The sequence below is a fragment of the Canis lupus genome, chromosome 30 (genome assembly GCF_011100685.1).
Source record: "Canis lupus familiaris isolate Mischka breed German Shepherd chromosome 30, alternate assembly UU_Cfam_GSD_1.0, whole genome shotgun sequence".
Taxonomy (NCBI): domain Eukaryota; kingdom Metazoa; phylum Chordata; class Mammalia; order Carnivora; family Canidae; genus Canis; species Canis lupus.
In genome coordinates this window covers 15,336,711-15,566,730 of record NC_049251.1, presented here as the reverse complement: position 1 = coordinate 15,566,730, position 230,020 = coordinate 15,336,711, and the positions used below count along the sequence as shown (strand labels likewise).

The 230,020-nt window shown below is 39.5% G+C and overlaps 3 protein-coding genes, 1 long non-coding RNA gene and 1 other non-coding gene across 6 annotated transcripts; 4 read left to right on the top strand and 1 right to left on the bottom strand.

Annotated features, from left to right (window-relative positions):
* Positions 1 to 5,670: 5,670 nt before the first annotated feature.
* Positions 5,671 to 67,442, top strand: SECISBP2L (SECIS binding protein 2 like). The gene is made up of 18 exons (XM_038580376.1): positions 5,671 to 5,935; positions 13,978 to 14,156; positions 16,382 to 16,706; positions 18,724 to 18,859; positions 24,190 to 24,419; positions 24,701 to 24,725; positions 25,087 to 25,202; positions 30,775 to 30,912; positions 32,562 to 32,642; positions 33,143 to 33,310; positions 33,446 to 33,587; positions 37,057 to 37,226; positions 38,214 to 38,346; positions 40,101 to 40,263; positions 50,183 to 50,403; positions 51,526 to 51,680; positions 55,192 to 55,411; positions 63,272 to 67,442. Exons 1-18 carry the CDS (start codon positions 5,912 to 5,914, stop codon positions 63,952 to 63,954), a joined length of 3,309 nt encoding a protein of 1,102 aa, XP_038436304.1. The 5' UTR covers positions 5,671 to 5,911; the 3' UTR covers positions 63,955 to 67,442.
* Positions 67,443 to 91,009: 23,567 nt separating this feature from the next.
* LOC119866831 lies at positions 91,010 to 92,671 on the top strand. The gene is made up of 2 exons (XR_005381353.1): positions 91,010 to 91,343; positions 92,095 to 92,671. It is a non-coding gene; the product is annotated as an uncharacterized LOC119866831 (long non-coding RNA).
* Positions 92,672 to 93,616: 945 nt separating this feature from the next.
* On the top strand, positions 93,617 to 225,488 carry SHC4 (SHC adaptor protein 4). 2 transcript variants are annotated; one of them, XM_038580373.1, is made up of 12 exons: positions 93,625 to 94,342; positions 133,639 to 133,709; positions 162,838 to 162,901; positions 166,075 to 166,194; positions 176,970 to 177,023; positions 182,025 to 182,076; positions 191,742 to 191,865; positions 193,344 to 193,515; positions 196,093 to 196,153; positions 203,566 to 203,745; positions 215,727 to 215,980; positions 223,055 to 225,488. In XM_038580373.1, the coding sequence occupies exons 1-12, from the start codon at positions 93,752 to 93,754 to the stop codon at positions 223,208 to 223,210; spliced, it is 1,899 nt and encodes a 632-aa protein (XP_038436301.1). In that variant the 5' UTR covers positions 93,625 to 93,751; the 3' UTR covers positions 223,211 to 225,488. The 2 variants fall into 2 exon arrangements, with proteins under 2 accessions (XP_038436302.1, XP_038436301.1); XM_038580374.1 differs by lacking the exons at positions 215,727 to 215,980; positions 223,055 to 225,488 and adding an exon at positions 204,206 to 204,560 and having other exon boundaries at positions 93,617 to 94,342.
* Positions 164,524 to 164,628, top strand: LOC119866963. Its single transcript, XR_005381915.1, has one exon. It is a non-coding gene; the product is annotated as a U6 spliceosomal RNA (small nuclear RNA).
* On the bottom strand, positions 171,246 to 173,139 carry EID1 (EP300 interacting inhibitor of differentiation 1). Its single transcript, XM_038580375.1, has one exon. The coding sequence runs from the start codon at positions 172,930 to 172,932 to the stop codon at positions 172,357 to 172,359; it is 576 nt and encodes a 191-aa protein (XP_038436303.1). The 5' UTR covers positions 172,933 to 173,139; the 3' UTR covers positions 171,246 to 172,356.
* Positions 225,489 to 230,020: the final 4,532 nt, after the last annotated feature.

The following is a 230,020-nucleotide window of genomic DNA, read 5'->3' as shown; positions in this document are numbered from 1 at the left end:
AGGAAGTACCTATATCAGCAGAGCTACCCAAAAAATACCTTGCTCCTCATCTGAATTTTTTATTTAAAATTGCAGTGTGCAATACTGTGACTGCAGGAACTCATAGGGACCATAATGCTGAAAAGTCATGGTTGTATGAGTTCAAACTTCTAAAGTTTGACTCTAACATTTTTAATTATTAAATTTTAATAATTCAATTCTTTTTTAAAAAATATTTTATTTATTTATTTTTGAGAGAGAGCGAGTACATGAGAGAGAGAATGAGTAGGGGGAGGGGCAGAAGGAGAGGGAGAAGCAAGCTCCCCACTGAGCTGAGAGCCTGAGGCAGGCTGGATCCCAGAACCCCAGGATCATGACCTAAGCCAAAGGCAGATGCTCAACTGACTGAGCCACCCAGGCACCCCCGTAATAATCCATTTCTTAAATAAACATTCAAATTTGTCTTTATATTCTAGAAAGAATTAATTTTAACATTTGACTTTTTAGCATTTAGCCAAAATGTGAATTGGATGTACCTCTTCAAAATCTTCCAAACTGTTTTTGAAAATCACCTTAACCTATAAGTTCCTGCATGATCTGGCTTGGCTCTAGTCTCCTGTTCAGCCCATTGTTTATACCACTCTTCCCCTCCCACCATTCACTATTCACACTTGTCTCCTCCATCCTGTTACTCTGATCACAAGATTTTCTCCTCCAAGGCCCTTCCTTTTCCTTACATATTCTTCAAATCTCAGGTTGGATATCTCCATTTCAGAGGTCAACCTATGAAAATTGGTCTGCATTGGTCACATTGGCATGTTTTATTTGCTTCACAGCATTCATCTCTACATGAAATTATCTTTTGTATATGCTTATTGTCTATCACCCAAGCTAAACTGTAAATACCACCAGAAGAGTGACTTTGTTCATTGCTGTATTCTCCCTTCCTAGACCAGTGCCTTGCATAGGATAGGCATCCCCCAAAATTTATTAAATAAATGAACTTGTAACATGACATTCAATAAGGATGCTGTCTGTTTTGATGGGTGTCCAAAGGGCAATGGGTTAGGTGCTAACTATCCCTACATCCTAAAGCCAGGTGTTAGTCTACCATGCAAAATATGCTAAGAAATTGTGGCTCAGCATTATTTGTCACTCATGCCCAGCTCAGAGAGCATGAGGGTGGGGGTGGAGGATGGATGACTCAGGAAGAGTGTTGCTTTGGAGACACTTGATACTTACCCACTCTGCCCGCAGGGGAAAAAGAGATGTTTCCTTTAACCTCAAGCTACATGTGAGAAGCTTTTAGGGAGACACTCAGAGAACTTGATACATTTCACCTGGGGTTTGGGGGAAATATGGGGACCTACGATCTGATACTTTCCTAAGAAAACCAGAGGCCGACTTGAGAGAAACAGAGAAAGAATGCTCGAAATAAGCCACATTTTCACCAACTGTGGAAACATGAATTTTCCCAGGGGAAAGTATACTGATGTAAGCAATTTACTTTGTTGCACACCAAAAATAAGATGAATTAATGGACTTATGGAAGGATGGATAGGTAAAGAGATGAGTGATAAAAGAGTTTAGCAAAAATGTTCCCAGGGATGGTGGGAGAGAATTATGCTCGAAGCCAGTTTAAAAGGGCTAAGAAGGCTGCTTTGCTGAGCACCCAAGGGATCAAGCAGAAAGCTGAACCCCAAAAAGTCCCAAGAGCTAAGGCTAGGGTTATAAATGGTTGCCTGGAAGTAGCTTTGTGCTTGGCACAATAGAAACCTGGAGGAATTGGAAGGCTTGATTGGCAAGTAGTTAAGGTGGAGGAAGTGATGCAAAAAGCAGAAAACAAAATAAAAGTGGCCCATGCCACATAACCTACTGCAGTCCTTAAGCAGGACTGGGCTTAGGAAAAGGCAAAGCTTTAATTTGGAATGAAGTTTGTATGACCTTCATGAGATACCATCCAGGGCAGAATGAAGATCAGCCCTCAGAGAATTTGAAGACACTGGAACAAAAATAAAAGAATTCTGTGCTTGTACTCTACCGAATCCTGCTTATTCAATATAATGCACATGCCTAATAAAACCCAACCGTGAATGAAAAAATCCTGATTTAATAGCATAGCACATTTATTCAACAAGCATCTATTGAGCACCTGCTCTTTGGCAGGCATTCATACAGGTAGTAAGGATGCAGCGTTGAATAAGACAAACATCTGATATAAATAGAGGTGCTTTAAAAGCCACTGGGGGGATCCCTGGGTGGCACGGGATCCCTGGGTGGCGCAGCGGTTTGGCGCCTGCCTTTGGCCCAGGGCGCGATCCTGGAGACCCGGGATCGAATCCCACATCGGGCTCCCGGTGCATGGAGCCTGCTTCTCCCTCGGCCTGTGTCTCTGCCTCTCTTTCTCTCTGTGACTATCATAAATAAATAAAAATTGAAAAAAAATATTAAAAAAAAAAAAAGCCACTGGGGTTCATAGTAACTTGATAGAGATTTGGGTTATGTAGGAACATGAATTTCTTAAAAGTAGAGCTCAATATTTATAGTTTTTTCTTTTGATGTAGAATTTATATTTGCATGTGCAATATGACATGTGCAAATATCAAATACATGTTTGCTGAGTTTTCACAAGTGCATGACCATCAACTCTGCCTCCCTCCATGGTCAGCAATAATCTTGCCCCCTACTTTCCTGCGAAGACAGAAGCCATAGACAGAATTCCTTCAACTTATAATTGTATCTGCAGTCATATCTACCCTTTATTCCTTTCCTTCTGTTATCATGGACAAACATGTACCTACCTACTCCTTTATCTAAGGCCAGATTTCTTCTCTTGGTTTTACTTTCTCAGAGGCCTTGCTCTATTGGATTATCTCTCTCATCCTCAACTCTAATTTCAAGGAATTAGCTTGTTTAAGTACTAATGCTCCGTTCTTTTACCCTGGATGCTCACATTAGCCATTTCCTTTTCTTGGAACAACTTTTTTTTTTTTTTTTTAACATTTCTCCTTCATTTATCATGACTCCTACTCACCCTTCAAGTCTTTGCTTAGATGCCATTTTACATAAGACTTCCCTGACCTTCCATCCCACAGTTTGGTAGAACCTATTGAACTTCCTTTTTCATGATACTCAACTCACCTGTAATTACTTGTTCTATGTATATTGTGCTCATAAGACAAACACAGGATCTGCTCTCACAGTATCTTGTTAACTGCTATACCTCCAGTACTTAGCATAGCATTTGTCACATTAAATATTTGCTGCTTAATGAAATAATTGAAATTCAATCATGTCATCCATACAAAGTAGTATTTTTATTTTTATTTTATTTTATTTTTAATTTTTATTTTATTTTATTTATTTATGATAGTCACACACACACAGAGAGAGAGAGAGAGGCGCAGAGACACAGGCAGAGGGAGAAGCAGGCTCCATGCACCGGGAGCCCGACGTGGGATTCGATCCCGGGTCTCCAGGATCACGCCCCGGGCCAAAGGCAGGCGCTAAACCGCTGCGCCACCCAGGGATCCCTTATTTTTAAAATTTATTTATTAGAGAGAGAGAGAGAGAGGCAGAGACACAGGCAGAGGGAGAAGCAGGCTCCATGCAGGGAGCCCGACGTGGGACTCGATTTCGGGTCTCCAGGATCACGCCCCCGCCTGAAGGTGGCGCTAAACCGCTGAGCCACCCGGGGTTCCCCCAAAGTAGTATTTTTAAATGTCTTTTTATTCTTCATATATTTTAATTCTTTATTTTAATTGCTATGCAATCTTTTCTGGGATTGTGGTTAAATAAGAATGGCATTGTGACATTTTTGTTCATTAATTTCTTATATTTCTGTTAAAATTAAAATAACTATCTTCTACAAAGAAGATTCAAAACGAGACTGATTTCATAGTCATAAAAATCCTATAATATGGAAAGATCCTTAGAGAGCCTCTATTTGAATTTTCTCAGATTACTCCTTAGAAGCAGGAAGGAAACCAAGTACTGTGGTATTTTTATGACTACATTAGTACTGCGTTATTGCTATCTTTTTACGCAGATCCGGGTGTCTTATGGCTAGAGATCACCGGTGGGGAAACATTCTGAAAATTCAGAATTCTTTTTAATCTTTCAATTGTGAAGGAGGGTGATCATCTGTTAGTTTACATAACTACTTCATATAAATAGCTCAGCTTTACTGTGCAAAACTAAATTTACTCTGCATTCATTGATAGACACTAGGGCAGACATTACATGACTTCTTCATGTATGTAACATTCAGACATACATGTACAATTTAAACACACATATCCACGCACACACGTATGCGCACCAACATAAAATTTGAGAGTAAAAATATTTCATTTAGTTAAAACTAAATAAATGAAAGATGTGTGCACAAATATAAATATTTCTCCTTATAAGCAGTTTCTACTGCCAGCCTTGATGCAAGTGTTGTTGACCCAGTATAGCTCCTTTCACCAGGTCAAAATACAGTTTATCAGTGTACCTACAGCGAGAGGCTTCACAGACCGGCCTTTTGGAATCCTATTCAAACAAAACCAGAAAAGCAGCCTAGACTAACTGAAAAGGCAATTCAGACCTTTAGTGAGGTCTTCTGAAGCATGACAAAGCAAACGTCTTAAAATTCTCTTTCCCAGCTGTAAATCTCCATTCCAGTCCCTCAAACAGGAGCCACCTCCACTCTCTTGCGTGAATGTGACTTAGCTTATGCAGCTTTTTATTTTCCCTCCTCATCCTGGAGCTGAGCAAGAACTCTTCCGGAAGTGGTGCGCCTGGAGGGTACGACCAAGGAGAGGCCCAGAGGGAATCAGCCGTGCTCCCCACGTGCCCAGTTTCTCTCCTCAAGTAGCTAATGAACTGGAGATAAAAGGGACAAGCAGGGATCCCTGGGTGGCGCAGTGGTTTGGCGCCTGCCTTTGGCCTGGGGCGCGATCCTGGAGACCCGGGATCGAATCCCACGTCGGGCTCCCGGTGTGTGGAGCCTGCTTCTCCCTCTGCCTGTGTCTCTGCTTCTCTCTCTCTCTCTCTGTGTGACTATCATAAATAAATAAAAATTAAAAAAAAATTTTTTTTAAGGAACAAGCAATTAACAGGGGGAGGAAAGCGGCGTCGGTTGGTGTGATACAGGCGCAGGCCGAGCAAAGTGAGGGATGCTCAGGTAGCGAGACCCGCCCGGAGGCGACGGTGGGGGTGAGCCTGGGCCTGTGGGGCCTCCGGACTCAGTTTCTCTGTAGTGGCCCTTCGGGGGTGCTTCCCTTTACACGCATGACTTCCTTTAGCTGGATAACAGAAGGACGGGGAGCCATCTAGGTACAGGGCGCGGCTAAAGGCTCCTCCAGCAGTCCTCAGAGTGGTCTGCGAAACCCAAGCAGTCCCTGAGGTCCCTGAAGACTGGAACCCGGGTGCTCTGGGTCCCAAGCGGCTCGACACTCCTCCCGCCCCGTGAACAGTCCAGGTCGGGCAGTCAAGTCCGGCTCAAAGCACGCGCTTGCGGGCATCCCGCCGCGGCCTCGGCCTGCAGGCCAGCCGGCCCAGGCTCCCGCTCCCGCGCCCGCTCCCGCTCCCGGCCGCGCAGGGCCTCTGGCGTCACCCCGCCTACGTCACGCCTCGGCCCCTCCCCTCCCCCTCCCCCTCCCTGCCCTTCCGCGAGCCGCCATTTTCAACTACCGCTGCGGCGTCTTTGGGCCCTCCTCGGCTTCCGTCCCAGATGATCCCTCCCCGAGGCTGCCGCCGCCTCCTCCTTCCCCCGGAGCTGGAGCCACCCCCTCGGCCAGTGGCGTAGCCGGACTCCGTGTCGGGGCCAGCCAGATAGGGGCGGAGGTCCTGAGCCCGGGCTCGACTGGAGCGGGGGGCCATGGAGAAAGCGGCCCGGGGCGTTTTCCGCAGCGACTAACGCGGGCCCGTTGCGGCTGCAGGCGCCATGGACCGAGCCCCCGCCGAGCAGGTACGCGGGCTCGGGCTGGGCCGGCCGCTGAGGGTCGCCGCTCGGTCCGGGGGGGGCCGTGGGCTCGGAGCGGGGCCTGGGCGGCCGGAGCCCGCGGCTTCCTGCGGGAGCAGACTGCCCCCGCCCGGGAGCCCGGTGCGCCCCGCTCCCGCATTGTTCCCGAGGCCGCTCCGGGGACCGGGGGCCCCTGCAGCCGCGGTGCTCCCCTCCCCCGGGCTGGGGGCTCGTTTCTGCCCTCGCTCCGCGGTTTGGTGGAAGGGGCCAGAGGACCCCCGAGCTGTCAGTGCTCCCCCGAGGGGGGGCGGGTTTGTAACTTGGAGCGGGTGACACCCCCCCCCCTTAGTTCTGGAATGTGTTTTCGAGGTGGCCAGGCTTTCGAAGGCTTCTCACCCAGAAAGACTGTCAGAGAACGTGTGAGAACCACAGATGCAGATGCCCAGGGTCGTGGGCTTCTCACAACGTTCCATTGAGCAAAAAAAAAAAAAAAAAAAAAGCATTGGTGTTTTGTTTTGTTTTGTTTTGCTTTTTGTTTTGTTTTGTTTCTTTTTTTGCGGTGGTTTTAGGGAAGTGTTTTAAGACAGAAGATACTATGGTTTTCCCCTGCCTCTCTGACCAGTCACTTTGCAAATAATGTCTTTGAAAAATTGGGCTTCTATTTTAAGAGTGTTGGATCCGAAGTATGAATTCATTTCTGAGACCGTTTTCATATTCCTAGAGTAGTTCCATTAGTAACCTATTTTGTTTTTGATTGCATTAAATTCTTGATTATCCATGCGAGTAGTTGCTGGGAGGCAGGGGTGATGAAAATGTAAATGATAATCCAAAATAATAGTCTCCTCCCCCCAAGTGTTAGTATTTTCCTTCCTTGAGACCTTTACCAAACTACTTAAAATTTGATGAAATCGAAGTTTATTCACTGTGCGTTCTCTTCAGTGGAACCCAATGTAGAGCGAGGCAAAGAGATGGAAAAAGAGACCAGTGATTTGCCTAGTTATTTTACAAATAGGTAATTAGTATCGGAATAAATGAGACGAGATTTCCAAATTCCTGCATATATGTGTACACATAGCTGGTCAGAGGCGGTTTTGATTTTGAAATCTGGCTCTTTTAGCAGGCAGATTCCTAGTTGCGTATATTTGTTTTTACAAAACCTTTAATTTAAAAAAAAAAAAATGAGACTATGGCTTTGAAAACAGTGAGTTTTATAAGATAATACATAGATTTCCAAAGCAAAATTGATCAGAGCCTCTTGGCTGTCCAGTGACCCAGAGTATTCTATATATATATTCAGTGAAAAAAAAATTTTTTAAGGCATCTGTCAGAAATGCGTTTAATTTCTAAGCCTGACAATTGAATAGAAAATTTTCTTGAACAGTTTTCTCGTATGTACGTCACTAATGAAAAGGTTAAAGTCTTTGGTCCTTCATCATGATGCCAGAACTGTAACCAGTAATGCTACCATATGTATACTTATGGTTCCTTTCATCTTAGAGGAAATATAATTAACTATTTAGCATAGCTGTTTGTGTGTGGTTATCTTAACAGCAAGTGCTATGAGCAAATTATTTAAACCAGAGAACCTATTCCTCTTTCATCTTATATCTTTCCAAAGTCCACAACCTATTAAAATGTTGTAGAAATTTAAGTATTAGAAAGAAATCATGAATGTAGATTTTCCATTGAAGAATTGCTTCTTCTTTTTTTTTTTTTTTTTTTAAACTCTAGTATCTCCTGCCTCTTCCCCAGCCTAATCTTAAGAAAGAGAGTAATTCTAACCACCCTCTCTTCCCACCCGCCACATACTTACAGGACACCAAGATACAGAAAAGTGATGCTACTTTGCCTTGTTCAGGCTGGAGGCAGTTAATTCAGGGGTCCATGGATGACCTGGAAGGAGTGTGCTTCATTTTATATTAGCATTTTTCTGGGGCAAGACTCCATTATTTTCATCATATTCTCAAGGGAATCTGTCACTGAAAAGAGGCTAAGAACCATTAATCTAGTGGTAGATTAGGGGCTAGAACTGAGCTTTTTCCACTTTGAGTTCTTGATTGTTTCCACTATACCATAGAGTAATATACTTTTATATATATATTTTTATATTTATTTCTTTTTACTTTTTTATTTTTAGTAATGAAGTGAATTTAGGTAGGCAGAAGTCACTAAAAATATATGTGATACGTGAATTTCCATTTTCTCTCACAAAATGTTTGTGTTTTCATTTTAAACCAGTACTGATTTATATTCAGAATTTTTGGGAAGGCCTGCAGCATTATAACATACTCATAATATTGTAGTGGTTAGCAATTTATAGAAATCTGATTTTTAAAAAATAGTACTTAATACAAACTGTGCATTTCATGTTAACCTAATTGAAATCCTTGGAGTATTGCACAAGTGTAACTTAAAAAAAAATCCAAGCATGTTTTGCATGAAGACATTCAAATTGCTCTTTAAAAAAAAAAAAAAAAAACTTTGTATAAAAGGGTAAATTGTATGTATGTTGATCAGAATTATAAAAAGTAAGTTACTGGGAATACATGCTAGATAATAGTCTTAATTGCAATAACGACTGTTTGAAAAAATGTTATAACCAAAAGAGGATCTCAAGAGTATTCTCGTATAGCAAGCAAGCAAGCAAGCAAGACTGTATTAAATCAAAACAAGTAATTTAATTTTAATTGCCAGGGTTAGATGTTCTAAGAACAGTTATTACTTGGTGTAATGCTTTTTTTGTTTTGTTTTGTTTTGTTTTTGCTCTTAAGGGGGGGGGGTTGTAAAGGGACATGAAGAATAAATCATGGAGTTTATTTGTTCATTAAGGCTTAATGTTTCTATTTAAGGAAATTTAAGACAGTGTTTTGAGATTTTTAAAAAAATAAACAATGGCTTTAAAAATGACAGAATACTTGAAGTTCACAATATGTTTTGTATTATCAAATGATTCAAACATTGGCTTAATTTTTAGTAAGTTAACATTACATAGGCTCTTTTAAAAGCATTTACAAGACTATTGGTCACCAATGTCTTTAAGTCTTAGAAAAGCAAACACGTAACGTATGACTTCATGCAAAGTGCTGTTTACTAATAAAGATACAAATCATCTGGCTTATAATTTTTTCCTTTAAATAATTGATAAACTTCAAATCGTATCAGCGTTGCAAACTAAGTATATTCTAAATAAGTTACTATAAAACATTTATGATTCAGTAATACTTGTAGTTGATCTTTATGACTAAGTAAATGATTTATCTTAACAGGTTTTAAAAACAGTACTTTTGTAATCAAAAGAAAGTAAAATAACTTCGGGAAATTTAACTTTTTTTTTTTCCAGATTTATTTATTTGAGAGAGAGTACGGGGCAGGGGGGAAGGGAGCAGAGGGAGAGAGAGGGGAACCAGACTCCCTGCTGAGTGGGGAGCCCAGTGTGGGGCTGGATCCCAGGACCCCAAGACGATGACCTGAACCAACACCAGGATGTTCAGCTGACAGCCATCCAGGCACCTTGCCAACCTTTGGAAATTTAAAAAGACATTTTTCCCTAAGCCCTCAATCAAGAGGAAATAAAAAGGTAGAATTATGAGATATTGAAAAAGTAATGCATATGAAAGCCTACAGGATGTGGCTGAAGCTATACTCTGAGGCAAATGCATAGTCATAAATACTTTCATTATTAAACATTTTAAAGGTAAGTAAAATTAAGTGTCCAGGGCTAGAAGTTAGCAGGAAAACCCTACTGAAAAGCAAGAGAGGAAAATAAATATAAACCCAGAAATTAATAAATTCGATAAATCCAAAAGCCAGTATTAAATTTAGAAAGCTGGGGGATCCCTGGGTGGCTCAGCGGTTCAGTGCCTGCCTTTGGCCCAGGGCGTGATCCTGGAGTCCCGGGATCGAGTCCCGTGTCAGCTCCTGGCATGGAGCCTGCTTCTCCTTCTGCCTGTGTCTCTGCCTCCCATTCTCTCTCTCTCTCTCTCTCTCTCTCTCTGTCTATCATGAATAAATTTAAAAAAATAAATTTAGAAAGCTGATTTGTAGAAAAGTACCATCAGGCACCATCAGGATTAGGTGTGGTCTGTTTTAACAAAAGAGGAAAAGATTTGAATAGTAAATCAAGTTGGCAGTCTCAGTTAAGTATTTTGATTTTTTTCTCAATGTTTTCTGAAGTCTTGCAAAACTTACCTATATAACTACTGCAATCGATTTGGCACAAATGTTTCCTTTCACTGTAAGCCATTGCAATCAGAAACAATACAGCTAGCACGTATCTCTAGCCATTTCTTCCTTTGGAAGAAATTTATTTTTCTTTGACCATGAGATGTAAAATATCTTAATGTTTGATATATTGTAATTTTACCTTAGCATAGAGAGAATGTACAGGGTTTCCATGGTCATATTTTTTTCTGTAGGTGTGTGGTAGGTACATAACGAAATTTTACTGTGGGAGACTGCCTTATTATGTTCTTCTTCAGTTTTGATTTTAAGTGGGTGTTTTTTTCTGTTGCTTAATCTGGGAAAATTATTTGTGCTCTTCTGGAGGTTCTATTCCAGAAGAGTTTAGTGTGCATTTCCTGCTGTTGGATGCTTCATAGTAATGCTTGCTCATTTTCCCTAAACCAGTCTAGTACAGCACTCGTTCCAGAACATGTACTCATAGCATATATGTTGAATTTTTATAGGCTCTCAGTGATCTGAGTGCATTTGTTTAATACACTCTGTTAAAGAAGGTTTTTATACCTTCATGTTCTGATAAATTCTTGGGTTTTCTAGCTCATTCACATCAAAGAAGTTTTATTATTGACATTTGTTTTAGTATATGCTAAATTTAAAAGGAATGTAAAACTGCTTTATGTTTTTATTTTTATTTATTTTTTTTCCTACCATAGGCTTCTGGGATTATTAGGATTTTTCATTAATTTGGAAAATCCTGAAATAATTTCTGAAAGATAGAGATACTTTACTAAGTAGATAGTTTTTTAAGCAAATAGTATAGGGAGAGTTAGACTTTGTGTAGTTTAGACTTATTTTATATTTATATTTACTTTAAGGAGATAACTCTGCTATAAAATTTCTGATTTCTGAAAAATAGATCTTGTCAAAAGTAGACTAAAAAATTCAAGCTGAGGAATATCATATGAAGTAACTAGTCTAATTTTTTCATAATGCTTTGTTGTCCACTGTATAGGACATTTTTCTTTGATTCTATACTAATACAATTGAAATATTGCTGGAATTTGTTACTTAACATATTGTCTACATGGGCTTTATTATGTGGAGTTTTAAGAATAGTTTGAGATCTTTATTTTTTAGGCCTGAGAAGAGCAGATGCTTCATTTTAATGTGTGATACTGAAAGCCCTAAAGTCACAACAAACAACTTTTAAGACCATAGAGAGTTGTAACTGTAGGAGAAAGTTTGCCAGCCTGTTCCTACTAGTGACATCTTCTGTTTTTGCAGCTGTTCACTACAGCAGCTTCTCTTTTTTGCTAAACACAAAGGATCACTTCAGTGTTTGTGAGTTTTATTGTTGAACTCTGATATCTAGAATTGCACTTAGAATAGAAATCTTATAAACTTTAATATTTAAGAGCATATACTGTGTATATGTACAGATATCAGTTATAAGTTATGGGTGACACTTTTTTGATAGTAGGTTACCTAAGTTCATGAAACTTACAAAGTAAAATGAAACTAAGTATAAAAACTTGTTGCAACTTTTGACCTGAACAAGAATTTGAATTTGTTGTTACCAAAGTAATTTATGGGTTGGTATTATTTGGGGAAAGGTGTCAGGAAACATATTATCTTTAGATTATCTTATTTCTTAAAATTATTTTAGTATAATTTCTTTTTCATATGGAAATTTGATATAACCATACTCCGTGCTTTAAAAATGTCCTAATACCTTCTAATAAAGATCTATAAAACTTCTCAGAGAGTTCTCATATGTTTAAAAGGACTTCTCAGATTTTTCAAAGAAATCCTAAAAATTACATTTTTAGTGTAGTGAAAATGTGATTTAAATTTTCCCTCTTTTTATACCTATGCATGAACTATATAAGGCAAGTTTCCACTATCTGTGCATTCTTGTTGAAAATCAGCTTTCCCCCCACCAATTTCCTCCTGGCAGAACGTTTATTAGATTGATATTTTATATTTTACACAAGTAATTTTTGAGTTCTGATGTCAGTTTTGTTAGTTTTGAGTGAAAATTACTGACTTAAGACTATAAGCATTTGAAGGAGTTTTTGCTTTCAGGAAATTCAAGAAACCAGCTTCAGCTCATAGATACAGTATTCATAAGGCAAGTACTCTCTTTAATTCAGATTTGGTTAATAGTGTAAAAATAGATTTCAAAGTTTAATCAGGTAGGAAGGATAGTGAATTAATATTGCTATAAATAGTTCAGATTTCTTCTTCTGCCTCACCTTTTTACAAGCATTCTGAATATTTCCAGTGGACTCTTTTTAGAGAATGGTTTATCTGAATAAAGACTCTCTGTTGACTATATGTCCTTAGATTTTGTCTTCAGATTTTCTTGCATTTGTTACTGATTACTTTTGTGAGAAGCAAGCCTGAAATTTATTCTGGGAACTCTGCCTTGCTCAGAGCTTCCAATAAATGCCATCCTACTGGAGAGAAAAGTTCTAGTTAGGACTGTTGCTTTGATTTGAGCAGTTGAAACACTGGATTGCATTTCACTTATTGGTTTCTTAAAGAAGTGTTTAATATCTTTTTAGATTGTGATATTTATGTGGCTTTTAACATTCTACCTTTGTAGAATGTGCCTATAGGTTTTTTCTTTTTTGTAATTAAATTGTAAATATTTGTTGTTAAATACAGAAGGAAAACTCCATAAAAACAGTATATAGATAAATGAATTATAAGATGAATACCTTGTACTTGTCACCCAAGTTAGGATATAGAACTTTGCTAGGCATTCAGAAGCTTCCCAGGTACCTCCTCATGATCTCAACTCCTTTTCACATCAGTAATTTCATATGAGTAATTCCTATCCTGACTTTCATCCTGGGTCTTACTTGCTTTTCTTTATAGTTCTGTCACCCACCTGTGCATCCTAAAATACTTTAGTTTTTAAAATAAATATTTTAAGTTTCTGTAGATTTTTAATTTTTTAATTTTTTATTTTTTTATTATTATTTTTAAAGATTTTAGTATTTATTCATGCGAATACACAGAGAGGAGACAGAGAGAGAGAGGCAGAGGCACAGGCCCAGGGAGAAGCAGGCTCCATGCAGGGAGCCCGACATGGGACTGGATCCTGGGTCTCCAGGGTCCCGCCCTGGGATGAAGGCAGGCGTTAAACCGCTAAGCCACCCGGGCTGCCCTTCTGTAGATTTTTTAATCTACAGAAATATATACAAAATAAACTAAAATGGGAGTGCCTATTCTGGATTATGTTAGTTTACTCAAGTTGTCTACTGGGAAATAAAGTACTCATTTTTTTCTCCTACTTTAACTGTGAACCAAAAGTTTTTTGCCCTTATGTTTTCTTTCTTTTTTTAATCTTAGACATTTTCCTTTCTTTTATTTAAACCGTACTAATCTAATTTCCTGAAATGGACAAAAATATTTTTCAGTCTAGTCAAAAAAATATAAAGTGATTATCCTTCAGAACTCTAATGATTTTTTCCTCCTAACAGAATTAGTTAAAAGCACATTGTTTTGTCTGAAGAGCTAGATTTCTTTACTACCAGATTTATTTTTGGATTCAAGTCTAACTTCCTTGTACTCTTGATTGTTTTAACAGCTTTGGTTACATAAGAAATGACTTCATTAAAATGCAATTACTTGATATGCTATTCCCTGTTTTATTTGATGGCTTTGCCTAAATAATCATATTTAGTTATTTTAATATGACATTGCTGTTCCCTTTGGATGTTTTGTAAATACTGAGATCTAATTACTATTTGTAAACACTGACTCTTCCATTGTTAGATTGTGAATTTGTATTAAGGTTTTTGCTCTTTTTTTTTTTTTTTGCTCATTTATTAATAGTGTGTTTTACTTTCTCTTTGAAGAATGTCAAGCTATCAGCTGAGGTAGAACCATTTATTCCACAGAAGAAGAATCCTGATACATTTATGATCCCGATGGCACTCCCAAATGATAATGGAAATGTTTCTGGTGTAGAACCAACTCCAATCCCCAGCTACCTGATTACTTGTTACCCATTTGTGCAGGAAAACCAGTCCAATAGGTAATCTGTTTATTATCTTTTTTTGTGGGGCGGGGGTCGGGTAGGGAAATACAGAAATTGGCATGGCATACTTCTTCATTTTTTCCTTTTGTAACTTTTTCTTTTTTTAAGTTTATTATTTTTTTTTAGTAATCTCTATAGTCAGCCTGGGGCTTCAACTTGTAAGTTTGAGATCAAGAGTCCCGTGCTCCACTGACTGAACCAGCCAGGTGCCCCTCCATTTGTAACTTTTAAACATTAACCATTTCTCTTTTTTAAGAAAAGTAAATAAACCCAAATGAAGGAGAAATTTGAAAATTGTTATTTTCTCATTCTTTCTAAGAGGAAATAGAGTTTTTTGGATGTATTTCCTATAATAAGTCATTAAAATTACTTTGAAATAAGTTGATACAAGGGGAGGAATGAATATTCAGAAAGTGGTGAACAGAAACCCTTTTTTAAGAATAAGTATCTAATCAATTTTCAGAACAGTCTGGCATAAGAAAATACCAAGAGATAGTCTTTAACATTGAGGCTTTTATGGTTAACGTATATTTCTAGATTCTGATTCTAGTTTAAATTTAGCTTCTGTGCTATAGTCACAGGGTGATTTAGCCAAATGCTTGCAATTCAGATAATGTGTGACCTAGTGGTTAGGGTGTTACTTGTGATAGTTATGATAGCCTTTTTAACCCTGCTTAGACTGAGTGATTAGTACTTTGTTGATGTAGCTCATTTTATTGCTGTATAAAAAGTATTTTCAGCCTCTTTCAATTAATATCACACATAAAAATTATATTTCTCTAGCACTCTGGGATAAATGGATGAGGCCCAACAGCCCCGAAGGTAAAGACAATCAGTATTCCTACATACCTATAAGCCATCACGTGGCACACTAGTGTGCCAAGGTATATTCTTTCAGATATAGTCTTTTATTTATTTATTTATTTATTTATGATAGTCACAGAGAGAGAGAGAGAGAGGCAGAGACACAGGCAGAGGGAGAAGCAGGCTCCATACACCGGGAGCCCGACGTGGGATTCGATCCCGGGTCTCCAGGATCACGCCCTGGGCCAAAGGCAGGCGCTAAACCGCTGCGCCACCCAGGGATCCCCTGGATATAGTCTTGATGTAAGAGATATGAGGCCACTAAGCTGCTGTATGAAATATTAAGTATTCAAGTTAATGATCTCTAAAACTCTAGTTTTGGAGATTGGACAAAGAGTAAGGGATCCTTCTCAATTGCAGTTAATGTTATATGAAAAAATTTTGACCTATGTTTGAAGTGACTTATAAACCAAATTTAATAATACTATTTTTTGGATTTGACAAAATAGCCAAACGTAAAGTACAATTAATTTTTCTTACTGTACTAAATAATCTTTGAGAATTCGTGAGTAAACCAGCCAGCAGATTAGATATATTTCTTAAATTATGACAATGAACATTTTTCCATTGTGCTTTGTTGTGGGGTAGTGAGGAAAAGCTCAATGCTCCCCTCCCCATGACCCCTCATTCTTCAGCAGCAACTTTCATAAGGACTACTGAGATAGGAAGAACCTTGCTGATGCTTTACGGAATTGCACTAGAAAAGGTTCTAATGCTAGGGATAGGATGGCAGTGGACCGGCTTGCCTCTCTTCTTCTTTCCCTTGGACCTGGAATCTGTTTCCACTGCCAAGGAGGGGAGCCAGGAAGAGCTTCACTTGGCCAAATGGTTCGAGGAGTATGAGAGAGAAGTAGGAAGCCGTGCGACTGAGCTGAAGAATGAGAGGTGGAGGAATCAAATCACCCATTTAATGATCACCTTACGCAGTGATCACCTTACCCTGCTTTTTGCAGAAGGCTGTCACAGTTGTTAGCATTGGATGGGAACTTTGGACTGCCTTTGTTTACAGATCCAGCAGCTAGGTATTTAACTTCTAGGCAGAAATACCTTGAGGAGGTTGAAGAGAGAGTTACAAATAAGAATGGTATGTACTTTTAAAAATCTTGGAATGCAGTAAAACTATTAGGTTAAATTTCTTTATACTGTCATTTAAGTTGTTATTACATTTAAGTTGTTATTACAGTTGTTAATAATCTCTAATTACAGCAAAGAACTTTATAAGGTGATAATTTTATCTCCTTTTTATTGTGAAGCCACTGTTCTATCCTTTTTTAAGTTAAAATGAAGTAAGAGCTTTTGCTTCAGCATTACCTTTAGACTCGTCACTAGATTGTTCTTTTTTTATTTGATTTTAACAGACAGTTTCCGTTGTATAACAATGATATACGATGGCAACAGCCCAGTCCAAACCCTGCTGGGCCATACCTCGCCTACCCCATTATATCTGCTCAGCCACCTGTTTCTACAGAGTATACATATTATCAGCTGATGCCAGCACCATGTGCCCAAGTTATGGGATTCTATCATCCTTTTCCTACACCTTACTCCAACACCTTTCAGGCTGCAAATACTGTAAATACTATAACCACAGAATGCACTGAGCGTCCAAATCAGCTTGGACAGGTCTTCCCATTGTCCAGTCATCGAAGCAGAAACAGTAACAGAGGACCAGTTGTACCAAAAGTAAGTGACTTTGATATTTTTATTGTTAATAATAGTGTAGATAATTCACTATTTGTATTGATTAGCTTTTGATGCTGAATTTACTATAAAACATTTCATTCACTATTATAATCAAGGGTAGAACATTTATAAAATAGTTTTCCCTGTTTTTATTATGCCTTATTATTTTTTTTAAAGATTTTATTTATTTATTCATGAGAATACACAGGGGAGAGAGAGAGAGAGAGGCAGAGACACAGGCAGAGGGAGAAGCAGGCTCCATGCAGGGAGCCTGACGTGGGACTCGATCCCAGGTCTCCCGGATCATGCCCTGGGCTGAAGGCGGTGCTAAACCGCTGAGCTGCCCGGGCTGCCCTGTTTTGCCTTATTCTTAATTGATGATATGATTTACAGTCACCTTCAGATTCCTTCAGAGAGTTTTATGTCCTCATAATGTGTAAATATTTCCAAATTATTTTAATTTAGTGATAAGAATTGCATAGTGTTTATAAGTGGTAGTTTGGATTCTACGCTAGTGGTGTGGAATGACTAATGCACTTCATTATATTTCAGTCTTCAGAAACCAGTAAGAGATACTATGGAGAACATTTGTGATTCATTAAATCCCTTCAACTTCATTGTTGCTATTCTGTGAATTTTTAGTAGCAATAGCACTTTGTTAGTCAAGTGTTGCTTTACTATATTATCTGAACACAGGGTCTCCTCAGGCTGAAGAAAATGAAAGATAAGTGTGTGAAACCACTCTTAAGATTAGTCTTTTGACTATGTAAAAAAGAGGGAGACATGAAGAGCTTGAAAACAAGAGATTTGAGATTTATTCTATATAACTGTTTCTTAACTAAAAGGATACTTTTATATTGAGGCCTTAATAGCAAGGCATATAAGAAGAGAAGACAAACCATGTTTCTTCTCAGCACTTTTGAGCTAATAGATGGTAGAGTGAATTCTTTCTTTCTTTTCTTTTTTATTTTTATTTTTTTAAAGATTTTATTTATTCATGAGAGAGAGAGGCAGAGACACAGGCAGAGGGAGAAGCAGGCTCCATGCAGGGAGCCTGACGTGGGACTCAATCCGGGTCTCCAGAATCACGCCCTGGGCTAAAGGCGGTGCTGAAGCGCTAAGCCACCGGGGCTGCCCCATAGAGTGATTTCTTAAATGCATTTTATAGCTCTGTCATCAAGGAGTTGATGCCTTCCTAGATTCCTTTAGTCCAGCTTCTTCAGTGAAAAGTTTTTGCTGTCTTCTGGCATACTTTTCACAAATTAAAATACATACATGCAGCAGAGGTTGCTTTAAAAGGCTTTTATATTTTATAGTCTTTGTTCGTGAAAACATTGGGTCAGGGGAAATTGTTTTGGGATCTCTGGAGAATGTAAAGAATAAGTATTGGAAATTAGGTAGTAGTATATAACTTTCAGATGTTGAAGAAACATGACTTCTCAGAGTGCATTTCCAGCACTTCAATGTAGGCAGTTAAATTCAAAGTTCCATTGTATAAATCGCTGTTTTTAAGTGATGAATACTGGTGTTTTAAAAAATTAAGGAAAGGATCAGCTTTCTTATATTTTCTTTTCAAGCTCTAAAGCAGAATTGTTTTTGTACTTTTGCCATCATGAAAGTAAAACTTATCCGTTGGATAAGCTTTCACCCTTTTCTAAATAAATATTTATAATCTCTTATATAATATGATTATACATCTGTCATTTACTAATTATTGATTGAGAATAAATGAAGTAGAAGTAATTACAATGAATTAATATTTTATTAATCATAGTAGCATTAATAGTTATTTGAAAAATTGTATTAAAATGTGTGTATAATAATTTCATGTCCTACGATTAACTGCAGATAATTTCATGAATTGCTAACACAGTAACCCTCTCTCCCCATGGATTGGGAGCCACTAATTTAGAGCATAAATTTAGATGTGTTTTATAGTGGATGTATATATGTATTTTAAATGTTTAATACATTGAGTAGGTTTTTAAGTTATTATTTTTTTGTCGGCTTAAATCAGCAACAGCTTTTACAACAGCACATAAAAAGCAAAAGGCCACTGGTGAAAAATGTAGCTACTCAGAAAGAGACAAATGCAGCAGGTCCTGATAATCGATCAAAAATTGTGCTTCTGGTAGATGCTTCACAGCAAACTGGTAAGCAGGGGTTCTTATATATATATCACTGATTTTTATCTGTTGTCATGTATTGACTTTATAATTGTGGACTGTACCACTTTTCAGGATTCTAGACTTTCATCCTTCCATTTATCTTGCCACTTTGTGAAACTCTCTAGGAAGATAAAAGCAGTCCATGAACATACAGTGTTCTTTCAACTAGTTTGCTGGCTAATGTGCAGTTTTGAGGAGGATTTGAGGTGTCCTTATCCCCATATAGTAGTGGAGCAGTTCAGAAATCAGAGTTGGAATTTTGCAGGCATTGTAGGAATTTGAGGACCCATTTTTGCAAATATCAAAATTGTATTTTTTTTTTAAAGATTTTATTTATTTATTCATGAGAGACACAGAGAGAGAGAGGCAGAGACACAGGCAGAAGGAGAAGCAGGCTCCATGCAGGGAGCCTGATGTGGAACTCGATCCTGGGACTCCAGGATCACACCCTGGGTCAAAGGCAGATGCTAAACCACTGCGCCACCCAGGGATCCCCAAAATTGTATGTTTTTATAACTACTTTAAAACCCTTTATAGGGACGTCTGGGTGGCTCAGTGGTTGAGCGTCTGCCTTCAGCTCAGGGCATGATCCTTAGAGTCCTGGATTTGGGTCCTGTGTCGGGTTCTCTGTGAGGAGCCGCCTTCTCCCTCTGCCTGTGTCTCTGCTTCTCTGTGTCTCCCATGAATAAATAAATAAAATCTTAAAAAAAAAAAACACCTTTATAAAATACTCTAATATAGTATTTTTATAGAAAGAACTTGGCAAGTTTTCTGTGCCACATCATAGATTGGAACCATACCTATGAGCGGCACTATCCTCTCAAACAAGTAAAAATTTTGGACTAGTTGTATATCATTTTGTCCAGAGTTTTTTAGAGGACTGTATAAACTTTAAATAAGGAAGCTTTATCATGGTAATAGTTAAAAATTAGTATTTTCCAGTTTATATCATTAAATCCCAATATCGAGTTAGATATCTCCTTACCCATTCTCATTGACAGTAGTAAAAAAATTTTGTTAATGATCAAGGCCAAGAATTAGATCTGTTCAAAGACACATTTACTTTTTATCCCTATAGTCTCCACTCTGGCTTAAAATAAATTTGATGATGCATACTTTCTTTCATTTGAGCTGTACCTTTTCTTTTGTGACATCAGCTCAGTTATTTTTTTTACAATTGCTTAGATCCATTAGGAGTAAGGAAGGATCTGGGAATCAGTTAAAAAGCAATCTTTCTATAATTTGTATCCATAAAGCAGTGTGATCAGTGGACTAGCAAATGCTTGAGATGCTATAGAAAAGAGTAACAATATAATATATTTACAAAGTTTTCTAGGTTTTTTTGATTGTTGCTGGTCATAGTGACTGACTTCTATGTGCTCTAAACCCTGGGACTGCTTTTAAAAATCTTTACTTCTTTAGTTTGCTCATTAAGTGACTACAAAGACAATCTTCTGATAAGAATTAGGCAATGAATAGATGAATATTAGCAAAACTAAAGGGCAGCCTACTAAATGGGATAAGATATTCGCAAATGATATATCCAGTGGAGGTTAATATCCAAAATATTTACACAATACCAAAGAAAACAGATAATCCAATTTGAATTGGCTAGAGGACCTGAATAGACATTTTTCCAAAGAAGACCCACAAATGGCCAGCAAACACATGAAATGATGCTCAACATCACAAATTATCATTGAAATGCGGAGCAAAACCACAATAAGATATCACGTTATACCTGTTAAAGTGGCTAGAATCAAAACGAAAAGAAATATTAAGTGTTGGAGAGGATGTGGAGAAAAAAATGTAGTGGGAATGTAAATTGGTGCTGCCACTATGGAAAACAGTATGGACATTCCTTAAAAAACTAGAAATACCAGATGATCCAGTTAATTCCACTACGGAATTTTTTTTTTTTTTTTTTTTTTTGGACAGCTGAGCTCTTTTACGATCAGACTTTGTTGGAGCCAGTGAACAATGTTTTCTCATGGAGATCCCGGAGAAATAAGGCAATCGTTTTTTCTTTGTGGGCAGACTTAGTTGGCCTGAGTTGGGTATTTTACCCAAAGAAAATGAAAACATCAATTCAAAAAAATATATTCCCTCCTATGTTTACTGTAGCATTATTTACAGTAGCTCAGATAAGGAAGCAATCTAAGTGTCTTTAGGTAAATAAATGGAGAATGGATAAAGAAGATGTGATCTGTATATATAATAAAATATTACTCAGCCATAAAAAAGGATGAATGAAATCTTGCCATTTGTGACAACATGGATAGACTCAGAGGGTATAATGCTAAGTGAAATAAGTCCGATGGAGAAAGACAAATACTGTATGGTTTCACATATATGTGGAATCTAAAAAGAAAAAAAAAACCCTGCAGAAATAAACCCATAAACACAAAGAACAAAAACTTATGGTTGCAAGAGGGTTGGGGTTAGCTGATGGTAACTACGCTTATAATGAGCAAAGCATAATGTATATAGACTCTTGTAGCATCTCTGTGTGGTACACTTGAAACTAATGTAACATTGTGTATTAACTGTGCTTAAAAGAAGTAAAAAAAATGAAAAGTGAAGGTAAAATTTGATTAGAAGATAGTACCTTTTATCAGTGTTCTTTTTTAAAAATATTTATTTATTTATCATGGGAGACACACAGAGAGAGACAGACACATAGGCAGAGGGAGAAGCAGGCTTCCTGTGGGGAGCCCAATGTGGGACCTGATCCCAAGACCTCGGGAACAGGGCCTGAGTCAAAGGCAGATGCTCAACCACTGATCCACCCAGTCATTCCCTTTTTATCAGTATTCTTAACCTTTAATTTGTTTTCAAGTACTGAGGATTGTGTATTCTATCAGTATTTTTAACTTGTTTTTAATTTCTGAGGATTAATTCGTATTAGTCACAGGTAGGATGTATTAATGTATTTAATGAGTTTATTTTTTTATTTTTTATTTTTTTTATTTAATGAGTTTAATAAGATGACTAGATACAGGATATTATACAAAAGTTAAGTACATTTCAGTGTGTTACTAACAAACAGGATTTGAGAAGAGATGCCACTTATAATAGCAACAAAAATATAATAAAGTTTTTGAGAATAAACTTTATAAAAGATGTACAAGACATTTATGCAGAAAAGCTTAACTTTATGGTAGGACATTAAAAAACAAAAACAAAAACAAAAAAACCTAAATAGCCTGTCCATATAGGATGATTTGATACTATAAATGTCATTTTCCCCTAAGTCCGATTGTAGGTTCAGTGCAGTTCTAATAAAAATTCCAATAGGAATTTTTGGGGAATTTGACAAACTAGTTCTAATAGGATCATTTGAGAAGAAAAGGACTTTTCTTCTAAATATCAAGACCTATTAAACAATCTTACTTCCTATACCCTTATACAAAAAATGCAGTCTACAAAAAGAACAGGGTATCCAGAAACAGACTCACGTGTATGTGGAAACACATATGTGGAAAGTAACAGAGATAGCATTACAGATACCTAATTTACACCCCATGCAAATCTTTTTTAGGTGGATTAGGGACAAACAGGAAAACCACAGTAGAAGAAAATATAGGCAGGTATGTTTATGACAGTAGGGAGTGAAGTATTTCTGTAGTAAATTCTATCAAAAGTGAGTGAAAGAATAAGCCACAAACTTGGAAAAGATTTTTAGTTGTTTTAGTTGTTTCAAATTCTGAGGAGTATTAGTATGAAGGTATTAAAAAATTCATATAAATGAATAAGAAAATGATCCCACCTTGTTCTTGGGGCCATGGGACACAGTCCCAGAGGGCTGAAACAATTTGGCAGGACTCAAGATTCCTAGGAATCTTTCCTTTGACCCAGTTGTCCTCCTGTGAATGTATCCAAAATGGATATATTTCCCTAGAAAGAAAAAGGACTGTGGATGAAAGATCCAAATTGCAGTAGCACACTGAAAGCTTCCCAATGTTTAGTAACAGGTGACAAGTCAAGAGAAGTGTAGAATATCCACTCAGTGGAATAATATGGAGCCTTCTTACGTTATGATTATGAACATATACATAATATTAAATAGCCCAACTCAAAATTGTATTGACGCTGTGTAAAAATTATGCATGAAAATATAGAAAAAAGAAAATTGTTATTTGTTAGAGTAGGAGGAGATTGCAAGAATTTTTCTTAATGTCTTTTGATTATAATTTGTGAAATACAAAAATAAGACAGCTCAATAGAAAAATGGGCAGAAGTCAAATAATCCAAAAATAAAATTAATTCACAGAAGGGAAGACGCTAGTGGCTAAAAGCATCAGGAAAGATGCCAAACCAAAACAAATAAACAAACAAACAAACAAAATGCCAAACCTCATTATTTAATGAGCCAAATTAAAAAGCCCACAATGAGCCATTTTTTATATCTAACAATTGGCAAAAATTATAGCCTACTATCAAGTATTTGGTGAATATGTGGATCACTGTGGATATTTATATCTTGCTGTTGGGTTGTAAACTGTTTTTAAACAGTCTGACTGAAATTGATTTGGCATTACCAAGTAAAGTTGAATATTTGTACTCTATAGGTCCCAGCAGTATTTACCTTAAAGCATCTTCCACATGCACATATACACATTCAAATATCTGTATATGAGTGGTTACAGCAGTATTATTTAATAATGCAAAACCCCAAAATAGTCCCAGTGTTCCATCAGTGGTATAAAGGATAAATAATACTGTGTGGTATGTTCATCATACAGAGGCATTCTAGATTCCAGTGATGTTAATGAATTATAGCCACATGCTCCAGAATCTCAAAACTAATGTTGAGGAGATGGGGCAGACTGGGAAGCAAGTCACAAAAGAAAATGGACAGTATAATTTCATTTTTATAAAGCAAAAACTGCTAAATTACATGATTTGTATTTTAGGAATACAAAAATCCATGAAAACCTATTTTACAAAGTGAGGAAATGATAAACACAGAATTCTATATAGAGGTAACTTTTGGGGGAGGAAGAGGATGCATTGGTAGAGGGGGCATGCAGTAGACTTCGAAAGGATTGGTGATGTTATTTTCCTTAAAATAGGTCATGGTGGTTTTAATATTTATACAAATATTTTATTTTCTTATCATAGTAAATACATGTCATAAACCAACTTGTCAGGAGTATCTTATCTTTTGATGGTCTTTTAAAAAAATTTTTTTACTTGTTTTCTCCACTTACAAAGGTAAATATCTGCATTTTCTTATGACCTTAATGATAATTTAACAAGAATTTATTAGTTTGGTCCTCACAAAGAGATGTCATACTTTCCTTGCTTTATAGATTTCCCATCAGATATTGCTAACAAATCTCTCTCGGAGAGCTCTGCTACAATGCTCTGGAAGTCCAAGGGCAGGAGAAGAAGAGCCTCCCACCCTACTGCTGAATCCTCTAGTGAGCAGGGCGCTAGTGAAGCCGACATTGACAGTGATAGTGGCTACTGCAGTCCCAAACACAGCAACAACCAGCCTGCAGCAGGGGCTTTGAGAAATCCCGATTCTAGCACCATGAATGTATGTAATGCTGCTTTGATTTCTTTATCAGTCATCTATGTCAGTATTATCTTTGTATCTTCTCTAAAAGCTTAAGTATATTTTCATTAACAATTCCTGTAGTAACAGAATGGGTCAAAATGTATTTTGTATATTAATATGAAAAATATATATGGAGAAATATTTTTTCTAAGATTGTAATAAGCATGCTTCACACTAGACTAAGTTATGAAACATTTTGCAAGGCATATGGTGTTGACTCTTAAGCGGAAAATAATTGTCTTTTTTGTTTTTATTTTTAGCATGTGGAATCATCTATATGTACAGGTACTTATTTTCTGCATAGTGTTTTTGCTATACTTTCTTCTTTGTCCATGTCAGAGTTTGTTTTTAAGCATGAAGCTTGCTGATGCTACAAAAAAAATTAGAAATCTTCTGAAGAGATTCACATTACTTTGGAAGTATAGTTGAGCTGATAAAACTTGAGAAAATTTCTCAGTTGAAAAATTGAAGTATTCTGCAAGATGGCACTTATATTACTAAGAACTGAAATACTACTTAAAGTTTGTAGAGAAATTTCCAGTATTACATTTATAGTGGCTGATTTTCAATACACAAAACTAAGGCATAATTTAGGCTTTGACATCTTTCATAAATAAATCATATTTTTAAATCTCATTGGTTATAGGTAGTGTAAATTGGTCCAATGTAACCTGCCAGGCAACTCAGAAAAAACCTTGGATGGAAAAAAATCAGACATTTTCTAGAGGTGGAAGGCAGACTGAACAAAGAAATAATTCACAGGTAATTTGAATTAAGTTGGAGAAACTTGAATTATTATAAATGGTATAGTGGTCTTGAAGGGCAGTGTCCTTAATTTTTGGAGATGCACATCAAATTATATAATCATAAAATATGATATCTGCAACTATAAAATGGCTTAGCCAATAAAATTATTATTTAAATAATGAAACAAAATGCCAAATGTTGACTGTAAGTGATGTGTGTATAGGTGTGTATTGTGCCATTTTCTACTTTATTGTATTTAAAAAATATACTTGGATATTTTATACTTTTAAAAAAGAATATCCTCCAATCCTGCTTTATCTGCCATAACTTTTTCTCATCCACATAAGAAATTTAAAGGCATTTTAATGTCATAAATATTGATTCTTTGAACTTTAGGACTGTGGCCTAGTTCATGTGTCTTTACTTGACCATAAACTCTACAAGCTACACACTGTGCTTGTTACAGGGACATAGCAATTGCTGCCTCATGCTGTAATATAGCCAGACCGGGCAGCTTCCTGGTGTTGGGGAACAAAATCTAGCTGCATTACAGCAGAGCAAGTTATATACTGCCACAGATTTCCAGTAACTTGTCTTCTTGTTTTGGTCATTTGTGAAATCGGAGTTATTTGTCGGTCAGCATTTTTCCTTTTCAGTGTTTGGGTGGATTTCTTGGGTTCCTTAAGTCTGTTTAAGGTATTAAAAGTATTACATGAATAGATCTGTGGATGAACTGAAATAAGAGTAAGTTACTAGTGCATTAAATAGACCAAATACAAGTATTTGCTCATTTGCTTCCCTGAAATGAAGTACTTCAGGTGCACCCTAACATTAATTAAACTGCCAGGAAAACAAGCAAAATAATGCCCTTTTCCCTATGGTTACTGCAAAAATGAGTCATTGTTTGTGACAGGCATGTGAGACAGTCTAGCTTTAATTTGATTAGAAACAAAAGAGCTAAAACAAGAATTGTTTATATAGATGAGGTAAACAAAATCTACAGAATGTTTCATTAACTGCTGAAATTTTATGTTGGAATCATAACTTGTTAGACTGTTACTTTTGGTGTCCATAGCCCACTGGAGAGGAAGTAATATGGATATGGAGCCTTGCAACTGGTGAGAAATAGTAAAAGAACAACAAAAAATTATGTAAATATATGTAGTATATTAGGTCTTGTTTGTTTCTCTCTTCATTCCAAAAGAACTGGAGCCAGATGTTGAACAATGTGTTTTCTACTTCTGATGTGTTGTTATACTTATTCTTAAGTATGTATTTGTGTAATTTGTGATGTGCAGAATCTTTTTTTTTTTTTCTGTTAAGTCAAAATACTTTCCCCTTTGGCAATTTCTGATTGTTTTTAGGAATTAAAAAATATTTTAGAAATGAAATAAATATTCACTTGTATTTTCAGCTATCTTTTTATAGCATAATGTTGCAAGAGCTTTTTATATGAGATTTTGATGCATGGTATGATAATGATGTAGGTTTTCAGAATAGTTAACTAGTTGGCCTAAAATTGTAATCCATTCTTTTCTCTCATTTGCTAATTTCTTACATCTTAGGTGCTGTAGCTGTGCTGTTTTGTTCCATTTATCAGAATTTGATACCTGTACCATGCTGTTTTAACTATGATCTTTATTTTTACTGGTGTTTTTACATTTAAATAGGCGGTTTTTTTCTATACTTTGTCATAATCTTAATTTTAAACAATGGAGAGAACCTAAAAATTTGCATTTTAAAAAATGGTTTTACTTTGTGAATTGGTTGAAAAATAGAAGAGATGAAAAAGATGATACAGTGAAAAAAAATCTCATTTTCACCCTGTCTCCCTTTGTCTTCCCTATATCTGTCCCACTTTTATTAGTTTCTTGTGTATTTTCCTAGAGTTTCTTTATGTCATTCTAAGTAAATACAATTATCTATCTTATGTTTTATCCATTCCTTCTGTGTTCTGCTTTCATCACTTAGCAATGTATCTTGGAAACATTTCCATAGTATTACATGGAGGGCTTCCACACTTTTTAAAAATATCTCCTAATGTTTGGAGTATAGATATACTTATTGATTTCTATAGCTGTCCTCTTAATGGACACTTGAGCTGTTTGTAAGTAGTTGCTGTTAAAAGACATGCTGCAGTCTGCAGTATTGTTTAGAAATACATGTGTATACCAATAAAGTAAATTCCTAAATGAGGGACTGCTGAGTGAAAGGGTGAAGTCACTTCTTTTATTTGATACATCAGCAAAAACTGTCCCACTAAAGTCTCAACAATAACATAAAGTGCCTTTTTTCAGTATAGCTTCAGAGATCATGTATCTTCAGGATTTCAGATTTCTGCCAACTAGGTGAAAATGGTGTATTAATGTTGTTGAGCTGTTTATGAGCTTTGTGTATTTTTTTTGTTAACTTGTCTGGCCATATCTTTTGTATCTGATCTATTTTTTCTTTTTCTTTTTCTTTTTTTTGGTATATTTTAAAAGTTTGATCAAGGTCTTACCAGATTTAAAAAAATTTTAAGAGCCTTTAGTTCATAATACAAGTTACAAATATTTTGGTTGCCTTTCATTTTTTTGACTTTGCTCATTATTATTGCCATACACAAGTTTATGTTTAAATAGCATTAAGAAGTTTATTTTTAGGGCAGCCCCGGTGGCTCAGCAGTTTAGTGCCGCCTTCAGCCCAGGGCGTGATTCTGGTGACCCGGGAGTCCCACGTCGGGCTCCCTGCATGGAACCTGCTTCTCCCTCTGCCTGTGCCTCTGCCTCTCTCTCTGTGTGTCTCTCATGAATAAATAAATAAAATCTTAAAAAAAAAAAGTTTATTTTTATAAGTTGAGTATTGGTTTCTTTTTTTTTTTTTTAATTTTTATTTATTTATGATAGTCACACAGAGATAGAGAGAGAGAGGCAGAGACATAGGCAGAGGGAGAAGCAGGCTCCATGCACCGGGAGCCCGATGTGGGATTCGATCCCGGGTCTCCAGGATCGCGCCCTGGGCCAAAGGCAGGCGCCAAACCGCTGCGCCACCCAGGGATCCCGGTTTCTTTTTTTTTTAATGGCTTCTGGGTTTTAAGTCATAGGAAAGCTCTGTCCTTACTCTAGTGTTATAAAGGAATTTGCCTGTTTTCCACTACTGTGTTCATGTTCTTGTTTTTTTACATTTAATCTCTATTCCATTGGAAGTTTGTCTTGAGCATGGTGTAAGATATGGGTCCCACTTCGTATTTTCCAAGTGGCTACCCGAATCTCCAGCACCATTTATTGAAAAGACCTTCTCTTCACTGATTTTGATATTAACCACTTTCATCATCTGTTACATTCCTAGTTATATTGATTTTTATTTCTGAAATTTCTGTTTTCTATATTAGTCATTAAATTAATCTATCAATTTAGGGAGGATGTTTTACCTTTGTGAGGATGTTTTACCTTTGTGATGTGGTATCTTCCTATAAAGATGCCACAAAACAAGCAGAAAACAGTGTCTTCCTATTTTTGAGTCATCTTTTTTAGGAGGTAATTGAAATACATTCCATTTTGATCCTCATGAACTTTGTCGGTACCATTAGTTTCAGGTTTTAATTTAATCCTGGAGCTTTATGTCTCCAAGTATGGAAATCAAGTTCTATTTTTAAAAAATTGCTTTAGTGTTTGTAGCAACATTAATGCATATATACTAAATGGCTTACAATAGGGCTTATTTTGAAATATAATTTTAATGCCTTTGGAGAGCACTTTGCATTTACTTTTTTGTCATAGTGAGTGTCCAAAGACATGAAGAATTGTGCTTAGGGATTATTCTCTTGCTTTTTAGTCATCTCTGTCTTTGGCTTGAGTATTAGTACTCACTTCGGTGTTAATAATTTATGTGAATTAAGTTGTTTCTTTATTACATAGACATTATAAATTGCATTTACCAGTCTTGTATGAGCTTCTTTTCATGAGCCAGTTTTGAAAATTGCTTAATAGTAAAGTTGAGGTCATTTTATAGAGAACATTCATATAGCTACCATTAGATGCTAGCTAACATTTTATTGAGATGTGTTTCGTTGTGTATTCCTCTGTCCATATCTCTATCCATGTTTATGAGCCTATTTTAAAATGAAGTAAATATTTAAAATTAAGAAACTGTTGGGTATTTAGAAAATTATCTAGTTTCTTACACATTTGTTAGTTACAAGAAGTAGCCCAGTTGTCATGGTGCATATTCTAAGGAAGAATTAAATTTGGTGTATGACCATGTTCTGGCTTGTTCTGCTATACAGCCTACCTCCCAAAAGAGTATAAAAATTCTGTTTCTTAAAAAAAAAATTCTATTATCAGCAAGTCTTTGTGTGCATAATTTTGATTTCAGCAGCCAAAGCCTATATATTAGCACTTTCTGTACTAGATCTGCTTCACGTTCTGTTTATTGTTAGAATTTGGGGGGATGCTTTGGTGGCTCAGTGGTTGAGCATCTGTCTTCAGCTCAAGTCATGATCCCCCCGGGTCCTGGGATCGAGTTCTGCATTGGGCTCCCTGCGGGGAGCCTACTTCTCCCTCTGCCCATGTCCCTGCCTCTCTCTGTCTCTCTCATGAATAAATAAATAAATTCTTAAAAAAAAAAGAATTTGGGGGTAACTAGTAATTAGGATCATACTTTTCTCATCTTTTAGGGGTCCTGGTTAAGAGAGGCATTTCATGTTAGCTGCATTGGGTACTTAGGAGGATCTTGAAATGTCTTAAGATTCATAAGAATCTTGGCCTTACGACAATTGAACATTTCACAGATTTGTTAATGGGTTAATAATTTATGGATTGAATGAAAATTTTACTCTCCTAAATCTATTCTCTTGGAAATAAGAGTTTTAATTTTTAACCTTTCCTAGGAATTGTTTTTTTTTTTAATAAAATCACAGATGTTAGAAGACTTTATAATAGTTTGATAAAATGTAGTGTGCAGTTTCTCCCAGTGATAACATTTTGCAATACTGCAGTCCAGTGTCACAACCTGTATATTGACATTGATGCAGTAAAGATAAGAACAGATCCGTCACTGCAAGGATCTGTATTTCCCTTTTATAGTCACTCTCCTTTCCTTTCCCTGCCAGCCTCTCGTTAACTCCTAGAATCTTCTGATCTGTTCTCCCCTTTCTGTAGTTTGTCATTTCAGGAATGTTTTATAAATGAACTCATAGAGTCCTTTTAATATTGACTTTTTCACTTGCATGGCTCTCTGGAGATTTACCAGATTGTTGAATATATCAATAGTTTGTTCCATTGGGTGGCTGACTATTATTCTGTTGTAGGGAGGTACCACAGTAAGTTTATCCTTCCAGTCAGGGACGTCTGGATTGTTTTCAGTTTTTGGCTATTACAAGTAAAGCTGATTAAATGTTCATTTATTTGGTGGGGAGGGACCTTGTATTTTTCACATTTTTATATTTTCCTTAAAATGATCTTATTTGTCAAAAGCTCTTTAACCTTTTATAATAAATTATGCACATGAAAATCCATTGAGTTGTATACTTTTGTGTACTCTTCTGTAAGTATGTTGTACTTCAGTAAAATTTTCACTTACATATTTTTTTCTTTTGGGGCTTACTTAGGTTGGATTCAGATGCCGAGGACATAGTACTTCCTCAGAAAGAAGACAGAATTTGCCGAAGAGACAAGATAATAATAAGCAGTTAAACGCCAGTCAGTCTCATAGAGGCGACTCAAATTCTGAGTCTTTATATTTTGAGGTATTTTTTTTTTGGCTCTATTTGTAAACTGCTATAGCAAATTTTCCCATTAAGAAATTAATTATCAAAAAAAAAAAAGAAATTAATTATCTTGGGACCCCTGGGTGGCTCAGTGGTTGAGCGTCTGCCTTCGGCTCAAGGCGTGATCCTGGGATCCGGGATTGAGTCCCACATAAGGGTTCCTGCATGGAGCCTGCTTCTCCCTCTGCCTATGTCTCTGCCTCTCTCTCTCTCTCTCTCTCTCCATCTCTCATGGATAAATAAATAAATCTTTAAAAAAAAAATCTTGCATTCTAATTAGTGCTTTTTATGTCTTAACTTGTGATTCTATTAGATTATAAATTACTTAGAAGTATTGATTCATTTTTGTCCTGGATATGTATACTTAGTCAAACATTAACTGTATTAAGGTTTATTTTTAGAACTTCTGTCATGAGTATTCATTTTGAGGTAACATGTCGAGGTAGAACTTGATCTTATGTGGGTTTCTCTTAGTATGAAACTTTATCCCTAATTTTCATTATTACTGTTTAGTCTCTCTGTCCAGTTTCTTAGATTTGAATGGTTCAGTTTAGTTAATTAGTGCTGCTATCCAGGAGAATCTTGGAGAAGAAAAAAACTATTTTAGTTTCTCTAATAGGGAGAAAGTTTGTATTCTGATTGCAATATTTTTATTGTTTACTTATCTAACTGGCTGTTATTGGAGGCCTGTTATATGTGTAAATAAGATGCTTTGATACATTGAGTAAACACAGTAGCCTTAGGGAGATTGCGGTATAGTGGAGAAATGTAGATGCATGCACACCTAATACTTGCTTGGGTGTGGTTGGAGTTGAAAGTCCCTTTGGGTTTGGGGTAGGGTAGAGATGATCTTTGGAATAGATTTTAAAGAATGAGTAGAATTTGGTTGTGTCTAGATAGTGAACTTCATGCCAGGTAACACATTTTTGTTGGATCATAGTTTCTATAAAATGGGCCAATAGATGGAAATTAAACTGGAAAATGTGCTTGAGGCCAGAGACTAGAAATGAATAATATGTTAGATAAGCTCAGTAAGTGACCTTAAGGACATTTCTATTAAATTATTGTACAATAATATATGTGGGAGATATGTCTTTTGTACTTAACCTATAATTAGTTCTGTCCTTATACTTAAAGATATTAGATAGACTCTTCACTGTAAAGGAGGATATTGGTTAAGATATTACTTTGGATAGGATTTAAAAAAAATTTTTTTTAACTTTTAACCTTATTGACAGATATGTATAGTATTGCAGGACAGGAAGTATTTATGAAATTCATATTAAGCCATCTGTTGAAAATATTTTCCAAATTATCTGAAACATGGTAAAAAACCCTTTTGTATTCCTTTTTAACTACCTACCCATTTTAAAAGTAGAACTAATTAATAAAAATGAAATAGATACAGAAAACCAAACAATGGACATGTTCAGATATGCCCTCATTGTTGAATAACGAATTTTAACTATGTTGTATCATGTGAGAAATGAAATTTCCTTTTTCAGACTGACTTTAAATAGTTTAATATTAGAATTTCAAAAATTACTTTCCCATTTTTCATTGTAAAATGTTTTTCGTAGGATTTCTTGCTTTGGGCTGTTCTTACTTAAAATGTCATACTATTTCAGGATGAAGATGGATTTCAAGAACTAAATGAGAATGGAAATACTAAAGATGAGACTATCCAACAGAAACTTTCTTCAAAAGTAGTAAGTGACTCTTTTGAAAAGATGAAATATTTGAATATCTTTTGAACTGTGGCTGTGTTGAAGTATTACATGTTAGTATAAAGATGTGGGGCAGCATTATAGAGAAGAAACAATTTGGTACTTAATATTTATTTTCAGCATAGCCAGAACAAAGACACTTTCCTATAAAATCCATAGTTCTATTAGAGACAAGAAAACACCATTAATTAAATGAAATCATAAAGCATATGGTCTATTTTCCCTTTTGTTACAAAATTTGGGAGTTATTTTGTTTACAGGCCAGGATCCAGACAAGTGTCACTAATTACATTAAGCTGTTTGTCTCTTTATTATTTCCCAGTCTGGAAGGATCCCACCCTCTCACTCTGTTCTTTATGACATTGAATCCTCAAAGATTCCAGTCCAGATATACTGTAGAACATCCCACATTATGGATTGCCTTTCCTTATGGTCAGACTTTTGTGGAATCACTAACAAATGTTTTTGTCTGATTATCCTAGTTGGATGATTTACCTGAAAACTCACCAATCAATATAGTTCAGACTCCAATTCCCATTACAACCTCAGTTCCTAAACGTGCAAAAAGTCAGAAGAAGAAAGCATTAGCAGCTGCCCTTGCCACAGCTCAAGAATATTCAGAAATAAGTATGGAGCAAAAAAAACTACAGGTATTTATTCATTCTTATGAACAAATGTAATTGGTAGATTTGGGGGCATGGACAGAAGGAGCAACAGATAGAACCATCATAAATTGCCACACTTTAAAACCGTCACAAAAAGTAAATGTTTCATTTATCTTTCAGGAAGCTTTATCAAAGGCAGCTGGAAAAAAGAATAAAACCCCTGTGCAGCTAGATTTGGGGGACATGTTAGCAGCTCTGGAAAAGCAGCAACAAGCAATGAAGGCACGGCAGATTACTAATACCAGACCTCTGGCATATACAGGTGATCTCACTCTCTGAGCAATTCACTGTTTGATTTTGGTAATAGGTTTTGAATATTGTTAATCTTAATTGTATATATCTAAAAGACCCAGAGTCTACTCATCAGTTCCTCTCCTGTTCCCCTTGTAGCCCACATCATTGTACTACACTGTGGTTGCCTACTATTTACTACCTATTGGCAGTCTGTCTTGGAGTGATCTTTTAAAAATATAAACAAGATTATATCACTCTGCTGCTCAGAACCCTGCAGTAGCTCTTGATCTCACTTGGAGTAAAGCCAGAGTCCTAAGGCCATGTCTTAGCTGATCCTATGACCTTTTTGCCCTCATTATCATTCTGTCTGACTCACACAGCTCTAGCCAGTCAGCCCTGTCACTGTTCCACAGACACACCCACCATGTCCCTAGCTTAGTATCTTTGTGCTTGCTATTTCTTTTCCCTTGAACTCTCTTTCCTCATATACTGGTGTGGTTTGTTCGTTCACATTCTTCAGATCTCCATTCAAATATCATTTGGTGTACATTGTGAACCAGCTAATATTTTTCTTCTTTAAAGATTGAAATAGGAATCACAACTAATTTGGCTTTATAACTTTTAAATTGGATAAGAGGAAACATAGGAGTTTTGATCAAGGAGGGGGAGAGAGAGAGAGAGAGAATAAATGATTTGGCTTTCTACTGAAATGGTAATGTATATTTTAGCAAACCTCGTCATATTTAGAGTTCAGCTCTTGCATGCTCCCTCATTTCTTTTCATAGCCTTTGTTGTAGAGGAGAGGAATAAGATAAAGAAAAAGGAAAGGCACCAACAAAAAGCCTGATGTTAAGAGGCAGAATTCAATATTTTTATATTTCTTCTGTTTCTGTGTAAAGGGTCTATTGTTTTTAGACAGAAAGATAATTAACAGTGTATAGCTTTCATTCTCTCTGCAAAATGTTTAAACCTATAGCGAGTTACTTGTCCAGTGTACACCTTAGCTTTGAGTAACTTAGTAAAAATAATATTGATAGTAAGCTTTTGAGTTAAATGTTGTTGAGTTGGGGAGTGGGACAGTTATATTTCACTAAAGAGTAAAGGACTATAGCAGTAGAACTGAGAGCGGTGTTCTGGAGGCAGTATGGCCAGGGGCTTTGGAGTTTGACTGCCTGGGTTTGAATCCTGTGCTTCTGTGTATTTCCTTGGCAAATTATTTAACTTTGCTGTACCTCAATTTCCTGACATTAAGATGGAGGTAATGATACCTGCTACAGGGTTGTTTTGAAGAGTAAATGAGATGATGCATGTAAAGTAGTCAGAAGAGCATCTGGGTTATAGTCACTCAATAAATGTTAACTAGTTACTATGGAGAAGAGATTATTAACCTCTTCACATGGCTCATTGTTATAACTTTGGTTCATTTAGTAAATGTTAATATATACAATTATAGATATCTACATGGAAATCATGGTGTCAGGGATTGTGGAATTATAGATTGAAATATACCTGTGTTCAAAAGATTTATAAACTAGTTGAAAAAAAATACACAAATAACTAACAGAGCAGTGCCTAAGGAAAGATACCAAAGTTTTATGAACTTACGAAGAGAAGAGTGATTTATGTCAACAGGGAGGTGTGAAGAAGACATTACAAATGGTTTCATGTATGAAACCATTTGGAATGGGCTTTGAAGGGAGAGTAGGGTTATTATCAGATGGAAATGAGATTAAACTCTAACCTGTCACCAGTGTTTATTACATTGGAAAGCATTGATTACAAAGAAATTGACTTTCTTGGGAAGTCCAAGAAAAGACGAGACTGTAGTAGATATGTAAAAGGATTGTGAGGAATTGATAGGGTGTTTTTGTTTTTGTTTTTAACTGATGGAACATAGAAACAGGTCAAAGATTGGCTCCGTGACTCCAGACTCTCCTAGTTAGGATTGTGGTGATTATGATGATATCAAACAAGTATCATGGAAGAATTTAATTTGGAAGAACAGACTCCAGCCCTGTTGTATTTGAAATGCTAGTTAGGGAGATCCTGATGGTTTATACTTAACACGTAGTTATGTATGTGCAATTTAGGTTAGAAGTTAGTTTCAAATAGAGATGGATGTGTAGTTGTGGAAATACATAAGATTGTCAAGGGAAAAAAAGTTAGGAAAAGTATATTCGGGAATCAAGTGTTGTGGAATGCTCAGATTTAAAGAACAGCAAGAACCAAAAAAATAGGTTTGAAAGAGTAAGGAAAATAGGAGAGTATAACGTCATGCAAGGCAAGGACAGAATTTTGAGGAAGGGGATGTGGTCTTTGTTATCAAATGCTGAAAATACAGAATAGAGAATAGATTTAGCAATTACAAGCTTGTATGTGATCTTAACAATCGTTGTGAGGGTGTGGGTAGGGCAGAGGTCAGATTGTAATGATTTGGGAAGTGATGTTGAGAAAGCAGACTGTTTCAGGACCTCTCCGGAAGATGGTGTGGTAGGAGGATCCTATGCTTACCTCATTGCTTGGATACAACTAGATAGCATCCACATCAGTATAAATAACTGATAAAGCAGAGTATTGAGAAGTTTAATAAGGAAGGAAAGGAGAGTGATAGTACCTTAACTTGAGGGGAAGCCAGTCAAGGGAAAGTTTTTGTTGGTTTGTCTTTTTTTTTTTTTTTCTTCCCCTTCTATATACAGGAGATTTTAGCTTCTTTTTGGGAGTTGGGAGGACCTTGACAGATGTAAGGGGAAAGGAACAGAGCAAGATCCTTGAGTAATTAATCTTGAGATGGGATTAGGAGTAGAGAGTGGTGATAAGTCTTGAACAGGAATTAAGATGCCTACTGGCTCCTCTCAGATGGCTTATACATTTATATTGGATAGCAGCTTCTCAGGGAAGTAGCAGGAGAAGTTTTTTGCTCCTAGAGTGAGAGGATTGAGATTTGAGTCTTTGGACCCGTTAAAGGATTGGGGTAGCCACTAGAGGGTGAGGGTATCAATCAGGTATAAAAGAACTACTGAGGTATAGAAGAGTGCAACCAAAGGGGAAAATCATTCTTCACTGGCAGGCTGAAATGAGGAGAGGAGTGACTATGTGTTTTATATAAGGGTGATTCTTATGTAAGATTTAGTAGGAATAAGGAGAAGTGCAAAGTTTTGAAATTTCAGAGGTAGAGTGGTTCTGCTTGGAAACTAGTTGCAGGGAATTAATTACATGCTTGAGGGTTGCTGGGGTGGAGTGGAACTAATAATCTATTTGTTCCTGCTTTGGATTGCTAAATTAGTTAATCGCATTCTTTGTCGTCTTTATCTTACGGAGGCTAAATGGATGCATAAAAGCTGTACCTGAGAGAGACTGCATGGCCCTGTACCACTCCTACTGTTATGATGTTTGTTTTTCCCAGAAGAAGAGGATGTTCTTGTAGATTTATCATTAGAAATTTTCATAGTATGTGGTGTTGGCCATAATAGAAAACTAATGTTCTTGTTTGTTTTTAGTGGTTACTGCAGCTTCTTTTCACACTAAAGACTCTACTAACAGAAAACCTTTAACCAAAAGTCAGCCCTGTTTGGCATCCTTTAATTCATTGGACATTACTTCCTCTAAAGCAAAGAAAGGAAAAGAGAAGGAAATTGCAAAACTAAAACGGCCCACAGCACTTAAAAAGGTAAACCAAAATCTGGGGATGTTTATTTTATAAGATAAATAAGGACTTAAATCTGTTTTGCAAAAGTAGTTGTGTTTTACCCAATAGATTGTTGTGAGATAGTCATGGGTGTACATCCTTACAATGACTAGGTAGTTGGAGGTTGGGGATATCATCAGCATCACAGTTATCTCTCTGTGTTGAACAAGACCCTGGAGGATGAATTCTCTCTGTAAGGTTAAAAAAATAGTTAAACATTTGGCATCTAAAACATTGGACCGTAGGAATCAGAAGCCTGGATTCTGGTACTAAATTATATAGTTATAGGTGAACCTTTCTTACCCTTATCTTCTTTTTCTGTAAGTCTAGATAATATCTGCTCTATTTAACTCAGTGTTGGTAGGAGCAGGATAAGATAATCCATGTCCAAATAATTGAAAACTACAAAATGTAAATCTATTTTAACTGTATGACCTGGCTTCCACATTTTTTTTTTTACCCATTTTTGTGGAAACTCTAGTTTGTCAGTTAGGATTTTTTCTTTTCTTTTCTTTTCTTTTTTTTTAGGATTTTTTTCTTTCAAAGATTTTATTTATTTATGAGAGAGAGAGAGAGGCAGGCCCCATGCAGGGAGCCCAATGTGGGACTCCATCCCGGGACCGCGGGTTCACATTCTGAGCGAAGGCAAATGCTCAACTACTGACCCACCCAGGTGTCCCATTGTCAGTCAGGATTTAAAGAGGGAAGCAGGTGTAGTTTGATAGCTGTAGCATTATATAGCATAACTGCCCTTCCTTATTTTGGATAGAGTACTTCTTTCAACTACAGTGTCTAAAATCACATTTACCTTTTGCCAGTAAGTTTCTTTGTAGCCAACTAAGCATGTAACCAACCAAGCTCCTCATGGCCATTTGTAAGTGAACTATATCGGTGTAATAGCAAACATTTTCATCATTCAATACATACTTAAAGAGTGATCAGTAATTAAAGACTGGTAATGACTTTTAGGTTATTTTGAAAGAAAGAGAGGAAAAGAAGGGCCGTTTAACTGTGGACCACAACCTTTTGGGATCTGAGGAACCAATAGAAATGCACTTAGATTTTATTGATGATTTGCCACAGGAGACTGTTTCCCAGGAAGGTAAGATCACCCCTTTCTCCCTTATCATGGAATGGTCTAGAGTATTTTTTTTTTTAAATTTTTATTTATTTATGATAGGCACACAGTGAGAGAGAGAGAGAGAGGCAGAGACATAGGCAGAGGGAGAAGCAGGCTCCATGCACCGGGAGCCTGACGTGGGATTCGATCCCGGATCTCCAGGATCACGCCCTGGGCCAAAGGCAGGCGCTAAACCGCTGCGCCACCCAGGGATCCCGGTCTAGAGTATTTTAATTGCTAAGCCATCACTAGTTATACTAATTGCAGGATAGATTCCACATTTTGTCTAACTTCCTTTATTTTTGAGAGTGGTTTCTTTTGAAAATGCTTCTGTAGGGAGACATTTAAAAGAGGGGAGGGGGAGGTGTAACATAATAGGTCTGTGGCATTTTTGAGGCTTAAGTCCTGGATTTGTGCAAATACTAATAATTATGATCTCACCAGTGTGTCCCCTGTTCTTTTAATTTTGTCTTCTTTTGTATTTTGGACACTATTGGCTTTTTTCTTCATAAGACTGTTTTTATTGGATTGTTTTTGTTGATTTCCTTTCTTGCTTTCCTGAATACATATACCACAGTAAGTAGAGAATTACAAAGCCTCTGGTTGTGCTGAACTCAGCTGGTCAGTAAGTTTTAGTCCCATATGGTAGCCAGCACACATGATTGTAGGTGAGAAAAGCAAAACTGCACATTGCTTCTGATATTTTTTACTACTGTGGAAGAGAGATTTTAAGAGATACCAGACTAGATCCCTTTTCCTGCTAGTACATATGTATTCTTTCTGCAACATATTTAATTCTGATTTATACATATTAAGTGGCAGTGTTCCATTGTGCTTAGAAAAGAGTTTGCTTCTGAAGATTGTTCAGCTAGGACATATTGGTTATGATTCCCTTTTACTCTCAATTAAATATCCTTTTGTTTGTATTTAGGTTTATCCATTCATTCAAAAATGGATGAATTCAGCATTCATTCAGGTGTTTATTAGACACCTCTCATGTGTACTTTAGTAACTGGCTTTGGGCTAGGAAGGTCAGGAAATGTAATAAAGATAAATAGTGGATTGGTCCTGCTGCAAAAAGCTTTGGTAAGGAGATAAGATACATGTAACTTTGCTAATTAGTGGACTGGAATACAAATAAGAACTTGTTTCCTGAATTTAGCTATTTAGGAAAGAAGCAGCAAATGAAGGAAGCAGTCAGTTCAAGAGATGGTACCTAAATAATGAAGCTGCCTGAGCACAGAAGCAAAGATCAAATGAGAGAGAAACTGAGATGGTGTATGAAGAAATTGGAGTGGTGTGGAAAGAATGAGTGAAGTAGAACTTATCATTACCAGCAAGAATGGGAATTTTTAGTCAGTTAAGAAATAAGTGAAAAAATAGAGACGAAGGAGATGGGTAATATGATCTGGAAAGAGGTTCAGAAGTTATTACCTTTGTTCTTCAATTTAAATCCTCTAAGAATACATATCTTAGATCATTTGGCTTTCTCTCATCTCTTGTGTAGAGACTTATAGGCTGTGCTTGATTTTTATGTTTTAAGAGATAATAGGAAGACTTCATTTTTGTAGTGTATAAGAAGTGTTTGTGTTATAAACAGTGCCCAACTTGTTAGCTTCTGGAGAATTTGGAAGTTATACAAAAGACAGCTGTCATTCTAAGGAGTATTGATCAATATATAGCTTTTCAGCATTTGAAGTTTCTAAATTTTTTCCCCTCACCCCACATCTCCACAGATACTGGACTGAGCATGCCCAGTGATACTTCGCTTTCTCCAGCAAGTCAGAACTCTCCATACTGTATGACACCTGTGTCACAAGGCTCTCCGGCTAGTTCTGGGATAGGCAGTCCAATGGCATCTTCGACAATAACCAAAATCCACAGCAAAAGATTTAGAGAGTAAGTTTTAGTCTCATTATTGAGATTGAATAGTTTAATTACCTTGATTGTAGCTCTGAGTACAGTATTATCGTTACTTGGTTGAGCATACAAAACTTCAAAGATATTTAAGTTCTTTCAAATTTTTTAACAGTTGGTTTTATTTTGCTTAAAGCATTTGACTTATGTCAGTTATCAGTGTTGATGTGAAAATGATTTGACAGTAAATAAATTCTTTTTATATCAGATAGTGTTTATAAATAAACCTAGAAATTTGGCCTCTTACATCTCACATACTCAGTGCCTTAATTCGAGGTTTTTCCTCCTCAAATGCTTTTGCTCTTTTGTTTATATTATTGGCCTTTCAGGAAAAAAATGCTATTATTAAAAACAAGTTTCTAAGACTCTGTTACATGAAGTAAACCCACTATATAAAAACTGTTTTTAAGCAAATATTTCTAAGTTTTAAAATGCTTATCAAAAAAATAAATAAATAAATAAAATGCTTATCAGTGAATAGTTTTGTACTCTAACAGTTAATGCTATGAAGGATTTTAGGATTTTTAACATTTGTGCAGATGTTACATTTAAAAATGACATATGAAAGAATCCCAGGGTGAAAGTAAAATCGGTATGAATCCAAACCATATTGGTTTGTTCTGTTCCCTTTTTTTGTTGTTGTTCCTTTTTTTTTTAATTGAAGTGTAGTGGTACACATTATTATATTAGTTTTAGGGGTACTATATAGTGATTTGACATTCATACACATTATGAAATGATTACCACGATACGTTTTAGTTACTATATGTCACCATACAGTTATCATAATATTTTTTACTTACTTATTTTATAACTGGAAGTTTGTACTTCTTAATCCCCTTCACCTGTTTTGCCTATTATCTCTACTCCCTTCCCATCTGGCAACCACCATTTTGTTTTCTGTGTTTATGAGTCTGTTTCTGTTTTGCTCATTTGTTTTGTTTTTTAGATTCCACAATATCATAGGATATTTATTTTTCTCTGATTTATTTCACTTAGCATAATACCCTCTGGGTCCATCCATGTTGTTGCATTTGACAAGATTTGATTCTTTTTTTATAGCTGAGTAATATGCCAGACATAGTATATAATATTCCATACAAAGCCATACCCCCATCTTCTTTATTCATTCATTTATTTATGGACATTTAGGTTGCTTCCCTATCTTGGTTTATTATAAAAAATGCTGCAGTGAACATAGTGGACCTGTATCTTTTTGGATCTATGTTTTTGTTTTCTTTAGGTAAATACCAGGAAATGGAGTTGCTAGATTATATGGTAGTTCTGTTTTCAATTTTTTTGAGGTACCTACATACTGTTTTTTTGTAGTGGCTACACCAGTTTACATTCCTGCCAGTAGTACATGAAGGTTCCCTTTTCTCCATGTCCTCACCAGTACTTGCTTTCTGTCATCTTGATTCTAGCAATCCTGACAGGTGTGAGGTGATATCTTTGATAGTGGTTTTGATTTATATTTCCCTGAAGATAAGTGATATTGTACATCTTTTCATGTGTCTGTCGGCCATCTGTAGGTCGTCTTTGGAATGTCTGTTCAGGTCCTCTGCCCATTTTCTAATCAGATTATTTGGGGCTCTTTTGGTGTTGAATTATAATAGGAGTCCTTATATGTACTCTGGGTATTAACCTCTTTTTTTTGGATATTAACCTCTTAGCTAACATATCATCTGCAGGTATCTTCTCCCACTCAGTAGGTTGTCTTTTTCATTTATTGATGGTTTGCTTTGTTGTGTAAAAGCCTTTTAGTTTGATGAAGTTTCATCAAAAAAATTTTTTTTATTTTTACTTTTGTTGCCCTTGCCTGAGGATACAGATCCAAAAAATATATATATTGCTAAGACTAATGTCCAAGAATTTACTGATGAAGTTTTCCTATAGGAGTTTCCTGGTTTCAGGTCTTATATTTAGGTGTTTAATCCATTTTTTAAAAAGATTTATTTATTTATTCATGAGAGACAGAGAGAGAGAGGGAGGCAGAAACATAGGCAGAGGGAGAAGCAGGATCCTCACAGGGAGCCCCATGTGGGACTTGATCCCGGATTCCAGGATCACGACCTGAGCCAAAGGCAGGTGCCCAACCGCTGAGCCACCCAGGCGTCCTGGTCTTTAATCCATTTTGAGATTATTTTTGTATATGGTATAAGAAAGCGATTCCAGTTTTATTCTTTTGTAAATAGCTGTCCAATTTTCACAGCACTGTTTATTGAAGAGATGGTCTTTTCCCTATTGTATATCCTTGTATTTTTTTGTCATAGATTGACTGTGTAAGTGTGGATTTATTTCTGAGCTTTTTAGTCTGTTCTATTAATCTTTCTGTTTCTGTGCTGGTAGCACCCTTTTTTGATTACTATAGCTTTGCAATATAGTTTTAAATCCGGGCATGTGCCTCCAGGTTTGTTCTCTCTCAAGATTGCTTTGGCTATTTGGTCTTTTGTGATTACCTACAATTTTTAGGATTCCTTGTTCTAGTTTTGAGAAAAATGCTTTTTTGATAGGGATTGCTTTAAATCTGTAAATTGCTTTGCATAGTGTGGACATTGAACAATATTAATTCTTCCATGAGCACACTATATCTTTCAATTTATGTTATCTTTAGTTTCTTTCATCAGTGTCTTAATAGTTTTCAGTGTACAGTTTTTATACCTCCATGGTTAAATTTATTCCTAGGTATTTTATTCTTTTTGATGCAGTTGTAAATGGGATTGTTTTCATAATTTCTCTTTCTGCTAGTTTGTTATTTATTGTATAGAGGTGCAAGAGATTTTTGTATATTACTTTTGTATCTTGTAGCTTTACTGAACTTATTTATTAGTTCTAGTTGTTTTCTGGTGTGGTCTTTAGTGTTTTCTATGGACAGTATCATTTCATCTGCAAATAGTGATAATATCACTTCTTTACCAACTTGGATGCCTTTTATTTCTTTTTCTTCTCTGATTGCTGTGGCTAAGACTTCCAGTACCATGTTGAATAAAACTGACAAGACAGAACACCTTTGTCTTATTCCTCATCTTAGAGGAAAAGCTTTCAGCTTTTCACTGTTGAGTATGGTATAACTGTGAGTTTGTTGTATATGGGCTTTATCATGCTGAAGTATATATTCCCTGTGTATTCACTGTTGAGAAGTTTTATAAATGGATGTTGAATTTTGTTAAATGTTTTTCTGCATCTGTTGAAAAGGTCATATGATTTTTATCCTTCATTTTGTTAATGTTGTATGATGATTGATTTGTAGATGTTGAATTATCTCTGCATCCCTGGAATAAATGCCATTTGATCATGCTGTGATTCTTTTATTTTTTTAAATATTTTATTTATTTATTCATGAGAGAGACAGAGAAAGAGGCAGAGACATAGGCAGAGGGAGAAACATGTGGGACTCAATCCTGGGATCCTGGGATCACGATCTGAGCCAGAGGCTCAACCACTGAGCTACCCAGGTGCCCCTGTGATTCTTTTAATGTATTATTGAATTTGATTTGCTAATATTTTGTTGAAGATTTTTGCATCAATGTTCATGAGGAATATTGGCCTGTAACTTTCTTTTTTTGTGATGTTTTTGTCTAGTTTTAGTATCAGAGTCTCATAGAATGAATTTGGAAGTGTTCTTTGCTCTTTTTTTTTTTTATTTTTTGGAATAGTTTGAGAAGAATAGGTATTAAATGTTTGATGGATTCATCTGTGAAGCTGTCTGGTCCTGGACTTTTGTTCTGATTTTTTTATTTTTTTAAATTCTATTTCATTACTAATAAATAGTGTTCAGATTTTCTATTTCTTAATGATTAGTTTGGGAAGATTGTGTACTTCTAGAATTTAACCATTTCTTCTCAGTTGCCCAATTTGATGTATAATTTTTCATGGTAGTCTTTTTTGGTTCTTTATATCTCTGTTGTCAGTTGTAACAACATCTATTTCTGGGTTTGTTTATTTGGGCCCCCCTTTCTTTTCTTGATGAGTCTGGCTAAAAGTTTATCATTATTGTCCTTTTTTTAAAATTGAATATAGTTGACATACAATATTACATTAGTTTCAGGTGTATAACATAATGATTTGACAAGTCTGCATGTTATGCTCACCATAAGTGTACCTACCATCTGTCATTATACAAGGCTATTACAGTACCATTGACCATATTTCCTATGTTGTACCTTTTATCCCCATGACTTATTCCATTGCTGAAAGCAGGTATCTCCCCTCTTCTTCACCCACTGTGCCTTTCTTCCCACCCTTCTCAGTATTTATGGTTCTCTTCCTTTGTTTTTTTAATTGTTCACTTGTTTTTTTTTTTAGATTTCACATATAAGTGAAATTATATGGTAGTTTTTCTCTGACCTACTTCACTTAGCATTATACAATCTAGGTCCATATAAATATTACTTATTTTTTCAGAGTACTGGTTCTTGATTTCATTGGTCTTTTCTATTATTTCCTTTTCAGTCTCTATTTTATTTAGTTCCTCTCTGATCTTTATTATTTACTTCCTTCTGCTCACTTTGGGCCTTGTTTGTTCTTTTTTTAGTTCTTTTATGTGTAAGATTAGAATTGTTTTTTGGAGATTTTTCTGGTTTCTTAGAGTAGGTCTGTATCACTATAAACTTCCTTCTTAGAGCTGTTTTTGTTCTGTCCCACAGATTTTGGGAGTTGTGTTTCCATTTTCATTTGTCTCAAGATATTTTTTAATTTCCTCTTTGATTTCTTTGATCCATTGGTTGTTTATTTGCATGTCATTTGGCCTTCTCGTGTTTGTGGTTTTTTTCCAGCTTTTTCCCCTCTTCTACTTGATTTCTAGTTTCACCCCATTATAGTTGAAAAGATGCTTGATATGATTTCAGTCTCCTTAAAGTATTGAGACTTGTTTTGTGGCCTAACATATGATCCACCCTGGAGAAGGTTCCATGTGCACTTGAAAAGAATGTGTTTTCTGCTGTTTTGGATGGAGTGTTCTTTATATATGTATTATGTCTATCTGGTCTAATTTAAGGCCACTGCTTCCTTACTGATGATTTTCTCTAAATGATCTATTGATATAGATGAGATGTTAAAGTTCTCTACTATTATTGTGTTACTATTAATTTCTACCTTTATGTCTATAAATATTTGCTTTATATATTTAGGTGCTCCTATGTTGGTACATAGATATTTACAATTGTTATACCCTCTTATTAGATCGATCCCTTTATCATTATTTAATGTCCTTCTTTGTCTCTTGTATAGTCTTTGTTTTAAAGTCCATTTTGTCTAATGTAACTATTGCTATCCTAGCTTTCTTTTCATTTCTGTGTGCATGCTATCATCTTCCATTTCTTCACTTCTAGTCTGTATGTGTGTTAGATCTGAATTGAGTCTTTTTCTTTTTGAAAGAGAGAGTGAGAGAGAGCGTGAGCGTGAACAGCGGGGGTGTGGTTGGGAGAAGCAGAGGGAGAGGGAGAGGCTAGATCCATGCCTAACAGAGCCTGACACAGGTTCTCAATCTCACAACTCTGAGATCATGACCTGAGCCAAAATCAAGAGTCAGATGCTTAACTAACTGAACCACTCAGGTGCTCCTGAATTAAGTCTTTTATAAGCATCATATAGATGGGCCTTGCTTTTTTATCCTTTCAACTACCCTGTGTCTTTGATTGTAGTATTTTTTTCATTTACATTTAAAGTAATTATTGGTAGGTATGTACTTACTGCCATTTTTTGTTTTTTGTTTTGGTAGTTCTCTCTCTCTCTTTTTTTTTTTCTTGATATTTTCCCTTGTGATTTGATGACTTTCTTTAGTGTTATGTTTGGATTCTTTTTTATTTCCTGTATATTACAGGTTTTTGTTTTGTTTATCATGAAGTTCAAATATAATATCCTATGTATGTAAATTTATTTAAGTTGATGATTTCTTAAGTTCAAACACATTCTAAAAGCATTACATTTTTCCCCATTCTGCAGTGTTTTATGTTTTGACATCATACTTTATATCTTTATCTTTGTATACTTTAACAAAATATTGTAGATATCATTGATTTTACAATTTTTGTTTTTAACTGTCATACTGACTTTATAAGTGATTGATCTACTACCTTTGCAATATGTTTGTTTTTACCAGTGAGATTTTCTTTCTTTTATAATTTTCTTCTGGTTATGGCTTTTTCTCTTTCATTTAAAGAAGTCCCTTTAACATTTCTTACAAGGCCAGTGTAGTGTTGATTACCTCTTTTAACATTTATCTTTAAGCTGTTCTTCTCTTCTTCAATTCTGAGTAATGATCTTGCCAAGTAAATTTCTTGGTTGTAGGTTTTTTCCTTTCAGCACTTTGGATATATGGTGCCATTCTGTTCTGCTTGCAGTTTCTATTGAAAAATCAGCTGATGATTTTATGTATGTTTTCTTGTACATAATTCGTTGCTTTTCTCTTGCTGCTTCTAAACTTATCTCCTTTAATTTTTGACATCTTAGTTATTACATGTCTTAGTGTAGATCTCTTTGGGTTAATCTTGTTTTTGGCTCTCTGTGCTTCCTGGACTTGGATATCTGTTTTCTTTCCTAGGTTAGGGAAGTTTTCTATGATTTCCTCAAATAAGCTTTCTATTCCTTTCTCTCTCTTTTACCTTAAAGGATTCCTATAATATAAATGTTAGTTTACTTAATGTTATCTCAGAGATCTCTAAAACTATTCTCATTTTTTTAAATTGTTTTGTCTTCTTGCTGTTCAACTTGGGTGATTCTCAATACCCTGTCTTTCAGATCACTGATCATTCTTCTGCATCATCTAATGTACTTTTGATTCCTCTAGTGTATTTTATCTTCTACTCTGATAAGTTCTTTTTAGATATTTTGTATCTGTTTGTTGAAGTTCTCACTGTGTTCATCCACTCTGCATGAGTTTAGTGAACATCTTCATGACCATTATTTTGAACTCTTTATTAGGTAGTTTACTTATCTCTAGTTCATTTCGTTCTTTTCTAAGGTTTTGTCTTGTTCTTTGTTTGAAACCTATTTCTCTATCTTCTCATTTTACCTGACTCTGTTTTTATGTATTAGGTAGATTAGCTATGTGTCAGAGTCTTGATGGAGTGACCTAATATAATATAGAAGGTATCCTGTGGGCCCTTGAAGCACAGTGTCCCCTGGTTCCCAGAACCAGGCACTTCAGGAGTATCCCTCTATGTGGACTGCATGTGTCCTTTTGTTATGGCTGGGCTGTGACTGCTGGGTTCACAGTGGTAGGTGGGTATGGCCTCAGTTGCAGCTGGCTGAAAGGCCCTGCTGTAATGGTTGAGGATGTTTTGGTGGTTGAGGGTATAACTGCTTTGGGAGGTGCCAGTCTGAGGCTGCCTACTGCACAGCAGGGCAGTAGCTTCTTTGCAGAGATGCCAATCCCAGGCAGGGTCACTTGTTGAGTGTGGTGGGATGGGAGTTGTTTTAGAGGGGGGTCTTGAACCTGCCTGGGCTGCCCAACAACTCTGGCGGACTGGGAGCTGTATTGGAGGGTAGGAGGCATGGGATCTGGCTGAGGCTACCTGCCAGGTGCAGTGGTGTGGGAGCCACTTTGAGGGGGGTGCCTACTGGGGCCAGAATTCTTAGGTAGGATGGGTCTGTGGGGTAATGCTGAGGGAGAGCAAGCGGTGTTAGCAAGGTAGAAGAAGAGTGTCAGAAATGGCTCCCACCAATGCTTCTATTTCTAGGAAAAAGTTCCCATAGATCCTTGCCCCTCCTGCACATGCCCTAAAATTAGTCAGCAAATCTTCATATGTGACCCAGGTACTTTTCTTTTTTTTTTTTTTTTTCTTTTTTTTTTTCCAGGTACTTTTCTAAATGCTGCCCCTCTGCTAGGTCTCACGGCCAGTGAGTTTGTGCCTGTGCCTTCTGAGACTCTACTATTCTCCATTTCCTTTAGAACTCTAGGTCTCCTAGAGTCAAGTCCCATTGATTTACAAAACCAGAGATTTGAGGCCTCATCTTCCTGATGCAGATCCCCAGGGTGTGCATGCTTGATATAGGACTTGAATCTTTGCTCCTTAGGAAGAATGGCCTCTGCATTTGTGATATCCCTCCTGTTTGGGAGTTACTTGAGCAGGGAATGTGGGTTCTGTCTGGACCCCTTTTCTGCCTCTCCTACTTGTCTGGTGTGGCTTTTTCTATCTTGAGTTGTAGAAGAGATGTTTTTGCTATTTGTCAGGTCATTCTCAGTGAGTTGTTCTGTATGATGTAATTTTGGTGTGTCTGTGGGATGAGAAGAGCTTGGGATCTTCCTCTTCTGCCATCTTGATCCTTCTATCCTGTTCCTCTTCTTTGTACTATTGTTTTTGAGCTAATACTTTTTGTCTGGATTTGGGAAGTTAATTAAATGTCAAATAACAGATGTGGAACAAAGGAAACACTTGGGGAGTAAAATGTTACATGTGTATGAAGTAATTTGGAAGAAAGAATAAAGAAAACTGCATTTTTGATGCTCTATTTTTTAAGTGCATTCTTTAATTTTGCACCTTTGATAGTTAATTTTTCCTCAGTCTGAATCTTCTCTTCTCAAGTAGTGTTATACTTATTATTTAAACACTAGTTATCTTTTTTTTTAAGTTTTTTTTGTTTTGTTTTGTTTTTAATTAATGAGAAACACAGAGACAGGCAGAGGGAGAAGCAGGCTCCCTGTGGGGACCCTGATGCAGGACTGGATCCCAGGACCCCAGGATCACAACCTGAGCCAGAGGCAGACACTCAACCACTGAGCCACCGAGGCATCTCATTAAACACTACTTATCTTTCACATAAAGAAAAAAATTTCCAAAACATTTTTTTTTCCTACTAAAAGAGGGTCGGACTAGATTTTTCTATTACATAATTCAGAAGTGGAAATTTACTTGCCTGATTAGTCTTAGATTAGAAATTACACCAATTCTCCCTATTAAGTACCTGCTTATAATAGAGGTTAAGGATGAGAACTTGAAAAATAAAATAAATAGGGAGTAAATAAACTTGGATGACTTCCTTATCCCTGAAATTAAGTGCTATAGTTGCCTCACTCACTGCCTCTCTATTTCTCGCATTATAACCATACATGATCTCATAAAGAGGCTCATTCAGTTCCTTTGTTTGCTATAAGGGCATGTGACTTTTACCTCAAAGCTTCTTTGATTTTGGCTTCAATTTAATTACTGAGTTCATCCTCCAAAGCCATAGACTTTCAGTTAGAGGAGCTGTTGAGGCCATCTTACCTAACTCCTTATTTTTATGGTCAAGGAAGCCAATTCCCAGAGATTGTGAGTGTGGAGGATGACTTGGTTGATATTGAGGGCATTCAGTTAGCTTCTAGGAAATTAAATTTCTGAGTAGAAGCATCATTGATATTTACTGGAGTGAAATAACTTTATATCTTCTTACCGGAAACATTATGTCATCTCTTTTTATCAAATAACAGGCTAACATCTGATTTATATCCTTAATAATTTAATAATTGGAAGTTTGGATAGTACTTATCTGAGGGTAATCCAACCTTCCCATAAAAGCCAATCTGTCATAATTCAGAAAAACTCTTCTCTTTTTCTTTTCTTTTTTTTTTTTTAAGATTTTATTTATTTATTCATGAGAGATACAGAGAGAGAGAGAGAGAGAGAGAGAGAGAGGCAGAGACACAGGCAGAGGGAGAAGCAGGCTCCATGCAGGGAGCCTGATGTGGGACTCCATCCCAGGACTCCAGGATCACGCCCTGGGCCAGACAGACGCTCAACCACTGAGCCACCCAGGCGTCCCCTCTTCTATTTTTCTAATTTGCTGAAGGATATAAGAGATTTTAAAGAGTTGATTTTTCAATGAAAACTCTTATATTGGATTTTTTTTTTTCCTAACATAACTTTATAATTACAGAAATGTAAATTAGGATGAACTTACCTGTCTTTGGTTTCTTATACAGGTATTGTAATCAGGTTCTTTGTAAGGAGATTGATGAATGTGTGACTCTTCTTCTTCAAGAGCTTGTCAGTTTTCAGGAACGCATCTACCAAAAAGATCCTGTAAGAGCAAAAGCGAGGAGACGTCTGGTTATGGGCCTAAGGGAGGTTACTAAACATATGAAGTTAAATAAGATCAAGTGTGTTATAATTTCTCCAAACTGTGAAAAAATCCAGTCGAAAGGTATGCACATTTTACTTCTGAAGTGTTTTAATATTTATTTAGTATAATTATAGGATATATGATGAATTTTAAAGTGAAGGCCATATGTCTGTCTTTGCAGAGTTTAGGTATAAAGCATAATGTCATTGAACATGAGGAAAGAAAATGAAATCTTTTCGTTACCCTAAATTAAGTAATAAAATTGAGACTGGACTATAAAGAAATCCTAATCTATGAACACTAGTGAAGGATTTAAATTGGGCCAACCACGTGTCCTCTCTGTTGTAATCAGAGTGAGGACTTGTGAGAGTACATTCCTTTATTTCTGCAAATATATTTCTCCTTAAAAAAATTTTATATTACCTTCCTTTGATGGCCCTTTTCTCTTGAATTAGAGAAAAGTTCTCTGCTCCTCCTTATGGTGATTTGTTTCAGAAATGAGCAGTTCCATGCAGAGGCTCTTGTGTAAACCTGCACACAGTATTTTTTACTGTGTCATGCACCCTGATTTGTCTCTTTTTATGAGCCACACTGAGTAAATGGAGTAGACAGATGGAGAGGTAGCAGTAGTAGGCATATTCCCCATAGGGGAGAAATACCAATAAAAAGAGTAATATTTATCTGTCTTATTGCCACTTGAGCTGAGAGTAGATAAAGACCGCCACTATTAAACATTTTAATTTCTTTTTGAATAAATGTATTGAAATTTGGTTCCCACTGTTCCCTGTGAAGAGACAAAAACTGGCATTGAAGAATTTTTTTAAGATTTATTTATTCATGAGAGACACAGAAGCAGAGACATAGGCAGAGAGGGAGAAGCAGGCTCCCTGCAGGGAGCCCACTGTGAGACTCAGTCCTAGGACTCTGGATCACAACCTGAGCCAAAGGCAGATGCTCAACCACTGAGCAACTCAGGTGCCCCTGGCATTGGAGAATTTTAAAATTTATTGGGAAGAAAGGAAATATGTGCATACATCTATATGTCATTAAATTCCAATAGGAAAATAGATACAATAGTGGTAGTATCACAAGCATTCATAGAATCCTTTGCTGCTGTGATTTATGCTTTAGCTGTTGGGTGCTAAAATACCTCCATTTAGGAAATAAGTAAATTAAGACCTCATCATGTGTTGACTTTCTCAGGTGGCCTGGATGAGGCTCTTTATAATGTTATAGCCATGGCACGGGAACAAGAAATTCCTTTTGTATTTGCCCTTGGAAGAAAAGCTCTAGGACGCTGTGTGAACAAGCTGGTTCCTGTTAGCGTAGTGGGAATCTTCAACTACTTTGGTGCTGAGGTAAGACTTAAGAGGATACACTCCCTCATTCTCTCTTTTCCCCTCCCCCCCCCATACATTTTCTATTGACACATGCCAGCATTATGTTTAAGCATTTGAAGAAGTGAGAGGACTCTCCCAAGAATGAGTGGAAAATTCTTGAGTATTACATTTCCTTTTTTTATTGTTAAAAGCATTTACACAAGTTAATCCTACAGCATTTTGGCTGTAAAGATTTTAGCTCCTGTTTTTCCCATAGCGCTTTTTTCTTCTGGGTTCAGTTTTGTAATATATGATAATGTATTTAACTGCTGGGTAAAGATATTCGATATCATATGATCTAAAATAATTTTCTTCAATGTATATATTAGCTGTATTTTGTGCTACTTGGAGTCAAGAGAGAAGAGGATGCTTTATTTAGAGAGGATTTTTTTATGAAAGTGAAATTCCTAAGCAATTGTCAGAATACTTCTGCACTCATGATACCTTTATCTTCCTCTTCTAGTCTGCTAATACAAAGCTTCTCTCATAGGAGCTGATAATAAGTAATAATAATAATAATTAATAATTAGAATAAGTTATTTATCTCCAGTAATGCTTATTAACTGATAACATTTTAAGACTCTTACGAAGTTGATTCTGAAGTATTTTATAACACCATTCATGGACCATTTTCCCTCTTCCCAGCCATACTGTTCTTATATATTTAAGTGTGTGTTCTTTCATATCTAGTCACCATGTTTACATACACCATTTCCCTGTACATTCAGTTTCTCTCCCACTACCCATGAAATTATCTACCCACCTACTCTACGAGTATGTACTCAGTATTTCTGCTCCCACGATAGCCTATGCTTTTCTCGGTTATAGGTGTCATACTGCCTTGCTGTAGTTTTTGTGTTTCTTTTCCTTTAACTATGAATTCCTTAAGGGCAGGGCTCTTGTGTTTGTGACCCTGACACCTTTCACATTAATTGACTTTCAGCAGGTAATAAATGTTTAATAAATTTTGTGGTATATGTATACTTGCTTGCTATGTTAAACTGCATGTGAGAATTTGGGTGATAAGTACCTCTGTGGGAAAAAGGGTCATATATAAAGACACCTAATAAAAATGTACTCTTTTTTCGCTCACTGTTTATGGAATAGGATGAGATTGAGGTCAGGAAAAGTGGACATGTTTTTTTTTTTTTTTTAATTTTTATTTATTTATGATAGTCACACAGAGAGAGAGAGAGAGAGGCAGAGACATAGTCAGAGGGAGAAGCAGGTTCCATGCACCGGGAGCCCGACGTGGGATTCGATCCCGGGTCTCCAGGATTGCACCCTGGGCCAAAGGCAGGCGCCAAACCGCTGCGCCCCCCAGGGTTCCCGACATGTTTGTTTTTAATTGTATTGACTTCTCACTGAATTTTATATACTAGGGTATTTGTATGGTTTTTTAAAAATGCTTGCCAGTTTTGTTTGTACGTTGTTTTCCTATTCTACTATTTTGAGATAGGTAAGTTATTTTTTAAACCAAAATATACTCTTAAAATGGGGGTAAAGGAAATAGTGGTATATTATCAAGTGTACCCATTTGCAGTAATGTGGTAGTACACCTAAGTTATTTTTACCATCTGCTAAAACTAACTTTGAATTAAACTAAACTTCCCTTACCCTGACATTCAAGGTTTATATTCCCTGATAGCTTTTCTCTTAAATTTTCTTTTTTTCTCTTCTTTCTTATTTTATTCCCAATTATTTCTGTGTTTTATTTATATTCTAAAATGAATGTTAGTATCACACATCCATATGCCTATTTTTTTTGTTGTTGTTGTTGGCTTCAGTTAAATGCATAGATTGTTAAACATTGCAAACAAATATTTAGGAAGTCTGTTACGTGTAACACATAAACTGTTTTTACCAGAATCTGTTATTTTCTTCTTTTTAAAAATAAGTAAATCCTGAGTATATTTTGATATGACCAGTAGTTAGCACTCTTCAAAATCAATGCAGTTGGCAACAGCATTCATTGTACCTACTACTTGAAACAATTTAAACTGAAGCTGGGTAAGGCATGCTACTTACATTTTTCCTTTTTAAGTTTAATTTTCAGAGACATATTATTCCATAGCAAAAAATGATATTTTTTGCCATTCTTTCATCCAGTTATAGTTTATACTTAAATGACAGTGACTTGGTAGGAGGAGGAAAATTGTACTGTACTTTCCTCCCATTGTCTGAAAGCATAATTTAATATATAATATTAACATTTTCTTAGAAATGTTCAGGTCATGTTTACCATCTGATAATCTTTATTGTGTGAGTATGTTGTATTGTGATACTAAATCAAGACATTAAACAGGAGTAGAAGGTTGTTTATGATGTAAAAATTACAAAAAAATTATTCAATTGGATTTTCTAGTGGTTGTGGAAACTTCAGTTTTCTTTGGAGTTTTTTAGATGTCAGAATTGTTGAAGTTCAACTTCAGTGCTATATGAATTTTGCCATTTTATTAATATGTATATGGTCCATTATCCACAATTTTGCTAGAATTATTAATTCCATTCATGTTCATTCTTGTTTCACTGATGGAGGAACTTCTGATTATTTAGCTCCACATTCTACTTTAGGCTCTTTATTATATTTTTATAATTTGCATTTGTCCAAATATCTTTGTCTTGTCTTTCTTGTAAGTGTCAAATTTTCCATCATCAAGGTCTCAGCTAGCCACACCATCACTGACTTCTTTTGATCTTCTTCAAGCTCTTCCAATAAGCACACATTCAGGGAACTTTTTTTTTTTTTTTTTTTTTTTTTACAACAGGAAACTTTTAATTCTTGTGGGGACTGCCATCTTCTTCTAGATCCTTTGACATCACATTGCATACATTCATTCCCTTATATTCTAATCCATATAAGATTGTTCACTGCTCCCCAGACAAGCCTTGTACTTCCTTAAGTCTGTACCTTATTTATTGTTTTGCATGCTTGGCTAAGAATGCAGTATCTCCACCCCTCAAAATTGTATAGGCCTATTTTTCAAGGCCTATTATCAGAGGTGATAACTACTTTGGAAATTCTTCAGTGATGCTCAGCAGTTAGATTTGAGGTTTCTTCCAAAAGCCAAAACGTTTTATACATCTCAAGGTATTTAAGATAAGGTACCTTGAATCATTGGTGTCTCCTATCTTTCAGCCACATGGAAGTTCTCTCAAGAGCAGAATGGTATTCCAGTGGTCTTTGTATTTGCTGTAGTGCCAGATACTAACAGATGCAGTTGTTAAATTGATAAGCTTTGCAAGAACTTTTAGTATGTCACAGTTAGTGACTAGTATTGAATCAAGAAATTTCCTCAGACTTGTGAGAATTACATAAACAATATCTGTAAGTTGCAGAATATGTTATAAAGTTCTGCAGTGTGCATACCATTTGGATTTTCTGCTGATTGAAAGTGTGTGTGATCCTCAAACAGTAGAAGAGATTTATTGTTAATTATAGGAATAAAAAGTATAACAAAATAATGAACTAATCAAAATCTCTTTTTAGAGCCTGTTTAATAAGTTAGTGGAGCTCACTGAGGAAGCCAGAAAAGCATATAAGGATATGGTTGCAGCAATGGAGCAAGAGCAGGCTGAGGAAGCCTTGAAGAATGTGAAAAAGGTGCCACACCACATGGGACATTCTCGGAACCCCTCTGCAGCAAGTGCCATTTCTTTCTGCAGTGTCATTTCTGAACCCATCTCTGAAGTAAATGAAAAGGAATATGGTAAGTTGTTATATATCATTTCATATGATTTAAATATTGAAATCATTTAAGTGATTAAAATCATTTTGAAAATGATTTTTCATGCTACTTTTTGCTTTTATCTCATTGATTCACATTTTGGTTGGGGTTTTGGTTTGAAAAATTGCATTAAACATGTTCTTGAGGGGATCCCTGCATGGCTCAGCGTTTTAGCTCCTGCCTTTGGCCCAGGGCATGATCCTGGAGCCCCAGGATCGAGTCCCACGTTGGGCTCCCAGCATGGAGGCTGCCTCTCCCTCTGCCTGTGTCTCTGCCTCTCTTTCTCTCTGTATCTATCATAAATAAATAAAATCTTTAAAAAAAAAAAAAGAAAGAAAGAAAGAAAGAAAGAAAAAAGAACATGTTCTTGAAAAATTAGGAGACTATTTGGGGCTGAGACTTGCTCTGAGACTCTGTGTAATTTAGTCACATTTCCAAAGTCCCCAACGGAATTTAAAAAGCAAGATGTACCATGTGACCTATAACTAAGTAAATTCTAGTAAGTTTCATTTTAATACTTTATACTGAATTGTTGAAGTTTTAATTTACTGAGTAAACAAAAGACCTGAAAATTATTGAATGTAAGCTTATAAAATCTAGGCATATGACCTTTAAGTTAAATTTGATGGTAATCAAGAAGAAACAGACTAAAAACCCAGAATTTGTATGTGTTAAAGAACAAAACTTCACCTGAGTAAATTTGTAGATCTAATTGGGTTTCTTAGATGATTTATGCTTTGGGCAGCATCCCATCTAGCAAGTAGAGGAGAGCTCTGAAGAATTGCACAAAATGGAAGGTTTGTATTGAGAAGAGGGTATGGTAAGGAAATTATTAGCAAAAGAAAAGAAAGGACTGTTCCTGGCCAGGTCACCTTCCTTTAGGGGGACAGATAACGGGGTCTTATTAGTGGATTGTCTTATCCTCCTGTTGGGGGTAGAAAGGACCCTTGTAACAGGTTACCTCATTGGTGCTGACCAGAAAACTCTTCAGATTTATATATCTGGGGGAGATTGAAACTGCAGTTAGATTAGATTCTAAACTCTGGTTTGAACGTGACTTGGCCTCAGTGATGCCTTTCTGAGCCTGTGGTTTTCTTTTTAACATGTGTAATGTTTAAAATAACATTACTTACTGCACTCCACATCTTAGGAGTTTCCTTGCCTTGTTTGTTTCTTTCTTTCTTTCTTTTTTTTTTTTTTAAGATTTACTCATTTATTTATGATAGACATAGAGAGAGAGGCAGAGACAGAGGAGGAGGGAGAAGTAGGCTCCATGCCAGGAGCCTGACGCGGGACTTGATCCCGGGACTCCAGGATCACACCCTGGGCCAAAGGCAGGCACTAAACCGCTGAGCCACCCAGGGATCCCCCCCCCCCTTTTTTTAAAGATTTACTCATTTATTTATGATAGACATAGAGAGAGAGAGAGAGGCAGAGACATCTTGCCTTGTTTCTACAACACTTTGAACTCCTTAAATTCTTCACTTTTCATGATCTAATTTCTGGTTCATTTCCCCAGTTTTTTCTTTTTAAAAATAGGATAGCTACCTCCTTCAACTTGGCTCCTGGTTCTTCCTTCTTTTCTTTTCTTTTTAAAATCTATCTGGGAGTTTATCAAATAGTGTTGCCACCTAAAATTTACATGTAAAAAAAAATGAGTCATCATGTCTTTCCTTTTTTTCTCCCACTGCCTTTCCTGGTCTCCCTGTCTCTGATTGTAGTTAACCTTTGGAATGCTTCTGACAAAGCTCTAGGTCAGAGACAATGAACAAGTTATTATGGGACTTTAGGAAACTGCAGATCAAGGATAACTGTTACTGGCTTAGAGGCAGACATGTTTTTTTGGCTGCAGTGGCACTAGTTGAAAATAAGATAAAGTGCCAACTTTGTAAATGAGATCAGTTCTCTCTATATATTGATATGCAGATCTCAAAAGCAAACTTCAAGGTAATTCATAAAGCTTGGGTTTGAGCAAATGCCCATGATCTTCATTTGGGCACATGAAAAGAAAAGTTATGAAAAGAACCTTTCAAAGACTTAGGAGATATTTTCAAAAAGCACCAAATTTAAAGTGTTCCAAGTGTTCAAAGATTGAAGCCTTGGCTTGTTCACACTCTGCGTGGGGGACTGAGAAATAGTTGATTAATTTTTAGGCCTCAGATTTCTCTTTAGTGAAATGAGGAGAGGTTCATTTAGGTCATCTATAAGGTTCCACTCAAAGCTAAAATTCTATGAGCTGTTAAACAATAAAATTCAACCAAGTGTATTTGAAGATCTAGTTAGTTTTATTAAAGGATTCATGAATTGGGCAGCCACTGTCTAGCAAGTAGAGAGGCACTGTAAAGAATTGCAGAAGGGGTGGCAGGGCAAGAAAGTGATTAGGAAAAGAAAAAGATTGTTTCAAAAGGAGACTGTTTTGCTAGGGGAAGAAGCAAGGGGTCTTATGCAGATTACCTCATCTTTCTTTGGAGAATGGAAAGGACCCAGGTGACAGACTCATTGGTGCTGATGGAAAGAAACATTTCCTGAATGACTAGTTAAGGCCACATTTCTAGGGGAGGTTGAAACTGCAATTGGATTGGGAATTATTAAGCTCCAGTTTGGGAACTCAGTCTAAAAGTAACACCATTTTGGGCCTAGGCCTATGGTTGTTTTGTTTCGTTTTGTTTTTAAATCTGGCAGAGCTAATGGTTAAATCCTAAGGAGGGATTTAGATGGAATCTTAAAGATTCTGAACCTGATGAACTGATTTATGAGGACACCAACAAACTGAGTGGAAGGAATCACAAATAACATTGAGAAGAAAGCATGAAGTTACTCTATCTGTATTGGAAGCATTCAGCAACAAAAATAAAACCACTATTGTGGCCTAAGAAATCAAGATATTTAATTATTTTATGATATCCTCAAAGTCCATAGCTCTTTCTTTCTGTTCTTCCATTTGCAGTCTGTGGCTTTTTATTCTTGTGCTTATCATCTCATGTTCCTAAGTAGCTGCTGCTGTGGTTCTGGGCATTAGTAGTCGAAAGTAGGAGGTTCCTTTTATCACCACAGGAGACAATTTTCAGAAGACTTCTCCTTTTGTTTGATTTGGCCAGAACTGATCTTGTGACTACTTTTAGCTGCAAGGGAGATGGGCTAGGGAATATTTGGCAAAGGAGGAATGGGATATCCATGGTAGTCTTAAGAACATTTTAATTCCTTAAGAACATTTAATTCCCGGACTGGGCTCAAGATCATTCCAAGTTTGGAGGTTCTGTTATCCAGGAAAAAAATGGGAACTGACTGTTGGGTAGACAACAAGCAGCATCTTCTATGTCATCCTGATGCAGGATTTCTAAAATGCTTTTTTTCCCATAGCTTAAAGAAAAAGCTGGGAAAAGAATGCTAATCATTGGCGGAATAGAAAACCTCCTATGATAGTCCAGTCTTACTGTCTTTTGTATATCCCTTCTTTTCTTTACGTATGTTTTCCTTCCACCTATGCTGAGTCTCAGTTCTATCATACTGATTGTTTTGACTTAAATCCCAACTAGGTTCTAAGTTCTTTGAGATAGGAACTTAGTACACAATGGGCACTTTATGTATAATAATATCTCACTGAATTTTTTGTGCGAGGCACTTTTCTAGGCATTTCATGTTTATTAATACATTCAATTGTTGAGCAACACGATGAGATAAGAAATACTGTACTGCAGGGGCACCTGGGTGGCTCAGTTGATGAAGTGTCTGACTCTTGATTTCAGCTCAGGTCATGATCTTAGGGTCCTTAGATCAAGCCACGGGTGCTCAGACTTGAGATTCTGTCTCTCCCTCTCCCTCTGCCCTTTCCACCCCTGCTCTCTATTTCTCTCTCTCTACTCTAAAATAAATAAATCTTTAAAAAAATTTTTTTAAAATAGAAATGCTGTACTGTAGTTTATAGATGAGGAGGCTAAGATGAAGAGAGGTAAATAACTTGTCAGTACCACACGGCTGCTAAGTCTGACACTAGAATCTTCATTCTTAGCCAGTGTGATTGTATTCTCTCTCTGTTGAATGAGTTCTTAATAGGACAATGTAGTAGGCTTTCAGTAATCACTTATGAGGGAAAGACAACCTCACTGTGTAGGCCATCCATCCTAAATTTCCTGCCACTAGTTTCTTCTGTAGTTTCTTGAACTCATGTGCTTGTTCTATCTATGATAGATTTGTAGTTTCTTGAACTCATTAGCTTCTTCTGTCTATAAGTAAAGATGGACAGCTTCCCTGTGTGTACTGACTAAAAGGAGAAATGCATACATCGCATCCTCTGACAAATCTTCTAGTGATTTGAAGTTTAAAAGACAATTTCTCAAAGACCCAGTAAACAAAACAGGAAAGCATAGGAAGGATTAATAAGCGAAGAAAAGTTCTATTAAATAATTAACAATTCAGAAGCAGGGTAGTTTTGGATCAGTATCATTTCTAGATTTGTTGAGATCTTTGGTTCTGCCTTTAACTTGCTTTCTGGTCCCTTTCATCAAAAGTGGATTTCTAGAGATTCTGTTCTGGATTTAGACTGTCCTCCTCCCCCTCCCAATCAGATTTCTCCTGTCCCCTAGAAAAAAGATGGCACTTTCATACTCTTCTGTTTCTCCATGTTTTATGCATGTGTTTGTGTGCTCATCACCTGTTGATCAAGCTTCATCTTTTACTTTAAGGTGGGAGCCTAGACCCTCCCTCCCCAGTGGATACGTGGCTTGGGTGGCTTTTTGATTATTGTGACAGGTCTCTTGATGGCTAATAGCAGAGTCCTTTGCCTCTGCCTTTAAAATCATATCTCCCTTTCCTTTCTCAAGGACCCATGTAGATGAAGGCCTGGGGTTGATTCCGGAGAGAAGATCAGCCTGGCCTAGTATCCTGACCTCCTTCCTTTTTCCTGTTCTTTGACTCATTGACAAGGGAGAGGTGGAACTTTTTCTAAGACCCCAAGTGAATTTTGAAAGAAGGAAAAAAGCTATTGGAAGGAAATATAAATGTGCATCTAGAATAAAAAAAATTATGCCCTTTTAAAGTTTTGGTAAGGGCATAATTAAATGTTATGTGGCATTTTTCTTTTAATAGGCTTTTCTGCCTTCAGCACTTAATATAGGCCAACCATAGGGACATAGATCAGCAAGCCGTGAGGATAAGGAGGGTGGAAGCGGCAGCATAGCAAAACAAATGCTTTTGAACTTTATGTGCAAAAAGTGCTGTGGGAATTCAGGTTAGTGGAAAGTCAGGAAAGACTTCAGAAAGGAATTGACATTTAAGGATGATTTTCAAGAATGAATGGGAGTCTGAGGGTAGAGGAGCAAAACATCTTATATGGAAAGAACAGTGCCTGCAAAGCAAGGAATTATAAATAGAAAAGTTATGATTTCTGGGAGCCATGAGAAGAATGCTGAGTGACCCCAAGCATAGAATGCATGGCCAGGGGTTGTAATGAATGAGTTGGGAAAGATAGGAGAGCATCAGGTCATGGAGGGCTTTGGCTATGCGAAGCTAAGGTGTTTGGATCTTTTCCTCAGATATTTTTGAGCTAGAAGTGGCATGGTATAATTACAATTTCAGTGCAGTAAAGAAAGGGAGAAAGATAGTGTCAAGGATTACTATAAGTTTTCTTCTGCTTTGAGACTACAAAGATGATGGTGTTATTAACTAAGAATGAGAATATAGGAAGAGGAATAGATTTTTTTTTCATGAGATAGGAGACTGGAAAGGACTTATTTCAAACTTGAAGTAACTGTAGAAAAGAAAGGTTTTTTCCAAACCATGTGCCCTGACTTCAAGTGCCCAGAATATGATTTTTATCAGTGTATAGTTGATAGGTGACATTCAAGTTGATTATATTAATTTGAGTAGACTTGTTTTATCACTACAGCTTAATCATCATACTTAAAAAACTTCCAATAGCAGCTATAATGCAAAGAGATGGGGGAGGGGTGTTTGTTTTTTTTAAAGGCAAATATAAATGAATGGGATTACATCAAACCAGAAATCTTCTGCACAGCAGAGGGAATCAACAAAATGACAGGCAACCTACTGAATGGGAGAAAATACTTGCAAATCATCTATCTGATAAGGGGTTAATACCCAGAATAGATAAAGAACTCATACAGCTGAATAGCAAAAAACCCAACAGTCCAATTAAAAAGTGAGCAGAGGATCTGAATAGACATTTTTCCAAAGAAGACACATAGATGGCTAATGTAAAAAGATGTTCAACATCATTAATCATCAGGGAAATGCAAATTGAAATAAGATATACACCATCTGACACCTGTTAAAATGGCTATTAGCAAAAAAAAAATAACATGTTAGCAAGGATATAGAGAAAATGAAATCCTTGTACACTGTGGCAATGTAAATTTGCGCAGTCACTACTGAAAACAGTATGGAGGATCCTCAAAAAATTAAAAATAGAAATACCATACAATCCAGCAATCTATCTTCTGATTGTGTGCCCAAAGAGATATCTATACTTCGGTGTTCATTTCCTCATCATTCATTCACAGTAGCCAAGATATGGAAACAACCCAAGTGTCCACTAGATGAATGGATAAAGAAGCCAGTGTGTGTGTGTGTGTGTGTGTGTGTGTGTGTGTGTGTGTGTGTTGCCAGAGTCTTGGGGAATGGGTGAAATAAGTAAAGGATGTCAAAAGGTAGACTTCCTGTTATAAAATGAATAAGTCGTGACAACTATAATTAATAATACTATATTGCATATTTGAAAATTACTATGGAGTAGATCTTAAAATCCTCATCAGAAGAAAAAAAATTTTTGGTTAACTGTATGCTAACAGATGTTAACTTGATTTATCAAGGCAATCATTTTGCGATATATACAAATACAAATCATTATGTTGTGCTCCTAAAACTAAACCTCCATTAAAAAAAAAAAGAAAAGAAAACAGGAAAAAAAGGGAGGAGGGGAGAGCAGTCCTTCATCTCCTCATTCTTACTATGTTTTTTTTGTTTGTTTTAAACTGACTTCCTGTCATTAAAAAGGATTTAGATTATCAGCACTGTATTATATAATAACACTTCTTTTTTTGGCTACCAAATTCAGTTGGTGAGCCTAGCTACATATATTATAAAACAGATTTTCACAAATGTTAGAAATGCATGGATAGCTTCTTTTCTTGTAAGTGGAAAGAAGTCCCATTATAGGCTAAGACAGTTCTCAGATAACTTGCTGTGGAAGCATGACACAAACATGTCAAATTAGAACTATTTTTGCTGGGGACACCTGGGTGGCTCAGCAGTTGAGTGTCTGCCTTCGGCTCAGGGCATGATCCCGGGATCCCGGATTCAGTCCCAAATCGGGCTCCCTGCGAGGAGCCTGCTTCTCCCTCTGCCTGTGTCTCTGCCCTTCTCTCTCTGTGGGTCTCTCATGAATAAATAAATAAATCTTAAAAAAACAAACAAACAATAGAACTATTTCTGCTGGACATCTTGACTCTGCTATCTGTGACTGTGGATCCTTGCTCAATACACCTCTAAGCCAAAAAAAAAAACAAAAACAAAAAAAAACCAGTTCATTGATTTTCAAGAATATATGGAGTTTATGTATAAGCATTAATGAGCTCCTGTTGTTATAAGATCTTGTGCATTCTGAGGTGTTAATATACTTATTTTTGCCTCCTTGTTTCTTAAATGCACATTTTTGGAAATTGTTTTCCTTTTGTAACATTTAAACCAGTATAGAATAAACTAAGATTTTAGTTTTTCCAACCAGTTGGTGAGCCAACAAATTTCTGTAGTTTGTTCTTCCTCCTTTTACGAGTTGTATGATTCTGAAACTGTCTGTTTTTTAAAAAATCTGTTTGATATTTGCAGAAACAAATTGGAGAAACATGGTGGAAACCTCAGATGGGCTGGAAACATCAGAAAACGAGAGAGAGGTTTCCTGTAAGCATAGCACTTCTGAAAAACCCAGTAAACTTCCATTTGATGCAGCCCCTGTTGGTAAGCAGCCATCATTACTGGCTACAGGCAGTACTACCTCAGCTACAAACCCTGGGAAATCAACAGTGAGCGATAAAGAGGAGGTGAAGCCAGATGACCTGGAATGGGCCTCCCAGCAGAGTACAGAGACTGGTTCTTTGGATGGCAGTTGCCGAGATCTTCTGAATTCCTCCATCACCAGCACCACCAGCACTCTTGTACCTGGCATGCTTGAAGAAGAAGATGATGAAGATGAGGAAGAGGAGGAAGATTATACTCATGAACCCATATCTGTAGAAGTACAGCTCAATAGTAGAATTGAGTCTTGGGTCTCTGAGACCCAGAGAACAATGGAGACTCTTCAGCTTGGAAAAACCCTTAATGGTTCTGAGGAAGACCATGCAGAGCAAAGTGGAGAAGAGGAGGCAGAGGCACCTGAAGTGCTAGAACAAGGGATAGATGGTGAGGCCTGGACTACTGACCACCAAGCAAGTCAGGAGCAGCAGAAGCCTAGCAGTTGCAGCTCAGTAAACAATGAGCCCTCTGATCTTAATTATACGCCCCTAGGTCTATAACTCAGGAAATGTCAACTGTCTGTCTCCAACTGTGTAAGGGTTGCAGCCGTTATCTGTTATGCTTCATCTCAACATTTTGCACTGTCCAGTATTTAATATATGTATTTAATTTCTGACAAATATTTTTGTAGCTTTTACTTGTTTTACTATAATCTGTAGCTTAGCTTTTAATTAGCATCTAAGTATCTTTCTAAGAGCTGTGTAGAAATTCAGAAATATTCGAGCTTATTTTGTCATGGAAAATAATAATTAAAAAATAGAAGAAGGCTAGGTTTTTTAAAAGAAAATAAATTTAAAATGCCTGTTGAGAGTCATTTTGAAAGTTAAAGATCAAGACTCTAAGGATAGGAGCAGTTACCAATGTTTGCTTCAAGACTAAGCCTCCTTTAATCAAAAGCTGTTTGGGTTTCTTTAAAAAAAGAACTGGAGGTAGATTTGGAGAACTGAAAAAGAAAAAAGAAAAAAAAAAAAACAAAAGACTTGAGGGTAGCGAAGTCCACAATTGTTTTGTGTTAAAAATTGATGTGACTTTTCTTTGGTCCACAGATGCTTATTTCAGAAGCCATTGATCATTGTAATCAATTAAAATTGGGATGAGCTAAAACAGAGCCTCCAAATCTTAGGCTAGCAAAGAAGCCACCATGATACATTAGAGCTGGCCTTACTTGTGGGACATGATAGATGTTGTCTTTAATAGTGAAAAGTCACCCATGATAGGACCCGACAGGTTCTGTCTCATACTTACTTCTTACTTACCTCAGGAATGCTCTTGTACATATTCGTATCTGCATAAAGTTAGGCAGATTGTGGCAGGTGAATAACTGTAACCAGTTACATAACTGTAGCACTTACCACTTAATGTGTAAACTCTTCAGAAACAAAGTCTTATCCTAGTGTGTTCTTTTGCATGCTTCTGATTTGGGATGCTCTGGATTTGATTAGGTATCCAAACTAGTCCTGAGTGAAAAACCATTACACCTTCTTAAAAATAATACATATTTTGTCCCTAGCCTTGAGCACCTGCCATGTAACACCAACCACAGTTACTGATAGGAGGTCAGGGAGAGGAACTTTTACATATAATGTGTATCCTGATAATCAGAAGGCTGGAAAAGGAAGTTTTGAAGAAGAGAGAAAGTTGTTCAAATTGTGCTGAAATTATTAGATGATTTAGAGTACACAGATCTAGGCAGGTATTACCTCTTGATCACTATCACTTATCTCTGCCCTTCTCTAGCAATGTGTATACCTGCTTGGGAGAATTGAAACTTACTGAGCTAAAAGTTTTCTTTGCTGGTCAATCACCTGGTAGTGACCTCTACAAGTTTATGTCATGTTGGGAGAATTACAGTTTACCTCTTTTTCTCTCATCCCTCCAACTTCTTCCCCTACCCAGAGCCTGCAGTTTCCCACACAGGCGCGCCAACTTTACACTCACAGGCTCCCACAAGCAGGCACAGAACTGAGGAGGGAGGGTTACTTCCCCTGCTCTGGTTTCATGAGGCAGGGCTCTGCCTCACAGAGGCAGGAGAGAAGAATTGGGCAGGTTTTGTACTGAACTCATTGGGACTACTGTGCTAGTTTTGATGTTTTATAATGCTGGCTTTTAATACTGGAGAGGTGATTTTTGGATGATGATTTACCTATTTGTGCGTTGTGAAAGTTTAGGAGCATTGCCGTATAGAAAATGTCAGTCTGTCAACTCTTAGCGTGCTAAAAGGGGACAGTATTGTCCTGTTGAAACTGTTCTCCAGTACAGACTTCTTAGGCACAAAGTGTTTGCTGTAGTACTTAAAGGAATGCAGCATGTAAGGAATGAAGCCTCTGAAATAGTAATCATGGATGTATATGTGGCAGACCTTACTGTGTCTACACATTCGGGAGTGTTAGTCGGTTTAAGGAAATGATAGAGATTTTGAACTACTGACAATCTTAAAAGTGAACTTAAAAACTTTTCATACTTTTTATGGTGTAAATTTCCTTTGCTTGGTGTCAGTGATTCAGATAACTCTTGATCTTGAGGTATAGGCTTTTCAAAGGTTTCTTATATTTTATATCTCTTCTGAGTGAGAATTGTCATTTTACATTTTTGACATTTGTATCAAAAGAGGAGTTGAGGAAATCTTCAGAACACCAGTAACTTTTAAATTCACTATAGACTTCAGAAGTGTTTGATTATGTGTTAGATAAATGCTCTTGCATGTGCAGACTCTTCTGCCAGCAAACCCAAGGGACCACAGCCTTTTTTATATGAGACAGGTCACTCTAGAGGACTGTCCAGAATTTATCAAAGGAAATGCTACTGTGTCGAAAAGTATCTTAAGTAAGTATTAATAATGTCTTTATAATTTGTTTCCTTTAGATAAATTCTGGAATTTGTATATTCTATACAGCAGGAGGTGTAAAAATTGGGAAGTGGTTTCTCGTTGTTTGGTTTTTGTTTGGATCTGGGAGTGGGTGGCTCTTCGGAGATCTAATGGTAAGAGTAGAAGTTCATTATCACAAGAAATAACCATAGTGATTTTTTTCTTAGTGTGTAGAGGTTGTTTTATGGCAATAATTAATATTAGATTTCTATTTCAGTACATAAGTATAATGAATTATAATATGAATTGCACTCCCAGAACTAGATATCTGCTTCAGTAGGTTTGTTTGCTGTGAAGATTACTTCTCAAAAGACAAATGTTCATACTAGCTTAATTTTTGGTTTAAATATGTTTGTAAATGATGTAATATATTTCTTTTGACTAAACATGGGAAAAATAATGTGTGTTATACATTGAAAAGTTTTTAAAGGCTTTGATTGGAGGTCATTTTTGCAGAGAGGGTATTTTATATGCTTCCAGTATTTGGAAAAGAATTAGTCAAAAGGAATTCACATAGTTTAAATATTGAAAAATTAATATCCAAATAATGTACTTGTCTGATTTCTTAATAAGCTGGGGGAGGTGGGCGGGGTGGGGATTGTAATGTGCAAATGAGTAGTGAACTCTACATTCATTTTTCAACTCTTTAACATAAAACTCTTAAACCTTAACACATTGTTACTTTAATATATGTATAAAGAAGTATTACTGTTTGTAAAGCTGCTGTTTGCTTTAAAAAAAAACAAAACCTGTCATTTAAGTATTTTCTGTACGTTGTGCCAACAGGTTACAACAGTAACTTATTCCACTTAAAAATGTAATCAATTTTTGCTTTGAAAATTTTTCTGTGACATAATTTATTTAAAGACATCTTCCTCCTCCCTTGCCCCTTCCAGCCTTTATACACATCACAGAGTAAGCCAAACTGTTTACCTAATCTGAAATCTGAATCCTAATTAATTATAAAAATTTAAACTTTGTTGGCACAGCACACCTTAAAAGTATTTGTGTTATTTTGTAATTTAATTTCTAAATATACCACATGAATTTATAATTTAATGTCTTAATTGTAATGCTCTAATAAAAAAACTAGCAAAATTAGTGAATTATAACATGAAAAGATTTTCATCTTGTTCTTTTGTTTTATGAAGGATAATTGTTTTTTCACATTTTAGGGATAATAGCTTTTTTGCACCATGTAAAAACTAGTGGAGATCCTTCTGTAACGAATAAAATGATTATTGAAATATAGTCTATCATTTCAGAATAGGTACTTAAGGGATTTGTGACTTGCCCAACGTCTGAGATAGTGGGGAAAAAGACAAATCTAGCTCATCGCATTGCTTAGTGCCCTGATGGTTTTGACAGAGGAGGTTGTAAAATCTGCAGGAGGAGGTTAACTAGTGAAAATTTCCATTTGGGATGGTTGGTGTAATCTGTGGCACAGGCCAAGACATCTACAGAGACCATCCTAGCATTAGGAGAAAGCCCCTACAGATTTTTTCTCTTTTATATGCTAGTTACTCTGTGCTAGGCACTATTCTAAGCCATTTCCCCATATTAACTCATTTAATCCTCACTATAGCTCTATGAGGAAATGCTATTTTTCACTTTTTAAGTGATGAAACGGTCATTGAGATGTTCAGTAACTTGCCTGGGACCCCACAGCTGGTAAATGGCAGAATTGGGATTCAGACTTAGTCCCATATCAAAGCTATGCTTACTCACTATGCTTTGTTGTGTCTTAGTACAAAACGCTCAGAGTTGCAAACCAAACAGTGTTTCCCTCACCCTCTTCAGTATCTTCTGGAATGTGAAGTGTGCCAGGACTGAACTGATTTTCTCAGGGACTGGATTTTATTGAGTCTCACCTAGAATGGTCCCTTGTCACTATGTCATGATGCACTGTAGGGAGTCTGAAGAGTAGACTCATCTGTTAGAAAATAGGATCACTAATTCTAATTATGAAATGGATTTTTGCTGATCACAGAAAGGAGGAAAGCCTCATCAGTTGTATCAGAATATTCCCTTTTTTGGACCACAATTTCTATCATTACTTGTAGTTTTTTTTCTATGTTCAGTTTTTCTTTAACTGACCAGAAGAGGGTGTGCATGGCACCTGGAAAGTCAAAGGCTACCCAGTGAAATTAATAATTGTTTAAAATGGGGAGAGAGGGGAAGTATCCTAAACAGTGGGCCTTGCCATAAAAGGTGCTTAGCTCTAAAGCTAAGCTCAGAACTCCAGAGAACTCCTTGCATTTCATTTTAGAAAAAGAAGAGGACACAGTCAAGACATTTAGCTCATGTGTTAAGTTGTTAGGTCTTTTGACATTTCTAAATTATCTTGGCAATTTAATATTTTAGCTTGCCTTAAGTTCTTCTGATGTTACATGTGTGAATTAAGGCAGGTGGCTAATTGCAGAATAGGTATCAATAGCAGCTTTGTGGATTGTGGGGCCATGGCATACTCTGCTAGAGCTTCCGCAGTGCAAGGTTTGGAAAAATCAGAAATGTTTTCATCTGGACCCAGGCCTGATCCCTGTATTTCTCCTTCTCCCACTCCTCCCCTTACACTGAGTAACTAGTTGGCAACCCTATGGCAAATAAAGAGACATTCACTCTTACAGAAATGGATTAGATAGGGCACTTGGGTGGCTCAGTAGTTGAGGGTCTGCCTTTGGCTCAGGTTGTGATCCCAGAGTCCTGGGATCGAGTCCCGCATCGGGCTCCCCGCAGGGAGCCTGCTTCTCCGTCTGCCTGTGTCTCTGCCACTCTGTGTGTCTCTGATAAATAAAATCTTAAAAAGAAAATAGAAAACTTAAAAAAAAAAAAAAGAAAAGAAATGGGCTGAATAACTGGCTACAACTCAACTGCTTGCATTCAAGGTTTCAGTCCAGAAGCAGGGTTGGAGCAAGTAAGATACTGAGTTGCATGAAATTTGGAGCTCCTACCTGAGCATCATGTTCTTTGTCCAGTTACTGAGGGACCAAAGACAGGATGGAATCGTGAGTTGGAATTGTGAGTTGGTGAGCTGTGAGTGGGAGCCTACAGTGGCATAGGTTTGAGGAACGAGTGTTTTGTGTCTTTGGAGGTGTCAAGGCTTGGTCATTGGCCTTGAATTACCCAGAGGGGACAGGTTAATAACCACGGCCTTCCTATGGTGGGACTCTGATTTAAAGCAATCAGGGTTGGTTGCACTCTTATTTAATTGGCTAACAGCTTTGAGTAAAAGTGGTACCTACTTAGGCATGCACAGATTCCCTAGGTTTTCTTTGCTTCTCCGTCTTCTCTGTTTGCCTGAGTTGGAGCACTTGCGTTGCTTAACAAACCCTCAGCTTGAGATATACTGATAATATATCGATATTTAAGCAGTTTATTTTGTTACCTCTGGTTAAAGAGGAGAGAAAAGTTTGAAAATGATTGTTTTCTCAACTGTAGGAGAAATGTTAGAGGTCATCATCCCTGTCATTGTTCATCCATGCTTTCTCCTTCCTAAAACCAGTGTTGTAAGGCCTATGGTGAGTTTCTGACAAATGTACCTTCATAGCAAAGCCTCCGGGGAATCAGGGACTATCCTGTCTGAAATTATAACCTCTTGGTTACTTTCTTCTCAAACCCGCTCTTTTTTTTCCCATTTACATTTACTACATTTTAACTTCCTGTAGATTTTATTCATCTTGTCTCTCTCCCCTACTAAACTATGTGGGCAGGGTCTTTGGATGATTTTCCTGCTTTATCTTCAGGGCCTAGTGAATGGCTGGCACAAAATAGGCACTCAGTAAATCATTGTTGAATAAATGAATGAATGCTGAAGTAAGGAAATCAGCATTGGTAATGCAGTCATGCTCTGCAGCATTTACACTCATACATACAGACTCCTAACTACACCTCTGTTTTTTTTGTTTTTTTGTTTTTTTCACATTTGTTCAGAGTTGAGATTGGAGGACAAACTAACCTGAGTCCTAAATAGAAAATCCTCACCCCAGACTAGGGGACTCCTCAAATTACTCTGTATTTAATGTTCCAAAATTGCTTATAGCTGAAAACATGGTAAGTTTAGTAACTACAATTTCCATAAAGAGGGAGATGACACGTATATGAGACATTTCTATGAGATTAACCAGGAAGGGGGCAAGAATACACTAGCAACTTTCAGTGTATCTATCATGTTTTATTCTTAAGCTGTGTGATCAGTACATGAGAGCGTGACATATTATTCTTTATACTCATATGCTTGAGTTATAACCAAAAGGGGGGTGGTTGGTGGTTCAGTTGGTTGAGTGTCCAACTCTTGATTTCAGCTCAAATCATGATATCAGGGTGGTCCTGAGACTGAGCCCCATGTCAAGCTCTGCACTGGCCATGGAGCCTGCTTAAGATGGTCTGCTTCTCCCTCTGCTCCTCCCCACCTCTTTCTCTCTCTCTCTCTCTCTCTCTCTCTCTCTCTCTCTTTTTCAAAGAAATAAATAAGTAAAAAAAAAAAATAAAAAATAACCAAAAGGAACAGGCCAACTAAAACAACCATTCTCTGTTCTATAACTGACTTCCAAATTTGGCACCAAATCTCACTTCAATATCTTGACAAAGAAAATTAGTGGTAGAAATGGAACTAGAAGTCAGGCTTAAACCCCTATCCTGACTGATGTAGCAAAGAGTTAAGGTTTATCAAATAGCCAGTAGCTACAAATTTTATCATCTTCCATGAACTAGAAACAATCTCCATCCTTCACCTGGCCTAACCCTCCCCCCAGTAATAAGAAATATGTCTCACACCTGTGCCTCTCCCATCTGCTCTAGTTGGAGCAAGGTGCTTTAATCTTCATAGGAAGATTCAAGATTGTGTTGGCAACCCACTTATCTGGTTCCCTTAGCAACCAGAGCACAGTGTTTAAAGTGACAGCATCCCTTGCTCAGAATAGAAATTGAGTAAGCCTGATCATGATGCCCTGGTCTGCACAGGGCTGCTTTACCTCCTCAAAGGCTCTTTTTCTCCTGGCTATTCATGGTAGCCAAACTTTAAAAGGATAACTACCTAGAATATAACCAGTAAAACCTCTGGATCTGTATACATAGCTGACTTCACCCTTGCCAGTTACAGTGACCCTTATCTCCAATCCCTGGAAATATTGAGCAACCTGTCCCTTTTAATTCAAGAATTTAAGAAAAAGTTTTCATGTCCCTGCAACTTTTGCAGCAATTTAGATATCCTACCACTAATTTTCATGAAATCTGAGCAGGAATCAAGACGATAAAGTTGCTTGGCATTAAGGAAAAGCACAAAGGAAAAAACAATGTTTTTAAAGGAAATCACTATTAAGGAACTATGCTAGGCATCTATTGTTTTGTCTGTTTAGTATGTCCCTTCTTTAGGGAATGGCCCCACAGCCACCCCATTCCACCCTCACCAGGAATATAATGTCTAATTGCAACAGAAGCAAGAAGTTAACTGATCCTGAGACCATTGACTGGTCTGGGAATCTTGACCAGTTAATCTATGCTAGGCCGGTGGGTCTCTTCCTTGGGATTTTTGGATTTGGGACTGAGAATGTGGCTCAGTGGTTTGTGTGCTTGGATGTTAAGATTGGATTCTCCAATGCCATTGGTGGCCATGAAAAAGCAGTGTTGAACAGGTTCTTTGCTGTCAGATGTTTTAGAACCTCTAATATCCTAATGCATTTTGACTCGCCAAAAGGGGAAAGATTTATTCTATTTCAGGCAGCATTTGCCCAATATTTTGTACCATGGAACATAGAATTCTCCAAATTTACTTGGCCCAAATGTACCTTCTCTGTGCAAAAACTATGAACATCCTGGGGAACTCGTTTTTCATGTAACATGCATTAAAATCTGTTGCTTACACTGTGAAGTTTCCATGAGGTTGGGACACACAAGGGATGTCTGGACTGCTCTAATTTAGAGGTTTTCTATCAGGGGTGATTTTCTCCCCCGGGGGACATTTGGCAATCCCTGGAAACATGTTTATCATGATGGGAGAGAGTGTTCCTGGCATCTAGTAGGTCAAGACCAGAGATGCTGCTAAGCACCTTACAATGCACAGGACAATACCCCCTCCCACCTCACAGCAAATAATTATCTGGCCAAAAATGTCTATAATGCAGAGGTTGAGAAACTGCCCTAACCTGATGTCAGGATGCTGGATTAGTCCCGTATGGGTTCAAGGCTCCAAGTCAGTGGGCATGTACTCACACAGCGCATTCAAACGCTCTTGACCTCTGTTTCTGGCACCTATTTGATATTCTCTAATGTTCCTTAGTAGACTTAGCCAGACTCATCCAGATCTTCTGGATAAAACAGGCCTTTCCCAACCCCCTCACTTCCTGGGGAAGAGGATAAGGAGAATTCACCCACGGCTTCTGATCACATGCCAGTGCTTCCTCCCACGAATCCCATTTACTTTCTCCCATCACATGAGGAGGCATGTGAGGAGCAAAAGGGCAGGGAGACACCTCTGCGAGGGCTGCTGAGCAAATGCTCCAAGAAAAGCATGAGTCAAGTGCTAGCAGAAGGCCTGAAGCATGAGCAGGTCTGGCCCTGACCGCACAGTTGACTCAAGCAAGATGGCTTATATGACACTGCGAAGTGGCCTCCAGCTGCCTTCCTCAGTGAGCTGAGGCTGACGCACTGAAGCCTCTGTATGTTCCTCCAGCCACCTCTTAGGGAACAGCTGCCTAGAACCATGGTCCTTAGGAGCATCACTGGACGGGGCTTAGAAATGCCTGAGTAGCCTCCGTGTTCCTGGGAAGGAGAATGGAGCACAGAGTCCCTACCTACAAAGGATTCACTCTCTTCTTAAAGACATCATCACTTCCTGGTTTGCCCGAGGAGTGAGGGGTTCCCCAGATGTGGGACTTAATTTTAAAAACCAAGACAGTCCCAGGTTATCTGGGTAGAGTTGGTCACCCCACTGTTCAAACACACAGGGAGACTTATTAAGTAATGAAATGAGAACTCTTGTTATATTTTAACTGAATTAATTGATCACTGCTGATTATGTGCCCATGATTGTGTTGGGTACCATGGTGGAGTGGAGAGAAATACATGCAAGTCCAACTCACACATGCTGTGTGCTGAGAATGTATAAACTGTCTGCTTGGGACTCAGAACATTTTCCTAACGTAACCGTGTTAAGTGCTGATAATACTTCCAAATTAAACCCCAGAAGCCCTTAAAGATAACTCATATGAGAGCTGAAGTGATAGAAACTTCCCCACAACTATAGGAAACCATGTTGTGGCAAAGGTAGTATTTCAGCTACATGGGTTGGATGCTGCTGTGTGATCTCCCCCTTGTTTCTAGGAGAAAGTCCATACAACTCAGCATGACAGCTACACAGTCACAATATACTGGCTCCTCCTCCTCCTAACACGTGCAAATGAACATATATAGCACTTGCATGAGATCACACATGCACACACGCATGTGCAAGGTCTGTTTCTCACCCATGTTCCTACTCCAGGGGGGACGTGTGAGATTCAAGGTTTCCTTGATGTCAGTCAAGTGGCCCTTTCCCCTTTTGGGGTGCTCATATCTCAGGATAGATAGACCCCTTCCTATCTGTGACCTCCAAGTGCTGATGACAGGGATGAGGAAACACAGCAGATTCCTCAGTCTGTCAGAGATGCAGGGCTGGCCGCATGTGAGTCAGGACAACGTGAGCTGAACCCAGGGCAGAGTTTCTAGGACATGTGATCTTTGATATGGAGAGAATCAAAGGGATGATTTGGTTCTATCCCCTCTTTTACAGTTGAGAAAACAGAGCCAGGGAAGTGAAGAGACGTGCCCAAAGGTCACTTAAACTTTTGGATTGGAAATACTCCAATTCCCAGGCTCTGGTTCTCTTCTGTCCTGTGCCTCAGAACCTAGGAAAATCTCCTGGAGTTCTAGTTCTTCCCAGCCCCAATTCTACTTTTGAAAAAAAGATTCTGTAAGGAAAGCTTTGCTATCTGGACCGAAAAAAAAAATGGACTTGCTGAATTGGGGTCATGGAACTCCCGAGGCCGAGATTGCCAAACTCTGCTACCCCCTGACACCACAGACACTGCGGCTTCCCTGCACCTGGAATCTTCCTCTAACCAAGCAGAAAACAACAGGGTGGCACCACCGACCACCACCATCTTCTACCATCATCACCATATTTCTTTCCACCAGCCGGAGAAGGGCTGCCTTGTTCCTGGCCATCTTCTCATCTCTGTAAATGTTCTTAAGGCCCAAGAGCCATGAGACCACTCCCTGCGGGTGTGTTAGGGTGATGGAAGGGGAAATACAAATGCTTCGCTTAAAGATTTCATTCTAGTTCTTCATGCTGCTCTGGCCACAGATGTCTGCTACACATTTCAACCTCCTTCCTAACCTGGAAATGCCAATTACCTCTGACCAGGCCATGCTGCATCTTACAAGGTCCTCCGGCTTCCAGAGTGGCTGGATGTGCTCTGGATATACAACTATGATATACTGACGTGTTGCATGTGCCGGGTTGTACACGCCTTGTGAAATGCTTTTGTGTTGATGATCTCATTTAACCCTCTAGAGGAGATGGGGCAGCTATCCCTATACCCATTTTATGGATGAAGAAACTGAAAATAAATTTGATTATTGCCAGATTTTATCTAGTGGCAAAGATGAGATTATCCTGGATCCAGTATCTTTTCCACCAAAAATATAGCAGTCTTTAAAAAAAAAAAAAAAAAAAAAGTCTGATTGTTTTTAAATAGACAATACCTACACATTGTTCAAAATTCAAAAGATACAAAAAGGCACACAGTGAAACCTAAGTCTCCTCCCTGCTTATCAGCTCCCCCACGTCTCAAAGCAACTTTCTGGAGATGTACGCAGCCTTTTAAAGCTAATCTATGCTCATACTGGCCCTTTATTATGTATGTAAATAATATATATGTGTTGTATGTATGTGTGTGTGTAAAATAAATGAGAGATAGCTTTTATTTACTTAAGTATATATATTTTCCACATCTGCATGTGGAGTTGTGTTCCAAGGACCCAATAATGCCGTGCTTGTGTTTAGGAGGACGGCAATATATCTTGCAAGTAAGCACAGGCTCCCCCAAGTCAGGCAGATCTAGGGCCCTGATCACATATGTGTCATGTAACCTTTCTGAGCTCCAGTTTTGTCATCTGATGAATGAACATGATCGCTCCTAACACATAAGTGAGGTAGTGTCTGTACCATGTTTGGTACATTTAGTGCATAATACACATGTTCCATAAATGGTGGCTATTTCCCATGCACCTACTATGTGCCAGATGCTGTGCTGGGTAACAGAGGAAGCAGGGGAGTAAAACAAGATGTTGGCCCTTAAAGGCTTATGATTTAAACCAGGAGAAAGAGTCCTAAGCAAATAAATGGCAATACCTTGGAATGGGTAGGAAGCAATTTATATGGAGGCTAAGAGCATAGACTCTGGATTCAGACGTTCCGGGCTTCACATCCCACCTTGAAGGAGTTACTTAACTTTCCCTGAGCTTCCTCATGTATAAAACAGGAATAATAATGAAGAGTATGAGGGTTGAGTGAAATAATGTGCAGTACTTAAAACTGCCTGGCACATGATGGGCATTCAGTGAAGAGTGATTTTGATGATTATAACATTGAATTCTGCATAGGAACAAATGCCACAGCAGGAATATGGGGCACGCACCAAAGCAGCCCGGGGAAGGGTGAGCATTCCAATGACACGAGAACCACGACTGCTCCCCTTTGGGATACCGCGTGCCCAGCCCAGTCGTTGGCATCTCACCCGCGTCCTGTCCCGTAGTGCTCACCGCCTCCCTGGGAGGATGCTTTCACTCCCTTCTCCCAGAGAGAAACCAAGCCTTAGAGGACTTCTCCCAAGGTCATTCTCCTCTTACCATCTGGCTCCCTGCTGTGCCCGAGCCACTGGGGTAGACCTGGGCAAGAGCAGCAAGATGGTAGCCCCAGCACCCCCACCTCATCCCCAGAGCACCCATTACCGTGGGGAGACAGACCACACAGCCTAGTGTGTACCCCGGATTCACTCACAGTCGTGATAGTGGAAAGAAGGGGACATGCCCACCAGGGGCCAAACTTGGTTGGAAGGATTTGGGGCTTCATCTTGGCCTGCTGTTGCCTCCCCAATACCTAAGGTTTTGGGGGGAGGGGTTGGGAGTTAGAGGGAAGGGAGGGAGAGACCAGGAGCAGAGGAGGAAGTAACTGGGCACGTTGTTGCAGGCAGGGGAGGACAGTTACTTTCCAGCCTGGCAGTCACAGGGCGGTCCCCTGTTGGGGCCCCTCAGCGCCGCCACTGCAGCGCTCTGGCCCGGTACTGTCACCCCCAGGCAGCCGAGCTGAGTTGACGACATGCCCAAGTGCAGCTTCTGCCGCTGTCACCATCGCTGTCATTGATATTATCCTTCCTGTCGTTCATGTGGCGCCTTCTAGCTTACCCAGCACTTTTACATCTACCATTTCATTTTACTTTATAGTAGATTATGTGCGATTGGGAGCATGTGGGTGTAGGGAGGTTGAGAATTGTTCTTCCCTACTGCTACTCCTCACTCGACCTCAATTTTCTGCCGTTTGCAGTGAACTGGGTAGTTATTATTAGCCTTGTTTTTGCTTTTTAGTTTTTTAAAAAATTTATTTATTTATTTATTTATTTATTTATTCATTCATGAGAAACAGAGACACCAGGCAGAGGGAGAAGCAGGCTCCATGCAGGGAGCCCGAAGCGGGACTCGATCCCAGGACCCCAGGATCATGACCTGAGCTGAAGGCAGATGCTTAACCACTGAGCCACCCAGGTGCCCCATTATTAGCCTTGTTTTTCAGATAAGGAGACTGAGGCTGTGAGCATCTGAGTAACTTGCCTAAGGTCCTGGAGCTCATTATGTGGCCGAGCCAGGCGTTGGGTTTGTAAGGTTCTCAAACCAACTACCGTGGCTGTGATGCTGCATGTTCATCCCTTGTCAGAACCTTCAGAGGTTCCGCCGTGCACCAAAGGGGCTCTTAGCTCTGTATTTTTTACCAGGTAGAACTAGCCTTTGTCCTGGAGCCTACTAGGCCTGAGGGGGTCGTTCTCATTGGCAAATCTAGATTTTCTCCTTAACTATGTTCTAGGGACACCCCGCCGACCCCACCTTTGACTCCTGATATGAACTGAATTGTGTTCCCCCTTAAATTCATATGTTGAAGCCCTCACCCCCAATGTGACTGTATGGGGGCCTGGGAGGTAGTAAAGCTTTAATGAAGAGATAAGAGTGGGGCCTGATTCTAATAGGATTGGCATCTTTTTAAGAAGAGGAGGAGACACAGGCACATTTTCTCTTTCCACACTTGCACAAAAGACTGTGTGAGGACAGCTGAGAAGGCAGCCATCTGTAGGCCAGGAGGATAGGTCTCCCCAGAAACCAACACTACCAGCACCTTGATCATGAACTTCTAGCCTCCACACCTGTGAGACAATAAAAGTCTGTTGCTCAGGCCACCCAGTCTGTGGTATTTTGTTATGGCCGCCCGAGTAGAGGGCAACAGCTCTCATGACCTCCACCTCCACCCTCCACCTCCACCTTCAGGCTTCAAGTCTGGGCATTTACCCAAGCAGTTCTCTCCAGCATTCTCTCCATTGCTGCGTAAACTCTCTCTCTCTCCTTTCTCAGCTTCTCAGCTTGAATTCTTCATGTTCATGTTAGCTTGACTAACTTAGCTACCCTCCATTATTCTGTTTCTCATTGCCTTTCTCTGGCCCGTGAGATAACTGTCATAATAAAAGAAGAGGTCTCTTTATTTCTCTGATTCCCTTACAGTTGCCCATGAGTTAGTCATTGTTGGTGGAGCCAAGTATACTGGTGTGGAAACCTGGTTTGGACTCTTGGCTCTATCATCTTCTAGCATGGGCCTAGATCAAGCCACAGGATTGTTGGAGAGTAAATGAGCAATGCGGTGGTGGGTGGTGGTGGTGGCAAAGGTGTTGTTTAAGCAAGCTGCTTGGAGGAGTGCCCTCACTGAGTTGGGCGTTGACATCAGGCTATCATTGAAGAGCATTATGAAAAGCAACCCTACCATCAAACTCACTCTACTCTTAAAGAGCATTGTTGGTGCTCACAAAAGTATGGTGTTTAGTTTTGCAAACGTTCAAAGACTTTTTTAGGATTTTTTTTTTTTTTTTTTTTTTTTTTTAGAGAGAGAGAGAGTGAGAGAGACTGTGTGCACCTTGGGTAAAGAAGAGAGGCAGAGTGAGAGGGAGAGAGAATCCCAAGCAGGCTCCACAGTTAGCATGGAACCTGACATGGGGCTCCATCCCAGAACTCTAAGATCATGACCTGAACTGAAATCAAGAGTCAGATACTTTAACTGACTGAGCCACCCAGGCGCTCCTTGATATGGATCTTTAAAATTATAAATGTGTGTTCCAAGCCCAGAGCACACGCTCCACACTCTCAGCACTAAGGGGCTATTCTTGCAAATTTTCAAAAGAAATTTCTAAAGAAAGAGCTTGTGATCCTAAGAAACAGGTTTGTTCTCATCAGTGGACACCATGAATTATGAAAATGATCGTTTTCCTTTTTGTCTTGGTTGCTCAGGAGCTCAGAATTAAACTGACCTTCTACTTCTAGCAAGTTCACTTGCTCTTCTATCAAATCCTTTGTATACTATCACCACTGCTGTCACCTTAATTTCCTTATTATTTTCACTTGGTTCTTCAATGTATTTATTTCATAAATTAATGGATGAATACATTCTTGTTGTAAAGATGAAAAGAAATCAGAATTATACAGGGCAAAATTTGAAAGTATTCATTTATTATTTACGGTGTAGTACTCTTTATTTGTGCAAGTAGCCTCAAATCCATTTAAAACAATATTAGGAAGAATCAAGTTTTAAAAAACAAATGAATAAAAAGATTTCATTTGAAATCTTACCACCATGCTACGTGCATTCACATATGCTTTCTCCTTTCATTCTTAACAGCAACAATATAAAGCAGATTATCATACACTCATTTTACAGATAAGGCAATTGAATAAGGTTAATTGTCCAAAGTCTTAGATAGTAGTGGCAAAGTTGGAAATGAAACTAGGGTCTGAGATTCAAAGTTTGGGTGTTAACTCCTTCATTTGTTTGTCTTTTTTAACCATCTCACCCCTCTATAGCAAAAAGTAGGATTACGAAATTTATGTACAACTGGAGTGTGGAGGTGGAGGGAGAGCCGAGCTGTGAATTGCTGGTCGTTACAGCTACTCTTCACTCTGCTTCAGGCCAGTGTAATTATTCAGGTAATTCAGCCAAGAGCAGTTTTTTCTACCTAACTGCCAACAGAGACCTGGCCCAACTCGGCTGATTGTGTGCCAACTCTGGGAGAAGACTCAGCAAAGCTCCAAGAAAGGTAGCCTTTACCCTTCCGTCACTGACCTTCCCTGGTGATCAATGGGCTGCGGCTCTCGGGCCAGGATGCAACGTGGCCTTTCTCTTTTGAGAGATGCAGCAGCAGCAGCTCCTATTATTATTTTTTTTTTATGGTTTTATTTATTCATTTGACAGAGAGAGAGCAGGGGGAGGGGCAGAGGGAGAGGGAGAAGCAGGCTCCCCTCCCAGCAGGGAGCTGGATGTGGGGCTCCATCCCAGGACCCCAGGACCATGACTGGAGCTGAAGGCAGACGCCCAACTGACAGAGCCACCCAGATGCCCGGAGGCGGCAGCAGCAGCAGCAGCAGCATCTGTACCGATGATTGCTCGTTAGGGTCTGGTGGAGAGAAATCTGCTCACCTCCAGTCTCCGTCCCGTTCTCTCCCCAGCTCCCAGACAAAGACAGATTCATATTGCATGTGACGTGTTTGCCTGGGTCCCCTTCAGGGCCACCAGTTCCAGGAATCTGTACTGGCTTTCCTCCCACTCTCCCTATCCTGTCGGCCCCAGCCAGAGGACACAGCTATTGACATAAACGCTGCCCGCTGTCCCAGCGAGGAGGCGAGCACGTTTCTATTTTCATCTGAATTCCCAGCATCTTGGGGAATGAACTTGGCCGTTCCTACCGACCAGACCCCCGAGGAAGGAGGAGAGCCTGCAGGCTCCTTCTGTAACCTTCCTTTGACTTGGACCCAGAAGACAAAGGTGAACTTGAGTGCTGCGGGGACACAGCTTCCCTTTATGCGGCCACCGAGCCCCGGGGCTGCCTCCTCGGCGCACTGAGGCCCTTTTGTCCCGCGGGGCGCCCCCGGCCTGACTGCCCACTCTGTTGAGGCGCGTTGCAGCTCGCTCTGCCCCTCCCCCGGGGCTCGCAGCCCTGGACGGGGCCTTCGGAGTCCGGCCGCCGCACACAGGCCCTTTTCTTCTCCCCGCGCCTGCAGCTTTGAAGCTGCGCCCTGGCAGACTGGCCCGCGCGGGGCGGGCGGGGCGGGCGGTTCCCGGGCCTGGCGGGCACCCCGGGCCGCAGAGGGGGCGCGCACAGACCCTGCAGTTCTCACGTCGGGCCTCGAAAACTGGCATCCTCTGCCACCCAGCGCTGCTACTTACAGGAGCTCATGATGTATCCTGGGACCCTAAAAAGTGTTCATTCTAATCTTCTTACAAAAATTTTCAGGCATGGGATCCCTGGGTGGCGCAGCGGTGTGGCGCCTGCCTTGGGCCCAGGGCGCGATCCTGGAGACCCGGGATCGAATCCCACGTCGGGCTCCCGGTGCATGGAGCCTGCTTCTCCCTCTGCCTGTGTCTCTGCGCCCCTCTCTGTGTGTGTGTGTGACTATCATAAATAAAATAAAATAAAATAAAATTTTTTCAGGCATGCAGAAAAGTTGAAGGAATGGTACAGTGGATGCTCATATGTGCATTATCTGGAGTCTGATTAGCATTTTGCATGGAAGGATTTAGCTACAAGAACGATCATTGCCCCCCAAGCGTAGTGTGTGTCTGTAGAAACCTAAATGCCCCCACCCACTGTGTGTTAAATTATGGCACATTTGCACAATGGTACTATGTAGCAATTAAAATAACACCGTACATCTAGTGGCATGGAAAAATGTTGGGGTTTTTTTTGTTTGTTTGTTTGTTTGTTTAATGTAGAAAACTGCACGATATCATGTTATGTTTTGTTAGGAAAAGAGTCAGTGTAGGGGAAAAAAGACACTGAGGTTATATATTAACATGGTAACAGGATTGTGTCGAAATTCAGATATGAGTGAATTTGATTTTCATCCCTGGCTTATTTTTATTCCTTTCAATGAAGATCTATGGCAAGTGAAAAAAGGAATTTAAAACATGCATGGTCAGCTCAGAGAGGCCAGTAGGACTCTGAGATTATTCCAGTACCCTTGATCCTGGCAAAAGTTCTGGGGCTGTCCTAGCTCCTGTGCAAATATTGCTGCATAGCCCATCCTGGCCAGTTAGAGCTCACCAGCGCCCCTGCCCCAGTTTCCTAAGTATGAGCACCACGCCCTCCTTTCCTTCTCTGTCCCTGCTCTCCTGCAGCAAAGTGGATTCTTCTCTCTCATCACGGACTTTTAGGTCAGGGAGGTTCCCTTGCTATCCACTCCCTCTGTACCCCCCCCCCCCGCCCCCCCGAAGTAAAAGTCTGTGCGATGAAATTCCTCTTCTTAAATAGAAGGCCAGGGCTTACCCCAGAGGCTCCATGCTGCCCATGGGCCCCAAGTTCTTTCTCTATGAGGTGCCTGGCCCCAGTAGACTCCCATGGGAGACACTGTGTCAGTGTGGTTCTTCAAGAACCCCTAGGACCAGCTGGGTAATATACTTTCATCACCATACAAACAGTGACACAGTATACTACAGTGATAAGAGCTCGCTGGACACATATTTTAAATTTCCAAAGTAAATCCACACTCTCTCACAGTGGTTCCCAGAGCAGTATCAAAAAAATCATTTGGAGATGGCCATGGGGTGGTCAACTTTTATTTTGCCATGTAAAACCACTTACAAACTAAAAACCAAAAGAAAAAGATGTTTTACCACACACACAAAATAAGGACAATCTCAAAATTTAAAAAACAACAATATTTACATTTAACTCTCAAATCGTAGTGTTATGGTTCACTTCTCCCACTACATACTTATAAAATCATTACTTTTTGTATATAACCTGGAAAATGCTGTTTTACAGACAGACAAGCCCTAGTGGGAACCACTTCTTCATCGGTTTTGATACTTATAATCTTGCAAGTGAGGAAAGTAAGCTTCAGAGAACATCAGCTAAGTGGTGGAATTAGGATTCAAATTTGAGTCTGTCTGTTCCAGAACCAGCAGTCTTTTCAGGTTGCATCTGCATAACCAGGTTGCCCTGTGGGTTTTCCAGGAAACGGTAGACAGAAATAGACCCGATTTGCTTTTCAAAGCCGTGGCTAGACTTGGGTCACCAGAATAAACCCCAATAGATAAGATTTTATCTTTGATCCAAAAATCGCAGAGCTCATCAGATGGTATTAGCCATTCAGAGCAGTACCACCCTATTCTCATTATTTGCTTTACCAGCAAATTTATATTCACAGTTGATATCAAGCAGAGGAGCACACATTAGAATTCTAATCTACCCATCTAACTCTACTGATCGATGCCAGAAATTCCTCTAGTTTGATTGCCTCCATTGATGTGTTTGAAAAAAAATCATTAAACACTTGGGAATAAGGTAAGAAGGTGGACAGTTTATCCTTTCAGTGTTACACCGAAGCAATCTTTAACAGGCTCAATGGGGAATTATTTTATTATCTGGAGGAATGTAGCTGTGTATGACTTTGGTTTTTACTATTAATTAAGGGTTCAGACTCTGAAGTGACATGTTAGCTTGTAGACCTTGCCTAGAATAGAGGCAAATAATTTTTGTCCAGTAGAAAAGATAACCAAAAGGTTACGGTTCTGTTGCCCTGTAGTACATTAACCAGTTTTGTTTCTTACTTGGCAAACTTACATCATAACACCTTTCCTGGTGGACTATACAAACTTGTGTTCATCTAATCCACATTTGAAACCAAACTTACCTCACTGCTGGTTTGGTCCCTCTTTCATGAGCTGAATAAAATCTACTGAAAGGCAGGTCACTACCAACACCACTTTAAAATGGTATCAATCATTTGCCTCAGTGTGAATGAAGAATCTGAGAACAGATTTTGAGAAGTTGAAAGATGCAGGACTTCGGATCTGAGGAAGATGAGGGAGACGGTGCATTGGGGGAGGCGAAATTAGCCAAGCTTCTCAGGACAGTTATATAAGAATACTTACATTTTTTCACATAGTTCCCTTGTCTTTGAGCAGTGGCCAGGGGCATGGCTTGATAGAAATAGGATTTCCGAGGAATAGTGACTGGGGAAGAGATTAAAAAGCTAGATGGGGCTAGCCAGGGGGAAGGATTAGAATTTCATTCTGTAAATCACGGGATCATTAAAGATTTTAATTCAGGAACTGGTACGATCATATTTTTTGAATCAGAAAGGAAGATAATTCTAACAAGAGTGTATAGAGTGTGTGAAGGGAGAGGCCTAGTGAGAGGTGACCAGGGTTTGACATCTTTGAGAACATATGTGAGTGGAAACTTGAGTATAAAGTCAAAAGGCGATTCAAAGGTAGGATGGACAGATTTGATGAGTGATCAGATACGGAGTGTGAAGAGAGGGAAGAGTCTGAGGATGGAAGGATGGTGATGGAGATCAAGGTGGATCCCATTATTTTTTGACCTGTTGAATTTGAAAGTCATCTGAAATTTGAATCTGGAACTTAATGAGCTTGAACCAGAGAGAAAATTTGAGTTTTAGTATTGGCTCTGAATAGAAGTCATGGACATATGTGTGATTATTGAAGAAAAACTTATCATTGGAGAACCTCTAGTACTTCACTGGCTAGGGAATGGTATGGTTCACTAGAAGGCATCCTCTTCAATTGCAGCATGTTACTGCTGGGAACAGAGCCATGAACAGTCCACGGCTCCATACCTGGGCACAGAATATGGACGCCCCATTCCCATTTTACTTTGTAGAAACGAAGGCTCAGAACAACAAAACAGATTTCTTAAGTGTATGTTTCAGGAATGGAACATTAGACTGGAAACACCTCCTAGAGTTAATCCTGCAGTTCTGACAAGTATAAATGAAGATATCATTTATCTGGGGAACTAGAATTCGATGGGGCAAAACTTTTTTTCTCATTTCTTTACTCATTTATTAAGGTGGTGGTTGCTTTTTTTTAATCCCACGGGGCAAAATGCATCTTTCCCCCAACTCATCATACAAGGTGTCTGTATTAGTACTATTGGTTGTACTGCTGCTGTAAAAAAAATTTACCTCAAACTTAGCTGCTTGAACACAAATTTGTTATTCTAACCTTCCAAAGGTATTTCCATCCTCTGGCCACCGAAGCTTATATCTGCCCCACATGCAAAATACATTCACCTCCATCCAGATTCCCCAAAGTCTTAGCCTAGTATAGCATCAGCTTAAAGTCCAAAATCTCATCAGCTCACAAGTTCCAAGTTTTACCATCTAAATCGTCTAAATCAGGTATTGGCAAAGCTCTGGGAATAATCCATTCTTTGCCTTTGTGGGCCTGTGACACTCAAACAAATGATCTGTTCTCAAAATATAATGATAGGACAGACTTAGTTTAACAGCTATAGGTGTTCCAGTTCAAAAAGGGAGAAACCTGAAAGCAAATAAGAGTTACTGGTCTTAAGTCATTTCTAAATCCAGCTGAGAAAATTCCTTTAGGTGTCAAGATGTGGGAATAATCCTTTGTGGCTGTGGCTCTGTCCCCTGGGTTCCTGGCTGTCTTCTGAATCATCCTTCCTTTTCGTGGGGGGTAGCATGTATTTGTGGCTGAGCAGTTTTATCAGCCCGTTTCTTGTGTATAGAATTTTGATGGTTTGACAACCTTCTTTCATTTTGGATTTTGTCTATTTCAGCTCAAGCTGGCAGTGTTTCTGCTGGTGTGACATTCTCAAGAAATCTATGGGTCTCCCATGTGTGTCATGAGGATTTACTCCATTAGACAAGGGGCTTATTCATAGACCTTTCCGAGATAATCTCATCTCTATTTTTGACTGTTGTTGATCTGGCTCCGAGAACACACCTTAAGCTCTCTAGTTTGATTGGGGATATTTATGAGGCACACTCTTAATCTAAGAGCCTTTTATGTGACTTTATACTCTGACCAGCATCTTCGGAGGCGTCATACCTTTTGCTTTTGCTGTAGAATGCACATTTCTGACAGTGAGTTTTGTTAATTTTAGCATCTTTTGCCATCCAGATAGTCTGAGGATTTTTAAAATTAACAAATCCTGGGGGTTTTGTTGAACATTTCTTACTTCAATTTGTTATTTTCTTTTCTCATTTTACTAAAAGCAGCAAGAAGAAACTAGACCTCACTTTTAACACTGGGCTTGGAAATCTCTGCTAAGTGTTCAATTTTATTTTTGTATATATGTTTTGTTTTTTTTTTTTTTTTTTTTTACAAATCCTGCTTTTCACATGACTGCAGGACACAATTCCACTAAGTTTTCTGCCACTATTTAAGAGGGATTCTCTTTCCTCTAGTTTCCAGTTTCCAAGAACATGCTTTTCAGTTTATTCTGCGACCTTTTTTGCAGGACCTTTCATGTCTGATATTTCTACTAAGAGTGCATTCAGAGAAATTTAGGCTTTTTTGATCATGCCTCTCAAAATTCCCCCAGCCACTCCTTGTTGCCCATTCTGTACTAGTAGCACCCTACCCCTGGTGTCAAAATCCATATTAGTTTTTTTTTTTTTTATTTCAGCCATAACAAATTACTGCCAACTTAGCTTACATGATAGACAATAGAAATTTATCCAATTGCTCTGTATGTTAGAGGAGAAGTCTCACATGGGTCTCACCAGGCTAAAATAAAAGTGTTGGCAGGACTGCATTCTTCTCTGGAGGCTTTAGGGAAGCCTCTCTCTCTCTCTCTTTCTCTCTCTCTCTTCCTTTCCCTTCCAGCCTCTCTCCCTCCATTTCTTCTTTCCTTCCTCCCTGAGCTCTTAACCTATAATCCATGGAAGAAGTCATTGGAACCTTCAATCTGTTGTCAGAGGCATAGATAACAACCTGGGCTTGTTATTGGCATCTGGAGTGGCAGGCAATCTTAACCTGTGGGATCTAACACTATCTCCGGATAGTGCCAGAATTGAGTTGAACTGTAAGACACCCAGCTAGTGTCACCGAAAATTGCTTGGTGGTGTGGGGAAACTCCCTGCTCTGTACACGAACACTGGAATTTGATGATCAGAACTACCTTTTATGTTTGCAGAGTTTCTTTTGCCATGTCCCTAGTATTAGGTCATGGATATCTTTGAGAGCCTTTAGTCTGCCTGCCATCATGTTAGCAAGCAGATTTGAACCCAAGTTGGTCTTATTACACTTGGACTTTTTCTACTAGACTCCATGGTATCCTCTCATAACTGCCCAGAAGCCCTGCTCATCTTGTACCTCTGTATTTGCCACTTTTGTTGTAGCAGATGGTAATTCTTTGGGTTGCAAGTAATAGGTAACATTTAACTAAGAGCTGCTTGAGCTGTTTAAACCAGTAAATGGGGGATCCCTGGGTGGCTCAGCAGTTTAGCGCCTGCCTTTGGCCCAGGGCGCGGTCCTGGAGTCCCAAGATCGAGTGCCACATCGGGCTCCCTGCATGGAGCCTGCTTCTCTCTCTGCCTGTGTCTCTGCCTCTCTCTCTCTCTCTCTCTCTCTCAGTCTATCATGAATAAATAAAATCTTAAAAAAATAAATCAGTAAATGTTTATTTTTCTCACATAACAACACATCTGGAGATGGTAATTGGTCTTGTTTCAGTGATTCAATGATGTCAAGGCCATTGGCCCAATTTGATTGGCCTTTCCCTTATAGTTGCAATATGGCTGCCACAGCTTCAGCTATCACGTCCACATTCAAGACAGGAAGACATGGGGCGCCTGGGTGGCTCAGTCAGTTGAGCGTCCACCTCTTGATTTCAGCTGAGGGCATGATCTGAGGGTCCTGGGATCAAGCCCCACATCAAACTCCCTGCTCAGCACAGAGTCTGCTTAAGATCCTCTCCCTCTGTCCCTCTCCCTCAGTTTATGCTCTCTCTCTCAAACAAAACAAAACAAAACAAAACAAAACAAAACAAAAGACAAGAAGACATGGGAAAAGGAAGAGTAGGCTCCAGTTTTGTCTGCCCCTTTTTGTTTGGTTGGTTGCTGTTGTCATTGCTGTTGTCTGCTCCTTTTATGAGGAAGGCAGATATTTTCCCTGAAGACCCATGAGACTCCAGTTGTATCCCATAGACCAGCGCTGTGTCATATGCCCCCACCTCCTGCAGGTGCAAGGAAGCCTGAGAAAGTGAGTATTTAGCTTTTTTTTTTTTTTTTTTTTTTTTAGCTGGTAGAGGCAGGCAAACGAAGAGGATTAGAAATGAAGTTTGGATTAGCTAGCTCATAGTGCCAGAATTTTCATCTGTCCAGGACCCTGTCTTTGCTTTTTTCTCTTGCCAGTCCACAATTAGAGTTAGAATCATGTTCCTGAGTCAGACACCTCCTGATGGCTGTGCTATGACCACCTGTCCGACAACCCACTCACTCCTTCTTGTAAGATATCCCTGACCCTAGTGAACCACTTAGACTGCCATGTGCAGTGGCCTGGATCCACTGCTTGTCATTGCCCACTGCTGGCTCTAGAAGCACCTGACTACTTTTCATAGGCCTAAGGACTCCATTTCTCCCACTGGCTATGCAGAGGAAAGCTTCCATTCTGACAGCACCTATTTTTTTATGGGTCATTCCTATGTGGTTTGTGTGTGTGTGTGCGTGTGTGTGTGTGCACATGTATGCCTGCATGTACAGGTGCAGAAAAAAAAAAAAGGAGAGAACAGGCCACATTGACCAAGGACATTTTATCCTATGCTAGCTCTAAATTCTATCAAGGTAGAGAGTCTTTTGAGAATATAACTCTGGTGGAAATACCGTTGTCTCCAGTCTCTCCTTCAGTAACAGACTATGATTTTATGTAGCAGACATGTACCAGGCAAAAGACTTCTTCATTCTCAGATGAAGATTTTAGTGTCTCTTATAGCTAGGAGCAACCATGTGACTAAGTTCTGGCTAATGGGATATAAGTGGAAACATTGTATTGGGCTTTCAGGACATTTCTTTAAAGTGAGTGAGCATGTTCTTCTTTGTCCTCTCACCCATTTGGCTATCCGGAGTGCAGATGAAATGGCTAGAGCACTGTCAGCCATTTTGGACCAGGAGGAGGAGAGATACAGTTAGTTGACCTTAGAACAACATGGGTTTGAGCTGCATGGGTCCATTTATAATACACAGATTTTTTCAATAAATATAGTACATTACTATAAATCTATTTTCTCTTCCTTATGATTTTCTTTTTTTTTTAATTTTTATTTATTTATGATAGTCACACAGAGAGAGAGAGAGAGAGGAGTCTCCATGCACCGGGAGCCCGACATGGGACTCGATCCCGGGTCTCCAGGACCACGCCCTGGGCCAAAGGCAGGCGCCAAACCGCTGCGCCACCCAGGGATCCCATCCTTATGATTTTCTTAATAACATTTTCTAGTTCTCTAGCTTATTTTATTGTAAAAATACAGTATATAATACATATAACATACAAAATATATATTGATTGACTTTATGTTATTGTAAGGTTTCCAGGCAACAGTGGGCTACTAGTAGTTAGGTTTGGGGGAGTCAAAGGTTACACATACACACTTGTAACAAAAGTTACATCCGTGCAGATGTGCGGCACCCCTATCCCCTATTTTGTTCAAGGATCAACTCTACTTTAAGAGTGGCCAAGAGCTGACACTATCCCTGAACTTCCAACCTCCAGGGAAATACATTTTTTGTTTAAGTCACTGTTCTTTTGGATTTTTGTGTTTTTGCATCTAAGCCTGACCCTGAATAACTCACCTACGTATCATCTGCATGATGTCTAACACTTGCAATAGTCCTTCCAGGTACATTATCTCATTTTTAACAGATAGGAAAACACTCATTTTTCTGTGTTATTTCTAGCAGATCCTGGGGTCAAAGAGAGCCAGTAAGGGCCAGTAGCAACCATCAGAGAGCTGTTTACCTGTCAAGACTGAAGACCGTAGGAAAACTGAAAGCATTTGGTTGAGGGAGTGAAAGGAAGATGTTGCTTTTGGAGTTAATAGCCACTCTAGGAGGAATGGACCTACCTTTATTTTTGTGCAGCTGGGCCCTAACTCTCTGAGACACAGCCCTTTCTCTCACCATTTCACTTCCCCATTTTTCAAGCGGCATTTTGGTCCTTGCAAGAACTTTATATCAATATTGTCTTGTGGACTTTTATCCCCCTGAAATAGAAATTAAGCAATGTTTTCATGACTCACTGATGAGCTGTTCAACTCATTCTCGGTACAAGCTCTTCAGGAGCAGGTCTTTGTGATAGAAATGGTATTGGTGGCTGGAGTAAGAGTCCTTGTGGTATAAAGTACCTGGTGACCTGCTCTACTTGGTTCCAGAGTAGCAATTGGCCTGTAGTCCACCAGAGCTGTTTCTGTCTTGTTCTGTTTCTGCCTTCCTGCACTATCTCTGGCACACCCTCCCTCTGTCCCAAATCTCACATGGGGCTATCTTCCAAAGCTGGCCAGGCATTTTTCTCAGGTGTCCTTCTTCCCCAGTCCTCTAAGAAATCCTAGCAGGACCTGGCTGATCCCATCATGGCCCAGCCTGACTCAGCTCTTCCTTGAACCTGCCTGTTCCATCCTAGAAGCCCAGCCAGGGCAGGCTGTCCCTTAAGAAGCTGGCATGTGGATTCACAGCAGGCATCCTTGGAGGGGGCGGGTGGGATGTCTCTGAACAAAGGATGCAAATGTAGTGGTCCAAAGCCCTGTTTTCCAAGGGCAGTGATGAGAGGGGTTAATGGTACTCTGATGATTTAATGACAGTAATGGCTTTTCTTATCTATTATTCATATTTTTACTCCTAGCAATCCTGTGAGGTATTTAGGGTGAATTTTATAGATATGATCTCCAAGGAGGAGAAGGGAACAAAAACTAAACATTTAATGAAAGCCAAGTTTGAGTTTGTTTTTTGTACACACTGGCTGGTATCACAGCAGGTAAGGGCATGTGATTGAAGTGAGTCAGCACTTGGTTCTACACTAGACCTGCTGTGTAGACTCACTGGCTGTGAGGCTTAGACAGGCCAGTAAATAAACCAGAGTGGCTGAGTTAACTCAGAGCCTTGACTGCCTCTTTTGCAACATGGAGATGATGGGCCTGGGATCTAGATGTGAGCTCTCTGGTGCCCTGGGAGGCAGTACGGTATAGTGGCTATCAGTACAGGCTTTCCAGAGCTGCTGGAACAATCCTGGCATCATTGTTCAATAGCCAGGCAACCTGGGCCAAGTCATCAAACTTAATCTGATCCTCATTTCCACATCTGTAAGGTGGTGATGAAAACACCTCCTAGCCTCCAGGAGTTGTTATAATGATGGAATGAGGATGCAGGTAAACTGTCTTTTGTTCCACAAATAGAAGTTCTTACTTTAATTATTTTTAGCATTACTGATTGAAGAGGATATTCTAATGTTCTGGAAAGAAGGAGACCATCCACCTAGCCCGCCCACATACCTAGAATAGAGATGCACTCAATTAATGAGCTTCTCTTGGGCTGTTGGGACAGCTTTTCAGCCACCACCTTTGGGCTGAGAGCTGTCTGGCTGTGTTAGCCTCTCAGGCTGTTCCTCACTCCCAAGACGCAGATCTGGTTCCTTTCACCTTCCTGATAGGCCCTGGCAGAGCTGCCCAGGACAGCCAAGGTCTCCAGGGCTCCCAGGGACAGAGAAGCAGCCCACGGGGGCCATGGCTGCCTTCGTACCTTACGTAGTCTCGCCTGATCCACCCTGCCCGTCGGCCCTCCGAGGACTCAGTCCTCCTGAGGAATGTGGACTGCCTGAGCCCCTGGAGTCTGGCCAGCACAGTGCCTACCCCCGTGAGCCGGTTGCCCCGGGCACCCCCTCCGCCAGTCAAGGAGACCTCAGCAAGGACTCCCATTAACCAGGTGGGCTCCTGTTGCTCCTTCTTTCCCCAGACCCACACAATTGTTAGGAAATTGTTTCTTTGAATGGTGCTGGCTTCCTCAGCTTTTCCTACTCTGTGCTCAGTTTTCAATTGCGGGCCGCGGTGTAGACTCTGTATTACAGGGGATAGGATACCTGCCAGCTTCAGAGTCAAGCTGGTTCAAAGCAGCCTTTCTTTACCCTGAGTGGCACGTACTTACTTAGTGAGGCAGGCACCGTATGGCATGTGGTGCCAAGTGCTTTACAGGGACTAGTATTATCTCCTGGACCCTCAAAACGTGTCTGTTAGATAGCTGCTCTTAACAGATGAGGGCATCCAGGCACAGGGGCGCAAAGTGACTTTCTCGAGGCCGCATAGCATGGGCATCTGTGACAACAAGGAGCCCTGGGAGGGGAGAAGAGGCCAGGGGATGAAAGAAAAAGAGGAAGGCTACTTCACACCTTGCCCTCCAGGATGGTGGTGGTGGTCGGGGGGCGGGGGGGGTGTCCAACTGCCTTAGCCACTTTCTCAGTTTTGCAGAAGAAGGTATAGAGGTGGAAAGAAGAGATCAGCCAGGATTGAAGGGAGGGTTTATGAAGATGCAAAAAGGCCTTTCCGCAGAAAAACACATTCCAAGGGTTTTGGCAGACAGGATGTCAAAAGGTGCCTTTTTGCTCTGGGGGGAGCAGGAAGCAGCCAGGATGCCTTTTGGTTGGTCGTAAGCAACCATTTAATTCCGACCCTGTGTTTAGATCCCAAGGGAGCCCAAGCCACCAAAGTCATGAATACACATGAGCCCAATGCAGCCTCGTGGACAATAAGACAATGAAGGTGACATCTCGGATTCCCGCAGTCGGTGGCCACATTGTTTTAATTTGCAAATTAATGAACAATTTCAGATGTCAGAGCTTTGGCCTACGGAGAAATGTAACCTTCAGCTGAGATTTTCTTATCTCTTCTGATATGGATGTCTACATCTTCCCTGGGTTTCAGCAGTTTCCTCTTCTCTGCTCCTAAAAGAACCTGCATTTCCCTTTCCTGACTCCCTTCCTGGCTTCCTGTGTGCTAAGCCTTTGCAGTTGTCATCATGTCTTCAGAAGGCATTTGATAGGTACAGGAAGTTGCACCAGACGGGAGATGGAACCAGCAATCAATAAAAAAAGAACTATGTTTCTAAGAAAAAATGCATCACGGCTTCCCACCGGAGTTGTGTACCATATGTCCTAATATCCGTGGAACAATGGATCTAAATTTTAGCTCTTCTGCTTGGCTGTCCTGGCCATCTAAACAAAACAAAACAAATCAAAAAAAAAAAAAAAAAGAAAGAAAGGAGACCTTTTAACCTGCTGCTACCCAGCTTCCTGACCATTCCGAGTAAAGACTGCCTTCCCTTTTAACCCTTTCATCAGATATCACAAAATAAAATCTCTCCTTCCAGCTTTATTTCTTCTGGCTACTAGTTTAGTATATTTATGGTGCATGAGTCATCAAGCTGCCGCCTGATTGGAGAAAAACCCAGCACCCCTGAGACCATCAGTCAATTACAGCTATTCTCAGCTTCATTCACAGATTTATTAGCTTGCACACACAGAGAGAAATTCATTCAGCAAAGTTCATTCATAAAAATTTCAACACTCTGCATCATCCTGCACATCTCAGCCTTCTGCTGCCGGCGGGCTCCTGAAAGAAGCTCTGAGACGAGCCCGGGAGGGCTCAGGGAGGGAGGGGAGCTCCCCCTGGGCTGGGTGGGCTGGCTGGGAGGGATCTGAGGCGCCCCGAGGGCTCGCAGGTCCCTGCGATGATGCGGAGCGCCGCCCGTCACTAGTCCCTCTGGCGTGTGGCCCGCACGGGATGCAGGACAAGATCTTCCGAGAGAGGAAGCCCATCGGCACCAACGGGCTCAGGCCGAAAGGCCTTTGGCTCATATATACATTTTTTTTTTTTCCTCCTTCCTTTTTTAAATGAACAGTCACTGGAACAAATAAAGGGTTAATAGGCCAGTCATTGCCCCGCCCCGTGGGAGCCGGAGGGAGCAGGTTTGAAAGTTCCTTGTGCAGGAGGGAGGGCTGGGGGTGGGGGGCGCTAAGCACCTCTGCGCCGCGGCGGGCCGGGCCGGGCCGGGCCGGGGGGTGGGCGGCGGGTTCCGAGCCCGAGACTTGGCCCTGAGCGCTCCGGCCGCCGCCCGTGCTGCCGCGGCCGGGAGGGCTGCAGTCGGCGGGGGAGGGGGAGGGGGAGGGGAGCCCCCCCACCCCCCCGGAGCCCCCGAGGCGGGCGGGGCAGAGCGCAGAGTCGGGAGCCGCGGCGGCCGCGGGGTGCGCGGGGGCTGAGGCTTTTGCCTTGGGATCCGCCGATCCCGCAGGCGACCCGGCGATTCGTGCACCGCTGTCCTGCTGCAGCACGGCCAGGGCTATGCGAAGACGCGGTCGGGACAGCCTGGCGGGACTTGTGCTGTGCGTAGGACTCGTCGGGCACCCCGGGATGCTGCACAGGGCCAAGTACAGCCGCTTTCGCAACGAGTCCGTCACGTCCCTGGACGAAAGCGGCCCCGGAGGAGGCGCGGGGGGCGACAAGGGCTCGCCTCAGCCTCCCTACCCCGCCCTGGCACCTCACCTGCCGCCTGAAGATGCCACCTTGGCGGCCCAGGAGAGCCCCACCCCACTGTGCACCTTGATCCCTCGCATGGCCAGCGTGAAGCTGGCCAACCCGGCCACCCTGCTGAGTCTGAAAAACTTTTGCTTGGGTACCAAAGAGGTGCCCCGGCTGAAGCTCCAGGAGAGCCAGGACCCGGCTCCCAGCAGCCCGGCCCCCCCCGAAGCCGGTCTCACTAGGGCTGGGCCCGCACCTCTGCCGCAGCAGCCAGGCCCGGTGGGGCACAGGGCAACCGTCTTAACTCCCGAGGCCTGTCCCCTTCCTGGCGCTGGGCAGCCAACCCCAGGGAGCAGGCAGGACAGGCATTTTCTGCAGCACCTGTTGGGGATGGGCATGAACTACTATGTGAGGGTAAGTCTGCCCCTCTCTGTACCCCTTCTAAGAACTCCTGGGGAAGGGGGCGTTTTCCGGGCGTTCTGCAAGGGGCTGGCTGCACACCACCTGGCTGGGTTCTAGGTTTGGACAAGACATTGTGTAACTGGACTGAGACGAGGGGAGCCGGGCTTACAGGTTTCCCTGGGAATATCTGGCTTGTACTGAAGTCCGACAACTTTTGATTCAAGGACATGGACTGGTGCTAACTTGTAGGTAGCTTCCAGGGGTAGGGACAACTTCTGATAGAGTCAGCGAGAGATGGTGCCATCGTCTTGTTCCCCCTGGACCTGGCATTCTGGCCAGGAACAGTGAAGAATTTCAAATCTGTTTAGTGATTGAGACCTGCTAGGCTCTATCAGCCATTGTATTTCGGTAGAGATTTTTTTTCACTAGAGGAATGCCTGATGTGTAAGGCACTTGAATTATATTTAAAAATGTAATTCAGCATGTAACGAGTATGTCTCAGAACGTGGCCCAGTCTCCGTGCTTGTGTTAAGAGCTAGTCTTAGGTCTTTGGTGCCCAGACCTTTATTGCCTACACTGCGGCAAATGGGCCTTGTCTGTGAGCTATGTGCAAAATCAGGGCCCTTCCTGGCCTCACGTCGGCCCTTGCTCGTTCCAGATCTGGGTAAGAGAAGAGAAAAAGATTTGGCTCCTGCTCTTCTGGAGCTCACATTTCAGTCGAGGAAAGCAACAAATGCGTGTGAAATAATAAGAGAACAATACTTAGCAATAGAAATCTGGTGTGAGAATGCCGAAGGAATTCAGAGAAAGGAAAAGATTGGTGTGGTCTGGGATTCATTCACATGGGGAACCTTTGGGAGAAGGTGTGTCTTGGAAGAGGTATCAGACAGATCTGGATCGGCAGAGAGGAGGAGATTCCTGGCAGGACAAGAATATGAGCCGTCTGAAAGGCAGGTATCACTGTGGTGGCTGCAGGCGAGGGTCTGGCTGAGCTTAACTGAGGAAGGGGAGGCTGGGGGGTAGTCGGTGATAGAATGACCAGCACACACTTGATGCTCAAACAAATGTGAGTTGAATAGAGACAAATATAGATCATGCGTGGCTTGGGGAAGAGGAGCCGTTGACTGAAGCTCTTAAATGTCAAAGGAGGAGTTAGTAAACACTTGTGATTGGTAAACAGGAGCCCTTGCTCGGTTTGTAGACAAACTGTGACTTGCTGAAAGTGATTTCAAAAGGATCCACCTGGATTTATTTGAGATGGATGGAAGCAGGGAAAAATGAGAGATTGGGAGGCCAGTCAGAAAGCTACTTCAAGAGTTTAGGCACGAATGGATGGTGGGTTAAGGTGGAGGTGTGAGAAAGGAGGTGAAGACAAGAGCCTCCGTGAGACACCTCAGCAGTCTTGGGTGGTCGACCAGACCATTTCAGCTCATGATACAAATAGCAGGACAGTGAACATTTATTGAACAGTGAGTAGACTGACAACTTTGTTATTGTTGTTTATGGAGGTTGTGGGTGATTATTGGTAAAAGGTTCTGAGGGGTGAGAAATCACTTCAAATCTAAGCCTCAGAATGGGATTAGTGATGTCATTGATAGAAGCAGAGTGAGCTGGGAAGGGGATCGTGCTAAGTTTGCTTTTGTCACATTACGTTTAAAGTAATTATATCTACATGGTATTGATTTGTAGGTAAGCAGTCATGTAAGACCAGAACTCAGGTGAGAAGTCTGACATGAAGGTGTAAATCTGAGAGATAACCAACTGTCACAAATCACAAATGGACAATTAAGATCTCTCAAGGACAGCCAGATAATGAATGCTGAGAAAGTTACAGGGAGAGCAGGCGTGGGACAGCTTTGGCAAATGAATAAGTCAGACCTCTAAGGAAGATAAATTTATGGGACACTCAGTTCTTGCCCTCCCCCATGGTGACATGGCTCATAATGGAAATAGCTTCACGTATCTGCTGAAATGGGCACGTTCTCATTCGTCAACCCAAGTGTCTACCAGGCTGTAGTGGAAAACCGAGCGACTCCAAACCCATGTTCTCTGCACCTGCCTTTCCATCACCTAGACATCCTCTACTCCCTGCCTTGTCTTTCCTCCGGTTCTGCATCTCCTTCCACCTCCCCACACCCACGCACTTGTACAATTTGGAATGTGAAAAGAGTTGCTGTGTGTCCTCCACTTCCCCAAGGGTGTTTTCCAGTTTAGATTTTTAATGAGGACATTGTCTTTTCATGGTGATGATAACTGACCTCAGGGAAGGCGCTGACCCCCACGAGCCAGGTGAGCCACACTATACCGCCAATAGACGATGACATGAGACACCTGTTAATGCCTCTCAGAGGAAGTCAAAATACATGGAAGAGCCTACTTTATTAATTTTTATAGAAGGCCAACTTGGAAAGATGGAAGGGACTCAGAGATTATCAAGTTCAGTGCCTCTGTGGGCAAAGTAAAGCCCAGTAAATCACTTTTTAAAATCACTTTAAAAAAGTGATTTGTTAAGGCCACAGGTGAGGCAAAAGGAGAGTTAGAACTCAAGTTCCCCTGTGTGCCACTCCTGGCTCCTTTCACCACAGCTTTCCAGCCTGGTTGAGAGTCTGTTCCTCGAAATTGTTTTAAATAGAAACCAATTTGAAGATATGAAATGCCAACCTATTAATTTACAGTTAAAAATGATCCTACCAAGTGCACCCCAGTTGTGATCCTTGTATCCCCATCTGTAGGAAGGTGCATATAGGAAGATTTAAATCAAAGGTTGCTTAGGGGCCCGGCGGGGGGGGGTGCTCAGTCAGTTAGGCATCTACTGTCTGCCTTTGGCTCAGGTCACCATCCCAGGCTCCTGGGATCGAGCTCCACATTGAGCAACCTGTTCAGCAGAGAGCTTGCTTTTCCCTCTGCCCCTCCCCCACTGCTCATTCTTTCTCACTCTCTCTCAAATAAATAAATAAAATCTTTAAAAAAAAAAAAAGTTGCTTAGGGGTGCCTGTGGGGCTCAGTCAGTTGAGCATCTGATTCTTGGTTTGGCCTCAGGTCATGATCTCAGGGTCATGGAATCAAGCCCCCAGTCTGGCTCAGGGCTCAGTGCGGTGTCAGCTTGAGATTCCCTTCCTCTCCCTCTGCCCCTCCCCCTGCTCACTCCCTCTCAAATAAATAAATCAACAAATAAAATCTTTTAAAAAAATTAAAAAAATAAAAGTTACTTAGTGATGATGATGAAATCAGAGCAGCAAGAGAGAGATTCTCGCTGGCTAGTAGACATGGAGGTGACTTTTTTTTTTTTATTTTATTTGTTCATGAGAGACACAGAGAGACAGAGGGAGAGACATAGGCAGAGGGAGAAGCAGGCTTCCTGCAGGGAGCCCGATGTGGGGCTCCATCCCAGGACCCCGGGATCATGACCTGAGCCAAAGGCAAACGCTCAACCACTGAGCCACCCAGATGCCCCTAGAGGCAACTTTTGTAGGCATAAGGTAGCCACGTATTGTACTTCCTTATCCACACCATGTGACTGCTCCTCTCCCTGCCCAAACTTGTTTATTCATTCACTCGTTTATTCAACAAATATGTATTGTGAACCAATTATGTGACCGGAACTGTACCAGGCCCTGGGGATACATCCGTGAATAAAGGAGACCAAGTCTGAGCCCCTGTGGAACTCATATTCTCGTGAGTAGAGATGGGCCCCGATTGAATAAACAAGTAAATACAATGTGTCACACGTGCTGAGTGCTAGGGAGAGCAAGAAAACAGAGGAAGTACGCAAGGCAGTTGCTTGGGCAGACATGGAAGATACTGCCTCCTTTTTGGGAGAAAATAACAGTTATAGTTAGTCTTTGTTTTCTTGCATCTTTTATCTTTACAGTAGGAGCTATATTTACCTTCTACTCTAAGTTAGATTTGACTTTGGGTTGAGTATTATTTTTTAATTAAGGATTTATTTACTTATTTGAGAGAAAGAGAAAGAGAGCAAGCTTTCGAGTGTGAATGGGGGGAGGGGCAGAGGGAGAGAATCTTCTGAGTGTGGAGCCCAGTGCAGGGCTTCATCTCCCGACCCATGAGATCATTACCTGAGCTGAGACCAAAGGTCAGATGCTCAAGTGACTGAGCCACCCAGGTGCCCCTAAATATCTTTTTTTAAATTAACTCTTTATTCATAAATTAATAAATAGTTAATTTATTAATTTTTATTAACTCTTTATTTATAAATTAATAAATAATTTATTAATTCTTTTGGTCTTATAGAATTGGTTATACAGCTAAAAATGTTTTATGAATTCTGAGCACCTATTTTTGAGTAACTTTCATTTAAGCTCAGACCTTGAACCCTCTGAAGATCTTTCAAGGAAGGTAGGCCAGCAAGCATTCTTTGAGAGATACCAGACCAGAAGTGGGACAACCAGACCCCAGTCTAAGCAAAGCAGTGAGGTGAGGTCTGTTACGTGGTGCCAAATAGTGACTTTTGTTCTCACCATAAGATTTTTTTTTTAAATTTATTTATGGTAGTCACACACACACACACAGAGAGAGAGAGAGAGAGAGGCAGAGACATAGGCAGAGGGAGAAGCAGGCTCCATGCACCGGGAGCCCGACGTGGGATTCGATCCCGGGTCTCCAGGATCACGCCCTGGGCCAAAGGCAGGCGCCAAACCACTGCGCCACCCAGGGATTCCTCAACATAAGATTAAGCCTCATTTCTTTACGAGGTATTCCCAAGTCACTTTATCCATCACCGAACATTCACTCGGAGGTCTCCCAGTTGCCCAACACCATCTATGGTGAATGTGGAAAATGTACAATGTGACCAGTGCTCTCATCCCTAGAATGAGAGGATCCTGTATGGCCTTAAAGGTGCTCCCCAGCTCCTCATTTAGTGACTCCAGCTCTTTTCTTCATATGGGAAGTGTTTAAAATCTTAGTTCCCTTTCCCATTCCCAACCCCCAAACTGCTTAAAATCTAGCTGAAAGCTAAATAAAGCAGAGGGAAAGAAACCAACTATGCCAGGGTCGCCACAGGCCAGTATAGCAGTTCTGACAGCAGCTCTGCAGGGGAGGCTGCATTTTCCGAATGATGACACTGAGCCCTCCAAAGTATGTTCTCTACCCTTTCCAACCTAAGGGAGTAGCAGACAGAGTTCAAATCTAGATTTGTCTCACCCCAGTGCTAATCTTCTTCCCACCCTCTCACGCCACCTCGGATCAAGACAGGCAATCCTGGAAGTTTGTGAACAGAAGTGTCATGGATGAAGGACCACACTGGGCAGGACTGCTTTATTCCAGGACTGACATACAGGCCTTGACTAGTTGCATTTGTTTGCAGGATTTCAATCTCTTCCCTTCAGTCCAACCCACCCCAGGGATTTCCCCATTTGGTGTTAGTTTGCTGAGGCTACTGTGACAAATAATCACAAACGAGGTGACTTACACTGCAGAAATCTATCCTCTCACAATTCTGGAGGCTAGAGGTCTGAAGCCAAGGTATTGGCAGGGTTGTACTCTCTTTAAAGGCTCTAGGAGAGGATCTTTCCTTGCCTCTTCCAGCTTTGGGTAAATGCCAACAATCTGTGGCATTTCTTGGCTTGGAGAAGCATCACTCCAATCTCTGCCTCCGTCTTCAAGTGGCTTCTTGCCTATGTGACCATGTCCAAATTTCCCTCTTCTTATAATGGTACGGGTCATTGGACTTGAGCCCACACTAATCCAGTATGACCTCATCTTAACTTGATTATATCGGCTTCCAAATAAGGTCTCACTCTTAGATTCTGGGTGTTAAGGCTTCAACTTCATTTTGAGATGGTTGTAGTTCAAACCGTAACAGTCCTCAGGAACGCTTACTGCTATGTGTTTGCCCAAATAAGCGTTCTTGGGTATTGGGCTCATCAGCTTTGTGTGCAAATATGAATTTATGCTGAGGAATTTTATTTACTTCCTTTGTAAACCTCACAGCCTACTCTTACCATCCATCCTTCCTCGTCCAATGTTATGGCTTATTATGGAGCCAGTAGACTAGTGTTGTTTATTATCTGTTGTGTAGACTAGATGTTATCCATGGTACCACAATGTTCTATCTGCCCCAAGTATCTTTCACACAGGACAGCACAGGCTGAGGAGTTATGAGATTTGCATTAAAGTAATGGTTCTGATGCTAACCAGCTGGGTGACCTTAGGTGCATCACTTCACTTCTCTGGGCCTCATTTTCTCATATTTAAAAGAAGATATTTGAGCAAAATGCTGCCTAAGATCCTGAGACTCCAGGTCTCCTTTCCCATTGACCTATTAGGATCTCTTTTGCTTAGAAAATGGATTCAGGACAGTTTCCTAAAGGAAATCATTTTTAACATCTTTGTATTAATAGAGAGGAGAAGAAATGTCCTAAACACCTTCTTGCTGATACTGAGCTGGCTTCAGCAGTAAAGCAGAAGGGGGTGTGTCATACTGTGCCCTGGGCACAGGTGCTCAGTTCTAGAGAGTCAGTGTAAGAGGAGTCATGTCATGGAAAAGCATCCAAGTGTCGGATTCCAGAGAGGGGTGGAGGGCAGCCCGATCCAGGGGGCAGGCCAGAGTGAATGACGGTGGTCGGGGTCATGGCTCACGTGGTCTAGCCAGCCAGGCCGGGCTGGGGCTTGGTGTCTAACCTGAGGACTATAGGAATAGCAAGAGTTAACCCTTCTCTATTCCCTCTGGACAAAAGTGCTAAAAGAAAAAGGCCTTACCACACACAGAGACAGTCTCATAACCTTGACCTTGAAAGAGGGAGATTTAGAAGTCTGGAAAACCCCTGAAGAGATAGTCGCAGGATTTCTGTAAAATAAAGGCAGACCTGGGTGGTGTGGGTCAGGCCCTCACAGGTAACAGAGATAGCTTTCTGCCTCTGCTCATTTCCCTCTTTTGTAAGTTATCGGTGGTTAAAAACGGAGGTAAAATATGGGTGGGAGGAAGTACTTCCATCTAAAACTGACAATTTGTCATTGAGGGTGTTATATTTTCCTTCCTGTTTCTTTTTTGGAGTGAATGTAAAAGTAGATTCTGCTAGAATTTAGAAAAATCCTGCTAGATTTGACCTATTATTCCCTTCTTCAAGCATTTTTTAATTTAATTTTTATTTTTTTAAAAAGATTATTTATTTATTTTAGAGAGAGAGAGAGAGAGAGTAAGTGCACATGCAGGGGGATGGGCAGAGGGAGAAGGAGGGAGAGAATCCCAAGCAAGCTCCATGTCCAGTATGGAGACGGACCTGGGGCTCGATCCCACGACCCTGAGATCATGACCTGAGCCAAAATCAAGAGCTGACTTTAACTGAGCCACCCAGGTGCCCCCCGCCCCCGCCCCCATGATTCCCTTTAAATTTGCACATGTCCTCTGATCTTTCCAATCCTTGCCCACCCCTGACCACTAGAGCACTAACTGGAAGTGAGAGTCTTAGAGATCCCCAAGTTCAAAAGCTTCATTTTGCATTTGAGGAAACAGAGGCTCAGAGATAGGAAGTAATTTACCTCACACCACACAGCTTCTAGTGGTGGAGTCCGGACAAGAACTCCCAGTTCTGTGAACAGCACTCTTTTTTTTTTACCGGAGTCTTGCCTCAACTGTCCTCATTCCCTGGACTAAACACGTTATGCTACTTCTCTATTGATTAAAATGCTGTGTGTGCGCTTTTTTTTTTTTTAAGAAGACCAGAATGAAAACATGTTTTTCTAATAGAAAAATTGTCTTTCAAAAGCAACGAATAAGGAAAAAGTGAGGCAGAGTGGCAAGGAGCCCGAAATGCCTTGGCTTTATCAATTTTTCACTTTTTTGTTTAAGGAGGTCCCTGTGCATGGCAACATGCCAGTGTTGAGCCAGGACTTGTACGATGTGCATAAACTGGCTTCCATTAATTCATCTTCCACAGCTTTTGGGGTCACTTCCCTATTATGATTTCTCCCTTCACTTCCATTTGCATATTACTCTAAAGCTAGTACCATGTTATCACATGGATTGCTTGAACCAGTCTTGTTTCCCAGTATGAGAGCTTCATCACCAGAAGAGTGATTTACATGCTGCGCACCGCTCATGAGGCAGGGCCGTTCCACCCCCTCCTTAACAGCAGGAATATGAGGTACCTGGGGTTTCTTCCTCTCTCCTAACAAGCTCCAGATCTCTGTGAGGGGGTGAGGGGGACAGCAGAAGCAGAGTGAGAGGGGTCAGGTCACATTTGTGTTAAAGCATCAAGATCATGGTTACCAAAAGATGTAGGACTTGGTGCTGCCCCCACATAGCCATTACATGAAAAGATTGTATCTGAAACAGGAGAATTTAACAAGCAGGTATTTAGAAAAGTCAAAAGGCTTCGGATAACTAGATTTTTGGTTGAGATCATGGATTGAAAACGTATGAAACTTGCCGATATCATAGCAATGATGATAAGTAAGTATAAATTTGTGACCATAAACTCAGGTGTACAAGAAATGTCATTACAAATATATTTTAAAATCACTTAACTCACTTTTTAAAGTGATTAATCACTTTTTTAAATAAAAATTTAAATTTTTATTTAAGAACGACATGAAATCTGACACCGAGCCTTTTCTTGCATGGCTGGCAATGATTTCAATTTTGGTCATTTTTCATCCTCCAACCTGTAATCACGATCACATGTGAATCAGGAGGCTTGTTTTGTGCCCCTACATGAGCAAAGGCCTCTGACCTTCAGTTCATTGAAGTCAGGAAGTGCTCCTGTGTCTAGACCTCCATTTGCACGCTAGAATCCTTTCTTATTCTGAGAGCCCCTTGCTGAGAATCCAGCCTCCCTAGCTGACCCTCCAGCCATTCCCCTTGGTAAGACTTGCCACTTGCCACTGCCAGAATGCAGTTTGGGGTTCTGTAATCCTCAGAGATCCATCAGTATCAACTACCCATCCTCTTCCCATCACTGCCCCTGAAGGACAGGAAGGACACATGGTTCAAGCAAGTTAACGGGAAATCCAGAAGCAACCAGCAACCAAAGGGGGTGTTGTTGGCGGAAGGGCATGGCAGAGGGCCACAAAGGAAAGCACAGCCCACCCATAGAAGCTGGACAAAGACGGAACGCAGTTTAAAGAGTTGCCCCTGTTTGTCAGGGTCAGACACTGGCAGCCAAGGGTTCTGATGGAAAATGAGACCGAAGGTTCTTGGGAGGAGTTGGAAATTATATTGTCTGTGGGAGGTTGGGATTGAGAGGCACAGGGGGTTGGAGAGAGTAAGAGAGAGGAGAAAGAATGCATAGTGTAGGCAGTGTCCTACCCAGAAAAGAATCTGGAACACAGAGGTCATAAGCCAACACATTTAATGACATGTTTTGTTTGCTCAAATTAGAGGAAAGGTTGTTTTTTGTTGTTGTTGTTTTGTTTTTGTTTTTGTTTTTGTTTTTGTTTTTGTTTTGTTTAGTTGCCAATGCTTAAAAATTCTGTATAAAACTCTGGATTTCTGGCTTCTCAGAAGAGCCAACAGCCATGGTCTGGTCATCCCACATCCCACATGTCAGGAGATGGCTAGAGATGGCTGATGAGCTACAATCCCACCCAGTTTCACTCACTTATGTCACCTTCTGCCCCCAAAGGTGAAAGGTGGCTGCTTTGCATACCCACCTGTGGCATCGGAATGGGAAGACACTGGTAATCCCTTTGTCTTTCATTTTTATTTATTTATTTATTTATTTAATTTATTTATTTATTGGAGTTCAGTTTGCCAACAACATATAGCATAACACCCAGTGCTCATCCCGCCAAGTGCCCCCCCTCAGTGCCCTTCACCCAGTCACCCCAACCCCCCACCCACCTCCCTTTCCACTACCCCTTGTTCGTTTCCCAGAGTTAGGTGTCTCTCATGTTTTGTGTCTTTCATTCTCTAATTTGGAATATCTGGGAGAGAAGCTGAGAATGTCTTCCCCTTGGGCCACATACGAGGACTTCTTTATGTAATGGGACAGGGTCCTGGGGACTGGGCGAGCCCATGAGAGACACGTTGCCTTTCCAACTCAGAGCCTTTGCCCATCCTAACCAAGTTGCAGAGTTTAGAGAGATTGTGGAGCTCTAGGACTGGCACAGGCCGTCCCTATTTTGTGAAGACATTGTGGGTCAGAAGTTAGTTTGTATCCCAATACTTTGAGACAATGAATTTTTTCCAGAGAGATAATGTTAAAAGAAGTTGATAAGCTTTCTCCTATGGTGAAGGAGAGGATCAAATGAAAAATATATATAAAAAGCTTAGTTACAGAGCCTGTCCACATGGTAGGTCCCAGATGGAGGGAGGAAAGCAAACTTTCAAAGGGCCACAAGTGCCTTGGGGTAAAAATCAATTGAAAGCCCCACAGCTGAGGGTGGGGCTTGATCCCAGGCCCTTGAGATCATGAGATCATGACCTGAGCTGCAGGCTGACGCTTACCTGACTGAGCCACCCAGGCGCCCCTACTTCACTGAATCTTTATTGTAGTGTTTCCCAAAATACTTCCTGAGGGCCACTGGTATCAGTTAAAAATGCTTGTTAAAAATGCAGACTCCCAGGGCACCTGGGTGGCTCAGTGGTTGAGCGTCTGCCTTCAGCTCAGAGCGTGGTCCCAGGATCCTGGGAGTCCTACATCGGGCTACATCACAGGGAACCTGCTTCTCTCTCTGCCTAAGTCTCTGCCTCTTTCTGTGTGTCTATCATGAATAAATAAATAAAACCTTTAAAAAAAAAAAAAAGCAAACTCGCAGCCCCCTCCTCAACATACTGCATCAGAATCTCTGAACCTTTGTTTCTAATACACTCACTATGTGATTCTAAAGCCTACAAAGTTCAAAAACCTCTGCTGAGTCCATTTGGTGTGGTGGTTTTCAACAATGGTTGATTTTGTCAGTCGAGGGACATTTGACAATGCCCGGGGAGATTTTTATTGTCGTAACTGGTGAAGAGGTGGGTGCTGCTGGGTTTAGTGACTAGATTCCAGGGACAAGCCACACCTCCTCAGGGCACAGGATAGTCCCCACCACAAAAGAATTCTCAGGCCCAACTGGCCCTTGGTACTGAGGCTGAGCAACCTGAGGCAGTGGGATGAAGTGCATAACCCTGGGATGTGCATTAGGAGGTGATCATGAATGGGAGAATAAACAGTTGATTAGTCATTCGGCTTTTGAAAAATGTAACCTAAGCTACTTCTCATTATCTCAAGTTTTCTTCTTTCTTCTCCTTTAATTCCACAAATTCTCTCAAAACTATAGTTCACTTCCTCACCTACCCCTGCCCCAACCCCCACCTCGCAATACTCCCTGGGCTTCCACATCAGGATCTCAAGGGGTGGGAATGAGAGGGGTGGATATCAGCTGTGGGTCAGGTATGTCCACAGCAGATTCGATCCTGACTCAGGTGCACTCTGGGCTAAATGGCATTACAGGCTAACTTGGTATCCCAACTGTGGCTTCCTACCAGTACTGGTGCCTTCATTTCCATAGGGAAGTGCATTGACAGTTTTAGCAAGTAACTTACCAGTAGATTTTAAGAATAGAACCTGTGTTGAGGCTGGAAATTTCCTTTAGTTAGAGGCGAAGAAGTGCCAGGATGCAAGCAACTTGAGGAAAATGACTGGTGTGCTAGGACAACCCCAGCAGTTGGATTTTTCCCCTCAGGGTCATCAGATGATAACTTACATGAATCATTCATTAGAAAGTGATGAAGTATATAATTCAAACATGATTTTTTTTTACCCTAGTGCCAACTGCAGGTCCTTGAAAGGCACTGCCCCTCCTTCCCCTCTCCTCTCAGCATGGTGCCTTTAACTCTGGGCTCAGGATGCAGACTGATACATTGACTACAAAGTTCTGTTTCAGAGTGAGTTAAGCCACCCAAGGTCACAAGGCTCATCAGCGAAGAGCAAGGACTAAAATTCAAGTTTCCCAACTCCCAAGTCAGTGCTCTTTTCACTACTGTGGTGAATGAGACATGGTTCTTTAATTCTTGCAGTATGAAAAGGGAGCAAAGACATCCACACAAATTACTGTAACAGAAGGCAATGCATAATAAATGACACCAAAGTGATCCAAGTAAAGCACGTGGGATATCGTGGAGGACAGGGGACTTCTTCCATTTGAGATGATTAGAGAAGGTTTCATGAGAAGCCTCATCTCAGTTGAGTCTTGAGAGATGGGTAGAGTTTCCTTGGGCAGAGATTAGGCATCCTTACCTGACAAGCATCCCATGAAGGCAGAGAGATTTTAGGTGGTTTTTGAGGATGGGAAGAATGGAGTGTTTCTTAATATTACATAGTAGAAGGCCTCTTCTTTGCTGGAAGTGCTTCACATATACCTTTGATGTTTTGGTTAAATGTCCATAAATGTACGTCTGTGTCATAGAGTCAAGGCCTTTTCTCGGAGTTTTATAGATGCGATGATTAATACCCCTCTCATTGTTCTTGTGTAAATTCTGCCCACAGTTCCTTCCTTACATTCCTTTCAGTGTCTTCAGAGTGATATGAGCTGTGAGATCTTCAAAGCAAGCTCAGTGCAGAACGTTTCATTTTAAAAATCTTTAAGAGTTGTGTGATGTACATGTAGTCTTTCACTTGACTTTTTTTTTTTAATTTTTTTTTTAAATTTTTATTTATTTATGATAGTCACACAGAGAGAGAGAGAGAGGCAGAGACACAGGCAGAGGGAGAAGCAGGCTCCATGCACCGGGAGCCCGACGTGGGATTCGATCCCGGGTCTCCAGGATCGCGCCCTGGGCCAAAGGCAGGCGCTAAACCGCTGCGCCACCCAGGGATCCCCTCACTTGACTTTTTAAAAGCAACTTGCCTTCAGAAAGTCTTTCGAAAACTTTTGACTTAATATTCGCAGACATAACAATGTTTTTTTAAAAAAATCCCCTAAACTCATGTATTTTCAGTTTGGTTAATGTCTACTTAAATGATGTGATTCCAGCAGCAATTGCAATTGCCCCATACAGGTGTGCCACCAACACACCCAGGTTCTCAGTAAGTCTCCACTCCGAGTGGTGGCAGCAGAAGGTGTGGCCATCTCTACTGGCTGTGGCAAGCTGGTTGAATGGCAACCAGTCAGCAGAGCTTTTTATTGTAGTATTTTGTGTTAACAGCTCAGCAACTTGGTTTGTTGATCTGTCTCAGGATACATTTCCAGTTTGTCACCACAACAGCATGTTTTACCTTCCACTATTTCCTTTTCCTACTAAACTTGACAACAACATCTTGCCCTTGAAGAGCAGATAGCATTTAATGAATACTTCCTCTCCAAACAGTTTCTGTTCAGGGAAAATGATATATAGAGAGTGTCCCAAGGCAAACTAGGAAAAGAAAAAAAAAAAAGAAAAAAAAAAAAAAAACCACAGCTAGGAGTACAGCAGGTAATCCTGACTGCTCCTGCAGAATCTTATCCAAGACCCTGTTTTTAGGAGGTGAAACTGAATCAGCAACTAGAGGGCTGTCTCTGGGGATGGAAGTTTAAATTTAGAAACTCATCTTTGGCCTAAGCCTTTCTCTTTTTCTAAGGAAAACCCAAAACATGTGAGGTTTGAGTTCCCCACACCAGTGTCAACCTTATTGCCAGCTTACAACTCAGTGAAGACCCTCTTTTGTTTCTTTTCATGACAGTCTGTGTTTTATAAGGTGCCCTCTGCATCTCCATAGCATTTTCTAACCATGAAACAGAGAGAATAGACTTTGTTACAAGGGTAGATGTAATTTGTTCTCAGTAGCTTTTGTTAGTCCTTTGGGAAAAATACACATCTTCTTCAGTGCAGTAACATTAACTATTGGAAATATGCTCCAGGGAAAAGATGCTCTACTCACCAGAGTGGCTATGTCTTAACTCCTATTTACCCAGCACTCCTAGGGATGCAAAGGCTATGCGATCCTGGTGAATGAGACAGTTCTCTCACTTGCATTTTATTTGTTTATTTATTTATTTATTACAGTAAGGGAGGAAGAGTAATGAGTGTTAACTTTTCTGAGCTCTTAGCTAATCTAATTTTTCCTCGTATTTTCTGAAATGTCAAAGGTAATACATACTTATTTTGGTAAAAATTAAAACAGTGCAGAAGGTAGAAGGTAAAGGTCCCTTTTCTAGGGTAATTACCACTAATGACAGTTTGTTTTGTATTCTTTCAGAATTCTTCCAAAGCAATGCATAGTTATTTATTTATTGGAAAGATTTACTTATTTATTCATGAGAGACACACACACAGAGACAGAGACATAGGCAGAGGGAGAAGCAGGCTCCCTGCAGGCAGCCCAATGCGAAACTCGATCTCAGGACCCCGGGATGATGACTGAGCCAAAGGCAGACGCTCAACCACTGAGCCACCCAGGTGCCCAGCATTGTCTATTTATATAAACACATCAACATACTTGCTGACACGGATGAAGATTCTAGCATGCACACTGTTCTACCACGGGCTTTTCCCTCTCTGACTGGTAGGTGGAGGCACCCTCACATGGCACTATGTGCTGATCCCCCAGGAGCGGCGTAATGTCCCAGACAAAGGGCCACACTTCTGGCCACTCCTCTATTGAGAGACAGTTCTCTGACCCCCTGACCCCGGCTGGGAGGAGGCCTTCATCTTCCCTGCACTGTTTCAGCTTTGCTCTCTTCAGTTCCTCAGCTGCTTTCCCCACCGGGGGTGAAGTGGGGGCTCCTAGTGTGAGGAGGATCCTGGTCCTCAGCCTAGGAGCATGCTCTTCCACTTATTGTGTAGCTGGAGAGGCTGGGATCCATCCCAAAGTAAGAGAGTCTTAAGTGAGATTAGGCACCTTGCAACAACTCACCCCCTGTATGTGGAAGCTTATCTGTAAATGTAAGCGTGCAGGTTGTTTTAGACTCCCTACTGTGCAGGAAGCCCTACGTGGGGCTCAATCCCAGGACCCCGAGACCATGACCTGAACTGAAGGCAGATGCTTAACCCACTGAGCCACCTAGGCACGTGCATGTTGTTTTAGAAAGCACAGCCTGTAGTTTGGTCTAATGTATTTCTCTGTGAGGATAATCCTGGAATTAAATCCATTCTTTTACTGGCATTCTAGTTTATAGACTAGCTTATTTAGGGCCAGCAAGGGTGGTATCCTTTTAGGATCTTGACGTCTTGTTCACCATTTGACTTCGACTCAGCTCCTAGAGGTCGATCTAGTTGTATGTGATGTCCCTTGAACAGAGGAGAGGAGGTGCCAAGTGTGGAAGAGTATTCCCTGGCAGACAGGGTCTGCTCTCTTCTGCCCACAGTCCCGAGTGGCTTTGCCGGAGAGCGTGAGGCCTGGTACTTCAGCCAGGAATGGAGCCTGCCAGGGATGGAGGAGAACCCTGACCAGAGGCTCATCTACTTTTGTGCTGGCTTTCTTTTGGTTTCTGAAATGATGTTAAAGATACTTATTCGGGCTATATGAAGACATGCTTGGAAAGAGTTTTTGATTTGGAAAGAAAATATCTCAGAAGTCCTGAAAGTTTGAAATAAATGTCTGAAACTTTAAAGACTACCTCTAATTTCACCCCCTACCCCCAACTCCCCAACATTTACTTTGTGGATAGACAGCCAATGGGAGCCAACACATGGCTGTCTACATAATGCTGGACGCTCAGGACCCGTCTAAGTTATTTCGAGTATCTCTTCTTAATCCCTTTAAATACAGAGACGAGTTTAAAAAAAAATTAAAAAAAATTATGTTAACCCATCTGGAGTAGCTATAAGCTGTTCGCTCAAAAACAAAGAAACGTTTATTCAACACCAGATCTTACATTCTTTATCTTTTATGACAAGTTGCAAAATTCTGCCGAGATAAAGGCTGAGACTGCGAGTACCACATCCTTGTGCCTAGTCCAGTGGTAGGAATGTTTTGTGGAGGGAGTGTGCGGAATGTATGTGGAGAGCAAGACAGATGACCAGGGAGGGAGGACACAGCCATGCAGCAAAACCCAACAGGGACCAAACGAAAGGGATTCCGTCCTGGGATGTATTGCACACTTCTAAATCTCCCTTTGTAAAATCTAAGAATCCAATTTCCTAAGGAGGCTATTACCTATGAAAAGAAGGAGGAAAGCGGGTGGAGGAGGGAAGGGAATGGAGAAAGAAGGAAGGAGAAGGATGACAGAGGATGTCTGCGTGATTCTGGGGGGCCCTTGGGTCCTGGTAGGGTGCGAGTATTGATCCCAGACGCCTCCAAGAAGCATGTGCATACTTATGGGACATATTTTTTATTAGGATTTACCTTGCTGACTTCCAGAAAGGTTTTGAGGTGGCTCACCTGCTAGTGAGTTAATGCTTCCTACACACACTGAGCAGCTCTGCGGGAGTGAAAGGACAGAAAGTCTGTGAGTCATCGCCCAACTGTTCAAGTGAGTTAAGAGGGGGGATGTTTCTTCTAAATGAGGTGCCCACAGACACTGTCAACACCCACCGGTAGGAATCCTGATACAGTCAACTCACTTAGTTGACATCGCCAGGAAATCATTGAATTTTTCAGATAACTGAAGCTCTTCCCTTTCAAAGCCAATCTTCTAAAACTTAAAATACTTTACATGGGAGCCTCTGCATCATGAAAATTATATGCTCCTTTCTCTTCAGAGATGGTTGATAACTGAATGAAAAATATTTTTTGAGAGGGAAATGCCAGGTATTTTCTCCAGATCTATGGTTTATTTTTTATAATGGTTTTATTGAGATACAAGTTGTATACCATAAAATTTACACTTTTAAGTGTGCAATTGGTTTTTTTTTTTTTTGGAAGAGGTTAATATATTCACAGAATTGTGTAACCATAACCACTATCAGGTTTTGTTATATTACTTGGTTTTTTTTTTTTAGAGAGAGAGTGTGTGTGTGTGCTGGGGGGAGGGGCAGAGGCAGAGAGAGAATCTCAAGCAAGCTCCAAACCCAGTGAGGAACCCAACATGGGGCTCCATCTCACGGCCCTGAGATCATGACCTGAGCTGAAACTAAGAGTCAGCCACTTGACCAACTGAGCTACCTGGGTACCCCTCTACTGTCAGGTTTTGTAATATATCACACCAAAAAGAAGCTGGCTACCCTTAAGCTCTGCCTCTGTCCCCCAGCCCCTGGCGGCCATGAATCTACTTTCTGTTTCTATAGATTTGTCTATTTTGGGTATTTCATTTAAATGGAATCATACAATAGGTGGCCTTTTGTGTCTGACTTCTTTCATTTAGCAAAGTATTTTCAAAATTCATCCATGTTGCAGCATGTATCTGTACTGCATTCCTTTTTATGGCTGAATAATATTCCATTCTGTGAATATACCACATTTTGTTGATCCATTCATCAGTTGATAGACATTTTGGGTTGTTTCCATTTTTTGGTTATTATGAATAATGCTCTTATGAGCATTCATACATAAGTTGTTGTGTGGACATGTGTTTTCAACTTTCTTGGGTCTATCCTGTGAGTGCATGCAGATTGGAATGTAACCTTCTTTTTCTTTTGGTGGAAATGGAATCTTCATTTTAACAGTCATGGTGCTATCACTTCTTGGCCTTTTGGCTAAGATCAAGTGTCACAGTTATGGTGCTGTTCTGGGATCTAGGATAGATCAACAGGAGCCAATAACTGAGATGGGCTAGTTGCCCCTGCACTCTGAGTCCCCAAACGGCTGAGTTTTTAAAATTTATATGTCTATATTTTTACAAGTTTTCAGATTCCTTGTGTTCAGTGAGCTGTCCCTGTTTGCTCTTGGTAGTGAGCCTGTCTTTGGAAGAATCCAATATTTCAGTTTGAGGTTCTGGCCTTCCTAAGAGGACAATGTGTTACCACTGTATCTAAATCAAGAGTAAATGGCCTCTGAATGAAGGACTGAGATGCCTTCCTAAAAGAAAAACACAAGCAGAAGCTTTAGGGTTTGACTTCATTTAAAAAACCTCTTTAGCTGGGGCTCAGTTGCTTAAATGGCTGACTCTTAATTTTGACTCAGGTCATGATCTCAGGGTTGTGAGATTGAGCCCCATGTTGGGTTCTTTGCTGGGCATAGAGCCTGCTCAAGATTCTCTCTCTCCTTGTCCCTCTGCCCCTCCTCCCACCCCTGCTTGCTCTCTCTCTCTTTAAAAAAAAATCTCTTTGGTCAGTTGCTTCTGTATTCTCAGCCATGTTTAGGACACTTGAAGTTGTCAAGTAGGACATTTCCATCTAAGATATTAGTCTATAACACTATGTTCAGATAATAGGGATTATAATGTTGCTTTTTCTGGTACATAGCAAAATCTGCTCATGAGCTACTGAAATGATTCTAGTCTAGAACCTATTCAGAGAGCTCTTGCTTGGTAGAAAGGGAGTCACACAGGAACCCTGACTCCTCAAATGCCAACTGCACAGCACAGGTTAAAAGGCCTCTGTATCTTTTTTAGGAATAGGTTGTCACAAAGACTCAAATAAGGAGAGCTTAAACAAGACAGAGATTTTCTTTTTCACTCATGTATAAAAGTCCATGGGTAGGTAGGCCAGGGCCACATAGTGGTCCCACAGTCATCAATAACCCAGGCTACTTCCATCTTTCTGTTTGGCCATCCTTAACACATAGCTTCCATTCTCAGGCTCACTCAAGATTGTGACACGACCATGGGAGCACCCTCCCCTTTATGTGCATTTTCCAAGCAGCAGGAAGAAGGAAGGGCAAAGACAAAAATGGGGTACCTCTTAGCTGAGTTAGCCCCTTTTAAAGGAGCCTTCTTTGAAGTCCTACCTGATAACATCCTCTCATATCTCCTTGGTCTCCTGGCTTCAAGGAAAGCTCAGAAAGTGGTGGTTTTGAAGCTGTGGGTACATTGGAGATTCTGCTGGCAAGGAAGAAAGTAGGAAAGGAAAAAGGAGGGAAGGATATAGGTAGGCAACCCAGAATCTCCATCCTGGCCTCCTAGGAGCTCATGTTTTAAGGTGGATGGGACAGAGACAGATCACCACACAGTGTTACACATAGAGCTGTGCAGAGCTTTACAGAAGCCCATCCCTGGACCACCTCAAAGTTTGTAGGCTCAGGCTGTTGAAAAGGAGGATTGTCGGTAATGGTAGAATTGTCCATCTCAGCTCTTCAGTGGAAGCATCAGAAGACTTTCTGGAGGATATGGGATTTCAGAAAGTTCAAGGAAATGATGCTATCAAAAGAGACCCTCCTCAGGTACCATGGGAATGCCAGGCCGAGACCCATCTGTGTGATGTCGCCTATTCTTCTTGGTTCCCATATGTGTATGAATAAATGCCATTGGTCAGGGGTATTTAAGGCAATAGTTGGAAGTCTGAAATGTAGTCAGTGGCTAGGGAAGGAAAGAAACTTCTTGATTTCCATGAAAGTCTCAACCCTGAACTAAATTCCTCATTATTAGCTATAACCATTTGCTACTTCCTGCCCCTAGAATTTTACTTCACTGTCCTATCCTTTTGATTATTAAACTGAACAATATAGCCTAGAAAGTCATTACTTTTTTCTTAAGACTTTATTTTTAAATAATCTCCATACACAACGTGGAGCTCAGACTCGCAGCCCTGAGATTGAGTCACATGCTCTACCCTCTGAACCAGCTACACACACTGTAGCAAATCATTATTTAATATAATTACAACAGTACTAGTGATCCACCACATGGACTTAAAGAAAAGTAGAGACTTTAATGGACTTTAAAGGAAAGTAGAGATCTTCCTTGCACCCTTTTTTTTCTCTTCAGCTAAAAATACTGAGTTTCTTTTTTTAATGATTACAAGCTATAAAATCAGCAAATTGAATCTGAAATTATACTTGAATTGCTTTCTGAAAGTGAGTTTGATTAAAAAAATCTATGTTAGAATTTTTGAGGAGACACCTGGGTGGCTCAGCGGTTGAGCATCTGCCTTTGACTCAGGGCGTGATCCGGGGTCTGGGATCGAGCCCCACATCCGGCTCCTGCATGGCGCCTGCTTCTCCCTCTGCCTGTGTCTCTGCCTCTCTCTCTGTGTCTCTCATGAATAAATAAATAAATAAATAAATAAAAAGAATTTTGGGGAACTTGACGTCTGTGATAGAATGAACAAATTTGCAAATGTCTATACTTGTTTAGAGTTTTGTGATGTTGCATGACCTTATTCAAGTCTTTTATGCTTTGCAAATTTGAGGACTGAGGCAAATTGTTTTTTTAGTGCAAAGGTTCTGTGAGTCTAGGGTTTTGTTTTTGTAAAAATATTGACATAGCAAGTCATCCCTTTCTAGCTCTGATCACAGTGCCCCTGAGACTTACTTCTGAAGCAAGTGTACAATTGCTGAAGTCATAGGCTTATGCTGCTGTCCATCCTAACAGCATTTCCACTTACTCAAACTTCGGCTGGGTCCTGATAGTTTATAAGAATATTTAAGAATCCCCAAATAGTATCCAGACATATGAAAAGGGCAAATGTTTCTTTCCAGTTTGAAAGCTGTTTGATTCAGGCATTTGGAACAATCTGACTCATTATTATGAGCACTTATTTGAATCCGTATTTACACATTTTACAAAGAGGCTCCACTCTTTTTCCCTGGGGACTGTGATCCTACATCCTCTTCAGCTGTCCTGTTATTGTCAACCTCTCTATCAGATGAGCCTGTGTGCAAGTCTGTTCCATTTTTAAAATAACTTCCACCCTTAGTTTATCTTTCATTTTTTTTGTTAAGGCATAAAGTTCTCAAAGCAAAAATACAAACAAGAGCACTATGCTTTTTGGTTTAATTCCTCACCTCTATATCACATTCTTTTTTTTTTTTTTAAGATTTATTTATTTATTTATTTATTTATTTTTTTATTTATGAATGATAGAGAGAGAGAGAGAGAGAGAGAGGCAGAGACACAGGAAGAATGAGAAGCAGGCTCCATGCCAGGAGCCTGACGCGGGACCCGATTCCGGGATTCCAGGATCGTGCCCCGGGCCAAAGGCAGGCGCCAAACTGCTGAGCTACCCAGGGATCCCTCTATATCACATTCTAAATCCCCTGCTCTCTGCCCTCTACTCCTCTACTCTACTGAAGCCAACAGTGAAAGCCAACAGTTGCCAAATTTCAGTGGACATTTTCCAGCCTTGTAGACTATTGGTCATCTCCACTGCCCTGAACTCAGCTAACAGTCTCTTTCTCCAAGTAACTCTCTGTGCCCTTGACTTCCACCATATCATGGTTCTCCTTATATGTTTCCAACTTTTGTTTTGTGTCTTTAGTGGCCTCTACTTTGCTTGCCTTTTAAATGCCAAGTGGCATCATAGAAGCCACTTAATTTTTTATCCATGAAAAGTAAGAGGGGTTTGAATGGATAATCTTTAAATTCCCTCAAACTCTAATATCCTTTTAGTCGTATTATCAGGAGTCAGGATTCACTGGCTTGAGCTGCAGAAAACTCTTGTGTTTCAAGTCAAAAGAAGTGTAATGAGAGATGATTAACATTTGGACTGCAGTTCTCCAAAGGCATGTTGTTGGCGGCTGCTTCCTTTTCAGAGAAATCATAAAAGCTGAAAACTAGTACGACGTCATTCAGCAGTTTATCATCATGTGGGAGACTGACTAATGGGAGTTGTGGTTTCAGCAGAACAGAACAACCAACCATTCATGGAGGACTTAAGTGCTGTGACTTGGAGGGAGGATGGTATGAATGAGGCTCTTTGGCCACCATGGCCTCCAGACATGACCACACACCGGGCATGGTTACAGTCCTAGAGAGCTGGAAAGATTAAAACCACCAATATAAATGCTCCTACTGGGGACATCATGTTTGACTAAGTATGACAACTGGTGATAAAAAATGTTGGCCTTTTCCAGTAGCACTTAATTAAATGGTACCTGTAGTGTTTAATAGTAATTTAGTTAAATATGCTGCTAGCTAAGATTTCAGATTATTTTTTGAGAGTGAGATTTAAGTTGATAGGCAGGAGCAAAAGTTTAAGGGTGTTTGAATCTCTAAAGGGGGGTGGGTGAATGGGTGCAGACACTGCTGGGTGGGAGAAGGGGGATAGAAGAGAGCATATGATGGAGCCATTAAGTTTGTTTCCCTTGTGGTGGAAATTGCAGATGCTTTCATTTGTGAATGTGTAGTATTCCTCCAGTAATGTTTGATTCAATAAAAAACTCTAGGTCCTGAATACTGAAAGCTGAGTCAGATTTGTGTGATATAAGGATGTAGGGCATAACTTATTGAATATTTCCGAGAAGGTCAAAACTGACAAGTGAGGCCTTAAATCCCCAAAGGTGCAGCATATTAAGTGACTATGGCTTGGCAGAAGAGATCATAAACACACTGTCACCATTAGATTAAAGTTCACAACTTAATGAAACAAAGATACAAAACATAACTGCTTGGTCATCAGCTAAGTCATTCTGCAAAGGTGTTGCCTTGGCTACAACTGTAAGCAAATTAAGGCCATAGCCAACAAGATGGCGCACATGTTGGACCACTGAAATAGTAGATGGGGCCCCATACCATTTTCTTGAGCACACACCCAGAGGAGCTTTGTCAGCCTCTGCTGGGCCCGTCCCTCTGCTGTCTTGGGGCCGCTGCCCCTTGGCAACTCTGAATGGGAGCCTTAGAATACTGGATGGGTACCCTGTGGCAAGCCTGGGAAGTACATTAGCCTTATCTATGAAGTGTTGGTGCTGGCATTTTGCCTCACCTTTCACAGCAAAGGACATCCAGCAACACTCTCCTGGGAAGCAGATTAACTTCTGTGAGTCACTGCTTTTCCATCTCATTTATGATTCATGACCTGGGCTATATTTTTAGCTTGTATTTATTTGGGTCTGAGAAGTGGGCTGGGTGGAAGTGTTGTTTGGAAACTTATGGAAGAATGAGGAGAAACTGGCATCACACTTAAGCTTGAGTAGCCTGGAATTTGTTGATGATCATCATACATTCTGTAAACTTTTATTGAGATCCTACTATGTGCCATGGATTGTGCCAGGCTCTAAAAATGCAAGTAAAGGAGACCCAGCTTCTGCCCACCGAGATCCTACTGAATTGTGAGGGCAGACGACTAGCTTGACAACAGATATACTGTAACCCCTGCCTATACTCCCAGCTGTGTCTCCAGATTTTAGTCATATCAAAGTCTTTGGTGTTTTTGCAGTACCCCTTTTATTTAAAGTCAGTTAATTAACATATGGTGTATTATTAGTTTCAGAGGTAGAATTCAGTGATTCATCAGTTGCCTATAACACTCAGTGCTCATTACATCATGTGCCCCCCTTAATGCCCATCACCCAGTTACCTCACTTCCCCACCACCTCCCCTCCAGCAACCCTCAGTTTGTTTCCTAGAGAGAAGAGTCTTTTATGGTTTGTCTATCTCTCTGATTTCGTCTTACTTTATTTTTCCCTCCTTTGCCCTATGATCCTTTGTTTTGTTTCTTAAATATCACATATGAGTGAAATCATGTGATAATGGTCTTTCTCAGATTAACTTATTTCACTTAGCTTAATACCCTCTAGTTCCATCCATGTCATTGCAAATGATAAGATTTCATTTTTTTGATGGCTGAGTATTCCATTGTGTGTGTGTGTGTGTGTGTGTGTGTGTGTGTACACATATCTTCTTTATCCATTCATTTATCAATGGACATCTGGGCTCTTTCCACGGCTCGACTATTGTGGACATTGCTGCTATAAACATTGGGGTGCAGGTGCCCCTTCAGATCACTATGTTTGTGTCCTTTGGATAAATACCTAGTGGCACCACCCCTTATTCTTGCCCTTCCCTGTTGCGCATGCTATATTCATTGCCTGGATATCTCTCCTCCAACCTCTCCTTAGTTTCCCTTCATGACTCACACCAGCATCCCTTCTGAAAAATCTTCCGTGAGGCTGAGTTGGGAGCCCCCTCTTAAACAGTCCCGTAGTACCTTGCACCCCAGTGTTTATCACAATCCTATGAACAGTAGTCTTGATTGAGGTCCCTTCATGATAATTGAGACTTATTCATCACTCCCCAAAGTAGGAGGCAGATGGAACTGAAGAGGTTGGAGAAGAACAACACTGTCATTCCAGGACAATCACTGTCATTCGCTGAACCCTTTCCATGTGCCAGTCACCATGCTCAGCACCACACATGCATTACCATATTAGAACCTGGTAATAACCCTATGAAACAGATAAGTTATTGTCTCTATTTTATAGATAAAGATGAGATGATATGTAAAGTGATTAGCCTCAGGTTTCACAACTAGTACGTGCAAAGCCGAGATTCAAATGCAGACCTGCCTGACTCTCAAATCCTATGCTCCCAGACTCTGGCATATTCCTTCTCCCTATACAGTGATTACTGTATCAGCCACAATATACTAGGTCATTCTGTTAACAAGCAATCCCAGCTTTCCAGCAGCTTAGACAAAAAAAAAAAGTTTATTTCTTGTTTATACTGTGTGTCCACAGCAAATTGGCTGGGGAACTCTACTCTTTGTTATTCTCCCTCAGGGACCTGGCCTGAGGTCTCCAATTGCAAGAGAAGGGATATGTGAAAAAACACTCAGTGATAGTCCCCTTGAATATTATTGGTCAAATCAGGAGCTGTACCCAGCTTCAAAGGGGCAGAAGAAGTGTAATCCTACTATGTGCTGGGAAGGCAAAAAATTGGAAATAATTATGGAACAGCCCCAATAACTCCCACATATACAAAGAAAGGAGTGGGGGAAGTAGATAAATGAAGACAAAGGGGAAGGATAAAGTGTCCAGAGGAGTGAAAGTCTTCCAGGGATTAAGAGAAAGCTTGCTTTTTAAACCATAGGTCTCTAGTTAAATGGCTGTTGGGATCAATTATTCAATTGTTCTTCCTGTAAGCAGTACTGTTAAGACTTCTTTTCTGAATGTATTAATGCTTTGACACAACCTGGGATTTCGCTGAGTCCATCAGGAGAGCATACTCAATTAGTATTACAAAAGCAGCTAATCTGAGTAGGGCCAGTATTCCAGTTCTCATTTTCATTATGAGGAACTAGTCCCGCCACTTTAGAGACTTTCTCCAAGAACAATAGAAAACAGGATTCCCAGTCTCCTAGGATTAGGCCTACATGGTGATAAAAAAAAGAATCTCTTAAAAGTTTCTCAGGAGGCTGGGACACAGTGCTAACATTTTCTCTGCCCCACAAGGGACTTGGCTTGGAGCTATCGGGTGCGGGTTTTGAATCTCAATAAACATTAAAATGGAATATTAGATACAGGGCCGTTAAGGAGTTTCTGCAAAGAGCACATGGAGAATATTTTGGTCAAGGAAAATCCACCGTTGTATAATGCAATTCCTGTTTTTCAAGAACACAGAGGGTGATTGACATGGTGTCGAATGAAGCACAATACTGTCTGAGGTGGTAGATGCAGCAATCGTGCTTCAAGCCACTGTGAGATTATAGATGATATAAACACCTGCCACCTACAGAGATGGCTGGCCTTACCACTCTTCTTTCTCTTGATGCCCCCCCCCCCAAATATTGAATGAATAAATCTAAATTTCAGGCTTTTGAACCTAGAGCAGAAGGAGCTTTCAGCAGGGTAGATGTTTGGATTTTTAAAATATATTCAATTCAATCACTGGGTGTTATATTATATGATGGCAAATTGAATTAAAAAAAAAAAAAAGATTTTGGCAGCCCGGGTGGCTCAGTGGTTTAGCGCTGCCTTCGGTCCAGGGAGTGATCCTGGAGACCTGGGATCGAGTCCCACATCAGGCTCCCTGCATGGAGCCTGCTTCTCCCCCTGCCTGTGTCTCTGCCTCTCTCTCTCTCTCTCTCTCTGTGTGTCTCTCATGAGTAAATAAATAAAATCTAAAAAATAAAAATAAAAATTTAAAAAAGATGCTTCATATAAATAGAATCACAAAATAAAAAATATATATATTCAATTCAGTCAACCGAAGTATATTTTGAGGGCTCCTGTCTGCCAGGCAGTATTCTAGGTATTGAGGATAGAGCAGTATCAGCTCTTTGCTACTTATAATGGGTTTGGGTGGATGGGTGGAGGAGAGATGCAGTGTAGTATCTTCAGGCCAGAAGTTTTCAGTTCCCTGAGTTCATTTTCATTTTAAATATTGCCCCAGACTATAGCCATCATGGAGCATGGGGCACTTCAGGAGGGTAAACATCATGGGTAAAACTCCTACCTGACCCAGGTACCATGGGGGAATTGCTGTCAGCAGATGCCTCATCCATAGGAGGTACTGATCTGGTAAGTCAGTGTCCAATGTCACTATGTAGTATCTGGTACTTTTGAAAGATGCTGGGCTTGGAGTCTTTCCTAGATGGTAAACTTCTCCAGGCCAGGGAGGTAACATGAAATATCACAGCTTGAAGCATAAAGAGACGTGGGTTCTTCTCCATTAACCAGCTCTGTGGCCCTTGAGCAGAACAACAAACCTCTGAGAATCAGTTTTCCTACCTATAAAAGGAGTGTCAGACTCCCACCCAGGGGTATCGCAAGGATCAAATGAGGTAACACTTGTGAAAATAGACAGTGTAAATCTCTGTGTCCAAGCACGTGGTCGCATAGGATGGCTCTTCTGGCCATGCCCAGCTGCAGAAAGAGCTGCGCGAGTCTCCCCACGCGTGGGTGTCTGGTTATTCCTGGGAGAGGTCATAGCCCTGCAAAAGTTCTCACTGTGCTTTTTGCCACAGGGATGACCTCCAACTGAGTGACTGTGTCTGTGCTCAGGTCTGTAGGCAGAGATGAAACCTCTCTCAGTTCAAAAAAATCCCCGTGTGTAAGGGGTTCTCAATGGGAGTAGGATTGTTGGTATGTGACACGGCATAGCTGCCTCATGTGATACAGATGGTTGTCATGCTTTCCTTGCCCACAGATGGCCAGTACTTTTTTTTCTTTAGACAAATTAGAAGATTTCTTTGGCCAATTGTAGATAGCTCATACCCAAGTCTATTAGAGTGTCATCAGAGTGCCAACCAGATCAAGATCTTTATTGTTTATCTGGGTTTCTGGCACTCAGGACATTCTATTTGCAGGATACTGGATTGCCCACTGCTGTCAAAAAGAAACTTTTCTTCTGAATCAATTTAAAACTCCCCTTATTTAATTCTAAAATTCCCCAGGAGATTACATTTAAGACGTTATCAGCTCTGCTTGCCTTAGAGGGACTTTAAAACAACAGATGCTTCCTCCATCTGCTGTGGGCAAAGGAGTGTACTTAGTTGGGAAAGAGCATAGGAAATGAGGGTGGCCAAGGGTTGCTGAGCTTTGCCCCCTTCACAGCCCTGCTTGGCTTGGGCAGGAACCCTGCCGAGGCAGCTCGTGCTTTTGGAAGAAGTAGCAGAACACACAACTTACTTTTAGAAGATTTCATCTTTGTCAACATTGAGGACTCGGGGTTGAAGTATCTTGGTGGCCAAGACCCTGAGTGTGAATGAATGAACGATTCCAGATATTCAGGTTTTTGAACCTGGAGCAGGAGAAGGAGCTTTCAGTAGGGTAGATATTTGGATTTTTCAAAATATATTCAATTCAGTCAGCCAAAATGTGTGTGTGTGTGTGTGTGTATGTGTGTGTGTATTTGAAGTATAATCAATCAAAGTGTGTTATTTTGAGGGCTACTGCATGTCAGGTGGTATTCTAGGTGTTGAAGACGGAGTGGTCTCCACTCTTTGCTGCTACGTTCTAGTCGGAGGGGGAGACAAGCAACAAGCAAACAAATACACAATACTGTCAGCAATAAGTGCTCTGGAGAAAAACAAATATAAGAGAACAGAGAATGGTAGAGAAAGGGAAGGTGTCAGCTGCTCTGTGTTCTTGGATGCAAGTTTCAAAAGTCCTGCAGGATCACTCTAGGAAAAGTCAGTCTTTGCCAAGACCACTTGTGCCTCTTCCACTGAGGCCTGTCTTCTTGTTGTCTCACTGAACTCCCCCAAAATCTGCTCCCCAATGTTGTTCCTTGTTCCAGGGGAGGGGCCCTGCAGTCCCATCATGTACCTGCTCCGGTTTTCATTAGATCGTTGCTGTACTAAACAGGGAAGAACCTTCCATTCCCTTCTCATATGACACACATACAGACTCAACTCTGGTACAAGGAGGGCTTTGACCGGCTTCACTTCAGGATTATTTTAACCAGCAACATATCCCTTTAAGAAAGAACACATTACAGATGGTCCAGTTAGGAGGCAGGTTATTTTGAGACTTCCTGAATATCATTTCTTGGCTACTTCATTCAAATAAATCATTTATTGCACTGTAAGAGGTGCTGGCGATAATGATGACTAAGACTCACTCCCTGCCCTTGAGAAGCCCACGGTCCAGCTGCAGGCATAGACATTTAAGAAGATAAATTGCAGCACCACTGGGTGAGTGCAACCTTGGAGTATGACCAACATGCTTTGGGAGCCCGAGGGGAGAGCAATGAACTCTGCCTCAAGAGTGCTGAAGAGGATGTCAAACAACTTTAATGATTTCTGATGCCTCATTTATATATTCATTATCCATCCATTCGACCATATTTCCTGCATAGTTTAGATCAGGGTCACACGATGCCTTGCAGATAATGTTTGTTTGGCCTGTTATTGTTGCTTGGTAACAGCTTTATTGAGATGTAATCTGCATACCATACAATTCACCTGTTTCACGTGTGCAATTCAGTAGTTTTTAGTATATTCACATGGTTGTACAAATACCTCCAATTTTAGAACATCTTTATCAATCCCAAAGGAAACCCTGGACCTGTTAGCAGTCACATCCCATTCTTCCAAACTTTCCAGCCTTCCTTTCTACCTCTATCAGTTTGGCTACTCTGGACATTTCATATACATGAAATCCTGCAACATGTGGTCTTTTGTGATTGCCTTCTTTCACTTAGAGTAACGTTTTCAAGATTCCTTTATGTTGTAGTGTGTATCAGTACTTCATTCGTTTTTCTTGCTGAAAGGTTTTCCAATGCGTCGTGTCCTTTTTATTGATCTATTTATCAGCTGATGGATGCTTGTGCTTGGTGGTTTCTACTTTTTTTGCCGTTATGAATAATACTGCTATGTACATTTGGGTGCAAGATTTGGTGTGGATACATGTTTTCCATTTTCATGGGTATTTATCTAGGGGTGGACTTGCTAGGTCATATGGTAATTCTAAGTTTAACTTTTTAGGGGAATTGCCAAGCTGTTTTTCCTAGTGACTGCCCCATTTTATATCCCCACACTGTATGAGAGTTCCAGTTTCTCCACATCTCTGCCAACACTTGCTATTTTTGGTCCATTTGTCTGTTAAATGAAGGCCATCTCAGAAGGCATGAAGTGGTTTCTCATTGTCATTTTGTTCTGCATTTCCCTGATGAGTAATGGTATTGAGCATCCTTTTGTGTGCTTAGTGGCCATTTAAATATTTTCTTTGGATAAATATTTATTTAGATCATTTGCCCACTTTAAAAGTATGTTATGTGGACAGCCCAGGTTGCTCAGCGGTTTAGCGCTGCCTTCAGCCCAGGCGTGATCCTGGAGACCCAGGATCAAGTACCACATCGGGCTCCTTGCATGGAGCCTGCTTCTCCCTCTGTGTCTCTGTCTCTGTCTCTCTCTCTCTGTGTCTCTCATGAATAAATAAGTAAAATCTTTTTTTAAAAGTAGGTTATTTGTCTTTTTATTATGGAGTTATAAGAGGTTTTTTTTTTAATGTATTCTGGATCCAAGTCCATTATTAGATATATCCTTTGCAAATATTTTCTCCCATTTTGTGGGTGGTCTTTTCATTTTCTTGGTACTGTCCCTTGAAGCACAAAAATATTTAATTTTTATGAAATCCAATTTATCTTTTTTTTTAAATTTATTTTTTTATTTTTTTTATTTATGATAGTCACAGAGAGAGAGAGAGAGGCAGAGACACAGGCAGAGGGAGAAGCAGGCTCCATGCACTGGGAGCCCGATGTGGGATTCGATCCCGGGTCTCCAGGATCGCGCCCTGGGCCAAAGGCAGGCGCCAAACCGCTGCGCCACCCAGGGATCCCCGAAATCCAATTTATCTATTTTTTATTTGCTTGTGATTTTGCTGTTATATCCAAGGTCCTGATTTTTGCATATTTTCTTTTATCATTTTAACTCTCATACATAGGTCTTGGATCATTTTGGATCCATCCAGTTTATTTCTGCATTATAGTGTAAGATATGGGGTCCAGTTTGATTCTTTTTTAATGTAGATATTCAGTTGCTCTAGCACCATTTGTTAAAAGACTATCCTTTCCCCTTTTGAATTATTTTGGCATCCTTGTCAAAAATCAGTTGACAGTAAACATGAGAGCTTATTTCTGGATTCTAATTCCATTCCTTTGATATATGTGTCTATCTTTATGCAAACCACACCTGTTTTGATTGTGTTTCAGGGTAGTACGTTTTGCAATTGGGACATGTGAGTCTTCTAAATTTGTTCTTTTTCAAGATTGTGTTGGCAACTCTGGGCTTCTTGAATTTCCGTATGAGTTGTAGGATCAGTTTATCAATTTCTGCAAAAGAAGCCATCTGGGATTTTGACAGGAATTTAGTTGATTCTGTAGATTAATTTTGACAACATAAAATCATTTGATGTATGAAGGTCGATGTCTTTCCATTTATTATGATCTTCTTGAATTTCTTTCAACAATATTTTATACTTTTAAAGGTATAAACTTTGCATTTATTTAATTTTTTTAATAAATATCTTCTTCTTTTTGATTTTGTTACAATGGAATTGTTTTCTTAATTTCACTTTTTGATTGTTCATTGTGACCTATAGGCTTTTGAAATTAGGAAAACTTACAGATAAAGTCTGATTTCTGGCTTCTCTTGAAAAATCAGATCTGCTTTCCCAAATAGCAACAAAGTAGTTGAGTGAGTAGTTTCGGTTCTCTTCTTCTTTTAGGCCCCTTTTTCTGAGTTTGTCTTCATCATCTGGCTACTTTCTTATATCTGAATTAATTCAGTCATTAATATCATAATTATTAAGCACTGAATTTTTGACCTTTATGATTGTGCTTTTGGGAGATCTAAGTTAGATGAGATTTAGTTTGGATAAGGGATTAATGTTATCTAAATATTTAATGTGATTATTTTTGTATACACATCTTATCCTTTCTCAAAAGGTATTCAAGTCACATCTTATTCATCTCAGGAACATTGGTGAGCTACACTCTACACTGAGGATACAAAGAAGAAATAGACACAATTTTTGCTTAAAAGAGAGATATACACATTGATAAAAAGTGCTATATAGGAAACTAGAGTTTTATAAAAGGTCTGCTAGTAGTCCACAGAGTGTGCAGAGGAAGGCTTAGGAAAGGGGGTGTGGTCAAGACTGTGGGTAAGGAAGGGGGAGAAGAGGAGAGGATTCATGAAAGAAGTGACCTTTGCAGGAGATAGTTGGGAATTTGTCCATCTAGCTAAGAAATTTGGAGCTTTTCCTAGGGTCTGGTGTTTTCTCTAATGTGTGGTTCTCGGACCACCTGTAGCAAAATCACCTGAATGCTTATTAAAATGCAGTTACTCAGACCTACTGAAGCAGAATCTCTCAAAGCCCAGGAATTTGCTTTTTAAAATCTGCTCTTTAAGTTTCTCGGGTGACTTTGAAGTTCTATACATTTGAGAAGCTAATCTGAGGATGGGGGCCCTGTAAAGATTAAGTGTGAATGGAGTGGGATAGGATGGAGTGATATCATGCCACACCTGAGTTTCACTAATCGTTAGCTGCATTGGGAAAGGCAGATTCAGAGGGTGGGACACCAGAGATTCTGTGGTAGTGGGGGTTATATTCAAAAGTCAGCACTAAGGTGAAATTCAGGTAGAGAAAAGAATATACTGGGTGATCCCTAAAATCTCCTACGTCTGTGTACCTGGACTGTCAAAGGTCAAAATCCCTGTCTTACATTTTTGTCTGTATTTATACGAAGGTCCCCTTTCCCTGGGGCTGTTGAGATCAAGATCTAGTTTGGGGAGTAGGGTTTGGGGCTACAGGGCTGAACAAAAAGATTGATTTCTTGCTTAATACCAGCCAAATTAATATGGTTCATTTTAGGTACATTGAACATGCACACAATGCAGTTGAGAGGCAGAGTGCCCAAATGAGGATGGTAAAAATCGGGGCAGGGTGTGGAGTTGAGGAAAGAAGACAGAGCAGATCCAAGAGTTGAGATGGAGCTTGAATTGGCAGGGCTTGGCCCCTGGTTGGATGAGGGATTTGAAAGAAGGGAAAGAATTGAGTTTTCTGGCTCATGTAACTAGGTGGATGGTGATCATGTAGCTTGAGATCAGAAATGCAAGTAGAGGAATAGTTTGGGTTTACTGAATTTGAGATGCAATTGGAATGAATATTCATGTGATTATACTGGTCTGTATCATGTGAAAGAACTTGGGTTGAAAATCTCTGTGCCACCAGAACCCAGGTAATAACTGAAGGCATACGTGGTAGAGATTGATTATGGGACTGAGGTAGAACTTGGACATCAGAATTTTCTAAGCTTCCCTGGTGATTCTAAGATGCAGTTGGAGTTGAGAACCAATGGTATAGTGTGAGAGAAGGGACCATTGTTTAAAGAAAAGACAGGTAAAAACAAGGAACTAGCAAGGTAGACTAAGAAGGAACAGTCAGAGGATGGTGATGAGGAATCAGAGAAAATGCTCTCATGAGAGCCAAGCAGGGAGAGAGGGTCAGAGGAAAGAGAATGAGGTGAGTAGAGGTTAGCAAGGGCAATGTTCTAGGCAGGTGAACTGGAAAACAGAAACAGTTCACTAGAGAAGACAAGGTAACTGGTTTGCTCAGGCAGTTTCAGGAGAGTTCTGAGGCTAGAACTACTACAGTGAGCTGAGGCATGAATAGAAAGAAAGGAAGTGGAGACAATGCCTCAAGATTATGAAGAGAATGTCCTCCCTCCAACTCCCCTTTCTTAGTGAGAAAGACTAGAAGTTATCTAAAGGGAGCAGAAAAATCCTGCAGTGTCTTTGGGCCACAATTGATGGCCTCTACTATTGTCAAACATTTATTGCATGAGGGTCAGACCCTTGTCATATCACACTTAATCATACACTGTTCTTCAGTGTTCTGATAGTTTCAAAGTGTCATTCTTCCCTGTCTTATCACATGCAGGGCCTATGCCTGAAGCCTTCTTATGAATGATGGTCTCCTATACTCCTAGCACAGGGGCAGGGACAGTCTAAGAAAGAAATACTGTATGCCACAGAAAAAAAAGAGATTTAATCCTGCTTAATAATGAATGAACTGTGCTTCCTAGAGGTTAAGGTAGGCTTTATTTAATTTTTAAACTCTATAACAATACTACCTATTTATTAAGAAAAAATAAACAGTATAAAAGTATAAAGTAAAAAGTAAAACCTGACTCTCTCCCATTCCCAGTAGTAACCAGTGTTACCTTTGGTATCAATTTCTTTATTTTTAAAAATATTTTATTTATTTATTCATGAGAGACACACAGGGAGAGGCAGAGGGAGAATCCAGCTCCCTAAGGGAAGCCTGATATGGGACTCGATCCCAGGACCCTGGGATCACGACCTGAGCCAAAGGCAGACGCTCAACCACTGAGACACCCAAGTGTCCCTTTTACCAGTTTCTTATGTGTCCTTCAGACATTCTTTCTGAGGATATAAGAATATATATCCTTTTCCTTAGGTAATATGGTCAAAGTCATCATTCTATAAAAGAGTCGATATGAACAATTCTGATAAACTAGCTATCATTCCTCCTCTCTGAAAACCCTAGTAATTTCTTCAAAGCCCAAGACACACACAGCTATGAATAGGCTGTTCACCTCTCCCTGGGAGCAAGTGGTTGAAGCTCAGACAGTACAAGAATATTATTGCTGCCTTGGGGCGTGAAGAGAGAGCTTGAGCTAGGAGTTAGGTAAGCTGTCTGTCAGGTGCTGAATAGGAAGTTTGTCTGAGCACTGCTAAGCTCCACTACTTTCTCACCACCCTTGTATGCCTCTAATAAAGGTCTTCCGTGTCCTCTCAGGGTCAGGAATTAGGGAGTGTCTTCTGTTTCATGTGCCACCCCCTGTAGTTCTCAGAAGAAGCTTGATTCATTCTGCTCTCACAACTGTGGCCCCTGGGCTCATCTCGCTGCTACCCACTTCAGTAGACCAAAGGAAGGGTCAGTGGGATCCAGTTCAGTGACCCTTTCTGTTTCTTCTTTTCCTGTTATACAAGGCTTCCATAGAGAGTCCCAGAAATGGGCTACAGGCTCTGGGATAAACCCTGATTCAGTCTCACTGAATAAATGAAACTGAACCAGGCGTTTCCCTTTAATAGACCTTAATGCTTCCACCTACTAAATGGAATTAACAATAATGACTAAACTCATAGAAAGAAAAGATAAATAATCTCTTTCATGATTCTCTTATCCTTATGAGGCTGGGTTTCTTTCCTTTCCTTTCCTTTTTCTTTTTTCTTCTTCTTTTTTTAAAATGTAGGCCCCATGCCCAGCGTGGATCCCAACATGGGGCTTGAACTCATGACCAGGAGATAGAGACCTGAGCTGAGATCAAGGGTTGGATGCTTAATGACTAAGCCACCCAGGTGTCCCTGAGGCTGGGTTTCTTAAGAACAGAGACCATATTTTATTCAGATTCGCATTTAATAAATGAGTGGGAGGTATTATCATTCCCAGTTTGTACCTAAATCAATAAACCAAATGTCTCCTTTCTCAGGACCTGACATTCAACCACTATCTGCTTATGTTGTCATCAGGTACCTAAACAAACAAGTGGACAGATTGTTTTTATGCACTGCCCTCTTCCTGCTTCCTCATAGCAATGGTTTCTGAGTGAAATGGACTATGTGAGTTAATGGGAAGACCAAGTCCATTCTGGGCTTTAGGATACTTGTGAAATATCAGGCACTGATTCCCTCCTATCATTTTGCTCAGAGTGGCTTTCTCAACACAGGCCCGCTGTAGAAGGGGAAATGTACTCATTGTCATATCACCTCAGGCATGACTCACATTTCTTCAGAAACTTCAGTTTATCACAGTGAGGCTGACAGAAGGTGTCACCTGTGTCATTGCCGACAGTCAAGTATATGGAGCAAAGTGGAGGTTTCAGTGAAGGAAAGGGGATTGGAAACAATGCCTGGATCTGTCTTAGAAGGAAACAGAGGAGGTGGTTTTTGCCATGAAGTGTGATTAAGAACAAAGCCTTGGGAGAGTCTCTCTCTCCCTGTTCTCTGTCTCCCCACTAAAAACCCCTTTCCTCACTAATAAGCCACATCCCACCATTGGTGATTCATGTCACTGGACTGAGAATCACCCTCACTGTGACACTCTCCCTCACATGGATGTTGAGCCTCATTGGCCTTGGAGCGTCTCTATCCAACTGACTCTGTTTGCCTTCTTTCCCATTCCTATCAGATACACAGCCTGCTCTCCCTTCCTGTTAAATTCCCCACCATCAACTTTATCATCCTGGGCTCTCCTCCACCCACTGCCGCTGGACCACCCGAGGAGGAGGGCACACTCTCCCCCGCCTCCCACTTAACTACAAAACCTCTTCCATGTAGGTCATTTGTTGCCAATCTCTAAAATGGGGACAAACGAAAATCAGAGGAAATGGCAGAGAAATCCAGAAGTCTCCCAAAGGTATCAGCCTAGTTTATAGTTCCTGAGTCTCCTTCTGAGTCCTCTTTTCTCCTGTATGCCTCATTTATCCCCCAGGATGAGAGACCAGTCAAACCTTCACTTCCCTCCATCTCTTCTCTCCCTCTGCTCATTTTAAAGACACCGCTGGGGATCCCTGGGTGGCGCAGCGGTTTGGCGCCTGCCTTTGGCCCGGGGCGCGATCCTGGAGATCCGGGATCGAATCCCACGTCGGGCTCCCGGTGCATGGAGCCTGCTTCTCCCTCTGCCTGTGTCTCTGCCTCTCTCTCTCTCTCTCTGTGACTATCATAAATAAATAAAAACGTAAAAAAAATAAAAAAAAATAAAGACACCGCTGGAGTTGAACAATAGAAGCTTTTTTCATTCTTCCAACTAGTATTTATTGAGTATCAATATGTCCTAGGCACTGTCCCAGGTGCTGGGAATACAGTGCTGATAAGTGTTTATAGTCAAGGGAATAAAGACAAGAGTAAACAAGCAAGCTAACAAGCAAACCCGATAATCAGTGGCATGAAGGTGACAGGTGAGGCCTGTAATGAAGGGTGACAGAAAAGGGCTTCTGGAGCAGTGATATTTAAATTAAAACCTAAAGGATGAGAAGGAGTCAGTCCTGGAAAGAGATGAGGGAAGAGCAGGGGAGAGGAGGAAAGGGAAAACAGCAAGTGCAAAGGCCCTGTGTTTGGAAAGAGTTGAATATACTTGAGGAACAGAAAGAAGGCCAATGCGGCAGTGACATGTATGGGGGAGAATGACACAGATGAAGTTGTGGGGGGAAGTAGAGGCCAGGAAACATAGGGTCTGGGGGCTTATAGTAACACATCTGTCTTGATAATAAATGCCGGGGTTTTTAAGCAATGGGGGGACATGATCTGATGTGTATTTTTGAAAAATCACTCTGGTGGAAAGTGTAGGTGGAAAAACATAGGTGTTTGTTTATATTTTCAAAAAATATGTCTTGATGGGCTGGTTACTAAAACCTCATCTTAACTTGATGATTTATAGCTGAAGGGAAAGATGACACTCACCTCTGTACTGACCAAACCTCCTGTGGGAATTGAACATGTAGCCACGACCTGTATCCCGCTGTGTGGGGAGTTCATTCTTTCCAGGGTGAGGGGTGCAGGAAACAGGGGAGCAGGAGCCACATTCTGAAACGGGAGAAGATACTGAAAGGCAGGAGGAGCTGGAGCAGCCAGTGAGGGTATGAAAATAATCTTTTTTTTAATAAATTAATTTTTTATTGGTGTTCAATTTACCAACATACAGAATAACACCCAGTGCTCATCCCGTCAAGTGTCCCCCTCAGTGCCCGTCACCCACTCACACCCACCCCCCGCCCTCCTCCCTTTCCACCACCCCTAGTTCGTTTCCCAGAGTTAGGAGTCTTTATGTTCTGTCTCCCTTTCTGATATTTCCTACACATTTCTTCTCCCTTCCCTTATATTCCCTTTCACTATTATTTATATTCCCCAAATGAATGAGAACATACAATGTTTGTCCTTCTCCGACTGACTTACTTCACTCAGCATAATACCCTCCAGTTCCATCCACGTTGAAGCAAATGGTGGGTATTTGTCGTTTCTAATGGCTGAGGAATATTCCATTGTATACATAGACCACAGCTTCTTTATCCATTCATCTTTCGATGGACACCGAGGCTCCTTCCACAGTTTGGCTATTGTGGACATTGCTGCTAGAAACATCAGGGTGCAGGTGTCCCAGCGTTTCATTGCATCTGTATCTTTGGGGTAAATCCCCAGCAGTGCAATTGCTGGGTCGTAGGGCAGGTCTATTTTTAACTCTTTAAGGAACCTCCACACAGTTTTCCAGAGTGGCTGCACCAGTTCACATTCCCACCAACAGTGCAAGAGGGTTCCCTTTTCTCCGCATCCTCTCCAACATTTGTTGTTTCCTGCCTTGTTAATTTTCCCCATTGAAAATAATCTTTTTAATGTACCTTACTATGGAGCTTGGACCCTAGGGACCTCCTGTCCTGATAGTTCTGATAGTTTCTGAGAGTTCTGATAGTTTCCACCATATCCCCCAAATCCAGACTTCCATTCCTAGTAAGTCTAGAACTCTCTAGACATCACCCACTTTCCCAGTGTTCAAGCTTTGGGGAGTTAAGTTGTGACTGGGATGGTATAAAATGTTCAAAAAGTTTTTTGTGTGTCAATACTAGAGACCCAAGAGGAGTTGACATAGGCATCTGGCTGAGAATCGCCAGGTGAGTGTCCTGGCCAGTGTGCCCTCCCACTAGGCTCTAGGCAGCATTTGGTAGGCTGACTTGCTGATAGGATGCTAAATCTACAGAATTTGCTCAGAAATACTATAAGAAATATCTGAGGAGGCATCCCCTGGATCCTACCATCTTTCCACGGCGCTTTTGCCATTTCCAAGCAGAGGGAGGCTGGAAGACTTCCAAGGAAGGCTACACAGGAAGGCATATAATTTCCAAGGAACTGACAGATCACTTTCAATCAGTCTGCTTGGCTCTCATAACATTTCCGAGCTCATTCTCCGAGAAACACTCTCCCTTGTCAGCTAAGGCTCTGCTAAGAGGATTTACTCCCACGGCCTCACTTGGCAAAGCTACACAGAAGACTACTAAGTCTGCATCCCTAGGCTTAATTCTTCTCCACCATTCCAGAATCCAATTTTCAACTGCAGGCTTATCATTTCCTGGATACCCCACCAATGTCTTTCAGTCAATGGGTCCCAAACCAACCCATCATCTTTCCCTCTCCTGGTTTTCCTGTTTCTGTTAATGGAATCACTGTTCCCTCTGCTACCCTGGCTGGAAACATCTGAGTCATCCTTGACTCATCCTTGTCTCCGATTCTCTAGATCAAATCAACTGCCGAATCATGTAGTATCTGTTTCCGTGATGTCACTTGAATTTGTCCCCTCCTTCCTATTGCCACCATCTCTCCTTGGTGGCTCTCGTTACTTCCCCCTCCACAGGGACTCCTCACCTTCCCCCTGACAACCTACTTCCATACTGCTGCCAACATATAGCTTCTCACGCATAGACTGACCACATCGCTCTTGTCCCCGTGGTTCTCACTGCTGTCGCCTTAAATATAAACTGTCTTTTAGCTTATAAGGCACAATTCCTATTCAAATACTCTGTGTTTAAGGTAAATTTACTAATTCCTGCTGTAAGACATGACTCTTTTCTCCTTTATTTTGAACTCTCTTAGTAAATGATCTTGTGAAAAAGTAATGTCATATTGCTGAATTCTGTATTTATGCAGTTGTATGCTTGTTTTACCTCTTTAGAGGCTTCACGGTTCCTGTATTATTTGCCTCACATAACAATTGAGCACATGCATGTACCTGGCGCTGTTCTAAGAGCTTCACCCATGTGAAAATATTTAACTCTCAAAACAATTCTAATTGTATCCCCCAAGTTACCAGGGCCAAAACTGAAGTGCAGAGAAGTTGAGGAATTTGCTGAAGTTCCATAACAAATAAGTGGCAGAGCCAGGATTCACATTCACACGGTCCAACACCAGAGCCCAGGCTCTTAACCAATGAACTTACATCATCTTTGTTACCTGCATTCCTGTATCATAGTTTGGATTTAGTTGGTGTTTTATAAAGAGCTGAGGCTGAAGGCACATGTCCATTAATGGTTAGAAATATCAATGGTAGGCTGAGCATGTCAGTGTAAATTGATATCAGAAGCTGGCTTAAGGTGTTTCTCAGGAAATCACTCTAAAGATGAGAAACATCATTGTGCTATTTTCTTCCTAATTATTCTTTTTTTTTTCCTTATTCCAGTACATGGGCTGTATTGAAGTACTGCAATCAATGAGGTCACTGGATTTTGGAATGAGAACCCAAGTTACAAGGTAAGAGAACAAAAATGTGAGTGGCTTTGAGGACCACAGTTTACAGTCAGAATAGTTTCTCCCTGTGGGAATTTCTTGCAAGCCTTCAAAGTCACCATGGGTTTTTATTTATGGCTGGAAGGTAGGACATAGCTCAATGACCTAGGATGAGTGGCTCATCATGTGAAAGATTCCCCAATGTGTGGTGGAGCATCTGTATTCCATATAAAAACTGATAAGATGATGTAGTCATAGAAATAGCTGATTTTCTGGGTACCAAAAGTATTTAAGTGTATTCCTGGCCATTAAACATTAGAGAATCTCAGACCTTTTGAACTAAGTAGCTGAAAAGAAGACCAGGGAAGAGCTTTTTGTATCACGTTCTCCCCATTTACAAGACATGAGAACCTGAGTCTTCCTCCTTTATATACAGAGAGCTATATGGAAGAGTTGAACCAGGGGAGCCTTACCCTGCATAGGGGAAGAACCATGTACTACTGTACACAGAGCATAAGTCAGAAGCAGACGTATAAGGCATGGGGTCTGAAGGTCAAGTTCAAGGCAAGAATGGAAAGAGGAACAAAGAAGTGCCGAGACTGGTACCTGGGAGAATTGTGAGGTGAAGGGGATAAGGTGAGAGGACTGGGTTGATGTGAGTGATTCAGGATGAAGCCTCAGGCATCTGTTCTACATGGTGCTGCTGTGTGTCTCAGGGACAAGCCACCGCGCCCATCTGCATCTGTGGTTGCACGCTACCCTTTCTAAAGGTGAATGTTCTCATTATGAAGACAGGAAAACACTTCTTAATGCTCATGCCATGAAATTATAGGTGTAGGAAAAGTGTCATGTGGTTCAAAGTTTTGGGAAAAGGAGTAATATTGCTCTTTAAGAGAGTGTAGTATACAAGATAATGTTAAAAACCCTGAGAAGTGCTGTGCAGGAGTTTAAAGAATTCTATCTCAAGATTGTCTAACTTATTCGGCTCCAGAGTCCTTTTTTCATGTAACGTAAATGAACATCTCACATATCCCTAGGGCTCCATGAAATGCACTTTAGGAAGTGCTATTTTGGACTCACTATGATGCATTTTAATCTGCCTTCCCAAATTTCTCACTGACCCTCAGTATTCCCTATGGTGCCACATAGATGAAATTTAATTCTACTTTTGTTTTTGTTTTTTTTAATTTTTTTTTAATTTTTATTTATTTCTGATAGTCACACACACACACACAGAGAGAGAGAGAGAGAGAGAGAGAGAGGCAGAGACACAGGCAGAGGGAGAAGCAGGCTCCATGCACCGGGAGCCCGATGTGGGATTTGATCCCGGGTCTCCAGGATCGCGCCCCAGGCCAAAGGCAGGCGCTAAACCGCTGCGCCACCCAGGGATCCCTAATTCTACTTTTGTACTTTTGGTGGCCACCTCAGTTCTTGGCACATGGAGAGGCTCAATGGAGATTTATGGAATAAAAATATGGTTCCATCTGGCTCCCAGGATTTGGAGATAGCTGCATTTCTTCTCCTCTGAGTTTTCTCTTTCTCATTCTCAGATCCTTCAACTATTCTGCAAGTGACCTGGTGTTTAGATGACTTCCTCTGCTAGTAGTCCTACTTTGGATATGTCCAGGCTTTATTTTCATCCTAATGATCCTTAACCTGGAGAAAAACCTTTCTCCCAATCCTGAACAGATTACAGATGAAAAAAAGAAAGTAGCTACCCCGGGTACCTGGAATGGAGGCACAGGGCAAAGAAATGCCCATTTTCCTTACCAGAGAATGACTGATTTTTTTTTTCATTCATCTATTCATTTTCTTTCATTCAAATATTTATGGAGTGCCGATTAAGTGTCTGAAACTGTACTAGAATTAAGGATGCAGAAGTTTCTGTGACCTCATGGAGTTTATGTTCTAGCTGGAGAAACAAGACTATATAGCAAAGAAACAAATAAATATACAATATAGGTTCATGTAGTAATAAGTGCCATTACTGTAACAATAAAGCAGGGTAAGAGAGTAGAGATGGGGGGCTTTTATTTTTTAATTTTTAATATATTTTTGTATAGTTGACACACAGTGTTAAACGTTAGTTTCATAGTGATTCAACGTGCTGTACTCACCACAAGTGTAGCTACCATCTGTCTAGGGGCTGGGCTTTTAAATTTTATTTTCTAGCTATAAAAATACTGTGTGGTTACTTAGAACATTTGGAAAATACAGAAAAGTATGAAAAAAGAAAATCATTCATAATCTCACTTAAGGTTATGTCTACTAACATTTTGTATTTTGGAATACCTTTCCAGTCCTTTTTCCATATATGAACTTTAAATATTTTTATAAAAAATCTGGGAAATAGTTGATATTATTTCTACCATCCTGAGCATTTCCCTGTTGCTAAATATTCACAACTATTATTTATTATAATAAAGTATGCATAACATAAAACTTACCATCTTAACCATTTTTAAAAATCTTTAATTTATTTACGAGAGACAGAGGGAAAAGCAGGCTCCCCGCAAAGCAGGGACCCCCATGTGGGATCCCAAGGTCCTGGGATCACAGCCTGAGCTTTGCAAAGGCAGATGCTTAATCGACTGAGCCATCGACTGAGCACCCCATCTTAACCATTTTTAAGTGTACTGTTCAGTAGCATTAAGTACATTCGTGTTATTGTGCAACTATTACTACCATCCATCTCTGAACTTTTTCACCTTTCCAGATTGAAACTCTGTACTCATCAAATCATAACTCCTCATTCCCTCCTCCCCTAGCCCATGGCAACCACCATTCTATTTTCTGTGTCTATAAATTTGACTAGCCTGAGTGCCTTATGTAAGTAGAATTATACAGTATTTGTCCCTTTGTGACTGATTTATTTCATTTCACGCAATGTCTTCAAGGCACACAATATAACTTTTGAAAGCCTTTGGTGTGTATTGCTAAATTGTTCCGCAGAACTGACTATTTGATATTCTTGCCTCTCAACCATGTAGTATCTATTTTTAGTATCGATTATTAAAATCTTTGTGAACTTGTAAGGCTATATTTTCGTATTGTTTAGTAAATGGTAAAAGATTATTTTTTTTTATGCCATGAAGATTCAGTCTGTAACTAATGTACACACCCAAGGGAAGGTGCCTGGCATAGTATCTAGACGTTATTCCTCATAGACGTGTGCATGTGTGATTCAGGCATGGCACATTGTGTTCTGGGCAGATTTGTGAAGCTCAAGAGTGGTTCACTTTCTCTAAAACCTTTAATTCCTACCCTACTTCCCAAATACTTTTCTTTGTCCTCTTTACTTTCATTTTCCTTTCTTCTCTCAACTTAAAAAAAAAAAAGATTTTATTTATTCATTTGACAGAGAGAAAGCACAAGCAAGGAGAGCATCAGGTAGAAGGAGATGGAGAAGGGGAAGGAGAAGCAGGCTCCCCACTGAGCAGAGAGCTTGACATGGGGCTTAATCCCAGCACCCTGGGATCATGACCCAAGTCAAAGGCAGATACTTAACTAACTGAGCCACCCACCCCTCTTCTCTCCGCTTATATGTATTTCGACATTTGGCCACTTTTCAAGTTGCTTTGTTACCAATAGTCTTGGATGGATGTTATCATTAAAACGTTAGGGGCAGGATCCCTGGGTGGCACAGCAGTTTAGCGCCTGCCTTTGGCCCAGGGCACAATCCTGGAGACCTGGGATTGAATCCCACATCGGGCTCCCGGTGCATGGAGCCTGCTTCTCCCTCTGCCTGTGTCTCTGCCTCTCTCTCTCTCTCTCTCTCTGTGACTATCATAAATAAAAAATAAAAATAAAATAAAAATAAAAAAAACGTTAGGGGCGCCTGGGTGGCTTAGATGGTTGAGCGTCGGCTTTTGGCTCGGGCCATGATCCCTGAGTCCTGGGATTGAGTCCTGCATCGGGCACCCCACAGAGAGCCTGCTTCTCCTTCTCTCTCTGCCTCTCCCTCAGCTCATGCTCTCTTTCTCAAAAAAATAAATAAAAATCTTTTTAAAAAACTAGGTTTAATCAGTTTTCAAGTTATTTTAAATTTAAAGTCCACATATTCACAAAGTTTCATTTAACTCATAATCCTACTTAATCCAAGAAGAAAGATTTCATTGGACCAGTTAGAATTCCAAACGAAAGAACTTTATTTTGTGCAACCTCAACTATCTCCCCACGTTTATCGTCAAATGTAAATGTTGATTTACAATCATCAGGTGTGAATGTTGATAAGCTAGTGTATCTAATTGCCACTATAGATACAAACGATGATATTTCAGGCTGATATCCCACCCATGATAAGTGGCCTTACCATCTCTAAATTAGTTAATACATTATTTTAGACAACCAGGAGACAGCAACTGGAAATTCCTGATGTTCGAGGAGGAGCCATGATTAAGATATAGCAGGTGGGTCAGCATTTGAAACAGAGAAGAAAGGTAGAGTAGAATTCTTGTCTTCATGACAGACTTTTCTGCCAATTGTTTGAGGACTGAATCCACAGGACTTCTAGAACACAGAGAGTACTCAAATAGAGCAGAGGAAAAAAAGAAAAGGACAAGAGGCCATTCACTTTCTCAGCAGTTCCCTGGATCATACCCCTTTCAAAGCTTCAATCACATCCCTTCACCTTGACTCCAGATTTAGTCCCCAAAGGAGCCCTGTGGGTGGCTTCTACTGTTGTTCCTCAATAATTCTCACCCAGACATTTATCCTCTTGACTGATTTAGGACCAGATCTCAGTTTTGAGTAACCAGGTATTCATGCAAAAGGGCGAAGGAGGAAGTTTTCCTGATAGAAAAGAGAAACAGGATCATTACGACAACAAAGGCTCACAGCTATAGCAGACATCAAAATGTCTAGAAAACAGTATCAAGAGGAAATAAGAGAAAGGGAAAGCGAAAATCATGTTAAGAATGATATAGTCATTTGTGCTTTCTCCCTTTTTTAAAGATTTTCTTTATTTATTCATGAAAGACACAGAAGGAGAGGCAGAGACATAGGGAGAGGGAGAAGCAGGCTCCCTATGGGGAGGCCATAGGGGAACCTGATACAGGACTGGATCCCCAGATCACAGCCTGAGCCGAAGGCAGATGCTCAACCACTGAGCCACCCAGGCATCCCCATTTGTTCTCTTCTAAAAAGAGTTTCTATCCTAGTTTTTAAAACAAAGCTAAAGAAAACAAAAACACTCGTTTGATCTAATTCAGGGCGCGCACACATATACACTCACACAAAATAAGTCAGGTCATTGAAGCCTTAAGCCTGTTTTCCCTCCTTTGAGTAAGTATGATGTGGACATCATGCAAAGAAGGAAAAACATTCCTTCTGCCCCTAAAGAGGCCTCCCTTCTTTGCTTCTAGGTAGGAACCTGCCTCAGATACCGAAGGAAAGATAAACAACATTTCAGGATGAACCCAATAAGTGGAGCTGGTGGGACAGGGCTTGACTTTCAACCCTAAAGAACAGAACTTCATGGGAAATTCTCGAGGGGATATTTAGTTCATCACATTTATCACAAGGCATCATTTACTTCAAAGGGCAGGGCACAGTGCTGGTGGAGAGACCTCAAGATCATTTTCCTGCTACTCAGTCCTCTTCCTGTATTTATTGTCTTATGTTTGTAACTCATCTTTGGTAATAAAATCAGCCATGCTAAGCACCAGACACCCAGCACAGGATCTGCCCACACCAGGCTCCAGGACAGCTGGGAAGCAGCAGCTGGCAATGGGTTTGCTTCATTCTTGTGATTGCCATCTCTGGAGGTCTATGAAGGAAAAATGGGGAGCCATTAGACAATGGGTGGTAAATGCTCCCTTTTTAGGGTCCTGGTTTAAGATTAATTTCCTCTAGCTGATTGTAAGGGGCTGCACATGATGGATTAATTTATCTATCCCATTCTACTCTATTCCATGGGGAAGAAAAACCTTGAGTACTGTTGTTTTTGAACTGCTGCTATCAACACTAAGCAGGCTATTTGTGTGATTTGGTACTAGGTAAAGCAATGAGGAAGCAGAGATCATAACTCAGAGGATATTGTAATTGGACTAATTTCCTGTTTGAAACGTTACTGCTAATGAACAGTGATTCTGCAAATTTAATTCACTATCTTGAAATTTTGATTCTTTGGCTTCAGCAGGACGTTAAAGGCAGTTCTTTGGAGACAAATGCATACTGTGTGTGTGTGCATGTGTGTTAACAACCATTTGATGCAAAGCAGATCCACGATGCAGCTGAACATTTACATAAAGGCCTGTGTTTGTGGTTTCTAAGGCATGTGAATATGAGGAGGGAAAGTATTCTGTAGAGGTCAAATATCTGTATGTTTGGTGGCTAAATGAAGAGATTTGTTTGAAAATAGGCAGGCATTTATCTAAATGTCCTGAGGATTATAGGAAGGGAATTGATTGCAGCTATCCATGGATAAACGTGCGTACCTCTGCATAGAACTTGGAGTCACTGGGGCACGTGGGTGGCACAGTTGGTTAAGTGTCTGTGTCTTGGTTTCTGCTCAGGTCCTGATCTCAGGGTTGTGGGATTGAGGCCCAACTCGGGCTCTGCACTCAGTGAGGGGTCTGCTAAAGTTTTCCTCTCTTTCTCCCCCATCCCCAACTGTCTCTCTCTTTCTCTCTCAAAACAAATAAATACAGCTTTAAAAAAAACCCTGAGTCACTGTACTGAATCCAGTGTGTGGGTTCTTTGTTGACTTTTGAGGAGACCATTGGAGTTAATAGGATTGTAGCCTACATGGCATGCAAAATAAAGACTGCCCGATGTGGGTATACAAGACTGAGCCTATTAACTTGTCATGCAAGGGGGAATGCTCCTCATTGAAGAAATTTACTGAGGAGAGTCATAAGGAGAAAAAATTGAAAGTTTTTAAGTTCTAGTTTATGGTGGTCATGCTAAGGATTGAAAACAAGCACTCTGGCTGAGATGGAATATATATGGTTAGATAAAACAAGTGCCATTGTTCATGGGTCAGGAAAGAATGTCAAGACTCCAGTAAGCATCCAGTGTCCCAGGGTCAAGGTTTATAGCCTTTATCAGCTGGTGAGAACAGTTACAATAAACCGAACAGTCAAATATTCTTTTTTTTTAAATATTTTATTTATTTTTTCATGAGAGACACAGAGAGAGGAAGAGAGAGACAGAGACATAGGCAGAGGGAGAAGCAGGCTCCATGCAGGGAGCCTGATACAGGACTCGATCCTGGGACTCCGGGATCATGACGTGGGCTGAAGGCAGACGCTCAACCGCTGAGCCACCCAGGGGTCCCACTGTCAAATATTCTTAGGCAAGCACTGATTTAAGTGGAAGTGTAAAGGTGTAAATGTCAGGAAGCTCTTGCTGGAGGTTTTGGGCCCTGTGCACGCACGTGTGTGTGTGTGTGTGTGTCTATGTGTGTGTACAATGACCGTCTCTTCTGGTTTCAAGTTTCATGGCTCCCCAGTTCCACACAGCCTATTTAGGACTGAGATCTCATTTCTCAGATATCTGAGATGAAATAGTCAATTAAATTCCTTTTAGAAGATTCCAAAGATCTAGTAATTAAAAAAATGCATTGGGAAGGGTTCTGATAGCATGACAGAGTCAAATGAAGGAAGAGAGGGTGGACCGTCGATGGTACTGTTTGGTTCAGTCATTAATACAATGTCTTTCACATAGAGGTACACAGTTACTATTTGAATGAACAGGTGTAAGGCAACCCACAGAATAAGAAAAATATTTTCAAATCGTATATTTGGTAAAGGATTAATATCCAGTACATATAAAGAACTTATACAACTCAACAACAACAACAAAAAAAACCAAACAGCTCTATAAAAAACTGGGCAAAGGACTTATATAAACATTTCTCAAAAGAAAACATTTAACTGGGCAATAAACAATAAATACATGAAAAGATGCTCAATGTCACTAATCATTGGGGAAATGCAAATCAAAACCACAATGAGATTGCACTTCACACTCATTAGAATGACCATTATTTAAAACACCCATACCACAAATTCAAAAAACAGAAAATAATGAATGTTAGCAGGGCATGGAGAAATTAGGAAACCTTATGCATTCTTGGCGGCAATGTAAAATGGTGCAGCCACTATGGAAAACAGTATAGGAGTTTCTCAAAAAATTAAAAATAGAATTACCGTATGATCCAGCAATTCCATTCCTGGGTATAGTTCTAAATGAATTGAAAATGACGGTTCAAACATATTTGTACATCCATGTTCAGAGCAGTATTATTCACAATATGCAAAAGGTGGAAGCACCCCAAGTATCCACTGATGGACAAATAAATAAATGTGAGATACACACACACACACACACACACACACACACACACACACACACACAGGAATATTAGCTTAAAAAACGAAGAAAGTGGGCAGCCCTGGTGGCGCAGCGCTTTAGCGCCGCCTGCAGCCCAGGGCGCGATCCTGGAGACCCTGGATCGAGTCCCACGTCAGGCTCCCTGCATGGAGCCTGCTTCTCCCTCTGCCTGTGTCTCTGCCTCTCTCTCTCTGTCTCTCACGAGTAAATAAATAAAATCTTAAAAAAAAAAAAAAAAGAAGAAAGTCCTGCCAATTGTGACAACATCCATGAACCTGGAAGGCATTATGCTAAGTGAAATAAGCCAGAGAAGACAAATACTGCACTGTATCACTTATATATGGAATCTTAAAAAAAAAAAAAAAAAAAAAAAGTGGAACAACAACAAAGAGTCCAACTTTAGAAGCAGGGTAGAATGGTGCTGGTAGTTGCCAGGAGTTGCAGGTTTGGGGAAATGTGGAGATGTTGGTAAAAGGGTACCAACTTTTAGTTTTAAGGTAATCAAGGTCTGAGGATCTAATGCAGAGCATGGTGACTATAACTGATAATGCTGCATTGTATAATTGAAATTTGCTGAATTAGATCTTAAATATTTTCACACACACAGACACACACAAAAGTTAAATATGGGAGGTGATGGATGTGTTAATTCACTTGATTGTGAGAGTCCTTCCACAATGGATATGTATATCAAATGATCACATTGCACACCTTAAAAATATTACAATTTTATTTGTCAATGATACCTCAATAAAGTCGAGAAAAAAAGTAAGGAAATTGGTACACACTACCACATGGATGAGCCTTGTCTTAATCTGTTTGGGCTGCTGTAACAAGATGCCACAGACTGGGTAGTTTATAAACAACAGATATTTATTTTTCACGGTTCTAGAGTCTGGATGTCTGAGATCAAGGTGACAGCATGGTTGGGTGAGAGCCCTTTTCGGAATCACAGACTTAACTGTATTGCTAAAGGGGCTGGGGAGCTCTGTGATAATCTCTTTTGTAAGAGTATTAATATCATTCATGAGGGCTCCATCCTTATGACATAATTACCTCCCAAAGACCCCACCTACTACTACCATCACCTTTGGGGGTTAGGATTGCATCATACAAATTGTGGGGAAACACAAACATTCAGATCCTAGCAAATCTTGAAGATATTACGCAAAATGAAATAAGCCAGTCACAAAGGGACAGATATTTTGTGATTTCACTTACATAAAGTAACTAGAGTTGTCAGATCCAGAGACAGAAAGTAGAATGGTGGTTGCCAGGGGCTGGGATGCTTGGGAGGGAGGGAGTGCTTCATGGGGGACTGAGTTTCAGTTTGGGAAGTTGAAGAGTTCTGGAGATGGATGATGGTGATCATTGCATGACAATGTGGACAAATTAATGCCACTGAACTGGACACTTAAAACAGTCATAATGGTAAATTCTATGATATGTGTATTTCACTATATTTTTTTGAAGTCTAGTTACTAGATGAGTTCTATTTTGGGAGTTTTCAGTATTGTATAAGTGAACTTTATTTTGTTGAAAGCCAGTAGGAGAAAGTTATCCTTTTAAAGCTTCAGGGCCTGAGTTTATCAGCCAAGATAATTTGGTAAGGAGGGCAGAATGGCTTCTTCTTAATTTCTTAACAAAGAAATGTGACACTGGTGAGAGGATGGCCCATAGGACCACACTGGTGAGAGGATGGCCCATAGGACAGGAGAAGAGACTAGGTACCAATAGCTAATGTTTGTCTCCCACTGCACAGAGCTTTCACATCCATGGCCTCTTATGACCTGCACAGACACCCTGAGAGGAGGGCACTATAATTCCCTGTGTTAAAGCAGGGGAAGCTGAGGCTTGGAGAAGGTAATGACCATCCCATGACCACACAGCTCTTTTGCCAGGGCTCAAACCCAAGTACTCTCATTCCATACCCTATCCCTGCACTACTTAATGTTTCCTAGTGACGTTGCTTTGAAGCGAAGAAACTGCTCTCTTAGCCAGATTAAGATGGTGGGGAACAATTGAGGGAATTACAGCAGGCCTGAGTCATCCTTAAAGTTCACTTTTAAGTGGGAGAACAACAGCATGGCTGTGCTCATCATCACCGATGTCAATCCTCTGTGGGACATCTCATTCTTAATATTGTTTCACTGTGTTTTCTCCCCCTGGTTACAAAAAGCAAATTTGTCTTATTGTGGGAACTGGAAAGTAAGGTGAAATAAAAGAAAAAAACAGACAAATCACTGGAGATAACCAAGAGTAACAGTTTGGTATAAGGGTTTTCCTATCATCTGTTTAATACCGAAACTGAAAATACATAGCGCTTATTGATTTGTTATGTGTTTTTGTCATTGGCTGTGCACATTTTCTAGGTTGTTAAGAATGAGTAGTACTTGCTGTGACCTGAGCTTTCAGGTGGAAGAAATAATTTTAAACGCATCTACCTGTCATAGGTATATTTATTGAGTCTTTTTACTTCGAATAATAGAAAACGACTTTCCCTTGCCTAAGCCAAAAGAGGGCAGCTCATAGAACCAGAAAAGCAGTGAGCAAACCAGTAGAAGGACAGGGGTTTGGGGTCCCAAGGCCTCAGCAGGAGGACTACAGAGATTACCCATCTCTGGTTTTCTCAGTTCCAAATATCAAATTCCCAGGGGAGACAGTGATTGGGATCTAATCCTGCCCTAATCATCTTTGGCCAGGACAGAGTTGCACTGTGAAAATATAGTACTTCCATAATAATCCAGTATTGGGAAGTGGAATGGCTGAAGAGGAGGAAGAACAGAAAAAGCAAGAGGAGAAAGAAGCTTATAAAATGGAGGTAGCAGATGCAGTAAAACATAGGTTTCGACCTCACAGGGGAAAAAAAGACATTAGGTCAATTTCCTTGGAGATCTTTAAAAAAAAAAAAAGAAGAAGAAGAAGATTGAGACTATTTAAATCATCTCCAAAATGCTCCACTGAAATCCAAAGTTTGCTAAATTGTTAATCCAATGTTTCATGTTATGGTAGCTAGCACATTAATTTTAGAACATAATTCAATTGAGCTGTATTTTTGTGGGGTGACAGACACTTTGAGACTACATGTATAGATATTGTATATGTTTATTTCCCTTTTACAGGACTTAGGGCAGTGTTTTAATGCTTTAGCTATTTATAAAGTTTTGTAAAATGGTCATTATTTTTGTCCTATGACAAGTTGTTTACAGTATCTACGTTTTATTTGTGGAGGAGGCTTTGGTCAGGAATGAAACTCCCAATTATAGCATCTTTTCCATGGAAAATGTGATCCATTTTATGAAGTGGTTTCTAAAAATATGTTGCAGCTAAAATCAGGGCCTGCTAATTTATCTATACGAGTGTACAGAAACTTACAGGTATGTAGATATTATCAGACATACACAAGCACACACACTCAAAAAGGTCATGTATACACAGTTACTGAGCTAAGTGGATGGTTAGCTGTCCATGTCTAAGTGTGGATGGTAGAGGATGGCCTCAAATATTTTTTTTTAAATATTTTCCCAGTTTCTTTTCTTTTTTAATTTTTATTTATTTATGATAGTCACACACAGAGAGAGAGAGAGAGGCAGAGACACAGGCAGAGGGAGAAGCAGGCTCCATGCACCAGGAGCCCGACGTGGGATTCGATCCCGGGTCTCCAGGATCGCGCCCTGGGCCAAAGGCAGGCGCTAAACCGCTGCACCACCCAGGGATCCCGGCCTCAAGTATTTGAGGAGGAACAAGTTAATTCAGAGCTTAAAATGCATGAATGTTAAAGCCTATGCATTTTGGGGAGACCTCAGTGTGTTTAGCTCTGACTGCTTAGTGAAATAGCTTTCTCCAGTGATTTTTCCCCCCCAGGCCTTCTTTATTTGCAGAGCCAGACGAGAAGGCAGTTTAGTATCTCCCTTTTGTAGCCCTTTTTGGTTTCCTGTAGAAGTCAGAACTGAATTTTTGTAGCACACCAAGCATTCTGAATTCTACTCAGTGCAAATGTTCTTCAGGAGCAAGAGAATAGATTTCTAATTTTGATTTTGACAGACACACTGGTCTGAATCATTTAACAGTGCAAGTAGAATAGGGTTTTTGAACCTCTGTTCCTAGAAACACCAAGACTATAACTGCAGAAGCCTCCTGAAAAAGCCCAGAGTGCATCCCGGACTGTGTCTGGCCCAGAAGGGGTTGGGCCCCCTATGGTTCTACTTCAATGGACTAACCATAAGAGCTCCACCATCCATCATCTTTGGATTTGAAGGTTCTTGTGGAAGCCTGGTCCATAGCCCTGGCAGGTTTCCAAGCAACAGTGCCCTAGATATATTTGGATCAATAAATATTTATTGATTAAGAGAGAGGTTTCAGGTCTTCTCAGGCTTTGATCACAGATCTTGAGGTGACTCTGGAGGTCTTGAAGGCTCCATGGTCACTGCTGGTAGTCAGAGAAAAGAAAAGACCTAGAGAATCTAAGAACATGGAATCTGGCGGAATGAGGTCAAATTCCAGAGTGAGGAGCTCTTAGACAATTGGATCTGGCCCCTAGTTCCAAGGCAGAGTGCTTGGCACATGGTACCATTCGTACATATTGTTAAACAAAGGAATAAAAATAAATTCACTGAAGATGCTTAGTTTGGTTCAAAGACCCTTGGGGCTCAAGGAGCTGATTCAAATGAAGAGAAAGTTTTCTCAATCCCCATGGACCTGGCCTTAACCTCTTTCTAGTTTCAACTATCAGCAAGCAGTCTACAGAGTAGTTTATGACTAAGTAACAGTTGCTATCATCAGCATTGTCATCATCACAAAAGTTAACATTTGTAGAATAGATATCACTATTAATCTCATTTTGCCCATGAGGATACTGAGACTTAGGGAAATTATGGAACTCACCAAGGTCACCTAGCAAGTTAACAAGTGGTGGAACCAGAAACCAGATCAGCCTGACTCTTGTGTACTCGGCTTCATCAAAATGAGAGAACTTTAAGGAACAAAGCTCAGGAAAATAAATGTTGAAAGCCAAAAGTGACAGAATAAGGAAATGTTCCGTCCTCAGCTTGGAATTTGGCACGGGTTCAACATGCCAGATTCCTTATTTGTGAGCTCTTTCTGGAAGAGCCTTCATAAAGAAACTCATAAATCTGTAGGTGAGGATACTTCTAGTGATGTTTTCTGATCTCTACTAAGGAAAAAATAAAGATTGTGTCAGATAGTGGTTCTCAAACTTTAGCCTGTTTGAGGACTTGTGGAAACACAGAATGTTGTACCCTACTTCCAGAGTTTAAGATTCAAGAATTTGCATGCCTACTAGTTTCCCAGGTATAACTGATGCTGCTGGTCCAGGAACCACACTTTGAGAACCACAGGTATAAGGGAAGTATATCCTGTGGTTTCAAAGTGAGCTTTACAGTTAGGCCATGGATCATAGGGAATTCAGGGAATTCCCTTCATTTTGAAAACGCGATTCTTCAGAAAAATCCCCAAAAGCATCTGAAGGTTTTTTTTTTCTCCTGTTGTTCTGTTTTTGTTTTAAAGAAAAGGGCAAAGCCTGGGGAATGCCAGAGCAGCGTGTTCTAATTTTGCTATATGTATGTGTATATATAGCCAGAAAAATCAATGATGCAGTTCCTTTTGGGAAGAGTGAGCCAGATGGAAGGCACTCAAAATTCATTAAAAACTAATCTCAGCATGAAAGAGTCCTTTCTTTGATAAAAAGAGAGCTTTGTGGCCAAAGGAAATGCAGGACAGTTGGTGCATCTCTCCACCTGCCAGGCAGATTTGTTCCATTTCCTATTGGTATTCTCCTTAGGAAAACTGAGAATTGCCTAACAGAATAAGTGTGCAGCTCTGACCCCTTTAATTAAACATGAATCATAGCTTGTGAGAGCTGCACCTACTCTATGAAAATGGGTGTTTTCACGTATGTTTGAACAATATGAGGGTGTTATATTTTTTATTCAGATTATCTGAGCCACTAATGAGAATTTCTCTGAAAATAAGTTTTTTCCACTGTCACCTGTGACAACACAGATTTTTTTTTAAAGATATCTTCTGGTTAAATGGCTATGCCACTGTAAGATGGCATAATTCTGGCAGCAGCTCATTAGCAGGGCTTAGGCTGGGTGTAGAAACAGACTTTGAAGTGGACAGCTAAATGCAGAGGCTTACTGTGTGGGCTCTCAGGATCAACACATGAGGGAGTGAAGGATGCAGGACCGGCCAGGGAGAGGTTGACCAGCAATGTCATCTCAACAAAGGCCTGAACAGGTCTCATGGGCAAACAGACCAGGCCTTCGAGCTTCATATTGACTTGTCATTGGATGCCTGCTGTCTCTGGAGAGGGGACGTAACTGTGGGCAAGGCAACTGCCTTAAGGAGAAGACAGTTTCTAGGGGAAGGAACTTAGCTGTGAGCCATTAGCAGTGAACACTCCAACATTAGGGGCAGTGAGTACCTCTGTGCTAACGGGGAAGCCGGGAAGAGGGGATCAGTCTGTGTTTCAATGCCATGGAGATGCCTAAACATTTACACATTCTGCCCTTGTAGAAACTTGTACTGTCCATTAGTATAACAGACGTAATTGGATCTCTTCCACAACATATCTATAACACCCCAGTTATAACACAGAGAGTACTCTTCTGGGCACTAGGCATTGTAAAAAGCAGGTTAGACCCATTTCTTAAAGCAGACAGATATATTAGGATAAAGCAATTACTCGCTCGGGGTCACAGAACTTGTAAGAGCACTACTTTTTGAACTTTGGCTGTCTCCTTGCAGAGCCCACTTGACCAGCCTTTCCCCAGGTTCTGTTATCATGTGGAAGAAGAATTATAGATCAGTTAAAGCCCTTCATATTTTTTCCTTTTAAATTTTACTATAATTTTGTACTTTCACTTCTGTATTCTTTCATGTACTTTGCACAGGATGTAATGCACATGGCATCACTTTATGAAGGTTAGTTGATATTAAAACAAACAAACAAAAAAGGATTTCAGTTCCCCTCTTTCTCCACTGAGCTCCAATGGGAGAGATAAAGAATGGGAGATGATAATTCATAGTTTGTAAAAGGAGTTCCAGAATTCTCATATTTACATAGAAGTCCCATCTCTTATAAAACCCAGCTTCCTGTACCAGGAAACTGAATAAGACCAAGTCCAAAATCTATATAAATAATCTTTGTAAAGATTAAAGGTGCTCTAATGGTTTTCCATTAGAGACGATCATGATCTCAAAGGCTCTAACATTCATTTTTGGTTTGCTCCAGACAAGGCTCAGCAAACCACAGCCTTGGGACCTAATTCAGCCTACTACCTGATTTTGATTTTGCCACCTTGTGACCCGAGAATAGCTTTGACCTTTTTAAAGGGTTCAGGAAAAAAAATCAAAGAAGAATATTTCTGAAAGAATGTTTCATTTCACATGAAAATTATATGGAATTCAAATTTCAGTGTCCATGAGTGTTACCGTCATACGTTCATGCCCATTTATCTGTGTATTGTCTGTGGCTACTGGCCTACTGCGGCTGCAGAATTGAGTCGTTGTGACAGAGATCGGATGGCCAGCAAAGCCTCGTGTTTTTACTAACCAGCCTTTTACAGGAAAGGCATGCCAACTGCTGCTGTTAAGGGACTCTCAACTTCATCTCTGTTAGAAACACTTGAGGGAGCTTTTAAAACTCCCAGTCTCCAAGCCCCACTCTGCACCAATTAAATCAGTCTGGAGATGAGACCTTGTCTTCCGGATTTGTTAAAGTTCCCTTGTGTTCCCCAGTGTGTGGCCAAGCTTGAGAACCACTGCCTAGAGCATGAATGCATTTTGAAGGACAGGTGGATGAGGCCTGTTGGCATCCAGGCTGCCATATGGGAGAGAGAATGCAGGTCACTGCTCATCACCTGTTTGTTCTGGGGGCGATATAAGCAAAGATGTTCAGGACCTCCAGATGCCCTCTGGGAGAAAGCCCTTCCTACAAGGAGGCTGGCAGAGATGAAGGGGATGGGGGAATAGAGGGGACTAGACCAAATATCTATCCCAGCATATTGAATGACTGAGTTGAAGACAATTTTTCCCGTAAATGGAACATCATCAATTGTATGGGCAGTGTGGCCATTCTTACCCTAGCTGCTCAGAATAGGTGACCTAATTCCTTAGCATCTACTAGTTTCAACCATCTGGTTGAAACTGTGGAACACAGAACCAGGTGTCCTGTGCAGTGGTCCAATAGAAGTTTTAATCAACTGTGTGGTGCCTGAACTGATCTGCTTCAGAATCACCTAGAGGGGGCAGCCCAGGTGGCTCAGTGGTTTAGCGCTGCCTTCAGCCCAGGGTGTGATCCTGGAGACCTGGGATTGAGTCCCATGTCAGGCTCTCTGCATGCAGCCTGCTTCTCCCTCTGCCTCTCTCTCTCTCAGTGTGTCTCTCATGAATAAATAAATAAAAATAAAATCTTAAAAAAAAAAAAAAGAATCAACTGGAGGCTCTTAGGCATACTCCAGACCTATAGAATTAAAATCTCCAGGAATAGTCCCAGAATCTACATTTTAACTAGCATCCTAGTTGATTCTTAAATCAGCCTACCTACCTACTTAAATGGTTATGCTGTTGAATTCTTAGCAGAAATGCAGGCAAGTCACTGTCCTACCATTTTTTGCCACAGTGGACTTAACTGGCAAGGCCAGTTATGGATTGCTCTGAAGTGTGTGCACACATTTAAAAAAAAAAAGGGACTTACCAGGTAAAATCTATAATATATATGCCAAATGGCCTTTCAATAATCAGAGTTATTTTTTTAAAAAGCAGTGTGAAAGTCATATACTCATTCTACCAATTACTGTCTTGCTTAGTAGTGTACATACCTCTATAGCAAACTATTTGAAATATCTGAAATAGTGCCAATCTTTTTTCTTTGAAGATAGGTCTACTTTTTTGGAAGTAGATAAACATCCTTTGGAGTGAAATAGGGTGGATAAGTTGGATCTATTTTAGCTTTTGAAAAGACGAGCTTTGACTTGGAAGTGACCATACTGTTCACTCTTTCACTTCCAAAGACACGCCTTCATAATATTTTGAATATTTTGTCTAAAACAGAGTAGTTTTAGAATAGCCTAGTTTATCCCAAAGTAATGGAAAACAGATTTTTGGATTTACAAATTTCAGGGTGTTTTGTATGAAATCAACCCCATATCTCTCTTGTCATTTTCATAAGGCTTAAACACTTAAAAGGTGTTTTTGGGTGTAGGTATTTGCATTTTGAAATATGTGGTTCCATTACAGGAAATCATTGTGGGGAGAGGAGAAAATCGGCGCTTCACTTCTGTTCACCAGGGTAGACTTGTAGGGGAGGCGTGCTGCTGGGGCCCTTCACTTCATGAAAGTGCACCTGATGGGGCAACATTTACATCACAGCCAAAAGGCAGCATCATGAAGCAGACAGAACAACTGTGCTCTGTGGTTGCTGAGCTGGGTAGAATTGCAAGTGTGCTTTAGAATCAGATTTTAAATATAATTCAGGTTGAACAGAGAGGTGCAATAAGTCAGCGTGAGAGTAGGAGCCGTGGGCAGTACTGAAAGGTTTTATTTGACTGTCTTGGGACCTGAAGTGTCTATTTCTAAATGAAAGGATATATTTTATGGGCTGTGTCTACTCTCCTAGGGTGAAGGGATGATGCCCCTTGATAATAGCACAAAGGGAGTTTGAAGCTTTCCATTTTCTACCCATCTGTGGGCACTGAGTGCATTCATTGTGCGCTTATCGCCATGGAGGCAGGCTCATGTTCTAAAGTGTCTTGTCTGAGGGCCGACACAAAATTTTAAATGTCTTTAATTTCACCAAGCTGAACAAAACTGAACACATAGATCGCGGGGCCTTGATCTTCTGTGGGCCAAGATTTCAAAGAAGGTACTAGTTTTCCTAAAACAACCTTAAGATGTAATACCACCCTGACGCGGGGCTTGACGTACTCACAAGTCCCTTCATTCATCTGTTCCAAGGAACTCTGAGATGTTGACAACTTGTCCCTTTGACATGGTGAACTGATTTCTTTAAGGATTCAGGTTGGAGATGAAAAGGAAGGTAAAGTCCTTTGGGAGACACAGGTGATTTTGTTTTGCCGGATTATTTTTGAGTTTTATTTGGGAGAGGTTTTTGCTGTGCTTAAAAATTATCATTTCTACATGCCTGGACAAAATTGAAACCACTCCTTCACTGTGTGTGTGTGTGTGTGTGTGTGTGTGTGTGTGTGTGTCTGTGTGTGTGTGCGCGCGTGTGAGGAGATGGGAAGAGTTGCCTTGAACCATTCCCCTGGGCCTGTTGCCTGGTTTCATGTTCCACATTTTCTGACTTTCCTATTTACTGAAGAGCTGCATTTTGACATTCACTCCAAACAATCTGTCCGACAGCCCTCCCTCGATTAAACACTCTGCTTTGTCTTGGATTGTGATATTGCCTTCCAAACCTAAAACAAGGGTGGGGCTAGGCAACTTTGCTTCCAGAAGAGCTTCACTGTTTAAGGGTTAAAGACACAGAAAAATTATAACTTAAGCACTGTAGTGGCCAAGGGTCAATGAAGAAAGGTGGCTTTGTTTGGATGGTTCGTTTGGACTCTGTTAAGACAGACAAAATATCTTTTTTTGGTCTTATGGCGTAGGCAGGGTTTTATATGCTTAAAAGCAATCTTCCACTGCATTCTCATTCTCTTACATCAGCCCACTTCTCCCCTTCCCTCTCATGTGGCAAAACAATAAACAAAGTGGCCACTGTTGGTGCTGTGGGGCCTTTCTCCCTCTTTCTTTCTAGTGCAGGCTCAAGAATGGAAAGCTTTAGCCATTTAAACTCTGAAAATTCTGCTTCTCTGGGAGAGGACATTTGCTGAATGTTTGCTAGCTGGAGAACATCTCATGATGAGTCAGTTTTAAAAGGGTGATGCAGAAATGCAGGCTGCAGAGGCAGCTGGGATGGTGAGGACACCCCCAAGTCCTGTGAGAAATCCCTGCTTCTGGGTTCTCTGTTTTCTTTTTCTCCTGCATTTGTAAAATGTCTGAGGGTGTGGCTGAAACTCCAGAAAAGCATTGAAAGCACTATTTGTTCTTGAAAACATTACAGTTAATCTCTGGGTCCTAGTCTGAGGGAAAGAAAAGATCTTTGTGAAGAAAGGCAACAAAATGCAAGCATCTCTCTCTTCCCTGGCTGCGGTTGCAGATTTGTTAACTCTGATGTCAGCAGAGAAAGCAGAATCTGAGAGGTTATTTTAAAGCAGCGGTTCTTAGCCTGGGATCTCCGGATTCCCAAGAGCCCCCACAGATGGTTTTCTGGCCGTGGTGGGGGTGGGGTGGGGTGGGGAATCCTCTAAAACTGAACAGAAAAGTTTGTACAAACAGACCTTTCATTGAAGAGAGAGCCTGTGACTTTCTGGAGTCTCAAATCTCTGAAAAAAAAATTAATAACCACTTTCTTTGTATTCTTTTCTTTGTTTATTGTGGTAAAATAAACATAACATAAAATGTGCCATCTTAACCATTTTTAAGTGTACAGTTCAGTGCTATTAAATACATTCATTTTGTCATGCAGCCATCACCACCAGCCAACCCCATAATTCTTTTCATCTTGCAAAACTGTAACTCTATACCCATTAAACAATAACACCCTAGTCCCTCTTAACCCCAAGCCCTGGCTACCACCATTCCACTTTCCATCTTTATGAATTTGACTACTGTAAATACCTCAGGTAAGTAGAAATGTGTAGTAGTTAGATGTTTGTGACTGGTATATTTCATTTAACATATGTTATAGCATATTTCAGGATTTCCTTACTTTTCAAGGTTAACTGATATTCCGTTGCCTGTATATACCACATTTTGCTTATCCAATCATCCATTGGTGGACATTTGGGTTGCTTCCGTGTTTCAGCTATTGTGAATAATGCTGCTATGAACAGAGATGTACAATATCACCACTTTTTAAAAGCAAGTTCATAAGCCCAAGTTCCTCTTTTTCCCTTTTGAGCAGAATTATATATTAAGAGATTTTCAGAATCTGTAATGCTGCTAAGCCTTGACTGACCGTAATATTCCTTTTTAAAAATTAAGATATAAATGGCATACAATATTATATTAATTCCAGGTGTACAGCATAGTGATTTGACATTTGTGTTCATTGTGAAATGATCACCACAATAGGTCTAGCTACCACCTGCCACTATACAAAGTTAATACAGTATTATTGACTATAGAGCATATGCTGCCCATGCTGTGCATTGCATCTCATGACTGTTTTATAATTGAGATTTGTGTATCTTGATCCCCTTCACTCATTTTGCCCCTGTCCCAATGCCTTCTCTGGCAATCAGTCAATGGTTTCAGGACATACAGATTTTACACATGTATACACGTACACACGTATACACCAGTCTGTGCTCTGTATCTATGAGTCTGGGTTTCTTTTGTTGTTTTTTAGATTCCCTATATAAGTGAAATCATGCAGTATTTGCCTTTACTCTCTAAACTTGTTTCACTTAGCATTATACCCTCAAGCTCTGTCCATGTTGTCACAAATGGCAAGATTTCATTATTTTTATGGCTGAGTATTATTTCATAGTGTACACACATGCACACACACATCTTCTTTATCCATTTGTCCATTGATGGACACTTAGGTTGTTTCCATATCTTGATTATTGTAAATAGTGCTGCAATGAACCTAGGGTGCATATATATCTTTTTAAGTCAGTGTTTTTGTTTTCTTCTTTTGGAAACCCAGTAGTGGATTTGCTGGGTCACATGGCATTTCTATTTTAAAATTTTTGAGAAACTCTATACTGTTTTCCATAGTGGCTGCATCAATTTACATTCTCAGCAACAGTGTACAAGGATTCCCTTCTCTCCGTATCCTTGCCAGTAATTCTTATTTCTTGTCTTTTTGAAAGTAGCCATTCTAGAGGATGTGAGGTGATATCTCATTATGGTTTTGATTTGCATTTCCTTGATGGTGAGTGATGTTGAGCATCTATTCATGTGTCTGTTGGCCATCTGTATGTCTTCTTTGAAAATTGTTTATTCAGATCCTTTGCCCATTTTTTAAAAATTATTTACTTATTCATAGAGACACACACAGAGAGAGAGGCAGAGACACACGCAGAGGGAGAAGCAGGCTCCATGCAGGGTGGGGGACTCGATCTGGGGTCTCCAGGACCACACCCTAGGCTGCAGGCGGCGCTAAACCACTGCGCCACCGGGGCTGCCCCGCCCATTTTAAAATTAGATTATTTTTTGTTATGCGTCATATGAGTTCTTTATATATTTTAGATATTAACCTATTATTAGCATATGATTTGTAAATACCTTGTCCCGTTTAGAAGGTTGTTTTTTCATTTTGTTGATGGTTTTTCACTGTGCGGAAGCTTTTAATTTTATGCAGTCCCATTTGTTTATTTTTACTTTTGTTTCCCTTGCCTTTGGTGTCAGATCTAAAGAGAGGGTGTTAAGATTGATGTCAAGGAGGTTATATTTTCTTATAAGAATTTTATAGTTTCAGGTCTTACATTCAAACTTTTAATCCATTTTGAATTAATTTTTGCGTATGCTCTAAGATAGTGGTCTGGTTTCATTCCTTCACATGAGACTGTCCAGTTTTCCCTGCACCATTTATTGAAAAGACTATGCTTTCTCCATTATATATTCTTCCCCCTTTGTCATAAATTAATTGATCATATATTCATGTTTATTTCCAGCTCTCTATTCTGTTTCATTGATCTATATGTATGTTTCTTATGCCAGTACCTCACTGTTGTGATTACTATAGCTTTGTAGTATAGTTTGAAATCAGGAAGCATGATATCTCCAGCTTTGTTTTTCTTTCTCAAGATTGCTTGGCAATTCAGGGTCTTTGTGGTACTACATAAACTTTAAGAATTATTTGTTCTAGGGGCACCTGGGTAGCTCAGTTGTTAAGCATTAGACTCTTGGTTTCAGCTCAGGTCATGATCTCATGGGTCAAGAGATGGAGCCTGCACTGGGCTCTGCATTCTGTCTGTTTGAGATTCTCTGCCTTCCCTTCTGCCCCTTCTCCAACTTGTACATGTGTATGTGTGTGTTCTCTCTCTCTTTCCAAAATCAATCCATCAATCTAAAAAAGAATTATTTGTTCTATTTTGTGGAAAATGCCACTGGTACTTTGATAGGGATTGCATTGAATGTGTAGATTGCTTTGGGTACCATGGACATTTTAACAACATTAATTTTTCCAGTACATGAGCATTGAATATCTTTCCATTTATGTGTGTTTTCTTCTGTTTCTTTCATCAAAGTCTTACACTTTTTAGCGTACAGGTCTTTCACCTTCTTGGTTAAATTTATTCCTAGATATTCTTTTTGGTATGATTGCAGATGGGATTGTTTTCTTTTCTTTTTATGTTTTTATTTTAATTTCAGTAAATTAACATACAGTGTTATATTAGTTTCAGGTGATTCAACGCTTCCATACAACATGCACTGCTCATCACAGCAAGTGCACTCCTTCTTTCCCATCACCTATTTCATTCATCCCCCCCACTCACTTTCCCTCTGGTAACCATCAGTTTGTTCTGTATAGTTGAGAATCTGTTTCTTGGTTTGTCTCTTTTTTTTCCCTTTGCTTATTTTGTTTCTTAAATTCCACATATGACTGAAATCATATAGTATTTGTCTTTCTCTGACTGACTTATTTCACTTAGCATAATCTCTAGCTCCATCCATGTCATTGCGAATGTCAAGATCTCATTCTTTTTGTGGCTGAATAATATTTCATTATATATATATCTTCCACATCTTCTTTATCTATTCATCAGGCAATGGATACTTGGGCTGCTTCCATATTTTGGCTATTTTAAATAATGCCACAGTAAACATAGGGGTACATGTATCCTTTGAATTAGTATTTTTGTATCCTTTGGGTAAATACCTCCTAGTGCAATTGCTGGATCATAAGGTAGTTCTATTTTTAACTTTTGGAGGAGCCTCTATACTGTACTCCACAATGGCTATACCGGTTCAGTTCGCATTCCCATCAACAGTGCACAAGGGTTCCTTTTTCTCAACAGCCTCATCAATACCTGTTGTTTCTTGTGTTGTTGATTTTAGGGGTTTGTTTTCCGATTTCTCTTTTTTGATAGTTCATTATTAGTACATAGAAATGCAACAGATTTCTATATATTAATTTTGTATCCTACAACTTTACTGAATTAATTTATTAATCCTAACATTTTCTCGGTGGAGTCTTTAGGGTTTTCTATGTAGTATCATGTCATCTGTAAATAGTGATAGTTTTACTTCTTCCTTTCTAGTTTAGATGCCTTTTATTTCTTTTTTTATTATTATCTTTCGCCTAATTGCTCTGTCTGGGACTTCCAGTACTATCTTGAATAAAAGTGGGGAGAGAGGGCATCCTTGTCTTGTTCCTGATCTTAGAGGAAAAGTTTTCATATTTTCACCACTGAGGATGATATTAGCTGTGGGTTTGTCATATATGGCCTTTATTATGTTAAGGTATATTCTCCATACCCAATTTGTTGACAGTTTTTAAAATCATAAATGGGCGTTAAATTTTGTGAAATACTTTTTTTTGCATCTATTGAGATAATATGTTTTCTATCCTTCATTTTGTTAATGTGGAGTGTCATGTTGATTGCAGATGTTGAACCATCTTTACATCCTGGAGTAGATCTCACTTGATCATGATATATGATCTTTTAAATGTATTGTTGAATTGGCTTGCTAATGTTTTTTTAACAAGATTTTTGCATCGATGTTCATCAAGGATACTGGCCTCTGATTTTCCTTTTTTGTGGTGTCCCAGACTTTAAAATTTAGAGTGAGTATACCCATGCATACATGAGAATGTTTGCCCACATGGGCATACAGCTGGGCTCTGGATGCTCTTTTTTTCCATGAGGAGAGAACAGCCAGTGTAGAGAATGTAGTGTCTGGGAAAGGGCAAGAGTCATCCATTTGAGATTTTTCTGGAATTGATCCCTGCCACTCTGCCTTATTCTCTTGCTAGTTTACTCCAGACACATTAGAGTAAGGATTAGGCAAAAAGGAAACCCTCATTTGTTGGGGGGAATGGACAAGGGAAGGTCTGATATTCTTTTCCTGGTCCTGAGAGTGTGAGATGCCTTCCTTTCCATGCACCTAGCAGTATGGTCACAGAATGAGTGTAGGTTTTGAATTCAGACCTGGATTTTTTTTTGCTCCTCCCACCATCTGCATTATTTGGAAGCAGTTATTTAAATTCTTTGAACTTTAGTTTCCACATTTGTAAAGTGGGTATAAAATAGCTATCTTGAAATGATATTGTTTATTTTTTAAAATTTATTAGACATCTGGTTTATTTAAACATCACACCTACTGAGGACAGAGTTAACAGAGCTCATGGAGTAGGGGGAAAAACCCTATCCAGCATTCCTTCACTGCAAATTTCCTGGGGACAAAATTTATGCATTCTGTACTACAGTCTCACCCTAAAGCATCCACATGTGCTTGATATTAACTTGAATAGGAGATGAGAAAATTTCTCTACACTCAACTCAGCAAGGACATTAGTGATGCAGCTTTGAGAAACATTCTTAGGCACAAGAAATAGCACTGCCTGTAGTGAGAATCTTTAATAATCAAAGAAAAGAATGTCACTAAATATAATCTTACAAATAAGCAGGAAAATACACTTTTGCCAATGGACTGTTTTACGTATCAGGAAAAAGTGTCACAATGAGATTTCTATGAAATTAAAACACTAATTGTTATACTCAGCTTCTAATCTATTCTGAAGTTATTTTGTGGAATTAAAACTCAGAGAAAAAGAAAACTGATTTAACCTAAATGGAACTTAGGGGAGAAATGCAGGACTAATATGGAATAGTAGCTGTACTTCTTTGATTACACATTTAAAAAATATCAAACATAGTCAGCCAAATTTTATTAAAAGAAAAAGCATCAGATCACCATTATAATTCAAGAACAAAGTCTAAATATGCACTTGACAATAAAGCACATTTGAGTATGGAGTGAAAAAGTTTTCTCCAAAACCACCAAATGTATCCTCTCCAAATACCCAAATAATCCACTTCTGCAGCTCTTTTGTCGAGTGGAATCATAAAGAACTGAAGATTTAAATGACATTGTTTTTTTTTAAAAAGATTTTATTTATTTATTCATGAGAGACACAGAGAGAGAGATAGAGACAGGGAGACAGAGACATATGCAGAGGGAGAAGCAGGCTCCATGCAAGGAGCCCGACGTGGGACTCAATTCCGGGACTCAGAGATCACCCCCTCAGCCAAAGTCAGAGGCTCAACCGCTAAGCCACCTAGGTGTCCCTTAAATGACATTGTTAAGAATAAATGAGATGATGTACATAAGGTACTTAGTACTGGGCCTGGCCATCTAAATAGGAGCCATTCCTTTTAAAACCCAGGCTCCCTTAAGGAGGGAACATGATGAAATGAGCACTGGGTGTTACAGTGTGTGTCGGCAAATTGAATTTAAGTTAAAACAACAACAACAACAACAACAAAAACAAATCCAGGCTCCCTGCAGTGGCATTGTGTATTATTCTAAAGGTAGGGATTTCTATTTTGAAAGTGTTGCTAAATCGACAAAGATTTTTCTTCTTTATGAAACTTTGGGGAAATAAAATAAGCAAGTCTACCAAATGAACTGAAAAAATAAATCTGGATTTAGCAGCCATAAAGATGGGAAGAGTTAAAAGCTAAGGTGAGGTGAGAAAAAGATACAAATAAAGAAAATCATTTATGATCTGTAACATGAACATTGCCACATCTCTCTGTGGGTGTTGACAAAAGAGAGAAAGCTGTATCCCTCCCTCACTGGGACATCTTTGACATGCCCTCACATTTTCATAGCAGATGAGCAAAACTCTTGCTGAAGAACTTACTTTTCATTCTTTTAATATTTTAAAAGATTTCTTATTCAGTCAACTGCACAGTGATAGAATATTTTATTCTATCTAAATATTGATAGAATAAAAATAGAGAACAAACCACACACAAAAAACACCCAAACCAAGTCATTGTTTATAAGGTCTTTGTATATCACTATTTATTGACAATTAATTTTATGTAGCTGCTACCAAGGTGTGTACCATTTCAAGTTCTACTTTTCCACCTACTCATTTATATAGACCCTTATTTCTATAGTCTTCATACTTAACATTCCAAGTGGAAATACTTATACATTTTATGCCTATATCACAAGCTATGGAGTTGGTTTTTTTACTCTAAAATGTTTTTTCTACTACATACTCAATGCTATTTCAATACAAATTCTCCTCATTTTGTCAAAAGCCCTGATAAAGGTGAAGAGATTTATCATCTTTCACCAAATCACTCTCTAGGAAAACTGTATTAATGCTAATCAGGCCCCCAGGAATGGATAAGTACGTCTGAAGTGGACTCTTTCCCATCTTCCCCAACAGTGCCTTTGTAATTTTCTTTTTTGCTAACTTAATGTGAATAAAGTGTCTCATAGTTGTTTTAATTTTCAATTTTAAAATTATAATGAATGTGAACATTTTCCTGTTTTTAAAAACTGAACTATTCCTATCTCTTTTGTATGAATTATCTAATCCCGGGGTTGGCAAACTATGGCCCTTCAGCTAAATATAGCCAGCTGCCTGTTTTTGGAAATAGAGTTTTATTGGAACATAGCCATGCTCATTTGTTTGCATATTGTCTAATGCTGCTTTTGAGTTACAATGGCAGAGTTGAGTAGTTGTAACAGAGGAAAGTCTAAAATATTTATCGCCCTTTGCAGAAAAAGTTTTCAGTCTAATCCTATCTCTGAGCTTTTATCCACTCTTGTTCTTCCACACTTTATTCTCCAGCAATATCAAAGTACTTGTAGTTCCCCTCAGATCATGATAATTTATATTTTCCTATCTTTACACATGCTTCTCCTCTGTCTGGAATTTCCAAACTCCACTCTGCCAGGAAGCTTCATTCTTCCAAACCGTCCTCGAGAGGTACTCATGCTATAAAGCACTCCCTTTAATTCCCATTTACAACTTTACTTTTTGCTGGACGATATTGCCTGTATGAGAATAAAAAAAAACAATGCCTGGGAAAGCACTTTGTAAAACTACAAGGTGCTATAAAAAAGTAACAACTAATAATAACTGTTGTTATACTTGGCAGCATCAGTGCCCACCTTTGTTTCTACTTTTATTTCAAACCATTTACAAGGGGCTTTTTTAGACGAAAGCACCCCAGTTTGCTCTCATGGAGTAAAGGATCTGATAATACCTTTTATATAATCCCTCTTTATTAGATATCAACAACATAGGTGCTTGAACTAGCTATTTTGGCAACACCAGAGGCTAATTCAGATTTATTATTATGTGTCTCATCAATTCTTGAATAATCATTAAGATGACTCAAACATTAATCAACCAACCAAATAGCCTAACTCTCTGAGCAGTCCTGTTTCATCCAGAGAACAAAGGTTGGAATCCAACAGAAACTATAAATATAAAATCCTGAGAAAATATGCCAAACCAAAAAGCCATTCTGTGTTTTGGTTACAGGTAATTATGCAAAAATCAGACAATAGAATACCTTGGAGAAGGGTTTCATATACCGGGGGGGAAAAAAAAAAGACTCTGAACTAAAACTAAAACACACACTATAAATCTAAAACTATGCCCCAGAATTTTTGGGAATTCTACTTATCTTTCCAAACTGCCTTCTACAAGAACATTGAGAATTAAATCTGCAGTAATGCATCTTTATCTATATAGCTAGCTGTATCTGTACTATATATAGATAGATTTCTTTAGTGGGTCTGCATTCCTCTGAATGTTCCTTCCTTCCTTTAGTAATCAAAAATATCTCAAAGAAAATATTTTTCATGAAATATGTATAAAAATTGTAATGCAATGCTGCACGTGCGCATATGTGTGTGTACTAATTCAGTTTACTAATTTAAGCAATGATCTCCAGTGAATCCAGGAAAGAGCTTAGAGATGTGCTTTGTGAAAAGTTTAATATATGTGTTGAAAGCCACAAGGTTATGGTTCAGATTACACTGAGTGAAAGCTCCGGCTGTTGTGAATGCTGAGTTCCAGAGACAAAAGCTCTTAGTTATAACTGCATTTCTGGAGTGGAGGGCGCCAGTTCATTCACCACTTCCATTAAGGACCAACTTCATATATTCGTGGTGCCTTTCTCTCAGGAAGTACAGTGCAGAGTAAGGGCAAAAAAAAAAAAAAAATAAGCAAAGGAGGAAATTTGTTATTGATTTTCAGTTCTTCTGCGGAATTACGTGAAAGCTCAATGACTTGTCGCAGTATCTCAGTCAATAAAGCTCCATTTGAGACCACCTTGAAGTTCAATTCTCTCCCCATCCTTTTAAACTTCCCCTACTGTCAGATTCTTTTGTATTTCATTGTCTTTGGTGCTGAGAAACTAGGAAGCTTTTTATTCATAACACCACAGGGAGGATTTTGCTGAAAGTAAAACTGAATTATCCTCAGACAACAAAGTTCTACCCCTCTTTTTTGGCTCAAAATCAAACCTGAAAATCAAGGAAAAAAGAGATCAAGAAGGTGAATAGTAGGACTCCTTATTGTAAAGTGGCTTTGTTGCTCTCCTTTGCTTATTTTTTTTGTTGCTGGGTTTCTGGGAGTTAACGGCAGAGGGACAAGGTACAATGCTTTACCCTTTGGGAATAGGGGAAGATCATTTATGTCAGACTCACATTTTATCTGTAACACTTGCTAGCATTTATTGACCATTCACTGCATGTTAGTATGCTAAGTCTTTCTATGGTTTCTGTTCTGTAGGGAAGCAATAAGTCGCCTGTGTGAAGCCGTCTCTGGGGCAAATGGAGCCGTTAAAAAGAGAAAGGTAAATATTGGTGTGGTTTTCTTGTTTTATGTTTTTCTAAACATAAAAGAGAATATCAAAATAGTTGTTAGTTCATTCTACCCAATGAGCTGAAGTCTAGAATGGCCTTTTATCAGTTGGCATGACACCAGAAATGCACTGAAAGTTGTTCTTGTCTCTCCAATGTTTCTGACTTGCCTGACACTGTCTGAAATGGTGATGCCCGAGCCACAGAATGAAGAAAGCGCCTGGGTTTCAAGTAAAAAAGTCTGGGTTCCAGTCCTGGGTGTTTACTTACCTTTGAAGTATCTCATCTCTCTCTCAGACCCCATCCTTGTTCCTGTAAAGTTAAGTTGAACCAGATGGCCGGTATGGTTCCTTCCAATTTCATTATTTTATAATGTATCTATTCTGCATTTTAACATTTTAGAATTTTTAGACTCCTTGGCCTATTTTCAAATGGAAATGTGGGTGCTGGTAGAGGTGAGATAATAATCCCTGAGTGGAAGGCACTTCTCATGCTTGAAAGAAAACATAAGATTTGGTGTTGCATAGACTTGGATTTAACCCTAGAACATTTATTGCTTTGGAATGTCCAAAGGGGAGGTGTAAAGGGCCTTAAGATAACTATGGATATCATGGAATTGTAGGTTGTTTAAGAGAGAAAGAATTTTTAGAGATCTTCCAGTCTAGCCCTCTTATTTTGCCAGCTACTAGACTGGCTCATAGGAGATCTGTCTTGAGTAACTTGGATGATGATGGTAACAGCCAGCTATAGAAGCCAGGAATTCAGATTTCCAGTTTAGCGCTTTATTTTCATACCACCCTGCCTCATTCTTTATTATTCTTCATTATTTTGCATAGGGCTAATCCAGTGTCACCCAGATGAGCCACAAGGCATAGAAAACCACTGATAAGTAGCCTTTGAATTCTATTAGAGCTCCCTATTTACTAGTTTCTTTGATGAAACCTATGGCCCCAAAGTAGCCTCTGGCCTCCTCCTGCCTCTGTAATGTCTGCAAATAGGATGCTTTTACTGGATGATCCCAACAAACAGGCTCACTCATTTAAGACTTTCTCATTTCAAAAATGGGGAGCTCACACCCCAAAACAAAATAAAACAAAACAAAGCAGGTTATCATCTTTCCAAAAAAGTACACATGGAAGGAAAAAAAAAATTCAGTTAATTTGCTTTGATAGCTAACATTTATTGCATACTTAATACATTCCAGGAACTCTTCTATGCGCTGTATATTTTTATGCTCTTTTCCCTTCCAATTTAAAAAATTATGGTAAAATATGCAGGACATAAAATTTACCATTTTAACCATTTTTAAGTGTACAGCTCAGTGATATTATATACATTCACATTATTGTGCAACCATCGCCGCTACCCGTCTCCATGACTCTTTTCATTTTGTAAAACTGAAACTCTATACACATTAAACAATGACTGCACTCCCTGATTTCTCCAGCCCTGACAGCCACCATTCTACTTTCTGTCTCTATGATTTTGACTACTCTAAGTGCCTCACGTAAGTGGAATCATAGTATTTTTTTGTGTGTGTGACTGGGTTATTCCACTGCACATAACGTCCTCAAGATTCATCCATGCTGTAGCATGTGTTAGAATTTCCTCCCATGTTCGTTTTGGCAGCACATGTACTAAAATTGGAATGATACGGAGAAGATTAGCATGGCCCCTGCACAAAGATGACTTGCAAATTCATGAAGCATTCCATATTTTCATAACTGGGTGGTGGGCATTAAAGAGGGCACTTGAAGTAATGAGCACTGGGTGTTGTACACAACTGATGAGTCACTTAATTCTACCTCTGAAACTAATAATACAGTATATGTTAATTAAATTGAATTTAAAGAAAAAAAAAAGGAATTTCTTCCCTTTTTAAGGGAATAATATCCCATGGTATGTATGTACCATGCTTTGCTTATCCGTTCTTCTGTTGATGGACACTTGGATTGTTTCCATGTTTTAGCTGTTGTGAATAATGCTTCTAGGAACATGGATATATAAGTACCTATTCAAGTCCCTGCTTTCAGTTCTTTTGAGTATATAACAAGCGGGAGGATTGCTGGATTATTTGGTAATACTACTTTTAATTTTTTGAGGAACTGGGAACTGCCATACTGTTTTCCATAGCAATTGTACTATGGTATGCTCCTGCCATTAGTGCACAGGATTTCTATTTCTCCACATCCTTTCCAACATTTGTTATTTTCTATTGTTATTTCTGCTTTTGTTTTCTATTAGTTTTAGTTATCTAGATTTTCTATTTCTTCATCATTAAGTCTTGGTAGGTTTAATGTTTCTAGGAATTTGTCTGTTTCATCTAGGTAATTGCATATCAGTTTGTTGATATGCAATTGTTCATAGCACTCTTTTATAATCCTTTTTGTTTCTGTTGAATTGGTAGTTAGATCTCCATCTTACTTTTGTTCCTGATTTTAGTGATTTGAGTCTTCTTTCTTTCTTTCTTAGTCCATTTGGCTAAAGATTGGTCAATTTTGTTGATCTTTTAAAGAACTAACTTTTGGTTTCATTGATTTTCTCTATTGTTTTTCTAGTCTTTCTAGTCATTGATCTCTGCTCTAATCTTCCTTGCTTCTACCAGCTTTGGGTTTAGTTTGTTCTTTTTTTTTTTTTTTTTTTAATTCCTTAAGTTGTAAAGTTAGGTTCTTGAATTGAGAGTTTTCTTCCTTTTTAATGTTAGTGTTTATAATTATAAATTTTCTCCTTAGCACCACCTTCCCTGTGTCCCATACATTTGGTATGTCTCATAGTACTTTTTTTAATGATCACAAAAAAACCTACACCAACTCTTTTTTTTTTTTTTTTTTTGACTTCTGGTGTACAAAGGGACCAGAAAGTTCAGCTAGCCCAAACTCTCACCGGAATTCCTTTTATATAAAGCAGATCTCTTCTCCCAACACTTGGGATGTACGAGAAAGGTTCGAGGGCTCAGATTTCACTACTTATTAAAGAATTTGCTTCATTCCGTTTTTAAAAACTGTTCATTAAAAAAAAAAAGCATTCCGTCTCATTTGATTTGTTTAAAGTAAAGTAAAATAGAGAGGAAGAGTATGTGTTTTGACCCATTTTTAACACATAAAAACATTCATATTATTTTGTAACAAAACCCTTAACTTAGAGTGTTGTTTTGCTATTTTTAAAGCCTCCAGTTAAGTTCCTATCAACAGTTCTTGGCAAAAGTAATCTTCAGTTTTCGGGAATGAATATTAAACTGACCATCTCAACATGCAGCCTCACATTGATGAATATTGACAACCAACAGGTAAGATCACAAATGTCATTTATAGTTTAACATACCATGTTTTTTTCTAGAAGAGTCTGGGCATAATAAAGAAAATAAAATTTCAGACAGAGTGTGCCTAAAATTTAATAAGGCACAAGGGAAAAAGATCTGCCAAGGATTTATGCATGACAATAATTAGAACGACAGTATTATTAACCCGTCATGGCATTTAACTGCTTGCATACTTACCTCTACCTAATTGGCTTTGTAATAGGAACTAAGGTGCAAATAACATTGTAAATACCATTTGGCAAGTTGTTTATTACTGTCCATCAGTGCTCCCCAAAGGGAAAGCAATTCCATTTTCAGAACTAACAGACTGTGTTGGATGAGGGTGTAAATGAAGGACAGAGGGGCAGGTGATGTTAGAGTTAATATTCTAGCTAATTAAAATTTAAGCATAAAAGATTTTCTTCCAACTCTTAAGGTTGAAATGCTTTGTAAAATGTTATAACATAAACACAGTTTCTTTGATGATTTATGATACCATGGTATATATGCCTGAGTTCTCGTTGTGAACCTTATTTCTCAAAGAACAGCATGGTGGAAGCAAATATAAAAGATATACAGGCCCTGGACTAAATGTGTACCTTATAAACTAGGGCACTGTTTGACTTGCTTTTTATGTTTTAAGCTAAATTCCCTGTATCAGGTTATTTATGTGTGTTAGAGTCTTTTTTTCTTGGTCTAATATGTTGTGATTCAAGGTTCTTAATATTTAAGGTTTTCCTCTATGGATTGTTGTTGATCAAGGACACCTGGAAGATTTAACGTGTAGCTGGCTGAAATAAAACACTATGGGGGCTGCCTGGGTGGCTCAGTGGTTGGGCGTCTGCCTTCAGCTTAGGTCGTGATCCCGGGATCCTGCGATCAAGTCCCACATCAGGCTCTCCACAGGGAGCCTGCTTCTCCCTCAGCCTATGTCTCTGCCTCTCTCTCTGTGTCTCTCATGAATACAAACAAACAAACAAAACCACTATGGGGCTTTGAGGTCACAGCATAGGTTGAAATCCTGGCTCTGCCACTAACCAGCAATTTACTCTACCACTCAATTTTCCTTGTCAGTGAAATGAGATAATACTACCTATTCAGAGTTTCTGAGAGAGTGGATTTTTTAAATTATTATTCCTATTTTGTTTTGTTTTTTAATTTTTATTTATGTATTTTTTATAAATTTATTTTTTATTGGTGTTCAATTTGCCAACATATAGAACAACACCCAGTGGTCATCCCATCAAGTGCCCCCCTCAGTGCCCATCACCCAGTCACCCCCACTCCCCGCCCACCTCCCTTTCTACCATCCCTAGTTCGTTTCCCAGAGTTAGGGGTCTCTCATGTTCTGTCTCCCTTTCTGATATTTCCCACTCATTTTTTTGAGAGAGTGGATTTACCAGTAGTATATGTCTCATTGGGTTATTTAGGGGATTCAGTAAGATCATCAATGTAAATCACTTAGCACAGTGCCAGTCTCCCAGTACCAACTGTTATTTACTCAACCATTTTTCCTATTTCCTTGAGACATTTTCATAAACTAGTCTTTAACAGGGAAAGCATATTTTAAAACAAAATTATGAAATTTTCAGTAACATATAAATACAGCTATATACATTTTGACTCTGATATTTTTGCCAAAAAAATCACTTGCAGTTCTGAGGGCTGCTTTATTTTCTAAGTTCAAAAGCAGAATAAGGGGCAGCCCACATGGCTCAGTGGTTTAGCGCCACCTTCAGCCCAGGGCCTGATCCTAGAGACCGGGATCGAGTCCCACGTCCGGCTCCCTGCTTGGAGCCTGCTTCTCCCTCTGCCTCTCTGCCTGTCTCTCTCTCTCTTTCTGTCATGAATAAGTAAATGAAATCTTTAAAAAAAAAGCAAAATAAAATATATTGCTTACACAGTAGTATAAAACACCATAGAGGAAAACGGTTAATCTGAAATAGTTCAAAACAAATTCGTGTCTAGTTGGGCCCTGATTGGTTATACAAGAGAGGTGGTACCATTGGTATAATGACAGGAGAACATTTGAGGCTGTGCTTTGAAGATGCAACAAGTCTAGGTGGAAGGTGAAACAATCATTCAGTCTTTCAGATGCTTTGCTCTTAAGACACTTGTAAATGGAAAATTTATTTTTGGTTTTCATCCACGTGCATGGTACCAGGAGTGCTTATTGCCTTAGTATGAGTGAGATTCATTGAGTATAGAAGCACTTGAATTATCTCATAATTTTGAAGGAGAGGAAGAGTAATCAAATCTAGAGCCATCATGGTGACAGCCTTATGTGCAGAATATAACGAGCACTTTAAAAAATGGTCCTTTCTATGGAGTGACTGAAGGAATGTGGAATTTAGGAAGAATAGGGTTGTGGTGTGTAAGGGTAGAGGGCATAGTTTATTCTCATGTTTCTCTCCTTCTACAATTTTTCCAGGCTACTGCTATTAGAGGGGGGTATTGTGACATGCCCATCATCGTTTTGGCAGAATAGAAGTAGGGACAGTGGGCATGAGTGGCTTGAGTGGCTTCCACTACCAGTAGTTGTAGCAGTGAGTGCCTCTGGAAGTGAGACATCTTTTCTGTATTGGTGGCGTGGAATGGGGTTATGTTCAGCCCACTGCTGGAGTGAAGACTGAAGTTAGGATCTCATTGATCTCAGACCCAGGTGTTGATTTTTAAGAATAATTTTGAATCATTCTGCAGGCCTAGTAGGAATGGCTTGGTGGTGGTGGGGTATAAAAAAAGATGTGTCACTGTGGATGCTTCAACTCAAGAAGCTTTATAAATCCCATCAAAAGGGCAAGTAACATGTTCAAGGTATGAAGGCAGCAGAGAATCAACCATATAGACAGATGTACATGAGAAAATGATCTAGTAATTAAATTCTCCTTAAAGACAGCTACCCTTTGAAGTTCTAAGATAAATACCAAGAAATACTAATGCCTCCCCTCATGCTTCTAAGATATACTTTGGACTGAAAACATAAACAGTTTCAAGTTAATAGATACATTCATAGATGACAGAGTATTTATGGGTCAGTTCGCATTCATCTTCAGCCACGGAGAACAACTTCAAGAATATAACCATTCACAGAAATGGTCTTTCAGATCATTCCCAGAAAATGTCATTTCGAAAGAACTTCAGAGGCAGAGAATGAAATTATATTAAACACATAATTGCAATTTTTAAAATTTACCATATTTTGGAAAAGCAAGTTTTAAGGATTTTTGTATACTCATTTTAAAAATCCAAGCAGACTTCCTTGATATACTTTAATATGTTAGGGACTTAAGCAAAAATGTCAGTCTCAGTAGCTCCTCCTCCCACTATTCTTTACTCATATCTACAATCCTACTACCAAGTCTAACAGCTGGTAAAATTTTACTGAGAAGGGTAATAAAGAGATAAAGAAAGTAAAATAGGCAGAAAATGGAGACATTTTTTAGTCTTTATGAAGAGAGGCAACTTCAAATATATAGAGGCCAGAAGGGTAATGCTAACTGTCCAGGTGCAAGAAAAACAATGGTGCAAGCATAATGATACACGGTGAGGGCCACTTGGCTTCCACGTTGGGGAGACAACACTGGGAAACATGGCAGTACAATGCCTTCTCTATATGAAGGGGGAATTGGATGCTTTTTCCCACATAACTATAGGTCAAGGGCTGCCAGATCTTCAACTTTTGGGGGGAAAAATGGATATCTGGGAGTTTTGCTGCTGTCTCTGGATTATGAGAGGTTGCTCTTTAATTAAAAATGAAAATTTTAAGCATGAGTCAAACAAAATAGATGTGTCCTTAGGGCAGCCAGGGTAGGACAGTCTGATCTAATAAAAATGTATATGAAAAGATCCAGAAAACTATGCCCCATCACCCCACATACTCATAATTTTAAGGTTTCCTTTCCCGTGTTCACAAAGTAAGGACCAGAATCTCTCTAGAACTCTGTTCTTTAGTTCCCATTAACCCAGATTTGAACTAGGTCACCTCATTCCAGTGTTAGCTTTAACCTTTAAAAGAAATACAAGCGATTTTATGCTTCTAAAAGGGGTGTTAAAATGTTATTATTTTCTATCTTTAGTAAATACAAACAAGTATTAATTTCAGTGGTCTCTCAGATTACTGCCTATTTTTCTAAGACCTACCATCAGAGGGGTCCACTCCTCCTCCTCCTCCTCAAAATGAGCCTTCAAACCCAACAGGGAATAGTTTTCTTTTCCTCTCCTCTTGCTCCCTACTCAGTCCCAGAGATGAACCTAATCACAATTCCTGGTTGGAAGATCAGTTTTTTTCCTGACACCTCTATTTGGAAGTACATGCTACTGGTTAGTTATGTGTGTGTTGGCATCCTTTGCCCCACTCCCAAATTCAGTTAATTCACATCATACAAGCAATAATCAGACTCATCTAGCTGCAGCTACAAGCTGTTTGAAAATGCAGTGAAATTAAGGCATTGGAGAGGCAGGGTTAGGATGGTTAAGTGCTAACATCTTGCTTATTATTGTCCCATCTATCTATTCTCCTCCTCACCAAGCTAGTGTTTCAGTAACTATGGTCACCCTCGCCAGTCCTCTACTTTATGTAAAAGGACCCCCGCCCCCCACCCATAAGAGGCAAGATGACTGTAACTGAGGCTGAGCTGTGGTATTGTACTGGATGTGTCCTTTAGTGCCATAAGGGGCAGGAACATCCAGTACTTTTATTGATCATCAGACCTACTAATATACTGTTTTACTGGGCACAGCTTTCTGACAGAATTACTACTATTCTTATACAACTTCAGAACCTTAATAACCACAGCAACATGCTCACCTTAATAGGACAGGTTTTCTCAGGCTGGCAAATTCTTTCATAGGAATTTGCCAAGTTTAATATCCACAAGTTAATTTATAAATCAGTTACTTGAAGCTGGAGCACTTTCCCATGTAGTGGTTAAATGTGAATCATAAAGTGGTTTCAATGATAAAATAAAATAGCACAATACAATAAAATAATAGTGTTTAGATAAAGTATGGGAACAATATTCTTGGCCAAACAAACAAAATACACAGAACAAGAAATTTTATTATCTCGAATGCTGGTGCATAACCAATGACAAGCGTAATTAGAGGAGGAGACAGAGGGAAACTTCAGATACTGAGGTGGATTTCTGGGCAGGTTTTAAAACCTTTTAAGGGTTGAGGGCATAATTGTTCAGTCTTTCTTTTTGGATGTAGGGCTTTCCTTTTACTTGACATTTTCACTTTAACAGTTCTTATATTATGAAGTTCAACCAAAGTCCTTCACCTGTAAGTTAAATGAAAAACAAAGAGAGCAAGTAAAACAACTTCTCTAGTATGTAAGAGTATCAGAAATAGTCTGTTCTTTCACATACATTTTAATGTCTAACTTTGAAATTACGGACGTCTTAATTTTTGAGTTTTAAAAATGGCAAGACAAATTTTCTTGAATTATGGATCATAGTAGCTTTATAAATGATCAAGATACACGTACAAACAAAATTTCAGATGCTCTTGAAAACACATTTTGAGATAGATCACACATGATACATATTTCTTCTTGGGTTTATCTTTTTGGGATAGTGAAGAATACCCAATTTTTTTTTTTTTTTTTTTTTTTTTACACTAAAAATTTAGCCTTTGAACACTGGCTTGGACAGACCACAAAGTGGAACCTCCAGAGTTCTCTCAGTAGGCTTTCAGTCCAAACGATTCAGACATCTTGTGTCCTAAATTGGATGTTACTACTTTTTCTCACGTAATTGGTATCAGTGGGGGTCTTGTACTGGCGGTTTGTCTTGGTCATAACTTATTCTTGCAAAACCATTCCTTATAGTGAAATATAGGAGAGGTATTTTCCCCAAATGCAAGGAAAATAACCGGGATCAGTAACAAAGTCTAAGCGGCAGGTGTTTCAGGAACATTCTTGAAAACAGATTTCCACAGTCCTGATACGTTTCTTCTTCTTCTCCAACAATGCTTTCATAAGAGCGCAGTCACTGCCCTATTCTACTCTGCACGACAACAACAAAAATTTTCTTTGAAGATCGACTTTTTTCCCTTGGCACCGTTACTATCTATCTGGAATGAGCCCAAAAGACCGTGGAATGTCGGGTCTCTCCTCAAGTAGCTTCCTCCTCTTTTAACAGCGTGTAATCACTCTCTGTCAATAATCTCATCACAGCCGAGTTCTTCGGTCAGGCGATTGACAACCATAAGTGAAAAAAGCTCTTCGATGAAAGCCAACTGATCAAACGGGGTCTTCTCGTAATGCATTTGAAACCCGCCATCCAGGGCTGCTTCTCTGGCTCTGGATGTTCTCAGGAACATCTTGTTGGCTTCCTCCAGGGCCGCGGATACCCTGTAGCCGGCACCACTCAGTTGCTCCTCTTCCGGATAATCGTAGTCGTCCTCCCAGTCATCAAACTCCTCACCCTCGTCCTCGCTCTCGAAGTCAGGGCCGGCGAGCTGGCCCGGCTGCTCCCCCGGGCTGGGCCGGTGAGCAAGGCCTCGTTCCCCCTGCGGCTCCGCCATTGGCTGGGCCGCCTCCTCCTCCATCGGGCCTTCCTCCTCCAGCTGCGGCTGGGCCCCGTGGCGGGAGGGGTTCGGGGAGGGCTCCCGGCTCCCGCCGCCTACCTCCATCTGCGGAAGGTCACCCTCGCCGGGCATCACATCCATCTGCAGGTCATTGCTCTCTTCATACAGCTCGGACAGCTCGTTCATCTCCGACATCGTACTCGCGGCGCACCCTCTAGCCAGGCGTCCCTGCAGACGGAGCTACGCGGCCGGGCGGTTCTGCGCGTGCGCCGACGCCGCGCGCCTGCGTGACCCCGTGCGTCTGCGCGACCCCCGGACGCCGCCTCCCGGGTGCCCGTCGGGCGGGGGGGCCGACTCCTGCGGCGGGAGGGGCTCCCGTTCGCCGTCCGTTCCTGCTGCTTAGCGAGGCCCTGCGTTTAAGAGAGTCGCCTTATCTCCGCTTTGCTTAACCGTCCCGCTCCTTACGGTGCTGTAAACTTGGAGATACTTTACGTGGCCTCTGTTACGACGTTTCAGCCTCCCCCCTGCTCCCTCCCCCTCTCCCCATCTCCCCCTCCCTCCTCCCCCTCTTCCTCCTCCCCCTCTATCCCTCCCCCTCGCTCCCTCTTCCTCCCCCTCTCTCCCTCCTTCCCCCTCTCCCTTCCCCTTGCGCTCCCCTCGCTCCCTCCCCCCTCCCTCTCTCTTTCCCTCTCCCCCTCTCTCCCTCCCTCCCTCCCTCCTCCCCATCCCTCCTCCCCTTCCCTCCCCTAGACCCTCGCATCTGCACCTGTCGTCCATGCGCAGGGCTCCCGCATCCACACCGCCAAATCAGTGTTCTCAACCACAGACCAACATACTATGAACTGATCCATTCAGCTCTACTTCTGTTTCCCCCATTAAAAAAAAATAATAATAAATTCACAAACATATTATCTATCTTCGCTACATGCTGAAGAAGTACTTGACTCTATTTCCACAGGAGGTTAACTGTGGTCAGTTTCAGTGTGTATTCTTTAAATCCTTTTCCATTGCATTTGTCCTTTTCCTTTACAACCTCGTGCAAAAATCTTGTTCTGTGTGTGGGTTGTTTTTTGTTTTTGCATGTCTTACGTAACTGTCTTCAGATTACAAAACAAAAAGCCCCTCTGCAGTGTCTTGAAGGTTTAGCTTTGTTGGGGTACATAGATGAGTGGTGGTGGTGGTGGTGTGTGTGTGTGTGTACAGCATTTCATTTTATTTATTTTTTATTTTTTAGCATTTTATTTGTATAGCTATGCTGTTGTTGACCTAACTTTGCGCGCAAAATTTCCGATTTTTCAATATTATAAACTATGGGTAAATGACATCCATATACGCCAGTGTTTCTCTAGAATAAATAACCTAGAAGTGGGAAGGCATAATTGTAGGGTGTGCATACTTTAGTTTTTAATTCATGCTGTCAAACTGCTTCCCAAGATTGCTGTACAAATGTAACCTGTCCTCGGCAGTGTTTGAGAATATCTGTATCCTTGCCGCACATAGTTTTGTTGAGCAATTTTATCAATTTAATGGTATCTTGTTTTATTTTCCACAGCCTTGATTTCTTGGAAATTGGGTATTTTTCAGTGTGCTTATTGAACATTTGTGTGACTTATGAAAATCAACTGCTCTTATTTTTGGTTTATTTCTTTTTCTTATTGACTTGTAGGAATTTCTTACAAACTAAATGAATACTTTGTTTTAAGTGTTGCAAATATATTCTCCCTGCCTGTTATTTGTCCTGTTTCAGGGGTCTTTTCTGGTGACAAAAGTTTTAAAATGAGTTTTCCTGTAATCAAATAGAAGGTTTTTAATTTTTTCTGTATGTCTTTTCCTTTCTATCAAGATGGGTTTTCCTACCTCACAGATCACAGCGTAATCTTGTATTTGTCTTCTAATGTTTGAATAGATCTTTTATGGATAAAACCTTCACTTATATAAATACTCTGAGGACAGGATTTTTTTTTTAATATTTTTTTCTTTATTTATTTATGATAGTCACACACAGAGAGAGAGAGAGAGAGAGAGAGGCAGAGACATAGGCAGAGGGAGAAGCAGGCTCCATGCACCGGGAGCCCGACGTGGGATTCGATCCCGGGTCTCCAGGATCGCGCCCTGGGCCAAAGGCAGGCGCCAAACCGCTGCGCCACCCAGGGATCCCAGGACAGGATTTATTTAAATAGTTTTTTACATATATACAGCTAATTCATTCAACTCGACTAATTTAATCACTGTCCTTTTGTTGGCTGTTTGGTGCCACATTTATCATAGACTAAAAGACAATGAATGTGTGAGTTTGTTTTTAGACTCTGTATTTAAATAAATTTCTACAATTTTACAATGTGTCTTGCTGATAAGGAAAGTCTTCTCTCTTTGTTCTTTAAAAAATTATCTTAGCTCTTTTTGCACATTTGTTCTTCCATGTGAATTTTAGAAGTAGCTTGAAATGACAGTTGGAAGTTTCATTGGAGTTGCATGGAATTTACAGATTAATTTGGGGGAGAATTGACATCTTTACAATATTGTCTTCTCATCCATAGAAGTGATGTGTATCTTACTGCTTGTTTGTGTCTTATTTATATCCTTCAATGAAATTTTCTAAAAAGCCTTACGTGATTTGTACTAGTTTTGTAGTGGTACTCTTGTAAAATGTACCCCTTACCCAATACAGTGTATAATTGGTTAGTGCTGCTGTGTTGGAATGACATTGATCTTTGTATATTGATTTATTTTTAGTAATCACTCATAACTGAAATATAAACATAGGAAAGTACGCAAGTTGTAAATGTGCACCTTGGTTATCACAAAACGGACATATTTTTGTAACCACTAATACCATTTGCAGAATCCCAGAAAACCATTTGCTCTCTCTCTCTCTCTCTTTTTTTTTTTTTCCTCATTATTACCACCATCCTCATTTCAAACAGAATAAAACATTTTTGACTGGTTTTGAACTTTATGTAAATTAAATCATGCAGTGTATATTTTTTGTGTCTAGCTTTTTTTTGCCCAAGAAATATGTTTTTTTCGCTACATAGCAGTCCATTTTTGAATATCACAGTACTCATCATTGGGATTGTTTCCACTTTGGGGATATTACAAAGAAAGCAAAAATTCTCTTTCTTGAGAAGTTCTTTGATGCACGTATTTATACAATTACATTAGAATGCATCTAAGAATAAAATTGTCCATCTTATCAGATCAATAAGCAGAATCCTATGTAGATTAGGTTAAACAATTCTGAAGATGAGATTAGCCAACTGATGCAGTTGATATTTTCAATGAACCTTCGAAACAGCATGACAGATACATCTCTATAAATTGGTCATAGGGCAGCCCCGGTGGCCCAGCGGTTTAGCGCCGCCTTCCGCCCAGGGTGTGATCCTGGAGACCCAGGATCGAGTCCCACGTCAGGCTCCCTGCATGGAGCCTGCTTCTCCCTCTGCCTGTGTCTCTGCCTCTCTCTCTCTCTCTCTGTGTCTCTCATGAATAAATAAATAAAATCTAAATAAATAAATAAACAAATAAATAAATATGTCATTATGCTGTGGTTTCCAAATAAGTCTAAAATCTCAAATGAAGGAGATGGTCTTCTGACATTAATGCAGTTCACATGGATAACTTCATATTGAGGATCTTAATGTTAGTGCCTTAGTTTGTGTTTGGTGGTGAATGACTGAAATCCAATTCAAGCTAACTTATGTAAAAATAAGTAAATATAAAAAAATGCATAAAAAGATAAAGAGGGATGGTTAGTTGAAGTGATGGAACAGATGTTACCATCAGATTTTTAAATATTTTTAACTCTCGACTCTGATATGCCCCAGAGGGAAAGCTTTATTTTTCCATTAGGCTTTTCCCACATGGCAGCAAAAGATGGCTCCCAGAAGATTTGGACTTAAACTAATGGCAGAGAGAAGTGCAATCCTTCCTGTTGCCCATTTCAGTTCCTCCCCGTGATACTGATTGGCTTTGCTGTATCCAGAGGGGATGGTATTTTCTGATGGGTGAAGCCTGGATCACATGTCCAGCCATAAGGAGAGTGTCAGTGAGATGGGCATGTCAAACCTACTTGAACCTTAGGAGATTCTTACAGAATATGGATACAGTAGTTTCCAAAGGGATGCTGAGCAGGCAAAAACAAAACATGCAAATGTATGTCCATTACTATTAGATTGTATGTAACTAGGCATAATTAATCTGCAGCATCATACATGTTTGTTTGTATTTTACAGATTATTGCAAATCATCATATGCAATCTATTTCTTTTGCCTCTGGAGGAGATCCTGTAAGTATGGATTCATAAAAGTTCTTTTTATAATAGTTAAAAGAGCTTCCATGTAAAGCACGTTAGCCATGATGTATCTTTTCCAATGTTTTATTATGATTTGTGAATAGCCATGTACAATACAAAATTTGGTCTTGATAAAATATTTTCTGTTACTGATTTTTAAAATATTTGGATTCATAGATGAGCTATCAGTATTCCATTGTGTTGTGAGTCATGGAGTTCTCATCTGAGACTGTTCTTGTAGATAACATCTAAGTCATGAAAAACAAATATGTCATACATGTGTTGCCAGTCCCCTCTCATCATTTTTCTTAACACAGAGTTCCAGGTAGATCCTATTAAGCAATTGGATTTGTCATGTGAGGGGAAGCCTGGTTGCCATTCTGGCTGTCAACCAAGGCAATTAAGTCTAATCTAAAATGGGCATCCAGGTTTGCAGAGGCTCATGGAAGGAACACTTAGCTGGCAGGAGAGAATTTCAGTTCCTTCCTCCTTAGAGGCCACGGGATGCTCATTTCCCATGAACTGTGGGAGACTGAGCAAGTGCTCGCTGTCCCAGCCTACTTTACAGAGTGGAGGGTCATTTCCTGACTCCCTACTCTTCACTTCTGAACCAGATTGAAAGGAGAGATGCAGTGAAGGCTTAGGAAGCCTGTGACTGACCAAGAAACAGATCTGTTTGAACTGAGGGAGTAGAAGGAGGAATTTGTTGCTCCATGACATTGGGATGTTTTTCTTCTCCCTGCAAACATATAGAGGCTAAAAGAGGACTTTGATTTTCATAAGGGTTGAACAGCAGTAAAGTCGAGAAAACATATGGGGGGGGAGCAAATGTAGGCCTTATTATAATTGACAATGTATTATCTTCTTTTCTGCTGAGCATTTATTATTCAAGACTGTATCCTTCAGAAACGAGGCAATAAAATCCACTATAACAGTTTTTTTTCCCACTACATTTAGTTTCTCACTTCCAACTCAGGAATAAAATGGAGGGTCATAAGTGATAGGACATATAACTCAGAAACCTAAGAGAGAAGTATGGAACGGTAGTAAAAACTAAATCTGGTGGCTGATGTGCCTGCAAAGTTTTGACTCTATGCTAAATATTTAAAAGGAAAAATTATTGTCTATCCTAAAAGGAAATAATGTTCTGAAGTTACTCTGCTATAATCATTGCTTGCCTTACTGGCATCTAAAGTGAGCAACTTTCTTCACTTGATGATGTAACTTTTTTATGTCTGAAATATATACTTAAATACTATTTAATTACCCTATTCTTTAAAACATTTGAATAATAACTTGTCTTCACATTGGCTACCAGTGACTCAAAATATTCAAGCATGTCAAACCTAAACACCCTGTCTTTAGAACTTATTTGAAGCATATGGAAGAAAAGCAGTATATATAGGACTTCAAATCATTGTTTTGTTTTTTTTTTTATTAGTGGATACTTAATTTTCCCTTTGGGCTTCTCTACTTCCTTATATTTCAATCTGGGGCATAGTTATTTTCAAATGAATATATTAGTTCCATGGTGGTACCATTTAATTAACATGTAAACCAAATTTTAAGAGCTCTACTTCTTCCTCAAGAGATTCCACAGATGCCTAATTGTGGATTCAGTACAAATAGGGGGCATGTAAGGTGCCTAGCACGTAGCAGTGGCAATGGGGGTCCAGTACTGAACCTGAACTCCCATCCATCCAGCCTTGAAATCTGGCCTTGACAATGACAAAAAGGGATATGCTTGATAGCAAAGAGGGTTGACTGAATCCAGCCTGAAAAGGCCAGCCTTGTCTCTTCTCTTCCTAACCCATTAGAGCTCAGTCATCCATGAAGGAACTCAAATACTTTCCTTAAGCTATGTAAAGTAATGATTCTATAAGTGAAGTGTTAAAAATAATTATAGATGTTTGCCCTAAATTTCTGCTTCAGGTTTCAAGGGTTGCTGTCATTTCAGCATTGATACGCAAATCATCGTTTACCCTAGGCAAGCCCTACATGATGTCTATCATAGTTCTCCAGAATCCTAATTCTTTTTAGATCATCATGACATACCTTTAGTTCTTTAGTACTTTCAACCCACCAAAGCACTGCCTTTACCAAAAACAAATGGTAAAGAATTTGTAATGCTGTGGGGAAGTTTGTACCTAGATTTGAGTGGGACCCCTGTGTTCTCTGTAGCTGGGGCAAAAGTCTGCTCTTCAAATTTAAAACAGAAAACTGGAGTGACCACAAGCTTTGGCATTCAGGGTCCCCCAAGTGAAGTGCCAGGCTTTGGAGTCAGGGAGACTTGACTTATTTAACCTCTTCCGGCTTCAGGGTCCTCATCTATGATCACCCTTGCCTTAAAGCATTGTGAGAATTATGTGAATTGATGCACCTAACCTGCTAGCACCATGCCTAGCACAGTGTGATGGGAGATAGCTATCGCATTATTGCTAGCACATAGCTTTTTTTGTTTTGTTTTGTTTTTTAAGATACTCACTGAGATAATTTACAACTTCACACCTAACTGGCTGCAAGATGCTAAAAGTCTCCATGGCCCAAAGTAATACCTTTCTTTCAACTGGATTTTTCTTTACTCTTTTGTCAAAGATAATTTACTTGTCTTCCTCCAGTCAGCCCTGAAGATAGTTCTTGGTAATGCTTCTGTATCTATATATACTTTCTCCTTTTTAAAAGTGCCCTAGAAGTATGTCACAAATATATTTTCTTGTATTTTTTCCACTATTTGTGCCATTTAACATTCTTTAGATTCTTCTAGATATTTACAGTTAATAGAATTTTATAACTATAAGACTGTTAAATAATGTTTTGAGGATGAGGTCCCACAACCTCTTTCCCATCATCTAATGCATCTGAGAGTGTTGCTGGCATCCTACCATCCTTCAACTTTATAAATAGTAGCCACACCCCCAGCACTTGTGGCTTTGCTTCTACATTCATATAAAACAAAGCTCAAAAAATAAAAAATAAAATAAATAAAACAAAGCTCATAGATATGACCTTATTTATTTACAAGATGTTTCAACCCTTTTATCTTTTATCATAAGATAAATTTGTTTAGGTGTTTGTTATTTTTTAAAATAACTGAAGACAAGTTATGCTGACCCTGAGATCTGCTTCCTGCGTGTTTCACTGTGGGTTATTAAGTGATTGTCCTTGAGGGTATTACACACGGGCTTTTATTTCCTGCCAGTTGATTGCATCTTCCCTCTGGAGAGTCGTACTTCTAATCTGCAAATGGCATTGTGTGTATTTTTTTTTTCCCTGAGAACTGAGATAACAAAAAGCATCTTTAATTATTAAAATCTTATCACTCATCAGTTTACTGTTTTCAGTAAGAGTCAGAATTACCAAGTAGCTTTCTGTTTGTTTTTACAAAGTCAGCAACACATCTTTTTGAACTCCTTAGATTTTTTGTGGGTTCTCTTTTTCAAAAATGATTTTTCCTCTCTAGATATTGATCAAATAAATGTTTTATATTTTTGCTTTGTTATTTAAGTTAACTCGCACTACACAAAAGCAAACTAACAACCACAGAACCCAATGTGTCTCTGTAATTGACTTATTTTCTGACATACATGGTGTCTCTTTGGACAACTGGGAAATCATGGCACCCCTCCTAGTTTATGCCTTTTTTCTGATGGCATAACCCCTGGTATTTCACCTTTCAACACAGGAGACAGTCATGCTCCCTAACCATTTTTTAAGAATGTATGTCCTACAACTCAGAAACTGCACTACTGGATATTTACCCTAAAGATATACATGTAGTGATCCGAAGGGGCAACTGCATCCCAATGTTCATAGCAGCAATGTCCACAATAGCCAAACTATGGGAAGAGCCCAGATGTCCATCAACAGATGAATAAAGAAGATGTTTTATATATATATGTATATACACACACACACACACACACACAATGGAATATTACTCAGCCACAAAAAATGAAATATTGTCATTTGCAATGACATGGATAGAACTAGAGGATATTATGCTAAGTGAAATAAGTCAATCAGAGGAAGACAATTATCCTATGACCTCAAATTATATGTGGAATTTAAGGAAAAAAACAGAGGATCATAGAGGAAGAGAGGAAAATATAAAACAGGATGAAATCAGAGAGGGAGACAAACCATAAGAGACTCTTAATCATAGGAAACAAACTGAGGGTTGCTGTAGGGGTGGGGAGTGGGGGGATGGGTTAACTGGGGGATTGACATTAAGGAGGGCAGGTCATGTAATGAGTACTGGGTGTTATAAGACTGATGAATCACTGACCTCTAACTCTGAAACCAATAATACATTATATGTTAATTAATTGGATTTAAATAAAAATTTTTAAAAAGACAGTAATAGCATAGTATTAAACCAAGCATGGGTCTTTCTAAGTACAGGACCCTGTGTGACTACACAGGTCACATGCCCATGAATCTGGCCCTGCTGCTAACTCAACTTTACCATTCCATTCATAAAGCCAAGGAATTATATTATATATATTTGTCTCTACTATTTGTTTGTTTCCTTTCCACTGTATAGCTGGATATGTATATGGGTGATGGACATTAAGGAGGGCACGTGATGTAATGAGCACTGGGTGTTATATAAAACTGATGAGTCACTGACATCTGCCTCTGAAACAATTACATTATATGTTAATTGGATTTAAGTAAAATTTTTAAAAAAAGAACGTATATCTTAACATATTCCCTCTCTGGATTCTTTTTTATTCTTAGTGAATAAGTATAACTAAATCTGCCTCTAAATTTTAAATTTTCAACTTCTTTCTCCAAGGGGCAGAGGATGTGGACTCCATATTGGCCAAGCTATGCAGTGTGTATTTATGTTCTCTCCTAGCATGCTTTTCTATTCTATTTAGGCAGAAACATTTGTATTTAAGTCCTCACCTCATTACATGTCCTAAATGTACTCTTATCTTTCAACAGTACAATCCATTCATTTTAAATGCAATCATTTTCCCTCTTTTGTAGGATACTACAGACTATGTTGCCTACGTAGCTAAAGATCCAGTTAATCAACGAGGTATGGAAAGCAACTTCTAGATTTTCTTAAGAGCTGATTTATACCACCTTTAAAAAGTAACAAATAGTTCTTTTCAATATACAGAGTGATGAGGATCACTAGAGTGCTATACAGGGTTCTAGAAATATTATGTGAATTTGAGTTGGAAATAAATAGCCCTGCTAGCAGAATGAAGTAGAAATAAATATACAGTTGGGATTTAAATCCCAGTCGTTTGAGGGATCCTTATACGAAAAGCTTATTATCTATTTGTATAATAAAAAGAGAAGTTGTTTTGGTTATACTGCAGCTGGCTGCCTCATCTCCAGTGGATGAATTAATTACACAGAAGACCCAAGCCAGTGAGATTATTGGCCTGCATTGGTCTCAGCCTTGGTGTGTATGTGTGTGTTTGTGTTCAACACACTTGTGTGTTGAACCTGTGCATTTGTTCAAATAGTCTGGCATGTTACTTTGAGTGTTTGTCTTCTCATTTTTGGATCTTAGTTTAAATGTCACTTCTTCAGAGAGACTTCTTTGACTGATACCACTTCCTATCTCCAGGAGCATATCCCAACCTGCTGCATCATACTTTATTGCTCTTCTTATTAGCACTTAGCCCACATTTTTATTATTTTATTCTCTCATTTGTTGATATGTTTAATGTCTGTCCTTCCTATTGAAAGCTCCCTGAGGGCAGGAACCTGTTTACCTTATTCACTGTTGTTTCCAAAACACCCATCAAAAAGCCAGGCACATAGGTATTGCAACAAAAATAACTATTTTTGTTGAGTGTCTCAATAAATGGAAGGGTAAATTGATTGGATTTCCTATCTCAAGATTTAGCAAGGTTGCCTAAGTAAACTCATCTCCCAGTGAAACTTTGGGATAAAGGCCTGAAGTTTCTTAGGTCATTGGACCTCCTTAGACAGACATGGTTTGTGTTGCTTCTCATCCCTGATTCTGGGACATTCAGACTCCTCTTAGGGATGAGTCTCAGGTTGCTTCTTCTCCTTAACTAGAAACTTATTTGGGCAACAGCTTCTCCACCCCAGGGATAGAGTTTGCCCCAACACATTTATTAGGTACATGTGAAGTAGAATTTGGAAATTCAAAGAGCTATAAAGACATGTAGAGGACAGATAGGATAGAACTGATAAATAAGAGCAAATTAATTAATTAATCTTTGAGCAAATGGGTGGAGAATGCTGTTTACAAAGCAGAGCTTCAGGAAGATTGATTTAGGAATAGGATGGATTCAGAGAGAGCCTTAAGGCAGAGAGATCTGTTTGGAAGCCATTATGATGGTCAAAAAGGAAATGATGAGGACCAGCTGCTAACAAAGGACTTGGGATGTAGTAGATGTTTAGCGAATGCCAAAAGAACATGGTTCTGTGAGATGGAAAAGAAGAAACAGGTGACAAGAACTAAGCAATACTCCATTGAAAGGGACTCACTGTAAACTGTATAATGAAGAATGGATAACCATCAAAGATGAGTAGGAGAGACAGGAACTAGTGAAGGGGAATAAGGGTTTAGGAATGGAAGACAAGAAAAGATACTAGAAAAGAACAACCTCTTTTAATTAAGCCTGTGTTTCCTGAAAGAATAACTGCGTGCTATTTTGGGTAAGGCCTCTGAACAACAAAGCCTTTTAACCTGAAAGGAAAAGGTGAAAGGAAGTACAAATAGATTGGGAAGTCTAGGTGTTTGGTAACTTTGTCATCAGTCACTGAATAGCTCAGGCAGGTCATTGCTCTTCAGTCAACACAGTGGTGAGGAGTTCAAAGATTGATGTCCATTGCTTGCTTGCTTCTCTGGGATAATGGGTCTGCCTTGAAAATAGATGACTTAGAAACATAAGGTAACTTTGCTGGCATCTGGGTGGCTCAGTGTTAAAGCATCTGACTCTTGATTTTAGCTCAGGACATGATCTAAGGGTCATGATCTCAGGGTCTTGAGATCAAGCTCTACCTGGGGGGGGGGGCATGCTCGGCAGGGATTCTGCTAGAGGTTTCTCTCTCTCTCTCTCTCTCTGTCTGCCCCTCCCCCTGTGCACTCTTTCTAGAATAAATAAATCTTAAAAAAAATAGGGTAATTTTTTGGATTAAAAAGTTAGCATCTCCTCATCCTTATTGCTCCGTTTCCAGTTTCCTCTTTCCCTTTCTTCTTCTTTTTTTTAAAAAAGATTTTATTTATTCATGAGAGACACACAGAGAGGCAGAGGGAGAAGCAGGCTCCCTGTGAGGAGACCGATGCAGGACTCAATCCCAGAACCCCAGGATCACTACCTGAGCCAAAGGCAGATAGATGCTCAACCACTGAGTCACCACCCAGGCGCCCCTCTTCCTTCCCTTTCTTTTTTCAAAAGAGTTTATTTATTTATTCATGAGAGACACACACAGAGAGAGGCAGAGACATAGGCAGAGAGAGAAGCAGGCTCCATGCTGGGAGCCCGATGTGGGACTTGATCCCAGTACTTCAGGATCAAGCCCTGGGCCAAAGGCAGGTGCTCAACCACTAAGCCACCCAGGCGTCCCTCTCCTCCCCTTTCTTATTTACTTGGTTATAGAAACTTCTGTGAGAAGCCATTTTATTGTCATCATAGCCCCGGCTTGCACACCCATCTAGTGTCAAATCCTTTCTCCTCGCCTGAGCCCCTGGACTTTGGTTTGTACACAGAGGTGCTGATACAGCTTTTGAGCCTGCAAATAATTATTAATTCCATACTAATACAGAAGGGGCTGAGCTAATTATTGTGGAAGCAAAATAATTCCTGGCCAATCTGGACTCCTTATTTAGTGGGAGAGAGAAACACACAGAATGTAGGATGTCATGGAAAAGGGTGTTTGAACAGCAGCATGTGGGACATCGCAGGTGCTCCATGAGGATCTATGGGAGAATCGAACACAGGCCCAGGGGAAAGAACCCTGTGATGAGAGCTTAGGGTCATATGTTTGGGTGGTGTGTGAGTGTGTGTGAGGGTGGGGTTGCCAGAGAATAGAAGGAATAGAAGTAGGGGAGCCATGGCAAAAAGATCAGCTAGAAACAAATTGTAGAGGGCTTTGAATGGTGGCCAAAAGGTCATTGGGAGCCATGGAAGATTTTGAGCTTTATAACAACTATTCTGACTTCTGCCATTTTACTGAAATTGCAGAATGATTATTTTTCTGGCATTTGTATCTGTGAAAGTGATACTGGAGCGCAGAAAATAGTCTGGAATTGTAGAGTCCAATTTGGAGGATATCTCATTAGTCCTAGGCAGGAGTGGTACGGTTTAGATTATATTGCGGGGAGGAAGGAAAAGTTTGGACAAATCTGTGAACTAATGGAACTTGGCAACAATTTAGATATGAAGGTTGTTGAAGAAATAGAAACCAGATGTTCCTGAGGACTTAATGTGATATTATATATGATGAAATATCTCAATATGTGTCTCATAGTAAGTATATAATAAATGAAAGCTTATTATTATCATTATTATTACCCTGTGTGATTTGGAATAGTATTGCAATTAAAGAAACAGGGATTATTATACATTGGAAAAAGACAATCCACTAGAGAAACAGGGGAAAGGGGGAATCTACCATCTATTGCGTGCTCACCATATGGCAAGCATTGTGTAATTTCATCCTTACAGCAACTGAGGTTGGTATTAATTTATTCTTTTATTATAAAAGCAAACACTGGCATTGAAAAAAGTGAGATTGTTTTCCTAAGCTCGGCCAGCTAATAAACAAGTGAATCAGCCCCCAGGTCCTCAGCATACCTTTACAAAAGAACATCACAAGGCATGAAGAAACATTTAAAAATTTTGCAAGTTTACTAGCTACCTTGTTAGCAATCAAATTATAAATAGGTAGCACATTTCATCTTCAAATTCCAAATATTGAAGACAGGTAAAATGGGGTTTAAAGTAGTTTATTCTTAACAATGTTGGTAGGAGTGTGGATCCAAATGTTTTGGAAAGCAAGTTGACAATTTGCAGCCAAAGCCTTAAAAAGGTAAATTGAACCAGCAGTTTAACTTCTAATGAAATAATTAGGACATGCACAAAGATTAAGCAATAAAGATCATTGTCATATAATATTTATATAATAGAAAAAATACAATTAATTCAATATTCATAAATAGCAAATTGTATAAATGAATCTATAGAATGTACTACTATGCTTTGATATAAAGCTAGTGTTAGAGGGCAGCCCAAGTGGCTCAGCGGTTTAGCACTGCCTTCGGCCCAGGGTGCGATCCTGGAGTCCCGGAATCGAGTCCCATGTTCAGCTCCCTGCATGGAGAGCCTGCTTCTCCCTCTTCTTCTCCCTCTGCCTCTCTCTCTGTGTGTCTCTCATGAATAAATAAATAAAATCTTAAAAAAAATAAAGCTAGTGCTATAGAAGAATAAATAATGACATGGGGAAAATGTTGACAATGTTATGAAGTGCAAAAAAGTAGATTGTGAAACAACGTGTATAATATGACCCCAGGTAATTTTTTGGAGGTATAGAAAAAATATTGGAAAGAAAAAGATGCCAAAAATATTAATAGCAGTTATCTTTAGGTAGGGAGACTTGCATAATTTTTTTTGGTGCCTTTTTAGTTTTCTAAAACTCCTGCAGTGAATATTTATTATATTTGTAAAAAGAAAATATGTTCTAAATCCTTGAATAAGTAAAGAAAATAGTGAAACCAGAAAGAAGATGTTACAGAATTACCTAGTGAGTTTTGTTCATCTGGGGAAAATGTTTAGCAGGCAGGAGGATATAGGGAGGGGTGTTACTGTTATGGGGGATGGGAGTGTGGGGGTGGGAGAGACAGACAAAGAAACAGGGACCAGGCCTTCAGGTGCAGGTTTGGAAAAACTGCAACTTCATAACCCTAAGAGTAAGCAAGATCACCCAAGGAGGAGCTTGCAAAGAAGAGGGCTGAGGGCCTCAGGGAGTAGAAGAAGTCAGAGGAGACAGCAAAGAGCCAGATGAGTGGGAACGAGGAGGAGAGAAAACCAGGAGATGAGTATCATCTAAGAAGGAGGAAGAGCAAACTTCTAGGGGAGAAAAGTCATCCCAGAATAAGACAGCACAGAATGTCACACACTGAAAAGGAGTTAGGGGGAGTGAAGGTGGAAAAAGCCTTTGAGTGGGGCAGTTAACAGAGCCAGACCTCAGTGATGAGGAAGAGCTTAGCTGACTGAGGAAACCCAGGCTCCATGCTGAGAATCCTGAATGTTCCCACTGTCTCTCATTTGCATGATTCACTTTCTTTTTTTTTTTTTTTTTTCAGCATTAGTCTATTCAAGGCAGGGCAGTTGTCACTTTTTCCCATCTTGGCTAGGACCCTTGAGTGAACTCCTCGTTTTATAAAAGGCCTTTTCTGTAGAAAAGCTAAGTTTCTCTAAGAACATTTTGAGTTTACTTAGTGACTAATACGGCTTGCCCCTGTAATTGCTGTAAATAGGAAATCCATATTCTCTTCACCTCTTATTCCAAATATGTCATCATCCAGGAAAGTTTACAGATTTTCTCTGAGTCTAAGATGTGAAAGAAGGCCCCAGTTTACCTGGGTAGAGGATGGCCATGGTTCTCAGTCTCTGAAGAAAGCTAAAACAAAAGTTTTTTAAAGACTGTAAAAACAATTTCAATTAACCTATTTAGTTATATTTATGGTTATGGTTATGAAATATACGCATGATTGCCCTGGGTTAACTCTGGTCTGACTGGAAGCTTGCTTCTTTGGTCTGGTTTCTTCCTAGGCATGGAGGACTCCTTGCTCAGTACCCCAGCACCATCTGGTGGTTGACCTGAGAAGCTGCACTTTTGAATTTCTAGTTTATTAAAAAACCAAAAACCAAACCTGATCTAAAAAATACCCCTGGTCTATTAAAAATAAATATAAAACTAGTAGGGAAGGGCCCATTATCCTCTAAGAATAGTTCTCAGCCATTTGTTCATGAATATCCAATTAGGAAACCAAATGAAAAAGGCTGAAGAATATGAATCTAAGACTTTAAAAAATCCTCCTTAATATGATACTTGATACCCAAAGGTAGAGTTGTGGGTCTATCTGGCTACAGGTGAAATGAAAAGAACCCATTTTGCATCTGATTCCATCTCAGGCCTCCATGCCGAGTTATCATATCATTGGAAAGTCACATTATTTTTTGGCAATTGGGACTTTCCATATACTTGTCCTTCATTCTTCCCATTAGCTAAAGATTGGTCAGTTCTTGGCCAACCTAGCTGCTTATCCAGACCTTTGGAGATGAGCCTAATACTGGGAAGTGGGCACATTTGTATGTGATTCAGAGCCCATCTGGCCCATGAGCAACCTCAAAAAGACAGTTTTTTACAGAGCAGCATACTATGAGTAGCAACAACAGCACTATGTGTGTTCGCTGAAAGTAGTGAGGCTGCACAGAATATCGCACAGGGTCAACCATTTTGTCCAGTGTCATCCTTTCATGGTGATGGGCACCACTGTTTGTTTTCTTTTAATCTTCTCAAAAAAGTAATATGGCATTGATGAGGTTATCCAAAGCAAAGCAGAACATGTTGGTGGCATCAGCCCAAGAACAGGACCAAATCCTCAAAGTATCAGAATCAGAAGAATTGAGACAAGTAAAACCATTTTAGAAGTATGTGAGAAGCGGTAGAGGATGTTTGGTGGATTTGGTGTTTCCTTCCTTCCTGAGAGTACCCACACGCCACAAGAGCCCACATGCCTGTTCCTCAGAAGGTGTAAGCTGCTGTGAAAGAGGGAGGTTAGGATTTCTATAAAGCAATAAGGGACTTCAAACATCACCCGTGCTCTGTCTTGGCAGATAAGGGTAGTTCTGAAAAGTGATTTGTTCGGGATCATGCAGATTGTGGCATAATTGGAATTTGAACTTGAATCTGGATCTTTCCATGGAGTTCTTTTAAGTGTTCTTGTTTTCTCATCCCTTCAAAGGGAGATACATTTTCATTTTCCTTCGGGTGTGTATATGTATGTGCAAATATTTGAATTTCCTGCCTCTCTCATTATCTTCCCTATCTTCAGCTCTAGCCCTCTTCTTGAACGTAAGAAATATTTAAATTTAAAAAATAATTTCCTGTATCCTTTTATGATTTCTGATCTTGACTTTATTTTTAATTGACCCAGAAATTTATGAGATGAAAAACAAAAGAGGGATCCCTGGGTGGCGCAGCGGTTTAGCGCCTGCCTTTGGCCCAGGGCGCGATCCTGGAGGCCCAGGGCGCGATCCTGGAGACCCAGGATCGAATCCCACATTGGGCTCCCAGTGCATGGAGCCTGCTTCTCCCTCTGCCTATGTCTCTGCCTCTCTCTCTCTCTCTCTCTGTGTGACTATCATAAATAAATTTTTAAAAAAATTTAAAAAATACTTAAAAAAAAAAAGAAAAACAAAAGAATTCAAGTGAGTTGCCTTTTCTTATCATAAGGTAATACGACTTCTCTTGGCTCAACTGGAGGGCACTTTCCAAGGGCACTTTGTAGGTTTAAGGATATCTCCAAGAGCAAACCAAGCAGTGATTCATACCACTCAATGGCTGGAAGAATCTGCCTCACTAGGGGTCCACTGCAGGTGCCATTTCAATGCAATTGAAGACAACTTCTCACACTAGAATTATTGATGCAATTCAGGAAAATCAATATGGATTTATTCAACACAATTTTTAAAACACCTTCTATGTGTTGGTCATGTGTGAAGCTACTGCAGAGAAAAAGAAAGAGCAATTTAAAATGACAGCCTAAAGATAGATCCATCATTTTTCTTTGGTAGAAAGGATATATATTTATAGACATTCTTAATTAAGTTTTGAAGCTAGAATTAGCTCCTAAGTCTATATTAGGATCCAAGTCACTTCTTTAAAGGGACAACCTTATAAGAGATGGTAATGATAATTCTAGAGGTTTGACACCTTGGCATTGTTTGATTTAATAATTCCTCTCCCACACACAGGCACATACAAACACATGCCTTCTAAAAATTTAATTTAAATCTTTTATTTTATTTTATTTACAGATTTATTTATTTATTTTAGAGAGGGAGCACAAGTAGAAAGGGGAGAGGGAGAGAGAATCCCAAGCAGACTTGAGCTCACCTTGGAGATCGACCTGGGGGCTTGACACGGGGCTTGATCTCATGACCCCAAAATCACGACCTGACGTACTGCACCACCAAGGTGCTCCTTCATCTAAATCCTTTAAATGAAAGTCAAGTTAGTTCTGGAATAAGAATTGTCTGAGATTCCTTGAGATAATTATTAATAGAAGGCTAAGAGAAGAAACACTTGTAGGTTCTACTATTACGTACTGGTATAGGCTTTGCAAATTCTATCAGATGTAAATGAATTGCCTTCTGCTTTAAATAGATATAGAATCCTTTCCAAGAGAATGCAAGTGTGAAATCATGCTTCCAAGTCAGCACAGTTGAATCATGCTATAAAGACAGCTCTTCTCTCTTTAGGTGTCCCTTTTAGTAATGTGTCCTTCTGTTGGTTTCACACACAGTTCCCAAGATACATGAAGCATTCTTGGCATCTACTCTAATTCCCCATGCACTTGCTTAAGCCTTTCTGTTCTTAGAGAATAGCTAACAATTTTTGCAACATTATTGCATATATTTAACTGCTATCAAGCTTTTTCTCATCCCTCCATTCTTCAGGCTACACAAACCAATATATTTTTGAAAAATGTTATTTCTCATGGGACTTATTGCCTCCAAATAAAAATTATCTTCAGGGCTCTTTCTAAGCCATCCTTATGAAACTTCCATTTCAATAAATTGCCATGTTGCAAGGCTCTAAGCAAGACCCCATATCCCACCGAAGCAAGAATGGTATTCCATATGGTGGGAGGTGAATTTATAGTCCCTGAACAGAAGCTCCTGTTTTTATGCAGCAGCAGCAGATTTGCTCATTTGTGGTATTCCATCAGCTGCACCCTTCATAGCTTATTTATTTAAATTACATGTGTAAACTCCCCCCTTCTCAGTAGCTGCTTCTCAGAGAAATTATCTAATAAAAATTTTAATATCTTCTGGTCATGTCATCGTCACAAAATCTTGTTGCCTTTTTTTTTTTAATCTTGTTTTTGATGCTTGATGGAGATAATACTTTAGTAGAATTTTGAAGACAGGGATTACCACACCATCACTACTTTCTAGTGGCAATGACAGGGCAAAGGGGTGTTATAAGCTCCTATCTTCACCAGCAGCTCATCCCTCACTTTGAGGGGAGCAGGGTATGGGGGAGATTTGGAAAGTTATATTTTTGCAAAGACAAAATACCATGCAAAGACGACAGCATGACCCTCATCTTCCTGTCAGATTGCTGCCCTAAGCATCTTTTGTACCGAATTATAGAGCTAACATTGAATACAAGTCACATGATTAAGATCACTCTAGTTTTATAAAAAATGGAGGCCCAAAAATACTTGTCTGGAGACCAGAATTTGTCATTTTTTTGCGATATTTAAATGTAAAATATGACTGTTTCTTCTCTTTGATCCATATGAAAAATGAGGTATTCTTTTCCGCTACTTCAGAACTGAAAAGAACTTGTAAACCTGCTCCGTTTCACTCAATTAAAAGTTTGTGTTGTGGAATGATTTTGACTTTATATAAAACCTTTCCTTGTTGACAACTTATTACAGGTGTTTTGTTGTTTTTGTTTTGGTATGTTCTCTTGCAGCCTGCCATATATTGGAGTGCCGCAGTGGAATGGCCCAAGATGTCATAAGCACCATAGGGCAGGCTTTTGAACTCCGGTTTAAACAGTATTTGAAAAATCCTTCTTTGAATACTTCTTGTGAAAGGTCAGCCAAGAGTTCTATAATTATTTGACTTACTATATTTGTTTTGTTTTATTTTAAAGTGAATTTTCAAACTAATGAAATTAATATTTTTTTCTTACAAATAGGCAGTTTCAGTACAAACTAATAATGTCATTTTCTATTCTTCTTCCATTTATATTTATCCAGATATTTCCTCTTGCTTTGTATCAGAGAAACAGGAATATGCCCTGTTTCTCTGATATATAGAGAGCTACGACTTAATGAACTATTATCATAAAATAACAGACATCAATACATTTCTCAGAATCATTCCAATCCCAGATCTCTTGCAACTAAAAAAAGAAAAGAAAAAATCAAGAATGAAGAACAAAATAGTAAGAATCAAATGTCTGTAGCAAGAATCACCATTAGTTTGCTGGTTTGCAGTGTAAATAGATGAGCTCCAGCTAAACGGTGGGAGGGCTGAAAGGTGATGTGACCCAAGGATCTGGTTGTTCTATCTGAGGCACAGAAACTCTGCAAGGAAAGCCAAGCCCTTTAGGCCTGACAGACTTCAGCATGTGTGGAGTGCAGTGAGGTCTCTCACACCCAAGGGACAAAACTCAATCTTGTTTAATTTTAAATATACTCCTCCCCCAATTAGTTATGTTGTGTATCAGCCAACACTGGGTTTGGAGATCTCCCTTTATATGGGTTCTTAGGAGGCCTTGATGTTGAATTTTTCCCAGGGTAACACTCAATATCTTAGTGCTATCGTTTTGTTGACATGTAATGAACCCAACAAGACTGTGTGGGTTGTTAGTGGAATCAGTTCAGTCCAAAAGGACTTGATTTATTCTTTTTCATAAGAAACTTTTACTAATTCCAATTTGGAAGAAAAGTTGTTTGTTTTTTGTTTTTTTTTGTCCTGTTTCAATTTTTAAAACAATGCATGTTTACATAAATCTACCCACTTGCCACATATGGTTCTAATATTTCTTTATGAATCCCATATACTCCTCCAGATTTGTGCAGACAAGATAACTGGCCATAGCTCTCTTATTTTTCTCATCTTGGTTTAATAAACTGGACTAGGCCCTCTGCCCAATATCTAAAATTTTTTTTTAGGAGAATATTTCCAAAATGGTACAATCAAAGTGTGCTGAAGATACTCAGGAAAACTTTATTTTTATGCTCCACTGGCAAAAATGACTTACATTCAGAGTTCATATGTGTGTTTGTGTGTGTATGTGTGTTTCTTAATCACTGGGGGGAGACACAAAAGCATCACCCTTGGCACTTTTTGTTGGCTTACCCTACTTTAATTGTCTATGGAAAGCTAAACAACTCAACCATCTGGTTGCTTCCATCCAGATGTTTGACATCACTTAAGAACAGCTATAAACTTAAAACATGAATGCAAAGTTTTTCAGATGATTTGCATGGTTCTGATCCCTCTGCCTCCCCTACAGCATTTGAATTCCCGCCCAGCCTCTTGGGGATTCTTTTTTCCCTTACAGTGAGGGGGTGCCTATTGATGATCATGCTGAGGAGCGAGAAGATCATGAGTATTACAATGAAATCCCAGGGAAGCAGCCACCTGCAGGTGGTGTTTCAGATGTGCGGATCAAAGTCCAAGCCACAGAACAAATGGCTTATTGCCCCATACGGTGTGAAAAGTTGTGCTACTTGGTAAGTCATGTTTTATTGTTACCGGAACTTAGCAATGTGATTCTGTCCTTGTCACTAGAGAGTTTAATTTGAGAGTTTTCAAGTACTAGTTTAGAGAAAGTATCATCTTCCTCAATACAGAGCCAGAGAATGAATCATTGTTGGAGCCTGCACTAGATCATTTTTGCTCTGAATCCCCCAACTTTGGCTGATGTGGATGACTTCACATCTCCCTTCACTAGGAAGTCCAGCATGTTATTTTTAACATCACCCTTCTCCATCTCCAGTCTTCCTATATTCTCCTTGCTGCTCATCCTTAGCTACAGCCTCCACAGCTGATCCTTCCCCTGACCTCCTGATACCCTCTCCTCCTTTCAATCCTCTGCCTTTGTTCTGTTGCATCAACCCCTGTCTCAGTCTTTATTTTCTCTTTGTCTACTGGTTATCTCTCTTCCATCTGCTAATAAATTTGGATTCCTCCAACCAGCTCATAATGTCTTGTCTCCTTCTCATCTTCCTTTTTTACCCATAAACTAGAAAACATTGTCTCTATCCCAGGTTTCACATCAGCACTATATTTCTAAGATCTGAATTCTGCTTGACAACTTGATGGGAATCACTTTTACAGTGGTCACCAATGGTTTTTTTGGTCACTGATGGTTTAAATCAATTTTCTTCATCAATATTCTGAATCTGTCTATAGAATTTGATACCTGTAGGCTGCCCCTTCCTTTTTGTAGACCTCTTCTATTATCTTCTAAAGCACTTCTACTGTGTCATTCTTATCCCCCATCTCTTTTGCAGCTTTTGAAACCTTTGTCCAACATTTTATTATTAATTTTTTCAAACATACAGAAAAGTTATGTAAGAGTCATACATTGAACACTCATACACTCACTGTCTAGAGTCTATGATTAACTACATTTAACATTTCACCAGGTTTGCCCTGTCATCCTATATAGCTATCATCCATCAGCACGTCTTAATTTTGGTATGTTTCAAAGTAAGTTACATCTTTTTTTTAATTTAAATTTTGTTAGTTAACATATAGTGTAAAATTGGTTTCTGGACTAGAATTCAGTGATCCAGCACTTACATACAACACCTAATGCTCCTCACAACAAGTGCCTTCCTTAATACCCATCATCTGTCTAGCCCATCCCCCACCCACTCCCCTCCATCCACCTTCAGTGTGTTCTCTGTCATTAAGAGTCACTTATGGCTTATTGCTTATTTCCCTCTTTCCTCCCCCCCCCCCATATATTCATCTGATTTCTTTCTCAAATTCCACATGTGAAATCATATGGTATTTGTCTTTCTCTCACTGACTTATTTCACTTGACATAATACACTTTAGCTCTGTCCACATTATTGCAAATGGCAAGATTTCTTTTTGGTGGCTGAGTAATATTCCATTGTGTATGTGTGTGTGTGTGTGTGTGTGTGTGTAAACACACATATATACACACATACCACATCTTCTTTACCCATTCATCAGTCAGTGGACTTTTGGGCTTTCTCCATAGTTTGGCTATTGTTGATAATGCTATCACATCTTTTCTCGTTAGACCTTATTTTCTTCCACTCACCTACAAATCCAAGCCCTTGCCCTTACCACCCTTGCTCTGTGTTTGGCCTCGACCTTGGTTTCTCCTCTGGCATGCCACCTGTATACACATTGTTCCAGCTTCTTTGTTTTCAATTACTACCTATCTCTCCAGCTATAATGCGATAGACATTACATTGCTTATGTTAAGATTGAAATCAGCATTTTCTCCTTGATTTCAAATCAGATTCCTCTACAGATTTACTCATGTTTATTAATAGTACTGCTCTTCTTTCATTAATCTGCAGTCTTTTGCTTTTCTCACTTTGGGCTCCACATCAACTCAGTCTTCAAGACCTAGAATTCTGCCATGAAATCGTTTGAATCTACCCCACCTCTCATATTCCTGTTGCACCTTTCTGAGCTCTGGTCTTTACTTGCCCAGATGATTCTGAAAACTCCTTCCTTGTCTCCAGTTTCATTCCCCCAAACCATTCTGCATGGTACTTCCAGATCAGTCTTTCTGAAGGATAGATATTGCCCTTCTCGAAGGCATCAGTGATATCATCCCACTATTGAAGACAATCTAGATCTGGATCTAGATCCATAGGGGATCAGTGCAACCCCTGATGGATGAGATTGTCAAGGTTGAAAAATGAGCCTGGCATTAACCTCAGTAGAATAGGGCTCCAATCTGTCACTATTAGATAGAGGTTTGCTAAATACTATTTATACAAAGTGTCCTGGAAATCACACTTTCTGGCCTGAGACTTGGATTGAGTCCTGTAGGGGAACCTCCCAAGCACAGGCAGCAACCCTCAGGATATAGGCCTTATGTTGGCAGCCTTTATGACTCCCCGCTCCAGACCCATCTTTGCAGCCCCCAAATAATGCACTCCCATAGGAGTCTATGCTCCCCACCCAGAATCTCAGTTCCTGTCGGAAAGTGAATTTGTCAGCTGTATTCTGCTGGGAGCATCAGTAGTGTTGTTTTTTGAAAGTATGGATATATACTATGTTTGTAAATGTTTCACAATTTGTTGTTTGTGCAGCCTGGAAACTCCAAGTGCAGCAGTGTGTATGAGAACTGTTTAGAACAAAGCAGGGCAATAGGTAGGTACAATTGTCCTCTGCCATCTGCCACTCTCCTTATTCCTTGTAGGTCATGTGGTTGTGTGTGGCCCTAGCTCTTAAAGACTTCCTGGGGAAGTCAGGTTTATATAACCAAACATATAATGCTTCAGCGGCCGGCTTTCCACACTCCGAGAGTCCCAGAATGCCACGCATGTGTCACTTGACAGGCTCATGACTTTGCCTCACTCTTGTGGGCTCTACCACACTATCATTCTACCTTATGAGGTCTTTCACTGCTGTAACATCATGAGAGGTCTTCCTGGAAAGATGCTTCTCTGCTTAAAACTCAAGGGAGTTCCACTTCAAAGAAGATCAGACATTAAGCTAATGTGAAAATCAATGCTTTACCATTAGAATTAAGGTAAAATCTTTAAGCAGAAAACAAAAAGAAATCTGAAATGCAAGAGACTCAATTAGGGGGGCCCATCTACTCCACTTGCCCTACTTCCTAGGGCATTAAATGTCTTATTACTGCACGTGATAGTTATGTTGGGCACAACTTTTCCACAACACAAATGTAGAATATCAACCATCCAGGTTGGACATACATTGTCATAAAGTTATACCCTAGTTAGTAATTTGATTTTTTTAAATTGTTGAAGGTACATATTTCTTTGGGAAGCAAAGTTTTATAGCATTAGAGAGGGAGGTAACTGGATGGTATTGATAAGATGGTGGAGAAATAGAGTTGGATAGCCATGCTTAGGGACTCAAATTAAATTAGCAGGAATTTGGCACCTAGAAGGTAGTCACTTCTAAGGGTAAATATATATTACTTATTTATTTATTAAGAGATTTTATCTATCCATCTGAGAGAGAGAGAGCATGCCCAAGCACATGAGAGAGAGCACAAGCAGGGCGAGGGGCAGAGGGAGAAGCAGACTCCCTGCTGAGCAGGAAGCCCAATGTACGATTTGATCCTGGGACTGAAGGAAGATGCTTAACTGACTGAACCACTCTGTCACCCCTAGAATATTTTCATTCTTCTTATGGAATTATGCCATTGTAACCTATTAATTTAATTTACTTCTTTTGAGACAGAGAGACAGAGGAAGAGAGAGAGAGAGAGAGTGCAAGGGGGAGGGGGTAGAGGCAGAGGGTGAGAGAGAATCCCAAGCAGGCTCCACCCAGCATGGAGCTTGACATAAGACTCGATCTCACAACTCTGATATTATGACCTGAGCTAAAATCAAGAGTCGGACACTTAACTGACTGAGCCACCCAGGTGCCTCAAATTTTATTATTTCTTATATATGGGAGATACATAAAAATTTATCATTTTAGGTACAGCTATGATTCCTACCTTCCTCCACCATGCAAAAATAACAGAAGTAGTGGGTTTAGACGGTATTGTTAATTCTTTAAAGATATGGTTCTTTTTGGTAGCTATTAAAATTCCATGCCATTCTTTAAAGTTATTTACAATTTTAACCTAACTTTAAGTAATATGACTAAAACAAATTAAATTAAAGGTAAGTGCAAAGGCTCCCTAGAAGCTATATTCCTTCCTCCCTTCCTTTCCATTACGCAGAAATCCCTAACCTAAGGATTTAATAGTCAGGAACACATCACATATGTCCTGCAGTATTGTAATTATTTTCTACCTGTGCTGAAGCTCACTTGGAAATATCTCCACATCCTGTTTCATCTCATTCTATAGTCTTCATTTATGCAACACTTTACTCAGTGGCTATTTATGAAGATGCTCTGTAGGTCTGGCACTATGCAAGAATGGAATCACAACCAGTACTCATGTTGGTAGTTTAAATAGGAAGACACATCTTTAGCAAAAGCTTACAAATAGGATCGATATTTCAAAGCCCAACGTGTTATGGAAACAAATAACAGGGAACCTAACTTAATCTGAGGGGCTATAGAGGGTCTTCCTAAACTCTCTTCAGGCAAACAACCAAACCAGGACCTGATGGATGAGTAGGGATTATCCAGGCACAGAGGAAGAAATGGGAAGAGGGGGTGAGAGAGGGAAAGAGAAAGAAAAGTATAAATGGAAACTAGAATTCCTGGTGTGCCAGGACCACATCCTAGATCACTGCACATAGAGAGGACAGCAGAGAGAGTCTTGGACCTAGACAAAGAACTCCCGAATTTTGGGTCCTAACAAATACCTCCCTTCCCAGCTCATCTTCCTCTTCTCCGTTAGACAGTCTTGATGGCACAGCCTGTGTGGCAGCCATGTGACATGTGGCACAGTCACATGGCTTCTGAGGGGAACTCACTGAAGGAAAATCAACATTACTAGAATGATGTACCATATGCTAAATCACAACACTACCATTGAAGATAAGGGGCATGGTCTCCTAGTTTTTTGTCAAGAGCCCCCAAAACATACATTTGTGAAGGAACTAATGGTTATAGAGGTTATAGAGGTACTGTCTCAGTCTTATTCAAGATATTTCTTTTTGTAAATGTAATCTTGTCATAGAATCCAACTTACTGTTTCTGTTTATCTTGGTTTTATTTCTCCTTCAAATCCAACAAACAATGTAACCCCTTATTCTTTTGTGGTTTATATATGTCCTAAGCCAATATAAGCAGATCCAAACTTATGAACAGACTTTACTGAGAGCCTGGAATATATTTCCAGAATTAGTTCATTCCAGAATTAATTTTAGCCATGATGACTATCTCCTAGACAAGTGTACCGTATTCTACTATTCTGGTTTGCCTGTACTAGAGCTTAAATACATATTTTGGAATGACAAATACAATAGAAGTTTCTGTTGCAAGTGCCTGTTCTTCAGTTGCACTCCAACTTTGCGAGGGTTGGAAACCAGTACAGAGCTACCTTCCTTGTGGTGGCCTTAAGGTAACAGTTCATAACTGGGAACTTTTCAGAATCTTGGTGAGGTGAGAGATGGTATTCGCAGTTTGGAAAAAGTCCTTCAGCTGGATACTTTCTTCCCTTGAAAATCAGAGCTACAACATTGTTTCCTTAGAAAAGCAGTTCTAAGTTCCAGTGAGGATCCAGAATGCTAGGAAGCCATCTCCCTAGACCTCAGCCACTAAGACCATAAGTTAGAAGAACTCAACCCCTGCTCCAGGAGCAACAACAATTAAGGCCACTCCTATTGTTGTAGGGAGGACTTTACTACTATGGTGTCCATTCATTCACAGACACCCAGAAATCAAGTATTCCTATCTTGGGGCCTGCCTGTGACTACTAGGGCATATGTTTAAAAACTGATCTGAAATTCTTGACCAGTGAGCAAATTAATAGCAGTTGCCAGAATAGCAAATACATAATTTTTATGGCTTTTCCTTGAGATTTATACATAAGCATTTGAGAGACACCTATACAAATATTTTCAATAAGATCTGGCTTTTTCCTCCCAAGACATTTATTTATTCAAATACTGACTTACAACTTGAATTCCAGTATATTATAAATACTGCAATAGTCTTCTGGTTTTTGGAGAAGTTAATTATATTTATCACCAGACTTATAAAAGATACCTATCCCTACTTTTTTTTTTTAAAGCTTTCTTTTTTTAAAAGATTTTATTTACTCATGAGACACAGAGAGAAAGAGGCAGAGACATAGGCAGAGGGAGAAGCAGGCTCCATGTAGGAAGCCCGATGTGGGACTTGATCCCATCATTCCCTGAGCTGAAGGCAGACGCTCAACCACTGAGCCACCCCAGTGTCCCTCTATCCCTACTTTTAAATTTCTTTATGGAAAAAATTAATTAGCAAATAGAATAATGTTTTCCTGACCTCAAGTTAAATGGAAATAAGATATTTTTAATCAAAAAGACATTAAATTCTTACAAGCCCTAAGAGCTTGCACTTAAAAACTTTGGTTCTTACAGTATATACACTATGTATTTGTTTTTTGCCACCAGTCCTCTCTTCAACAGGTTGGATCGGTTCTCGGAGTAATACTTGGCAAAAATAAATTTTGGAATGCACAATGGCTGGCATATGTGGTTAAACTCTCATCAGCCACATATTTTACCCAATAAAGATTTTAAATTTGGGTATAGAGTGAAATACATATTTAAGGCAACATTACTGAGTTAAATATAATAAGGCATTTGGGAAAAAGAAATGGTCATTTTCAAGAGAGACTGGATACAGGCATTAATGCTTTTGTGTAATTCTATGGGATGGTAAAACTGATGTTGTCACCTCATGCCATTCTCTGTAAGGGGCAAATGAGTCAGTGCCCTGTGCTAAAGTTTGACTCAGAACATACCGGGGTCAAATATGCTGAGAAAGGAAGACTGAGGCAGATTCAGCATCTGTTCATTCAGCTGACAAACATTTTTCTTTTGAGCACCTGCCTCAGTGCCTTCATACTAGGCATTGAAGATGAAGAAGATATGCAGATAAATGGGTTCTAATCTCTTCTTAAGGACTCGAGGAATTTGCAGTCTCAAGGGGAAGACAGACGAACAAGTAAACACATACCTATATTATGTTATGGAGCGGCGCCTGACCCAGGCTTGGGGAGGGAAGCACTAAGGGGGAAGCTTCTTGAAGGAGGTGGATTCAGAACAGAATCTTATTTATATATATATTTTTTCAGAACAGAATCTTAAAGGACAAATAGGAGTTAGGTACAGACAGAAAGGAATAGCAGGAGATAAGAACCATTTGCAGAGCACCAGCATCAATGAATAAATAGGTAACTGAGCAGATATTAATTATTTATTAAGCAGGCACTATTCTGTTAGTGTCTCATCCACATTCTTTCATTTAATCCTCACAACCATATTTTTTTATTTAAATGCAATTTGCCAACATATAACACCCATTGCTCATTGCATCACGTGCCCTCCTTAAAGCTCGTCACCCAGTTACCTACCCACCCACCCACTTTCCCTTCTGCAACCCTTTGTTGTTCCCCAGAGTTAGGAGTCCTGCTAATTATAGTGGCTGTGAGTACTATCATTAGATAATGTTTCAATATTTCAAGATAATATCTAAATGTATATCCCAAAATACAATAGAGCATTTGATAAAGAAAATAGACATAAATCCACATTTCAAATCATGATCATTTTAACTTTCGGGAGGCCAATGTTCTGATTTAATTAGGTCATTCTTGTTTGTAAGCTCATAATGCAGCTGAGGAAGATTTTGTAACAAAAAAAGTGATCTTCAATCTTTGATTTATTTGTAGTGATCTCTAACCACTTAGCCATTTATGAAAGTAAGTTTAGTTTAAACTAGATAATATTCATAGATCCATGTAACCAAACAAATGGAGACTGTCATATATTGTAAAATGCAACAAAGAAACGAAATGCCCTGACCACCCCTCCTTCTTTAGAAATCTCACTCCTCCCTCAGGATATTCCACATATAGAGTATGAGGGAGGACAAGGTGATGTGTAACAGCTGACAGACCAAGAGAAAAGGAGTAGGTAGTAAGGCTGTAGTCTTCTGACTGGGCTTCTCCTATGTGATGTACCCTTGGGTCTCCATATTTTATAAGAATTATAGCACTATTCATCATGATGTGAAATCTGATATAAAGTTGGTTCTTTTTGGACCACATTAAAAGGGTTTAATGACTGAAACAATAAAAGGACTGATGTTGACTGATATTTTATGATAAGACAATGGAATGTGAATGTCATTACTTCAGGGCAGCTTCATGATAGCACATATGGCCAAAAATATAAATGTTCCATCTATCCTGACATTCTGAGGACAGAACCATCTGGATGGTACAAAATATTTCCTGACATCAGGTACTGAAATATGGTGCTATTACCCATCCATTCAGTAACCCTTTGTTGTCATAAGTATGTGCCAGCCATGTGCTAGGAGAAAAGATCTCTACATTCACGGAACATGCAGTCTAGATGGCATTAAACAAAATGACATAATAGAATTAATTTTTCTTGTGATATGGACTTCAAAGGTGAAGAAGAAACTTCTAGCAAAGCAGAGAGACTTAGTGTAGTCTGAGAAGGTCGGAGAAAGCTCTACTGAGAAAAGAGATGCTTATACTGACACCTGAAGAGTGTGGGAAGAGCATGGCAATCAGAGAAAATGGCCTTACAGTGGAGATTATTCTTCCAGAAGGGCAAAGTGACTGAGGAACATGGAGGTGCAAGGGAAGCTGGGTAGATGGGACCAGAACTTGGGGCTTGTTGAAAAGTTTGAGCTTTGGGACACCTCCTGGGTGGCCTAGTGGTTGAGCATCTGCCTTTGGCTCAGGGTGATACCAGGGTTCTGGGATCGAGTTCCACATCGGGCTTCCCACCGGGAGCCTGCTTCTCCCTCTGCCTATGTCTCTGCCTCTCTTTCTGTGTCTCTCATGAATAAATAAATAACATCTTTAAAAAAAGACAAAAAAAGTTTGAGCTTTATCCAAAGAGGAATGGGAGGCAGTAAAGAGTTTTTTAAGCCGCTGAAAAATATGACTAGGTTTGCAAAAAAAAGATCATTTTGGCCACAGTGTATAGAACAGAATGGAAGAGGAGGAAACAGGGTAAGAGGGAAGAAGGTGATAACCTAAGGGGTGAGGTTTTTCCATTAAATTCCAGAATAAACATCAACAGTTGGTTAGAGGCTGAGCTTGGCAAAACAAAACTTTGGGCATAGAGAGAAGACAGACTTTCCATTCTTAATAATTTAAGTAGTAAGGTTTTGAAAAACAGTTTAGGGACACCTGAGTGTCTCAGCTGGTTCAGCATCCAACTCTTGATTTTGGCTCAGGTCATAATCTCAGGGTGGTGAGATTGAGCCCCACATTGGGCTGGATGTGGAGCCTGTTTAAGATGTTCTCTCTCCCTCTCCCTCTGCACCTCCCCTGCCCACTCATGCCCCATATGCACATGCTCTCTCTAAAAAAAGGTAGGGTGCCTGAGTGGCTCAGTGGGTTAAGCATCGAACTCTTGGTTTCAACTCAGGTCAAGGATTGAGCCCCAAGTTGGGCTGTGTGTCTCCCTCTCTGTTCCTCCCCACTGTTTGCATCTCTCTCTCAAACAAAATCTTTTTTTTTTTTTTAAAGCAGTTTAAATAATAGATATTCAGGTTCTGTATGACATATGTGTTTTCTTGATTCCTGGACCACAGCCCTGAGCAGTGTTATGTGTGGGTTTGTGATGTTTGCTGGACAGTCGGCTGTCTTTTTTTCTCTGGCTGCTCTTCTCTTGGGTCTTCCTAGTTTGTTTCCTACCTAGTGTTGAAGCAGTAGGTCAGCTGAGGGATGGGCGGGGAGGGTCTAGGAGGCCAAGGAGAGGGTGCTTTCCCTGAAAGCCTGGTGTGTTTCTTGTTTTTACAGGTCTAGAAGTCAGTACTCAAATATGTATAGGAGGGGAGTGGCTCTTCCTTTCCTATCAGTTCTAGACTCAAACATGATTTTACTTATTGTTTACAAAGTAAGAACATATGTTGATCATTAATCATTACAGGTAATGCACAGGAGAGAGGAGTGCAGTCCCATCGAGATGCCTCATTAATGAAGCACGCATGTCGAGTGGATTTCTTCAATGATCCCTGCTACATAAACACACAGGCTTTTCAAAGTACACTTGGCTCTGCCCCAAATCAAAGCTCAGCTCACGTGTTGGGGAGCCCATGGCACCGTGAAAGTAAGTCGCTGCTCACTATCTGTATGAATTTCCTGTGGCTACTGTAACAAGTTACCACAAACTGAGTGTCTTCAAGCAACAGAAATTTATTCTCTCACAGTTCTGGAGTAGTTCCCTCTAGAGACTCTGGAGGAGGATCTGTTCCATGCCTCTTTCCCAGCTTCTGATCACTATTAGCAATTCTTGGTGTTCTTTGGCTTGTCAACATATCAATCTCTGCCTCAGTCTTCACATGGCCTTCACCTCTATGTCTCCAAACTTCTCCCTCCTTTTTCTAGGACAATACCTTTCTCTTCTAGGTGGGCCCTAAATCCAGGAAGATCTCATCTCGAGATCCTTAACTTAATTATACCTGCAAAAGCCCTTTTACCAAATGAAGACACATTCATGGGGACTATGGATCGGGACTTGAACATATCCTTTTGGGTGCTACTGTTCAACTCACTACATTGTCTTTCAGTTTCAGGAAGGCTGTTTCGCTGGCCTCATTTTTAAGGAATGAAAAGGATTGTTTCTTACCTCAATATTATACCACAGTTAATTGTGAAGTGTTATGAATTTCGAGGTTTTGGGACTTTGATTTTGAATAATCTTTTCAGATACTTTCAATTGGCTCCCAACTTTTAGTTTCTGCTGTGTGCTTTTGCTGAAGGAAGGACTATCTAAACCAGGAGATAATTTTGAATTTGTTGGTTTGCATGAGGAACAATGACCATTATTTGGCTCTGTTTAGTGATGGTTTTAATTTTATTCATTTCAAAATTCCTTGGTAAGTCATCTATATGGTACTAAAATAAAGTGGCTCCTTTCCTTTTTTTTTTTTTTTTTTTGTGGCTCCTTTCTTTAGCCATGTATCTGTGAGTAAAATACAGTAAGACAAACATCATTTTCCTACTAAATTGCTTCCAGAAGTAAATGCATAAACAGGAACATAAATAAGTAAAATCAAAGCAAATCAAAAGCCTACAGCCAATTAAAAAACAAGTAAACCCAAAAATGCTTTTTATAAAATATTAAAGTGTATTGGGTTCAAATTTGGGTGAGCCAAACCTGGTTCACTCCAAAGATGGAGATCCAATCATTCAGAAAGTCCTTTTGCTAGCTGAGAATCTCTCTCCAGACTGCCAAGGGCAACTTTCTAAAAAAGTTGATGAGCAATGACAAGATGAAATTTAGCAGATTTTGGTGAGCCTGGGCTTCACCAGACCACCTTAACTCCTAAACTGAGAAACAAAGGTCCTCGTTGCCAGCGATGTGACAAGTGAGCCATTGTCTTGCAAGCTTTCCAAAATCAGCCTTGGCACCCAAACAACCTGATTGGGTTCTCTGGAAGCAAACACTGAGATGGGGCTTTGGCGTGCAGGGTCTTTATTGGGATCCCTATCAGGAAGGGATCAGCCATCAAAAAAAGTGAAATCTTGACATTTGCAATGACGTGGATGAACTAGAAGATATTATGCTAAATGAAATAAGTGAATCAGAGAAAGACAATTATCCTATGACCTCACTCGTGTGTGGAATTTAAGAAACAAAACAGAGGATCTATAGAGGAAGAGAGGAAAATATAAAACAGGATGAAATCAGAGAGGGAGACAAACTATAAGAGATTCTTAGTTATGGGAAACTGAGGAGGGTTGATGGAGGGGAGGGGGTGAGGGAAGGAGTAACTGGGTGATGGGCATTAAGGAGGACATGTGATGTAATGAGCACTGGGCATTATATAAGACTGATGAATCACTGACCTCTACCTCTGAACCAATAATACATTATATGTTAATTAATTAAATTTACATTTAAAAATAAATTAAATTTAAAAAAAGGCTAGAGCATGTAGCTTAAAGTTCATGACATCTGGATAATGTAAAGTCCTTTCAGTCAGGATTGGATAGGAATTCTTATTATTCTTATTATTCTTATTGTTTTTTTTATTATTTGCTAAGTTGTCTGTCGCCTTCCACAACCAAATTTAGTAGTGAAAAGAGGGATAAGATTACCATAATAAAAAACCTATGTTCACAAAAGAGAAGCATGCAAGACACACAGGGGTCACTGGTACATAGCAATTCCAAATCCCATAGTGCAGTAATTGTGAAGACTCCTTGAGCTGGAAGTGGAGAAAATGATTTGCTTGGACTCTGGTCCAGCTTTATGAGAGGAATCTCTTTGTCCATTGTTATCTGTGGGCCTCGACTGTCCTCTGGGTTGTTCCTGCCGTTATCCTTTGTGTACATATCCAAAGTTAATGTTGGAGAAAGTGCCTTTTTTAGGGGCTTCACCACATTTATAGCCTATTTTCTGTGGGTGGGGACTTGATAAATTGGAGTTGCTGTGGAGGCCCTAAAGCCATAGACAAGCCAATCACAATGAATTATGATTCATTGGCAACGTAATTCCTTAAAAACTTAGTAGGATTCTCCTTTATTTGCTTAGAGTCAATTCCTCATGAAATTCCCCACAATGTTCTTTTATTATCCTCATTGCCCGAAGGATGCCTTCTTTCTTTCCTGTTATTGATATAATTTCTGTGTTCTCTCTTATTGATCTGTGTTCTTTGAGATTTATTAATTTAATTGATCTTTCTAAAGGACCCAGGTTTTGGTTTCATTTTGTCTGTTATTTTCTATTTTCTGTTTCATTGATTTCCATTTTTACCTTTTCTGTGCTTTCCTTCCACTATCGATTAAATTTTCTCTTCTTTATCTAGCTTGTACTATATTTTCTTCCACTGTCTTTGTAGTTTTATTTCCACAGTTACATATTTATTTCTCATGAACTTTATATTTTCTGTGAAGTAGAGGGTCTAACTTAATTTTGCCTATGTAAGTGATCCAGTTTTGCAAACACCATTGACTAAATAATCTCCTCTTTCTTTAATATCACTCTCCACTAGACTAGATTCTTTCTTTGTATGTGAATCTGTTTCTAGGCCTTTATTATACTTTTTCTATTGCCCTACTTCCCTGTTCTATTACCAGTATATTAACTAGCATGGCTTTATAATATATCTTAATAGGCATATAATTCTTCCTTTATATTACAAATAATTTTTCTCTGGGTACTATCTCAAACTTTCGCTTATTATTGACATTTTAAAAAAGATTTTATTTTATTTATTCATGGGGGAGAGAGAGAGAGAGAGGCAGAGACATAGGCAGAGGCAGAAGCAGGCTCCATGTAGGGAGCCCAATGTGGGACTCAATCCCAGGTCTCCAGGATCACACCCTGGACTGAAGGCGGCACTAAACCACTGAGCCACCCACGCTGCCCTATTATTGACATTTTTTTGTTAATATCTTTTTCTAACAACGTTTTAGACACTCTACAGAGGTGAATGTGTTTTTCCCCTCAATAATGCAAATAAATTCCTGTTCTATAATTTTTACATGCCCAAGATTCCATACTGATAAACAGTATGCAGTCAGTTCTCATACTTAATGGATTCCATATTTGAGAATTTGTTTACTTGCTAATATTAGTTTGTAACACCAAAACACTCATGTGGAACTTCTGTGGTCATACGTAGATGTGCACAGAACAACAAAAAATTCGAGTTGCCCAATGCACCCATTTCCAGCTAAGGTGAAAGTAGGGTCATGCTCTGCCTTCTTGTTCCGTCTCTTCTGTTATAAACAAGTACCTTCTGCAGTCCATTTATTGCCATGTACTTTGAGTTTTTGTGCTATTTGCTGCTAATTTTGCTCATTAATATCATCTCCAAGTGTTGTGCTGAAGTGCCATATATCGCTTGTAAGTGCAGAAGATTGTGATGTACCTTACAGAGAAAATCCACATCCACATATTAGATAAGCTTCATTCAGGCATGTGTTGGCTTTTAAGATCAGTGTTCTTGAATCAACAATATATATGAAATAAGGTAACTTTAAATAGAAATACACATAAAACAAGGTTATATATTGATCGACTGATGAGCATGCTGTGTCCTGAGGCTCAGAGGAAACTAACCCTGCATTTCTCCTGTGGATGGTGTTTCAGTTTTCACTAAATCAGCATTCATAGCAACTTTGTAAAATAAAACTGTCAATGAAGAGAACTGACTACTTTCAGTCCTTTCAAATCAGAAATGGAGCCGTTTTAACATGTCGTGGGAGAAAAAAAGCATGGGCTTTTCTTCCCACAACGGAAAACTGAGAGTTGCCCGCCAGCCCCAACACTTTTCTCACAAATTTAATCCCCCTTCCAATTTTGTCTTTAGTTATGTGGCTATCCTGATATTTGTATACATTTTTTTATTCTATAAACAGGGTTTTTTTTTCTAATTCAAAAGTAACACAAGTACTCATGGAAAAAAATCCAAATAATAAATATGGTATTTAAAAATAAAATAAAATGTCCCTTCTCAAGCTTTAATACTGTATTCAACTCCCTACATATTAGCAGTTTCTTCTGATTACTACCAGAATATTAATGAATAGTTAAGTATCTATCTACATACTTAGGCATATCCATCCACCCATCTATCTACCTACCTATTAACCTATCATCTATCTCCTTTATTTTTTTTTTTAAAGATTTTACTTATTTATTCATGAGAGACACACACACACACATAGAGAGGCAGAGATATAGGCAGAGGGAGAAGCAGGCTCCATGCGGGGAGCCCCATGTGGGACTCTATCTCAGGACCCTGGGATCATGCCCTGAACTAAAGGCAGATGCTCAACCACTGAACCACCCAAGTGCCCCTATCTATCTCCTTTAAAAAGAAATAAAAGTTATACCCCCTTAGAAGTTATGATAACCTCCTTCTATACTTGCTTATTTCACTCTTCCATTTTAGAGATTTACAAATTAGCATGTAATATCCTTTGTTATTTTCTTCCAGTTTTATTGAAATATAATTGACATATAACATTGTACTAGTGATTTGATATATGTATATATTGCAAAATGATTAACACACTAACTTTAGCGTGGTATCTATCCATCACCTCACATAGTTACAAAATTTCTTGTGTTGAGAACTTTTAAGATTTACTCTCTTAGGAACTTTTAAATATGCAACACACTATTGTTAACTATAGTTGCCTGGCTGTACATTACATCCCTAGGACCTGTTTATCTTATAACTGAAAGATTGTAACTTTTTACCACTTTCACCATTTCTCCCACCCCTCACTCCCTGCCTTTGGCAATCATCAGAAAACTGATGAGTCTGTGAGTTGTGTTTTAATTTCACATATAAGTGAGATCATGCAGTATTTGTCTTTCTCTAGCTGACCTATTTCACTTAGCATTATGCCTTCAAGGTCCATCCATGTTACAAATGGCAAGATTTCCTACCTTTTTATGGCTGAATAATATTCCTGTGTGTTTGTGTGTGTAATCAACCAATCACATTTACTTTATGCATTCATCCATCATGGATACTTAGGTTGTTGCCATGTCTTGTAAATTATGCTGCCATGAATGTGGGGGTGCAGGTATCTCTTTGAGATAGTGATTTTTTTCCTTTGGATATATACCCAGAAGTGGGATTTCTGGATCATATAGTACAATAGTTCTACCCTTAATTTTTTTTTTCCAGAGTGGCTGCAGCAATTTACATTCCCACCAACAGTGTGTAAGGGTTTTTTTTCCTCCACATTCTTGCCAACATTTATGTTCCATTTTTTCCATGATAGCCATTCTAACGGGTGTGCGGTACTATTTCATTGTGATTTTGATTTGCATTTCCCTGATGATTAGTGATGTTGAGAACCTTTTTAATGTACCTATTGGGCATTTGTGTGTCTTCTTTAGAAAAATATCTATTCAGTTCCTCTGCCCATTTCTCAATTGGATGGTTTGGGGTTTTTTGTTTTGTTTTGCCACTGAATAGTATGTATTCTTTGGATATTAACCCCTTATCAGATTAATGATTTGCAGATATTTTCTCCTATTACAAAGATTGTCTTTTTGTTTTGTTTATGGTCTCCTTCACTATGCAGATTTTTGTTTTGATGTGGCCTTACTTGTTTATTTTTGCTTTTGGTGTCAAATCCAAAGAAACACTGTCAAGACTGATGTCTAGGGGCTTACCCCTTATGTTTTCTTTTAAAGTTATATGGGTTCAGGTCTTACATTCAAGTCTTTAATCCATTTTGAGATGGTTTTTGTGTATTGTGTAGGCCAGGAGTCCAGTATCATTTATTCACACTTGACTGTCCAGTTTTCTCAAAAGCATTTATTTATTAAAGACGCTATCCTTTTCCCATTGTATTTTTCTTGGTTCCTTTGTCATAAGTTAATTGACCATGTAAGTGTGAGTTCATTTTTGGGCTTTCTATTCTGTTCCATTGATCTATGCGTCTGTTTTTATGTCAATATTACACTGTTTTGATTTCTATATCTTTGTAATATAGTTTGAAATTAGGAAACACGATAGCTCTAGCTTTGTTCTTTTTTTTCAAGATTGCTCTGATTATTTGAAGCTTTTTGTGGTTCCACACAAATTTTAGGATTGTTTGCTCTAGTTCTGTGAAAAATGCCATTGAAATTTTTGATAGGGACTGCATTGAATTTGTACATGTTTTGGGTATTATGGACATTTTAACAATGTTAATTGTGAGCACAGACTATTTTTCCATTTATTTGTGTCTTCAATTCCTTTCATCAATGTGTTAAGAGTTTTCAGATCTTTAACTCTCTTGGTTAAACTTATTAAGTATTTATTATTATTTAAAGTTTCATTTATTTAGATAATCTAAATTACCTAAATTACCCAGTGTGAGGCTTGAACTTTTGAGATCAAGAGTCATATACTCTTTGGTCTGAGTCAGCCAGCAGCCCCAGTATTTTATTCTTTTTGATGCTATTATAACTGGGATTGTTTTCTTAATCTCTCTTTCTGATGGTTTATTAGTGTATAGAAATACAACTAATTTTCATTGATTGACTTTGTATCCTGCAACTTTATTATTCATTTATTAGTTCTAACAGGTTTGGGGTTTTTTTTGGTGGAGTCTTTAGGGTTTTCTATATATAATATTATATTCCCTATAAAGAGAAACAGATTTACTTCTTCCCATCCAATTTGGAAGCCTTTTATTTCTTTTTCATCTCTCTCTCGCTCTTTTTTTTTTTTTTTTTTTGCCTAATTGCTTTGGCAAGGACTTCCATCACTTTGTTGAATTAAAGTGGGAAGAGTGTGCATCCTTTTGTTTCTGATCTTAGAAGAAAAGCTTTCAACTTTTCACTGATGAGCATGATATTAACTGTGGGCTTATTACATATGGCCTCTATTATATCAAGGTACGTTTCCAACATACTGGCTTTGTTGCGAGCTTTTATTATGAGGGGATGTTGAATTTTGTCAAATGCCTTTTCTGCATCTTTTGAGATGATCATCTGTTTTTTTTTGTTTTTTTTTTAAAGATTTTATTTATTTATTCATGATAGTCACAGAGAGAGAGAGAGAGGCAGAGACATAGGCAGAGGGAGAAGCAGGCTCCATGCACCGGGAGCCCGATGTGGGATTTGATCCCGGGTCTCCAGGATCGCGCCCTGGGCCAAAGGCAGGCGCCAAACCGCTGCGCCACCCAGGGATCCCTGGTTTTATCTTTCATTAATGTGGTGTGTCACATCAATTGACATATGGATGTTGGACTGTCCTATATCCCTCATAAATCTCACTTCATCATAGTATGGGATCCTTTTCTTTTGATGTATTGTTGAACTTCGTTTGCTACTATTTTGTTGAGGACTTTGTATCTACATCATTCATCAGGGATATTGTCCTGGTAAATTTCTTTTATTATTATTTTTTTGTGTGTGGTATCCTTGTCTGGTGTTGGTATCAGGGTAATGCTGGCCTTGTAAATTGAGTTTAGAAGTGTTACCTCCTTTTTTTTTTTTTATGAAAACTGTTAGAAAGATTGGAATTACTTTCTCTTTAACTGTTTGGTAGAATTCACCTGTGAAGCCATCAGCTTCTGGACTTTTCTTTGCTGGGAGGTTTTTGATTGGTGATTCAGTCTCCTTATTACTAATTCACTTGTTCAGATTTTCTATTTCTTCATTATTCAGTCTTGATAGTTTTTATGTTTTTAGGAATTTATCCATTTTTCTAGGTTATCCAATTTATTGGCATATAATTGTTCAGAGTAGTCTCTTATGATCCTTTGTGCGATGTCACTTGTAATGTCTCCCCTTTCATTTATAATTTTATTTGAGTCACTCCTTTCTTGGTAAGTCTAGCTAAAAGTTTGCTTATTCTGTTTATTTAGTTTTATTGACTATTTTGTGTTGTCTTTTTACTCTCTATTTCATTTATTCCTGGTCTGATCTTTGATATTTTTTTCTTCTATTATGTTTGGGCTTAGTTTATTTATTTCAGGGTAGCCTTGAGATGTAAAGTTAGGTTATTTATTTGAGATCTCTCTTTTTTCTTAATATAGTGTTAGTTTGAACTTCCCTCTTAGAACTGCCTTTGATAGCATCCCACAAGTTTCGATATGTAGTATTTTGGTATGTGGTATTCAGGATATTTTCTGACTTATCTTTTGTTTTATTCTTGGACCCATTTGTTGTTCGGTATCATGCTGTTTAATTTTCACATATTTGTGAATTTCTTAGTTTTCTTCTTGTAATTCATTTCTAGTTTCATATCCTTGTGGTCAGAAAAGATGCTTGATATGATTTCATTCTTTTAAAATTTATTGACTTGTTTTGGCCTAACATATGATCTATCCTGGAAAATGTCCCATGTGCACTTGAGAAGAATGTGTGTCTATTGCTTTTGGGTAAAATGTTTTGTGGATGTCTGTTGAGTCAATCTAGTCTAATGTATAGTTTACATCCAATGTTTCCTTACTGATTTTCTGTGAACAAACCTTTGTTATTTTCTATTGTTTTATGGTATTATATTGTATAAGTACATCATAGTTTATATATCCATTCCCTTATTGATGAACATCTAATGTTTTTTCAGTCTTTGCTAATATAATAGTCATTACTACTCCAAAATACCCAATTGCATGTGCTTTTTAAAAATCGAACGCATCGGGATGCCTGGGTGGCTCAGCAGTTGAGTGTCTGCCTTCGGCTCCGGGCCTGATCCTGGGGTCCCAAAACGAGTCCTGCATCGGGCTCCCTGCAGGGAGACTGCTTCTCCCTCAGCCTATGTCTCTGACTCTCTCTCTCTGTGTCTCTCATAAATAAATAAATGAAATCCTTAAAAAAAATTGAATGCATTATTATGCTGTCTTCCCAGTTCACATTGGTTTCTTTAAGTGTCTCATTCTTTGTCGTTGGGGTTACTTAAAATTGTTTAATTTTGCATGTTAGATTTTTTTTCTCCCTTAAGCCATATGCCCTTTTTATTTGATCAGATGCTTATGGGTGTGGATATTCATATCTATCTTGTGCTTACCTGAATTTCTGATCATGAGCAATATGTCTTCAGTTCCTACAGGAACTCCAAGATAACATGATTATTTTCTTCCATGATTCCTATCACTTTCTTTTTAGGTCTCAATTAAATATAAAGTGGCCTTTCTTGTTGCTTGCTTAACCTTTGCTACTTCTGAAAAAAATATGTTATTAATTATATAACATCAATAGCTTATTAAATTTTGTAGGGCAATTTTATGTAAATAACTAGATTTAAATTATGATTATCTTTCTCAAAGTTAACATTATGTAAGGAAGCAGTCGATAATAGGTAATGCACCACAATGTTAAAGAGTAGTTGTATTTGGTGATAGGACCACTGGTGGTTCATTTTCTTTGTTTTTCTGTGTTTCCCAGATATTAAAAAGCAGCATGCATAACTTTAAAAATTAAAACAAAATTTTAAAAAAATCTGTCAGATATTCTGCTTTTAGGAAAATTAGATTTTCGGCAAATATTTAGATGATTAAAATGTCCCAGTACAGTGTATATTGTTCTTGTGCTAATTTGGGAAACTGTGTTAGGAAAATATTGTCCATAACCTCAGGCTGGCCTGTGATCTGTTGCCTCTTTTCAAGATGATATAATGTCTGTTTTTCTTTTGTTTTGTCCTTGTCCAAAAGCTCTCCACCCTTATCTCAGAATAAACTGGAAGCCATCATGCATTATGATGTGTGTGCACACACGCATGCATGCATCTCTCTTCCACTCATACACTTTCCCTTTTACTTACACAAACATGTACATGGCTGCTTCTCTGAGTTCTTTTTTTATGCCTGCAAGCAAGCAGCACTAAGGCCAACTTCATTTATTATTCATCAAATCTGGACACGTTTCTTCAGCCTTTTTCTGGCAACAGTAGATAGATCTGGTTGTTTGTGGAGAGAATATTTTCAGCCATTAAATATAGACTAAAGATATTTTCAAAAATATATATTTGTGAGTGCTGCATCATAATTGTGTCATGCAGAGGGAAGTGCCTAAGTAGAGACAAAACTATTACATATTAACAGGGGAATTGGGTTATGTCTACAATGCCCTGGTTACCTATTTTATGTATAATATATATGATATACATGACTTCATGAGATTATCACATATAATTCATAAAACTTAGAGTTAAGAGGATTTCTTATTCCCTTGCATAAGGACATGGAAACACACCTTTGCATTTATAAAGATGAAAGCTAGTTTCTATGTAAAAGATCCTTTGCATTTAAAAAGACAAAGCCTGATTTCTGTGGTGATTTTCCTAGTAAATTTGCCATATAGAACATATCTTCAGGGATCCCTGGGTGGCGCAGCGGTTTGGCACCTGCCTTTGGCCCAGGGCGCGATCCTGGAGACCCGGGATCGAATCCCACATCGGGATCCCGGTGCATGGAGCCTGCTTCTCCCTCTGCCTGTGTCTCTGCCTCTCTCTCTCTCTCTATGTGTGTGACTGTCATAAATAAATTAAAAAAAAAAAGAACATATCTTCAGACCTAAGAATTTTATGTTATTACTTCTGCTGTATATGATCCAGATAACCTTGCTCTCTAGTAGGGACCATTGTAGGTACTATGGAAGTAGAATGGCTAGGCCAATTTTGAAAACTGAAAGATTTTCACATTCAAGGCAATGGTCTTTGAGCATGGTGATTAAGAACTTGGGCTTTGGAGTCAAATAGATCTTATTTCATATCCTAGATTTACAACATATTAGCAGTGTGACTTTGGGTAAGTCATTTAGTCTTTTTAAAATCCATTTCCTTGCCTGCCCTGTTTTGAGAACCAAACAAGATAATATATAGAGAGCATTGAGCAGTGCCTATCATACTTAATAAGTGGGAACTATAGAATAATTATTATCACTCTGAATATCAATAATATAATTAAGTGCCACCTGGATATACCTCTTCATCCCCACTTGACTCTAGATGATATTTATTTTGCAGAACTGTGGGGAGCTGCCTCAGACCAGGGCCTCCCTGATGTTTTGCCTTCTTTTACCAGATGAACTCTGCTTTGTCCATGCAGGTGAATGACACAAACACCAGATTGGCCATTTAAATAGGAGGCCATTTAATAGCTATGCTGTGAGGTTCAGCATAGCTTTGGAGTTTTTGGTAAGAAGCATCTCTGAAGCACATTAGTAATTTGGTTTGAAAGTAAAAAGCTAATTACTAAAAACAGGCATAGTGTAAAGTTACTGAAGGCATTTTTCAAAGAGTTTGGGGATGTTTTTAGAAGTTATCTGCGATCCAGGTACTGCATAAGCCTCTTTCTCTTTAACATACAGCCCCTAGGACATAAAGTGCTTCTTTCTGCAGTTATGAAAGCAGTTTTCATGGGTCAGTTCCATTTCTCATCTGAAAAGAAAACTGCACCTGGGGAAGCCTTTCCTGGTAACAGAAGCCAAAGGCAATGTTTGGACCATTAAAATTAAAGCCTGTTGGAAGTTCTAGAAACAAAAACCCCATTTGTTCCAGAAGCAGCATCATTTAAACAGTGCACGGCACACAGTAGGGCCTCAAATTGTATGTGCTGAATGAATGAATGAATGAATGAATGAGGAGGTAACTTGGTGATGTCTCTATGTTTGGACTCTAGAAGCACCAGAAACTGTTCAGCCTGGTGCCACGGCCCAGCCTGCCAGCTCACATTCTTTGCCACATGTTAAGCAGCAGCTGCGGAGTGAAGACTGCTACCATGGCAAGCTGAGCCGAAAGGCAGCAGAGAGCCTCTTGGTGAAAGATGGGGACTTTCTGGTTCGAGAGAGTGCAACATCTCCCGGCCAGTATGTGCTAAGTGGACTACAGGGAGGCCAGGCAAAGCATCTTCTTCTGGTGGATCCTGAAGGGAAGGTATCACTGACCTCTTACTATGGTTTTCAAAGAATGTTCTAATTAAGATTATTCTGAATGATTGATCCAAACCCTGATATTGAAGCACGATAAAGCTAAGGGTTTCCTTTCTCTTGAACCCTCCACCTAGATTAGGAAGTGCTCACTAATTGCTAGTGGAGGCATTTGGGAGGGAGTCACCCTGGAGTATTAAGTAGAGGACAGCACTTTCTGCCCCTTCTCAATTCAATTCAGTGAACTAAATGAATACCTACTACATGGAAGTACAAGGATTCACAGTTGACCGTTGTCCAATATTACACACTTTTTCATTGCTATCAGAGTGCTTATAGCTTATAATTTCATAAAACAGAAACTTGAATAATTAAGAATAATTAAGAAAAATCCAAGAATGACATGGGAATGGTTCAACCAAAGTATTATGGTGTTTCTCAGGATAAAGGAGTGCTCTGGTTGAGGCAAACTAAAGGCTTCTTGCAGGGTCTGACATGTAAGATGAACCTTGAGTGACAGCAACATTTTTTTAAAAATTTTTATTTATTTATGATAGTCACACACACAGAGGGAGAGAGAGAGGCAGAGACATAGGCAGAGGGAGAAGCAGGCTCCATGTACCGGGAGCCCGACATGGGATTCGATCCCAGGTCTCCAGGATCGCGCCCTGGGCCAAAGGCAGGCGCTAAACCTCTGCGCCACCCAGGGATCCCGAGACAGCAACATTTTAAAAGGGGTACATTTAGAGCATAGGGAAGGAAGTACAAGGACAGACAGAGCAGAAGAATAGTATTAAGCCAATAAAAAAAAATGTATGGCTAGGCAGAAAATGCCTATAGATGAGATGATCCTGGACAAAAACCAGTTAACAAAATGGTAATAGTTCTTCCCTATTAATAATTAGTTTAAATGTAAATGGATTAGGCTCCCCAGCCAAAGAATATAGAACAGCTGAATAAATAAAAAGCAAGATCCGACTATATGCTGTCTAGAAGAGACTCACTTTAGATTGAAGGACACATATAGGCTGAAAGTAAAAGGATGGATAAAGATATTCCATTCAAATGGTAACCAAAAGAGAGCAGAGATGGCCATACTTGTATCAGACAAAATAGACTTCAAGTCAAAAACTGTCAAAAGAGACATAGAAGGACATTATATAATGATAAAAGGATCAATTTACCAGGGAGATATAATAATTATAAATGTATATGCACCCAACATCAGAGTACCCAAATATATGACAAACATTGACAGAACTGAAGGGAGAAATAATAACCCCATAATAGTGGGAGATCTCAATGCCCCACTTTCAATAATGGATTGAATGAATGTCCAGTCAGAAGGATTTGAACAACAGTGTAGACCAAATGGACCTAACAAACATATGCAGAACATTCCACCCAACTGCAGCAGTATACACATTCCTCTCAAGCATACTCAGAGCATTCACATGTTAGATCACAAATACTTGGATGGATCACATGTTAGGTCACAAAACAAGTCTTAGGAGATTTGAGAAGAGTGAAATCATACCAAGTATCTTTTCTTATCACAATGGAATGAAACTAGAAATTAATAGCAGAAAGAAAATTCATAAATAGGTGGAATAAAACAACACACTCTTGAACAACCAGCTTCAAAGAAGAAATCAAAGGGAAATTAGAAAAAATCTGAAAACAAATGGAAATGAAAACAACACAACATACCAAAACTATGGGATGCAGCAGAAGCAATATGAAGGAAGTTGATGGTGATAAATACCTACTCTGAAAAAAAAAAAAAAAAAAGATCTCAAACAATCTAACTTTACACCTCAAGGAACTATAAAAAGAACGAACTAAATCCAAAGTTAGCAAAAGGAAGGAAATATTTCATATTACAGCAGAAATAAATGAAAGAGTAGAAATATAATAGGAAAAATCCACAAACTACAACTTGATATTTTGAAAAGATACACAAAACTGACAAACCTTTAGCTAGGTTGCTAAGAAAGCAAGAGGGAAGACTCAAAATCAGAAGGGAAATAAGAGACATTACAACTGATGCTAAATTAAATGATTATATTAAATTAAATGATTATCAGAGATTATTAAGAACACTTGTATGCCAACAAGTTGGATAACCCAGAAGAAATGGATAAATTCCTAAAAATTTACAACCTACCAAGATTGAATCATGAAGAAATAGAAAATCTGAACAAATTACTAATAAGGAGATTGGATCACTAATCAAAAACTGTCCAATAAAAAAGTCCATGACCAGATGGTTTCACTGGTAAATTCTTTCAAACATTTAAAGAATTAATGTCAATACTTCTTAAATTTTCAAAAGAAAAAAAAAAAGAAAAAGAAGAGGAGGGGTGCCTGAGTGGCTCAGTTGCTTAAGCATCTGCCTTCTACTCAGGTCATGATCTCTAGGTCCTGGGATCCAGTGGCCAGAGTCGGGTACCTTGCTCAGAGAGGAGTCTGCTTCTCCCTCTTCCTCTGCTCCTCCACCCACCTGTGCTCTTGTGCATTCTCTCTCACTCTCAAATAAATAGATAAAATCTTTATTAAAAAAACGAAGAGGAAAAAATACTTACAAACTCACTTTATGAGGCCTGTATTACCCATATAACAAAACTAGAAAAAGACACTATAAGAAAAAAAAAAAAAGAGGGCAGTATGTCTGATGGACATATATACAAAAATCCTTAACAAAAAATTAGCAAACCGCATTCAACAGTTCATTAAAGGATCATACACTGTGACCAAGTAGAATTTATCCCTGGATTGCCAGGAAGGTTCAACAAAGAAAATCAATCTATGTGGCACGCTACATGAACAAAATGATTGATAAAAATCATATGGTCATCTCAATAGATGAACAAAAAGCATTTGACAAAACTCAACACACCTTCATGATAAAAAAAAAAAAACCCAATCTACAAGCTAGGAGTAGAAGGAAATTACCTTAGCATGGCAAAGGCCGTATGTATAACGCCTAGAGCTAATACCATACCCACAGTGAAAAACAAAGTTTTTCCCCTCACCACTTTTGTTTAACATAGTACTGGAAGTAGTAGCCAGGGAAATTAGGCAAGATAAAGAAATAAAAGGCATCCAAATTGGAAAGGAAGAAGTAAAATAATGTCCTCAGATGATATAATCTTATATGTTAGAAAATCCTAAAGATTCCACAAAAAACTTGTTATGACAAATTAACAATTCAGAAAGTGAATATATAAAGATCAGTTGCATTTGTATATAATAATAATAATGAACAATCTGAAAATGAAGTAAGGAAAACAATCTCATTTACAATACCATCAAAAAGAATAAAATACTTAAGAATAAATGTAACCAAGAAGGCAAAAGACTTATACACTAAAACTGTAAAACACTGCTGAGAGCAATTAAAGAAGACACAAATGGAAAGATATCCCATGTTCATTGATTAGAAAATTTAATATTGTTAAAATCTCCATATTACCCAAAGTAATCTACAAATTCAATGCAATCTCCATAAAAATTCTCAGAGCATTTTTTTATAAAAATAGAAATACAATCTTAGTATTCATTTGGAACTACAGAGAACCCTGAATAGCCAAAACAATCTTGAGAAAGAAAAACAAAGCTGGAGACATCACACTTACTGATTTCAAAGCTAGAGTAATCAAACCAGTATGGTACTGGCAGAAAGACAGACATATAGACCAATGGAATGGAATAGAGACCCAGAGAGAAACCTCTGCATAAATGGTCAAATGATCTTTGCAAAGGTTGCCAAGAATACACAATGGGGAAAGAATACTCTTATCAACAAATGGTTTTAGGAAAATGATATCTATACATAAAAGAATAAATTGGACCCTTATCTTACACCACACAAAAAAATTAACTCAAAATAGATTAAAGACTTATACGTAAGATCTGGCACTGTAAAACTCCTAGGAGAAAACATAAGGGGGAAATTTCATAATATTGCTCTTGACAATGATTTCTTGGATGTAGCACCAAGAATACAAACAAATGCAAAAACAGACAAGTGAGACTATATAAAACTAAAAAATTTCTACACAGCAAAAGAAGCAATCAACAGAGTGAAAGGCAATAAGAATGGGAGATAATATTTGCAAACCATATGTCTGATAAGGGGTTGATTTTCAAAGTATATAAGAAATTTCTACAACTCAATAGCAAAAAGACAATCTGATTAAAAAATGGACAGATGGGGGATCCCTGGGTGGTGCAGCGGTTTAGCGCCTGCCTTTGGCCCAGGGCGCGATCCTGGAGACCCGGGATCGAATCCCACGTCGGGCTCCTGGTGCATGGAGCCTGTTTCTCCCTCTGCCTATGTCTCTGCCTCTCTCTCTCTCTCTCTCTCTATCATAAATAAATAAAAATTAAAAAAAATGGACAGATGACTTGAATAGTCATGTCTCTAAAAAAGATATACATATGGCCAGCAGCTACTTAAAAAGATGCTCAACGGCTATAACCCTCAGCGAAATGCAACAAAATTCACGGTAATATATCACCTCACACCTGTTAGGATGACCATGATCAAAAACAAACATACAGAAAAGAACATGTTTGGTGAGGGTGTGCAGAAATTGGAACCTTTGTGTCTTGTTAGTGAGAATGTAAAATGGTGTAGCTGCTGGGGAAAATAGTATGGATTTTCCTCAAAAAATTCAAAATAGTACCCACATTTGGTCCATATTTATTGGTTGGGTTTTTATCCCAAATGAGTTGAAATCAGGAACTTAAAGAGACATTTGCACTCCCATCTTCATTGCAGCATTATTCGCAATAGCCAAGTGGTAGGAACATGCTAAATGTCCCTTGATGGATTAATGGATTAAGAAAATGTGGTGTATGTATACATACACACATATACAATGGAGTACTATTCAGCCAAAGTCAAGAATCTGTCACATGCTACAACATGAATGAACCTGGAGAACATCCTGCTAATTAAAATAAGCCAGTCACAGAATGACAACTACTGCATGATTCCAATGATATGAGATATCAAAAGTAGTCAGACTCATGGAAACAGAAAGAATAGTAGTTGCCAGGGCCCGGTGAGGAGGAGGAGATGGGTTGTTGTTTAATGTATAATGTATAATGTATAGTTCAGTCATGTAAGATGAAAAGTTCTAGTGATCTGGTGTACAGCATTGTGCTTAGAGTTAACTATACTATCGTACACTTAAAAACTTGTTCAGGAGGTAGATCTCATAATAGGGGTTTGTTATCTCACACACATGTGCACAAATGTGCACCCAGGCACCTTGTGATTGGGGTCATAGCAGCAGATGTTTGCAGTGTGTAAAGCTGGGCAAATGGTGAATTTAAGGTGAATGAGCATGGAGTGCAGTAGGCTAAGATGACCTGGGAAGCACGTGTCCTGTGTCAGAGGGACAGTCACATGCAGCTTCAGTCAATTGCTGCCACTTGGAGTAAGGGCCCAGAGTAGCCAGATTCGATTTTACCAAAGAAGCCACAAAACTAAATTTTTGTAGGAAATCTCCCCATTTTTAATTCAAAATACTTAAAAAATCTCTATTGGGCATCTCCCACTTAACACACCCCAGCAAACTTAAACATCCCTGGGATGTTTGGCTACAGAGTGGATAGTTTATAATCCCTGCACTGGAAGATTCACTGGACATCTGTATGTAGGATTGCTTGGAGAAGAAAATAATGAGGGGCTTCCAGGTAAAAACTAGTGAGAGCCTGAACCAGAATGGAAGCAGGAGAAATACAGAGAGGAGGGCAGAGTGAGCTGGAATTAAAAACACAGACTGGCAGGACTGATCAGCTGATCTGACATAGGTTCGTGTTGAAATGAAGGAGATAAAAATGTTTTCAAGGCTTGGAGCCATTTGAGGCTAAGTTGGAAACATTGTGCTCTTTGCCTCGTACTCCTTGAGTGTGTATTTCCCAAGAATAGAGGTATTCTCTTACACAGACATAGTACAGGGATCAAAATCAAATTTATACGTTGATACACTACCATGATCTAATTCATAGTTGTATTCAGATTAGGTCAATTCCAATAAGTTTGTGTTTTTTTAATATGCTGAAAACCAATATCTAAACAGAACTAAAAAATCCCTTGTAGAGAGAGGTAGCAGAATCATGTAGCAAGATATTCTCTGGCTGTGACTTCCCACTCCTGGACAATTCTCAGCCACCCTCCCAACAGGAATATTTATGGCCAGTGGAGTCATGATGGGGAGTAATTTCTTCTGCCACTGCAGAGTAAGGATGCAGTAACATTAGGGAGGAAAGTCCTCAGGAGAAAGCAGGCAAAGGGAAACCAAGTTTCTATGGCAGGCAGACAAGAAGTTCCATATAACAAATATTTAGGAATCAGCTACCATGAAGTCTTCAGGAAGAAGACGTGAATGCCTATTAGGAAGGTCTGAGGAGGCTTCTCAAAGGAGACAGGATTTGTGTTAAGCCTCCAAGGAGAGGCAGGACTTCTCCAGAAGGGCCTGCTTCCTACAGACACAAGATATTTTGAAACAGTCTGCTTGCTGGGTTATAATTATAACCAATTATAGACTTCATGCTTGTATGTACAGTTAAATATTTATAGGACTGGTGACATGATAGAATACATCAAACAGTAACATGGCAAAAGGTTGGTTGCAAATTTGGATTTTTCTAACTCAGAGGGAAAATTGCTTTAAAAACATAATGGGGGAGCACTTGGGGGGCTCAGTGGTTGAGCTTCTGCCTTTGGCTCAGGTCGTGATCCCAAGGTCCTGGGATCGAGTCCTGCATTGGGCTCCCCACAGGGAGCCTGCCTCTCCCTCTCCTTCTGCCCATGTCTCTTTCTCTCTCTGTGTCTCTGATAAATAATTAAATAAAATATATTTTTTATTTGTTTTAAAAAGAGGTAATGGGGAATGAGACAATTGTCTACTAAGGGATATAGAGTTGAAAAGTACGTTTGGTTTTTTTTGTTGTTGTTCAGCCAAATATCTCCTTTGAGGATGTGTCTGTTTTTCTTCCTGATTGTTTACATCTTTTGAGAGAACTATTACCATTTAACCTAACTACTTTGTACTTCCTTTTCAAGGTAAGGACCAAGGATCACGTATTTGATAATGTCGGCCACCTTATCAGATACCACATGGATAATAGTTTGCCAATCATCTCTTCTGGAAGCGAAGTAAGCCTTAAACAACCAGTGAGAAAAGATAATAATCCAGGACTTTTGCATTCTAACAAATGATAGTATGGAAGTGCCATCACACTAATATTTCAAAAAAGTCCATTTTGTGTTAGGACACAAAGATAATCCAAACTTGGTTTATAGACAAAATAGAGCACAAACTGTGAAGTACATTTTTTCCAAGACCATCATGGGACTATGTCTTTTATCAGACAAAGAAATAACAAAGATCGATCTTCAGAAAGTAAAACTTAGAAAAGGGGAAGAGGATTAGTCCATTTGAAAAGAAATTATACATATGCACGGATGTCACTTTTTAAGGCCATATTGCATTGATAGCAAGCTAAAAGCACAATTAAAATTTCCCATGCTAGAGACTATTTGGATGAACTGCTGGGGCAGTGGTATGTGCCTTTCAACTTGATAATTTGGGGACATTTTCATATTGGGGAGATTAGTTCTAACTGTCTTCATATTCTATAACTATAGAACTATTTGCCAAAAAGTTTTTCCTTGTTACAAAAATAAGAAGCAATCTGCTTGATAGTTACTGACTTTACTACGTTTTCTGTTTAGTAGCACTTTCACTGCAACGTTAAAATAAATTTGACGTTGAATTTGGATTCTGTCTATGCCAGTAGAATCAAATCAAAAGCCACTGAAAGCATTGGTCTGTTTCATTGGCCTGTCCCATTCACTAGTTAAAGGGTTGGAGCCTAGATTCTTTGGCCTCGTATTTCTCAATGTTTGCTATTCAAACTGCATATATGCAGCATAGAACAAGCTGAAGAGAGGCCAAATCTATCAGTCATTTCTAGTTCATCATATTTCTCCCTCTTTCCTCCCCCACCCCCACTCATGAGAAAGCTCCTGAGTGCATAGATTGAAAACATGGAAGGCAGACCAGTGTTCATATTCAACATCCAAATTGGTTTCATTCTTATTTAAAGAACGAATTTATTTGAAAGTATCAGGAAATATCCTCCTGATTGGCTGTGACTGAATCATAGTCTCTCACCTACATGTATCCTCAGCATCTTTTCTAGATATGATCAGACAAAATGCAGAAGGGAGAAAACACATTGAATGAAACATTTGGAAAGGTCTGCCTCATGTAGGTACACTGATCAACTGATGGTGTAATTAAGTGTTGTATAGAGAAGAGTGCTGGCCAGGTCTCTCGAAGTGACCTTGAGCTAGCTGCTGAACCTGACTGGACTCCCGTTTCCTTGTCTATGAAATAAGGGAGTGGGATTAGGTGAATTCAGAGATGTATCTCTGCCCTATCATGAGTCTATAAAAAGCAAGTTTTCCATTTATTAGGGGTCAGCGCTGATAGTTTGTATAATTAAGATGAAAACTTGAGTTTATTCCTTTAGTCTGTATCTCTACTCACAGAATAAAAGGCACAACTGAAATCAACATTCAGGTAGCAGAGACCCTGAGCCTTTCTGTCAAAAACATTGAAACTTTGGAGTACTCTCAGTAGTGATGGTGGAAGTGGATTGGGTTGTTTGGAGTAGCAGAAAACTGCTTCAATCTTTTACTTGCCTTTGCATATAGTGGTTTGGCCATTACTTTAGGATGCTTTTTTATCCTGAGTAATCTGGACAGTTGCCTTAACCCCACTTCATTTTGGCTATGTAGATACAACTTAATCTTTGTAATTATGATATATTTGCTAAGTTTTAAATAAAATACAAGAAACTTTTTTGGGGTAGAAATCATCAGAAATCAAGCACACTGAACTGTAATATTTTTCTGCAAGGGTTTATGATTTTATTCTACTCTACTGCCACTGATTGCTTAGGTAGGTTTGTTTCCTTTTATACAACTAGGAAATAATGGCTGTTTCATCACTTTTACATATATCTTGGTTTTTGATGATCTGTCTTCGTGAAGGGGGTCAGCGTGAGTATAGATCATAGAAATTTGTGGGTGATCTAGTCACCTATCAGAGTCAGAGTAGGGTTGTGATCTCAGTCTGGTTGAGCAGAGTGTTAACTGGGTTGCAGGAAGAAGTTCCTGGTAGAAATAGGTGCAGAGAGTATAAACAATATGAGCAGAACATGGATACTGGTACATGATGCACCAGTACATGGATAATCAGTATTTGACTGTAATGTTATAGTAGTTAGATAAGCAAATACTGCACTTACAAGTACCGCAGACACAGTTCAAACAAAATGAAACAACAGAAGAAATATTTTATTGCATGCTATTTTAATCACACACACTTATCTTCATCTGTTTTAAAGTGGAAATCCATTTGCCTATAAATATCTGTAAACAACTTTTCAAAAAAAAATAAATGATCATTGCTTTATGACAATTGAGAGTATATGTCTGATGTTTAGGATTTGGAAACTTTATCATTTGCAGGATGTATCAGGGTCCTGACAGACAAAAGATGGTTCACTTAAATTGGGTAATGCAAGGAGGGTTTAATAAAGGGATTTTTTACAAAGGTGTGGGCAGAACGTTGGGAAACCACAATGGAGCGTGCAGTGCCCTGGGGCCAGTGAATGGATAAGGGAAGAACGTGGTAACATAATCTGGAGCGAACTCTCTGGGAGGACTGCCTCCTAGCACCTGTGGGCACCAGTGGAGGGACTCCACCAGCTCTGGTGACTCCACAAGGAGGAGGCTAGGGATAGTATACTCAATGGAAGAAGGACAGCCTTTTCAACAAATGGCATTGGAGCAATTGGATGTCTGTAAGCAAGAGAACAAACCTCACACTTTACGTAAACATTAACTCAAATGGATTATGGATTTAAATGTAAAATATAAAACTATGAAACTTTTAGGAAAGAAAGATACAGGAGAAAACTTTTAGGATATAGGGCAAAACAGAGTTTTTAGACTTGATATGATCTGGTAAAGGAAAAACTAATACATTGCATTTCATCAAAATAATAAATTTTTGCTCTGTAAAAGACTGTAAAAAGGATGAAGGAAAAAAAAAACAAAAAAAAGAAAACAAAAAACAAAAAAAAAAAGGATGAAGGGCAGGCTGTAGACTGGGGAAAAATTTGCAAATCACCTATCTGACAGAGGGCTAATATCTAGAATATATAAAAGACTCAAAACTCAACAGTAAAAAGAAAGTAGAAAGAGGGCAAAAAACATGAACAGACAATTCACTGAAGATATATAGATGTCAAACAAGCACATGAAAATATGTCCAAAATCACTAACCAGTTAGGAAATGCAAATTAAAATCACAATTAGATATTACCACACACATATCTGAACAATATTGACAATATTAAATGCTGACGTGATGAGAAGAAAGTGGATCACAGTTTCTCATCATCTTCTTTCTCGCACTCTGGTGAGAATGTGAAATAGTGCAGTCATTCTGGAAAGCAGTTTGATAGCTTATCTAAGAAACTAAGCATGCAGCTAACATTCAATCCAGTAATTAAACCATTGGGCTTGGATCACAGAGAAATGAAAACTTATGTTTACACAAACACTCGAATAGGAATGTTTATAGTAGCTTTGTTTGTAATGACCTAAAGCTGGCAATATCCCAGATGTTCCTTCAGTGGGTGAATGGTTAAACAGACTGTGGTACAGACATACCGTGGAACACTACTCAGCAATAAAAAGGAATAACAGGCTGATACATACAACGTGGCTGAATCTGCAGATAATTATGCAGAGCAAAAAGCTGATCCCAAAAGGTTACTTAGTATAGGACTACATTTACCTAACATTCGTGAAATGATAAAATTACAGAAATGGAGAATAGGTGTTAAGGAAGGAGCCAGCAGGAGGGAGGAAAGTGGGTACAGATATAAAAGGGCAACATGAGTTGGGGCACCTGGGTGGCTCTCAGTGGTTGAGCGTCTGCCTTCCACTCAGGTCATGATCCTGGGGTCCTGGGATCGAGTCCCACATTAGGTTCCCTGCAAGGAGCCTGCTTCTCCCTCTGCCTGTGTCTCTACCGCTCTCTATGTCTCTCATGAATAAATAAATAAAATATTTTTTAAAAAGGCAACATGAGGAATCCTTGTGTGATGCAGTTGTTTTGAATTTTGACTATCAATGTGGATATCATAGTTGTGATATTGTAGTATAGTTTTGAAAAAGATGTTATTGTTGGTGACAATTGGGTAAAGTTTACAGGAGATCTCCCTGTATTATTTCTTACAACTAACTACATGGGAACCTACAATTTTTACCAAAATACAAAGTTTAATTTAACAAATGTTTGGGGGTAAAAGGTAGATAACAATTTCACTGGTAGGATCATCTTGGTCACCTTAGGTCCCCTTGTACTAGGACTAGAAGGGGTCATCTAAATGAGCTGCATGAAGCCACCTTCATGAAGGGCTTCAAATGTAATGTTTGATGTTGTCTCCAGAGATAATGCCGACAAGATCAAAGGATGGCAAACACAGATGTACGGGGAGACACTGCCAGCTTTGCCCAGACTCTCTCAGATCCCTTGATTCATTTAGGCATGTCCCTCTGCTGGCTTCTGTGTGTTTTGCTCCCAACTGCCTGCAGAGTGGCTCTTTTCTCTGAGGACAGCCTCAGGTAAGCGGAGTTGTTTTGAGTCACTAAGAGCCAGATGTGCCTGTGAGTTTCCTTCTCCCCTTCCCTGCCACCATCACTGGTGCAAGAGTGTATCCCATCCTGTTTAAACTACAGAGATCCCCAGTGGGGTCAACTGGTCAGTGTATCTCCTGAAGCCACACACCTGCTTGGCCTTTCCCCTTTCCTGTCCTGGTTTCTCACTCCCTAACAGCTTTCCCTGGGAAGCCTTTCTTTAGGAAATCCTATGTACTCAAATTTTATCTCAGGGTTCACTTCTGGGAACATGACCTAAGCCAGACAAACGTCAAATAACTTTAAACATGTATCCCATTACTGGACTATACTATGTTCTAAGTGTTCAAATCCCTGAACATTTTAAATAAATCCTGTAATTGTCGTGTGAATGGTATTATGTTTGTATTACATTAATATGCATTGAACATGTTATGTAAGCATTTGAAATATACACCAATTTAATGATCTTGTTTCAAGAAACAGAAGTACTATGGCATCTGGGAAGGTCTGCATTTCACACTCAGTTATGATTTTTGCAGCTTTGGATCTTTATCAAATGGTCATTGTCACTTCTTCTGATAACTTTTACAGGTTTTCTGATTAAAAACCTTGTTATTGTTGAAAATCCTGAACATTAAATCCAGTCCATTGGGTCTCACATTTTTGGCCAAAGACCTCTTCCATAAGAGGCAGAAGACCTATTGTCCCACATACCTTCCATCCCCTAATCCTCCTCTATTACTTATTAATTTTTTGGAGGGTAGTGAAAAAATAACTCTGTGACAACAGAGAACTGAAGAGGAACATCAGGAATTGCTTATTTATTTACTTTTAAGGGAGAAATACCATTTACATGATTTTATTTTCCAAAATACTGCCTTACAGATTTTTTGAAAAATGAGTAATTTTCTCACTTGCCTTGATAATATGTCATCAGTTGTTTAAATAGAACAAATTTTAACTAATACATTTCAATAAAGCAATAAGCAAACTTCAGAGGAATTATAAACTGATGACTTTAGTAATGACCAATGATAAAAATTGAACCTGAACCTGGATATTATGTTAAAGTCAGGTTATAGGAAAATTGTGAATTTAGGTATTAAAGGAGCTAACATTACACACACCTGAGGTAACCCAACACTGTACAACAAACTAAATTGATATTGATGAAGCCAAGCAAAGATAGTTCATAACTAAGACATAGGAAAAGCACCTCTTAAAATCCAAAATTTCCTGGGAAAGAAACTTACACTTTTCTCCCAAAAGTGGGTATTTCAGTTACCTTCAAGTGTGCCTGAGCAGGAGTTTTATAATTTTGCACATAGAAATGATGAAACACCATTTTTGGTAAGTTTAAATAATGTGATAGTTTTAGTTTACAAATTCAAAACATTAGTAATGCCTCATATCTTACTTGATAGATTCCTATTAGGCAAACCTTAGTTGTATGTAAAAATAAAAACCTATAAAATTGCAAGTTATTTTCCCATGAGAACTGAAGAAAACGACTTATGTGATCTGTATCATTTAATGAACCATCAGGAATATCCGTGAGGTCCACCAGAAGGTCATGGATCATACTTGGAGAATCACTGGTTTAGACTATTCACATATAATCAATCTAATCAATCTATTGTCACAAATGCATCTTAATCATAATTATTTGGTTTCAAGGAATGAAAACACACCTGTATTAATTTCCTAGGGCTACTGCAGCAAGTACTATAAACTAGGTGGCTTAAAACAATAGAAATTTATTCTCTACAGTATTGGAGATTAGAAGTCTGAAATCAAGGTGTTGACAGGGCCATGCTCCTTCTGAAGGTTCTGGGGAAGAATTCCTTGCCAGTTTCTGGTGACCCTTGGTGTTCCTTGGCTTGTGGTGACATAACTCCTATTTCTTCCTTTCATCTTCACATGACTGTCTTCTTCTTGTGTGTCTTATGTTCTCCTCTTTTTTTTTTTAGGAAATTAAAATTTATATTTTAAAAGTGAACTCTGTACTATGATAATGTATATATTTGTGTGCACCTGTGTTTAATTGACACAGGATGTTACATTGGTTGCAAGTTCTTCTCTTCTTCTTTAAAGGACACTGGTCTGGGGGATCCCTGGGTTGTTCAGCGGTTTAGCGCCTGCCTTTGGCCCAGGGCGTGATCCTGGAGTCCCGGGATGGAGCCTGCATGGAGCCTGCTTCTCCCTCTGCCTGTGTCTCTGCCTCTCTCTCATGAGTAAATAAATAAAATCTTTAAATAAATAAATAAATAAATAAATAAATAAATAAATAAATAACACCAGTTT

What these genes read in the sequence shown, in the direction of transcription:
- EID1 (XM_038580375.1), bottom strand. Translation starts at nt 172,932, where the DNA reads ATGTCGGAGATGAACGAGCTGTCCGAGCTGTATGAAGAGAGCAATGAC.
- SECISBP2L (XM_038580376.1), top strand. Translation starts at nt 5,912, where the DNA reads ATGGACCGAGCCCCCGCCGAGCAG. An exon ending in CAGGAAAACCAGTCCAATAG is followed by an intron (nt 14,157 to 16,381) that starts GTAATCTGTTTA and finishes TGATTTTAACAG; the next exon opens with ACAGTTTCCGTTGTATAACA. An exon ending in TGAAAAAATCCAGTCGAAAG is followed by an intron (nt 50,404 to 51,525) that starts GTATGCACATTT and finishes TGACTTTCTCAG; the next exon opens with GTGGCCTGGATGAGGCTCTT.
- SHC4 (XM_038580373.1), top strand. Translation starts at nt 93,752, where the DNA reads ATGCGAAGACGCGGTCGGGACAGCCTGGCGGGACTTGTGCTGTGCGTA. An exon ending in GTGAAAAGTTGTGCTACTTG is followed by an intron (nt 193,516 to 196,092) that starts GTAAGTCATGTT and finishes TTGTTTGTGCAG; the next exon opens with CCTGGAAACTCCAAGTGCAG. An exon ending in TGGTGGATCCTGAAGGGAAG is followed by an intron (nt 215,981 to 223,054) that starts GTATCACTGACC and finishes TTCCTTTTCAAG; the next exon opens with GTAAGGACCAAGGATCACGT.